This window comes from Meles meles, chromosome 13 (genome assembly GCF_922984935.1).
Source record: "Meles meles chromosome 13, mMelMel3.1 paternal haplotype, whole genome shotgun sequence".
In the NCBI taxonomy this organism is placed as follows: domain Eukaryota; kingdom Metazoa; phylum Chordata; class Mammalia; order Carnivora; family Mustelidae; genus Meles; species Meles meles.
In genome coordinates, this window is record NC_060078.1 from 70,557,825 (window position 1) to 70,844,609 (window position 286,785).

The 286,785-nt window shown below is 46.7% G+C and overlaps 1 protein-coding gene across 31 annotated transcripts; it reads left to right on the forward strand.

Annotated features, from left to right (window-relative positions):
• Positions 1-16,485: 16,485 nt before the first annotated feature.
• TCF7L2 (transcription factor 7 like 2) lies at positions 16,486-215,748 on the forward strand. 31 transcript variants are annotated; one of them, XM_046027550.1, is made up of 17 exons: positions 16,486-17,181; positions 17,448-17,514; positions 17,724-17,848; positions 29,926-29,994; positions 93,533-93,634; positions 142,230-142,373; positions 189,819-189,951; positions 192,125-192,227; positions 194,232-194,318; positions 199,923-200,063; positions 200,566-200,725; positions 201,032-201,139; positions 205,970-206,018; positions 206,595-206,645; positions 207,986-208,058; positions 209,699-209,723; positions 213,573-213,705. In XM_046027550.1, exons 1-16 carry the CDS (start codon positions 16,993-16,995, stop codon positions 209,703-209,705), a joined length of 1,608 nt encoding a protein of 535 aa, XP_045883506.1. In that variant the 5' UTR covers positions 16,486-16,992; the 3' UTR covers positions 209,706-209,723; positions 213,573-213,705. The 31 variants fall into 31 exon arrangements, with proteins under 31 accessions (XP_045883506.1, XP_045883483.1, XP_045883486.1 ...); XM_046027527.1 differs by lacking the exon at positions 209,699-209,723 and having other exon boundaries at positions 213,573-215,748; XM_046027530.1 differs by lacking the exon at positions 209,699-209,723 and having other exon boundaries at positions 199,938-200,063; positions 213,573-215,748.
• Positions 215,749-286,785: the final 71,037 nt, after the last annotated feature.

Consider the following 286,785-nt stretch of genomic DNA (forward strand, 5'->3'; position numbering starts at 1 on the left):
ATTTTTTTTTTTAAAGGGTCACAATTAACTGCACTCCTCTTACGGTTTGTTGCCCAGATTGGATAATAGAAGGAAATGCTAAATTTTAGTGAGAGTTCAGTAAAAATAGAGATGCAATGCTTTGCCTTGAAGTTCACAAGCCCCTGGATTATGAGCACATCAGGAACCCCTGAAAAGACTTTGGGATCAACCTGGGGTGAGAGGCTCAGTTCAGTGTGCAGAGCTATTTCTCAAAAATGGCAATCACCAGTTTTCTTTTCCTTCCCTCAGTAAGGTTGACGGCCTCAGGGTAATAATAGTCGTAGTAGTAGTGATAATAATAATAATAATAATAATAATAATAATAATAATAATAGTCTGAGCCCTGGGAATATGTAGCGTGCTTTTTCAGGAGGATACATGGGATACACCACTCCATTCCCTTGACTTAGTCTCCAGAATAGATCTCCAGCCTGTGGTTTCCTCCTAACAGCCATTCCTATGTCAAAGAGGAAACATTTCCTTAATAAAGGCCACCCCCAACTGCTTCCAGAGAAAGCAAGCTTGAGTCCACAGTGAGGGCACTTTATCTTGAGGAAATTAAGTAGAGCAGAGTTAAATAGAGCCTGGAGTTGCCAGGGGCCCCTTGGCTTAGGTATGGAGAGAACAGTCCTCTTTGGTTCCAGCACCTTCTATGAGCCGTGATCATAGGACTCAGCCCTCCTGAGTCCTTTGTCTCTGAAGAGGTCAGGTCTTTCCTGTTGAGTTCCCAGTGGGAGCTGCTCGCTTTGGAGTGTAGAGCACAGTTAACTCAGTCTCCCCCACCACCACCCCCGCCCCCCCGTGCTGCTCATAGGAGCCCTAATTCCCTTTAAATGCCTGTATTTGGCCTGCAACAGGGATTGGACTATTTCCCCGACTCGTTCATGGTCAGGCCACCCTGGAGGCCTGCCTCTCACTAGTCTGTGATCTTCCTCCAGGCTCCCTCTGCTGCGAGAATATCCTTTGGTCTTACACCCCTCCACTGCCCTCCTTACAAGGTCCAGTACAGGTTCCTCTCTGCCTCCAGCCTGGTCATCGCAGAGGCTAACCTTGCTGTCCCACCTTCAAATCAAAAAGACACACCAATGCTGTCTGACGCTCTTGGTACAGCTCGTGTTTATTTATTTATTTATTTTAAAATCTTTATTCACCTTTAACCATCACCGGTGGGCACTAACAAATTTTTTTTTAAGTAATTTCTAATATAATTTTTCAAGTAACCCCCCACCCCAACATGAGGCTTGAACTCAGGAACCCAAGATCAAGAGGCTCATGCTTTACTGAATGACCCGGCCAGGTGCCCCTGTTTTCAAGTTTAAAACGTTCTCAGGAAAATCCCTCTCAGTCTCTCCTTACTTTTTAAAAATACATCAAGAGTTAAGAACCTGCATTTCCATTTCAATTCTGTGGCTTTGACCCCCTACTCTTATAATCCTCCCTCTGTTTAGGAAAGGGCTATCTGCCACCCAGGTAGAGGTCCTCTGAGCAAGGGAGTCCTAGGTAGGAAAGCATCATCTGAATATCTCAGGGTCTTGGGAAGGGAATATCTCAGGGATTGGGAAGTGGCTTGATGCAGGAAAGTAGAGGGAAAATAAATCAGGAAAATGGAAGAGTCAGCCCCCTTCTCCCGCAATGTCTAGACCCCATGTCTTGCAGAAGTTGTGTTCAGCTTGTCCGGAACAAGAGCCTTCAATGCTGGAGGTAAATTTTGGAGGCTGGGACTCCCTGGGGAGAGGGAACTGTTCTAATTTGAGGTGGCCAGGGCCTAGAAAGAACCAGGTAAGGAGTCCTAATCCACAAAGAGAATCCTAAGATACCAGGAGCCCAAGATACAAGAGTAGTGGGTTGGGCTTGTTTATACTAAAGGTTTACATCCCCTAAAGTGTCCCAAGAACAGATGCTAGAATTGAGGTAGAGGTTGCTATTTCTTTACTGAGCACCTTCCCCAGCCTAAGAATTGGTAGCTGGGTATTCGTTATGTGATTGATGATTGATGGGAAGAATTAGTGAGGCCAAAAAGCAGAATAGTTAGGATACAATGAGATACCACAAGTCATTCATATTTACCATTTCTCCTGTTGCTGGCATTTTAGCTGCTCTAAGCACTTTTGAGCCATTCCAAGTGACTGGACAACAGATCTTTGCCACCACTGACTTGGCTGGAATGTAGGCTCTAACTTGGCACAGAGAACTGCAACTCACAAATGATCCAGGTTTCAGGCTCCCTCTTTGAACCTTCAGTTGGCAAAGGACTAACATTTGTCAGCGTGCTCTCCAATCTTCCTGCCCAGACTCTGGCCAACAGGCATCAAGCCCCAGCCTTAAAAGCAAATCTGAGTGGACTTTGCCCCTAAAGGGATCTGTGGAGACATGGTGGGTGGAGGCAGGAGACATTGGTGGGTCTGGACAGAACACATGCTAGACTAGGGGCTCTGAGAAAATTACCACTATGCTGAGATCAAGTTTTAAATTCTTGTTATAAAGCACAATGTCTTGGCACAGGGGAATATACTTAGTAATTCTTTATTGGATTGAAAGGAACTATGTAAGGATGATATTAGCAAATACAAACATGGATTCTGTAGGATTATGAAGCTGGGAAATAATTTTTAAATTAATTGGATTGTACATATGATAGACAAAGAAATAGGTCCACGAACTGTAAATGTGAATAATAAAATAAAAATGCTTCTAGAAGGTAACATAGGAGGATATCTTTATGACCTTGGGAGAGGTCAAGATTTCTTAAACAGCACGCACACAAAAGTAATACCCATATAAGTTAAAAGCTTCTGTTTATCCATGTACCATTATGAGAGTGAAAAACCAGCCACAGACAGGGAGACAATATTTACAAAACCTATGTCTGACAAAGGTCTATAGCTACAATATGTAAAGAGCTCTTACATATCAATAAGGAAACACATTTAAAAACACATTTAAAAATTGCCATTTTTTAAAAATGGGCAATAGTTGGGGTGTCTGGGTGGTTCGGATGGTTAAGCATCTGCCTTCCGCTTAGGTCCTGGGATCAAGCCCCCTGTCAGGCTCCCGACCCAGCAGAGAGTCTGCTTCTCCCTCTGCTCCTCCCCCTACTTGTGCTCTTTGTCTCTCTCACTCAAATGAATAAATAAAATCTTTAAAAAAATAAAATAAATAAATTTAAACAAGTATTTTTTCAAAGATTTTATTTATTCGTTTGACACAGAGAGAAAGAGAGAGACAGCAAGAGAGCAACTACAAGTAGGGACAGTGGGAGAGGGAGAAACAGGACTCCCGCTGAGTGGGGAACCTGATGTGGAGCTCGATCCCAGGACCTTGGGATCATGACCTGAGCCAAAGGCAGACGCTTAACAACTGAGCCACCCAGGTGTCCCTTAAACAACCATCTTACTAAAGAAGACACCTAAATCATCAGTAAGCATGTGAAAAGTTGTTCACAATCATGAGTTATTAGGAAAATGCAAATTAAAACCATAAAAGGGAGTAAACTGACAATACCAGGGGATACGAATGGCTCTCCCTGTGCGTTCTTGAATAAACTGGTCCAACAACTTTGGAGAAATTGGGTACTTGCCTGTTAAAGCTGAAAGCATGCATACCCTGATGTTATAGAAATGTTACCCCTAGATGTATACCCAACAGAGGGGTATTCATATATTAACCAAAAACCATGAATGAGAAGATTTATAGCAGCCATCTTTGCCTTGGCTGAAAGCAATCTGGAAGTTCGTGTTCATTATATATGTATATATTTACAACATACAATGAATAAACTTATACTGATCACATATTATACATTTGTCTTCTGCTGTAGATAGCGTGCCTGGTTGGCTCAGTTGGTGGAGTGTGTAACTCTTGATCTCAGAGTTGTGAGTTCGAGCCCACATTGGGTGTAAAGATTATTTAAAATCTTAAAAAAAGAATAATTTTTTTTGTTTTCCATTGTATACAGTAAAATACTTTTTTTTTTAAAGATTTTTATTTATTTATTTGACAGAGAGAGATCACAGGTAGATAGAGAGGCAGGCAGAGAGAGAGAGGGAAGCAGGCTCCCTGCGGAGCAGAGAGCCAGATGTGGGGCTTGATCCCAGGACCCTGGGATCATGACCTGAGCTGAAGGCAGCGGCTTAACCCACTGAGCCACCCAGGCGCCCCTACAGTAAAATACTTTACAGTAATGAAATTTAATTGCCACTACATTGTTGTTGTTTGTGTGTGAGTGTGAGAGGGAGAGAAAGGGTAAGCTTTATTTATACTCTCAAATTCTTAAAACTTTTCATAAAGTCCTCATCCCTACCTCAGAGATGGCAGAAACTTTAATTAAAGAGATCTAGCCCCTGAAACAATACAGTGAATTTAATGTCCCCCCCACCTTTTGGGGTAGCAGAGGTCACACTACATACTGTCTAGCACTTTGGTGCAGAAAGGATTTGTTGGAGTGCCTGGGTGGCTCAGTTGTTTAAGCATCTGCCTTTTCGGCTCAGGTCATGATCCCTACATCAGGCTCAGTGGTAAGTCTCCTTCTCCCTCTCCCTGCCCCTCCCCCTACTGTGCTCGCTCTCAGTCAAATAAATCAATGAAATCTTAAAAAATAAAAGTGGGGGGGGGAGAGTATTTGGTCCCATCTCTTGCTGGCTTAGGATACTAAGAGGCACTTAAAGTTGGTTGTTCAACCTGGTCTCAGGTGGGGCAGAAGATGGACAGGGAGGTGGTCTGGGACAGATGGACCGACCATGCGTTTGGGCTCAAGTTCTTGTCAACAGAGGTGGTTGATCCTGGGGGGCGGCTGGGGCGACTGAGGGCCGCCTGAGTGCTCGGGATGGGTGGATGTTGCTCTAGTAGCCTTCCTCTGCCCAGTCCATCAGCTCGTGGCTCTGTGATCCCAGCTGGATCACCCCCACCCCGGGGGTCCCCTCATGGAGTCACTGGCGTGGTTACCATTCCTGCTGACGTGGCTGGTGATGTCCCCCCTGCTGGTGCTGGGGGCAGTCTCAGTGGATGCAGTGCGTCCCATCATGGCCCTAGAGCAGACCAAGTTGGGGCCTCCCAGACCATGGCTGCCATGGGGCAGGGAGCTCGCAGAGCTGATGAGGGCTGCACAGAAGGGCTTCCTCTGCAGCTCAGGGCTGTGCTGGGTGACGCCTCTCTCCGGCGCAGCCCCAGCAGCCCGAATCTCCTCCACATCCCCATGAACCGCTGTTGCACCCCCTTCTGGCTTCACCACAACCAGGGGCCGCTCTGGAGTTGGGGCATGCGAGCAGGCTCCTGGCATGACCCAGGGACAGCTTGGCACACACCAACTGGTCGCCCGTGTCCCCGGCTCCCCGAGCTGAAGGCTGAGCTCAGATTGCTGGCACTCTGTTGTTGAATCTCATGCCTGTGTTAAACAAAAGAAGCCAGAACCAAAAGAGCACAGACGGTAGGATTGCACGTCTATGCTGTAGGAGAACAGGCAAAACTAACCTAGAATCATAAAAGACTCGAGATTGCTTTTCAGGTAGGACTGTCGGGTAAAATACAGCCCACCTGGTGAAATTTGAATTTCAGATTGAAAGCAAATAACTTTTTATTGTAAGTAGGTCCCGGGCACTATTTTTATTTGCTAAATCCGGCAACCCTACTTAGAGGGGACAGGAGGATGTCTTCTGTGGTTTTGATAACATTCTATTATCCTAATCCAGATGGTAGTTACATGGGTGTGTCTATTAGCAAGAATTCAGCAAGGTGCATGTTTATGATTTGTGTATTTTCCCGATGAATGTTATCCTTCAACAGAAAGTTTTAGAAGTTTTCCTGGAACGGTCTATGAAAGGAGTCCTGGGTTCAGAATGTAGCCCGAACGTTTTTCCAGTTTTTCCAAGTCTCAGTTTCTTCATCTGTAAAACAGAAATCATTTTAACAAGACCTGTCCTCCTCACTGCTCCTTGTGCAAGAGGAAGTACAAGTACAGAGCTGAGATACCTCGTGCCAGGAACCCCAGCTGGTGAGTGGCTCTGACATGTTCGCGCCCATCATTCTAAAACCCATGAGCTCACCCCCTCAATCCTCCTGCTTGCCTATTGGAAAGTGCTCCTAAAACTCTAAGACGCTTGACAAACGTCAGACTTGACTTATAATTCTTTAGGGCAGGAAATTTTAATAAATTCAGAGAGTACATTTGACCATTGAAAAATAAGGGTCCACTTATCTGTGGATTTTTTTTTACAGTACAGGTCTGTAAATGTATTTTCTTTTCCTTATAGCTTTTTTTTTCTTTTTTAAAGGTTTATTTATTTAGAGGTGCCTGGTTGGCTCAGTTAGTTAAGCATCTGCCTTTGGTTAAGGTCCTGATCTCCATGTCCTGGAATTGAGCCCCATGTGGGGCTCCCTGCTCAGTGGGAGCCTGCTTCTCCTTCTCCCTCTGCTCCCCACTGCTCGTGCTCTCTCTCAAATAAAACAATAAAATCTTTTTTTAAAGAATCTTTTTTTAAAAGGAGATTTTATTGATTTATTTGAGAGAGAACAAGAGCATGCACACGTGAGAGTGAGGGGTGGGATGCAAACCAGAAGGAGAAGGAGAGAAAATCTAAGTAGACTCCCACTTAGCACAGAGGAGGTCTTGGGGCTCAAACTCACAACCCTGAGATCACCATCTGAGCCAAAACCAAGAATCAGACACTTAACCCATTGTACCACCCAGGTGCCCCTCCTTAGAGCTTTCTTAATAACATTTTCTTTTTTCTACCTTATTGTAAGAATACAGTATGTAATACACATAAGATAAAAAATATTTGTTAATTGACTATGTTATCAGTAAGGCTTCTGTTCAACAGTAGGTCAATAGTAGTTAATTTGGAGGGAATCAACTGTGCATTTTCTATTGTGTTTGGGAGGTCAGTACGCCTTACCCGTTGCATTGTTCAAGGGTCAACTGTAGGGGAACCTGGGTGGCTGAGTGGGTTAAATCCTCTGCCTTTGGCTCAGGTCATGGTGCCAGGGTCCTGGGATCGAGCCCCACATTGGGAAATCTCTGCTCAGCGGGGAGCCTGCTTCCCTTCCTCTCTCTCTGCCTGCCTCTCTGCCTATTTGTGATCTCTGTCTGTCAAATAAATAAATAAATAATCTTTAAAAAAAAGAAAAAGGGTCAACTGTATTTGCAAAAAATATTTTTAAGATTTTTATTTGAGAGAGAGCGTGCGCACACGCTCATGAGTGGGGAGAGGGGCAGAGGGAGAGGGAGGAGAAACAGACTGCCTGCTGAGTGTGGAGCCCAGTTAGGGTCTCGATCCCAAGACCCTAAGATCATGACCTGAGCCCAGGTCAGCTGCTTAACCAAGTGAGCCACCCAAGCACCCCGTATTTGCACAATTTTCAGTACGAATGGGTGAAAAAACCTGAAGCTAGCTTCAGATTCTCGAAGGCATCCTGACACCCTCCCCTAAGAAACGGAAGAGCTAAAAGAGCTCCTGACCTGAAAGATGCTCCCGTCCAGAGTAGCCAGTAACGGCCTTGACCGGACTGAACCCCTGAAGTCCTATAACTTGGAATTCCACCTCTTCCCTTTTGACCTAGCTCCCTCCTTTCTTTCCTCTTTAGTCAGCCCTAGGCCAACCACTTCTCCCAGAGGCCACCTCTCAGTGGTCTCCCATCTGAGAACAGAGGCCTGGCGTGGGAGGGTGGCAGGCCTTGCTCACTAGGGAACAGTGCCCTTGCTTAATTGGAGTTTGCAAAGGGTTGTGTGTTATTAAATTACTAGACAATGGAGATCAGGCCTTGGGTTTTTTTTGAAATCTGGGTAGGAGGGATTTGCTCCCTGGGTGGGAGGGGTTTGCCTGGAGGCAGAGAGAGAGGATGGTGACTGGGGACACTCTTGCGGTAGGGCTGACCCAAGGGACAGCGCCACAAAGGGATTCTAAAGAGTCTTCTCTGCAACTGCCAAGCTTGTCTTTGGGTTGAAAGCCACCATTCCAGATGTGTTCATTTTGAGTGCAGGTACTTTTCCTCTGTGCAATCCAGCTACCTTGAGAGGTGTAACTAGGAGGGATAGAATGACGGTGTAGAGCTAAGGCCTCCTGAGCCCTCGCATGGTGCCAGGACACTGCTGAATCCGGGCATTTGATCTCCATCTGGACACATGTGTCAAGAAACAAAATCAGCCCTGATTGGAGGCTTCTGCAATCAAAGCAATTTGACATTTTATTTCATGGAATCCTAAGGATAATACTCAAACATAGGTCTCATGTTCGCATTTTATAGATGAGTAAAGAGTCAGAATGATTTTTAGGTGGGCCCCAGGGCACACACTGAGACAAGGCAGAGCCAAGGTTTGAACACTTCCGGTGAGATCAAGATGCCCTCTTGTGTGGGGCGTAGGTTTCCACCAGGGAGCGGAAGTGCCACAGATTAAAGTCCCCAGGCCATCCTGAGCCAGCCCTGGGTCAGCTGGAGGAAGGGGAAGATGGTCAGAGAACTGACTGACTTACTAAAATGATTGAGTTTAGCACATTCCCTCCACAGAGGGCGTTGGGTGGAGAGCTGTGGTTCACCATAGGGGGGGATTTTGCTCCATACCCCCCACCCCCAGGGGACGTACGGCAATTTCTGCTTTTTTCTCTTTTTTAAAAGATTTTATTTATTTGACAGAGAGATAGAGAGCACAAGTAAGCAGAGTGGCAGGCAGAGGAAGAGAGAGAAGCAGGCTCTCTGTGGAGCAGGGAGCCCCATGCAGGGCTCGATTCTAGGACCCTGGAATCATGACCTGAACCGAAGGCAGACACTTAACCAACCTGAGCCATCCAGGTGTCTCCGTATGGCAATTTCTGGAGACATTTTATACTGTTACAACTAGGGAGACAGTGCCAATGTCAACTAGTGGGTAGAGACCAGAGATGCTGCTCAGCATCCAACAACGTACAGGACAGCTCGGTACAACAAAGAATCATTCAGTCCGAAACATTGTTGGCACCCAGGTTGACAAACCCTGGCACAGTTTTGGGGTAGGAATAGTAAAGAATGGGATACGTTGAGGAGAGAGCTCTGGGCATCCCAGAAGCACAAGTATGTGGGTGGGGGGGTGGTTGGCCTTGAGGACAAATGTTCTCCACTTCACAGCATACCAGAGGGCTGGATGTGAGTTTTACTTTAAAGAAAACTATTTATATTTTTGCCAAGGTCCGCTTTATACCCCCAGTGTATCACAGAAAAGTCGTGAGGGTAATTCTGTTGTTGGGTTGACCCGGGAGCCAGTGGCAAAAAAAGACCTGGACTGAGGGATCAGGAAACTTGAATTCCAGTCTGGGCCTGGCTGTGACCAGCCACGGGATGCTCGGTCAGCCTGCATCTCTTGGACCCTCAGCTTTCTTACCTGTAAAATGGGAACAATTAGAATTGTCCTCTCTACTTCACAAAGTGTTGTGAGCAGCAAGTGAGACCATGTATGAGAAAGGGTTTGTAGAAAGATAGCCCCCTTTAACGAACAGAGGATGCCACCACCGTGAAGCCTAAAGGCAGTCTCTGAGCACCTTTTGGGGGAATGGCGTTTATTATTATTATTATTTTTAAATATTTATTTAATTTATTTGAGAGAGAGGGAGCATGTGCGTGCATGGGGAGAGGGGCAAAGGAGGAAGAGAGAGGGAATCTCAAGCAGACTCCCGGCTGAGCATGGAGCCTGATATAGGTCTCTTTCTCAGGATACCGAGCTGAAATCAAGAGTCTGACGCTCAACCGACTGAGCCACTCAGGCACAGCTGGATGGGGCTTATTATTAATTTTCAAATTAAAGGCATGAAATGAATCTCTTATCAGTAATGTGCTTTGAAATTCAAGTAGGAGAGTAAATCTGACGGAGGTTCAAAGTTATATATTAGATGCAACGTCAACAACAACTACCTTGAAACATCCCCAGTTTGAGCGAGTTGGAGTGTATACCAGAGAGAAGGAGGAGGAAAGTCAAGGCATTTATTGATGAAAAGAGCAAAAAGCATTATCTTCCTTCCCATGTCCAGTTGTTAAAACAAAGCCAGGTAGTATAAAAAAGTATTAACAATGAAAGTCAAAATTCCATTGTCTAGAAAAAAAAAGTGCTATTGACATTTTGGAGCACATCCTTTCAAGTATACACTTTTTAAAAAAGAACTCTACAGTACTTGCTGTTTTTTAGCCAGCAAAAATTAACACAGACAGGGGCACCTGGGTGGCTTAGTGGGTTAAGCCTTTACCTTCGGCTCAGGTCATGATCTCGGGGTCCTGGAATCAAGCCCCACATCAGGCTCTCTGCTCAGCGGGGAGCCTGCTTCCCCTTCTCTCTCTGCCTGCCTTTCGGTCTGCTTGTGATCTCTCTGTCAAATAAATTAAAAAAAAAAAAAATTAACACAGCCAGATGATCACATTGGAAAGATGCTCCTCATACAGAGAGATAGGCAAGTTTCCCTTGAAGAACCAAAGGCTGAAAGATGTTCATAGCAGATCCTTCCCTAAGAAATGCCCGTAGATAGTCATCACCTTGGCTGTTGGGGGTGCGGGTGGGCTGCAGGGCCTGGCAGTGCGAGGAGGGTCTCCAGGCACACAGAACCTTCCTGCCCTTGATGAACGCTGGCAGGAAGGAGAAGGGCAAGTGGAGGCATCTCTGCTGGTTCTCCCCTGCCCAGGACTTGGGTTGCTCCAGGAGCAGAGTCCATGGCTGGGTAGGAGCAAGAACTGTTTATGCCTGTGCTGTGCACAGACATGGAGAACCTGGACCCTCGCTAGAAAGCGTGGGAAAATCAGGGTCTGGGTACACAAGCACATAGAGAAAGACCTCATTTCTAAGCCAGGGTTTGCTAGGAGGGGCACCTGTGCTTCTTAGGGGGTTTTGAGGTCATTATAACCTCTCACTCTCAGCATCCTGGAACCTTTAAGAAATAACGATTAATGCCTTCCCTCCTGCTCTAGGTATTTACAGTGTGCCCTCGGGCTGCCTAGAGAGGAGTTTGCTCAGGATGACAGTCAGCCGGAAGCCTCGCTCTTGCTGAACCCTGTGCTGCAGGCTGTTGTCTACACTGCAATCCGAACCCTCTCTGGACCCGGAACTCATCATTTATCCTTCTTCCTTTTCCCTGTTCAAATGAAAGTTTCATTAGGAAACGGAAGCCACAAATATCACTGGAATTTAAAGAAACAACTGGGGTTTTTGCAAGGGGGGAACAAAGGGGAGCTGACTCCAGTCTGGTCCCAAGTGATTTGGTCAACATAGATTTTGGTCCTTCCTCAAGCACAGATGAGGGCTCAAAGCTGCTGTGGATTCCTGGAGGGACCAACCCTCTAATACTCACACTCCAGACTTAGAAGTCTCCTTGGATCCTTCACCTCCTCTATCCCATGATGCTTTTGGCCAGAAGCAGGTGCGTCAGCCCACACCTAGATAAGTTACATGGGGAACAATGGTGTTGTCCTTTCCTGAAATTTCACCTGCTCTGTCCCTTGATGTAAACACCTTGTGAGACCGCTCCATGCTGGTTGACATTGTCTTTGCCTCAGTGTAAAGTGCCCATGTTTTTCTGGAAGGCTCTTGGATATGCATGACATTTCTGAACATAACAGTGGGCTTGGGCCAGTGAGGAGGCTTTGTAAGAAAGGACGGGGTCACTGAAGCTATTTAAAAAAAAGAGAGAGAAAGACAAGAAAACCTCAGGCATTTTAATATGTTAAATACAGACCCAATTATTAATTCTAAAGACTTGTATAAACCAACCTAGTTGAAACTTTTTTCACCTTTTTCTACCTTTTCCCCCCTTCTCAGAAACATTTAGACCTACCCTATGGCAATGACTATCGGGAAGTCTCTATCCTGTATATCAGGGTAGCACAAATAATTCAGCATAAAGCAGCCCAGTTCCTGTAGCCTGGCATTAGGATAAGTATATCTTAAGAAAGTTCTTATGCAGACTTGGCTTCAGGCAATAAAACGTCATAGACGTATAACTGTAGCAAGCGAAATTTCTAGGGAGCAAATTAGGCTGAAAACATCTTCTAGAGATGGCTAGAAAGGAATCGTACACCACCCCAAAATAAGGCAAGTTATGCAGTAAATGTTTCATTTATTGGCCTTCTTCCATTACTATTAGGGTTAAAAGACATCGTGTCAATAAGAAAGGTATATTTACGGAGGACTGATGTCTTTCGAAAGGCGGCTCCTGTCACAGATGCCTGTGCGGTAGTGATCCGCTTATGAAGGCAGGTGATGAAACGCTGTACAAATGCATACATCTCCCCATTAACCCTTGGATCATCAGGCATTATTGTCACTTTATTACCCAGACCTGTCATTAGCTGAAGCAAGGTGATCAAGCCAGGCACTTCAGAAAAATGCCAGAACAGAACAGTGTTCCTCACGGTTTCAAGAAGTGGGGATGTGCCTTTCCATGTCCCTTGACAGAATCATTGGGGAAAAATAAAAGTATGCCTATGAAGTGGGCCTTTTTTGCCTACCCCTTCCTCCTGCTAAAGCTGAAAACTCTCAGAGGTGTCCAATTTTTAGTGTTCCTATGTTGGCTCAGGGAGTAGCTTTCCTCAAGGTCCAAATAAGGAACCATCACCCACGCAGAACAAAAAGCAAACAGAAAATCTCACAGTGGAAGCAGGACTTCGGCTTCAAAACATTTCCCCATTTTATAGCTTCCTTATGTTTCAGATTCTTTTTTTGGCTTCCCTCAGTCAGCACAGTCCCTGCATAGATAAGTCCAACACAGTGGGTACCGATCATCCATCTTGGAACCCGGGTCTTAAAGGAAACATCACACGGGATACACAACACACACACACACACACACACACATGTGTACACGTCACTGTCGAGGGTCATTGAGTGGAATCTGACTGAGCGGTTGGGGGAGCTGAGTCATGTATTCTCCACTTCCGGTGGGTTTTTCCTAAATCCCAAAGCCGAACTTCCTACATGCTTTGTCCTCTTTGCTGGTGCGCTGGCGAACCTCTTAGCATAACTAGGGTGTGGGCGTAACCTATGGAATCATGCACCCCCTGAATGTTAAAGAAGGACCCGGGGAAATGCCCAGTCCAACCGCCTCATCTGTCAGGTGAGGCCGTTCTCAGAGGACAAAGGTCACAGTTGGCCTATTTCCGCCATCCCCATCAAGCACATTCCCATTGGTTGGAGGACACCTACCACTCCGCCATGGCTCCCCCATAGGGAACCAATGCCCGAAGAATGATTTACATCCACCGAAACCTCCTTTCCCACTCCCCAATAGGGATGAACAAGGAAGTATCCCTGGGAAAGGTGACCTGTTCGCTTAATTTTCAAGGGAAATGCAGATGACTCATATCAACACATGTCCACAGGGATTGAACGGACAGCTGACGGGGAGGAGAAAACAGAGGAGTGAAGAAAGCAGAAGGGCATGGATGAGGAGGAGAAGCAGGAAGAAAGAGAGACTGAGGCACAGTCTCCTTAGAGTTTGGGATCTCGGCTGGCCCCAGGAATGGGCACCGAAGAAAGAGGTCATAGCTTCTCCACCACCCTGCCCCCCTCCCAATCTGCAAAACCCCTTGGCTCAGGCCAAAGTCAGAACTGGCCTGGTTTCCTCCCTGTGTTCTTCGAACCCCCTACTACTGGGGCGGAACTCATGGTCTTGTAAACCAGGAGTCATCTAGAGAGAGAAGTTGCCTCCACACCTGGACACGAGTCAACTGTTGTTTAAAACTCCACACCGAATCTATAAAATACATGTCCACATTGCGAGCCAACCTGACTTTTAAAGAAATGTATTATATTCCCCTGCTTTTTGCCAATTGCAATTCCACACCCTCTTCCTCCCCCACCTCCCACCCAGGCATCACCTGAAGCCCTTCCGGATACTTGGGGGTTACTGAGCCTCTGAGATCTCACGGGTCTCCCCAAGCCTTTTTATGGCACGAAGCAATGAAATTAAATGTGGTACATGTGCTATCACGGAATAACTTTTAATTGCTTAATTAAATCAGAGATTTAAAGGAGGAAAGATTCAAGAGTTTCCTTTGAATGAGAAATATGAGGGTATGCCAAAGTGGATAAGGTTACTAATCATTGGAAGAAAGCCGTTAGTATTTACATATGCTAAAAATGCAGGCCAGGACATTAAAAACAATAAGCACATGCTTTAAAATTTCCATTCAGTGTATTTATGAGCTTTTCTTATCCAGGTAGTCCTATAGAGGACATAGAAGACCTCATTATCCAACTTAATTCAGATCAGGGTTAGATTAAAAAAATAAAACCGCACAGGACAAAGAAATTGCCATAAAATTGAGTTACTATGAATGTGTTCCAGTTTAAGTAAATAAGCCCTTAAAACAGGCTTTAGGAAAGTCTATGCTGTACACAGACAGACTCGGGCACACTAGGTATGCAGGTGACAATTAGCAAGTGTGAAAAGCTATGGTCATTCGCTAAATGTGTAAATCTAAAGGCAACCAAGTGAAAAGACCTACGAAAAGGAAACTGTTAAATCCATTTGTACATGGATTTAACAGTGAAGCATTTCATTCTTCATGTTTTTACTTGGTGTCTTGAAATAATCCCCTTTCTGTCTCCACTCTCCCTCTTAGAAACTGTGCCCGCCTTATTTATTTATGAAGTCTGAAGGTTAGTCCTACCTGCTGAGACTAATTAGCCCTGTGCTTTGTATCCTATGCAATCCTGTCTGATTAAATGTACACATTTGTTTTACTTCTTTTCTGGCTCCTTCTCACTCTACTTCTGATTTTCTGATTAATATTAAAGTTGGGAGTTACAGTGATTCTCCTCCGTTGGCCCCCCCACCCCCATTTTATTTTGCCTGCATCTTTACTCTTTAGTGTGCTAATGTGGTTGTGAATTTTTCCCAGTGCAGAGGAATTCACTGGCCTTGTCAATCTTGGTATCATTATTTTTAGTAGACTTCTTTCTGAGACCTTAGCCTATAAAACAGTTTTGCTGAAACCCAAACTCTCTAAATATTACATGGCAAATTTGCTTTCTTTTAGAAACCTTAGGTGCTGATGGGCCAGTTGGAATGGATGTGAGTTTTTTTTAGGAATTGGTGGGATAATTTAGTATATCATGGACTGCAGACCAACACTGTTCCTAACAGATAATTTGCTAATTCCTATTGATTTTTTTTGCCCCCCCCCCTTTCATGTTGTAGTTTCCGGTCCACTTCTCATCGGGTATTTGCAAGAAAATGAGTGCTCCTGCTCCAACATCCAGGAAGACTATGTTTTGGGAGAGTCAGACCTTTTCCTCTTTAACATAATTCTGTTCCCCATTTTGTAGCAAATCTGCTCCCCAGGCGAGTGCCTAAAAACAACAATACCTGCCTCAAACCCCAAGTTTTCCACCTCCTCCCAGAGCTTTTTCAGCATCAGCAGTGGTTAGCAATTTCCTGCCAGAGCCATCTACATCTTGATTATTTGGCCGGTCTTTTGGGGATTTCATTTCACACCCCCTTGGAGAAAGACTCCAGCACCACTGATCCCAGGGGTTGGTGAACTTTCAGTTTTATTTTCCCTGGCGGTGTTAACGCCCAAACTTTTCACCTCCAAAGGCAGAAAGGACTTTGAATCCCAGCTCATTTCTTACCACCTCCAACGTCAGTTACCAAAGGAGGGGGGGAAGGAACAACACTTTACATTGAAAAGAACCACGTATTTTTCCTTAAGGATATTTTTAATGCCCCTGACTAACACTTCAGTATTTGATTGTTTTTTGGACAAAAAGTCATCTTGGTATATTTATTCTAGTGAGACGTAAGATTTAATGAAATGACTCACTATTAATAAACAAAAAGGGGGAGGGAAGACCTCGTGGGCTCATAGTTTCTTTCACTGCAGATGACCAGGAACTTTGCCCAGCTCCCCACTTCCCCAAGCTCTCTGAAAGTGGAGGGTTGATCTTTTTGACCACTTCTGTTAGATCCCCGCCCAAGGGTGGCTGATTTCCCTGCTGGATTAGCCACTAAGCGACACCCAACCCCCCAACCCCTTCTCCACAGTACTCTCCTCCTTTTCCCCTTCCTTAAGACTTATTTCTAATATTTCCAAAGTGCACTTTTTCTGGGCCTCTCCCCATCCCCGCCCCCCAAGTGGGCTTTCCTTCCGCCTTCCTCCGCTCGGATTCCTGACTCGGTCGCCACCCCCTTCCCCTCCTCTCCCACTCTGCATTGTCCTTCCGAAGCCGCCCCCCTCCCGGAGCGAGTCCTGTACCCTCGCCCAGACTCGCGGGCTCGCACCCACTCAGCGCAGGCCTTTCCCCCTGCACACTCCTCCCTCCGACTCTCTCCCCCCTCCTCCCCCGCCCCTCTCCTCCTCCTCCTCCTCTCCCTCCTCCCTCTCCCGGAGCCCGAAAGGATCATTGTTAGCCGCCCCCGCCCCGCCCACCCCGGCTGTTTATTTATGCACACGTCACCGGGCCGGCCCCGCCCCTCGGCATCTCATTAAGCGAGTGTGTTCCTCTCGCCCTGTCAATAATCTCCGCTCCCAGACTACTCCGTTCCTCCGGATTTCGATCCCCCTTTTTCTATCTGTCAATCAGCGCCGCCTTTGAACTGAAAAGCTCTCAGTCTAACTTCAACTCACTCAAATCCGAGCGGCACGAGCTCCTCCTGTATCTTCGGCTTCCCCCCCCTTTGCTCTTTATATCTGACTTCTTGTTGTTGTTGGTGTGTTTTTTTTTACCCCCCTTTTTTATTTATTATTTTTTTGCACATTGATCGGATCCTTGGGAACGAGAGAAAAAAGAAACCCAAACTCACGCGTGCAGAAGATCTCCCCCCCTTTCCCCTCCCCTTCTCCCTCTTTCCCCTCCCCAGGAGAAAAAGACCCCAAAGCAGAAAAAAAAGTTCACCTTGGACTCGTCTTTTTCTTGTAACATTTTTTGGGGGGGGCAAAACTTTTTGGGGTTTTTTTTTTTTTTTTTTTTTGGCTTTTCTTCCTCCTTCATTTTTCTTCCAAAATTGCTGCTGGTGGGTGAAAAAAATGCCGCAGCTGAACGGCGGTGGAGGAGATGACCTAGGCGCCAACGACGAACTGATTTCCTTCAAAGACGAGGGCGAGCAGGAGGAGAAGAGCTCCGAAAACTCCTCGGCAGAGAGGGATTTAGCTGATGTCAAATCGTCTCTAGTCAATGAATCAGAAACAAATCAAAACAGCTCCTCCGATTCCGAGGTAGGAAAAGCCCCTCGGGCTGGTGGGGTCTTGAGTCTATTTCCTCGGCTTGGCAGACGGTGCCGAGAGGGGAGGAATCTGGGCCGGGGGCGCCGCGGGGCCGGGCGGGCGGCGTGTGCGCGCGGTGCCACCATTGCAGAAACTTGTAACCCTGTTTTCTCTCCCCCCCCAAAACCCCTCCACCCCGCTGATCCCTTTTCTCCCCCTTCTACCCCCTCTGCGTGGCGTTTGCCCCTCGCCCTCCCCACCTCCACCCCTCCGGGAAGGCGGAAAGACGGCCTCCGCCTCGCTCCGAAAGTTTTCGAGATAAATCCCGGGAAAGTTTGGAAGAAGGTGAGTACGCCCCGCGCGCCCCGCAACCGCCCGGAGCCGCCCCCCGGGCCCGCCGCCCCGCGCGCCCCGGCCCCGCGCCCCGCTCGGCCCGGCCGCGCGCCGGCCCTGCCGGGGCGCCCGGCTACTTGGGGCACTTTCTAAAAAGTTTCTCCTCGCTCTCTCCCGCTCGGCGCGGTCGCCGCCGTCCCCTCGCCGCCCCGCCATGTTAGCGGCCAAGAGGCAAGATGGAGGGCTCTTTAAGGGGCCACCGTATCCCGGCTACCCCTTCATCATGATCCCCGACCTGACGAGCCCCTACCTCCCCAACGGATCGCTCTCGCCCACCGCCCGAACCGTAAGTGCCTCCTCGCCCGGCCCCCGCCCGCTGCCCGCCCGCCCGGCCCCGCATGCGGCCCCTGCCCTGCCCCCTCCCTCCCCTCCCCTCCTCTCCCCTCCCCTCCCTCGCTCCCTCCCTCCCTCCCCGCCTCCTCCCCTCCCCGCCTCCCCTCCCCCGCTTGCGGCCCAGGCAGCCCGAAACTCTCCAAACTTTTCTGCCTTTTGTGGACTGGATTTGTTTGCACTTCGCCATGTTCTTGCTTTCAGTTTGCTGCCTCGTGATGTTGGGAAGACCTTTCTTTCCAAGCAGGGCTTTGTTGGGTTGGGGGGAAAGAGAAGAACTTTTTTTTTTTTTTTTTTTTGCGCTGATTCCCCCCTCCCCCTGTGGTGGTGTTGTTTGTTTCACCCTGGGAAGAGGACTGTGTGGCTCTTTCTTTTCGCTCGCTCTCTCTCCCTCTCTCTTCCTTCCCTCTTCTGTGGCGTCTTGGGTTTTCCCCGGTTAACCCCTTGGCTGCCGCTGCCGGGGCCCGAGTGCCTGGGCTGCGTCCGACGCGCGGGGTAGAGAGTGGATTTTCCTGCAGGCGTTGGACTGGAGAAGTAGCGAGCGCGCGGAGACCGGGGCCCTGGAGAAGCGTCTCGGCTTTCTCTTTCGGCTGGTTATTTATTTAGCTTTCTAGTGGCGATCGCTGGCTCTCAGCCCCCCTCCCCCTTTCCTCTGGAAGGTCACGCTTCCCAGACTGGTCCCACCGTAAACCTGGGGGCTCTGGGCTGGCTTTTCTTTGGCAAACCCGCAGGGCCGCGAGCGCCCTGGGCGCGGAGGCGGGCTCGGCTGCGGGGCGCGCTGGCTGCGGGCTCTCCCGGGCCGCGCGGAGTCGGCAGGCCCCTGTGACCGGGTTCTTGGTTTGTGTACAGCCGGGATGGCCTCTTCTGAGCGGATTCGATGTATTTCTAGGGAATTTTGGTGCCTCGGGGCTCATAGCCCGGTCTGCGTTCGCCAACTTCCGAGAAGGCCCTCAGTGGGCCCTGGGTGGGGGGATCAGAGACCAGGGTTTGCCGGCCCAAGGGTGTGTAGAAGGTGAGGGAGGCCAAGGGCGCTTCAAGGGAGTGGGCTGCTTCTTGCCGGCCACCCAACTTCGGGGGCCCCAGGGCGGCACCGGGTGCCGGCTTCGTGGGTGCTTCCCGCAGCGTGCGTTCCGCGCCCACCCCTGACATTTGTATTAATAAGGCTCATCCCCTTCTCCGGCCGGCCTCTGCCCCCTGCCCTCGTCCTGAACCCCTCCCTCCACCCCCCTCCCCCAATCCCACCTTCTGGTAAAAAGCCTGGATCGCCAATCTGTAGAGACAGCCTTTGGACGTTTGTGCCGGGTTTCCCGGGATTGTCATTTTGCACCTTTTCTGGTTGGGTCCCCTTACTCCTTATTTACACACACTACTTTTGATTTTTCTTTTTCGGTAACTCGAGATAGCAATTTGAAATAATGTACCTAGTGTTCAGCAGCCGTGGATTCGGTTTTAATGGCCATGGGCTGGCCGGTCGGGAGGCGATCTGATCTACAAGTGTTTCTAAGCATTAAAATATTAACTATCAGGTTTTACTTGTTTTTTGGGCCCTGGCAAAAAGGGCAAGTGCATGCCAGACCGGTCATTTTTTATGGCTAGGAAAGAGAAATAATTATCCCCCCTCCCTCGCTCCCTGTACCCAGGCTTCTGCATGCTTGGGAAGCTGGTAGAGCGTTTCAGCCCGACCTCCTCCTTCGGGGCCAGCTCAGCCAGGCTGCGGGGGCCGGGCTGTGAGGTTGCAGCTGTAGGGAAGCACAGACCGGTTACGTTGTATTTTTCTTGGGAGCTCGTGGGCATCTGAAACCGGGAGCATTCGGCTCAGAATCAGAGAGCGTTTGTGTAGTGACCAACCCGACCAAGCCACATTCCAAAGTAACCCTGAGAATTTCTTACTCTCCTCCCCTCGCCCCTCGATGGATTTCTCTCTGGTATTATTTAAAAATCCACTTAGCCCTCCAAAAGGCCATCTGAATATTGAGTTTTGATGGCGGGCTTCTTGGCCTTCTTGACTCTTTTCAAACTCCCAGTCTGACCGCTGGCGATCTTGCCCCACGGCTGCCTAACAACTTGAACAGTTGTGTTGTGCTGTAATTAGGAAACAGGGAAATGGTTAAAGGCAAGTAAATGATTTCCCGGTGCGAAAAGGAAGGCTCCCAACCCTTCGGTCCCCTTTGTGGGCATTATAGGAATAGACCGCTCCAACTATTTTAATTGTGGACATAGCGGGTGGCCTTGTGCTCTGACATCAGATGGAGTATGAGAGGACATTTCTGAACTCCGTAGGCAGTTCTGAGATTTGCATGTCAAACACCAACAGACATCTTTGTGTGTGCTGCCCCTTCCTCCTTCCTCTCGGTTACCTGGGTTAGAGCCTCTGCTCCAAAATTAAAGTTATTTATTTAGGCCAGTAAGCAGAGCAGTAGAAATGGGGACGGGAGGCTGTTGCGTGTCACTTCTGACGTCTTCGATCGGAGGGCCAGCTTGCAATTTCAGATTTGATAACCACTGCGGAGGGCATCTGTAGGCAAGATAGGGGTCTTTTCATGCTCCCCTGAAATTCTTAGTGCTTCGTAGAGTGGGTTTTCGAGGGCAAGGTGTAAAGACCAGCTAGCTGGATGCTTCCTTTTCCCGACCCTCCTTGGTGGTGGTGTTTTTGCTGCTGTTTCTGTTCCTTGTTAGTGTACCTGTAAGCAGCTGCGTCCTTTAAAAAAAGCAAACTCTTTGGATCCCTGATTTCTGCTTTTCTGTTTAAGAATGTAAAGAATTAAGGAGTATCGGTAAATCAGCTATGATGAATAAAACATTATCTCAAGAATAATGCTTTAATTGCCGAAGACGCCATAAAGCTCGATAGTAATAATTTTATTTTAAAACGACAAAGCCTTCTGCATAACATTAATTTAGTCTTTGATACAGTAATAGGAAGGGCTTTTAAAAAGACAGACTCGAATACAAAACTGCATTAAGGAGAGAGGTCTGGTTAAGTAGATGGTAAGTGATAAAAGAGCAAATATTAGAACTGTGGTAACATTTGTATATTAAAGATAAGAGTGTTGTTACCATATTGAAGGTGATAGGAAAAAGTAAGTTTCACGTTTCTTTTTCCCCCTTGCCCAACGGGAAGTTGGAACAGGGTGGTCGGGATTCTATTTAGGTCTGAGATTTCTTTTTAAGACTTGATTATCAGAGCTCTCGCATCTTCTTATAGCCCAAAGTTAGTGGTTTTTTTTTAACTGAGCTGTTGGCTACTAGGTTGAACAAATAAATAAGCAGCATCTTGAATTCACTTTTGAACTTGGAATTCAGCATTTAAAAGGAACCAAGAGGGGCCTATTCATTGGGGTTTTTATTAAGCGGGCAAACATCTTCTCTTTCTGGCTTGTGAAAAATGGATGTTTTTTCCTCTCACTCAAACAACATAATCCTTTCTATTACAAAAGATTTAGACCTCGAGAGTGTGAAGGGTTAATGGTGGTCCTTCCCTGGTTGTCCTCTCACCCCCCAGCTTCACCCCTGATTGTTTTGACAACACTTTTCAAAGTGTGACATTCCAAGCCCCTACATAACAATGTAATATTACTGTAATTACACAGGTCATTACATTTTAAATAGAGAACAATAAAATGCTTATCGCCCTGAAAAAGAACAGGTGTTCTTGCCCTTCTTTGGTATTTATGCTAATTGTTTTTCATCTCCTTCAGAAATATTTATGGCCAACATGTTTAGATTCCAATCTCAACGCAACAGTATTAATTCTATGCTAATCTTTATAGGTTGGGGTTTAATGTCTGCAGTATGGATTATGGGCTCAACATGCACCCAATAAGTCATATTTTAATGATTATAAATTTAATATGCCAGCGCTTTGCAGTTTGTCGAAATTAAAGCTTTCTGAACCCCCCACACAAGCTATTAGGCAGCTGGGGGCCCGAAGTGCTTATTTGGAAGCAGTGTTTTTGGAAACTTTGGACTGCTTAAGGGAAGTAGCTCTTACTGATGCCCCCTATCTGATTGAGAAAAGATTTGGAGGCAAACAATCCCGGTTCTGGCTAGGAGTTTTCCACCTTGATTTTAATTTTACTGATACGGATTTCATTTAGAGTCACTGCTGGAAGCTGGTCAGCTTTCTGTTTCTTAGCAAGCTGTGAAAAAGTTACAGGGAAGGTTTCCGGGGGCTGGCAGATCCAGAATGCTTTTCTGTTAGCAGCCCAGGATAACTGCAGTCCTGCGCGCCATTAAAAAAATATTTGCTTTAGAAAACTAGCATTTTAATAGTTGCACCAGAGGCTGTGCCTTCAAAGATTACAGTAGAAGCCTTTGCAGGTTTTGAATGCCTCCTCACATCCCACGAGGTGCCTGTGTGCCTGCAGAAAGTGCCCAGATTTTTCTTGGTTGAGAAGCCCGGGTGCAACTTCTCTTACACACGCACAGTGGGCAAACGAGAAGGTACCTAAGAGGATTTTACATTTTGTCAGATGTTTCCCAACAGGGGCCCCCAAATCACATTAAAAAGGCACTGTAGAGAAAGGACAGCTGCAAATTTTTGTGTGGACGCGTGTTTCTGGACCATGACTAAAACTCCGAGGACCTTTTCCCCAGCTGTCTGGAAGTTAGTGGAAGTTGGTTTATTGGCAGTTAAGCACGAGACAACCTGGATTTAGCAGAGGCTCTCTTCTGCACAGGAAGATGACATTATATTGGGGGAAGGGAAGAGGCTGCAGGCAAGGGGTGATTTACTCCTTTTCTGTTTTGTTTTTTTGTTTCTTGTTTTTTTTTAAACCATGGCGTTGCCAAATAAGTAAGCACTTTCCAAGGAAGTAGGTGTAAGCTTTTTAGTCTTGGTAAGTGGACTTAGATAGTATCTTTAACCACATTTATAACTGTTCTGAGGTGACACATTTCAGAAGTTTTGAAAGGAGGGGTGAATCAGATTCTTGGAGGCTTTTCTTTTTGAAGGGGTGTGGAGCGTGGGCATCTGAGGTTCTTCTGGAGTGAATATTGGCAACTGTGTAAGTAAATCTTCAACTCTGACTTATAATTGAGCACATTTGTGAAGGAAATGGTTAATTTTACAACCAAAGGCAAACTTGCACCTCGACAGGTCTGCTGAAAGAAATGTGCCCTAGTCCTTTGCTGGCAAGCGCCACCGGGTCATAAATCCACAGGCTTTATTTACCGCCCATAACACTTATGAATGTTAAGATATTTGACGCCACGTTGGCCTTATAATATTCAAGGTCCGCAGACATTGGCAGTAGCTCAAATTTCTCTCACTAATTATAAGCACTGAGATGGGGGTTGGCGTGTGGTGGGGGAGCCCCTCTCAAAAGCCGCCCTCCCCCCTTCCGTGACCCCCACCTCTACAATCCGAGCTTACTGAGACAGACACCCTCTCCTTTGGCAGCTGACTTGTACTTCTCCTCTAGGCTATTGTTATACACATTTATAAAGAGCACTTTCAGGATGGAAATTCAGTGGGGGCTTTGCACAAATGCCTTTTTCAAAAGCAAAGTTGCTCTAGCTGTTTGCATCTTTCTCCTTGTCTTCTGGCTTCTCCTTTTTCTTCTTTTTTTTTTCCCCTTTCCTTTTCTTTCTTTCCCTTTCTTTCTTCTTCTTCTTCTTTTTTTTTTTTTTTTTCTTTTTGGACCGTGTTGCCTATATTGTGCATATTTCCCAGAATACTTAAAGAAACCCGATACGAGAAACTTCTCTTTAATTTATATGATGTTCCACTGAGCTGGAAGGGCAGAAACACACGTTGCATAGTGCAATAGTTAACGGGAGGGTTTACAAAAAAAAAAGTTAGGTGGGTGAGGAGAGTTGATTAAAGGAATTTAACGGATGAGAAAAAAAAAAAAAAGTTCCAGAATTCATTGGGGATGGCAAGGCCACTCATTTGGGAAAAGTACACTGTTATTTTGGTGGTGGTGGAGGGGCACAGAAAAGTAGCCAGGGAGGCAGCATAAATGCTTGATTAGGAAAGATTGAAAAAAATAGAAGAAGATGGGACAGAAATTTGGGCTTTGGGGAATGGCTTGATTGAACTTGGGGACTGGAAGTTTCTTAGGAGAGGTGGGAGTACTGTGGCGGTGGGAGGGGGGGCTGCTGTTCAAAACGATTGCTTTGCTCCATTCCTCCCCTAAAATGCTCTATCCAGCAACAGATATGTTTCCTATCAGTTATTTGTGTGAGGGCCTGGGGCTGGGGCATGTGTGGTGGAGACCCCGAAGAGAGAGAGAATGCCAATCATCCTGCCGATTCTAATTTATTTTTTAAAAAGTGGGCTGTTCCGGTGTGTGTGTTACAAAGGGACCACATGGAAAAGGGGGAGTGGGATGGCGAGGTGCGTGGCTAAGTGCCGAGGGGGGCTGACGGCTCTGTCATTTCTGGCCGGATCCTTTCCTCCATCCAACCCAAACTTAAAGACTGAGGCTGAAAGGTTTTATTTTCTAATCAATGGAATGCAGAAACTTACTAGCCCTCAGGGACAGCTATGAATCCCTTAACAGCTCATTACAAAGATGGGGCAGTGGGATCCATGAACGGGTTATCAGCCCTCGTGTTCTTCAGTTTTCCCAGGATAGGTTTTTCTTCCTTAGGCACATCTGATTTCGGGCTGGTCATTCAGCCTGTTATATTTTATCTTTTTTTTTTTTTTGTCGTGAAGTAGCCCCACAGTTCTGTTTATAGGGGTGGGCAGGGCTAAGGGCTGTTATTAGTGGGGATCAGCTCTGAAGGAGTTAAAATTGCTTGCTAAAGTTTGGCATCATGAAAATAAATTTGAGGCCTGGTAGGCATTAGCAGGGCACAGCACATTTACAGAGCTTAATTAGTACGAACTGTAATTGTTCATGGTCTGCCAGAAGAAGTAATGTTCAGGAAAAGTGGAGTCCCTTCTCTTGCAGCCTTCAGTTTGAAACCGATAAATCACTTGCATATTTGTGTAGTGATTCAAATGGAGCTAGGACCTCTCCCATCCCAACATGTGGTAAATTGTAAAGTCAATGAATTGCAGATGTAGGCTACGGTGAGATTCTCCCAGAAAATGCAGAATGAATGGGAAAGAATGATGCTATAAATATTTACTGAGAAGATAACTAGGGCCCTGCGTGCTGGGCCAATTACGATGTACTAAATATATTAGCAAAATGCTTAAAAAATTGGGAGGATTTGTGTAGGTCTTCGGGTGGGTTGGTTTGTTCTGGAAAGTGAAATAAAAGGCGTGATGTTACTGTCTTGTCAGTTTTATTAAGCCCGAGTCACAATGGCAAACCCAGAGAAGGACACATGAAACCCACATTAATGCAAATTAATTCGTTATGAGTTGCAGAGCTGTGACTGCTAAGTGGAGTAATGATAGGGCATCATTTTAAGAGTGTTAATGTAGCAACTTTTAATGAAAAATGCTGTGTTAGGAACATGTCTCAGCACCTTAGCCCACGTGTTTTCATATGCTAGAAATGCATTTCATACAAGAGCAGGAAACTTGATTCACTTCAAATCCCCCCCCCCCCGTTTAAGAACTTTAATTATGTTTTGATGTTTAAAGAAAATCTTCTGGTTTTTCTTCAAAAATCAGCCCAGAAATGCCTATCACCGCAACTAAGTTCAACTTTTCTTTTCTTTCTTTCTTTTTTTTTTGCGTCAGATTGTAACACCAAGCAGAAAAACAATGGATGTAGCCCTCCCCCACCTCCGCCCCCCCATAGACCTACATCTATAACTTTCTTGAAGTCATTTTTTTCCCCTCCTTTTCTTTCATGGAGGATTTTGGTCTCAGGCAATGTTGCAAGTCTTCTTTCCCCAAATGTGAGTAGGTGGATGTGTATGGAAGCTGTAAAAGTTAATGATCATTCTCTGACTCATAGCTGATGGTTTCAGGTTGAGGAAAAGAAAAGAAAAATTAATGAGGGTAAATAGACCTTGGATGGAACATCGAGACAGTAGGAGAGATTGTTCCTGTGTCTAAAGGCATGCGTTTTGTTGCAGCAGAATTTCTGAAGGAGAATGCCAGGAAGTGAAAAGGGGATGCCTTTGTTAAGTTGTTGTTTTAGGATGGTACAAACGTTCAGTGTCGAGATCTGGGGAGGAATGTTTAAGCCGGTATCCCTACCAGTCAGTGCTGGTTTTGCTTTCCTTGCGGAAGTTAGAGGCCCCCTTGGCACTTTTTGGAAGGGCAGTCAGTTAACCCAGAGTCCTGGTCTGAAGTTTATTTCCCATTAAATGGAAGAGGACAAGGGGTGCTGTTTGGGTCCTGAACAACGACCGATGATGACCTAAGAAAGACTCTTAGATGTATGAACAGCAGCAAACGTATGCTATCTTTTAGGGTAATGACGTGGGAATTAAACGTCAGGCGGCTCCTGGTGGGAGCTCCAGGGTAAAAGTGGACCCCAAATCCCCCAGGCCAAAACCTTTTAAAAGGGGAATGAATCTGGATTTTTTTTCTTGAAATAAGAAAGAAAGCCAGGTGAGTCATAAAACCAAAAATAAAGCATAGGCTCCACCTCTTCCCAATTTAGTGGAATGAATAGGTCTAAAAAATTAGTCTTTACCGCACTGCAAGTTCACTTAGTATTGGAAAAACCAGCACAGCATTTAACTTACTTTCTATTTAGTCCCCTTTGCGGGGGAGACCTCTGTGGTTGCAAAAGTAGTTTTCCTTTTTCTCTTGTCTCTGGCTATCTCTGATGTCTTGTATCTGAAACATCAAATTAAGAGCCAGTAGTAGTGATTAGAAATAAAACAAGAGACATCAAGATATGGTAATAATATGGGAAGGAGTTAATTGTCAATTGTTGGTTTTTTTAATTGCTGGGGAATCGTGCAAGCCTGCACCAAGCATCACCCCATCTTTGTGGTTCTTCCTCTGGGCAAGGGAGGGCCAGATCATCTGGGGGTGTTCGGGTGGGTGGGGGGGCTCGGCCATTGTAGACAAGCACACAGGAAGAGAAGGTTTATTTTGTTGGAAGTTTCACGGGAAGGAATTAACTAGAAAGGGCCCTGGAGTTCTCATTTGGTGACGCCCCAGGATGCCCCAGGGAGGCACTATGACGGGGACATGGTGCATGTCCATGGTGTAACAGCTACGCTTGCTGGCGGAGGAAGTGATGGAAGGAAGTGACGCGGGCTGCTGCAGGTGACCAAGGGCAGGGCGGCCCAGGGGTGGGGGCCTGTGGCAGCCTGGTTCTTGAACTCAGGTGAGCTTGTGCTGGATCTCTCCACCTCCCTCCCCTCATCTTCCAGAAAAAAAAAAAAAAAAAGGCCGCCATCTCTTGTCCTTGCCTTCCTTAGAGTTTTATACAGAGAGAGAAATAAATTCTTGTTCCAGTCCCGCGTACCAAGTTTTTCTGGGTCCTTGTATTTTGTCTTTGTCTTAAAAAGCTAGACTATAACGAACAAGGCATCTTTGTGTTTTACGGAGAAGCAAAAAGCCTTAGAAAGTCTGTGCTTAAGAAACTAGTTTTAGGGAAAAGAGGGGATGGAAACCCAAAGGGGAAACAAGAAAATTCTAAGTCTTTGTCGCTGTAGCTCGGGGAGGTTTAGCTCCAGGTGGGTCCCGAGACAGTGATTACTGGCTGGGAGCGAAGATCTGATTGGAGGTTGTGCTGTGTGTATTTCTGAGCTGGTCCAGGTGATTCTGTGTGGCTGGACACCTGAGCAGGGAAGTCACATTACTTGGGGGTGTTAGGATGGTATGTGTGTGTGTGTGTGTGTGTGTGTGTGTGTGTGTGTGTGTTAAATTAACTTTGTCCAGCTAGATTCCTAAGGACCTCGCAGCTGCATTTTTACTCTTTTAATTGCAGCATTCTCTCTGGGATTGTGTTGTCCGGGTGGTGATTGGACGTGAGGATTAAGAATGGAACCGGACAAGTGAAAATTGAATTTGGATTAGCCACAGTTTCATTAATTTATTCATAAGACTATGATTATATGAAATTTTGTTTCCACGACATATCCTGAGTTATCAGGTGTCCATTCAATTTTAATTGACAATCTGAGATTCCTGTGGTTACCCTGAGTACAGATTGCCTAGGGGCTCTGCAGGGTTTGTGGGAAGAAAAGCTTGGACAAGTTTCCATTAAGCTCTGAATCAGGCAGTTGGAAAAGAGGAGAATAAAACCCTGCTGAAAAGGGGGACACGTTGTTACTGTTGCCTCTTGACTTAGAAGGAGAACCCCACCCCTCCTCCCCAAGAGCTGCTCTCCAGCCAAGAATTCCAAACTCGCAGAGGAACCTGTCCCTTGCACAAAAGTTGTTTTAAGATGATGGGGAATTGTCACACAAATTAGCGCAATCACTGTTTCCTGACCTGCAGTTTTCACCGAAAGGGCGGGGGTGGGGGGTGGGGGGGGCAAAGTGTGCAATTTCTTCTTTCTTTTTCTGCGATTCACTTCGGTGAACTGTTTCTGACTGTGTTGGGGGGGGTTTGCAGGGGCATTATCTCCACTTGCTTGGGGTGCATCTTGTGTTGTTTTGGGGAGTGTGGTTCAGTCACTGCGCTTTGACAGGTAAGAGAAAAAAAATATTTTTTGGCCTCATCTGTATCGTGCCCCCTTTCAGCCTTGATTAATATGTTTTGGGGGCAGGCGGACTCATATGTAGACAGTGTTTTGACTATTTATCTGGAATAGATAAAATGATCTCAGAGCCCACTGTATGTCAAAGTGGGGACTTAGAGCCTTTCCCACGAGCAATAAAAATGTAGACTTTTTAAATTTGATCACTTCTGTGTTGTGTTTATTTTGAGTTGGTTCAAAAGTTCTGTGAATTTCTTTGTTTTTTATTTTTTTCTTTCTTTCTTTCTTTTTTTCAAAACCTGTGTGGACTGAATGATTTTTCATGCAAGGACCAAGATAGAAAATGATCGGATCTGAAGCCCCCTTGCAAGCTAGGTTACACTTTGTCGTGATAAGAGAGAAGTGTTCTGGCAGAGAAGTGTTCCGGATGGGAGCAGGAATAGCAGTAGGAGTAGCAGTGGTTTGGAATCTCACTGATGCCCATTGCCATGAGAGGAATGGGCAGCGATTTCCCAGGGCCATCTAATTCCTCCTCATTTGTTCCTATATTGCAGATTTTAATGCATTTTCAGGTACCGTTGAGATCCTTTAGTGATTGTTGTATTGTTTTTAAGATAAACCAGCAGATGGTGTTTGTTTTGCCTATCCTTAGGATCCCAGGGTCAATGAGTATTTTTGGGGGAGAGAAGCACTTGATGGGGAAGCACAGCATTCTGTCCTGTTTGGGGACGCCTCAGGTCTTTGAGGAAGAGTCTGTAGGGTTGCAGGGCGAAAGGCCACGGAGGGACATCACCTCGTTGTGCAGAGTCTGAGGGAGCCAGGGACCAGCATTCACCCAGGGGCCACCGACTGGGTGGTCCTTAGAACACTTGGTGGCTCTTTGGCCCTGGCTGGCTGCCTCTTTGGGGAAGTGTGGATTCCTAGAGTGCAGGCTATAGAGGTGTTCTGGGGCTGATAGCTTAGTCATTGCAAGAGAATGTATTAAGGCTCCTGGTGACCCCTGAATTCTGCCTGCCACATTTGTTTTCCCCAAAATAGAATTGTGTTTAGGAGCAAGAGTCCAGTGGTTAGAATGGTGGGGAGCTTGTACCTGTTGTAGTGTCGCGGCTGCTCACAATCCTTTCTCACAACCTTTCCTCTTGCCTACGTGTCGCAATTCTGATGACTGTTTGCAGCACACAGTTAATTTTTCTGCAGCATCCTGCTCAGCACACTGGCGTCCTTTTTGTTTTAATGGGCATCCGTCTTTCCTTTTCATGTCATTGATTCTCACTCCTGGCCCCCTCCCCCTCCCTTTTGCTTATTGAATAGGTGCTTTTTTTTTTTTTTTAAACTTTACCTTAGATTATTGTGATCATCTTATCCATAGCAACAAATAAAAATACACAGGTCTTGATTGAATGCCAAGGCTGCAGTTCAGTCTAGGAAGGTTTGTCTGCTATTCATAAACTGCTTAAGATGTTTTCTTGTAGTTTGTGACATAAGCAGAACGCTTTGATTTGGTTTCTTTCTACAGCTCCATTTTCAGTCCGGGAGCACACATTACTCTGCGTACAAAACGATTGAACACCAGATTGCAATTCAGGTAGGAAATGCAAGAGATCCTGAAGCTTGAATTGTCAATATGTAGGTCTCTTGTGTCTTTTATTCTCTGCCCCTTCCCCCAATCTAGATGATGATGATGATGATGGTGGTGATGGGGATGATGGGGATGATGGTGGTGGTGGAGATGATGGTGGTTGGTGATGGGGATGATGATGGTGGTGGTGATGGGGATGATGGTGATGATGTTAGTGATGATGATGATGGTCATGATGGTGGTGATGGTGATGATCGTGGTGATGGGGATGATGGTGGTGATGGGGATGATGGTGGTGATGTTAGTGATGATGATGATGATGGTGATGGTGATGATGGTGGTGATGATGGTGGTGATGGGGATTGATGGTGATGATGGTGGTTGATGGGGGTGATGGTGGTGGTGATATTGTTAGTGATGACAGTGGTGGTGATGATGATGGTGGTGATGATGATGGTAGTGATGATGGTGGTGCTGGGAAGGATGGTGATGATGATGGTGGTGATGATGATGGTGGTGATGATGATGGTAGTGATGATGGTGGTGATGGGGATGGTGGTGATGGGAAGGATGGTGATGATGATGGTAGTGAAGATGTTGGTGGTGATGGTGATGATGGTGCTGGTGGTGGTTGATTCAGTGGGGGAGGTGGGATGCAAAGAAACGCGCAGAAATGCTGCCAAAGTGATTTAAAGATTATGGAAAGAAAGAGGAGCCTGTGGTGGTTTTGTTAGGTTTCTTGGTCAGGAGTAATGGGCACACACACCCCAGCTTGGCTCTTGTTTTTGGCTTAGGGAAGAATCTTCAATTGGGTGTGAGATGAGGTGGCCAACTGTGAACTGGAAGAATGGGCAAGGGAGGGGGTGGAGAGGGAGAGGAGGTTGTGACAGCCAGAGAGTTGTTTCCGGTGGACCCAAATCGTGTTAAGTGGTGCTAAGAATATTGCTTTTGACCTGATCGTCCTGAAATGTTGATTTCTCTTGGACCTGTTGATATATGTCATTAAAAGTGCTGGAAGGGAGAGGTGACAGATCCCAGCTTCTGATGAGTGTCCTGTTTCCTGCTCACGTAGTACTTCCATTCTCTTAAATCCAAAGGCTAAACAAATCACGGACTAATATAGACTCGGAGCTGAACTGATGCCAACAGAATGCAGTAGTGGAGGGAGAGCAGACTAATATAATTTTTGTCCGTCTGCCTTGCCTGGCTTTGCCAGGATGGATGTTACACATGGTGTAACTCATGGTACTGAAACTCCTTGAGTGTTCTGGTTTAACCCTTTGAAGAGAGGCTTTTGAAACCTGTTGCTATGATGTTGGAGTCTGGCTCTAGTAGGTCTTCTCTTCTTGGAAGTTGATGTCAGTTGGTTGAATAATTTCTGTTGTTCCATTGCACTTTATCTTGTAGTCATCCCTGGTAGATAATGTGTGTGTGTGTGTGTGTGTGTGTGTGTGTGTGTGTGTGGTCTCACCAAACTAGAGCACATCGTGTCTTCGTAGTTCTGCTGTTTCAAATCTGCATCTTCCTGGATAAGGCATAGCCATGCGCCCCAGCTAAACTGTGAATTCTTCCCCAGTGAACAGTATGACCCTGCAGACATTTTTTTTTTGTTTGGAGGATCCCTAATATTTTTGTACTTACTTCAAGGCAACAGTCACTTATTTTTAAAATATTTTGTGTACATCTGCAGCATGCTGCCGATCTCTTTGTGTCTTTGAGGGGAAAATGCGATCTCGATTTTTACCCCTTCACCCCAGATGTTTTCAAGCCTGATGTCTCGAACTCGCTGCGCAGTTGTTCCTGCCGGCGCATTTCCTCGTGGACCCTTCTTCCTTTTGATTAGTGGCATAGTGAGCCTTGCTTCCAGAAACTGGTTGGATGGGGAGCAAGCCCAAACCCCAAGTCTTGATGAGTGGAGGGAAGCACAGACAAGTGTCCTGAGGCCTGCTACGTCTAGTGGAAAATCCTGTTGCCCGGGGTGTGGGAATTGTTGAGGTTGAATAGCATAGTGATCCCTATCTTGGTGTGGAAATGCTGGCTGGGGCCATGTCACTGGGAGACCAGCCGAGACCAGAGCAGCTGTTGTGTCTTTACACCCGCTGCTGAAGCGTCCCTTGTTAGACCGAGCAGGTCGTCTTTCTCCAAACCACCTGGCACAGTGCAGGCCATGTGAAGCTCTTTCTCAGGAGGAAGATGGAGTAAATTACAGACCTCATTGTTTGGAGGACTGAAACCATTACTATCCCTCCATGAACAGGTAGTATTGTTCTCTCCCGATTCTGTTTGCGAAGGCTTGATGCCCATGGGGGCAAACAGAGAGACATTTTATTAGAGACCCAGCACTGGCCTGCTCTCAGAGTTCATTCTCCCCCAATCTCTGCTGGACCGGGAGGAGGCCAAGCCAAATGGCATCTAGCTGTAAATGTAGTTTGATCATCAAAGGATAAGTGGCAGAAACCAGAAGAAGCAAAGGGAGAAAAGGGGAAATCTCGGACACAGAATTATTCCCCATGCGTGTGGCAGCCTGAGTGTGGCGTGGGGCGTAGAGATGAGGATGGTACTGCTTTGGGGTAGAACAGAGCTGATGTTTTCCCTTTACGTCCTTCTCCGGCATAAGGCTTACATGCGATGTGATTGTTGGGGCAGAATTTTCTTTCCCTGGAAACTTAAAACTGCTTCATCCTAATAAATACTGTATTTCAATATGAGCTGAGCTTGTTGCTCTCCTAAGCTACATCCTAAAATAAACTCGGATAGTATGACACCTTGCATCACATGAGACCCATACCCCTTTCCTTTCCCATCCCCTGCAGTCTCAGGCCTCGGCCAAGTTCACCGTTTATATGAATGACCTCCGAATGATTCTTTGGCCACGTCCTCTTCTTGGGAGAAGTTTGGGCACAGTATCCGTTGCCGTTTGGGGATCTCCCCCACTTTTGACAATCTCCGAACTCCTATCAGGTTTGAAAAGACAAGAGCAACACAAATGGCCTTCCTCTCCCTAAGCGGTTAGCACAAATCTAACTGGAATGACAATTAACAGACCTTAAAAGAAGAAAAAAAAGGGCAGAGTTATTTGGCTCTCCTGACTTTTAAAAAGTTTGATTGAAGTATAATGTAAGCATAGCCCAGTACACAGGTCTTTAATGGAGAGATGGATGGACTTTTACACCCGTGAGCGTGCATGAACCATCTCCCTGACCAATATATCGAGTGGAGTTGGAACAGTTTTTCTGTAAAGGGCCAGATAGTAAATATTTGAGGCTTTGCAGGCCGTATTGTCTCTATGGCAGTGACTCAACTCTGCCATTGTGGTGCAGAAGCAACTAAAAATAATACCTAAAGGAATAGATGTGGCCTTGTCCCAATAAAACTTTATTTATAAAATCAGACAGTGTTTGGATTTGGCCCACAGACTGTAGTTTGCTGGCCCCAAAGAGAATATTTCCAACTTCCCAGAAGTCTCGCTTGTTTCCCTCCTGTCCCAGTCGTCTGCCTACCCTCCCCCTTCCGTGCTGCCCTTTCAGCCCCACACCACTCCCAAATCTCACCACGGAACAGTTTTATCTATTGCCATGTGTTAGTTGTGCCTGTTTTTTAGTTTCACTGAAATGGGATTGTACAGAATGGATTGTCTCATGTCTGGCCCCACTCAGCATTGTGTCTGAGTTATATTCCTGTGATTGTATGTAGCAATAGTTTGCTTTTTTTTTTTTTTTTATTGCCATTAGTATTCAACAAGGAGTATGACACAATGCACACATCCTTTCTGCGTTATTGGATTTTTGGATTGCCTCCAATTTTCTGCTGTTATGAATAAGATCCTAGTAACATTCTCACCCCCATCCTTTGGAGGAATATGTGTGTCCATTTCTGTTCTTCATATCCAAGAGTGGCCTTGGGGAGACATGGGGCAGCGAGTGTTTAGCTTTGCATCTATCTTTTGAGAGAGGTTTGAATGCCGGATTTCAGGTGTCATCACCAAAGTGCCCTTGGCTGAGTGGTTGTGGATGTGTGGGTGATACAAAGGAGGGGAGCGGTAAAGTGAGCTAGGTGTGGTCAGAGGCCAGTTCGCCTTCACACAGCCCCTTGGCTTTTGGCCCCAGTTCCTAGGAACTCCTCCCACTGTCTCCATTAACCTGGGAAGATTTTGCAGACAGAATGCGGAGCTGGACTCGCACACTGTAGGTGCCTCCCAGAGAAGGTGGATGAGTGTTTGGGCCTTCCTCTTGCCTCCCTGAAGACAGCTCTTTGGAGACGTTTGTACTCATCATTATTCCAGCCTGAAGAGCAGTGTTGTAATCAAGGTCAAGACCCACAGAAGAGATTTCCCTTGGTTTTCAGAAGGGCTACTTCAGAACCAATTAAGCCTTTGTTTTAAGAGTATTTTGGCCAAAGGTTGATGTTTTAACACCAAGTCAGATGTGATTTAGGAAAAAATAACTCCACACACAGCAAAAACAAACTGTGTAGACCTTTCATGGTTGTTTTTCTTTTAAGATGTGAAGTGGTTTGTCCGTGTGTGTGCGTGCGCGTGTGCCTGTGCGTGCATGCACACACTTGTGTGTGTGCGCAAAGACAACCAGGGGAGGCTCCAGAAGAAATGGACCATTTCATTTGTTTACACAGCTGAGCCGCAGAGACTTTGCAGTGGGTGTTGCTCTGCCTCTTGTCCTCAGGCTTTTGCAAGTTCCCATCCGAGCTTTACCAAAGCATATCCCTTCTGCTTGGTCTTAGCGCTCACCTGCCGTGACTCAGTAAGGTCCCAAGGACCCTCCTCCAGGGCAGGGGATGCTTTCTGAAGTCAAGGAGGCAAAGGTAGAAACTGGAGTGCCCTGGCCCCCTCTTGGCCCCTTATTCCTTGATGTGAACTTGACATTTAGTCTCATCCATGTCTTAAAGTTGTTAAGATTCCAGACGTCCTGCGGGTTGCAGCCCACCTCCTTGTGTAGGTGGACCCTTGGCATTTGTGATGAAAATGGCCAGAGGTTAGTACCTGTGGACTTGGCCAGGGTGTTTGCAGTAACACAGTCCCCGTATCTGATGACGGTCTCTTGTGTTCTGGGCCTGTCCTCTTGCCGTGGGTTCCATGGACTTTCAGTTCTCAGGACGATTTGCTTTCTTGGTTCAGAGGCAGATCTGGGCTAAGTGGGGGGACCCCTGGAAACAACTGTGGTTCTTAATGTAGTCACTGCCTCAGTTTTCCGTCCCTCCCCCTGCCACACCTGGCTGTGAGATTTCCTGCCTGCTTCCTGCAGAGCGTGAAGTATGCGTGCGTGTGAACGTGCCTGGGAGAATGGGAGAGACACAGATGGCATTTCACCAGGGTAGTTTGACAAAGCCTCTGGATGCCAGGTCTCTTATTCAGATGGTTCATTCATTTGCTCCAATGGTGAGTTGTAGCCTAATGGTCTCATTGAAGCCCATACCTCAGAATATACATTCATTCGTTCAGAAATATTTATGGCACATCTAGTGTGTGCCAGGCCCCTGCAGAATTTGCAGTGAACAAAATGGACAAAACCCCCTTGTTCCAATGGAGCTTAAATTCTAATGATGTTCTCAGTGCTGATTTGTAAGCACCCCGTTTCCCTGGGTCTGACCAAGCAGGCTTTGGGTGCGGTCCGGGAGTTGCATGTTTAATCAGAGTTTGGATTTTCAGCCTACTTCAGTTTGAGAATTGCTGCCCTACAGTCTTTTAAAATCAATCAGTCGATCATTTATCGGCTGCTCAGCGCCAACTTAAAATCGAGGGCTGGCGAAGTGCTCAATTGGGATAACTTTTTCTCGTTTTGAGTGAGAAACTAGATCGCCTGGAGGTTCCGTTGCGCTCTAGGCCTTTGCTTCTCCATGGTTCTGTGAAGAGAGCCAGATACTTCGCAAGCCTCAAGAAGAGGCGTTTCTTTGTTTATGCAAGAGTAGCTCAGACGATAATGTGCTTGGTCTTCGGGGCCAAAGGCAGTAACAACAGTTGATAATAATAGCAGCTTACGCTTTATTGAATTCTCCCGATGCCTTGGGTCTGGTGTTAAGTGCCGTGTATGAATTATTTATTGATTCTTCATAACAACACAGAAGGAAACCCAAAAGATGTAGTTACTCTTATTAGCATCATTATCTACCGTTTTGTAAATTCGGATACCACAGATATTTTGCCTAAGATCAAGGAACTAGGATTCAGACCCTGGCAGTCAGACGGGAGAGAGATTATACACGACACAGCGTTATGCTAACTGCTGTCTGCGGAAGATAATGCTCGAGGGTCCTGGGGTTTCCTCAAGTCACTGGCCACTGACCAGCTCTCCGGGCTGTACACGAAGCAATCAGAGCTGGGAACTGCGGGAAAATACAGAATCCTAGGTTTCACTCCTTGAAGATTCCTGTTCATTAGGCCAGCTCAGTGTTTCACAGACTTAAGCAAGTATCACCTGGAGGGCACCTTGGTTAGATGTAGAATATAGACCCTCCCCACCCCCCGAATTTTAGTTCTGTGGGTCTGGGGTTGGTCCAGACATTTGCAGCTTTCACAGGGTTTCAGGTAATGTGGCTGCCCCCATCTGGCGATAGCGCCCTGAGAACATCTGTGTTAGGACAGTGGTGCCCTCTGACCAAGGCTGCACGTCGCGGTCCCTAGGGGAGCAGCAGAAACCGTGATCAGGCTCCGCCCCAGCCCGCCTGGATTGGGATCTTTAGGGATTGGGGCCTGGACATCCCTGTTAAAAAAACTTATTTATTTGTGGAGAGAACAAGCTGGGAAAGGAGCGGGGTTGTGGGGGAGAATCTTGAGCAGGCCACCCAGACCGTGGAGCCTAACTTGGGGCTTGATCTCATAAAGACCCTGAGATCATGACCTGAGCTGAAACCAAGAGTCTGACGCTTAACCACCCAGGCGCCCCTAAGGTCTCTTTTGAAAGGCAATGAAAATGAGGTGCAAAGAGGTGATTGGTTCGTCTGAGGGCCCACCGCTTGGGGGAGGCAGGGCCGAGGTGAGAATCCAAGGAGGCCAGCTTGGCTGTGTGTCTGTCATTCAAGAAGTTACCGTCTCCTTCAAGCTCATAGCAATTGTATTATGTTGACCGGATAAAAGAAAACAATCTTGCTTTAAGGCTTTTACTTATATCTTTTTTTAACTTCTAAGTGTTCTAATTGTATCACTGTATTTGTAGGAGTTGAGATATTTGTATCTGTTCATTCTCTGCCCCATTATGGCCCTTCCAGCCCTGCCTGCGTGGCTCGGCTTGTATGTGAGCTGGTAAGGATGCAGAGAGAGGGTCTGGTAGTCCTGGATTACAAACACCCAAAAGGATGAACATAGCTCTCCATCAGCCACGTGTGGGCCTCGTAGGGCCCATAGCAAGTAGTGGAGACGTCTGATCTGTGGCCCTCAGCTGGCTGTAGGTTCTCGTAACTGTTTTAGAGGTTGTGCTTTATCATACTTTTTAAAAAGTTCCTGAGAATCATGAGGCTGTTCATGTTTAGTGAAGCACAGACATTTCTTTAAAAAAAAAAAAAGATTAGGGGCACCTGGGTGGCTCAGTGGGTTAAGCCGCTGCCTTTGGCTCAGGTCATGATCTCAGGGTCCTGGGATCGAGTCCCGCATGGGGCTCTCTGCTCAGCAGGGAGCCTGCTTCCCTCTTTCTCTGTCTCTTTGCCTGCCTCTCTGCTACTTGTGATCGCTCCCTGTCAAATAAATAAATAAAATCTTAAAAAAAAGATTATTTATTTATTTGAAAGGAAGAGAGACAAGGTTAGAGAGAGGGAGCATGAGTCGGAGGCAGGGGGTGGACAGGGGGAGTGGCAGAGGGAGAAGCGGACTCCCTGCTGAATGAGGAGCCCAACGTGGGGCTCCGTCCCAGAACCGTGACCTGAGCCAACCTCAGACCCTTGACTGACTGAACTACCCAGGTGCCTTGAAGCACAGAAATATCTAAGTGGGTTGTGACTCGCATATGCAGCTTGCAAGCTTAGCACTTAATTTGTCTCTGGCATTTGGTTTGGTGGCATGATATCAGATCCTGATTTGGACAGATAAGTGGTTGTGATTTTTTTTTTTTTTAAACGATTTACCTTGTAATCTCAGCACACCCTTCCAGAAGACATGGCAGCAGCCCATTCATTACTCCTGAAGGTTTCACCAGAACCTTTGAGTGGCTCTCAGTGTGCTTAAAATTTAATGAATAATACTTTGAAATTAAAAAAAATATACATATATATAAAATTTAAAAACAGATACATGTACTATATAGCTTTATGTCTGTAACATGTTATAGAAGGAAACGTTAGAATCCAACATTTGTGGACACTTAGAAGTATCTTCATAAAACCCCTGGTTTTTAAGAGATGCATCTGGAGCCAGACTTGGTTATGCTGGCTTCTCCACCGACGGAGGCCTGCACTGCGAATGGGCGTCTCTTTGCCATAGGCTGGTGGTGCGGGTGGACGTCATGGGATGGCTCAGGCCATGTCTTCCACCTCAGCACTGTTGACTTCTCGGGCCGGAAAGTTCTCATCTCACAGGGGGCTGCCCTGTGCGTTGTAGGATGTGTTGTTCAGCACCAGCCCTGGCCTCTAATATTTTCCTGCCACTGGCACCTGTTAAAAATGTCTGTAGACCTTGCTAAATGTCCCCTGGGAGTCCAGTCCCCCCGCCACCCCCGTCGAGAACCAGAGGTTTAGTACAACAGTTGGAAGCGTGCGCCCTGCACTGGGACTCTGCTGGTAGGACCTCTGAGTTTGAAAGGGACCAGGTACAAGAGGAAGTGGGTGGGTTCAGCTCCTGCTGCTGGCATCCCATAACCCGGGTTTGGGTCCCAGTTCCACCAGGCATCGGTTTCCTAACCTGTAAAATGGGGATTGTGGTCATACCTGTTTGCAGAAGGCAGTTGGGAGATGGAATGAGAGCTAAAGCGTGTGGGCAGGCAACCGCGCACAGAAGAGCCCTGAAAAATATCAGCCGCTCCTTTCACTGCCGAGAACTGTGTGAGGTCCCTGTTTGCAGATTTAGAATACGGCTGCACCCGACACGCATTGTATATTTTTTACTTCCTGTCAGAAACCTCACACATGATAAATTTGATAACCTGGACTATCTTTGCTGCGTAACAAAGATTTATGACTCCCGTTGGTTGCCGTGTGCGTTTCTCTGGTGTCACTTCAAAATTCTGCTTGGTCCTCGTAACATTTGACTAGAAGCTAAGCCCTTCTGAGATTGTATCTTTCTCATCTTCACATCCCTAGAGCACCTTGCAGAAACGCCTAGGACGTTGCACGTGGACAACCGGGGGTCTGTGTGTTTAAATAGTGCAGGATGAGGGCAGAAAGGGAGCAGAGGACACAGGTGGGTTGGGTGACTGTGTATTAGAGGCAGCTGTTTGCATTTTCCTCTTAATAGCCCCTTTATAACATGATGGGCAAATATATACCCATATATGAAATGATATATATCCTCTATATTATATAGAGGATGTATATAATTATTATCTTTTGTACTCAGTGAAGTAATTTGAGATGGACCTTCAACCCCTTTGCGAACTTGACCTTCTTTCCTGGTATCTCACCACCTGATCTCAGCTCTCCTCACTGCATCCATTTGCACCCTGTGTTAATGACTATGGTATCACTCAAATAATGGTTAACCATGGTTGGACTCTTCTGTATTTTCTAACATATGTATGTGATATAATAATACATAACTTGATATGTTATATAACAAACTATATATATAAATGTAATATAAATATATAGTATATAATAAATATATATAAATACATAAAACATATTTATATGATTGTCTCCTAATTTTCAAATGCTTGGAGGTTAGTTGGTTTTTAAAAGCAATGTTAACTTTTATTTTAAAAGGACAAGTAGTGTCCCCCATTGGATCATATCGTATTCTCAGACTGTGTCAACTGTTACTAATTCCTGCAGGCAACTTCAAAAAATTTAAACAAGTGTTTTCCTACTTGTGGTTGAATGAACCTGCACGAGCAAATTCACTTCTTTTTATTCTCAAACCTTGTGCCTCCCGGAATTTTGAGGATGAGATGAGACACCCAAATAAATAGCTTTGGTTGGAAATCCGAAGTTGTCCACGACTGGGAAAGGGGTGTGTGTGTGTGTGTGTGTGTGTGTGTGTGTAATTTTGAGGATGAGATGAGACAACCAAATAAATAGCTTTGGTTGGAAATCCGAAGTTGTCCACGACTGGGAAAGGTGTGTGTGTGTGTGTGTGTGTGTGTGTGTGTGTAATTTTGAGGATGAGATGAGACAACCAAATAAATAGCTTTGGTTGGAAATCCGAAGTTGTCCACGACTGGGAAAGGTGTGTGTGTGTGTGTGTGTGTGTGTGTGTTGGTGACCCAGCCTGGGGGGACTGGGGAATTCTTTTCACCAGGGCTTTGGTGAGCCTGCCCCATAGGGAAGAGAGTCTTGTGTCGATAGTTTCTGAGTTGATTCGGGAAGCATTGTTGGTGATTGAAATTGAAGAATTGTGAAGACAATTCATCTTGAGGAACAGAGAACATCGGGTGTGAGCCGGGCTGCTGGGGAACAGACATTGACATACGGGCCGTCATCAAACTAATTGTTGTTTGAATTACCTGTTATGATCCGATGACAAATCTGCCTTGCTCCTGTCACTGGAGCAGAAAATGTAGCTTGAATTGGCGTGATGTTAGCAAGTGTAAACTGTACTTCAACAAGATGGATAAACCCAATTATGGGGCAGACCTGTAGAGAGAAAATCCATTTAAATCTCGTAATGTTAAGCAGAGCTGTGTTTAATTCATTTGGACCAATTTGGGAATGATGTATGAGTGTTGGTGAACATTAGTCAAAGGGGGGACCACCTGGGGGAAAGAGATGCGCCTGGGCTGCCGGTTGCCCCGGGGAGGCCGCTGGGGTGTGGGCTCAGGAGCCTGCGCTAATGGCCGGGGAGAGCAGAAATGACAAAACGATGTACTGAGTGCTGCTAGGAGAGCGGCACAGTGTAAATGAACCAATAAGGAGAACATACGAAGCAGAAATGAAGGAGGTGTTTTCCCTCAGTGTTGTCGACAGTCCAAAACGTGAAGGAAATTTGAGGTTCCTCTTCCGTGTTTCCATTCCAGATACCCTTCTGGCTTTTTCCAAGCCTGTGACAGGAGGCCTAGGAAATGCTCTTTATTTTTGCTTAATGAGGATTGAAAAGAGAGAGAGAAAAGGGGCAGCTACATTTAAACTGATAATCTTGGGGGCATTTGATTCTCTATCAGAAACTAGTTAAAAGGGGATGATTACTCTGAAATGTATAATCTATAATATTATGCATATTTGGAAGAGAGTTTGGAAGGTTTTGTCTATTTAATTTTTTTAGATAGCTAGGGAGTGGTGACCCAGCCTTGCATGTAGTGGGTGGTTAATATATACTCATTAAATAAATGAAAACATTGAACTTTGCAGAAGTAACTTCCGGGGCTAAATCCTGGTATTTCCCACACCTCAGACTCATTAGGGTATATAAAGACCTTACGATCCCAGTTTCATCGGATCAATTCCTGGGAGTTTACATTCTCAGGAATTTTACAATTTTATGTGAAAAGTTAAAATTTTACTTTTTATTAAGGCGCCTGTGTTGGTTTTGCTAAGGATGTTTTTAAAAGACTCTAGCTTCCTTTTCTTTTGGAAGGTGCTGATAAAGCCCCCTAATGAGTTGTCTGGTTTTTTTTTTTTTTTTCCTTTTGGCTTGGGCATTTTCTTTCTTTTCTTTTGTGGAATGGACTGGACTTGGAGACTTGGCTTGTTGCAAGGAGAATCTGAAGACTAGAGTGCATGAGGAACTTGGCAGGGGACGGCCAAGAAATTCATGGTTATGCACTTTTGCCCCCAGTGCCCATAAATCTAGCCACTGGGAATGCTGGGTGTTGAATGAAGGTTACAGCCCTGAGTTTTTCTCTGTAATTGGGGTACAGTTCATTGTATGGGCTTGTGTGTACATTTAGCGTCTATTCCAGGCCAATTCTTTTCTCCTAGAGACAGATTTGTTAGGATTTTCCTTTCTGGCTTTCTCCAGCTTTCAACTCCATTGAAAAACCAAAAAAGGGATGATAATTAAAAAAAAAAAATTAAGACTTTCCAGTAATGATTCAACACTGAATGATGAGAATCTGAATATTCCAACCTAGTTTACGGGTAGAATCTAGGTAAAAAACACTTTGGGATAATTTAATCTACCCTTGCCAGAAAAACCACCGGCACACTTAACCCTAAATTTGACCTGCCTGATGGTCGACTTCCAGTTGAGAACAAGGAAGTAATGCGATTAAACTGGAACCCAGAAGAAATATTGTTTGCACCTGAAGATCTTTGCTTTGGAAGAAGGAACATCTCTTGTGGCCCATAGGTTTTATGAGGGCTCTGTCTGTTTAGGCTCAAAAGCAGTTATCAGATTTATACTCCTGAGCTTGTGGTATAGACAATGTGAATTGAGCAGGCAGTGATTATGGGGGTTTCTGGAGAACAGACTCTAAAGGGAAAGAAAGCAGTCCACTTTGTGGGTAGAATGACCTGTATGTGTTAGGGATAAAGCTGTTCAGAGCCCTGGAGGGTTGCTTTCTTGATTAACTTATTACCTTCTGGTATTCTAGCAGAGCTGAAATCTTGCAAGGAATGTGTGCAAAGAGGAATTTTTGTCCTTTTGAATTAGATCCTAAGAGGTAGTAAACGTATAGCAAAAGACCTACCGAAATAGTGAGATAGGATCAACTCTTTAGCTTAAAATAAATTATTTTCTGTAGAATTAAAAAAAATTAGCTTCCCTATGGTATCAAGTTCTAGATAAGGGCTTATTGATGTATGGAATCTATAAGACTCAATTCAGAATTGTTTCAGGACTTGCAAAGCTCTGAACTTAATTCTTATCCTTAAAATCAAAACCAAACTTCCCCTCCTCCCTCCTTCTAGTCTTCAGTTGCTTAGTTTTTCTTCCATAATCCAGCAGCTTTTATTTCTTAATCATTGCCAAAGAAACCAAGAGTTTCCCCGTTAATTCTAAAAAAACTCATCGACCTAGGGTATGCAGACACTTTTCTTGAAAGAGAATCCAGAGGAGGGTTTGGAAACACCGCTCAGTAAGGGACGTGTTTACCAAACTCCCAGCGTGCTCTATGCACCCTGTTTTGTTTTGTGTTTTTTAAAAAACTTGTCACTGTTGTCACATTTTCATAATGGTGAGTGAAAGCAGATGACAAACGTCTCCCCACAGAAGGAAGACCTGCTTTGTGAAGCGATTTGTTTCCAAAGAGTTGACACTCAGGGCTTGAATTCTCTAGGGAGGAAAAGGCCAGTAATGGGGTGGCCCTCTTTCCTTGGGAGAGGATTGCCCCCTCACCACCCTGTCCCCCCCAAAACAAAACAAAACAAAAACAAAGCTCTCTTTTGCCTAGATCGCTTTTCAGTTGGTTTACGTTGGGCAGTTTATCTCCGTCAGAAAATAAATGTTAATAAACTTGTCATTCCTCCGCAAACCTGCTACTCCTGACCTGATTTTGTCATTTTAGGAGAGTTGAGGAAGAAGCAGCCAGAGAGTTGTTTTTGTAGCTTGGGGTGGGTGTCCCCTGCCATCCACGACTGTTATTTAGCAGGAATAAGTTGAGATTTGCTTGGGGTTTCCGTCTTCCACCCTTCCTGGGGTTTTTGGTCCGGCTGGTCGTCTGCAGGCCCCTGGTTTGCACCGTCAAGAAAGGAGCCCCACCGGGACTTACGTGTGGCCAGGAGCCGACGCGCCGACGTGGAGAAAGTGTGCACACAAACCGCACACCTCATGCAAAGCAGTTACAGTTTTGATTTCGGCCTCCGTGGTTCTGTTATCATTTCTTTTTCCGTGTGAGTGGATTTTTATCTTTGGGTCTGACTTCTGCTTTGGTTCATGGTTTGTGGTTTGCATTTGCTATCACAGCTCATGAGTTTGGCTGCTTGGGAGGCCAAGTGGCCCGGGCTCCAGGCCCGTGGCAAGTGCAAGGAGAGGGAGCCCCGGGCTGGCATTCCCAAGGAGCATGGAGGCTGTAGATCTCTTGTGGTCGGATCCCTGGCGAGTTGCCGCAGAGCCATGGTCATTGTTCTTGTCCTGGATGCTCAGCTGTCACACGCTCCCCCACCTGGGGTTTCTTCTCTCTCTTTCTGTGTTACTTACATAATGCCTCCAAGGACTATTTTGGAAACATCTAGCCCAACTTGTGATTGATCTTCCTGTTCTGTGTATTTCCCCTGATTCCCCTGCTCTCCTCTCATCTCCTTTGGCAGGAAAGATTTTTTTTGCTCATTAACGACTTTCCAGGTCAGAATTTCCCCATAAAGTATGAACTTTTCTTTATTCCAGTATTTGATTTCCATCACCTTTTTAATTAATTTAATTTTTTTTTTACATAAAGCTAAAAAGTTTAAATTAGGCAAATTACTTTATTGCCCCGTGCCTCCGTTTCCTCGTCTGTGAAAAATGGGCTTTAATAATAGGACTTGCCTGCTGGGCGGGTTATTGTGAGGTTACTGAGAGGGGGTTAGCCTAGCACCTGGTGTGGGAGGAAGGTGACCAACAGGATGTCCCAGGAACCCCAGCAGTCCCACGTAGTCACCCTGACAACACCGTTCCTCCACTCTTGCCCAGTTGACAAGTGGCCTCTCTTTTCTTGGTTTTCTTTCCCATCCCCCCTCACCCTTTTCCCTGTGCCCCCCCCCCCCCCCCCATAATCGTTTTCTCTTGGGAGGGAGTGGGCTGAGAATGAGGAGGCCAGGGTACCTTTTGAAGAGTGTTGGGGGAAAGAGTTTGTTGTGACATAATTTATCTCCCTGGGGAGGACAGACAAAAACCTATAGGGGAGACTGGACCTGGCTTCTGATGGGCATGAAATTAGTGACAGCAAGACAGGAATTTGTGGCCTTTTAGCTGTAGTGTCTGCTCTCTCCCTTGGTCCCATTTCTGTGGCTCAGAACTTCATTTAAAAAAAAAAATAGATTTAAAAGGCATCCTCTTTGGTGTGTGAAAGGCAGAGGGCTGGCTCCTGGCTTGCAGACCTAATAACACTTACTTCTTTCTTTACGAGGGAGTTTCCTCAGGCTGCTGTGGCTGGGCTATTGTTTGTCTGCATTGGTAATAAGCGTGCAACAGTCCCTCCTCCTGCAATTTGCCTCCAAGACAAGCGGCTAGTGGGTCCCTCGGCCGAGAGACGTTGGGAACCTGCGATTGGAAGCTCGCTGCCAGAGGAAAGCGGCACTCGTGGGAGAAGGGGCCATGCCTGTGTCTGTCCACCTCTCTGCTGGCTCGCTGCGTCTTCCCTGGGGATGGGGATGGGGGGCTCTCCAGGGCAAGAAATCAGTGAGTGGACGGCAGCTCAGGCCAGGTCGCACTGAAAATTGGAGAACAGCGATGCAGGAGGGAGCTGGAGCTCAGGCACGTGTTCTCAGTGGCGGTGAAGTAAATGACACTGATTTTCCCATTTGACTTGATGGCAGCCGTAGTGTCTTTAACACCTCTTGGTTCCAGGAGGTCCAGCCCGGACCTCTGTCATTTGCAGGGGGCTGAGTAAAAGCACAGTGCGTGGCGCGGGTCCCTGCTTCTTGCCTGCTTTCTGGAGCTTCTCTGAGGGCAACGTGCGTAGAGATGGAGGATGATGCATGGGGAGTCAGAACAGTATTTTTCTGCCCTCACTCCCCTTTGGCTTTGGGAGGGGGTAAAGCAATGGTCTGGCCCGATGACATCCCGCCACTCCTCCCCTCCTCTAAAAAAAAAAGACTTGTATTTTAGCCTTCTTTGCTAATCAGAAAGCTTTGGTATTTTTGTTGGCAGGGGCCAGACCTTTGTAGCCGTTCAATGGCATTAGGCTGTGGCAGACGTTTCCGTTTCCCTTTTCTCTCCCCTCTGGGGTGGTTTGTCGTGGGCATCCTGGCGGATGGCAGGACTTTTGGCAGGAGTGGTGCTCACCTTTTAAATCGGTGAGTTCCTCCAAATGATGATTTATTGCACACCTGTTAGAAATATCTTAATTTAGTTTATCTAACAGTTTCCTCCCCCTTTTAGTCCTCCCTCCCCCCACCAACAAAACTATTACCCCCCACCCCATAGCTTCAGCGAGAGGAGAACTTTTTCTCTGGGGAGGACTTTGTCTTGGATATGGCGGTGGGGAAGAATTAATTAAGGTTGAGGATGAAGCTTAATAATGACAGTTAGGGGCCCAGGAACTCGGAACACTGCTAGGTCGCAACTACATTACCTGCTTATAGATGACCTATGCTCTGGGTCTTAGTTTGCCCATCTGTGAAATGCCTCCACAGGCTATACACAGCGGTGAGACCCATTAGCAGCCACAAGAGTGCCGTTTTTTTTTTTTTTAAGATTTTATTTATTTATTTGACAGAGATCACAAGTAGGCAGAGAGGCAGGCAGAGAGAGAGGAGGAAGCAGGCTCCCTGCTGAGCAGAGAGCCGGATGCGGGGCTCGATCCCAGGACCCTGAGATCATGACCCGAGCCGAAGGCAGAGGCCTTAACCCACTGAGCCACCCAGGCGCCCCAAGAGTGCTGTTTTATTTGGAGTTAAACTTTTTTGCCAGGACAAGGAGGCCTTCTGGGGTGATGGATCGGAGCCCTGGCACTGATGTTAGACGTACCCCGGCTCTCCAGTCACACCCACTTATTGCACGTGGGACCTTGGCCACTTATTTAACCTCCTGAATCTCAGTTTTATCTGTAAAATGGGCATAAAACCAGTCTTGGAGGATCAATTGGGATAACCTACAGAAGAGCCCCAACACAGTGGCGAGTGGGGGGTACAGAACAGCAGTGGTTCCTTGTAGAGAAAGGGGAATGACATTCGTAATCCCAGCAAGTTGAAACTGCTATTGTGTACTTGGTCCATTTTGCTACTGGTGAAGGCCAAGTGGACAGACGTTGTGGTTGGTTTTGGTTTTAACGTCTCTGGTTAAATTTCTTCTTCTGAGAAGAAATTAAAGATGAACTGTATTCTACTTGTCTGATAGATACCAAAATAAGACTGAAATGAACTTCAGCACCCTTTCGTGGAAGGAAACGAATTCCTTGCTACTCGGATTTTAACTCCTATTTTTAGCTGTCTCCTCCCCCCAACACATATATAAACACATACATTGATTTCTTTTTTTTTTTTTTTCTGGTATTACTACAAGGATCAGTTTCTTCTGGCCTCCTTCCAGAAACAACATGCCTGTCTTTTTTCATCGTTGAGGAAAAACAGTCTGAAGGCACCATAATTCCTTAAATTGGATTTCAATTCTTGATCGCCTTATGTTCGGTAAACAGAGTGATCTATGAAACATTGTTTAGCAGCAAGAAGCTGGCAGCCTTGTATTTTTCCCCCCAGAAGGGAAAGCGGGTGTCCGAGCCTCCCGGGGTGCGGCAGTGGGTGGGGTTCCCTGGAGGTGAATGCCCACCTTCGTTTGGGATGAAGACATGAATCCCTTTCCAAAAAATGCTAGTGGAAGTTGGGAGGGCTGCCTGTGAGTGAGCAGAGCTCAGCTTGGGAAGGAGCCTGTAGTGTGTGTGTGTGCGTGTGCGTGTGTGTGTGCACACGCGTGGGTGTGCAGTGCTTTTTAACTCTATTAGTGCCACGGGCAGCTGCCACTTGAAAGCCTTGGGTTTCCTATATTCAAATCAAAGGCACCCAGAAGCAGAGAGAAAGGGGACAGTGTGATCTTCAAAGATGAGGGAATAAAAAAAAAAACTAGTGGGGAATATTTTCTGGGTGATTCTGCTCCCCACCTTTTTAAAAGAAATATTAAGAGTGCCAGTGCTTCCTCTCACTTGGTGGTTAGGCTCTGGTCAAGCCACGCAGCTTTGTAGCACAAGACTGATGACCTGCAGAAAGCAAAAGGACAACGTCTTGGGCTGCTTCTGAGCTTGCTGGGAGAGTGAGTCTGTCAGTTTCTCGGGTTCTCTCTTCCTCTCTCGCCTTTCTTCCTTTCTTTGAGCTAGTTTCGCTCTGAGAGTGCAGACTTGGCACCCACTTACCCAAGAACTGATTAGTTCCTAAAAGAAGCGGTAAGTTGATTGCTTACAGAGATGATGTAAGCTTTGCTCTGGGGTACATCAACTTGGATTTCTCATGCTTTATCTTATAAAGCCTAAATTAACAGCTGGTTTGGTTTGAGTTCTCCGGGATCTGACTAAGGGATTAGAGTCCATTCTCAAGTGAGTCAATCTAGTTTAATTTATTTCAGGTCTATCAAAAAAGATCAATCAAAGCTCTTTTGAAAGTAAAGCTATAATCGGCCTCCACACTTAGAAGTCACTGTTGTTGTACTTGCTGTTTCTCTCTGGTGGAGAAATGCTCGGACTGTGGTTAAGAGGATGCATTAGAGCATTTTCCTCGTACCTCCCTTTCTTGAGGCCTCCACTCCTCCCTGGGAAGATACCGAGAAGCTGTCATGGTTGAGAACTCCGCCCAGGTGGGTGCCGCATGGACCTGCTGCTCCCTTTTCTCTGGTGATGCTGGACCCCTGGTTTGGAAATTTCTAGTGCAGCCTAATTTAATACCTGAACCTCGACATTTCAGGTACAGCCCATTTCACATCACTGGTTTTGCTCCTGGGCTTTTTTCTTGCAGAGATGGGTGGGTGAAAACCTGCACCGGATTCTTTTTTTATAAAATGTCTACAAGCAAGGAATTACTCATAGTTGTCAGCTACGCTTGATCTAGAGTTTTGTGAGCACTGGAGGCTACAACCTGAGTTGTCCATTTCTTCTGGGTTTCTATTTTAAAAACACTTAATTGAGCATCTACTTGTAGCTCAGAACTCTGCTGAATGGACACAATCTATCAAGAGAAATATCAAGAGTAAGAAAGTGGTTTAGAGCTTGAATCTAGAGTCAGACAGACCCACCTTTGGGTCCTGGCTTTGCTACTTGGTGACTGTGTATGAGCTTGAGCAAGGGCGTCTCTAATCCTTCGTTTGCTTGTCTGTAAAATAGGCAGAAGAAAAACATCTCTGAAGAACTGTTGTAATAGTGACATGAAATGTTACTATATCTTTTGTTTTTTTAATGAAAAACCACTTTAGGGGAGATACCAGGGAACCGAAGCTATTTTCCCCCTAAATGCATCACACAGAATCAAATATTTATTTGGAGTCTGTGAGGTGTCTGTGGCTCTGGGGATGGTTAGATACGACATAGTCCCTGCCGTGTACGAACGCACAGTCTGTCAGGAAGAGAAAATTCTTCGCAGACAAAGGGTGTCCAGAGCTGTAAATCCCTCTGTCTTATGTGCCACTCAGCTTGGTCAAAGGGATGCTCTTTTTGGTCTTTCTTCCATTTGACTGAATGAAAACATGGTGGGTCATTCTTCATCTACCTTCCATTGATGGTTCCTGTCGGCTGCTCACCCTCTGCTTTGAACCTTAGCATTAGCCCTGGTGCAGATGTGAGTCTAGCCTCAGTTCTTCCAGCTACGAAATGAGGCTGGCGTTATTTTGTGGCGCGTGTGTGTGTTAAGGAACGGGAATACCTCATTTTTAAGGTATTCTTGTAGATCTGTTATGCGTGGGGACTTAATGCTTTGTTTATTTAGCCTCACTGCTCCAGAAAGAATCTTGGTAGCAAAAGATTAGAGGTTGTTTGTTGGGCTCTTGCTACGTGCCAATTTCTAGAACATTCTATAGATTTGTAAACCTGTTCCTCACAGCAACTTTCTACATCATCCCCATTATACAACTGAGGAAACTAAAGAATGTTAGGGAACTTGCCCAAGGACACATGGCTGGGGCCACCCCGGGGTTTGAATCTGGGTTTTGCCTGATGCTAGGGCCCTGCCCTACTCTATCCTTAACTGTATTGACATGGAACAAGGAGCTTGTTGTTGAGAATCTAGTTGGGTTTCTCTGTGAAAATTCTAACATGGCCTTGGAGGGCAAATCAGAATCCTTTTGTAGGCGAGTGATTTGATGTGGGTATCTGTGTTTCCCTCTAAAAGGAGAGCCTCTTTTTCCTTCCACAGTCCAGGTCCAGTGTATATCTGGATCTGGGCCGCTCTGGAATTTCTGCCTGGCATGAGTGGCTGAGGCCTTGCTCGTGAACCCGCAGGACACCGGGGAAGAGTCAGCAACCTCACGTGTGGCTCTCCTTCACAACCTCTCCTTCCTGTCTCTGCCTCTGGGGTTAACCATTAAAAAAAGAAAAAATAGCCACAGCACTTTGAGAAAGTCACATGCTGGGTTCTGTCTTAAAACTGTCTCGAAACTGTCTTAATTCATTTTCCTCTTTACTCTTACTGGAGTAGAAAGAGAGAAAACATTGATAGTCAATGCTAATAATCGTGGCATGTAATGTAATTGGAAGTGTTTCATTGCCAAGCTCACGAGAGTTTCCGGCTTCATCTTTGGGCTTGGATGTAGCACTAGACTTGCCTTGAGTGTCTTGTGCAAGCCTTTGATGCAGGTAGACCATATTATAAATAGGCGCGTTGCTATGGTGAGGACGGCAGTCCTTGCTTGCTGTGGGTAACCTTTTCTACCTTCTCGGACACTGTTGTAAAACACAGCAGCGTGATAGCATTTCATTTAATTTGAACCAAGGTGGGGTGGATGAATTGGGAGATGAAGGCCTCCAGTTTTTTTTTGGAGGGGATGTTTTGGGGTTTTCTGCTCACCTGGTACTATGGAATATTTTGCAGATTGGGTCTATCATTATTTATTTAGGAATATGTTTTCTAATGGATGGGGTGGGGGATGGTGGTGGGCCGAAGGCTGGGCTTTCTTCTCTTCCCCCTCCTTCCTTTGCTGAGCATTTCTGCGAATTTGTTGGCTTTGATGCCTAGCAGCTCATACAGTGAAATGAAGGTTGAGGTTGGCATGATGCAGAAATGATTATTCCTGGTAGCGTGTTCTATTACTGTTAATAATATAAAGACAATTGCCTGCCTCTCAAGACTCCTGCACATGGCTAACGGATAGTTATTTCTCCCCGGAATCAGACACATTGCGATGGGGGGACTGGAGGTTTTATTAGTGGTTGTCCTGCAGATCCCCAGGGTAACTCGGTTGAGACCTGGATTTATTTATTTTTTTTCCTCTTGCTTGAAGGGTAACTTTTAATTACATCCATCAAATGTCAGTGCAGTTCGGGCTTGTAAAATTCATTTCCTCCCACCTTTTCCCTACCGTACATCCCCATCCGTTACGTTTTTGGACAGATGCGCCATCTCAGGATCCGAAGGGATGTTAAAAATGAACTCCTCAGCTTACTATACTTCTTTACGTCTCACCTTAAAAATGGGAATAATATTCCATACTCATCTCAGTGGATAGTTTCGAGCACCGAAAGGAACCTAGTTTGATGGAAGCCCTCTGGGGAGAACAGTGTTACCAGGCAGGCTTTAAATTTGAGACAGTTCGCCATCTTTTGGTCCAACGTCTGAATCCTGTGTTTTTACAGCTCAGAACTGCCTTTCCCTTCTTAGAACTCTCCCATCAAGGTGACCTCAGGAACCCTCAGATTCTGGATTCCTTCTTACCGGGTAGAGATTGTACGTCCAGTTGGGGAACCCAGAGCTGTGGCCATGTGGCTAATCTCAGCATCCAAAAGAGAACTCGGTTTCCCTCTCTGGGAAATGGGGTGCTACAGGGACCTTGGTAGGGGTGTGCCCATCCCTGCGTACAGTGTGAGGCTGTAACTCAGGCTTGTAAGTAGTTCAGAAAGTGGGCACTCCTCCCGCAGGGTAAGAGGAACCACAAGGTGAGTCTCTCCCGTGGCTGGGGGCGCTCAGGTTGAGCCACCAGTGTGGGGACTGCGAGCTCTCTTTGGGGTGGTCCCCGTTGCCCAGCCCGGGCTGCATCGCATCTGGAGCAGAGATGGGGTGGGTCGCTTCGGTGCCGAGGCCTCTTGTCAGGCTAGTCAGCCGTAGCCGACTTCCCCTTTCTCTGTGCCTGTTGGAGGGAGAAGGGCTTGCTGTGATCAGCGGGCCTCCGGCTCCCTGCCTCCTGGCCCCACACTTGGGAGCTGTGTCTTCTGCGTCTGGTACCCGAGGACACCTCACGGTGAAGGTGGAGCGAGCCACACGGCGGAGGGGGTTGGCAGGGCCACCGAGGCTGGCACTGTGCCAAAAGCAGGGCTGCGTGTAGACCTCAGGACGGGCTGGCCTGTGTATTTATTTAGAAGTATTTCTAGAGGGTAACCTCACTGGCTAAAAAGCGTGTCTGAACAAGAGCCCCGTTGTTCGTTCGAGCCCCGTTGCCCTGGCAGGATGCAGACTCAGGCGGCCTGTTGGTCGGGCCTTGGGCTCGGCGGGGCCCGGTGGGCAGGGCCCAGCTCCCTCCTGGCCGCCCGGTGCCAAGGCCAGGAAAAGGCTGCCCATCCGTCCCTGCGGGTGGTGTGATTGGGCAACCCGGGGAGCAGAGGACGCACGTCGGTGGCATGGATTCCGTTCCACGCCCGCCCTCGCCTCCCCTTCCCAGCCTTGGGAGGGAAACTATGCCCTCCGGGAGACACCCAGATCCGACAAAGAGAACTCTGTTGGAGCTGGAGGTGAGAATCTGTGGGCGTTGGGATTCCTGGGTTCGGGTTCCAGCTCCCTGCCAATCGCCTGGGCGCTGGGCTAACATTTCTGGAATCAAAAGAAGAGCAGCCTGCCCAGCAAGGCCTATGGGAGCCCGATGCTGCTGGGCGCTGGGACTGCATTGTCTTTGCCAAAGCTCCTGGGAGCAGAGAGGGAGAGAGGCAGTCAGTCTCGGGCGCCGAGGGGAGGTGCCTGGAGCATCTGGAGCCAGACTCCAGGCTTCTGTTCTGGGCCCCGGAGGCCTCTCCTGAAGAGTCAGCTTCTGAGTCCATCCCTTTCTGAGATTCTGCAGTGAAGCTTGTGACTTTGTTACATTTTTAGTGTTTTCCAGACTTTCCTGGTCAGGGAACTCTCACCTTGCTAAAAACTGACATATACCGTGAGGCCCCTCCCACCCCATTTACTGAAGCAGGATCTTCTGGGGTGGGACCTGGGAAGGGGTCTTGATTAACAAGACAAAAATGGTTTTCGCTACATACTGTCTCCTGCTTAGTGCCCCATGTTGGGCCTTGAACCTAGATCGGGAGGCTCCCCTGTGTACAGCTGGACTTGAAGCTGCCTCCTTGTCATCCCGCTGAGCACGTGGTGCTGGCACACCGGGGCCCGGCAAAAAACACACCCACCACTTCTGAAGCTGTTGGGATGGTTTTTGAAATCAGGAGCTCTGCTGGGATATTTACAAACCATATGCCTCTCTCACTTAGAGTATACACGTTAGTGATTTTTAGTATAGTCACAGAGTTGGGTGATCGTCAACACTAATTCCAGGACATTTTCAGGACACCCCAAAATAAACCCTATGCCCATTAGCAGTCATTCCTCATTTTCCCCTCCCCTGAGTTCCTGGCAATCGCTATCGATTTGCCTCTTCTTGACATTTCGTGTATGTGGAATCGTAAGATAGATGACTTTTTGGGTCCGACCTTTCACTTAGCATGGTTTTCAAGGGTCATCCATGCTTTAGCATGTGTCCATTCTTCATTCCTTGTAATGACCAAATAATGTCCCATCGTACGGACATAGCACATTTTATTAATCATTCATAAGTTGTGTGGACTTTATTTTCATTGATCCTGGGTACATACCCATGAGTGGAATTGCTGAGTTATATAACTGTGTTTAACTTTTTGAGGGACTGCCAGACTGAAAACCTTGGATTCTGTGATGTGCCAGTTGTCTTGGGCCAGACAGCAAAATGTGACTGTTGTTTGCCAGGGACAGTAGAAAGATTACCTACTAAAAAACTGGTCATGTTAAGTCTCCTTCTGCTCTCCACTGTTGAAATTGGATGGACACCCGTCAGTTATGTTGCCGTAGCCCAGGAGTTCTTGACACGGGCCACATGGATGGTGGCCACCTGGGAGCTGTCGAAGCCTCATCTCTAGGCCAGTTAAATCAGAATCTCTAGCTACTGGAGTTTGGAGCTGATTTTTCATGAATTGGTGCTGCCTCTTTCTCTCTTTTTTGCCCATGGGTGAGGAGAAAAGGCAGAGAGGTAGGGTTGGTCATTGCTGATCAGAAAAAATCTAAAGATCCCAAAGCTTGAGGAAACGTTGATCGCTTGGTGGGTGTAACTGGGAACCTGGGAATGGGGCAGGTGAGTGGGAGGAGCTTATGAGAATGTAAGGCTTGTGACCGGGGTACCAGAGGGGGATCCCCCAATCTAGGCAAAGTTTGGCTGTAAGTTTTTTCAAGCCGAAGCATGCTGTTTACCCACAGAGGCAGTGTCTGAGAGATTTGTTGGTCCCTGATGCTGGCTGGAGTTTGATTGTTGCCCTTTGGTTGTCTTTCTGCCTCAGCCCTGGGGACGTGAATGAGCATCCCCTCTCCTGACAGGCTTCCCTCTTTGACCATAGGGAACACCACTGACAAGGGATGGGGAGACCTCTGTCTACACTGGTTTTTACCAAGTACCAGTGTGACCTTCTTGGGTATATCACCACATTCCAGGCAGCTCAGAAGGAGGGAGGGATCTAGAAGGACCTTTCCCCTGTGCATTCTGTGGTTCAGATGGCCTTCTCCTAAACCCGTGGCAGGGTGGTGTTTGGTTAAATTGGCTTAAATGCCAGTCCCTCAGAGACTCCCTCTCTGAAACCTCTTCCTCTTCAGAGATAACTTGTTTCACCCGTGTCTACTCATTGGTTTCCTTGAGTGTGGTGAGACACGTACGCACCCTGGCATCTTCCTTTTGCTCTCACTTCCCCCTCTTGGGCATTAGCTCCTTGAGGGTAGGGACCATCTGTTCATGGCTTCACCCTCACTGTCTAGTGGCTCCAGAAATTTTGTGAGTAAATGAGTTATTGAGTCTTTACCTCAAATGTCCACTGACTGTAGGGATGTATTTTGAGCCTCCAGGAGCTGAGATTTTTATTTTTTTAACATCTTAATTCAATTTTATTTTTTTTTAGTGTTCCAGAATTCCTTGTATATGCACCACACCCAGTGCTCCATGCAAACTTGCCCTCCTTAATACCCATCACCAGGTTCACTCAAAAACCCTCAGTTTGTTTTTCAGAGTCCACAGTCTCTCATCTCCCCCTCCAAATTCCCCCAACTCCCTTCTCCTTTCCTTCCCCCAATGTCCTCCGTGTTATTCCTTATGCTCCACAAGTAAGTGAAACCATATGGTAATTGACTCTCTCTGCTTGACTTATTTCACTCAGCATAATCTCCTCCACTCCCATCCATATTGATACAAAAGTTGGGTATTCATCCTTTTAGATGGAGGTGTAATATTCCATTGTATATATGGACCATATCTTCATCCATTCGTCTGGATGGGGCTGAGGACTTCATATTATTACCTCATTTACACTTCATAGCCGTCCTCCGAGGCAGGCATTCCTTTACAGAAATTCCCGTTCTGCAGATCAGGAAGCAGACCAGTGAGGGCTACAGTCTGGAGTAGGACCCTGGCTAGCCCTGTTCCAGAGTTCATAACACTGTGTTGTCCCCAGTGCATGAATCAACAAAATAAAAAGAATCCTGTACATTGGAAGAAATAACATTTAGGGAGGAGGAGGGTGACCCTTTTGGATCTGGCAGCTGAAATGAATCGGATCTCCTGGCAAAGGCGTCTGTTATTAACCAAGAGAGATTCTGCTCTCAGTGATTCCCAGGGTGATCTTGCTTTGATTTTCTGCCTGAAACCCAGAAAAGGGGCAGTATGGTGGTCTGAGTGCCCAAGACACTAACAGAGGCAGCTCTATGGTTAGAGCCAACGCGTCAGGCCATGAAGGGATGCCGAGGCTCTGAGAGGTTGTCTGCATTGTTGACCGCAGCCCCAGCCCAGGGCTTCCTGAGTGTTTCGAGGCAGCCACAGAAACCAGAGCACAAGCGACTGCAGTGCTCCCTAGTGATCTTCATGCTGCCAGAAAGGCCGCGATTGCCCACTCTCAGCTTTCTGGACTGGCTTCTGGGGAGCAGCACTGGGCTTTCGGGCCAGCACTTAGCAAGTGTAAAGCCAGCAGGCCGATGGGGGTGTGTGCAGGTGCCTTGTTAGACCCCTTTAGCTGCAAGGGGTCAGCAGACTGTTTCATTCAACCTCTTTGTTTGCAGATCAGGGAACTGAGGGGGTGAAGGTCAGAGCTTCTCCGAGAGTGAGCCGGGGCTGGGGTCCAGGGTTCTAGAGGTGGAAATGTCTGCAGATTTGGGGGACGTTACAAGGGTGTTCTCTCTTCTGAGACTCTGGGGAGACCCCGTGCACCTGGGAGATGTTAGGGTTTTAGCTTGGGGAAAGATAAAACAGAGAAGGTGAAGTTCTTGCTCGGCAAGATGATTGTGGGGAGTGATGGTGAGGAGCTGGCTGAGCTGAATTCCAGGTGGTTCCGGAGACTTTAGTGAGGCTTCTGCTCAGGTGTCCTTTTCCTCAAAATAACAAAGCAATGGGTTTTTGAAGAGATCTTGAAAAATGCTGGCTGTGGGTTTTGTGGTGACATGATATGGTTAATTGGGTCATTTCCTCCCCTCCCCCAACCCTGGGGGTGACTTAGCTTTAGCTCCTAGAAGTCTTGGAGAATCAGCTGTGGCTGGTGGACTAGTTCTCAACTTGGAGCACAGCTGAATCCCGCTGGGGTAGGCTGGTTTAGACAGACCACAAGTCCATTAGCATTTGAAAAAGCAAGTGGAAAATCTATGCTTGTTTTGATTTGCATCCTGCTAGTTTGTCTTGAAATTTCAGACAACAGGAGGGGAGGATTTGGAAAGTTTGTTCATCCAAAAGGCGGTGGGTTGTGGGCTGAGAGACACCAGGCTGCGGGGTTTGCTGTGACAGGACACCGGTGCCATCAATTGATAGTCACTTTGCTGTCACCCAGAGGCCAAAGAGAAGCAAGAGACCCGTGGGCCTCCTGGGCAGAGAGGTATAGGGATACCGTCTTTCGGGGAAAGGTTGACACTCCGGTCCCCAGGGAAGAGTGGGTCAGGAGTGGGGGAGAGCCCTGGCCAGTGAAGTGGTTGTGTTTGCAGAGAACCAGTGTCCTGGTCTCGTCCCTGTCCTGCCTCTGCAGATTTCCTTCTGAGGCCTGGGATCGAGGCCAACGAGATTCCATATTGGTTTTCTTTCCATTGACTCTCAGGCATCATACTGGGACCCAGTCCCATTCCTCAGGGATTCAAGTGCTGCTCTGGGAGGTCAGGGGTGTCCTCTGTGGCTGAGCAACTTCGTCCGTGACCTTGTATTGTAATCTAACAGTACCCTGCACGCTCCCCTGTGCTGGATTTCCTGTGGATCGCAACCCCCTGCAGAGGAGACGGCTCATCGGTTTCCTTGACAGTTAAAAGAAAGGGCGGGGGGAGGTATTTTGATGACAGTCTGGATTTACTCTAGAACATGTGGAGAGTGGGATGGGGGATGAGGTGAGGTATGGGAAGCACCGTGGCTGGAGACCCCCTACCCCCCACCACCCCAGAGTCCAGGTTCTGTCCTTACTCCATCACTTTCTGGTTGTACAAACCAGGACCTTCCTTCTGCTGTTTCCTATTGGTGAATTGCATTGGACTGTAGCAAACGTGTCCAGGGTTTTCCCATAAGAAGACCCTCCCCTTTTGTAAGGTATACATGGATTTTATTGGAGGGTAGCCTCTGTAACAGGGGAAGGGGGGAGAGCGGGATTGAGCAGGGGGTGGCCTCAGATGGTAGTACAAATACAAGAAAGTCCCTGCTAGCCCAGTGAATTCTCATTTAAAAAAAAAATTTTTTTTTTAAGATTTTTTCTATCTATTTGACAGAGAGCAAGAAATCACAAGTAGACAGAGGCAGGCAGAGAGAGAGGAGGAAGCAGGCTCCCTGCTGAGCAGAGAGCCCGATGTGGGGCTCAATCCCCAGACCTTGAGATCATGACCTGAGCTGAAAGCAGAGGCTTTAACCCACTGAGTCACCCAGGCGCCCCTGAATTCTCATTTTTAAATGGTGTAGATTGCACAGTCTCTCCCTGCATCAGGACTTAAAACAACTGTTATTTAAGCATGGTTACCAAGCTAAGCGCTTTATAGACATTGTGTAATTTCATTATGGTGTGCGGCACACTCCTTTTCTGGAGGAGGGAACGCTGACACAGGAAAGAAAGTAACTTGTTCATAGTCATGCAGCGCGGACGGGGTTAGAAGCCTGAGCGCTCAACCTGCCACCTCTCCTGTCATCAGTATACATTTTAAAAAGCATTTTTAAGAGATCTGTTTATTTATTTGACACACAGAGAGAGAGAGAGATCATGCACGTGTGCGAGCAGCGGGGAGGGCAGACAGAGCGAGAGACTCTCCAGCAGGCTTCCTGCTGAGCGCGGAGCCGGATGTGGGGCTCGATCTCAGGACCTGACATCATGACCTGAGCTGAAATCAAGAGCCAGACACTTAATTGAGGGAGCCGCCCGGGTGCCCTGTAGCATCAGTATACGTTTTCACTCTGTATTTGCCTACTAGGAACAGTATGTGGTGACCAGAAGTGCTAAGAATTTGGTCATGCTTTTGCATGGCTTCGTCTATGAGTCATCACAACATCTACGTCCAGTTAAGAGACCGGGTTCCGTGGGGCGAGAGGCATTTTTCCACGTCCACTCCATCAGTATGGCTCGTAGATGGATTTGGGACCTTCTGCAGGGAGGCTGTGCATTCACCAGGCTTTCTCTATTTGCATGGGACGTGCCACTCCAGTGTCCCTGAGTGTCCCTGAGTGTCCAGGCCTGTATAACAGACAGTTGAAACCGTCCTGTGTCGTCTGTATTTCATGCGGCTGAGCGGGCCCGATCCTGATGGTGGGAGAGGCAGGTGGGCGTCTCGTGGCCCACTCACTGTCGTCCCTGAAGGACTCTGCCCGCTGCTGAGGTCTTCCTGGTGGGGTTCTGAGCCCTGTTATTAGGTAATACTGTCTTAGCTTGGTGCCTGCCTTCTCAGGAGCCCTTGGCATTCTCCGTTTGCCCTGGCCATCTCTGTTTGCCCACCGGGAGGAAGAGGTAAGTTCCTATGAGGAATTTGCAGATGGGGTCCATGGGGTTGCTGATTAATTCTTCTCACGGTCTGGGTGGAAAATGGAATACAATGAAATTTCAGTTATTCATCACGGAAGTAAGGCATGTGTAGAAGATGATCTGGGCCTAAGGATTTCCTGCTAGTGTAGGACTTGCTGCTTCCTAGTGGATGCTGACGTAGACCCTCCAAACTGGGGATCCTTGGAAAGCCCAAACCATATGTAGTCTTGTTGATAAGTATCTGTCTTCCTTGTGTTAAACTGGCCAGATATGCAGACTGGTCTCAGCAGACCCCGGGGCCTCACCCTGGCCCTCTTGATGTACGGTCCCACCCCGGGAACCCCATTTCTATTCTGTGAGAGGAAATAAGGAGCAGCCTCTCAGCCTATGTGTTCTCCGGCATGCTAGCCCTTGGAGTGTCCTCCACAAGGAATGCGGCCAAGTAGTTTTGGGAGATCTCACGTAAGCAGATGCTCGCTGGAAGGTCTGAGAAGGCCTTCAGGTAAAGAGAGCCTGGGCAACCCTTTGTAGGACTGACCAGCACACTCTGGGGAGATGTGGGATTAAATGGTGCTTGAATAGCCCTTCCTGATCTCGGATCTCGTCTGTGACAGCTCACCAGCGTCTCCGTCCAGGGATGGCCACCATGTTTCAGTGCAGGGGGTGGTTGAGAGGGATCGTTGTGGAATTCACTGCCCAGGGCCCATGGCAACCAGGCTTTGGAGGGGGGAAAGGAAGTCCAGACTGACCTGGACAGGGGCGTGAGAGTGTTGGCAAGTACAAGTGACCAGGGATGCGTGGAAGGGATTTGATCCTTGTCTCGCCAGGGTCTTTGCGGAGGTGAGCAGTCTGTAGGTCCAGACAGATAGATTGACTCGCCTAAGATCACGCAGCTAGCCGATGGCCCAGATTTGATGAGTAACTCAGAATAGGACGCCCGAGCTGTTTAATCTGCCAAATGGTACTAGGATGATGTCTTTTCTGGACAGTGTAAGCAATGATGTTTGCTCAGGATGACCTTTGGCAGTGCTGTTGTTGTCCTACTACTGGCAAACCGTCTTTTGGGCCCTGAGGGGAGGGCAGCAAATCATAACTGTGGTAGAAGGCTCTGAATGCATGAGCACATCACATGGGGACCTTGGCCCATGCGATCGATGGCTGCGAATTTACCGCATTGCCTCTGGTTGGATGAGCACCTTTATTTTTCTGTTTCTGGGTATTTGATGTGGTTGGATCATATTTCTCTCTTCCAAATTCCCTCTCTGTTCTCTGCTTCCACCCCCGCAGCCCTCCACTGAGCCAGTAAGCCACAGCCTCGAAGGATTCTGCTTCATCTTTAACTATGTGCAAACTGGGTTTTTACAAACAATTTAACTGGGTATTTTTGGAAGGCTCTGAAGGAACGCAGAGCACTCCGAAGGGCGGCCTGGCATCAGGAATGTTTCCTGCAACCTGTGCATCCAGTGGACGGATCTTCCTCACCTGCCCTTAGCTGGGGAGTGGAACGCACAGGCTGGGAGGGCAGGGGAACCAGGGAAGGTTCGAGAACTCCAGGTTCTCCGGTCTTCGGAAGGTTGGTGTGAAACGGAGGCCTGAAACTTTTATCACTACTGCTACAGGTGAAAGGCTTTCATTTGGCTGTGCTGGTCCAACAAAGACTATTTTATTTATGTGTTTCCAAGCCCTTAAAAATTCTTTTAGGGCACATCAGTGGGGAGTTAATAGAAACTTTGAAATAAGAAAAATGCCTGCAGGGTAAGTAGAACCCCAGCCAGCCGGCTCTGAGCCGTGTGCTGTCTCAGAGAAGAAGCTAGCAGACAGGTTACAGAGCACGGTGGTTCTCTCCAATGCCATCGTTTTCAATGATTAAATGAGGGTTTTTTCTTTTCCTTCTTTTAGTGTAGAGGGAGGACTACTCTAAACTTTTCTCTGGGCATGTGAAGTCCTGGAAGGATATTCTGACCTTTCTGGTTTGTGCCACAAAGAAAGCTAGGTGGGGTGTGTGTGCATGCGTGCGTGCGTGTGTGTGTGTGTGTAAGAGATGGCTTGTATGAAGCTTCCCTTCTTCCCCCCTCAACCCTGAACCACATCACCCTTAGTGATGCTAGTTGTTAGTTTTTATTGTCTTCTGAGTGTGGGGTTTAAAGTTAAACAGAGGGCATGTGAATCCAAGCCAGGCATCACTAAGATTGTTTTCCCGCGAAGTAATTTCCTAAAGAATTAAAAATGCCTTTGTGACTCGACACAGCCTTGTTTCCGTTTATTGGCATAGGTGGGAGGTGCCTTGGGGTCTGAACCCACCTGGGTAGAGGTGAGGAGACTTGAGGCAAGTTCCAGCTGGTTCTCTCGGCCTCAGTTTCTTCATCTGTAAAATGGCCCAATAATACCTGCGGTCATGGGTGGTTAAAATTAGGTGGGGTGACATACCCCAGCTCCTGTTGGCTGGAAGAAAAAGCTGTGACTTAGGTAACCTGTCAGTTGTATTCAGCTTTGTATGGGGCCCGAGGCAATGCCGAGGTGACAGACTTTAGACCCAGGTGTTTTACTGGTCCTGGAGCGTCTGTTTTGTGCGGTGTGAGCTCAAGGCAGCTGGCTAGGCCCAAGTTGTTGGTCTCTGTTGTCTCTGTTGCTCCTTGGGGCCACTGGGTCCAAATGGCTTAGTTCAGCCGGTTTTCAGGTGGAGGTGACATCGTTCCCCAGGGCATCTTTGCCATTGTCTGGAGACTTTTAGGATTGTTACATCTTGGGGGCTGCTACTGGATTCTAGTGGGCAGAGACCAGGATGCCTGTCCTCCCAGTGCACAGGACAGGCCCCTACACCAAAGACTTCTCTTGCCCAAAGTGTCAGTGGTTCCAAGACTGAGAAACCCCAGCTCAGCGTCTGGTGCAAGTGCGTGTGTGTGTGTGTGTGTGTGTGTGTGTGTGTGTGTGTGGTGTGTTTCCTGTTCTGTGTTTGGTAAAGGGAACTTACCCATGCCGCCGCAGTGATCCCTGTGGGGGATGCCCCTCTGTGCCCCAGTCCTGGAGTCGGTCGATGGCAATGGCAAGATTTAAGTATGTCCGTGAGTAGCCTTCAGACGCAATAGGAAAAGGAATTTAATCTGATTTATTTAGAGGTTCTATTAAATTGTCTTCACTTCTGCTTTGAGACTTTCTCTTCAAAAAAAAAAATACAGTAAAACATGAAAGGTAATAAAAATCACATTATCCCTCTACTTTTTCTTGGAGGAGTCATATTGAAGAAGTCAGAATTCCTCACCTTCTCAGATGTAACTGCATCTAACAATTCGATATGTTTATAAATTTCGCTTATCTTTAAATTTTACTTCAGAGTGTGTGTTCTTTTTTTTTTTTTGACAGAGAGAGAGATCACAAGTAGGCAGAGAGGCAGGCAGAGACAGGGGAAGCAGGCTTCCTGCGGAGCAGAGAGCCTGACACAGGACTCGATCCCAGGAGTCTGGGATCATGACCTGAGCCGAAGGCAGAGGCTTAACCCGCTGAGCCACCCAGGAGCCCCTAGAGTGTGTGTTCTTATATGAGAATATGTATATAGTCTTATTTATATGAATATATTCTTATATATATTCATATATATTATGAATAAGTATAGAAAAAAATTAATTTTGGAATCCCCAGTGATCAGAGACTTATGTAATAACCAGAGGCAGCCCTGATTATGTATATGGGCAAGGCATTTGCAAACAGTGTCTCCTTTGTGTAGCATACAAAACAAGCTTTTCTTTAACATTGGATGTGCAAGTAGGCCTTCTCCAATAAGGGCCTCTCTCTGTCCCTCCCACCTTTGAGCAAACATTATTTATTGTGGCTGATATGTGATCAGGTCTTGATTTGGGGCTTCTTTTTGATGCTCTGTCTTTGTGGGATCTCACCCACGTGCCCCTGGAGACCCTTCGACTGCCAGCGGCTTTGTTTGCCAACCACCCGTGTGGTGCCGGTAGCATCTGCTTTGTGGCGAGCTGTCCCCAGAGCCCCAGCATGGCCTGGGGATGGTCTCCATGACTAGACTTGGATGTCTCCTGGAGCCACTTTTGGACTCAGAAATAATGGCTGGGCTGTGTTCCGCCCCTCCCTTCTGTGACCCCCTTTCCCAGCCTGAGCCATTTTGGGCTTTGTTTCTAGGAACTTACCGAGTGTTTCATGGACAAGCAAGGGAGGGGGGAAGGAACTCATCGGAGGTAACCTCCTTCTTGCCAGCCACTCAGCCCCCTCATTGTTCCTCTGAGGCCAGGAGATGGGATTCTCATTCAGCAGGTGAGGACTCTGACTGTGGCTTCTGTTGGGGAACTTGTCTGCCATCCCCCAGGCAGCAGGTGACGACCCCAGGATTTGAGTCAAGTCCGGAGACCCAGTATGGTGATAGACGAGCACCTTTCGATGGCTCAAAGCTTGACAGCAGAAACTGAAGCTGTTGGCTGCACCTGTCCGCAGGCAACAGGGACTGGGAACATGTGCTTTCTCTGTGGGGAACATGGGAACCGACACATTCAGAGGCATGTTAAGTGTCCTTGGGGCTGAAAGAATGAAGCAAAGCTTGGAATCAGTAAACCATTGGGACTTTGCAGATTGAGGAAACAGAGCTGGAAAGAGAGGAAATTGATTGCCCCAGACCGTCCGTTCGTTGGGACTTCATGAGTGAGATGTGGGTTTCCTCGAGAGCATGGGGGGTGCCAGGGAATGGGGAAGGCCCTGGGGTGGGGTGCCATTGGGGTGGGCAGTCCCGTGTGAGCCGCTGTGGGGACAAAGTGAGGGCATCACGGGAGGTGGGAAGGGGAGGATGAAACCTTGGACAGTGTCCTGGGCCTCCCAGCATCCAGATGAGCCATTGCGGTGTTTTAGGGAGCCATGAAGATGCTTCAGGGGAGGGCAGAAGTGAGAGTTTAAATGGATTCACTAGCTAGTCCTTCCCTTGGAGAATGTGCCTTTAGAGGACAGTGGTCCTTCAAGGCCCTGTGGTCTTTATTCAGACCGAGGGATGATCGGGTCTGGGTGTATCACAGATCCGAGATGGGGCAGGAAGAGACTTTGTAGGAGGACTTCCTTGTCTGGAGTTGGGATGGCATTTTTCTCCTCCCAGCTGTGATTCACCGTGTGTTTTCAGACAATTACTATGACTTTCCCTGCACACTGAAGTGTACTTCTCAGTGTTCTGAGTGTGTACTTCTCCGTCCAGCTCCACTTTCAACCCCTTTTATTTTTAATTATTTTTTTTTTTTTAAGGGAGTGTGTGTGCATGCATGGGTGTGGGGGTTGGGGCAGAGGGAGAGGGAATCTCAGGCAGGCTTCACGCTCAGCACAGGGCCTGATGTGGGGGCTTGATCTCACGGTCCTGAGATCATGGCTTGAGCCGAAACCAAGAGTCAGATGCTTCTTTTTGAAGCGCATTTTTTGGACGCATCTTTTTGATCGCTGGCAGTGTCTTCTGTGTAAAGCTACTGTGGTGGTCATGGCGGTGTAGGGGAATGGTGGCCTTTGTTTCATGATATTCAGACCCGAGACACATTACCTGGCACCTAGGGTATTGGAGCCAAGGATGGATGAATGAATGAATGAACGAACGAATGAGGTTCTTGGTGCTCAAGGCAGTCTTAGAGGTTGACATGCCATTTGATCATTTTGATGGTGCATTGTGCCCACGTGACTGGCAGGACTCTCTATCCAGGGAGATGTTGCCGGTTTTGCTGGGAGGAAGGTTGGTTCTGAGAGGGTGGGGGGTGGGGGTCTCAGGCCTGGCTCTGGCACCAGCTGGCAGGGGCACTGTGGAGAAGCTCTCCAGCTCGGAGGGGTTTAATGGAGCTGAAACGGCCTGAATTCTAAGTTCTTTGCTACTCTGAGGTTCATCGTCGGGGCCCCATTCTGTCTTGTGGAATGCTCCCTCCCCCTGCTGACCCTCTAGCAGGGAGCAGTTGCTCCTAATCTGCCCTGAACCGCTTGTGGTTCTCACACCCTCTCCCTTGCCACCCCTGCTGCCCTTTTTGCCCGGGTGTTTGGGATTGAATTGGCTACTTTCTTGCCCTGAGTGGTGAGGATTGCTCCCAAGAGGTGGTCTGCAAAGGGGACGGGGGCGGGGAGTGGGGGGGAGCCTGAGGAAGCAATCCCCACGCGGTTGTCCTTGTTGCCATCCTGGAGTACCTTCCTGGATTCAGGAGGAATGAAAGGAAGAACCGCTCTTGGTGGTTTGGGCAAGGATTTCAGTTGACAGATTGGGTAGTTCCCCTCTGCCAGACTTGTTTTGACTGGAGTCCGGCACGGTGCCGTTGTCTGAAGGTGACGCAGAGCTGTTACATGTTCTGTGGGGAGCCACAGAGGCAGGGAAAGAAGGGAGCCACTAGGGACCCTAGGTCGAGGGTGTGGGGCGGCCCTGCTGGTGTCCCGGAGGAAGAGCTTGTTAGATTCGGGGAGAGTAAAGATAAATTTGGCCCTAAGGGCCTCTGGTTGCTTTAGAGGCTTTTCCTGTAAAACATAAAATGGAACTCAGGAGATGTAGCAAATTGGAAAACAGCACATTCTGTCCATAATGAAAGCCGTCCCATAAGAATTTCTGTGTTTTATCCCTTTAGCCAAATTTCTGTTTCTGAAAGGGAAAAGGGACCAGAGATAGGCTTGTTTATGTTCTTGTTTGAAACCTTGGTTTTTATATTTCAAGCCCATTCTCCTGGGCGAGAACAAGCAAAGCCCGAGGTTGCTTCACCGTGGTGTGCTGGCTGCCCAGACCGTCTCACGGGGTGGGGGGGATCTAGGCCCCCCCACCCCCATCTTTACTTCTTGGCACAGAACTTAAAGTGCACAGACCTCAGGTGTATCCAGCTATCTAATTTTTATATGTTTACACCTGTGTACCCATGACCCAGGGCAAAGGAAGGACATTTTTCAGTGTCCTGAAGGCTCTGCTCTGTCCCTTCCCCGAGAGAACCATTTTTGATTTTAGTTTTTCTGTTTTTGAACGTCATATACATTCAGTTATCATTGGTATTTTTATAGCCCTTCCCCCCATCAAAAACCAGTCTGTTAGAATCTTTAAATGTTTCTTAAAAGGATGCTTTTTGATTCTTCGATGTATTGGAGAGTTGTAGCTGGAAAAGCCCAGGACACACTTTTGCCTGGGACACAGCAAGTCCCCTCTGCTGCTGGCAGCCCTGTGCAGCCAGCCCGAGCCCCTCCTTTGACCCCACAGCAAGTCCCCTCTGCTGCTGGGAGCCCTGTGCAGCCAGCCCGAGCCCCTCCTTTGACCCTTGTCAGTTTTTCTTGCTTCTTCCCACTGCCCAGCCAGACCCCTGTGCCTGTGGTCCCCACAGTCCGTTCCCACACCCTCAGGGGGACACCTACAGTGGCTGCCGCATTTTGCACCCTCTTAAGACGACATTGCTTCCCCTGTAGCATTGGCGTCTCTGTGATCGACATTGCCTCGTGTGGTTATTTGATTAACGCGTGCTTTCCCTCCCACTGGAGAACAGGGTAGTGTCTGATACGCAGTGCAAGCCCAGTTCAAGTTTGTTGGATGATTGGTTAAGGGGGTACGTTGTGAGGGAGAAGGCTTCATGAAGCAGCGGTTGGCTCTTTTGGGTGTGTGTGTGTGTGTGTGTGTGTGTGTGTGTGTGCGCGCGCGTGGGGTTTGGCTCTTCTGGGTGTGTGTTGCAGGGGTGTGATGCCTGCCAAGGCACTTTTATTCTTGGGAGTTCTATGTGCGTTTCCAGGTAGGAGATGTTTCACGCACACGAGTTGTCATTGTCCCTGGTGTCTGTGTCACAGGTGACCTCATTCTACGTTCGGCCTCATTCCTGCACCCCTGCCTGCCCCAGGCCTCTCTGGAGCAGGCTCCCTTTCCTGCGAGCTCTCTTGGCCAGGATTTTAACATATATCACAGGCTGGTAGGCTAAGAGCTTGGGACTTCCCCTCACCACACTCAAAGCCTTTGATCTTTTGCTTTGGAGGTAACATCAAAAGGAAGGCTGAGGAAGACAGCCAGGCTGTGAAGTTCAACGTTCAAGTTAATAGCTTGACTGAAGGTTGTGCTGTGTCCTGGCAGCATCACTGAGGCTGAAGTAAACACAGTGATTCCGCCACATTTTCCTGGAAATGGAAGCTCACAGTGTAAAAGGGATTCATTTGCATTTGGAACGAATAGCCGGCGCCTCTTTCCCCTTTACCCCTTTCTTCGCAAGTGTGAAAACAAGGGGAGAAGGGTTGTGCGGAAGGGGGTGGTTGGGAGAGGGCTGGTGACCCCATGTGACCCGCATCCCGGAAGTTATCCTTGCCTGCGGGGGCTCGCTGTCTGCCTGGCTTTTGGCATGGCCTCTCTGGACCACTTACTGGGCCCGATGCAGTGGAGATGGCAGCTTGGCTGGGGCTTGGGGAAGTCGCAGCCGCAGGCCAGAAGCTGGGGAGGGAGTCACGTGGGAAGCGAAAGTGAAAGTGACCCACGGGTCCCCTTGCTTGGTCTCTTCGCAGAGCTTTGTGGATACTTGTTTGCTTGTTTCATCTAAGATTCCATGGACCATTCCTTCTGTAGCCTTTCATCCAGAGCTTTGTTTGAATGGTTTTCCGACACATTCCAGCCCCAGCACCGTCTGGTGGGTGATTCATTTTGGGCAATGGTTTCCGCTTTCTGAGGCTGGTCATTCCCCCGCTTTGCCTAGGGTACTTCTTGCGGTGTGGCCAGAGCTCTGGTGACATCCGCCCGTCACCGTCCAGCATCAGGAGCTGCCACCCCTCACTCGGCTGTCTCCCCGCCGCCCCCACCTGTCACTCCCCACAGGGTACTGCAGCCTCCCCTTCCATCTGGGGTTGCAACCCTGATGACGTCAGCACCGTGCAGCCAGAATTCTCGTTGGGTTTCCTTAGTGTGGGTTCTCAGGCTTCTCATCCCCGTACGTCCTGTCATGATTTTTGGCCTAACTGGATGCCACCTGCACTGTTACTTATTTGATGCAAACCTTTGATTCACGTATTTGAACTGAGCCTCTCTGTCGTAAGCGTTAGCATCTGTGAAATGATAAGTTTGACGCACCGGTTTATTTTTTTCTAATATACATTGATATCCTGTAGCTACTCAGGTAACAGCGGGTACCACCTGCAGTCATGCCCGGTAGGCTCGCAGTTCAGGAAACACTGTTAAGAGAGCGGTTGCCCTTGCCTTTCCCTCTTGGTGGCTGGCAGGTTTGGGTGTCAGAGGACGCCAGCTCTGTCTTCTTCCTCTTCCCCCTGCTGAGGCCAGCTGAGCCCTGCTCAGGTCGCGAGCGGACTCGAAATCCTGTGCACAGAATGGTGTTGGGCTTCTGGCAATCAGTCTCGTGGTGGCTAGAACCCATTCATGTCGGATGGGTCTCTTCTCCATCGCTTTTCGCGCTGCCTCTTGAATCTGTAGATGCTGAAGCTGCGGGCGGCCTGCGATCTCTCGGGGTTGAGTTACCCTCTGAAAGGTCTCGGGAAATCCCTGCCACCTCTTGATCAGAATTGTTGGCACGAGTCCCCCTGGTTCTAGGTTTTCAGCCCTTGAGACTCTCCACTGCGTTCATTATATATGGCCACTTGGTGCCTTGTTGCAAAGGTATCTCCCGCCGCCACTGCCGGCACGGGCTTCTGGAAATTCCTCGGAGAATGCAAAGTGCCTGCCTCTGGGGAGGGGTGCCCAAAGCATCAGGGACACATCCTGGGGTGCTGAGGAAATGCTGCTTCAGGAGAATGTTGCTGCTTGCCCTCATCCCTTGAGCTGGGTGCCCGGAGTGGCTTCCCTGAGATGGGCATTTTTTGCCTGTGCTTAAAGCTGTAAAGGGCCACTGTCAAATTTGTTTAGCTTCTCAATTCGTGTTCCTTAGAGGATGGTGAATTGAAGCTAGCATTCCTCGACAGAGCCTTTCATACATTTAAGAAAACCTGTAGAGTCTCCTGGGGGACAGGCTGGGGGAGAGATGAAAGGTTTTCTCCAGACCTGCTCGGCATCATGGACTGTTCTTTTACGTAATTAAGGGAGACCATAAAAGATGAGCACACACATCCATTTACCTTTCACTTGGGGGTCTTAAATCTTTGCATGGTCTTCTTTAACTGTATACCTGTATGTCATGGACCCCTGTGGACTCCCATTTTCATTGTTCCCCTGTCCAGTCTGCTGGAACATACCACTGGGGATTGAAGAATGGGGGTTTGGCGGTGTTTGGGAACTTTTGAGTTTCCTTATGGAGTCCTAGAGAAGCTTGCCGGGTGGTGTTTGCAGGGTGGGGTACTAGGTGAGGCGACACAGGAACAGGTGCAAAGGGGTGCCCGTCTGAACTTTGTGACAATAGCTCCTACTCATGGATGGCTCCCACCTGTCATGTATTAGGACAGTGGTTCCCCAAATGTGCTGCACAGTTGAATCAGCTGGAGGGGTTTTATTAAAATCCCGATGCCCAGGTCCCACTGTGGGGGAGGAGCCAGGCATCAGTAAAGACTCCTAAGTGATCTCAGGGTGTGGGAGCTACTGTACTGGGACCGTGGGATTTGTGTCCTTTGTATTCTAAGTCACTCATGCTGATCATTCTCTCCAGGTACTGTTACAAGCAGTTTACAGACATCATCTCAGTGAATCCTCACACAGTTAAGGAGGGAGGCGGCATCACCCCCATTTTGTAGGCGAGACCACTGGAGCTCAGAGAGACTTAGTCAAGCACCCTGACAAAGATCATCGAGTTAGTTTGCGGTGGCAGGAGGCTTTGAATCCCAAGTGTGGCCACATCCCGGGTCGGGTCATCGCCCTGGCGTTAGTTCCTACGCTGCGGAGACACAGCTTTAGTTGGAGTTTGCTTACTGGTTAAGGGTGTGGGGGGTGGGGGCGCTAGTGGTCTGGGTTTGGGGAGGGGGGTTGTCCCTGATGGACTGGAAACAATTTGGTATCTTGATGTTTAAGCAGTGGCCTATGAATAGTAATTTTCTTACGGAGAGATTAGGGAAGGGAAGGACATCCCAGATGAAACAAAAGCACGGAGTCGGACTTCTCAGGAAGGCAGGGGACTGGCGGAGTGTGTGCAGAGGGAAGCGAGAGCTCTGCCCATGACGTTTGTGTCATGGGTGCTAAGTGCTGGGTGCTAAAGAGACCTCAGATTCTAATGAGCCATAAACCTTTGGGACTGTGAAAATTCAGATTCTGATATAGTAGTAAGCAGGGGGCGGGGCCTGAGAGTCTGCATCCTCCTCCCCCCGACCAGCTCCTATCAGTTGCTGCTGCTTTGGGGTGGTGGTTCCCAAGGTTCACCTGGAAAACTTCAAATCCTGATGTTCAGTTTGCAGTCCATTTCAGTGAGGTCAGAATGTCCGAGGGATGGGAGCCTGGTGTTGGTATCCTTAGAGGATACCCAGTGGGCTCCGTGTGCGAAGCCTGGGACTGGATAATCCGTGCTGAATCTCAGCCAGGAGACTGCGCGCTCCACTCATGGAATGTAGAAGGCAGATGGGAGTGGCGTTGAGAACCGTTGCACCTGCCTTCTTACTCGATGAATGAATGTGACCGTATTTGTTGAGTGCCTACAGCAGGCTAGACCCTGCTCTCGGGGCTCGGGGTCCAGCAGTGTGTCTCTGTGTTGGGGGGGGTTCTCAACCAGCCCAAAGGTGCGCCAAGGGCAGTCGGGGTCCCAAGAACAGGAGAAGCACGTTAGGCAGGAGAATACCCTGGATTTTTGAATCCTAGGTAATTTGGTTAAGACTCCAAACGAAAATTTCTTTTTCCCTTCATGGTGAAACGGATTTATTGGGCACCGGGTAACGAGCTGGCAAGGGGACAAGCACCTTACTGCATCTAGGTCGTTTAGAAGCCTTGTCGTTTCTCTACAAGCACCTGCCTGCTAATCTCTTCTTTAAGGATCTCGCCTAGGGAATATTTCTTTGCTTATTTTGGGGTTACCTGCAGTGTTTGGAGGTACTGAGGCATTTCTTAAAAATAACAGTCACCTGCAATTCCCATTTTTTCAGTAATTTGGATTGATTGGTGAGAACCAGTAAGTGCTGACTGAGGCTTTCTGTGCATCCAGCTCTCTCTCTGTAACCCACACGTGTGTTGCAGAAACTTGACTTGGTTGCCAACACTGGTAGAGTTTGCATGTTAGAATGGGGGGTGCGTGGACCTAGGGAGTTGCCTCTTGATGAGCCTGGCCTGCTAGGACTGGCGGTGCTTTGACGGTATATGTGATATATGTTACATATATATGTTACATACACACACACACATATATATGTATATGTTAGAGTCTGTGTTAGCAGTTAGCTGAAAGTTGGGTAGTTAAAATCCTGGAATATGCTTGTGCTCTGCCTACATTCCCAAATCTTCATGACCCAGTAACTGGAAAGGGCCTAGTAGGGGGCTTCCGGACCTTGGTGTGTCCCGTGGGTGGGTCAGTATCACTCTCCTGGAACCAGATGAAGACTGTCTGGTGGTAGTTTTGTAAGGCTGAATTTCAAGGCCCAACGATGCTTCTAGAACGGAAGTACATGCTTAGCACTTGGAGCTTTCTCTGCTGATTATGTCAGTGAATGAATTCAGGGAGCCCTGTGCTAACCCTTCATCCTGAGATGGGTAGATTTCACGTGCGGGTCAGAGTCTCTTTTGGCTTGGACCCTTCTGCTTTAAGCCAGTGATTAATAGCATTCTCTTTTATCTTTACAAGAGTCCTGGTTTGGGTGATGCATTTTATGGTCACCCCTAGTTATTATCAAAGACTGGCCGCGGCTACTAACTTCCGCATCACTTTGACGAAGCCCCAGAGTCGAGATTAGTGCCAGAGAAGGCTGCAGGCTGGCTTCTGGCCCTTAACCTCACTCCCTCCTGCCCTCTGCTGACTTGGCGGTGGGGCTGGGCCATCGGCCCTGGGAGAGTTTGGAATCCCTCAACCCTTGGACAGTAGAAATCCTGAAAGGCTGGGAAGTACAGGGCTGCGTCCGCTCCTTCCCTCTGCCATCTCTGCAGGGTTCTGGAGAATAATTAGTTAATGTTTGCAGAGCACTTTGAAACTCTCAGATGAAAGGCACCGGAGAAGTATGAGGTATTATTATTTATTATTAGTCTGAACCAGAACGGGCATCACAAGAGGTGCCTTGTGCCAGGGCCGTTCCTATGCTGGTCTTTTTCTGCCTGATTGGCTTTCTGTACATACAATAAAACAAAACAAAACAAAACTGAGGAGTGTGTGGGGATTGTGTGCCCCAGACGGTGGACAGATGACAAGACACACAGCACACTGTGATCCCAGGGCAGAGGTCTCCTACTCCTGGCCTGATGGGGGCTGCTGTTCCTGTAGGGTCTGGCATGAGCTGGCTGCAGAGGTGGGGGTGCTTTCCTTTTGGTCCTGCTTGCCGATGCTCTGTTATTGTATTTTTGATTGAAATTTCACTTGATTTAATGATAGTAGTGCTAAGAAATCTGTTTCCTGGGGACCCACATGTACTAGTGTCAAGAGGGTAGGGGTTGAGAATTATATTTTGCTATGGTGGAATATTCCAGTAGGATTCATGTAGGCCTCCAGTGTATGTGTGTCAATATTTCATTTCTTTATAAGATTTTGGCATGCCAAGGCAGATACCCCGGAGCTCTGAGCAATATAAGGGGGAGCTCTCTGGCGCTTTCTGCTTTCTTCACCCTGGTTTTCTTAGACTGGAATTGAATTCATCAGCTGCCAGGGGCTTACTTTATCTGCTGTGGGGGAAAGAGGTCTGGAGAGAGGGAGGAAAGAAAAAAAAAATCACTGGGCCAGTCCTTTTGGAAATGGAAGGTTTGGTTTATCTTCTACTTATCAGCGGACTGATTTGTCTTTCCCCTTACCCCCAAACCCTCAGTTAATCAGAAATGGTTGTACCCTCGATACATACCCCTGCCGCCCCTGGGTTCTGGTATCCTCGGACACAGGAGCCCTGGTGTGAGCCCCCGGCAGCCTCTGTTGCCTGGCGTTCTGTTGATTCAGTGGTGTCTCTTTGCCCTGAGGCTCAGAAACCCGGAGGACTGACCACTTCTGGAGGCTTTTCCTCCAGTTTGCAAAGAGCCCCTGGCTAGCAGAGCTGGGGATTTTTGTACAAGCAACAACTTCTCCCTTCCCCTCTCCACGTATTACCTTCCACTCCTGGTCTTCTATTAACATGGAACAGCCAGTAATACTCAAATCCTAGTTTGTGATGAAGCCCAAAATGGGTGTATATCTCCTCTACCTGAACAATTTCTTATAGGAACCCTGGATTTAGTTTATAAGCCTTTCCTAAACCATGAGGGATTTGAGTCCCACAGAGTAGTGCTATCTGGGGCAGGGCCCGAGACTTCTCTGAATGATTTCCTCCATGAGCCAGGCGTGACTGCTCCAATGAAGGGATCCTGTGTGGTGGGTGGAAGCAGGCATTATCCCATTTTACCCATGAGGAAGCAGAGAAATTATCCAGCAATGGGGTGGGGGCAAAGCCTCCTATGTTCCTCAACTCTCCTTGGGGGTACTTTTTAGCCATGTACTCAGTCTCCTTTGCAGGCCAAGCTGTTTTGACTGAGACACATTTAAATGGAAATTTCTCTGGGGAACTCTGCTCCCCTTGGCTGGAGCCTGGCTGGGAAGGAGGAGTGGGCAGGGGGCTCTTTTGGATGTGGGCATTCTGGCCACCTGGGGACATCCTCTCTGGTCACTGCAGACTTTCTCCCTCCTACCCAATGCCCTACTGCTTGGAGGGCATATGCACCTTGCAGAATCAACTAAAAAACAGTCATTCGGGAATCCAAGCATTTTTGTCCCAGTTACCTTATTATTATTATTATTATTGTTATTTCTCCAAGAAGACCAAAGAAACTTCTTTTTATTGAGTCCCTTGCTGGGCCTTATATCAACTGTTACTATTTTTTTTTTAAATTTTTTATGATGGCTTTGCAAATGGAGTTATGTTTATATCCATTTTACAGAGGAGAAGCCCGAGTTACAGAGAGGGTCCCTGTAGATCTTTTTTTTTTTTTTTTTTTTTTTTAAGATTTTATTCATTTATTTGAGAGAGAGATCACAAGTAGGCAGAGAGGCAGTCAGAGAGAGGGGGGGAAGCAGGTTCCCTGCTGAGCAGAGAGCCCGATGTGGGGCTCGATCCCAGGACCCTGGGATCATGACCCGAGCCGAAGGCAGAGGCTTTAACCCACTGAGCCACCCAGGTGCTCCCCTGTAGATCTTTTTTTTTTAAATGCATCTTCTTTGCATACCAAGAAATTGAGCGTACTTAAGAGGGTTGGAGAGAGCTGAGAAAGATGATATTTGGGTCATCCATGCACGGTTATGGATGGGGCCCAGGGCTGGTGACGGATGAACTTATTCATCGCTAAGAGACATTGAAAAATTTAGTTCCTTCCACTAGAGTCCATCTTCTCTCACTGCTGAGGAAACAGATGCATTGGTATCATCAGTGGTGGTGGAGATTCCATGAGCTGTGGAAAGTACTGGATCAGAGCCTGGCACGTAGCAGGTGCTCAGTAAAGACGCGAGAAGACATGAAAAGGCCCTATCTGGGCTGTGTTGCCCTGTTGTTCTTTTTGTCCTTTAGGCTTGGAGAATGCTGGAATGGGCAGTGAAGTGTCCTCTCAGACGCCTGATACTTTAGCTCAAGTGGGCATCGGGGGAAGGCTGCTGGCCAGAGGCTTGGCCACCCCTGCACACTTCATCCTGAGTCCTTCCTTAGTACTTTGCTGGGGTGCAAGGCCAGGCATCTGTTTTCTTTTAGTGTACCTTCCTGTGCACCTAGTACTTGGGAGCTGCAGCGCCACGAGCTAGAGCTGGAGGTGAGCAGGACGTGACCTTGGGAGGCAGCTGTGAGAACCAGGAAGTGGAGTACGGTTATTATGGGTGTGATGGTGGAAATCTGAACAGCGTCCAGATGGGACTCCATCCAGAATAGGTTTCTGGGGCCAGTGGGACAGAACGCCTGAAATCCTAGCAAACCTGGAATGGGCTCCTCCCTGCGACCCAATCACCTTTGAGGAAGTCCTCACAAGGGACAGGAGGAAACCGTGTCTCTGGTTTGCTAGAAAAACTCACTAAGGATGTTAGAGGCCTGTGTGTCCCTTTGGGGAAGTGAATGCAGTTCTCTACTGAAGCAAACCTAATTGAGGGTCTGCAACCAGATTTCCATGTCGCCAAGCATGGTAATCCTTCTCATATCATACATAGTTAGGCATAGTTTTAGACGTAGATTTACAGACACTTTGCTGGAAAATGCATTTTCTTTAGAAACTTTAAGGGGCACAGTTGATTAAGCATCTGACTCCCGATTTCAGCTTAGACCATGATCTCAGGGTCATGAGATCGAGCCCTGTGTCGGGCTCCGCGCTGGATGTGGGGTCTGCTTGAGATTCTCTCTCTCCCTCTCCCTCTGCCCCTCCCACCCTGCTTTCTCTCTCACTCTCTCAAAAAAAATTTTTTTTTCTTAAAGATTTTATTTATTTATTTGACAGAGATCACAAGTAGGCAGAGAGGCAGGCAGAGAGAGAGAAGGAGAAGCAGGCTCCCCGCCGAGCAGAGAGCTCGATGTGGGGCTTGATCTCAGGACCCTGGGATCATGACCTGAGCCGAGGGCAGAGGCTTAAACCTGCTGAGCCACCCAGGCGCCCCATCTCAAAAAAAATTTTTTTATAATTTAAGATTAAGATAATATATTAGAAAGTAGAAAGCAACAACAACAAAAAAATTGTAATTCCACTACCTAGAGGAAAGCATTGCTAAAAAGGTGGCTGATTTTTCTTCTCCTTTTTAAAATGGTGAACAGACGAGTGGTTTGGAATATTCACTTTTCAGGTGTGCGTTGGGGTCGTCACATGGGCAGCCAACATTTTTTTTTTTCTTGTGGATTCCAGCCAGGCTTGACACCTGCCCCTGCACGAAAAGCAAACTTGGGCCTTATTCGTCTGAAAGGTTAACAGTGGACGGCCGGGAGGGAGGCAGATTCTCCTTACATGTTGAAGACTTGACAACCCTGAGCCACTTGGGTGGTTCCTTTGTTGTGACTTTTTGAGCTAGTGGTGGGCCAGAGCGTTACCTTTGCCCTTCTTTAAAAACAAGAACAATAGGTGATGAGGGCATGGAGGCCTCTTAAAATATTGGGAAGTGCTGGGGCCCGAGGGTAAGCTTTTCTAGAAGCAAGTCTGTGTGTTGTGTTGTTTTACCTAATGAATCTTCTGGGCCTGAAGATAATGAGGTCAGTGAGGGCAGTCATGTTGCCTTACCCCTCATCCAAGGGTCATTGTCACCCAGAATGTGCCTGGCCTATCCCAGGGGCCTGGGAACACTTCTTTGATGGATGTGGGGCTTGGAAGCCAGATGCCCATGGCCGCCATGCTGATGGGGAGCCCACTGAGAAGTTGGTGGGTTGCCAACCCTGCCTCCCCGATCCCTGATCCTTGCCGCTTTCCAGGGCTTCAGGACTGAGTTGGCCTCTGCCTGAGGGAGGGGACTTTGCTGAGACTGTCGCAGACACCTCGTTCCTAGTGGCAATGAGGCCACTGGCTCTGGAGGCGGGGTGCATTCCTATAATAATAATAATAATAATAATGACATGCGGTTTTATATTTCCTATTATATTTTATGGTCGAAGTGCTTTTCAGATACCTTACTATTATCTTTAGTTTATAGATGTATTAACTAGGGCTAGTTTTGGGAGATGGGAGGGGAATGTGAGGGACAGAGGGAAGGAAAGCAGCTTTGAATGAAACCCGAGGCTCCCCTGGAAGCTGCCAAGTAGTTAGATACTGTTTAATGGAATTTTTGTGTCCACCCTGTGAGGTGGGGTGGAGGGAAATTATTTCACAATAGCTGGAGGTCAGGGGGCAGAAGTCTCTGCCCACTGTCACCCAGCAAGGGGGGCGAGAGCTGGGAATTTTCGCCCAGGTCACCTGACTCCGGGGCTCTGTGATCTTTCTCTTCTGTCTAGTACCCAGCATAATGCCGGGCAAAGAGCCGGCATCAATAAATATTTGTCGAATGTTAAATGAGGCTTAAAGAGACCATTCACGCTTGGCACAGGGGCACAGGGGAGACGAGTGTGCTTCCTGCCCTCATAACCTTCACTTCCAAATCCCGCGACCTTGGGCCGCTTGCCTCAGCTCTCCCAGCTCAGTTTCCTGAGATGTCATCCGAAAAATGGGTAAAGGACGTAGCAGAGGGCATTTCCTGTAGTAAGATCTCACATGTGACGTGGTTTCTACTACTTACTGTTTTCTTTTTAACTTTCCAACCACACAGTTTCCCCCTTTCCCCCTCCCACCTCCTGGAATATCCATTCCTGATGACAGGCTGTCGTTGGAGGACCGACGGGACAAGCATTCCCGACATGATGGCCCATATCACCTGTGGGACAGATAGGAACTTCATAACGACCCCAACAGTGGTCCTAGGGGTTGGCATCTCTTGAGCGACTTACCATATGCTCGGGGCTGCTCCACGGTGCTCTCCATGATCATGATTTGGCAGCTCTCATTCAGAGCTGCTGTTGGCTTCTGTTTCATAGAAGAAGAAACTGAAGCTCAGGGTGGTAGAGGAACCTGGCCGGAGCCTCTGAGGAAGTAGGTGGAGGTCTGGGATTCAAACCCCAGAATTGGTCTGACTTCCCACTCTTGAAACCGTAGTGAAAACTTAACTTTGCGTGTGTGTGTGTGTGTGTGTGTGTGTGTGTGTGTGTGTGTGTGTGTTCTGGGCGTTTCCATATCTCGTTTACAGCCTTCCCCTTTGCTTTCTCCGTGTACTTCATTCTCCAAGTACATGGTCAGTGCAGGAGGAAACCCACACGGATTTGGGATAGAACCAGCGAGTGGAGATGGTCCCCAAACAGGGTGCCAAGCAGCTGACCGTTGTTTTGCTGCCTGATGGTGGTAAACCAGGGGCACCAGGGAGTTCTTTGCATTTCCTTTTCCCAACTGTCTTACCCCTTCTTTAGGTGAGGTTTTTAACAGGCGAGGTTTTTAATCTTAAAGAAAAAGGAAATCGTGACATAGCTGGGGAAAAAGTGGCAGGGCTTTTTTGAGATTTTTTTTTTCTTTTTCGTTTTTCTCTGCTACACATGTAAAACCCCTTTGGGGTGAGAATTCCGTGTAGTTTTTGGTAGGCTTTAAGCAGCTGCTGCTGTGTTCACCCTAATGCCTCACCACCCCCTGATTTGTGTGTCAACTTGTGTCTTGCATGTCTGCTTTTGGCAGAGCATGTGGGTTAAGTATCAGAATTCTGCCGGGGTTGCAGACCTTTAAGAAGTATTTTTTTTAAGTTTGCGGGCCAGTCGGAGGGGAGAGGTGCGGTGGCTTAGAACTGCAGACTCACATCTGAGCCTTGGTACACCTGAGGGGAGACCAGACATATGGGGGGGGGGGCAACTGTAGGTCTAAGAAAGTCCCACTTCCCCAGGAGGCCAGGAGTGAATGAATTGAAAGGAGGGCTGGGGAGAGGCGACCCTGGTCAACTAGGAATGTTTTTGGTCAGTTTGCTTTACTGCAGGGCAGCTGTTTATTTCTTTTTAAGTGATGGATAATACACATACCTGGGATTTACTTTTCTGGATGATTTAGAATCATGCAGTATCTCAAGGAGTTTTACTCTGAGGATACTGATTATATTAATAGCAATGTAATAGCCAGCTAATAACATAATAGCTAACGTTTCCTCAGCACGTGCAATAGGCCAGGCGCCGTGCCAAGCATTTCATCCTTAGAAGAACCCTGAAACATGGATGTTTATGTATATTCCCATTTTACAGTGGAGGAAGCCAGTGCTCAGAGAGGTGATGCCATTTGCCCGAGCTGACCCTGCTTTTAATGGTCAGCTCTGGGGCACCTGGGTGGCTCAGACATTAAGCACCTGCCTTCGACTCAGGTCATGATCCCGGGATCCTGGGATCGAGCCCCACGTCGGGCTCTCTACTTGGCGGGAATACTCCCACTCCCCCTGCCTGTGTTCCCTCTTTTGCTGTGATTCTGTCTGTCAAATAAATAAATAAAATCTTTAAAAAAAAATTAAATGGTCAGCTCTGATAGTCTCTCTTAATGAGCCCAATTCTTTTGGCACATAGGAGGCGCTCAATAAATATTTGGGTGAATGAATGGAGTTCTGGAGCTGGGATCTGCACCGGGGTCCGAGCTGCCTCCAGATGTGGTCTGGAAACTTGTTCTGAGTGCACGCAGCCCCCACAGCTCCTCCTTTGCTGCTTTGGGTCCTCCCAGTAGCAGATAGACTTAACTTAGCGGGGACTCGGTGGTCCTGAGGGCAAGGAGCATGGCTCCTGGGTATTTCCTGGGCATGGGGTCATGAAAGGCATAGCATGAGCTGTCATTCAAGATGGTTTGCTGAATTAGCACTTTTCCTCTCCGATCGTGGCAATGTGTGATTTGCTTTGTGGCCCTGTATCGGCAGCGTGAGAGGGGGCCAAACTCAAGAAGACCCTTTGGCTGGGATGGCTGTGTATTCACCTGTACCTATACCTGGGCAGAGCCCGAGTGGGACTTCAGGCAGTTGGCTTCCTTCATTCAGGTGTTTGGGAAACTTCAGACAACTGGACTCGAATTCTCTTTGCCAGGGTACATAGAGAGGAAGGAGGGATATATTTAAAAGAGCTGAATGAATAATTTCTTTCCCATTTATGTGTGGCTAGTAACGGTGGGTTGTATCAGCGGGTCTGTTCCTCGGGCACCAACCTTGGGCAGTCTGTAACTTAGTGCATTTCCTTACAGGAATCCCACACTTCTCTTTTCTCCCTTTCTGCATCCAGCAGGGAGATGGCTCCCTCCATGACCATGAACCCCATTAGCCTTCTATCTCATAGGTCAAACTAGGCCTCGTTTGTAGTGCACAGACTACCAATCACTTCTGTGCATAATCAAGAAGGAGATACAACTGTCATCCCTACATTATTATCCTCACTTTGCAGGCCAGGGCTGGATGCATAGAGAGGGGAAGCCATTTGTCCATGGCCCCAAAAGCATGAAGCCCCAGATCCTGGGTTTGAGCCTCGGCATTCCATCTCCTGCTCCTGTGCCTCTTAACCATTCTGCTTGTACCACCTTGGTCTGAATTAGTGAGGTAACCTTCTAGAATCTTCTGTCAGCCAGCTTCACAATGGGGAGATAACATTGTGACCTTTGTCTGTAGCTCAGCCTGGAAGAGCACAAACAGGAGCCGGTTAGATGGGTAGAGAGACCCTAACTTAGTTTTTCCCCTTGACTACTCTAGCCCTTTCCTGGGATTGAGTCCTCTTTGAGCTGACTCTTTCTGCCTGCTTGAAATTCGGCCTACCTTCTGCATCTTTCTGCTGCCGTCAAAAGACTTGAGACCTGGAATTCCATCTCCTGGGTCCCGGGGAGCTCTAGGAGTGCAGATGTCCAGGTTCTGTGGTCAGGACTGGGTTGGCATTATAGATAAACCAAAGCCTGGGAAACTTTTCTTGCTATCAATAGTACAGACCTTCGGGGGAGGAGATCACCAAACTTGATGCTGTTGGAATTGATTTTCCCACCCAGAAGACATAGTAATGAGCTAAGTGGTTAGCTTCAGATCGCTACTGCTCCTTCCCGAGCCAGGTTCTTTAAAGACTAAAACCACGAAAGCAGAGAACGTAGAGAACAAGTTTGTTCGGAGAGTCACGGTGGCCGTGTCGAGAGAAGGAAGGTGGGCGTGCACGGGGGAAGTGAGTAGTGTTGTCTAATTCCATTTCTTCCAACTGGCGCCCCCTGTCCCCGCCCCCCATTTTTTGAAATAGGAATTTGATTTGTTGTTTGGATTGTTGATGATATTTCTGTCTTTCCGTGCCTTTGGGTTATTTCAGAAAGTTTCTCTCCCAGCCCCGGGTTTGTCAGCCACTCTCTGCGGGGAGAAAGTCTCGCATAAAACAACCCTAAGATCCCTATCGCCTCAGATCACCCACGTCCCATTGTTCTGCCCTTTGCTTCTTGGCATATGCTGGTCACTGTATGCATACAATTAAAAACACAAAGCAGCCCTCTCTTGTCCGAAGGGTCTGGAATATCCCAGTGTTTTCGGAGGAGACTTTGGAAGTGGACAGAACTGTTTCCTTCCCCAAGTGAGGTTATTGTGCTCAAAATATCTCCTGGTAGTTTATTAAAGGAAACCACAGGATGGGGTCAGAGGCAGTCTCTCCTGTCGGCAGTCTCCTGTCTTGCCTCTTCTTTCTAGATCTTTCTCCCCTGTCAGCTCGTCCCGGATGGCTTGCTGTCCCTGGGGTGGGGGGCGGCGGTGGTTGGGTGGGGAGGCAGGCCTGCTTCTCTGCCCTGGCCTGGAGTTGGAGCAGCGCGGCCTCACGATGGCCCATCGGCACTTGTCCCTGCGGAGCGTTAGGAAGGAATTTGGGGTGTGGAGTTCCGTGAGTGACTAGGATTAGGCCAGTCGGGTCTGCAGTCAGATGAGAAGTGTGTGGGCAAAGAGAACTATTGTGTGAGGCTCCTCTGGACAGAAAGCCCGCCTTCATCTTTTACTGTGCCTAATGGACAATTGAGACATTCAGCTTATGTCTGAAAGGAAAGTGGGCCGGAATGGTCTAGCAGACCTCCCAGACGAAGGCTTGTAGGAGAAGCAAATACAGACAAGGATTACCAACAGGGGAAACAACCAGGGCAGAGTCCTGGGAGAGAATGTTTATTTCCTTGCTCTCTAGGAGGGATTTGGAAAGAGCCGTAATCCTGGGTTAGGAGTAATTTGTTACAGCAAGATGATACTTGAGTGGCAGGCGGCTTCTGGCTGAGGCAGCAAGACTTGTGTGCAGGGGGGTCGGGGGCCTCCAGAAGGTCAGCCTCACTAAATCTTCACCCTGGCTCGGGGGTTTTTTTCCTCCCCAAGCAAAATGAACCAGAGGCGCCGCTGACCTCTTGGCTTCCTGAGGGGAGCGTTGCGAAGCATCTCCACATGCTTGTCACAGCCAGCCTCGGACAATAAAAATTTGGACAGGGAGACCTTTGCTGGAGCCACCGACCTCTTTCAAATGTGACAAGGGGAAGCAAAAACAAAAGGGAAATGCAGCGCGCGCTTCCCAGTTTCAGCTGGACTTTGAGGACAGGAGCCGAGGTCTGTCTCGCAGTTTTGTTCCCCCGTCGACTGACTAAAAGCACGTTAATTGGGTGCTCGTTGACTGCCAAGACTCGCGTTGTCTTTTGTTGCTGTGGAACAGGGGGGGAAAGAAACAGAACAGAATACGGAAGAGAACCGAGTCATAGAAATCCCAAGTCTTGAGAGCTGCTGGCTGTGGAGAAGGAAATTCCTCTTTTAAGAGTTCCTGATTTTCAGATCTGCTGCAATCCTGCCGAGTCATGGATTGAAAATAACCCTTCCAGGTCACCAGACCCTGTTATTCTCTGGCTTTGTGCTCTCAGAGGTCATCTCTGACACCCGGTAGACTTGGGACTTCAGGTTTTTAACTCCCCTGCGCAGTGGGAGGAAGAAGTCAACAAATCTTAACTGTTCTGTCCATTTACACAGTGGATCCTCTGGTTGACAATACGGTGAGGAAGTCCTCTGAGAGACTCTGGGCAGGTGATTCCATGCCCATGTGGTAGCTAGAGAAACTGAGGCACACGCAAAACTGGCATGGTCTGCCTGAACCCGCAGGGTGATGGGGAATGGGCTCTGAGAGGGGTCAGGTTTCTGTTGACTCAAGTGCTCCCCTCTGTTTGGTTTGCCTTGAAACAAGCAGTCATCACGCACTTGGGTAGCCGTTGGCGGTGTCTCTCCCTCCGCGCGTTTCGTCGGGGGTATGCTGTGTTCTTCCCAGCTTCTGGGAGCCTTGGCCTTCCCCTGCCGTGAGAATGGTCCTTTCCCAAGATCCCGCCCCAGCCAGTCATGTCTGAAAGTTGCTTGTTTCCCAAGAAGCTTTGGAGGGTCAGATGTTTCTTAAAAGAATAGGTTCGTTCACCTGTGTTTTCGGTTCATTCTTTAGGCGGTATGGCATTGTGGGTGGAGTCTATGCAGACGGGACCGTGGGCTCTCCCCCACCCGTTTGTTTTTGAAATGAGCGTTGGCGCACTTTTTTGTAATCCACTTTAAAAATCAAGATATACTTTACATACGATTAAACAGACGCATTTAAAGTATACAATTCGCCCGTTTTAGTATATTCACCGAGGTGCGTAAATGTCACCACTATTTCCAGAACAGTTTGTCACCCCCAAAGGAAACTCTGTACCCATTAGTAATCATTCCCCATCTCTCTTTCCCCCCAAGTCCCTGGTCATCACTAATTTAATCTCTGTCTCTATGGAATTGTCTAGAATCCTATGATATGTGACCTTTTTGTTCTGCCTTCTTTAAGTTAGCATGTTTCCTGAAGTCATCCTTGTTGTAGCATGGGTCAGTATGGCCTTGTTTTTTTTATTGCCAAATAATATTCCAGTGCACAGGTAGACCACCATTTCCCTGCCCGTTTATCAGCTGCGTCTTGGGTGTGCCCTTATCCAGTGGACTCCATATTTGCTGAGCTCCCAGTCCACTTGCCACTCCGTCTCTTCCAGCTGATTTTCCTGGCCTGCAGGTGCCTCTATCCACCTGAGCACGTGTGTAGACAAGCAGGTGTTAACTAACGCATTCCAATCGACTGGACTGTACTTGGGCTTTTTTAATAGAAAGCAGTAACAAAAGAATGTGGTGAACAGAGTAGGTCGTCTTTGGTCTGGTTCTTAACGTGAGCTTCCTCCAGTAGCATGCGAGCATTCGTTATTTGCTAGCTACCGTGGGGGGCCGTGGGGAAGGAGTTTGCGCTACCCTGTCTGGGGGTGATGATGGGTGACCTGTTGGAGCGGGACAGGAGGGCGAGGGCTTCTGCTCTCAAGTTCTTCCAGTGGCTTCTTTTCCTCTGACCCGTGGCTCAGGGACTTGGCTGCTTTTGGTAGGGCTGTCCTTGGCTTGGGATGGATCCACAGCCCTCTGTGCGGGAGCTGGGTCTTGAGGCCGCCTGAAGACTCTGCCATGGCCAGTCCTGGGCGGCTCTGGGTCACGCCAGCACGAGACTGTCTCTGAGGCTGATGTCCCACCCGTGCCCTGTGTAGGGGTGCGAGCTGCGCTGTCTGTTTTGTCCCCGTGGATCCACTTTGCCCTCCCTCCCATTAGACTCATTCTACTCAGTCTCCTTTAAGAGATTTGAAGAGTCCTGGCCTGAAAATACTAGAACTCTACATTCTGGTTCAGAATCCCTTCATAACTGCGGGACAAATCCACTTCATTTCTGCTTTTCTTCACTTTTATTGAATTTTTAAAGACTTATTTATTTATTTTAGAGAGAAAGCAAGAGTGAGGGGGAGACAGAGGCTGAGGGAGAGGGAGAAAGAGGATCCCAAGCACTGATCATGGAGCCCGACATGGGGCTCGATCCCTTGACCCTGAGATCACAGCCTGAGCCGAAATCAAGAGCTGGATGCCTAACCCACTGAGGCGCCCAGGCGCCCCTGCTTTTCTTCACCTTTAAAATGGGTCTTCACCTTTAAAAGCCTCTGTCTTCGGCTCAGGTCATGATCTCAGGGTCCTGGGATCAAGCCCCGCATCACGCTCTCTGCTCAGCAGGGAGCCTGCTTCCCTTCCTCTCTCTCTGCCTGCCTCTGCCTACTTGTGATCTCTGTCTGTCAAAAAAGTAAATAAAATCTTTAAAAAAAAAACCAAAAAACGGGTCTGGAGCTTTTCTGCTTTGGCTATGTAAAAAAAATGGAGTGACAATCACTGTAGAAGTTTAAAACAACTTTTGGGAAAGATAGAGCCTGCAAGTAGACAATGTGCTCAGTATTCATACTGCTCTGGTTTCGATACTTTATGCTAATTAACTGGTCATCTGCATCACGTGACAATTTCGGATGCTTGGACCCACTCCCAGATAGTTGGATTGAGCAGGTCCAGAGTGGGTGGGGGGAAAGTCTCACTCAAGGACCCAGCAAGGTGTGGGAACTGTAGGGACCATGTCACCATCATGAATTAAATCTTCCTTTATAATATTTCTACTTCCTTGTGTTCGTCCCTATACTTTGGCTAGTTTATGGTCCTATTGACTAGTTCTTAGATGACTACTCTAGGCCTCAGTAATTAGTCCACACTGGACCCAGAGCATGAGCTTTCTGAGTGCTGTGGGAATTTGTGTGTTAGAAGAGAATGGAAATTTTGAGTGAATTTCCTCAGTTTCCTTCTTTCCTTCCTTACTTTGGTAATGAATTTCAGAATTCCTGTTTGTTCTTTTTTTTTTCTGTTAGCCTAGAAAGTAGAACATGAATTACTTCTGTTGTACGTCTCTTCCAAGCAGGAAAGCAAGTGGGTATATAGGCGAGGAGAGGCTAAGTTATGCTGTAGTAACAAACATCTCCTAAATCTCAGTGGGTTGCATCAAACTGTTACTTACTGCTCAGACTACGTATCAGTCCCTGGTGCTATTAAGGCTCTGCTCCATTCTTTGATCTGGGTCATAGACTGGTGGAAAAGTCACCTTCTCACGTGCACTGCATCATTGTGTCAAAGGAAAACCACTCTGGGGGATAAGTGTTGCAGGCCAGACACAACACATGCCCCGGCTCACCAGCTGCAACGAGGCACATGACCCAACCACACCATTACATGGGCCTAGAAGGACACAGGCCTGTCATAGGCAGGGTGTGCTTACTTTTGCTCCCTTACTCACTCCCCAAAGTCCTATCCAGTCCTGGCATGAAGCTGAAATTCTGGGATTCCTAGTGGCATGTGGTAGTCTTTCTAAAATTTTTTCCCCCAATTTTTATTTAAATTCTAGTTAGTGAACATGTAGTGTAATACTGTTTTCAGAAGTAGAATTTAGTGACTCATTGCTTATAGATTTAGGCCCAGAGTTAGGGAGAGGTTGCCAAAAGTGAAGAAAGAAGGTGATCGTCCAGATAGTGGTAGAAGTGGGCCTGGAAAGTGGGCTACTGGACACTTTCTCCCTCTTCTGCTACCCCAGGCATGCACAGCCATGATTTTCAGAGTGACTTCTTTGGGAGGATGGAAGGAAGGCCTAGGTCCCAGCCCACAAAGGGGCTAGCTGGATTTGAGAGGAAGGGCCTGTGAAATTCTATCCAACTGTGCTTCCCTGAGCTGCCAAACTATAGCCTCCCTGCAAAATCACTGACCTAGGAAATGCAAAAATATCTCAAGGACAGGGGTCCTTGTGAGGGTTGGTGAGATGAAAAGTTTTGGTTGTTGAATTTTTTGGTTTGTTATTTGCTTGTTTGGCTCAGTTACCCCCTTAGTACCAGTGGCCTCAGTAGCTCTGGTAGAAATAATTTTCTAGTAGCACTGGAAGAAAATAATGTAATGTTTGCCTAGCGACCTCATTGGGGGAAGAAGAGAGCTGATAGGAGCTGGAGAGGACGGTTCATTCCTTTGGGGCCACTGGGCCATGTTCCCTGTGAGATACTGGTGTGCAAACACACCAGTGGTCTGGAGACCTACCCACGAGAAGGCCAGCTGACCCAGGGCCCTCAGGTAAGCTGGGTCTCGATTCTACTGGCTTCAGTTGCAATTTCCTGCTGGTTTATCTTATAGGATTATAGTGAATGTGGTTTTGAACTCTAAAGGGCTCCCTAAATGTGAAGCCGTACCGTTATGATCCTTTGGATTGTTAGGATGAGGAAGAAAAGGGGAGCTGCAAAGATTTCATTTAAAAATCTCGTAGTAACTGACTCCTAGAGATAGAAGGCAGAGCTATTAAATTGTTGCTTTACACGAGAACTGATACCCCTCCTTTCCCCCATATTCCTTTTATGTCGAGAAATGGATAGTGACTTTAAGGAAAACATTCTGAAGTTCCTACTATGTTTAGTGTTATTTAAAAAAAAAAAAAAAAAAGGGAAAAATAAAGTCAGTCCTAGCTTCTTATTTCATTTTCTTCTGTGGCTTTTTTCCTTCTCCTAGTTTAGAATGTACCCAGCCCTCGAAGTCTTTGGTTTTCTTTCCTTCGGTAACTATAGTATATACTTGCATATGTTATAGCCCATCTAGCCACAATCACACGTTCCTGAATTTTCTTTTTCTGTAACAAAATTTTATGGGCAAATAATGCCTCTTGGGCTCTTATGTGGATATTTCAAAAGAAGCAATTCCTGGGGGCACCTGGGTGGCTCAGTCGGTTAGGCGTCTGCCTTTGGCTCAGGTCTTGATCCCAGGGTCCTGGGATCGAGTACCTCATTGGGCTCCCTGCTCAGTGGGGAGTCTGCTTGTCCCTCTGCCTCTGTTGCTCTCTCTCTCTCTCTCTCTGTTGAATAAATAAGTAAAATCTTAATAAAAAAAAAAGAAGAAGCAATTCCTGGGCTAAGTTTTAACTGAGAACAAAGCAACCTAATCTGTGCCTCCTGCCTCTGTGGGAAAATTGCTCAAACCGATGTTGTAATGGTGGCCGTGCGGGTCCTTCAGGATTCTGATGACTTCTGGTGACATTGCATCGTGAGGTATATGCGATCTATGCTAGCTTTGGGAAACCTGTTGGTACCTGTATGATTCACAGGGTAGGATAGAATATTAATCACTGCTTCTTATAATTTAACTTTACTAGATATATTGGGTTTCCCTGACCCCCAGCACAGAATTACTTATTTATAGAAGATGGGCTGAATTTTCCATCTTCCAGTTCTGAGAAATGAGGTAGGTTCTACAGAGAGAGCCAAACGTGTTCTTTAACAGACCTGGGGGGTGGGGGGCTGCCCCTTGAGGCTGTGCCTCCTGATGTGAGCCCCTGAAGAAAGGTGTGTGTGCTGTTGGCAATATACTTGGGCTTCCTGTTTTCTCACTCTTGAAGTTTTTCCATTTTCCTTTTAGCACGAGTGGCTTTTGGTGGCCTTTTCTTTTATAAAGTAGAGGGGTGTCACCTTACCATCATGCTTTACCCCTTCTGGCTGGCGTGTTTGGGGCAGATCAGCACGGCCTCGGATGCGGCTGTGAAACGTGGGTCAACGGTCATCTCGCAGAGGAGGAAGGACTTGTGGGTTTGGATGTGAGAGGCCATGGTTTGTGGTCTCTCGGGTTTGGGTGTTTGGGCAAAGTCGTGACTTTCTGTTTTATAAGAAACACAACACAGGTGACTTTCTGGGACTTGTTAGTTAGGACGACTCAGGTGTCGTGATTTTTCATGAGCATGGTTTCGAATGACTTTAAATTCTTGAAAAATGGATTTTCTGAGGAAGAAGCACACCTGCTGAGAAAGCTGGGATTGAATAGGCTGTTTTGTTGTTGCACTTAGGTCAAGGATGCCCATCTACCAGGCAGGGGAGGGGAGCAAGGCCTTCCTGGTGTTTAAAATCAGTCCTTTTCTGGGTGATAGGTTTTCCATGGGACCTAGTTTTCCAGAAGAGGCCAGTTTTATCTCCGTTTAGCAGGCTGGTCAGGCCCCATGGTGGCCCCCGCCTCCCCATCTTGCTGGGGTCCGTAGCCGATGCCATCTGTCGGGGGTGGGCAGCATTGGCACCGGTTTCATTCCAGGCTTGCGATGCGGGAGAGCGGTACACACCGAAAGGCTCTGGAGAGGGGAGCTTCCCAACCTAGAAAGGTGATTCCCAAAGCCCACGGGGCACATTGCCCATGACCTGCGGCATTTCTGCCTGGTCCTCTTTCCAGATGATTCGATGACATGTGACACATTGCCAGTATTTCCTGGGAAATGGGTGAGAACTTTCGAACATGTGAACCTTTTCCAGTCAGAATTGCTCAGGGTTTTTCAAACTTCCATTTCGGAAAGGAGGGATAGTTATTTCGGAGAGATTGTGGTCTAGTGGTTAGACCTTGTGACTGGGAGTCATGGCTGGAGAGCTGAGATTCTTTTCCAAGGTCTTCTCCCCAAACTGGAGTCTGCCAGTGACGATTCAATCCAAAATGTCGCCCTTGGGCCACTGAAAAATCGCGTTTGGCTGTCTGGATTTTAGGCCCAGCGAAGGAATGTATCCTGTCTGACACGAAATCAGGTCTTTATACATTCATTCCATAAGCCACGGGTGGCAAACTGTGGCCCAGGGCCAAAGCTGTCCTGCCACCTCTTTTTGTATGGCCTTTGAACTAAAAATGGTTTTTATTATTTTTAAACGGTTGGAAAAAAAAACAAGAGAAGCGTACTATTTCGTGACAGGAAAGTCCTATGGAATCTACATATCAGTATGTATAAATAAAGTTTTATTGGAACATGGCCATGACATAGTAGGAACAGGTATTGCCCACGACTGCTTCTGTGTTACCGCGGCTGAGCTGACCAAGACCAGATGGGCTGCAGAGCCAAAGATATGCATGTCCTCTGGCCCTTGACAGAAAAAGTTTGCCAGACCCGTCCTGAACAAGTAAGGGGATGGACTCCCCTTGCCTGTCTGTCTGTGAGATGGACTGACTGACAGGAAGTGCTGCCAAGCTGCTTTGGTATTTTATCAGCCATGTGGGGTTTCCTGGGAACCTTCTTATCAGCATCATCTTTGGCCTTTAAGTTGCCCTATTTGTTTAGGAGACTAACTTTTGTACGGAGGCCTCAGCTGCCCTCAGATAGATGTAGGATCTTGGAGCTGCCCCTCCTAGTACTGAATGAAGCTGGACCCACGATAATGGGGTGCCTTTGTTGGCGGCAGGTTTCCTCAGGCCCACTTGTACCTAGATCCTGGGGGGGATCCTCTGATTTAGAAGATCCCTCCCCCTTTGCCTTTCCTTGTCCTTTTAAATTTTTTATTGGAGGAGGAGGGGAAGGAGAAGTTCGAGTTGCATATCTTTTTTCTTTTCTCACTGACAATTTAACAGGCTTTTTAAAGAGCCTTGATTCCGCTCAGACTGTGGGTTTTGTATATATTTCGAGACTTCGTCCACAGGTCTGAAGCTTAAGTTAAGCTCCCTGAGACATATCATAAAATATGATTTGGGGAAAAACCCTAATGGGCCATGAGCAGAACATTAGTATTAAACAAAGGATGAAACACTTAAGCCAAGATGGCCTTATATATTTATTATTATTTTTTTTTTGCAAAATGCATGTTGAGCAGGACTCCATTTCAACAGTTTTCAATGCAGGAATTCCCACGGCCCCATTTGATTGCAGTTTGCTGAAAAGTTTAATGTTTTTGTAGGCAATTCATAATTTCCACGTTGAGCAGCCTGAAAGGAAGGGAGCTGGAGCGCAGTGTTGTTTTTATAGTGGGATGGTGGGAACTTTTTTTTTCTTCCCCAAAAGGATATAAAACCGAAGTTGGACCAGGGGGAAAATGTGGTGTCGCGTTCCAGCCCTTTTCGTAAATCTGAGATGCCTCCTCCTTCGGGTCTTCCTTTAGGACCCAACAGAATAGAATTTCCCGCTGCTTAGTGTCTCCAGGAAGGAAAAGATTTTCCTCTAGGCTCTAATCGTACCTAATTTCCTTTTTCTTCCCTTTATTTATTTATTTTCCTTATTAATAAGGACCAATTGTAGAAGATGAAGGAAGCTGGGAAACCCATCACTTTTGGAGGAGGTTAATAACTTCCTTTAAAGAAATCCTGACATAATACTTATTTCCCCAGAAGGAACCTCGTCAGCCTGAATGCCAGTTATTTCCAAGGGACGGGCACAGATTTGCGGGGGCCCAGCCTTTCTGTGGGATCAAGTTGCACTGGGAGAGAGAGGTTGAGGCTGTCACCGTGGAGTCCTTGCAAGCCAGCAGGACTGGGGCTGTCTTCCTCCACCATCTGGATTTGGTTAGCTCTCTCTGGGCAGTGGGGCCGAGTCTCATTTCCTCCAACCAGTAATGTTATATAGGCAGTGATCCTGGGCTGCCCTAACATAATTGAAAATTATGTGTATTGTAGGCTTGGAGCGCTGAAATGTAGGCTCATAAAAATAGTGCTGCAGGTAGCCTGCGGAGATTGGATATGGCACACAATGAAGCTTTTATGTAAAATAAGAATTATAAGACTCCGCGTTAATATTGCATTATGGGTATGACAGTTCTCTGGTGGGGTCCTCAGGGCAGGTCTGTCACCTTAAACAAAGCCTAAATTTCCGAATTCTATGGAGCAGGGATTTGGATGCGATCAAATCTGTTTTGCAGATGGCCAAAGATGGAAACCTGTCTGTTCACCTAACCCTGCCCACTGAGGGTAGCATGAAGCGTTGGTGTGTGGCACTCAGCTGGGTGTTTTTCCTCACAGGATTTTATGAGAGGAGAGATGAGTATTGGCAGGTGTCCATTTTGGTTGGCCTCAAGGAAATGATGCTATTGATGGTTCTGACCAATGAGGCTCATATATTTATGTGGGAGGTGAGAATGGGAAGCAGTCAGGGTGAGGTGGGCTGGAATAGGTTCCCATGGCCCCCTGGCTTGGGTTACAGGCTGAGGAGACCACGGAAACATTTATTACGTTTATTGAGTGGCTCTCAACTTGGGATGTTACTGTCCCCAAAGAAGATACTTGGAAATGACTTGTTTATAAGGGTGACTGAGGTGGGGAGTGGGGTGCCTGCTCGTAGTTACTGTCCGAGAGTCCAGAATCCGTAAGTGTTGGGGCAGCCCTGCCCTCATCCCCATCCGAGATAGGACATCCCCTTCAGCTGACTGATGAAAAACTAGAGGTCCATAGAAGCAGAGGGATTTGATGCAAGGTCGTGTGGTGAGTCACCAGAACCCGTAATCAGGTTCCTTCACACAGGAGCCTTCTGGGTAATAGCTCTGAGGTTGTAGAAGTGCTCTTACCCTGTACAGATCTAGGTTGGGAAAATGGCTGTGCAATTTGGTAGTGGCTCAGGTAGCTCGTGGGCCAGGGTCTTCTAGTTTTAGGTGTAACTGTGCTTGGTTTTAATTCGCTGGGCAGTCGTATCTTTAAGGAAGCTGTGAGAAAGCTTGTGTGTGGCTTTTGCCCTTCTATTTCATGTGGGATTTGAGCCAACCCTTCCTTCTTTCTGGACTGCCCTTGGCTGTCCTTTGTCTTTCTGTTGAAATCTTTCTGACTTAACAAGACCTACTCGGTGCAGCCTTCCCAGTGTCTTTTCTCAGAAATCCCGTCTTCTTTCTTGGCATTCCTGAGGCACGATTCCGAGTCTCTGCCATTTCTACTACATTCTATCTAGACTGAATCTGAGTGTGAGTTGGTTCCCTCACATGGGCATAAGCTCCCTGAGGGCAGACATCTTCCTTAATCCTTCACAAGAAGGCTATGTACAAAGAGTTTAATTAATATTCATTGAGTAAAATTCCCTGTACAATTTATATGAAAACTAGCCATTTAATTTGCTTTGGGATCTCTGAAAAGATAAGATGGCCTCCAAGCATTAACCGGTGCCTTACACAGTGGGCCTTCAGAGATACAAAGGCTGGTGATGTCCTTGTTAAAATGTTAGCATTGTGTCATCAGTTTTGTTCAGTTGTCTGAAGTTTTTCTGAGTAAAACTGGTATGATGTCAGCCACAAAGTGAAATGCCTTGGTGTTGCTTATACGTGTGCTAAGTATCTCTGTGACTGGGCAAACCACCTCACCTCACTTTTCCTTGTTTGTACAGTAGGGAGTTGGGTCAGTTGATTGTTCAAGTCTTTCTGAAAGCTGACGTATCACTTGTGACAGAAGTAACTTCCTTTCCCTTGTGCCATGTAGTTTCCACCTTAGAGAAGAGAGGAGGTAGACATCGTTGGCTTATACCTCTACCTTAATTTCTGTGGTAAATTTGTGCATATTTAAGAATTTTCTTGGGCCTTTTTGAGATGAATGTATAAATTACACTGTGTCCTGACTGTACATCTTTTCCTGAGAAGTATTTTTTTTTCAAGGATTTATTTATTTATTTGAGAGAAAGCATGAGCAAGCAGGGGAGGGGCAGGGGAAGAGAGAGGATCTCAAGTAGGCTCCCTGCTGAGTGTGTAGCCCAGCTTGGGGCTTGATCTCAAGACCCTGAGATCACGACCTGAGCCAAAATCAAGCATTGGACACTTAATGGACTAAGCCACCTGGGTGCCCTGAGAAGTAGTTTTGTTTTATAAGCTTTTGGGTTGGATGAGGAATTCCATCCTCATCTACTGGAGAAGTTTCTACTAAAGGACAGTCGCACGCGTATGTATGTACACTCAACTTCGAAGTATAAGATGATGGCATTTTACAAGTGAAGGTCACTCAAAGAGCAGATCTGGAATTGGTGGGCTCCTAGACACCTCCGGCTTGAGACTCCGGTTTGCTTTCTTCCTTTGAAAGGCCTCTATTCCCTCCCTTCTTGTCTCTCCCGCATCTCTACTGTTTCCCTCTAAACAAGGCAGGATTAATGAAATCATGTAACTTGGAGCCAGCCTGACCGTTTGATTGCAAAGACCAAAGTCTGGTTGCTGATAGTATTCATGTTCTAGAAACACACCTGTTGAACATGAGCTCTAATCTAAGGAAGAACCTGTTGGTGTGGCATGATTTTTCTGTTGATGTTGTTGTTATTTGCATGCTTCTTTTTTTTTTTTTCTTTTAAAGTTTATTCAGTGTTGTTATTTGCATGTCCTTATAAGTTACTCGTCTGTGTATCAGGCATCCCAGGAGTTATGTCTTGGGATAGCGGTTTTGCGTTTCTTTTCTAAATTCGTTTGCCATGTTCATTTTGTTTCCTTCCTCCAGTATCTCCAGATGAAATGGCCACTGCTTGATGTCCAGGCGGGGACCCTCCAGAGCAGACAAGCCCTCAAGGATGCCCGCTCTCCGTCGCCGGCGCACATTGTCGTAAGTGACCTTATAAAGGCATTTGCTTCCTTTACTGGGGGGAGACGAAGAAAATATTCTTTTGTTGGTAATAGGCGTTGTTTATCCATTTTTCTCTCTTTAAAAAAAAATATATTTTTGGAATAGTCTTGGATATGGCTTATATCTAGAAGATATTTTTTCTGGTATTGGATCTTAGTGATTGTTACACACCCGGAAATTTTCCAGGTCTTCCCACCACTCCTTCCTCCTGGTGTTGGGTTAGTCTAGCCTTGTGGTCTCCAGTTAATGGGGCACTATCACCATGGTTTGGGGGAGACTGGAGATGGTGCCAAAGCAATTAAAAAAAACAAAAACCCCCAAAAAACCCAGATCCTTTTCTGAAAAACTCATTTAGCGGAGGTGAATTGCGGAAGAGGGAATTAGAAAATTCAAAAGGGAAGCACTGGATTTGAGACTTTCCAATCCCCCCCCCCCCCCAAATTTATGTTAATTGTTGGAAAGTAACATTCTACGTTAACATCAGCAAAATTTTATCTGGACTGATTGATTGTAAACGGAGAGTAGAAATGAATTTGGAAAGGCTTAAGTTAAACTTAATTTGTACATCCATGGCTTTGAGAGCCTGTGGGTTTAACAAAAGAAACATTTGTTTTTACTAGTGAGAGACTACAACATAGAGTGTGTGTCTACGTATATTTTTAATGTACTTTTGGATTTTGTAGGCTCTGAAAGTGGAATTTATAAATTAACCTCTTGAGAAGATGGCTCAGGATTATTAGAATATTTTCTTCCGTATGTTTATATCATGAGCTGGACTTCATACTTTTGAAATAATTAATGGGAGATACATTTTTATAATGAATGTATGACAGGTAGAATTATTCAAAGGATGAAATAATTCATGTATTTTTTATTTAAGTACTACAAAATGTTACCCATTAATATATTTTGCCTCGATGTTACTTGTAATTTCTAAAAATGGCAAAATGGTTTTCTTAAGTAGAAAAATCTTAAGACGCATTGTGTCAGATTTCAGGCTCACTGCCTCCTTACTTTGTAGCTTGGTGTAATTGAGTATATATTACTTAATGAATTATGCCTCTGTTATATGAATATTGAATATACGTGTGTGTGTGTGTATATATTACAAAGTGATTTATTTCCGTTAAACCACATCTTGAGTCATCATGTGTGAAAATGTTCTACAAATTCTTACGTTATAAATGAGGCACAGAGCAAGGTCGACATTTTTCCAGAAGCTTCCTCCTTCCCCCAAACCCGTAGTAACACGGATGCTCATGATGACACACACTCCTCCAATGTCAAGATTTCAGGGCTGGAAGCGACCTTAGATTATCTCGCTCCCACCTGCTCTCAGAAAAGGAAACAGGCCCAGAGATGCCCTGAGTGAATTGCCCAAAGTCACACGCTGAGTTAGTGGCCAGAGCGAGGATGGAACCCAGTTCTCGGCTCCTTTCCCGGGGCCTCGTGGCTTGTTCTTTCCTAAGGGAGTAGAAAGTCACTTCTCTGTGACTGGTTCTGTTCTGCGAACTATAAATTGGGTCATCATCAGGGGCAGCGTCCCAGATGACAGGATCTTGTCGGTTTGGGTTTGTGATGCAGGTTTCTCTGAGAAACGTGAATGCCATAGAAAAACCATTTTAGTCATATACAAAGATTTTTAAAAAGTGCGAGAGTTACCGTGTCCTGGAGGGTAAAACGAGGAAGCATGTCTTTTTCACTTCTCCTGCCTCCCTGCATTTCCCATTGTGTGTCCAGGCTTTGAAGTTTATTTCTCTGCTTTTGGAAATGCTTAGCAGCGCTGCCACTTTTCTTTTTTTTTTTTTTTTAAGCTACAGAGAAAGGATGTTATCTTTAAAATCTCTTGGAGGCTTTTTTTTTTCTCTTTGAGTGGAGAGAAGGTGCCAATCTTAGAAGTGGTTCAGGGTGGACACAGCCCCCCGTGGGGGTGGATGGAGGTTGCGGACGGTTCTGGTGACCATCACCCAAGGGTGAGGCTTATCCGCCCCGAGAGCCCCCCAGATAGCCCACAGGACCTGTTGTCCCAGTGTGGACCCTAAGTACTTATTTTCATGTTTAGAAATGAACAGTCTGAGGAGATGGAAAGACGTTTTGTCCAGAGCCAGTGTGGATTTTGGCCAGGGCAGCGCAAGGGGACTTGGGTTCCTTCATCCTCTGCTGTCTTAGAAGGCGTGTTTTCCACAGCCGTCGCTCCGAGCCACACATCAGATGGAGACCCTTGTCCCAAGGAGCCACAACTGGCAATTGCAACTTCTTTCTGCTGTGCTCCTGGGGGCCTGGGGAACAGCCATTGCATAGAGTTTCTAGGCTGTGGAGGAGGACGGGCTCTGGGAGTGGGGCAGAGCCATCAACTGGGTTAAAAGGAAACCAAATTTGTGAAGTACTTACTGCTGTGGCAGCTGAATGGTGTCTTCCGTGACACGGAGGAGCCCCGTAATTGTGCAGTTCTGCAGTCTTCACCTGACACTAAGGGGTGAGGGGGCGGGGTTGGTGGAGGGAGATGGGCAGGTCAGGCTGGAGAAAGAAAGGCTGTGTTTGTTGACCTCTGCACCTATCTAGTGGTCCCATACACTTTCGGGAATAGAGGAGTCCTACACCTTGGGACGACGAATGGATAATCCCCTTTTCACTGGGCATAAGGCAAGGCATCAGCTAAAATCAATTTGGCAGGCACAGCATGTCTGTATTTATAAAGGGCCCATTCTGGATGATGGCTGATGGATCATTTGGGTCTGTGGATAGCTCAGCCTTGGCCCATAGAGTCTGGGTTGTGTCCAGCTCTACTGGTGGATGGCTAACTCTTCTCCAGACCCTGGGCTCTTCCTCTCATTTTGTTTTTCATTCTCTTCAAGAAAATGTTGTCCCATCACGTTGTTTCATCAGACGTGTTTCAAAATAATTGTCTAAGGATTGCTTCCTAGTTTCTCTGAAATTTGGGCTTATTGTAATTTCTGGGCCAAGTTATTTCATAATTATTTCTAATGTTTTCTTTTGAAACTAGAGAAGTGTTCAGTGTTTGTTAATAATCATTAGAGACTATGACTACCATCAGTTCCTAAGAAAATAACTTTCTCTAGTACCCATTTGGGGCAGAATTTTCACATGGGGATTTAAACTAAAGCTCTTTGTCAGAATATTTTAACCTAGATTTTTTTTTTTCCATGTGGTACATGGGTTACCACATTATAAAAAAGTAGATGTGTAGAATAAATATTTTTAACGAAGAGTTTAATTAATCAAATAATATTTAAATTAAGAAACAAGCCCCACAAATTTTAGTCACTGTAACGGATATGGCATCTTGTTTATTATAAGGCAGCGGTTCCTAGTCTGTGTTCAGAAGAGAGAGAAAATTATCCCCTAGGATCATGTCTTGAATTTTTTTTTTTTTTTTTAACCAGGCACAAAAGTAAGAATTTACACAACAGCTCCATTTCTCCCTCCATTTCCTTTACTTTCCCTCTCCTCCTACTTCCTTCCCCACACCCCTGAGAAACTCAGGTTCTAGGATCCTCTGCCCCGGCCCAGGCCCATTTTCTGAGTCACATAACTAGCTCCTATTTCATTCTCTGTGGTGTTTTAAATTTATATTTCTTTGTGTCCCGTCCTGTCCCTCCCCACCCCCCTGCCGTGAGGGCCAAGCAGTCTGGTTGTGCTAAGCGGTGGTGCTTGAGTCTTGGCGCACTTGCCTCCAGCAGTCCGTAAGCTGTGGGGTTAGGAGCCCCCCCCCACCTCCAGTATCTTTGCTATACAAAGACTTTCATTTAATTTCCTTTGTACCCAGCAAAAAAAGATTCTGTACCAAAAATGGTGGTATTTTTGTGTAGTCTGTATCTTACAAGATGGCAAAAAGCTTCAAAAGTTCCTGCCATTTTATCTTGGGGGCTTCTTTTTGAAGTTGATGTGGAATTTTACCTTGGGGTGAATTTCTAGTTGTTCCTGGTCTTATGTGTTTTGTTGTGTAACGAGCTTTGAGGTATGGGATAAGAAAGCAATCTGTATCCCGAGGAGCAAGGCCTGCCAGACTGCGGTGGTGCACTTTTTCGTTGTTGTTGTTATTGCTTAAATGCTGGAAGAGGGCAGAAAACTTATGAAATACAGCGTGATGGGAGAGCTGCGGACAGGGTCTCTGCCGGCCTGCGTTGCGCATTTTGAAGTAAGTTCAGAGGGCATGGTGAGATTTTTGCTTTTTGTGTCTGAGGAGTTTGGGGGAAGGAGCACCTCTTCACAGTCAGTAAGAAAAACTACTTTGAGAGCATCCTGTTGGTTATTCAGTACTTGTGGATGTCTCCATGGATTCTGTGGCCTGGGCTGTACTCTCATCTGTTCTGCGAAGTGCTTGTTGGCGGTTGTGCTGTGTGCTGGGAGGTTCTGTGCTGGATGCGGAGGCCCAGCAAAACCATCATAGCCCCCACCTGTGCCAGGTTCTGGGGGGGGAGTAGAGGTCCTGTGACAGTGTGACAGGGACATGGGATTCCCACTGAGACATTGGTGGGGATTACAGGCTGGGACAATCACCTGAGGAATTGATATTTAAAATGAGATGTTCAAGGATCAATTAGAGTTAGCCAGATAAAGCCACGGAAGAAGGAACGGGTCGGAGATGGGAGAACATTCCAGGCAGAAGGAAAACCATGTACGAAGTTCCTAAAAGGAAAAAGACCTTGGCTGTGGGAGAAGAGGAAAGCCAGCTACAATGTCTACAGGTCTTGAGGGATGAGGGAGAATGGCCTGGGGTAGGATATGGTAAGAATTTGGTGTTTGTGATTCTAACCACCCAGGGAAGTCCATGAATGGTTTGGCTTGTGTTAAACTGCTGGCTGTGGGGATAATGGTGAGGTGCACAAATTTGGAGGGAACAGCAGCAGAATTTGCCTATGGGGTCCCATGGTGGCATTGAGGGAGAAGGAAGAGTCAAAGGTAGGTGGGAGGGGATGCCATTCGGTGACTGGGGCAAGTTTGGGGCAAGTTTGGGGTGGGAGAGCTGTATTTTATACTTTCATTTTAATTTTTTTTATCCCAGCTTTTTAAAGGATGTAACTGACATGTAACATTGTATTAGGAGGTAAGTGACATATAACGTTGTATGAGTTTAAGGTATACAGCGTTGATTTGAGACAGTTCCATGTTGGAACATGATTACCGTCTGAGGGTTAGCTGGTACCACATCGCATCATCACCATTTCTTTTTTGCTGTGAGAACACGTGAGAGCGATTCTCTAGGCGACTCAAGTGTATAATGGTCATTCTTATGCTGTGCATTAGATTCCCAGAACTTACTCATGTTGTAACTGGAAGTTCGTACTCTCTGACCAACATCTCCACATGTCCGCCACCTCCCAGCCCCTGGCAACCACCACTTCACTCTGTTTCTGTAAGTTCAGCTTTTTTTTTTTTTTTTTTTTTTTTTTTAAGATGCCACGTATAAGTGATAGCATCGATATTTGTCTTTGTCTGACTTATTTCACTTAGTGTCATATCTTCAGGGCTCATCCATGTTGTCACAAAAGGCAGGATTTCTTTCTTATGGCCCAATAATATTGCATTGTATGAATATACGCCACTTTAAAAAAAATCCATTTATCTGTTGATGGACAGATAGGTTGTTTCAGTGTCTTGGCTCTTGTGAATAATGCTGCAGCAAACGTGGGAGTGCGAAACTCTCTTTGAGGTCCTGCTTTCATTTTCTTTGGGTATCTACCCAGAAGTAGAATTGCTAGATCAAAGGATAGCTCCATTTTTAATTTTTTGAGGAATCTCAGTACTGTTTTCCGTAGTAGCTGGACCCAATTCCGTCCCCACCAACAGTTCACAGGGTCACCTTTTTCCACATTACACCAGCACTTGTCATCTCTTGTCTTTTGACAACAGCCTTTCTGACAGGTGTGAGGTGGTCTCTCCTTGTGCATTTCTCTGATGATGAGTGATGTTGAACAGCTTTTCATGTACCTGTTGGTATATTTCAGGTACTGTCTTTGGAAGAAGGTCTTCAGTTCGAGAGTTGCCTTTTTAGAGAGATTCAGATACTAGGTTTCATGACCCCCATAGCAATATGAAACGAGAACCATCCGAACTTTTAATTAGTCCCTTAAAAGTAACGTCAATGATACATTAAATTTAAATTTATTTAGAATACATTTAGGGTAGGGTAGAGAATTCTCCTTCTCCCAAATTTGGGTAAGTAGCTTTTACCGGTCTTTCGCTGGGCCTTGCATTTACCATCCATCAATCATGGAGTTATGGAGTCATTCCCTGATTCCCCGAAATATTTAGTGCTTGCTTACTGTGCGGGAAAAAGCATTTTAGACCCTGGGAGAGAGCAGAGTCGATGACGACAGATTCTAACAATAAGAGCAGATCAGCCAGTCACGTGTCCTACGTGCTGGGCATTGTTCTAGGTGCCTCACAGATGTTCCGTGACCCCTATTTCACAGAGGAGGAAGTAGGCACAGGGTGGTGAAGTGGGAGTCAGGATGTGAGACAGGGCAGCCAGAGCCTGCCCTCCTCTCAGCCCCTGATCACAATGATGGTGAGGAAAGATGAGCAAACAGGCAGAGTGTGGTGTGCCCAGCGCTGCTGCTGGTGGAGGGCGAGTGGTGGGCGGGTGGTGGCACCAGGAGCCAGACAGGGCGGGCGTGGCTCAGGGAGAATCCACTGATGCCACTGGACAGTGGGACAAGAGGTGGGCTAGGTTTCGGTGTCTGGGTGTCCTTGGAGTGGATACTGCAAAGGTGGGTGCTGACACGTTGTGGGCGGGGAGGGCACACTGCCCCGGGGCAGGTGAACCTGGGGTCACTTTAGGGTATGAGCTGGTGCTGGTTTCCTGCAAGCTTTTCCCTGTGTAGCATGTCTGCTCTCTCCATTGCATAGATACCTTTCCCTTGGTTTGTCTTTTTCCCCATTTATCTGTGACTCAGCCAGACTTTCTAGAATATTTGGCATGTGTTTCCTAGCAGCGGCTGAGTCACAGCTTTCCCATTTCACAGACGGAACTGTGGTAAGGGTGTGTATTTTGTCTGAGGATCTGAAGCGAGCGCGTGAGCACTACAAAAACACGACTGTTTTTGTAAGGAGAGCTGAGAGTGTTCAATCCTGAGGGGCAGGCCACCGGGGTATCTTTTTTCCGGGAGGAAGTGGTGGAGAGGATCATTTGTGCTCTGAGGAGAGAGTGGAGTAATTCAGCCAAAACAGTCTCTAGTTAAAAGTCCAAGCTTCCTTCTCTCTTTCCAGAAAATTCTCTATTATGAGGAATTCTGAAGTTCCTGAGGTTTGAGTTGATGGTGCGGCAACTGAGCGCCGTGGCTATGGAAAATATTCTTCCCCGGGAGGATTGTGTAAGCTTGGTTGTATCCCCTTCAGATTAGAATCACAGAGAGTTTCACAACCTGCCATCACATGTCCTGTCACCCACTGCTGTCCCTTCTGTTGCTGGATCACTGTCCAGTAGTGGTCTGTTGGCCACAGTGTTCCTGAGCACAGAGATGGGGCATCCGTCTCCTGATGTAGACCATTTCCTCTGGGGTCACCATGGGCCCTTAGAATTCTGACTTTCTGTTGTGCTGGAGGGTCTCTCCTTGAAACACCCACTCCTGAAGGTGTGTTTTGACATCCCATTGTTCCGATCTCGGAAATTTGAAAGTGATTATTGTACATTCTTCCTTCGTGACGGAGTCTTCTGTTCAAGATTGCCGTCCATTGTAATGGAGGATCAGTGACTGATCCTCAGCTATTTAAGGATGGGGATTTCAACCTTTCCATTAAAACACACAAAAAAACCAAATCTTACCCGTAAAGCCAGTGAAATTAATGCTACAATGCCACTTTCCTCATTCATAAAACTTGTGTTCATTATAGACAGCTTGGAAACTGGCCCATAATCTTGCTGCTCAGAGATTACATTATGAATAATTTGGCGTATTGGGTATATTTGCTCCTAAGACTTTTTCCCGAGTGCATTAATATTTCTATTTGTTGTTAACATTCTTGAGCTTATAGTCGTGCTCAATATTTTCAGCCTTGTACTATTTATTTAAAAGGAAAATTGCTGTAATGAATAAGCACTTCCGCATGTCATTAAAATTCTCAAGTATTTTAAATGATCGCAGAGCAGCCCCTAATATGCTTGTATACCCGTTTGCTTAATCAGTGCCACATTGTTGGGCCTTTCGGGTATCCTGTGCCTTTTGTTTCTGCTATTCTATGTAATCCTGTGGTGAACATCTTTGCCCATAAATCTTTGTGCCATCCTCCGCCCACCCTGTTCCTTTATTATTTCATAGGACTGATTCTTAGGAAGACAGGTCAAAGAGAACAAAATTAAAACTCTCTTGATAGAGAGCCACGAATATTTTCCAGAAAGGTCTCAATTTTTACAATTATCAGCATGCAGGAGAGTTAGATTTACTGTGATCAGAGTGCTTTTAATGTGGGGAATTTAACAAAAGAAAAAGTTCAGGCTTTCCTGGAAGAATGTTACCTGAACTCCTCTGAGCTCCGGAAAAGAGACTCACCCGAGCCATTCACCTTGGCTTTCCCAAGACCTTTCACCTTCAACATGGGGAAAAAAAAGATTGCTTCTTAAACAGTTGGAGGCTTTAAAGTCAGCTGACATTATCAGGGGTTTATAGAATTATGTATATTCATTTTTTGAGAACTCACACTGTAGCCTTTACTTTTTTATTTTATTTTTTTCAATGAACAATGCAGATAACAAATGGAGGCCATCCGTACCTGTGTAATTCTGCCTCCTTCTTGAACTGCCGCACGATATTCTGTATTATATGCATATCACTGGTTTATCAGTTTTCCAATTGATGAGCAATTACATTCTCAGTTAAGTATTCTTTTTTTTTAAAGTGTTCTTTTGTTTTTAAAAAGATTTTGGTTTTGGGGCACCTGGGTGGCTCGGTGGGTTCAAGCCTCTGCCTTCGGCTCAGGTCATGATCCCAGGGTCCCGGGATCGAGCCCCGCATCGGGCTCTCTGCTCAGCAGGAAGCCTGCTCCCCCCCTCTCTCTGCCTGCCTCTCTGCCTACTTGTGATCTCTATCTGTCAAATAAATAAAATCTTTAAAAAAAATAAATAAAATCTTAAAAAAAATAAAAGATTTTGTTTTTGCATTTGTGAGAGATCGAACACAATGGGGAGAGGTAGATTCCCAGTAGAGCTGGGAGCCCCACGTGGGGCTCGATCTCAGGACCTGGGGATCATGACCTGCGCTAAAGGCAGATGCTCAACCAACTGAGCCACCCAGTGCCCCTTTTAGATGCAGCTTATTAGTCCCCTGAATCTGTGCTGCACATTTAGGACAGTTTTAGAGGTCTTGGAGTATACTTTTATAACCTCAGTTAACTGTATAGCTCTTTAATTAGTTTGTTTTTCTTTTGTTGTTTTTTTTAAGTTTTAGTATCTTTTTTATTTTTAATGGCATATTATTGGGCAGATAGTTATGAAATATTTGATGCTGTGTCTGAGCTCGGTCGGGAATCCGACTCTGGGGCCACCTGGCTGGTAGAGCATGGGCCTCTTGATCTCGATCTCGGGGTTGTGAGTTTAAGCCCCATGTTGGGTGTAGAGATTACTTCAAAATAAAATCTTTAAAAACAAGAAACGGGGAATACGCTTCTGGATTATGTCTCCAGGAAAGCATACCTCCTTGTTGAAGATGTTATTTATTGCTGTGTTTAAGATCACAGTGAATGCCAGGCTGACCGCCTCTGATCATCCTTGACCATTTCTCAATGCTGTGTCTTGTGTTTGGGGGAAAAGCCTTTGGCAGCTCTGGGCTCGCGTTTCCTGACATAGGTCTCACCAATTGTTAATAAGGTTACTGGAGAAAGGGTTCCCTCCTAAAATAGGTTTAGGGAAGCACTGGTTATGCACAGTCAGCGAGCTTCTTTACGGCAGGATCTTGAGTCCTCTGGATGCTTGGACACTCGAGGGGCAGTTCCGGACGTTTGCCCAACCCCAGAATGTCCCTCGGCATCTTTAGAGACAGGACTGGAGCAGACCCCGGAAAGCTGTTTTCGTTTCAGCACCTGCTCTGTTTACTGAGCGTGGGAGCCTGTTTTAAATCAACATGGATCTACTTAGAGTTCAACTCATGGTCTTAGCCTGTGTTTATCTTTCCAGTAAACAAAAGTATTCACTTGGCACCCATCCTGTCCTGCTTCTCACTCCTTGCCTTGCTGATTAACGCTACGTACGGGCCTCGGGTGTCCAGATTATAAGTTTCTTGAAGACAAGGAGCCCCACGGTTTCTTTCTTTCCATGTGTTTTTTCCCCCCTCCTACTGTGGGGCTTTGTTAATTATGCAGAAAACCAGTTTTGGTGGGGGACATGAGTTGATTTCGTCTGGAATAAGCGTGACTTTTTTGTTACCTGACTGTGTTCAGAGTCATCCCGGTTTGCACAAGAGCTTGTCCCCGCGTGTACTTTCTACCTGATGAGGTAGCCTGTTTGGAAGAAGCAGAATTTGGGGTTGTGACGTTGTACATGGTTTGCAAGTAACTTGATAATCCACCCGTATGCGTTCCAGCTTGCAGGGGGGCGCATCGGATCTCCACTGGTAGTAGAGTTTCTGTCTCTTTCCAGTCGTGACTTAAACTGACTGTTCCTTAGGAATCTTGACATGGCCTGCCGGAACTTTCCACGAGAGTGTCCAGTTGGGAAATCCGGAACTTGATGATTTATTACGGGAAATGGGTATGTTCAGCAGTGATGTTGTAGGGTATGTGGAGTGATTTTATGATTGGCTTGTTAGTGACTTGCAGATCCGATTTTCATCTCTTTTAATAAATTAATATCGAGGGAGAAAACACTTGGGTTTCAGAATTGGCCGTCGGAGGATTCTGGGAATACGGAGGGGGAGGGGATCCTCTAGGGACTGGGCTGGGAAAGTTTATTGTTAGGTTCATTTTGCATAGAAGGAGGTGAAAGTCCAGTGCGTTGAACTGAGTTGCCTAGGACTCCAGGGGCGGGAATGGCCACATCCACACAGTTAATCCAGGTCCTCACTGCCCCCCCGAGTGCCAGATGCAGCCTCCATTTGGATGCCAAATAGGCATGGGAAAATCAGCACGTCCGGAGTCCACCTGTTTATTTCCACTCCCTCCCCACCATCAAACCTGTTGCTCTCTGTGTTCAACGTTGCGGTAAAGATGAACAACATCCACCAGTTGCGTCAGCCCCAAACCTTGAAGTTTGTCGTTGATGCCTCTTTTGCTTTCACACCCCACATTCGACCTGTCCGTCTCTCCTGTGGGCTCATAACCATCTGCATATTGTATCAGTTTCGCCCTCAAACTCGTGTGGAGCCGGACCCTTTTCAGCACGCCACCATTACCACGATGACTGTAGTGGCTTGCTTGGATGCTGCTGGAGCGTCTGCCCTGGCCTCCCACACTTCCTACCTTTGTGACCTGACTTCTTCTGTCCTTGGTCCCTGTGCTGCATTCCACTCGAGGTGGCCTTTTAAATCCTTGGACCGATCCTATCACGTACCCTTACCGAGAATCTGGAGGATACATTTTGTGTTTAATTATCTATCTATCAGAGAGAGAGAGAGATCACAAGCAGGCAGGCAGAGAGAGAGGGGAAAGTAGGCTCCCTGCTAAGCAGAGAGCTTGATGCGGGGCTCGTTCCCAGGACCCTGGGATCATGACCTGAGCCGAAGGCAGAGACTTAACCCTCTGAGCCACCCAGGTGCACCTACATTTTGTCTTTTGAAAGAGACCCAGAGCAGCTAACAGTAGGCACTTGCCCTGTCACCCGACTGAAAGGTGGAACTTTGAGATTCAAGGGCCTGGAATGGAGGGTGTGTAAAGCAGTTGGGCCCGGGCACTGGGCATGCTAGGAGTATTGTGTTGGCTGGAGGAGAGAGGCCTGGGGACAAGAGGAAGGCACATAGTCTGAGTGAGCCCCCTTCATCAGTCCTGTGCTCGTGCCACAGGACGTGGCAGGTGTCTGGGTCTCTGACCCTGTCCTCCCCCACCCCAGCCCCAAGCAGGGCCCAGATGCTTCCCGCTCTACTGCATCTGAGCCCCGCCCTTCTCCAAAATCCCGCAGTCCTTCCAGCTGTATCTTGTCTGCCTTTAGAAGCTTGTGAGGAACTCTGGTGTGACGCAATCTGTTCCAGCCAGAGCCTGCTTATGGGTGGATCCCAGCAGTGATTAAGTGCATCACTGAGGCTCGTCTAATAGGCTTGGATGAGGTGGGGTCGCCATGTGTCCAAGGGCGCTGGGGCACAGCATCTTGTTTTCCTTGCTCCCAGGGTTCCAGGTGCCTATTGCCTGTTTGTCTCTCAAGGGCATGATCTGTGTCGCTCAGGGTGCCGGGGTGAAGAAAGTAGCAAAAGTTTACGAAGGCCAGAAGAAGAAGGAAGACACGCCACATCGAAGGCCTTGGGACTAGACAATTTCATGGCCCCCAGAGACCACGTAGGGTCAGGGTGGGGGTTGCCGACTATTGAGACCTGTCTTTGGACTGTTCCTCCTGAGTTAGGCCTCAGGGACCCACGTAAGATTCTAAGAGATGTGTTTTCCCAGCCCTTTCAGGTGCAGAGAAGCCAACCTTGATAGGTGGAGATCTAACATATAAAATCTAAAAAAAGTATCACAGTAACAGAATGGGGACCGTAGCTTGGCAGAAGGGCTCCCGGGAGAACCCTCAGGATGATTCAGTTGAAACTCAGGGAAAAATATTTTTTTGGAAAGAGGTAGCAGCCCCCTTCAGCCAAAGCGTATAAATGAAGGAACATCTGAAACCCAAAATTGCAATGAGCAAGGCATTGTCAAAGATCAAACTGGTAAGTTCGATGGGTAGAAACCATTCCCATGTTTAGAATCCAGCCAAGCATCTCTCTTCCGTTTTTCCTCAAGACCCTACCCATTCCCACTCTTACGAAGCACTTGACTGATACACTCTTTATTATCCATTCTTCTTAAACAATCCAGTCATTTGCAGGTATTGAGAATAATGTCTATGCACCGACTTTTTCCCGTATAAGAAAGTGAATGTTGAAAAATGGAGTAGGGGGCACCTGGGTAGCTCAGTGGTTTAAGCTGCTACCTTTGGCTCGGGTCATGATCTCAGGGTCCTGGGATTGAGTCCCGCATAGGGCTCTTCCTGGCAGGGAGCCTGCTTCCCTCTCACTCTTTCTGCCTGCCTCGCTGCCTACTTGTGATCTCTCTCTGTCAAAAAAAAAAAAAAATGGAGTAGGGTTCTGAACATGGCGGCCATCTCTGCACCGTTGTTTGCTGTTAACAGCATCCTCCTCATCCCCTCGACTATAGGGAAGTGACGTTGCCTGCTCTCTTGACCCACGTGGACACGTGATGGGGCAGAGGGGAAGGTAGGTTATTTAAGCTAAGATACTTAGGCATCTTCAGTAGGCAGAGAGGGTGTAAATCTGTGGTTCTTTGCAACGGCCTGGACGCGCGCGCGCGCACACACACACGCAGGCTCATATGCACACATGCACGTGTGCCCACTCACGTGGGCCGGATAGCGGGTGCTCCCTTGCAGAAGATGAAGATGGCTTGGATGATACCACTTAATCCTATGCAACCAGCTCCAGTCCTGGATTATCCAGTTAGGAAGCCGGTTAGTCGGAGATGTTTTCTGTTGCTTACAACCCAAGGAATTCCAACTAATAGAGTTTTCAAAGCCTTAGGCTTATAACAAAAACATTATTTCTTCTTTTGAGTTTTTAATTCTTTTGAGTTAGAAGTGCCAGAGCATGAACGGATTCTTCCGCTGCTGTGTGTGAATAGGGACCTGTGGGTGGGGGGGACCCACTTGCCTTCTTCAGGAATGGGTTGATTTGTACCAATCTTGAGAGTTGCTTTAAGGAGGGGACATAGTCTCTACAATTTCCTCCCACAAATTCTAGAGAGAGAGGCTTGTGTGGGGGTGGTGGGGAGCCGTTCCATGGTTTGGTCCTGTGGTCACGGGGGAATTTTGAAAATGAACGTAAGGTATTTTCATAAAATTCCTGTTTTCATGCTTTTAGTTTTTCAGAGTTTTCTGACTCCTTCTTAATATATTTTGCCGAAAGCTTTCTTATTTTCTCCATTCCTGGGGACAATTAAGGAATAACCAGTTAATTAATAGTAGTAAGCACTGCTCTTTTTGTTGAAAGATGTGATAATAGCCCACATAAATAAGGAGATGCCGCCGTACCCTCAGTGATCTCCTCTACTTATTAACACTTACTTCTGTTATTTTGGAAGCACTACTATCTTGTCATGGATAATTGGTGGCAAGCTGAGCATATAGGTGTTTGTTTCTGTGTGATTTATTGATTTTTGCAAGTTTACTATTTGGGGAAGGGTCTACCCATTTTCCTTAAAATACCTGTAAGCTATGAAAAGTCTAAAAAGACTCCAAAAGTCTAAAACTATTGCTCCAAAGACTCTGAGCAGAGCGCGGCATTTGCACCTAGACTGCAGGCTGCGTGGGGTCTGCTTGGAGCATTGTGTTGAGAGGTTCCGAGGCCCCCCATGTCAGGGCTCCAGGAAGGGTAACGCATTAATAGATTAATATCTGTCAAGGTTGAGGAAGGATCGAGCAAGGGACAATAGTGGTGTCATAGCTGTCATTTCTGCTTTAGCCAGTCAGTTTTATGGGGGAGGAAGTGTCAGAAATCAAGCCTCCTATTGGATCTGTTGGAGCCCAGGGAAATGTTCATTAAGATGTCACGGTGAACAAGGTTCCTGTGACTCACCACTTAAAAACAGTTCTAAAAGAAGTGATGGGAAAGAGGAACATTTTTCTTCAGAACGAGGAATGAGAATGTGTCCAAGCCAGTGAAGCTAGGCTTATTAGGAGGTAGTGTGGTGTACCATGTTGACTGATTCCACCAAGTCCCTCTCGTGGCTGGGATGCCTCCTCGCTGGCCCTGATTGATAGGTCTTGCAGGACGTGACAGGGACCAAGTGTGACACAGAGATTCAGCCCATGTTTTGCATATCACATCTGTGAATGTTTGCAGGGTCCTCAGTCCTATTTTGACAGTTACTAAAAGAAGGGCTCTGCGTTGCTCCCTTCCTCTGACCTTAAAATTGGAACCTGCGCAGTAAGAAGTCAAAGAAGGTGATCACTTTAATGCTATCTCAGCTTTTTAATTGGGAAGGGGAGGCTTTGTGTTTGTTTGTTGTTTGGGGCATACCTGTGATGACTCTCGTCCTGAGTTACTATCTGCACTCGGAGTCCGGGGCTGATGCGAGATACAAGCAAAAATTCCTGGGCCGATAATCTCGTGGTTAAGTTTCAGAACATGATGTGAAAAGTATACCCGTTGAGGCAGTAAGGACCCATGGTGAGTTAGTGCGCGTTTGGACATCTGTGTGGAATAAATGAGTGGGCAGAGGGTGGGCCGCTGGCTTGGGAAAACGGGTTGGGGTTCCAGAGGTGGCCAGGACCGCATATGGAGGCCAGCAGGGTTGGGTTTGGCCTAGTATTCTGGTGTCTGCATGCCTATGTGAATTTCCTCCAAAGGTTTTGAGCTGGCAGCATGGAACCTGCTGGTTCTGGAGCCAAGGGTGGGGATTGTCGGGATCATGCTAGGCACGGAGGTGTGATACCAGAGGCCAGAACCAAAGCCAATGCAAAGGGTTGGGGGACCTTTTTGTCGTGCACTGTCCTGGAGCCTCAGTTCCAACAGACTGCAAATTAGAGACCCGAGCCTTGTTCTCTGTCATGCTAGCTCTTCTGTTGCTGGGGTTTTTTTTTTTGTTTTTTTTTTTTTTAAACTCTCAGACTTGTCCTGGACTCCACATGTAAAAAGGAACTTAGTAGTTTTCTTGGTGCAAAGCCCTCATTGTGACATTTAAGAAATGGATTCACTGAGGAATGATGAGAAGTACTCAAGATCATGATAATACTGGAGGTTTGCTGGGCCCTTGTGAGTTTACTCTTGTCCCGATTTGCTCTTCTAAGTAATTTACATGATTGTCCCAGAGTTAGCTCTGGTTACTCTCCCATTTTACAGATGAAGAAGTGGAAGTGTAGCGGTGAAGGGGTGGGTGGCATGCCAAAGGTGACTCGGAGTGAAGCTGGAATTTGAATGCGGGGAGCCTGGCCCTGGCGCTGGGGCTCTCACCGGTAGGTGTTCTGTTGCTCCCCTGGAGAGCAAGCACGCAGCCAGGGCGGGGCAGGGTTCTGGACACAAACCAGGCCGGAGGCTGGTGCCCATCAGGCTGTCGCACCAGGAAACTCCAGGCCTGTAACGCCTTTGTGATGCTGTTAGTTCCTGTTGAGGAAATGAGGCTTTGTGGATTCCTAGGAGGAGAATGTATGAACTCTTGGCAGAAGAAAGGAACCAGCAAAAGGAGATTTGTATCAAGAGGAGCCTTCCATTCGGCTCAAATTATACCTCCCTTCACACAATGTGGGTGTGCGCCTGCCAACTTGAGGGCAAATTACAAATCTTTCTGGTAAGTTACATTGGATGGAAGCCTTTTGTGGGTATTTTTCTCAGATCACCAACCATCTGGTGCCAGGCATCTATACTCTCTCATTTATCTTTTGTATAAATTTGGATTTTTACGTAGTGGAGTTTTCTAAGATGGTTGACAGTTCTAAAAAAAAAATAGTGAAAGAGACAGAGGCTAATATAACAAACACTCATTACCTGCCACCTAAAATAACAATTATTAATGTAATCCTTTGTGAACAAACAAAACAAAAAGAACAAAACCAAACCTGGGTTTCCCTCCCTGGGGAGGGGATCCGTGATCTCCCCTCCAGAGATAAGACTACTGTTATCATTTGGTGTCTCCCCAGTCCCAGGTTGCATACTTTTCCAACACACACACACACACACACACACACACACACACACACAAATGTATTGTAATAAATGTTAGTGACTTTTAAGTTTTAGGTAAGCGGTTTTATGTTTCATAATATTCTACAGCTTGTCTCTCTTATGCAACATTACATTTGAATTTCATCCATTGTAACTGCTATGTACTATTTTCTTGTATGGATATACCAGTTTCCCCATTTCTGTGCTGAGTTATTTGGGTTCCTCTCAATTTTTTAAGATTACAAAGTCTTAGGGGTGCCTAGGTGGCTCAGTCAGTTAAGCGTCTCCCTTCAGCTCAGGTCAGGATCCCAGGGCCCTACGATGAAGCCCGGCATCAGGCTCCCTGCTCAGTGGGAAGCTTGCTTCTCCCTCTCCCACTCCCTCTGCTTGTGTTCCCTCTCTTTGTTTCTCTCTCTCTCTGTCAAATAAATAAATAAAATCTTTTAACACATGATTACAACATCTTAAAGAAGTTATTGTTGCTGTCCCGATCCTTGGGCTAGCCACATGAAAAGTATTTCTCTGGGTTTGTACCATGTAGAAGAATGGGTGGGACATAGGTTGCTGGATTTCAAACGGAGTTCACAAGGTATGTCGAGCTTTCCAGAACGATTGGCTCAGTTAGCACACACATCACCAGTGTATAAACACTTTCTCTCTCCACATTTTCAACAACACTTTATCTTGTCAGACTTTAAATTTCTGCCAATCTGATGGGTGCGTGGTGACATCTTATCATGTTTCAATTTGCATTTCCTTGACTCCTGAGGTTGACATTCTTGTTGTCATTTATTATCCCCTCTGTGGCTTGCCTGGTTTAATCCTCTGCACATTTTAAAGAATCAGATAGTTTTTCCTTATTGATTTATAGGAGCTCTTTATATAAGTTGGAGAATTGGTTATGTGTTGGAGCTACTTTTTCCCAGCCTATGATGTTTTAAAACTCTGCTTAGATGGGTTCTTAAATATAAATAATGAGGTTTTAATTTTTTTAAACGCACTCAAATTTATTAATTTTATCCTCCATGCATTCCTTTTGTACTTACTTTAAGCAATTGTGCGGAACTGTGATTTTGATTAGGTGTCTGCTATCTGATAACCCCATCTAAGAACCTTCTTTTTCCGTGGTAGAAATCTAAATCAGAGGATTGATTTTTGTTGTTGTTGTTGTTTTGTTTTGTTTTCTAACTAGAATTTAAATATGATTAAAACAACTCACTTAGAGTGGGATGCAGAAACTGTGGACCAGGTTAAGCCACTGCCTTCGGCTCAGGTCATGATCTCAGGGTCCTGGGATCGAGCCCCGCATCGGGCTCTCTGCTCAGCAGGAAGCCTGCTTCCTCCTCTCTCTCTCTGCCTGCCTCTCTGCCTGCTTGTGATCTCTCTCTGTGTGTCAAATAAATAAATAAAATCTTTAAAAAAAAAATAAAACATGGAAGCAGAAGGCAATAAATCACTGCTGGTCACGTAGCGATAAGGTACCGGGTGCCGGCTCCGGACAGAAGCTGTGTCTATAGTTGAGCTCCTCAGTCTTCCAACAGCCTCTCTTCAAGTAGGCAGTTTTCATCCCCATTTTAAAGATAAGAAAACCAGAGCTTAAAGAAGTTAAATTTATAAAGCAAGTGGCAGCGCCAAGATTCAAATCCAGATCTTTCTGACCGCAAAGCTCGTGTGCTTCATGCTACACCCCATTGCCGTCTTGGAAGTTACTAGAAATTTGAGTTCCAGCATCTTTCTATGGTATTTTCAGTTTGATTATAATTGGGAAGAAAGAGGGGGTGAGGGTAGAGGGCAGGAAGGAAAAGGGGAAGGACTTGAGATCGAAAAATAGAAACGAAGAAGCCTATCACCAGGAGGGTGGTTCAGAAGGAATCGTCCCATGTTTCATAGAGCTAAACATTAAAAACCCAAATAATTGCATCATGCAGGTATGACGCTGAGTAATCAGCCTCCTCTGTATTACAGGAGTTGCGGGGTGGAGGGGGGGGGAAGCAAGACGTCTGGGAAGCTGTTTTTGCCTAAGGAATTACATTCCAGGGGACTCCGAGGATTTAGGTAACCACAAAAGCCATTTATTTCGAGTACACTGAGATTTCTACCACTTTGATCCCTAATCCATAGCATAATTAATAAATGAAATGTGCTGTAGTACGAGGTTTTTACAAAGTGTACTTTTAAAATGGCTTTTGGTCTGACATGATTCATTCACCCCTTGGAAAAGCAGCAGTCCCTTCAGATGGGCAGGCAGGGGGAGGACGCCTGGTGGGCAGGTACGGGCTTTTCTTGGGACACAGGCTCTGCGCTGGGCCTCTGCCGAGCAGGCCCTTCCGAACATCTCCCCGACTTGACCTCCTGGAAGCGAGAGGAAATCGGGGGGAGGGGGTCAGGACTAACCAATATCTGATCTAAGTCTGTCTGAAGACCACAGACCTCACAACCAAGGAAGGTCTTTTTGTCTTTGCCCCTTTGTGTCCACTGAGGAAAGTCACCGTGAGTCGGTGATTACTGATCACTCCGACTGGAATGCCAGATGTCTGCCTCCAGCCACCCACCTTCCCCCTTTATTTCTCTCCCTCCCACCCCCCCAACAAATATTTAGTTGGTTACCCATGGGGACACAGGCTGGGGATATATCAGTGGGCAAGAGAACATTCTTGATCTCATGGAGCTTCTGTTCTACCGTGGCGGGGAGGGGGCAGGAAAGAGAGGTATAGAGACCCAAACCAGTAAACAAATAATATGGGGAAAAAAAAGAATAAAAAAATAAAAATAATTTAAAAATTATATTTTGGCCACTTTTATTTGTCAGATTCTATAAGTATTATTTCAATCTTTAGAGCCATTTGGAGAGTAGATATTATTATTATTATCATTATTATTATTATTCCATTTTACAGATGAAGAAACTGAAGCCCAGAAAGCAAGGAAATGGCTTCTTTCTTCTTAGCTGGAAGGTCAGACCTTTGCAATGTTTGTTTGGCTGGGGGCCAGGCTCTTACTCTGTGTGCTCCCCTTCTAGCTGAAAACAAGCAAGGTCATTTCAGATAGCAGTAGGAGCTATGGTGAGTGTAAAGCAGGACAGAGAAGGACCATGGGCTGGAGGCTGTGGAGATAGGGTGGTTGGGGGAGGGCTCCTCCAGCAGACCTGGGTCCAAGCTGAAAGATCTGAACGATGGGAGGGGCCAGGGTTGCGAGGCTCACCTAGCTGGGCAAATGGAAGCTTCTGGCAGGAAGGAGTTAATGCTTTGCCTATGCCCTAAGCTGGTTCATTAGGACCTTAAAAGGGGGAAGAACGTGGTGGCTGTAAATGTTACAATCTTACCTTTGGCCCTTAGGGATTCTGTCTTTCAACCTTGGTTCAGTAATAACTTGTGACTGCCCAACAGGGCTTCCTTTTAGGAAACGAAAGAGAATGGCTTGTTACATTCAAATATGCCATAAAAGTATCACCATTTATTTCACTGTCTGATGACCTGAGCTTGGGGAGGCTTCGAGGCTTTGAAAGGGTCTAAAGAGGCCCTTTAGAGCAGAGATGAAAAGGGGGTGGGGGGATCCTCAATTCTAAACAATGATTCGCAATGGGAAGATAGCCAAATGCTGTTTTTGGAGAGGGTGAGAGGGAAAGAAAGGTAGAGGTGAGTCGTTGGAAAATGTGGTTTTTAATGCACCGAGTTTGAGTAGGGGTCCCCGAGAGTCAAGGCCAGGGTGGACTCCACGACTGTGCTCTGGGACAGCCCCAGCTCCCGCCTTCCGCTGGCTGGTGGGCTTGTGGGAAGAGGGTCCATGTCTCTGACTGAAGCAGTCAAGGGGGAACGAAGGGAGGCATGGATCCATGGGTCCTTCAAGTTCTCGTTTCTTGTTTCTTCAGTATCCCGTTTCTTGTTAAAGTTCCAGGTTTTGGGTCTGGGAGCGCGCGCGCACGCGTGTATGTGTGTCTTGCACCTTAACGGGGGAGAGATGGGCTTGAGACGGTGGGAAGGAGAGAGACCCTCAAGCACCCAGTGACGGGATTTGATATGAAGCAGCAGGAGAGCTTTGCTGCCTTTATTCCCCAGGAAATCTTGCACGATGCCATATGCGGTTGAATTCCGAAGCTGCAGGAAACGGGGCTCGCCGCTCTATGAGCATTTCATGGAAATAAAGTGCCAGACGCAAGGGCTCTAAGTGTTCCCGACGTGGTCCCCACACCCAGAAAGGGCAGTGTTGGGGTGGCAGAGGGGGTGAGGAAAGGCTGTGAGGAGGGCACTTGGGGGCTGTCATTCGTGTAGTTAGCTGGGCAGCGGCATCAGTCAGGAGGAAAATATTGATGTACCCTTTTTGTTTGCGAGTGTGAAGTTGGAGCTTTTCGGATGTATCTGGATTTTTTTATTTTTTTGAAGTGCTGGAGTTTGGATGTTAGATCACCGTGTAGGTATCCACTCCTATAGACATTTCAGAGGAATATTTTCAAGACTCCATAAAGACATGAGGATTTCAAGGCTGGGTGACTTGTTCAGGTACCCCCCCCCCCCCTTTTTATTTTGGCAAAACCATGCAAACATTGGTATTCAAAAATATTTTGTTACTTTTCTTGGCAATGTGTCCCAAGAAGAAATTGCAACACAGCCTCTTAGTTAGGAGGCAACTTTCTGGGGAAAAGGCGGGGGTGGGGAGGTTTGGAGTTTGAATCAAAAACAGACACCGATGCTTTAATAAAATAAATGAAGCGGAGCCCTTTCAGCTCACGGCGGAGGCGGACCGTATTGGTGCGGGTCAGGCAGCCTAGTGGAAATTGACAGGCCGAGAACTGGGACATAAACAAAAATGTCAGTCCCTGGGAGTCTTGTTCGCTGGACAATGTCTCAATTGTTTCCTTGATTTTCAAGGCAGCAGGGGAGAGTGGAATATTAACTGTTTACTGCCCAAAGCTGGCTGGGAAATTGCTGTGAGATAGGGGCAAGAAGAAAATCACATTTTTATTTAGAAACTATTAAACATGTTGGTAAGTGATGGGAATCGTGCAGATAGTGTTCTCTTTATCTGCCATTCAGCTCCATGTTTTTGGAGAGAGAGAGAGAGTGTGTGTGTGTGTGTGTATGTGTGTGTAGGAGGAACGAGGGTATTTCTTTTAAAATGTTAGCCTTGTATATGGTCAGTTTTTAAAGATAGCTACGTGTAAGCTTTCGGCCTCTAGCGGCAGTGGCCGTGAGGTCAGGGAGGGAAGCTGAATTTCTGCGAATTTAAATTTTAGCTATCAAATTATGTCCTGTTAGTGTTTGTTTCTCTGAAAATGGCTGGATGGAGTAAGAATCCAATGGTAGGGATTCCCCAAAACAACATACATTCTACTACCCATAAAAATGGACTTAGTGATAACGAAAGGGGGAGAAATAAGTGTATCTTGGAGAGAGGACTGGGGACAAAGAAGGTCCAGAAGTCTGTTCACATTTGAATTTACTTGATTAGAGAAACAAACAGCAAAGCCTAGCGTATCAGCCTTTATCTGGGCAAAGTTCAAAACTCAACTGGTAATGATGTCCTTACAAGCTTTAAAAGGACTGTGTTGTTACAAGAGCAGAGACCAGGCTTACTTTTTCAGGACAGAATGCACTGGGGTTGTTTGTTAGATAAACTTGTTTTAATAAAAAGGGGTCAGGGGAGAGGTCCACGATCTTGGAAGCCTCGGATTCGGACTCCCTGATAAGTGGAAGTGGTTGCCTTTCTCTCCCTTTTAACTTTTAAGCCCGAGGTTTGCAGCAGCTAAAAAGTCAGCTTTGGCTCCTGCTTCCTGTCAGACAGGAAATTACTTCCTTAGCCAAAATTACAAGCTGTGGCAAAACTCCCCGGCCACACCGAAAAGAGCATGTTTTTCCCAGAAGACTGTGTTTCTAGATGCAGAAGAATAAATTGGTACGCCGCGTGATCGCGGTGTGCCCAAAATACCTAGGGAAGAGTGTCGCTGGAGGGGAAGGGGAGGGAGTGTCCCCAAGGCCAGGGCGCTGCCGGGAAGGGCTCAGTGTTGCTGCTCCAAGGGCCCAGGGCCCGAGTGGGGTGGCTGTGGTGTGGGGATGAGTTTGAGGCTGCCCACGGGGAGCCCTGGCCTCTCTGAGCCACAGTGAACTTCCTGTCTAGGAGTGAGATCTCACATTGTCTCTTTGGGAGCCCTGAGGTCTGAGGGGTGGCCGTCAACAAAGCTCTCCTTGATTACCTCAAATATTCCAAAGGTCTTGGGAATCCATTGGCAAGTTTTTTGTGTCTTACATTTACCCTCTCCCCTGCTATCATCGGTTCATCAAGGATCAACCGCCCCCGCTTTCAGGCAAATCCGATTCTCAATCTCATGGCTTCTTTCGAGAGACAGCCTCGTGACTTTGGGGATTGCTGATGGACATGGCCCCCTGTTGCTGGAGTGGGGTGCTTGGTCATTCACCTGCATTGCCATGATCCCGTCCGCCCCTCATCCACCCCTCATCCACCCCTTCCGGGGAGGCACGTGTGCCCAGCCAGACCCCCCCGGTCTTTCCCTGGGATAGAGAAACCGCTGCTTTTCAGACCCATTTCCTTAGTTTAAGGGAGAGGCATAAACTCTGCCAATAAGAAGGATTAACCTCTGTGATGACTTGTAAAACTTCACTCTCTAATTTCCCCCTTCTGTCTAGGTATTAATGAGTATATTTGTAATAATCGCACCCAAGTCCTAAGGGTTTCCCGTGGCCTTATTTAGACAAGACTTTGGAGGAACAAGAAGGCTGTGTCACCTAACGAAATTTGCTCTTCTATTGAGATGAAAGGACAGTGAATTAAGTGCCTGCTTTTTCTCCCCTTTTCCCCCTCTGACGGTTATTGATTCTCTCCTGCAACCGTACCGTCCGTGTTCTGATCTTTTTCTCGACAAAGGGAATTCCCAGTTTGTTAGCTGGCATATACACGAACAGGTCAAGAGTTAAAAGTAGGCAGTACCTGCCCTCTTGAGAGTCTCAGTATTTTCAGTCTCGTCCTGCTCAAGAGCAGAAGATGTTTCTCAAAGAATCTCTTTGGTGACTGAGAAGTGAAGAGAGCCTTAGAAGCATGGCAGGAGGAAATAAGAGGAAAGGAGCAAATGTTGTCATTCTACATCTGTTTATTTTGTTGTTAACAAAGGGCAGGAGATGCCTCTGAATCTTTCACTGGTGTTGGGGGAGGGCGTGGGGAGCAAAACGGACACCATGGCTGGAAGAGTTTGGACATGCCGCTCAGTAGAAATGTGATTTCGGAGGAAGAAGTGATTTCTGTCGAGATGACCTTCGCTCAGCCATTCAATGAGTCGCTTACTGCTTCTTCTGCAGCCACGCTTCCTGGGCCGGCAGAAGGGCCTCCTCCCACCCCCGCGTCCTTGGCCCCAACTCTGCCCTCACTCTCCTCACTTCATCTTGAAACTGGCCGCCTCACCCCTCGATGGGCAAGGACTCTCCGTGGTGCATGGGTAGTTCTTAATCTCTCTCTTCCACGTGCTTCCAGATACATTGGTGTGAAACCACGAGAAACAGGACCACGTCACACCTTCCCTAAGAGCCTTAGCCTGGGTGTATAACCCCATAGGAAGAGAAGTTAACATTTTCCTGCTGGGTAGGGGTCCCTTTTACTGCTTTTGGTCCTCTTTCTTTCTTGTGTGGTTCTTTCATAGTCCTACTGCAATCCCCCCCCCTCCTTTTTGGTTTCCTCCCCCTTTTGGGGAGAGGTGGTGTGTGACAACGGGAAGAATAAGCAGATAATCGTTAAGGTAAAGTTTAGTCTTTCTGGGCCAGATTATTTAGTTTGAGTCATCTAGGTAAAAAATCAACCCAATTAAGGGACCATTAGGTGTTTTAATAGCAACTAAGTTGTAGAAGCTGAGGAAGGAGTTGAACCTAGACCTGGAGGTCAAGGCTTTGTGGTCTGTTACAATTTCCCTGGAGCTCTGGGCCTGCGGGACACTCTGGGGTCTTAATAAATGAGTGAGGGTTTCATTTTGAGCTCTTTATTACCAAAGACTGAATAATAAATTGGGTGTGATGCTTTTGCCCTAAACATTAACAGCCAGAGAGAGCGAGAAAGAGAGAGAGAGAGAGAGAGAGTGTGTGTGTGTGTGTGTGTGTGTGTGTGTGTGTGTGTGTGTATGTGTGTGTGTTTATAGATACACACATATCATGTGAAATTGTTGGGGACTTTGTGTAACATTTCTCATTTTACATTGGAAGAACATTGCACGGACTGAACTCAGGACCTGGGAACTTTAAAGTTCAATCCTACCTCCCCTACGCCACCAAAGCGCTCACAGATAGGACAGTGTTTTTGTTATGACATTATACACTTTCTGTCCTCTCTCTGGGGGTGGCACTCCTAAGTCTGATTTTAAGAAATAGCTTGACTTCAAGAAAGAACTCTAAGCTTATGAACCAACCCCCTTCCCCCCAATTATCTAGGTGCCTTCTGTCCTTGGGGTAGTAGTATTGGGGGATGTAAATTTTTTTTTTTTTCAAGATTTTTATTTATTTATTTGACAGAGAGAGATCACAAGTAGACAGAGAGGCAGGCAGAGAGAGAGAGAGAGAAGCAGGCTCCCTGCTGAGCAGAGAGCCCGATGCGGAACTCGATCCCAGGACCCTGAGATCATGACCTGAGCCGAAGGCAGCGGCTTAACCCACTGAGCCACCCAGGCGCCCCAAGGGGGGATGTAAATTTGACCTTAGAGAGACTCACTTTCTGATGATAGGCTAATGCTTGTATTTACTAATAAACTTCCCCCTTTGACAGACAAGGGCTTCAGGGCCCCAGACTAAACTATTTGACACCAAGAAACAGACTCCTGATTCCCCCTAGTTTCTTTACAGTGAAGCAACTGAGAATTTTCAGTGCCCTCCTAAATGGTGAATGGATGAATTGGAGAATGGATGGAGAGGGCTCTGGGGGCTCTGGAGGGGAGGTGGGGAGGGAGGAGGAGACGGGAACCCGAGAGGACCCAGGAGGACCCAGGAGGAGGCGTGAGCTCTGGGCTAGAGGAAACTACACTGTGTGACGTGATTTTGATTCCATTATCTGAAGCTGTCCAATCCAGTCTGCTGCCTCCCGGTCCTCCCTCTCCTCCTGGCGGGCTTCTCAGGAGACCCCCTCCCCATTGGTTGATTCTGGGCCTCTCCCAAGGAGCCAGAGGCTGGAGAAAGAAAAAGGGGCCAAAAAAAGAGCAGTGAAAGAGTTTTTATTTAGCGGAAAGGGCACCGTGCCAAGAAACTTGGTAAATATTAAACTGAAGGGCCAAGCACGGGAAGATTAGGCAGAAGGAGACGGGAGACAGAGCGCGTGTGCACGCGTGTGTGCACGCTCGTGGATGTGTGCACACGCGTGTGCAGGAAGGCACAAAGCGTGTTATGTATGTGTTGTTGGGTGGGTGGTTATGTGTCGCCCCATAGGCTCAAGGGTGGGCCTGAAAGGCTGTGGGGTTCCTGGGATGGACACGTCCAGAGAACTCCGAGCGGGAGGAAGGGGAGCAGGGAGTACATGGCTACCGGGCGAGGTGTCGGGGACAGGCCGGGGCCGGGGCTGGCTTCTTGTCTCCTGAACTGGGACCCTTTCCTTTGGGATGTCTACCAGGCTTCCAGTCAGGCCTCAAGCTTCTCTTTGTTGAGATGTTTGTTCTTTGACTCAAGCCTGCCGCAGAGACCCTCGAGCCCGTTAAGGACAGGCCTCCCTGGGGTGGAAGGGAGGGACACGGCCAGGGCAGGCTCCGAATGGCAGCCTCGGAGGTGTTTCTCAGTGGCTCCAGGCTTGGCAGGAGGTGGGTGAGCGTTTAAATAGGACGTTCACATCTGCTTTTATTTTTCCCATTTCTGCAGGCCAGACTGAAAACTTAATAAATTGTATGAAACCCAAGTACGCATGGATGTTAAAGAACATTAAATAAATTACATAAGTATGCCTACCTGTAACACTTTTATAAGGTAAATGCACGTGGGTTATTTTGCCATAAATATGCGCACAGACCAAGATTTATTCTAAAGCCCCCTTGTTACAGCCTGCCCCGGTGAAGGTACTACTGTTCCCCGGCCCCTTCCCTCTCTCCCTGGCAGGGCGGCAGCCGGGCTTGGAAAACGCGATAATGATGCCGTAAGTACCCCTAGTGCAAAAGTTGTTTTTTGTTCCAAAACATTGCCAGTTCACGGCATATAAAACTACCACGGATGCCTCAGCCAGTTTTTCTTTCTCCCCAAATAAGGCAAGCATTAATGAAGCAGCCGAGGGCCTGGGAAAATATTTTGTCATTCCTTAAAGTGAAATTCCGTCCCCTCTTGAGGCAGGCCCATAGATTTTTCAGCTGAAGGGTAACCAGTGTCTCGCCAGAATCGGGAGACGAGCAGGCTGTGCAGTTAAACTTGTTTATGACTGTTGTCCCTTCTAATGACCGTTGACCTAAATAGCGCCCTGCCTTCACGTTTCCCCCCCATGTCTGTGCAGTGAACGGGAAGGCTTTGAGTCAGTGAATGTTGGGAGGATCTTCCCATTGTACAGAGAGAAAAGTGAAGTCCTGCCAGTTCCTTGACCTGCCTGTCGTGGACCTGCTCGGACTCCCAAGAAGCTGCCTCAGCTCTGGTTACCGCTGCTCCTTCTGGAGTCCAGCGTCAGGCTGGAGGGTAGTGGGGCCTGCGTGAAAGCTGTTTATCAGGCAGCAACCTCATGGGTTGGCAGAAGGCCTGTTTTTGGAACGCGGGGAAAACAGCCTCCTGTTTAGAAGTATGAAATGTCATGTCCAAACAGTTGGGAAATATTTTGGGTGGGGTCAAGGGCAGAGAAGAGAAGACATTCACAGATCCATTCTTGTAGGTGGAGCCTTCATCCCAAATACTCATGGTGTGCAAAGGACACACATCTTTACTCTTTTCTTTTTTTCCCTCAAGCTTAAGGGAGCTATTTGGGACTGTGCCGTATTTTTGTCTAGTGCTTTGGAAAAAGTACTTCTTGTCTGCAGACTCACACAGGGTTTGGCTTCCACTCACCGTTGTGTGATTTTTGTGCTGATTGCTTAATACGGAGCCTCAATTTACTCATCTGTAAAGAGTGGGGACAGCCGTGGCTTGGGAAGGGCAGGGCTGTGTGTACAACGTGGGAGCCGAGAGCGCCGGCTTCTCACGGGCAGGCCCTGGCTTTCCCTCAGACCAGCCAGCTGCCTCTCTGCTGTGTCATCTTGGGAAGTTACTGATCTCCCAATTTTCTTATCAGTAAATTGAGGAAAATAAAACTTAGCTCTCTCGTGGGTTGTGGTCGGGAGTGAGAGATGTTGGAAGGGCCAGGTGGTCTGATACAGCATCGCTTTTCAAACAGGATATGTTGCTTTGCCCTATGTTTGGGGAGAGGGCGTTAATCCTTCGAGAGCTTTGCAAATGATAAGTCTTTTGCATCAATAGAAGGCTATGATAATTCTTATTATTTGGTTTGTTTCAGTGCACGAAGGCAAGAAGCTGCCAGAAAAACGCAGGCGTCAAGGGCATGAGAATTACTGTTTGCAGTACCGTGTTTTCTAAATTCAAATATATCATCAGGCCAAAGACAAGCCTTTAATCTAATAACAGATTTTCAGGGAGGAAAGAAACACTGCTGAGTTAAATTTATCTACCTTTTATATGAATCTAAGTTTCAGAAATAATACGCAGGACTAAGGGGAGTCTCCGAAGGGAGGAGCTAGATCTGGGTGCGGATATAATTTGAGTAAAGGCTGTGCCGTCTGGAGCTCTGCATTTCAAAAGGATGCTATGTAGAAAGCTTCCAAGCCCCCACTTTTGATCACATAAGGGCATAGGGTTCGTGCAGACCAGATGATTTTTAAGCTGCGCGGAAAGAGTGAAAGCAAACCAGAGTCATTAGATGTGACCGTGCCAGATACCAGCGCTTAGAAGATCACGCAGACCAATTTCGCAGGATTCTATTAATGAAGATTCTGCAGCGCCCAAGTTCTCAGTTCTCACGTCCCTTTGACCGTTAAAGGGAGGCGCTGGTATTGATAGATGATGAGGCCGGGCTGCTCTGCAAAGCTGGCTTCTCCATAAACACACCATCGAAAGTCTGTCCGCCTTCCAACCCCTCTGTAGCCCATCTCCCCCGTTGGAAGGAGTCTGGCTGCAGCATGAATGGGAAATGGTGAATACAGAGGCTCATCAGAAGGCGATATTTGAGCATTTAATGTACTGCCGTTCTTTTGTATTCTGTTGGGAAGAATGGGCACAGCACATTAACCTTACTGTAAGTGTGATGCATTTGAACACGCAGTGGAAGAAGGCCCAATGAATATGCGTTTCTGCTGTGAGCGGTTTTGAATAAATCAACATAATAGCCCGTGGTTATTAACATATTATGTGGATTGGACAATGATATATACTTTGAGGACCTTGAACTAAATCCACCAGTGAAAAGCCTGTAGGATGGGCTCCAGAAGGACTGGAGTTCTGGGCATTGAGGTTGTCATACAAAGAAATGAACTGCAGACCACTGGCAGAAGAATTTTCTGGTAACACTCAGCCCAAAGTAAATTTTCAAATACTCGGGCTGCAGCACAGAATTGACTCATGTCAGATTAATTGGATCTGGACTTCCAAATGTGGGTCAGTTTGGGTTGGAAGTGATTTTATTATCCGCAAACTTCTTTGTACCTCTTCCCCCCCCCCCCAGAAATACTCCGCTACAATTTCTCTCTGTTGCCAAGGCTCTCTTGTGAAGCTTCTGAGAAGCACCATATTTTTCTGTTCGATTTCATAAGAAGTGGTGCTTGGTTTTTGATGTAATTCTGTTTAGATTTCACAGAAATTTTCAGTGTGTTGAAAGTTTAATGCCAGGGCCACAAGGAGTGGTTCCCGGGGCTCAGACCCAGGGAGCCTGGGCTTTGTGTTACCTGTGCCAGACCCTTGCCGTGTGAGCGTGGGCAAGGCTCGGCATGTTTGACCTCAGGTTAAAAAAAAAAAGTAGTAGTTATTTATGATTTTTCTTGGTCTGCGATAGCTGGGCAACTTGGACAGTCAATGATCTGCGTCCTCTGCTGTGACCAGAAAGTGGAAAATAAAATGGGCAGATCCTCATAATCTTGGAAAACCAGGATTTTCCTCCTTGTTCTTCTCTTCTTTAATCTCTGGTACCGTAAAAACCTCTTCAGCTGTGTACAAGTCTTCCTCCATGACATTTAATATGACTTCATGGATTTGAGTTAAACTCTTTCAGAAAGTCATCATTTTTTAAAAATCTTAAGTGCCTTATCAAACCTGCTGAGGGGGTATAGTCCTGGGAGACCATTTATTTTAACTCTCTTGAAAAAACAAAAACAAAAAACTGATGAAACTTAGACCAACTTCCCAGTTTGGGCGTAATGCTCTGAGTAAAATGCAATGTTGTGTCTTTTGTTTTTGTTTTTTTTTTTTTGGTACAAAAGGTTAATGTACGCTCTTGCTTGCTGTTGACAGCTGACAGAGACTTAACTTAGTTAGCGAAAGATTGGCCCACCTGAACGGTTCCTACCCGGAAACCCTTGTGAGTGATCCAGGACTCCGGGAAAGCGGTGGGAGGTGGGCCTTGGGGAATATGGGGATGCAGTTCGATGACTCTGAGTCATGTGGCGTTTTTACGAGGCTCCACAGGGACTCAGGAAAGAGACTCTGCTTCGGCAGAGACATGGGCCTTGCAGAGACATGGACAGAATTCACAGCCAACAGGTGTTGCTCGAGGTTGGCTCTGGAAGGCTCAGAAAGGGGGTCTCTTTGGGATCCCTGGCTATTGGAGGGATCCCAGCAGCAGAGCTGCCTGGCCCCCAACTCAGGCCTTTGCTGCATCTCTTATCCTTGCGGGTCTGCTTCGGTCTGCTCTGCTGCACCCGCACGCTTTCCCACAGCCTCTCCATCTCCTCACAGATTCCTTCTTTGTATCCCTTTACTTTACCTTTGGCTTCCAGTTCTTCCTGAGTTCCCATTAAAACAAAACAAAAATGAACAAAAACAGAAAACAAAAACCCAAGAACAAGAATTTGGCCCCGCTCACCCTTGTTTGGATGGTGTGGTTTTGCCTGTTGACATCACTGACCACTGTTCAGCCTTGGCTGGCTGGGCTTGGGTAAGATGCTGCCTTCGGCCCAGTTAGCAGGGAGGGACTGTCTCATGGTGCAGAAAGTGCAACCCGGGGTGGGGTGGACCCCCTTAGAAGTGGACAGTGGGTGTGGAAGGCAGTATGAGCTGTGTGTCTAGCTCAGAAGGGGGTGTGTGTCTATAACAGAAAGCCGTTTCTTTCTGCTTGTCCGAGTCAAAGGAGCCTTCCAGGAGGGTGTGGTGGGGCGGTCCAAGCTGCCCTGAATACTTGGGCATCATTCAGAAGTGGAGTCGGGACATGCCTCATTAAGTGGATCAATCCGATCTTCTGCTTCTTGAGAGACTGTGCATACAGTTGGAGCTTAGCATGTTCACCAAGGGCATCTCCTCCACCTGTCCTCACATCTGCTTGTTGCCGTGGAGCTCCACAAGGGCTGATGAGTCAGCCTGGTTGAGATTCCTGACGAGACCAGCTGTGTCCAGTCCTGGTTGAGGCCACACGGGTAATGCTTTTTGTGTTGGAGAGATCCATCTGCCAATTCCCACGCAGGGTTCTGAGCATGAGTTCTGCTGCGATCGCGTGGTGTGGTGTCTCCCTTGTCTTTTAGCACCTGCAGTGTAGAAGCCCTGTGTTCTGTCACATTTAGGGACAGAACTGTTGTGGTGGGGGCATAGTGGGGAGCCATACCCATACGCCTGTTGTCACACACACACTCACACAGGCCTCAGAGGGTCCACATTTAGTTATTTTGGTGCTGACTTGGGAGAAGGCACCTTCTGTTGGCAGCTGATGTGTTTGAATGTGGACATGCAGATTGTGGGCACAACCTTGGGAAACCTCTTAAGGGCCAGCCAAGGGCCTCAGTGAGTGCTCCGGGGTCTTGTTCAGGGCAGAGGGTTTTATTTTATTATTACTGTTTTTTAAAGATTTATTTATTTATTTTACAGAGAAGGAAAACACACAGGGAGGGGAGTAAGGGGCAGCGGGAGAGAAGGTCTTAAGCAGACTCCCTGCTGCACAACACTGACGTCCTGACCTAAGCTGAAACCGAGAGTCAGATGCTTAACTGACCGGGCTGCCCAGGTGCGCTGTGGCAGACAGTTTGAGTAGCAGCAGGGGCGTGGTGTGGTGTACTGTCATGGAATGGCCTAACCAGAATTTTGGAGCCAGACAGGTCAGAGTTTTTGGCCCCATTCCTTACCATCTATGTGTTGTAGAAAACTTACTTAATCTAGAGGGGCACCTGGGTGGCTCAGTTGGCAAAGCGTCTGCCTTCAGCTGAGGTCATGATCCCAGAGTCCTGGGATCGAGCCCCGCTTTAGGCTCCTTGCTCCGAGGGGAGCCTGCTTCTTCCTCTCTCTCTGCCTGCCGCTCCTCCTGCTTGTGCTCTCTCTCTTTCTGACAAATAAATAAATAAAATCTTTAAAAAAAAATAAAAAAAGAAAACTTACTTCATCTGCAATTCCCTCCCTTTCTCTAAAACCGAAAATAAAACCCTCCTCTGATGGAGTAATTAGACACCTGTGAGGGCATCCCCCTGTGTCCTTGTCTTCATTTTCTCTGATAGTGACTTTTAGGTGGGCAAGTTTGGAGGGAGTGTGGTATTGTGAGCTTTTACCCTGAGCAGAAGGTTGGTGGGACTCTTTCTTGCCCCAGATTTACTGAGAAAAAGTTCTGGGCAGGATTCTAATTGGCTGGCTTGGGTCTGGGCTATTTCTGGATCAATCAGTGAGGCCAGGAGAGGCGGGCCGTTGTGGAAGAAGACGCCGGCTCCCATGGATCATATGACTGGCTGGTGTAGGGAGGTCTGGGGGAATTTGCGCGAATCTGTCTTTTTAAAAAAGTTATCAGTTAGTAATTGAATTTTGTATCCAGTGAGTGGTGTGAAATTCTCAGCCCTTTGGTATCCACTGGATGTTCTTCATGAATGTTTTCTCTTCCGCTATAAAGGAGACCATAAGGGCTAACCCGCCCTGAGCTGGTCATGGCCATGGCCACGGCCACCCTGTTCGGTAGAATCCATTGTCATTCTGGGCGTCTTTCTCCGCCGGGGTGCTGTGGCCTCCGCGGACCAGGGGCAAGGCCTTCCGGCAGGACAGCCCAGCAGGAGAGGTTGTGTGGCGTATTTTTAGGACACGCCAGTGCAGACAGAGCTTCCCTAGAGTGCCCAAACCTTCGGCTTTTATTATTTTTAAGTTGGACAAAGTCATATATTGCAGGTGAGGGAAGAATACTGGAAAAAGCAACAAGATTCAGGCAAAGGTAGCTGCCGGTCCTTCTCTCTGGGGCTTCCTCTGACAGAGACATGGGGTCTGTTGAGGCCTACCATGTCCCAGGCCCTGTGCGAAGCTCCTCATAGGCCCCTTTTAATGGAATCTTTGTGACATTTTAGAGTTAATACCATTATGACCCCCATATGAAGCGCCTGAGTCTCAAGCAGTTTAATAACTTACCCAGACATGTTCTAAGGACCTTCCAGATGGTCTTTACTTGTGGTCCCCGAGATGGTACTAAAAGGTGACTCTCAACCAGGGGATCACGAAAGCCCATGTTTGCTATAACTCAGGCGAAGAAACTTTTTTTTTTACAATACTTTATTGAGATATAGTTCACATACCATAAAATTCACCTGTTTCGAGCATACAGCTCCACGGTTGTGATTATACCTAGAGCTGTGCAGCCCTTATTCCCTCCCCAGAACCTCCATGTCCGTTAGCATTCACTCGCCATGTCCCCCAGTTCCTTCCATTCCTAGTTGGCTCCTAATGTATATTCTGTCTCTGTGGCTTTGCCGGTGCTGGGCGTTCCATGTAAGCAGAATCCTACAGTGTGAGATCTTTTGGACTGTGATTCCCTTAGTAAAATGGGGAAACTGGTGATGGAAGCATGTCTAAGAGATCCTCTTGGCATCTTGGTCTCCTGGAATTCCAGGACCCTGCTTTGCCCCCAGCAGCCAGACAATAGAAACACCCAGTGAACTTTTGTGTACAGACGCGATGCCGGGATGAGTGGCGGCATGCCTGGTGGGTTAGAGCTGGACCCGGATGGAACAGACTCCTTCCTTTTAATACCTGGGGGTCCCAGTGTGTGTAAGGAGAGGGTTATGTGCTGCCCGAGGAGGGCTGGGGCTGAGTTTCCCTGGCATTCTGGGGGTGGAGGGTGGTCACAGCCTGCTTTGAGGGTTTGCCGGGCAGGAGGAGCTGGAGGACCTGTTATTTTGGTGTTAGAGCAGACATGCCGCTGTGGAACCGAGGCCTTGGGTGCCAAGGGGGACCCCAGGAAAGTTTCGGGAAACCTCATTTTCTCTGTGTAGTCTCACTGCCGTCCTCCCGATTTTCTCTCGTGGTTTACACTTTGGCGGGGGGACTCGTTCACCCTTTCTGTTCTGGGTGAAGACTGGGCCCAATACCAAACCTTGCTGGTGCCTGAACTAACCCGAGCCGAGCCCGAAACAGCTGTGCAGGTTGTGAGCCGGTCGTCCGTCCTCGGAGGTTTGTCCCTGCCAGCCTAGCACGGGGTTGGTGCAAACCCTGTTGGGCAGATCACGTTGGCACAGATCCATGGAGGACTGTCACCTCTCCCGAAATGAGTGGGCTCATGTGGCTCAGGGGGGCTGGCCTGGGGCTGTGTGGTTGCTGGGGGAAGTGGAGTCAGTGTGCCCCTTCTTCAGGGACGGTTCCTAAGGAGAATGAGTGTTCCTAGGTGGGCCAGGAGCTTTTCAGATCACTCACTTGCTTATAAACTAGTCAAGTAAAAGGACTGTTGTTCGTGCTTCGCAAGCTGGCAGTGAACTCTGAGAAATTTTTATCTGATTGGTTGTGACTCGGTGGGTGCTTGTAGCTTGGTTCTTACCTGATCTCTTCCCCTGTGTTGTTTCCTGGCTGCCTTTTGGGTGGAAAAAACCCACAAGAAACAGTGTGGGTTTCCCTGCGGATGTCATGGTAATGATGTGGGCATTGGCACTGGGTTCAAGACCTTTCTGGTCTCTTAGGGAATAGTGAAGAGACCACGGTTCTTAATAAATTCAGGTGTTACGTGCTGAGTGATAAACCTGGCCTCTGAGCGGGAGTGACCACACTCTTCATGTCCCCAGCGGTGGGTGTGGACCCTCGGTTGTGGGTGACTGGCAGTGTTTCCATAGGGCCGAGCCCAGTGCAGGGCGGAATAGGGTCCTGCACTCTCCACTTGGTGGGGGTGTGTGTGTCTGTCTTCTAAGCAGGTGCCTTTCCAGGCTAGAACTCTGACAGTGAGCAGAAGCTCGCTTTCCCCTTGGAATCTGTAGAGAAAGAACTGTCGAGTTATCCCTGTGCCAACCCTGAAAGCCAGGTTTTGATGTGATCACAGAAGTGTCTGGATTTAAAGGGTCACAAGATGTTCCCGACTCTACCCTTCCGAGCTGCTTCCGGCCCCGTTTCCATTCTCTGGAGCCTCCCGACCTGTAGGCTTTGCCATGAGTCACTGAGCCAGACTGCTGCCCTTCCCTGTGGCCTGGGTGACTGCGGGCGGGAGCTGCTGGCACCATGCCCAGAAGACAGAGCACGCCCCAGCCGTGATGATGCGCCGTCGCCTTCCTCTATTCTGGACCGGCGGCAGCGGGGGCTCGCAATGGGTCTGGGGTTCATACCCCCCGCATCTGGTGTTGCTGTGCCCTCTTGGGGCCATTGCTGGTGGGCTGCTGTGGCTGGTCAGCAGGGGATGGTGAGGCTAGCACTTCCCTTCCTTGAGCACAGATGTGACCTCGGATCTCGTGGAGACTCTGACTCGCTTTATGCAGAACATTCCAGATTTATAAATTGGGCTTCATTGTTTATACTACTTCCACTATTTGAAAGTCGTATAAAATAAGATTGTTTATTTTATAGGTCGGATTCTTTCATTAAGCAGATCAGAAGTAAAAATGTCATTGTTTTGCCAGCTGGCTACCCCGACTCTGCAAAGGTATTAGTTTGAATTTTTTTGAGGGACTAGGTTATTTATTATAGATCAGCCGATTACCAAAGTTCTGCGATTTTTTTTTTTTTTAAAGATTTTATCCATTTATCTGACAGAGAGAGACCACAAGTAGGCAGAGAGGCAGGCAGAGAGAGTGAGAGGGAAGCAGGCTCCCCGCCAAGCAGAGAGCCCGAAGTTCTGCGATTTTAAAGAGATCTGAACGTAACTGGAACCCTTTCCCCCTTGCCTTGAGCTGCGCGCTAACCTCTCGCCTAGTCACTTCCTGCATTCGTAAATGACAACATTAGGGACCATATTAAAAGAGTTGTAGGGCTCCCAGGACCTTGGATGTCGCCGAAGGCTACACGCTAGTCACTGAGGCGCTCGTGGGGACGTTTGCGTCACCATAGTTGTCTGGGGATTTGGATGAGGGTTGGGTGATTTTGCTGTTCCTGCCACAGTGATCTGGCTATTTTTCGGGCGAGAGCCTCTGGATCAGTCCATGCCAGGGGAATGTTTTCCTGCTGGTTACCTGTAACTCATTGGTTCTCAGCTGGGGCGATTCTGCTTCCCGCAAGACATCTGACGATGTCTGGCTGCAGTTTTGGTTGTCACAGCGGGGCAGGGGACGCTGCTGTCATCTAGCAGGTCGTAGGGATGCTGCTAGGGCAGCGCCCACTGCCAGAGTGGTCAGCTGTCGGTCGTGCTGAGGTATGGAGGAGGTAAAGCATTAGCTTTACCCTGAGTGATTATCGAGCGGTCGTCCCTCCTGAAACGAAAGAACAGTCACAGGCATAGGAAAGAAGATGTTAAAGTGAGTGGCAAACCAACTTGCAGAGGCATATTTTAAGATATTCCCTCCCCCCATTACTTTATGTACTTAAAAAACATCTTGGTGGTTTACTAGCGTATTCTTCAAAAGAATAAAAAAATAAAGATAAACACGACTCGAGCATGAGTGGCTTCTCAGCCTTCGTACAGGCCTGCGACACAGAGCAGCCCTGTGGGCCATGTTCTGTGTGCTGTGGTCCAGCGGTGGGTTTGGATCCTGTGTGGGGAGGAGGAAGAGATCTTGTGAAGTCCATACGTTCGCCGATCGTAAAACCCCAGTCTTCTACTCTTCTAATCATCTTTTGTTTTTCTTTTTGAAGTGAGAGATCCAAAGCAGATCATCTTGCTTCTCCTGGAATACTACCAGTTGTGTGTGTGTGTTTGCTTGCTTGCTTATTTTTAAAGGTATAGGTCCAGATTACCTTCTAGAATTCGCGTTTTGCTTTCTAAATCGTGTTCGTAAAAGGAGTCCTCTCTTGACAGTACATCATGGATTTCATGACTCCTCCATGACATTTCTGGGGAAGTAAATGAGAGGTGTAAATTAAGAAAAGCAAGTGTTTGTGGCTCCCACTTTAACCTTCTGTTATGTTAAATGGCTTTGTTGAAGAGGGCTGTCACTGCTCCTGAGAACTTGGGAAAATCCGCAGCAAGCTGTGCCATTAGTTGCCTTTGGGAGCACAGGATGTTTGATGTGAAAATTATGTGGCCACATCTAATTGGGTGTGTTTTCACCCCACCGGATATCAGCTCAAGAGATGACTCTTCCCCCTCCCCTGCTTTTTGAGCTAAATTGTTTAACCTGAATTTCATGCTGTTGAGAATTGCATTCCAGTAATCCAAGTGCCGTTTTCAAATGTCTTTTGTTTAGGAGCATGTATGTATGACCGAGCCATGTACATTTCTAGACGTCTGGCAAGAGCTGTTGTCAATCCTTCCCTGATTTGGGGGATGACAAGGCCCATGACCCCCTGCCCCCACTTTACTCTCCTCCCTGTGCCCTAGCTAGCCAGTGGAAAATAGAAAATAGAAGCTCTCTGGACCTCTGCCTCCTGTAAAATGGGAATAATAATTCATATCCTGCCTGTTTCTCAGAGTTGTGTATTCTTTTCAAATGAAGTATGCTCAGAATTCAAAGAAAAAGCAGTTATTAGAGATAAGATAATGGCAATTGTGCCAATTGAAACATCAAAAAAATAAGTTTACTCACATACCATGTAGTTCACCCATTTGAAGTGAACGATTTAATTTTTGTTTTGTTTTTTTGTGTATTTACAGTTTTGCAACCTTAACCACAATTAATTTTAGGACATTTTTATCATCCCTCAAAGAAACTCCACACCACGGGGTGCCTGGGTGGCTCAGTGGGTTAAAGCCTCTGCCTTTGACTCAGGTCATGATCCCAGGGTCCTGGGATGGAGCCCCGCATGGGGCTCCCTGCTCGGCGGGGAGTCTGCTTCCTTCCCTCTCTTTCTGTCTGCCTCTCTGCCTACTTGTGATCTCTGTCTGTCAAATAAATAAAATAAAATCTTAAAAAAAAAAAAAAAAAAGAAAGAAAAGAAACTCCACACCTGTTAACACTCCCCGTTTCCCCCAGTGCATCTGCTATCCCTTCATCTGTTCTCTGTCTTCGTGGATTCGCCTCTTCCGGGCATTTCATATGTTGGGAATTGAGCCCGACGTGGCCCTTGGTGACTGGCTGCTTTCACTAAGCGTCATATTCTCAAGGTTCATCCGGGTTGGGGCACCCATCAGTATTCTCTTACTGTCTTAGAGTCCAGTCCTATTGCATCATACGGATGGACCCCGTTTTGTTGATCTGTCAGCTGATGGTAAGCTCCAGAATCTTCAAAACACAAGCTAGACCTTGTGCTTTAATTTTCAAAATGATCCCTTCGCTCTCATTGGACGTTAAGTGCTGTTATGGTAAACAGTCTTCTGGGGCAAAGATTTCCAAGTCTATGAGTGGTCTTCATTTTAGAACAAACACTAACCTCAGCAGATTCTTCCTGGAACCAAATATTGGTTAAAGATGACTGTAGGGTTCCTCTTCTCCCTGAAACACAAGGCTTTTCACGTGTAAAGGTAATAACTGTGTTGCTGGTGACTTTTTCTGTGACGGTATCTCCAGTGACTCAGGCCTGTCCCTGATAGCGGGACTATCTCCTCTGTCCTCATTTTCTCCTCTGGTGCTCATCCCTCATCCCTCAAATGGCATCCAGAAGATTGTGATCAGATGAGGTTATTTCCAGCCTGGGGAACCTTTGGGGGGGGGGGGGCGTATGTGTGTGTGGTTTGCTTGTTACTGTCTTGGTTGTTGGTTTTACCTGTGGTAAATATTTAGAGCCCCAGGTATGTTTATACTCTGGAAGTAGGGAAATACACTTGCTGCGGATTCGCAACACTGGCTGCAGTTGGCCCTGGGGTTGGTGTGGCCGAGGGTGGAGTTTCTCTGGTCAGGGTAGACCCGGCCTGGGTCTGCTGCCTCCTAATCGCTCCCCCTCGCTAGTCTCCACTACCCGAGGGATTACTATCCCTAAGTACTCGGAGGAGAAACTTTTCAAGGAAAACCTGAATTTTTTTTAATCTTCTTTATTGGCTGCATGTGTGAGTCATAGGAAGATGAATTTCACTTTAAGCAGGGAAACTTTAATGGTGTTTGAGAGAACCGTGAGAAGTAATTGTTCTCTCGGAGACGCCTAGGTGGGAACATGTATGTGCTCGTTATTCTGGGCTCCGGTGTTAGCAGGTGGGCCCGTCCGTTTAGTGGTGGGAAGAAATGGGAATAAGATGGGTTGACTCCTCCAGTTCATGTGTGTGCTTTCTCTGTTGCTATATACACACGCAGGTACACACAAATTTAGGATTTACTTTTCCTCTCTCAAGACTCTTTTTAAAAACATTTTTTTTAAAGATTTTATTTATTTTTTTGAAAGACAAGAGATCACAAGTAGGCAAAGAGGCAGGCAGAGAGAGAGGAAGGAGAGCAGACTCCCTGCTGAGCAGAGAGCCCGATGCGGGACTCGATCCCAGGACCCTGGGATCATGACCTGAGCCGAAGGCAGAGGCTTTAACCCACTGAGCCACTCAGGCGCCCCTCTCAAGACTCTTTTACCCTGACTTTTACTCACAAAGCATCTGACTGAGGCAGGGCCCACCTCGAGGAAAGCAAGGCTACCTCCTGCCACATCACCACAGCCCAGGCGTGGGCCCACTGGCAGTATACCGCTCAAGTAATCTGATTGGCAACAGCTTGATTCTTTCTGGGGATGACCGAAAGGGGGCGATGTTATTTTGGAACCAGGGGTGTTGGTGAATGGAACTGGTGAACCATCCCCCAAATTCTTGCTTACCTTCCCGTTCTGGATGACATGGTGTCATGGGTTGGTCCTGCCTGTGGGAATCCATTGCTTTGGAATATTTGTATCCTTATATCCTGCCAGTGGGATGCCTTCTTTCATAATGTTGGGAGAGAACTTTTCTCTATTTCAATTCCCTATTAGTTTTTGTGTAATTAGGGTAGCGCTTTCATAAACACCGAGGAGGTTTAAATACCATTTTCTCCGAAATCTGCCCTTGTCTGCACAGTGACTCTGTTACCACACCAAGAGGACCCTCCGGAGTTTGATGTTGTCAGGAAACATATTAGCAGAAAATAGTATGGGATCTAATGCTAATAATTGGCTAGTGGGGATGAGAGAAGAAGAAGTGTAATTGGGGCTCCTGTGGCTAACAAGATGTGAATTATGAAAATGTTTCCAGGAGAGAGTCCAGGGTTGTTCCAGAAACCTGTTATTTGCATTTTAAAACATTTGGTCTCCACAGATAGGGAAGGAAGGTGCTGTTTATCAACACTGCTTTCTCTTTCAGAGCGAAGCACTCCCAGTTTCCCAAGTAGGAACTGGGTCCCCAGGCACACCCAGCCCGGTGTTGTCATTAACGGCCACACTCAGTCCCATTTTGGCTGCTTGTCTCTGTAGAAGATACATTGGCTTTGAAGGAGACGATCAACTAGCAGACAGTACAAGTCCCATTCAGCTCCTCTCTTCCTCCTGCCTCCTCGATTCTGCACGGGGCTGCTCCTGGTCCCTGGTGACATAATGGGGACCTGCAATTCCTTCCCAAGGGCAGTCTGGGACAAGGAACTTCACTTTAGCAGGAATCTCATTAAAGGCCCTGTATCCCCCACCCTCCATTAGCTGGATTCACACTGCTTTCTGCAGCCCGTGCTCCTGGGACCAGGCTTCTGCCTCCAGTTCTTCCATACCATTGACTTCTGGGTATGGTAGATAGTCTTGTAGTGTAGGTCAGCACTTGGGAATCAGCTCTCAAGGAATTGCTGAGCATGGTTTTTCTTGAGCTCACTGGCATTTTGCCTGTCTGGAGAGGTTGCACTGTGAAGGCAGGGACTCTTAGATCCTAGGCAAGTAACAGAGATGGAGGGTGGCTACAGGGAGAAGCTTCACTTTCCACGTGCTGAGGTCATCATGGAACCTCCTCACTGACGGAGGAGGCAAATGGGAGAGCTACACCGGGGCTCTGCTAGTGGCTGGGTATCCAGGGAATGAGGATGGCCTCAGAAAGGACTTCGTTGGGCATTCCAGCGATGTCTGTTGGAAATTCATTCAGTTTTTTGCGCGTCTTGGCTGATTTCCCAATATTAAGGGTAGCCATTTGACATTTTACCTTTTGTCCCAGTAAAGCCTAGACCTTCACTTAAAAAGCTGATTTAGTGTTAATACCAGCTGAAAAGTAAAATTATGTCTCTTACTCAAAATTACCCAAGTAAGTTCTTATTACTTTATCCCAAACTCTTTTTTTTTTTTTTTTTTAAAGATTTTATTTATTTGTTAGAGAAAGAGAGAGAGAGCATGAGCAGGGGGACAGGGCAGAGGCAGAGGAGAGGGAGAAGCAGGCTCCCCACTGAGCAGGGAGCCTGACACAGGGCTCCATCGCAGGACCCAGGGGATCACGACCTGAGCTGAAGTCAGATGCTTAACCTACTGAGCCACCCAGTCACCCGCTTTATTCCAAATTCTTTAAGGAACTATTTTATACCTACTTTTCCTTTGTTGTTTATGATACTGTATTGAAGGAAATACGTTTTATCTCCAGACTCTCAATATCTCATATCTAGTAATTTTTTTTTCCCCCAGAAAACAAAACAGATTGACAAAATTTCTTTTTTGCCAGAAAGCATCTTTTGAACTGATGGTTCAAATCCCCATTGGTGATACCTTATCCCTAAAATATTTTTCTTGGCCGTACTTTTGGTAAAAGAAAGCTTTACCATGCATGTGTTGTCTTTTCTCCTTGGGTGTCACTTTCCTCAGTAAATAGGAGATAAGGGCCATGTCCAGAAGTCGAGGCACACTGGATTTGTACTTAGAGCCATTTGAGGACCCCGTGAGTTCCCCTCCTCTGCGTTCTGCTCGCCCAGCAGAATTAGAGCATGTTGGAGGCAGGCAGGGCCCTTAGAAGGCACCCTCAAGTGGCCCGACGAACTGAGCCTCGGCAACACGGGATGCACAGCTAGTTAGTGGGAGATGGCAGAGACTCTGACGTCCTACATCTGTCTCTGTGCCAGACTGGAGAGGAGGTGACCTTTGCTTTGTAAAAAAGGCACATGAAAGGATAGACTTACCATTGGCTTCCTCTTCCCGTTTTGCCTTCCATTTGGATCCTGGTCTTTCTCACCAAGATGAGGTCCTTGAGGGCCAAGGCAGACTTCATTTCTGCATCCCTTGCATGTAGGAATGGGATCATGTTTTACCTCCCACCAGCTCTGAGCAGGGTGGCTTGGGGACACGGGTGCTGGCAAGGAAGAAGAAGTTGCTGTCCGTGAGCTGGCTGCTTGCCAGTCCCGACTGTAGGCCACGGTCTGCCATATTTGATGACACCCGCCTACCTCTACATGCGTGTGCATACCTGCACACGCGCAGAGACGCATAGACTCCCACACTCTGTCCCTTGCACGTGCTCCCAGTTTTGAAACATAGTCATGAAGAAAAGCTGTTGCTTTCCACTGGTGGTGTCTGCAATCGTGTCCTGATTTGGCTTTACCTTTAATGACAAAAATGGTTGCTTGTCGGTAGCTCTGATTACATTTCTTGGCATCTGTGTTAAGTTGTTTGACTACACATTTTAAATGTAATTATTTCCCACCAAAGTTACCTCACTTTCAGAGGTGAGAATTCTTGACGGCACTTAAAGCTAGAACAGCACGACCTGTGCAGACCTGAGCTCTCTTTCCAAGGCGTCATATGTGTTTGTGGGCTTCGCTTGTTCGGTTGGATGGTCGGATGGGTGGCCGCTATTGCTTGATTTCCAGTGTCCTTATTTGTATGCACGTGATATGTGAGTAAATGATAAAGAGACTGAAGATTTTACCCTCTTAGCAACTAAAAATTCATCATTTTACTCATTGGCTTCTTTAGTGGAATGGCTCTTACCAGTGCCTTTTTCTCAAATGGATTTCTCTTTTTTTTTAAATTAAAGATTTTATTTACTTATTTGAGAGAGAGAGGGATGAAGGGAGAGAGAGAGAGAGAGAGAGAGAACACTAGCAGAGGGAGGGGCAGAGGGAGAGGGAAAAGCAGACTTCCCACTGAGCAGAGAGCCCGATGTGGGACTCGATCCCTGGACCCTGAGATCATAACCTGAGCCAAAGGCATATGCTTAACCAACTGAGCCACCCAGGTGCCCCTCAAATGGATTTTTTTTTTTTAAAGATTTTATTTATTTGACAGAGAGAGAAATCACAAGTAGGCAGAGAGGCAGGCAGAGAGAGAGGGGGAAGCAGGCTCCCTGCCAAGCAGAGAGCCCGATATGTGGGGCTCGATCCCAGGACCCTGAGATCATGACCTGAGCCGAAGGCAGCGGCTTAATCCACTGAGCCACCCAGGCGCCCCCTCAAATGGATTTCTAATTCCTCCAAAGATGTTGTAGTTTCAAAATAAAATTCTTCCGTGTTATACATAAAACCCTGAACTCCTCATTTTTAAAGTCTGGGTTTTTCTTTCTTCTTTTCTGTGTAATCCTGGCTAGGTCCTTTTATGTCTAGACCTAGAGATTTAAAATAAAAATGATAAAGAATTTGATTACGTGATTTATAAGACCCATTTTCACAATTCTCATTTCTTTTGGAGATCCCCCAAATAATCCTTTCCTTCTTGCTTGGGGGAGAGAACACATAAAAAACATAACCCAAATGTATTAGGGTTTCCTAGAGAAACAGAACCAATGGTGTGTTTGTGTGTGTGTGAGTTTGTAATGAGATTTATTGTGAGAAATTGGCTCACACCATGTTGAAGACAGGCAAGTCCCAAGATCTGCAGGAGGCAAGCTAGAGATATGAGAGAGCTTGTGATGTAGTTCAGTCTGCATTTGAAGGCCTGGGAGCCAAGAGAGCTGATGGTGGAGTTCATGTCCAAAGACTGCCAGGCTTGAAGACCCTGGAAGAGCCAACATTGCAGTTTGAGTCTGAAGGCATAGGAAAACCAGTGCTCCACTCGAAGGCAGCTGGCCGGCAGGAGTTGTCTCTCCTTTTGGGGGGAGGATCAGCCTTCAACGGGTTGGGGGAGGCCCACCCACATGAGAAGGCATCAGTTTTATCAAGTCTGCCCAGGGTTTGTTTGTTTTTTTTGTTTGTTTGTTTTTGTTTTGTTATAGAGAAGAAGTGGGAGGGGCTGAGAGAGAAGGGGAGAGAGAGAGAATCTCAAGCAGGCTCCATCCACACTCAGAATGGAGCCTGATATGGGGCTCAATCCCACCACCCTGAGATCATGACCTGAGCCGAGATCAAGAGTCAGATGCCTGAGCCACCCAGGCACCGCTTGTCTGTCAGTTTCAATGTTGAACTTGTCCAAAAATACAGAAATACTCGGAATACCGTTTGACCAAATATCTGGGCACCCTGTGGCACAGTCAGGTCAACGCATAAAATTAACCATCACACCAACCTTTTTTTTTTTTCTCTTCACATCAAACTTTTTTCTGAGACAAAATTGGAAACTTCTTTTTCTTTCCGTCTAGAGGTAGGCTCAGAATTCTCCCGACAGCCAATAGCTCTTGGCCAAATTGGGTTTGAATAACATTATTTCATACACTGTCTTTGTCTCTGGAGCCTTTAGTGTTTTTTAGGGTTTTTGTTTCTTCAATGCTTTCAGCTCCTCCTTCTATACTCCTTTCTTTTATTTTTCCTGCATGAAGCAAATTGTACTTTCTGGCCCATGGGGTTCCATTCTACCGCATTTAATATTTGAATACTGCCCAGCCACTTGCTGAAGGGGGCTCTAAGCTCAGAAAGAAACAAAATAGTAGAGTACACAAATATTGCCACAACGTTTTTGGGGACACATCTTGCTTCTTGATCCGTGTGGCTGTGCCCAGAACCGGTCAGCACACTGTGTCATCAGGTGCTGAGTCACCGGGGAGGATGACACCCACCACGCGCTCAGTCCGCTTTCTCTCCAGACCTGCCTCGGCTTCAGACCTTCGCCTTCCCCAGGCGAAATGCCTCTCTCCAAGTCCTCTGTCACAAACAGGCGGTGTATCCGGAGAAGGCTACGAGGCAGATTTGGTGCTGCTAAGTGTTTGTGTCTCCTGCCTTCTGGAGACCACATCTTAAAGTTGGTCAGTGTGGCCAGTGGTGTCGGCGGCGCTAGAGGAGCAGGAGGACCGAATGACAGTTCCTGCAGATGTTGCTCAGGGTCCCTCTCCCTGTCTGAGACAGTGGCCACAAGCCACAGTCATTCTTCTTTCAAAAAGTACCAGGTGCCTACTCCAAAATACTGTCTTATAACAACCCCCTCATTGTGCCAGGAGCATGAAACTATGAGGCCTTCATTTACTTTTCCTGGAGTGTCTCTAGTTCTTTCCACATTACCTCTTGATTCGTGGATGGACAGTTATTGAGGTCAGCCTGGCTTAGGTGACTAGCCTACTCCAGTCAGGACGCCTCTCTCTCTTTCTCCTCAAACCCAACCCAAATTGGCCCAAGCAAAATGAGTGTATTGGCTAAAATTGCACAGGTGACCTGCATCAGGCATGGCTGGATCCAGGGGCCCATTTACCAGGACACTGTTTTCTCTCCTTGGCCCTGGGTTGATGTCTCCTCATGAAAGCAGGTTGAAGTCCAGAGAGATCTTCTCTTCCCCCATAATTCTGAACCAGTGGTTGTGGTCAGGGGATGTAATACGCTGAGTACAGTTGGACTGAGGGGTCCATTCCACATAAACTACATGGCTTGAGGGTTCAGTGGTACCCCCTAAATGATTCAACGTACTACTACCAGAAAAAGCATGAATGGATGTTGAGCAGGAAACTCAGTGGATGTCTGCTTTCCAATCTTTAAGATCCGTTGGAGAGTTTTGTATTTATTAGGCGAGACTCTGCTACAATTCTTTCCCATTGCAAAATTATTTCATATTTGCAGATACATTTGAATTTGTTTAGAAGACATTTTTTACCCTCCACACTTTGAGGTGGCTTAGAGGACTTCACATTATGCACAAAGATTGGAAATGGATGTTTAAAGAAATGAGAAGAAAGAAAAAAAGAAAAGGAGGGTAGGCCCAAAAGAGGAGATGAGGATAAGGGTAATCTCACACATCTCAAAACTGGGAGCTCCTACACAATTGGTTGAAGTGACGTGCAGATTTGGCTCTGAGATTCCTCTATCTGGATCTTAGATTGGGGCGGGGCGGGGGGTGCGCGCGCTTCTTGTCCTCACAAGCCACAGGCCCCTCTGGGAGTATAGACCCCGAGGAGAGGCCATGGGAAGATAATAAAGATGCTGTGGTCTCTGGTAACCTTAGATACATTTCTTCTCCTCTGGGGCTCTTGCCCTTGGGAGCCTTGCCTATTTGCTCTCAGCACTGTGTTAAAAAACAAAGCAAATAGACGGACTTAAACCCCCGTATTGCTGGGTTCCTTCCAGGAACAACTGGAAGTTTAAACTATGTCACCTCTGGTGGGAGAGAGTAAGGTGAGTCACCACTGTGACAAGGCAGAATAGGATTACCTTAGTTGTAAAGCTGGGCTGATCTTGAAAATGGACTTCTGCTTGCTTAATGACTCACATTCCTGTTTACAAGTGAGCGCTGTGGAGAAATGCAGAGTGGGAGGTTCTGTTTGCCAGACGGAGAACAGAGACCTCTAGCCATGGGCAACCAGGGATTCCTCTGAGGGCTTGGGCTGCCCTTTCTGGGGGCAGACCTCCAGCTTCCAGCAATGGTGGCTTTCCAAGTCCAGACAGGGACAGCTGCAGCCAACTAGGGCCCTGGGGTAGCCTCAGTTTGCTGGCCACATGGCCCCTTCCCACTTTGGGAGTTCAGGTGGCGTTTGAACACCACCCTGATACCCCCATCACCCCTCACCATGGGAGGACCAGGTAATATGGTAACCATATGAACCGTTACCATATTAACCGTGTAGATTGTTCTGGAAATGTGGTTGCTGTTTTGTAGGATTTGTCCTTTATTCCCATCGATTTCCTCTCTCCCAGAGTCTTTAGCACCCACTATGCTCATTTTGCTGCTCTTGGGTGAATAGCAGAACACGAGATAATTGGGTTTTGTGCTCCATCTCATATTCTTAATCCCGAGTTCTGTTATTTGGGATTTAAAAAGGGTGAAGAATTTATTCATGGCATTTTTTTCCTCATATAAACCCTTTAAAAACTAGAGTAAAGAAGTCATACATCCATACAAAGGACACAGACATTTTCCTTTCTAAAAGACAATTAGAATGATATTTCTTTGTTGTGAAATAGCCCCTCTTGGATCCCAGGTCTCTTTTTTTTTTTTTTTTTTTTTTTAAAGATTTTTTTTTTTATTTATTTATTTGACAGAGAGAGATCACAAGTAGGCAGAGAGGCAGGCAGAGAGAGAGGAGGAAGCAGGCTCCCTGCAGAGCAGAGAGCCCGATGCGGGGCTCGATCCCAGGACCCTGAGATCATGACCTGAGCCGAAGGCAGCGGCTTAATCCACTGAGCCACCCAGGCGCCCCCCAGGTCTCTCTTTATGCCCCTAAATTCTCTATCCTAATGGTAGTGCAGTAGTCAACATCTGGACGGGCAACCGAGTCTACACAGCAGCACCGTGAGTTGACTGAGACCTGGTCCATCTTCCCCGTCTGCCATTTACTCGCTGTGTGACCTTGGGCATGCTCCTTAACGTCTCTGAGTCAGTTTCCTCCTCTGTAAAATGGGCACATACCTACCTCACAGGGTGGTTGTGAGGAGCCGCGAAACAACACGCACGTTCCCGTCGAAAGCCCCGAGCAGGGGAGGCAGGCAGTGAACCGAAGCCGTGGGCGTGCTCAAGCCCCAGCTGTGCTGGAATCCAGTACGGCTCCTGCTGCTCGCATGCTCGAGGTGTTTGCAGCCAGATGTTTCCCAGGGGTCCCAGGATGGAAGTGTAGTCACCTCTCTGAAAAATGGTGGTCCTGTGGAGGGGAAGGTGACTAGACAGGTCCCCAAATAGCTCTAGAATTGGGTTGAACCATATGTGAATGCATTTTTGTAGGGTAGAAATACCAGCAGTATCACAGGGCTTAAATTCATAGAAGATTTGGTAAGGTAAGTTGAGAGAGAGAGAGAGGGAATGCCGGCCAGCTGACTCGCTGGAGGCTCAGAGCCATCAACGGCTGAGTCTGCCGGGGGGGGGGTGGGGCGGATGGGCAGAGGTGGGGACAGCGGGCAGGGATGCAGCAGAAACACTGCATAGAGGAGACTGTGTTTAAGATGTTGCTAGAGGGGGCCCCCCGAGCTGGAAGGCAGGGAGGTGGAAGTGTCCTGGGGTCACATTGGAATTCATCGTCCTCCTTGCTTGGAGTTTGTAGAGAAGCGGGGAGTCAGGGAGGAAAGTCAGGCTGGGGGCCATGAATGCCTTGGTGACTGCGTCCCCCTCCCTCCCAAGCCTCACTCTGTTCCCCTTTCTTCCTGGCAGCAGCGCCCCCTCCCTTGCTGCACTCAGGGACATGACTGTCAGCACGTCTACCCCCCCCCAGACTTCACTGTCAGCACTCAAGTCTTCAGGGACATGAAAAGGAGCCACTCCTTACACAAGGTTGGGGAGCCCTGGTGTTTGGAGGTAGGTCTCGGAGCAGAATGACGGTATGAGATGAGCTAGCTCTGAAACGAAACCACCCATCCAAAGTTTCCCTCGCGCTAGGGCAGGGCCCATGCGCCCTGGCCCCTGAATTCCTGTCAGGTAGCTGTCGTGTCGGGTGCCATGATGTCTGGGTGTTGTGATCACTAATAGGTTTATCATCGCCATAAGAATGCTGGTTTATGAGGAGAGGGTGGAGGGTGGTGCCCCTGTGATCCCCAGGTGCCCGGCTCCCTGGAAAGCCCACACGTGGTCCAGTGTCTTGGGTAGCTTCTGTGAGAAGGATGAACAGTATGTCATCCTATTAAACTTGACCCCCAGGAACTGATTTCCTGGGACCTTTCACACAGCTCCCAGGGGGAAATAGAAGTTATTACCTCAATTTTGCCTTTGTTCTTAGTTACTTAGAACTTACAGTTTCTCTTGGAGACTTCGGGGTGCTGAGAAATGCTCAGTCCTCTGCAGTGGCACCTTCCTGAGGCAGCTGTGAATGGCTTTTCTCACAGACGTGGCTGTCCAAGGACAGGAGGCATTGTTAATTTCCTTTAAATAATTCAGTACGATGTCAATACCCCACATTGCTCCATGCTTGGGAGTGACAGTTCTCTTCAAATTAGCAGTCCCGGAGAATAAAGACTGTGTAGAACATGCTTTCGTTCTCAGAAAAGCAAAAGTCAACACAGATAAAAAAAATTTTGAAGGAACTCTTTAGACTTAAATGGCAGATGATTTAGTATTAATGCTAGCTTTTTTTTTTTAAAGAAAAAAATGAATATTTAAGAGCCAAATTAGTGAGACTTCCGCCTTTCGAAAACATTTGTAGTGTACCCACTATGTGCTCTGTTGGGCTTTAGGGCTTAATATCGGGATGCGTTTCTTTCTCATCATTCCTGTGTCTAAACTCCAGAAATATTTCACAGAATTGGAATTGGACCTGCCAGTCGTTTTGTATTTTCTTCTTACTTGATGTGACCCCAAGGATGCTTCTGCACACTACACCGTGTCTGAATTCTGGTCAATGACTTCGTGTGTTGGTGTCTTGAGAAAATCTTCCTATGTTGTGGCCCCTTCTTCAGCCAGATGCAAATAAAACTGAAGATGTTTCTGGTCTCTTTGGAAACCCCCCTTCTTCCTCCCGTGATGGTGCCTGCACTCAGATTTCCTGGAGCCCGTGAATGCAGAAAGCCCGTGTCCTTTGATGGGTCTGGGTGTGACGGGCCAGGGAAGCCTTCTTCTGTGCAGCAGCCATGGCCCGAGAGAAGCCTTTTCTCAGGAGCTGCCTGCCCCCTGGTCCAGCTTGCAACAAGTGTAGCTAGCTGTTCTTCGGACCATGGGTGATAAGGCCGTGCCACACACAGCTCTCCCTCTGCCGGGGCCCAGCAAATGGTAACTCATTAATCTTTGGTCAGAGTTATGAGGTAGATAAAGGAGAACCAGGCACCCATTCTGAGTATGAGGAAAATAAAACAGGAAGACCGGGTTTCTTCCTTATAACCCAAGATCCGCAGGCGCCACTTAGATCCTTGACGCCGGTGACTCTGTTCACTTCTCAGCTTTGCCTTCAGGACATGGAAAAATCTTCGGGGGAAGCACAGCATGCCCTGCTTCCAGGATTGGGTCTAAGTTTCTAGACCTGTGATTAGGCCAGACACACAGACACTGCTCATGGGCTGTAGGAACTTGGGCAAGGTACCCAGCTGCTCTGTGCCTCGGTTTCCCTGCTGGCGAAGGGGAATCACATGTGGGCTGCTGTGAGCATACAGTGAGGCAAATGGTACAGAGCGGGGCTTGGCCAGACGAGCGGGTGTCCGGCACGAGCACACAGCAGGATTCCTGGGGAATCCCACACGGAGAGTGTGTCTGTGTGATGGGCCAGCCACTGCTTGGGTAGCGCGGTTATACAGCTTGCTTTAGCTGTAGACGTTTCCACGGAATAGTTAGTGATGTACCACGTGTAGTACTTTCTGCTTCAGGAATTATGGTGGGACAGGGAAAACCCTGATCCGCAGCATGGATATGTGAGACGTGGCTCTGGGTAGCATCGTGGAAACCACACGAGATTGGAGTCAGAAGTAGGATTGAGTTCACGTTTGTCGCGTCTGTTGGAAAGGGGCTTCACTCCTCCCTGATTCGCTCCCAGTGTCTGTAAAAGGGGACGAGAATGGAAGAGCTGCCCAGCCTGCTTCTGAGGGTGGGGAGGCACCTCCCAGGATGCCTGGAAATGCCCATCAGAGTGAGATTTCACACAGAGTGAGATTTTCACACAGTGAGCCAGGCGCTTCTGGAAGGATTTGGCTCATAGTAACTCTTCACAACCCGACCCCAAACCGAGGAGGGGGATGCTGTGATCCCATTTTGCAAGGGAGCCACAGGGAGGTGTAGCAAGTGCTTGGGCTCACACAGCACAGGGGTGTAGCCATAAATCTGTTCCTGAGGACCATGGCAGCAGCCCATGGGTCAGAGCCTTCCATACTAACCACTTGCCTTCCGTACTAACCATCCTCCACTTGCTAAAGAAGGTGTGTGGGGTCCTGCTCAACACCCTGCCTTCTCAAAGACTGGGAGGAAGCTTTTGATTCAGGACATAGAGGGCACCTGGGTGGCTCAGTAGGCTAAGCCTCTGCCTTCGGCTCAGGTCATGATCTCAGGGTCCTGGGATCGAGTCCCGCATCGGGCTCTCTGCTTGGCAAGGAGCCTGCTTTCTCCTCTCTCTCTCTCTGCCTGCCTCTCTGCCTGCTTGTGGTCTCTCTCTGTCAAATAAATAAATAAAATCTTAAAAAAAAAAATATTGATTCAGGACATAGAAGGTCAAGTTTCTGCTTTACCAGTATGGCATTCAGGACACCTTCTACCCCAGCTGGATTCAACTTTCATTGTCCCACCCTGTCTATCCTTGCAAGCCGGCTGGATTCTGTCACTTCGGCCCTTTCCTCCAGGGAGTTAAGGTCAGTAGACCAATTGAGTAAATATGACTAAGAAAGTCAATATCCACCTGGGCAGGCATGAGTCACTTTTTTCTAGTTAGCTATTCATGTGCATTTTAAAGCTAGCCACACAAAGTCATTACATTGGGGCTATTAACATGTTTAATAGTGACAATAATAGGGTGTGACCCGTGGCACAAGTGCATTCAGATAAGAGAGAGTGTTTTTCCCTGTAATTGCTGAGTTAATACCATTTTCACAGAAATGCTTGCAAGCAGTCTTTTGAAAAGTTCTTTGACTCCTTCCCTCATTCCTTGCTTCCCCCTTTCTAGGGGTTCTAACCACCGCCCCCCCATCAGTGGCTGGGGATTAGCAAGATGGCAGGCTCTGTCCCTTTGGGTGTTGTGGGTGACCTACCGTTTTGCCAGCATTGAGCCCATTTCATTTCATATTTAGGGATATAGGAGTGAGTGAGCGTGTGTGTGTGTGTATTCAGCAGGCACATTATTCTTGTTGGTGCTTATTAATCTCTCAACTTACATGTTTAAGGAAAAAAGAGACATCTGCTAACTTTGCAAAAAGCTGGTTGCACAGACAGGGAGTGAACCACTTTGGTGAGGAGGAAATGAAACTTTACTTAGGTTTATTAGACCACATCCTATAAATCTGTGGCTTATTACATGTCTGATTTCTAAAAAGCATGGCATCACAGCTGAAGTTTTATTTTTGCTTGTTAGTCATTGAAACAAGTATAGATATTGCTTCATTTCCTTGGCACTCTAGTTTTCAATACATGTTATGTATGGAAAATCTGGATTTACACAACAAAGTGCATTAAAAGAGAAGTATTTGCTTTATAACGCTCTGCATTGCAACTTTGCGTTCTGTTAAGCTAGAATGTTTGTCCTCCTACTCCCGATTACATAGAGAAGCAATGAGAAAACAGTAAAAGTACCTCTCAAAGGCAAAGTTAGCTTTTTTTTTTTTTTTAAAGGTTTTTTTGTTTATTCATTCGAGAGAGACAGAGTGTGTAAGAGCACGAGTAGGGGGAAGAGCAGAGGGAGAGGGAGAAGCAAACTCCCTGCTGAGCACGGAGCCCAGCACGGGACTCGATCCTAGGACCCCGGGATCATAACCTGAGCCGATGGCCGACACCCAACCGACACCCTGAGCCTCCCAGGCACCCCGCAGGGTTAATATTGTGACAGACTTCCTTCCCGTCTTTTAAGAGATGTGTTTTAAAAATCATAGGCAGACTTCTCTCATATCGTATGCAGTAGTTTTCTGTTTATTTTCCATCTCTCGTGATGGAAATGCCTTCCTATGTTTGCCATGAAGAGTCTCTGTGAAACATCTGAAGGTTGCCCATTCTGGATGTGGGGATCCCTCAGTAGGCTTAGTCATCGCCCCAGTGCCGACAGACTGTGAAATTCCCCTGTTGCAGTGCAGTTGTGGGGAGCAGATGTGAGTTAAAACCGACGAAGGCAAAATGTCGCCAGTCCGTACTGCCCTCATGGTGTGTATTTTGTACAGGACCCAAGCTTTGTGCTACAGCCCTGGACCATCCTGTTCGAGCCGACCAGCAAGTTCACGCCCCTGGCCAAATTCACTCTCAGTCCCGCTAGCGACCCATCCATATTGTTATTCCTCCTTTCTCGTCTTCTTTCCTTGCAAAGCTTCCTTGTAGAATCCTTCCCGGTCCAGTGACTGCGTGGAGTTCCTCTGCCGGTGAACCGCCCCGGTGGTAGAAATGGACCCTGTCTGGCCCCACTTGGAATTTCTAAGGCCTCAGGGAGATCACATTCCCGGTGTATCATGATGTAGCCTGTCTCCTACGTGATTGACGCAGCTTGGACCCACCTTGCCCAGGGAGATAGGCCCAGAGAGGGACAGGATCATTCTAGGCCCTTCTTCCCATGTTCTTTGCCGTTCCTCAGACCGAATGCTGTGAATACTGTTCCTTTCACTTCTTATACTTTTCCTCTCACCCTGTGAGGCTGGTATATGGAGTTGGAAGTCCAGGGCAGCCGAGTGCTTGGAGGCGGGCAAGGAGCTCACCGCTGTGGGAGGTGCAGGTGTTCCCTGCCCTGTGGCCATGCCTCTCGGGCCACCTGACGTCCACCAGGCGCCACAGGCTCTATCACGGCTCTTATCTTTGTGACGACCTCCCTTTTCCCCATTCTTTGTGAGTCACATGTTTTCTTGGCGTCCTGTGTGACAAAGGTCATTAATAGAGAAGACTTGACTTTTGATGCGTGACATGTTATCACCCACACAGTTTATTGTTGTGGACCCTCCCCTTTTGTAATTCTGTGAAGTGACAGATCACCTTTTCATAGGCTAACCTGTGTCCAGGAAGGGTTTTAATTAGCCCGAAGTTTTTTTTTTTCATTCCTTATAGGTTCCCCTGATCAAATGACTTGGTCAGTACTTGAGAAGAGGGAGTGGGTACTTTCCACTAATGGTTGTGACATTACCTGTCACATCAGTCTGTGTGTCTGTCTGTGTGTCGTGATATCTCTGTTTCCTCGAGTTCTTTCCTGTTGTTGGTGTCTTTAATGATGCCGTGGAGGTAGATGTTTGGAATCTGAGAACAGGAACCAATGTTCAGCCCAGACTCTGGAGCTACGTTTTCTCATTTTTATTAGGGCAGTTACTGTCAGGTGAGCAAAGTAGGAGATCCAAGTTTTAATCCTTCCTTCTCAGGCCAGTCCTTATTCAGAACGTACTTCTTGTGTCCGAAGCTGCTGGTTTAGCAAGAGGCAATACTAAGAACTAAATCATCTTCTGTCCTTTATTTCTCACATTTCCAACTTTGTCCATCATATCTCTAGAAGTCCCCTTTCAAGGCTGTTTGTGTTTAAAAATGCAGTAGTGGACAGCTTGTCATTTTTTGTTTGATTTAGGGGAAAAGGTGACGGACGTGGCGTAGCATCCTTCACGGGGACACGCGCGAGTGCTGGCTGTCGTTTCCACAGCGGACTTCCAGTCAGTCGCTGGCCCCTCTACTTGAGCTGCAAACGAGGAAGGAGGTGGCCTTTGTACAGCCACAGAGTGTTTGACTCTTAGTTAGAAACCTCCTGGGGCATGTGTGCTTATCTGTGTGCACACGCACATGTCTGGGGCCAAACGCCCCCACGCCCCGCACGAGCATACGTGCAGCAGGAGAGAACCATTTTTTTCTGGGCAGGTCCAAGTAAGAGGACTGTGTGTGCTCAGAGTGAAAGTTTTTGGTTTGGAAAGTCAGTTCCTTCCAATGGAGGAAGGAGCTAAAGTCACCAGAGAAAGAAGGTGAGAGGCAAGGGAGGTCGGAGGGAACTGGGGTGACAGAAGGGGGCACGCTGCCTCTACTGGATTTATGTCCCGGTCCCAGCACTCACTGTGTCTGCCAAGCTTTGCCGGAACCCCTGCGATGCAGCCCCGTGCCCCGGGGGTGGCCTCTCGCTGCTTAGGAAAACAGAGTTGGCAGGAGAGGATGTGGGGTTGCACATGAGCTATGGGGCTGGGGACACAGAGATCAGGAGAGCTCTCCATCACTGCTGCTGAGCCTGGCTCCCCACGCCGGGTTTCTGGCGGGCCCGGTGGTTACCCGGTAGTCAGGGTGACCAGTGAGCAGTCCCCTCTGCCTGGGAAACGAGGCGCCCCTCTACCAGAAAGTGGAGGAAACTCATAACCATCCAGAGAGACATCCAGCTTGTTGGTTGTTCACAACTGTCTCCTGGATGTTTCTTTCCTGTTCCCGCTTTCTCACGAACACATGAGAAAGATTGGTGGAGCTGGGCAGAGAGGTGACAGCTTGTGGCATCAGCTTCGGGAACGCACGCAGTTCCTAAGGGAAGTGGGGCAGTTCTGGGCCTGTGGCTCTCAGCATGCACAGATAGGTTCACTTCTCAAGGGAATGGGACCCTCCTTTCTCCTGGGCCCCGTCCTGCTTTGGACAGCAGAATGGACTCAGATCAGATCCCCAAAGGGATGGGGCAGATAGCTTTCCTCATTGCCGTTTTGCTTGGCTGGGTCACCTGCAACCATGTTTTTCAGTTTTGCACTTACTGTGTGTGCTTTTGTGCCCCTGGTTTTAGATGTGGGGACCAGGTTTCTTTTGAGATGTAGGATTAAAAAAAATACACACAACACACACACACACACACACACACACACACACACACACACACAGAGTTGACCCTTGAACAACATGGGTCCACTTCTCTGTGGATTTTTTGGATAAACCCAGTACAAGTACTGTAAATATATTTTCTCTTTCTAACAGTTTTTTTTTTTTTTAAAGAATTTTTATTTATTTGACAGAGAGAGAGAGAACACAAGCAGGCAGAGTAGCAGATAGCCAGAGAGGGAGGAGCAGGTTCCTGTTGAGCAGGGAGCCAGAGGTGGGGCTCCATCCCAGGACCCTGGGATCATGACCTGAGCCCAAGGCAGTCGCTTAACTGACTGAGCCACCCAGGCGCCCCTCTCTTCCCCAAAATTTTCTTAATAACATGTCTTTTCCAGCTTCCTTTATTGTAAGAATATAATGTGTAAGACATGTGACATATAAAATGTGTTGATCGACTGTTTATGTTAGCGATAAGGATTTTGGTCAACAGTGGGCTATTAGTAGTTAAGTTTTGGGAGAGGCAGAAGTTATATGTAGATTTTTGACTGCATGGGGGGGTCAGTGTCTCTATCACCCTCCCCCAAGTTGTTCAAGGGTTAACTGTATTTTAAAATCTATCATCCAACAAAACTGACTTCTCTTTCCGTCTATAGTTCTCTGAATTTTAGCATGAATTGGCATGACCCCACTGTGATCAGGATACAGAACTGCTCCAGCATCTTCTGCACACTCTCATGCTGTCCCTCTCTTAGTCACAGGAAATGTTTCATTTTTATCATTTTTACCATTTGAAAGGTAATGTGGGCTTGATTCATCTCTCTCTCTGAGGGTTAATTTTTCACTGTTGATTATTAGACTCTGCTCTTCCTCTGTGCCTTCTTCAGCCCAAGAGATGTAGCCGTGGTGCCTTGGTTGTCAGCTTGTTAGTTACTGATAGTCTTGGTTGGATTTTCTCTGTTGTATACTGGCTCCTCTAGCCCATGTACCCAGTAGGCTTTGGGCCCTTCTGTGAATTTAGGAGAATTCATTCCTAATTCTGACAGTGGCCACAGACAAATACAGTTAAAAAAGGACAAAGTGTATATGTTATTGCTAACTGTAGAGGCAGTAATGTGATATGTAACAACCTTGGGAATATTCTGCTTTGAATTATGTGTATTATTCTTTCCCGGATGTCAGGACAGATTATCCAGGTTTAGGGATAACGCATAAAATGAAGACGGTGCATTTTCTGTAGCTTTTGTTGACCCAACATGGTTCTCCCTGGCTGTCCTCACTTGTCCCATTACTTCAGGAAAGGCAGGAATTGAGGGCTTAGAGCACCTGAGGCGCTTCCCGGACCAGCGGTGCCTCTAGCTAGGTGCTGGGACAAGCTGGGACGAGCACGGGAAGGACAGAGCTACCGTTTCACCTGTGATGTTTCAGAGCTAATGCTCTCTTAGGGAAAAGTGAAATGCAGGAATGTGTGTGTGTGCCTGTCCTCCTCTTGAGAAGTGAGCAGAGGTGACCTCCAAGGTCCCCTGCTCAGAGAGTCACACTTGACTGGACAGCAGAGGACGCCTTTAGCGTGGATTCTGCTGGGGAAGGTAAAAGCAGTTGGTACACATGTAAATTCTTGTGTCACCTAATTCCTGTCTCTGTAATTACTTGGAGCCTTGCCATAAGTGGGAACAGTGACCCAGTCCAGAAAGCAGATATTATGGGGGAAGTGACATCCAGAAACACAGTCATAGCTCTCCTGGCTTTCTGGCATCCAAAAACTCTTTAGAATCAAGAAGAGGGAACTTCTACAAAAGTGACCTGACTTTCCTGGCTCTACCCCTTCTCCCTGCCACGCTGAAGGAGTCTCTCAGAGTTCGCAGATTCAGGGCATTGATGATTCAGCTAAGAGGAGTGAGTTTTGCTGATAAGAAACTACCACTGTCTGGCACCAGGTTTCTGTAGAGGAATGTCCTCCAGGCGGATGGCGGATGGAGGATGGCTTTTATTTAAGGAAAGCACCACCGCCACCACTAAGCAATGCAACGCAAACCTGGGTACCTAGGCCGAACAAGAGGACCAAAGCAGGTTAGAAACGAGTTGCTTTTCTGCACCTGGATTGAAATGATAGGGGACTTGAGACAGCCAGCCAGCGGCATGATTTTCACCAGTGGTGCAAGCGTAACCATGGGGCCTGGGTGCCATAACTCTCCAACATGCCTCCCGAAGAGCACAGAGATCGCCCAGCTCCCCTCTGAAAGGCCTCGCCATTTGTCTGATTGACGTTGGAAGCATCGTATCATTTCTACAAACACTCACATGAGAAGGTTTATTTTTTTTACTTGGGTGACAGATCGCGTGTTAGGGCACTAAAAGATGAAAGCACTAAATATTTGCTTTAGAGAAACACAGCAAAAGATGCTCTCATCCTCCCAACTGAAAACGGATGGGCTTAGAATTCCATTAACAAAATTGACTATCTGCAGTTAAACTTAGTGCCCCCCTCTAGGCATGATTAACAAGCAGGGTAGAAAGCAAGGTTGGACAGTAAAGGATTGTGCTGGATTCTTTTTCGTGTTGAGTGGAACAGGGCCGTTTTGTGGAGATTGAGGTCCAAGTTAGCCCAAAGAAATTTCTGCCTCCTTCTTTGGCATTGATCTCCTTCTGGGTCTTTATAGGCATGGTCTTCCCATTGGATTTCCTATGAAAAGCATCTACGTGTTATTCCAGCTTTCAAGTTTAATGACAAAATTGTAGTTCTTGCCGAAGTCTTTTTGGTAGGAGGTAGTTTACCTCACAAGAAGAGAGGGTGTCGTTTTGGTACTTGGTTATGGTTACTGCAGAGCCTGCTTCGTGGAAGGATTAGGAGCCTGGGGTCCAGATTCCACGACTTCAAATTCTGGCTTTGCTACTGGCTAGCTGAATGACCATGTATGTATATCTTCCAGAGGCCTGTCTAGGTCTAAGTTTTTCCATTTATAAAACAGGGAAATTTTTGTACCTACCTTCCATTTCTTGGGAGATTTCAGTGAATTTGTGTAAGGCAGATGGCGTACATACAACCTGGTAAGCATCTGTCAATTAGCTCTGACTTATTCTCAGTGGGTATTTCTTAATTCATCTCTTTGGTGGGAAGAAAGAAACGTGAACTCGCTCCCTAGTGGGAGGTGTGGTTTAGTATTAATACTTACCCACCATTTGTTAAAAATCTGCTGTCCTTTGGGCATTGGCTCCAGTGTTTCATAATATTCTTGTTCACCCTCACAGCTAGTCCGTGAGAGAAAAACCAATATTGTTCCCATTTTATATATAAATAAGGTAGTAGTGGCATTTAAAAAAAAAAGATCTTATTTATTTGAAAGAGATAGAGATAGCGAGAGAGCGGGGAGCAGGAGAGGGGAGGAAGGAGAAGCAGGCTCCCCGCTGAGCAGGGAGCCCCAATGTAGGGCTTGATCCCAGGACCCTAGGATCATGACCTGAGCCTAAGGCAGATGCTTAACCAACTGAGCCACCCAGGCGCCCCTATTGAGTGCTTTCTATGTATCAGCTCTGGTTGAAGTGATTTTCATCTATTAACCCATTAAGTCTCCCAGTAGGTAGGGACTGTTGTCCTCATTTTTAAAGAGAGGGAAATTGTGGCAAAAATTTAAAAAAAAAAAAAAGTCCTTAGTTTCACTAAGAGTAACTGGTTAAAGGGTAGGATTTTTTTTTTAGATTATTTATATATTTATTTGACAGATAGAGATCACAAGTAGGCAGAGAGACAGGCAGAGAGAGAGGGGGAAGCAGGCTCCCCGCTGAGCAGAGAGCCCAATGTGGGGCTCGATCCCAGGACCCTGAGATCATGACCTGAGCCGAAGGCAGAGGCTTAACCCACTGAGCCACCCAGGTGCCCCTAAGGGGTAGGATTTAAAGACCGGGTCTTCATATGTTTGCAAAGGCGAGGTGCTTGCTTCCCCATCACACGGTCTCCCCCTCTTCTGTAATGTGGACGGGCCTAGCTCACCGCTGTCATGGACGGGAAGCATTGAGCAGACACACAGATGCTCTCCAGATACGCTGGTTTATGATAGTTGGAAAGAAAAATCTTTATTACCGGAAGTTGTGGCTTCTGAGTCTCTTGGCAATTGGCAGCATTGATTTTTGTTTTGTTTTGTTTTGTGTGTGTGGTTTTGTTTTTTAAATAATTAGAAACAGACTCTTGTTACCACCCACAGTAAAAATTGCTTGGATCCCGCAAATTGAGGGGAAAAAAATTAGGCCACTTGGTAGAGTGATTAAAACGGGGCTTTAAAGAGGAAAGTTTATTTTGCAGAGTGAGCGTCAGATGTGTAAATGCTGAGGCTCCCTGGTTTTTCACCTCCTCCTTTGTCTGAATTCAGAATCAAATAACGATAAAGGTGGTTGCTAATGAGGGGAGGGATTCTGCACAAGATGGCTCTGGGAAGAAACCCACATTTTTTTGTACTTATTAATGGTATGTCTTTTCTGTGAGTGGGTGTGAGGACCAGAGCATAAAGCATATATTTGCACAGCGTGTGGTCCTTTCTGCTGCATTCCACTCCCCATGATGGTGGGCTAAGTTAGGAGGAGGAGGAAAAGCAGGAAGCTCTGACACAGCGTCAACAGTTTCCACTGTATGGGACCTCACCCTTGAGGCTGGAGTAAGACAGACCCCTTCCCAGGTCGGGAGGAATGAATCAGTGGAGCGGGACTCTGGGTTCCCTAGGACTGGGCTCTAATTATGCAAGTTGTGCCCCGACTTGTGTGGGAATGACATCCCTTGCACGTATGTTGTTCCCCTCACTCACCCCCTTCCTGAGACTGAGGATGGGCTACGGTCTGGGTTGATGCCTTCAGTCAAGTCAGATGCGCTGTCCATTGGAGATCCTTTACCCCCTCCCATCTCCACCAAAACCTTCCTTGGAGTTTCAAGACTGTAAGCGGTCACATGGGTGAAGAGATGATTTCCTAATCCTCGTGGAAGCCCTAAGGATTTGCCTTTGTGAAAGAAGGAACATCCTGCTGGAGGGGTATCTGTCTGTGTGTCCCATTTTAAACCACATTGCTTTTGACTTCTTTCTATGATGATTCCCAGGCAATCTCCTCTTGCCATCCTGACTTGTTTAAATTTATGTGTTGTTGGCAAGCAATTTTTTTGATGCTATTCTTCTCCTAGCCAGAGGCCAAGATCCCTTGTGGAGCAGTGCCTGAATTTAATAGATGTCATCTGGATACCAGGGAGGGGCATAGAGAAGTACTGGGGGAAAAGTCTTAGAAGTGAGATTCTATCCCTAATGCTACCAGCTCCCAGCCTCTTTTTATCCCTTTCAGGGCAACACATTCAGAGTAATTTTTTTGGTGGCACCACACCGTATTGTATATAGTACCCTGCAGTTGTAGGACAAAGAGTACAGTGTCTTAACCGACTTGCAAACAGCCTAAAAAATACACAGTGAGCTTCCCTTTCGACTTCATCGTGAATGTCTCTGCATTATTGAGTCCTGCTCCTGGTTGTTTACGATGCCTGATGACCTGCCCGGAGCTTTTGCAATACTGAATGACCCTCCAGGAATGCTGATTCTACTCTTCTATCTGGGAGAGGACCTGGTTCCCAGGCCAGGTTCTCAGGTAGACAAGACCATACCATCTCTTTAGCTTGGCAGATGAGGATTAGAGGGGGACTAGAAGATGTGGAGTGATGCAGGGTTGCCAGAGACCCCTACATTCAGACCCCACTTATTCCACATCAGACTTCTGACCGAGCTGTCCCAAAGGCCATTCACTTGACTCCGTACGACAGGCATCTCCTGCTTCTGCACACCAACGATGAAAAAGCCTTAGAAAAGGTCTTGCAGGCTCTTAGAATAATATAACAAGGGTACCAGATCTTAGGACATGTCAGGCCCATATGACTGGCCCATATGATGTGATTTAATGCTTCTGAAGCACGTGCTGTTTTGGTGCTGAGGATAAGGGTAGGCAGAAGATGGACTGAGTCCACCCTGAGGTCTGCTTCTTGTTGAGGCATCATCAGAAGTTGCCCCCAGAGCCCCTGGAGAAATAAAAACTCCCTCAGTTGTTGCATTCTTCCACCTTGGTGTGAACGATTTGGGTAGTGAGACTGCCAAAGAAAGCCGTGTTCAAGTGGGTGTTTTGTGGACAAGCCCGCCTTCGGAGCTTGGGAAATTACCAGGCCTGTGGTTCTGACCAGAGTCTAGATGCTGCCAGACCCATTTCTCTGCTTCTTATTCCTCACTCTACCTGGTGACCAGGATCCTTCTGGTTCCACCTTCTCTCTCCCCTCTCCTCCTCCACTCTGCCCACCTAGTGGGATTGCTCACATTTTTATTCTTGCTCATTCAACCTCTAGTCTTGTTCTGCCTCCCTTCTGACCACAAAGATCTACTCTACATCCCTGTCTGTGGGGGTCTGCTCCAGACATCCCTGTCTGCTCCAGACAGACCAGAGTCTGAGCATTTTAGCCTCTTACAGTTTAGAAGGAGGGGAAAGCAAAGGAATTTTAAAAGCACTGTAAGCTGGAGCTATTTAGAATAGGGCAGACAGCCCTCAGTGCTCTGGGGATCAATGTTTTAATTTGGATCCTGATTTATTAAGAAAATATGTGGTCTCTAAGACTAAAAAAAAATAAAATAAGGGTTACCTAGGAAGATAGACTGGGACTGTCTTGTGGGTCAAGAGTTAGTAATTATTACCTTATGGGTAGTAGCAGCTCTTGGTAACATTATTGTGCACAAGGGTCTGGGCTCCTGGTGCAAGAAATAAGTTAGGTCAGAGAAATGGACCTGAGTGCCCTAACATATTGGCACAAGTAATTCCTGGAGCATTTACCCACAACCAAAGAGTAATCTGTTCACTGTGGTAAGGGTGGGCAGGTTGGGAGAATCTGTTTTAAAATCTTGGGGTTATGAGGTAATCAAACCTACCCGTCCTGTACAGTCCTTTCTGTAAACCTGGGGAGACTGAGGCCTGGAGCGAAGGGACGGTTGCCAGAAGGTCACGTGTAGTCAGATTGTGATAGAATCCAGGCTTTTTCCGGACCTCTTCCCCCCGTAACCCCCTCCGCCCTGTTCTGCCACCTCTTATTCAAGGTGGAGTTTGACTTTGTGAACCATTCCTGTTGAGTGCCATTAATTTTAAGCTCTTTCTAGATTATTGTGTGAAGTTATGTGTGTTCAGTATGAATTCACTTATTTTCCACTTGAGAGAGCCTCATTTTCTGGGATGCCCTGGGTGTTGACATAATGATGATCAGGAGGCTCATGATGGTGATGACCGTGGACTGATGTAATCACCTGTTGGCAATTAACTAGGAAGAGGTGAGCTGGAATTCACACACAGCAAGTATTGGAAACATTTCCAGCAATGGATATTGTCCTGCAGCAATACCCAGAAAATCAGATCTTACCACTCATTTGTGTTTGGAACGCTGGAGAAACAACTAGCCTTTGGCAGGGAATTTTATCCTCCTATATAATCCCACCACCTTCTTTACCAGAGGACTGATGTTTTGGAATCCTTTTACACTGTTGCTTTCTGGGTTTTTGTTAAAAACTCAAACACAGAAATATGTGAAAATGATTCCTTGAAAACAAGTCTGACACCAACACTATGTGATAAAACTTGCTAAGTGTATCTAGGTTGGGGATCTCTAGTACTTGAACTCAAAGCAAGTATGACTGAGTTGACCACAGTAAGAACAGATTCAAGAGTTCCCTGGTGATTTTTAAATTTTTGCTTAGAGCTGTGTTCTGCCCCTTGTAAGGCTCCTGTCCTGTTACTGGGAAACAAGCTGGTGCCCTGCCTCCAAGTTCAGCAAGTTTGTTTTGACTTGCAGCCCATGATGGGAGTGAAGCTCTCATTATGTAATGTTAAACTGGGCCGGGAATGTCAGCTGGACTAGGCCTGCCAAAGCTTGAGGAGTTGGTTGGGAATGGGCTATGTTTAGTATGACTAATCCAACTTGGCTGGGTAAAGGGGTGGGTGGGTGTCTCTCTGAGAGGGAGGTATGACTAGTGCTATTTAGAGTCTTAGTACTTAGTGTAAACTCTACAGACCCGACACCACCCCCCCACCCCCCGCCAAAAAAAAGCTGAGCCTTATGACCAACTAGTAAAATCAGGTCTGTTGACTGATACCCAAGATTGCTATAGAAATCTGTGGTCAAGATCAAGATATATCACTTGCAATTAGGGAAATAACACTTTTGGTTTATGTGAAAGGGTGTTTCTTAAAGTAGCCTATCCTGGTTAAATGCTGCTAGCAGGAGTACTTAGTAATTAAAACAATTTTACAAAGTAAACATTAGGTTCCTTAATAAAAATAGCAATAAATCCTAATAAAAATTTAAAGCAAAGGAAGAGGGGGGCTATTTTCCTAATAATGATTCCAAAGTGTAATTTAAGGTCCATCTACTGACCTTGTTGGTCTTTGGGAACTTCTTTCTCCCTTTGCCTTCATGGGGCCCCCTTTGAGGCTCTTGGCTCAGCTTCCTCGGGGTTCTTCTTAGGGGACAAAAGAATCCCATTTTTATGCAAATGTATTGGCGTTGAAGGTAGAAATAATCTGGAACCTTCTTTGCACTATGATCCTGAAACACAGTGTGGTCCCCACCCCCCACCCCCGAAAAAGGTTTGCTTTTTGGTGGAGATGACAGAGCCCAGCCTCCGTCCTCCCTGAGGTAAAGGGGGGATTCGCTTTTGTTCCTTCTCTGATGAATGGAAGTAAAGTGTTCACTGAACCTGGAAACACCTCCTTTGTGTCCGGAGCTCTCCTAACACAGGCCGTTAAACTTGGGGCAATCACTCTTGGTGGGGGATTGAATGGGGCCATTGTTGGGGGGAGGGGTTCGCACTGAAGCCACTGAGGCCACAGAGATGCCATTGTTCCTGAGTAATAAGAAAAGGAGGAAGACTCTGGGGACCTCCAGGCATCCGTGTGGTCTCCACACTGACTGCTTTTCTAGGTCTGTGTTATCCCCAAGAAGCCCCCAACCATAGGGCTGGGCGAGGTCGGCCTACGCAGGAAGCGCGGCAGAGCCCCCTGCAGTATGGACGGGGTGCCCCCTGAGTACGTCTAAATACCGGCCTTCGCTTCCTCCACTCTTGCAGAACGCTGGCTGCCCTAGGCCTAGCCATCACTTCTGCAGGGAGGTGGCTGTTTTCCTCCAGGCATCCAGTTAAACACATTTGTTAAAAATCACTTCTTTCACCTTAGGAATAACAAACTCTCCCAGTTCCCTGCCAGTGACTTTTTTTGTGTAACTTCCCTTTTGCCATCTGGTCTTTCAGAAGCACTTCTGATCCTAATTATAGCGTTCACCCTTTGTTTATTTAAAAATCAGAAAGCAGATAGGCTGTTTGAGGATTTATCTGTACTAATTGTGCCAACATACCTGCCAACCGTCCTCTCGCTTAGTAAAGGGAACCACCGCCATCCCTACTGACGCCATCAGTTTTACGCGCACTGGCACGCATGCGCGCGCCACGCCACGCACGCCACGTACGCCACCTTACCTGCTGTGTTGACCAGTCAGGAGTGTACTTCTTGTTTTAGAATTGCCGTGCTGGCTTTTTCCCTTCCAGCCTCTGCCATGTGGTGTTGATTTGAGGGGGATCGATTCTAGTCTTGGTGACAGGGAAGAGTGAGCAGACCTGAGTGCAGGTTCAGACTCTGCCACTTACTGACACATCAAGGGGGGATGATTTTATTCCCCCGGGAGCCTGAGTTTTGCCATCTATAAAAATAGAGACTGGAATCAACATCAGGGAGAGAGTGTTGCCCGATTTAAAGGAGATGCATAGGAAAGGCTGGAGAACAAGTTAGGCATCTTGGGGGTGGTGGTAGGGGGCATGCAGCGGTCTGGGGATATAAAATGAAGCCCCCAGGCAGCTCCAGTAAACTAGAGGCTTAGATGTCATGTACCCATTGTCTGTCTTTTGAAACATAATAGATGTGTAGTTGGTTTTGCTGTTTTTTACCTCTCTCTTTGATAATTTTGATATTCTAATTAAATAGCGGCTTACATCAGAATATATACTATTTTATAGATCTTTCAAAAAGCGACTCTTGGTTGACGATTATAACAAATTAAATACAAATTAGCTTTGCTGTGCTTACACTTTGAAAATAACACTCGTCGAAGCCACTGAAGAGACAGGTTTAGAAAATGTTGAAAACATGAGTCTTCTCGTTTTAAAACAAACGTTGTAACTGTGGGCTTCTTCCCCTGAATTTAAGAAATGCTTTTAGAGGAATCAGTTTTTATGATTTCTGAGTAAAGTATGAATTTTTAGAAAAATGTATCTTTTAAGGTAAAAATGAACTTTTAGTTGTTTCATGGGCTTCAGATACCTTTTTCATCTGACCATCACAGTCTGACAGTTGTAAAAAAATCAGTTTTAGAAACTGTATTTAAAGAATTTATGATCCCAACATGTTCTTTGAAATCTGTGGGAGGTGTTTTTTTGTTTTTGTTTTTTGTTTTGTTTTTTAAGAAAAAAATTTCCTCTGAAGTATTCAGTAGTAATGTTTTTATGTATCTATTCCTGTAACAAGCATTTCTTGAGTGTCTACCTGGTGCTTAATTTGTTCTGTAAATTTGTATTTAAGACATGGCAGTAACCGCGGCCTACACACATTTTTGGTAAAGGAAGCTCTTCTCTTTTCAGAGCTTGGCTGCCCCAAAATTACAGTGAAGGATGAAGTAGATTCTAATTGCTGACTCTTGAGCTCAACGTCCATATATTTTATCTAATTTATAGTTGGAAAAGCAGCTAAAAATGTTAAGAGCCCATGCAGGTCTTTGGAGCAGTTGTAGTTTAAATAGCCCTGGAATTAGGTTCGATAGTACCAGCAAGACCCATGCATGCTATTTGGGTCAAAGAGAAGAAATCCAAATTAGTATTAATTGGTATTCGTGATCACTCCCTGAGTGCCAGTGATGTTTCTGTCCCAAGCATAGACTAATTTGGCCAACGGTATGGGTCAAACAAAATAGCCAACAGCTCGAGTTATGGATGGTGTGAAAAACACAGCGTCCGATTGTTAACACCATATTACCCAAGTCTGTGATGTTCTCTGACCTCTGGTGCAAATAGCTGTTCATCTTGAGATGATTTGACAGCATAATTTAGTATTTGGGATTCTTTTAAAACTACAAAAAAAGGGTGATTAAAAACTTGTGCTTCTTCTCTGGCATATAAAGCAAGCTTTTCAATTATATTTTTCAGGAGACAGAGTTATTGGAGTTGAACATTGGCCTGGGTAGTTATACAGAACTGATTTCTGTTTGAGGTTAGTTGACTGGATTATCCACATACTGCAAAGGTGACCCAGGAGTGTATCCGTTAGCTGTTGGATGGTTGTAAATAATCATTGCCCTCTCGATTACAAGCTCCCTGAAGGCAAGGACTTTTGTGAGTGTAGTTCACTGATCTATCCCTAGTGCTTAGAACATGAAATAGACACCAAAGCAGTATTTATAGAATCAGTGAATAGGAAGAAGGTCAGGAAGATTTCTACTATGTTCATGACAATTGCTGCAATAATTTCTCCTCCTCTTTTCCGTTTGCTAAAGTTACTAACCCTCCAATCTTGAGTAAGTTCTAAATCCTCTGAGTGTGTTTTTCTGTCTGTAAAATGAAGCTGTTGTCATGTAAGACTTTATTTGATTATGAGAAATAGTCCCGCCTAAACTTCCTTGAAGAAAGGTGCTAGACAAAAACAAGATGATTTGGGGGGGAAAAAAACCACCGCTGTCCAGACTGTACTAAGATGCTTGGTTGCATTTGAAACCCGTTTCACAGTCCGCTTTAGGCGGGGATTGCAACATGCTTTCCATCTGTGCGAATGCGGAGGAGCAAGCTCCCACTTCCAGCTCTGCGGCGCTGGTCTCTGCACTGCGGCAGGAACGTTGGCTCCACGCTCCCGGAGACAGCCCATGGGCGGAACTGTGGTGGAGGCATGACATAATTTAATTTTACTTTATTATTTGCTGGCTCTGCCCATTGTATGTTAGCCTCTGGGTGTGTTTATAAGTTGCTTAGGAAAGAGGTAGAGGCTGTGTTGTCTGTAAAATCTATCTTGTCCCTGTAAGGGCCCAGGTATGTACACACACACACACACACACACATCTCTCTCTCACACACACACACACATCTCTCTCTCTCACACACACACACACACACACCCGTTTCTTCTTGGCATCCAGCACCGTATGGAGCCAGGGGTGAAATGATCAGCATCCAATAAGTGACTTGAAGGGCTCTGAAGGACTTGCTTTCCTTTTAAAATCCCCTCCCCTTAGCCCTGTAATTACCTGTGGCACCTGCATGAAGCTTGAGTGTGTCGTGCACCTAACTTCTCAAAAACGTACCTGTACTGTAAAGGGCACAAGAAGTCTCTATGCTTACTTAGTAGAGTTTTAACCCACTTACTGGGTTTAGGTGACTTTCTCTGGCACTGTTGCTAAACTTGCTGTGAAAGCAAAGGTTCAGAGTCCACAAAAACATCATTTATTTGTTAAAGAAAACCCAGGGATTTCAGAGGATCATGCTGTCCTGTCCTTTCCCCTTCCTCTTCCCTCTAATGTTTTGGTAGAAGGTTGTCTTTATGCAGAGGTGAGCAATACGTATTTTAAGCATATGAGGTGATAAAGGGAGGTGTCCATAAATTTTGATCCTTCTCTTTTTTTTTAAAGTCTCTTTATTATGCTTTTCTGGTAAGTTTCTATGTGTCATTGCTATTGAGAAAATGACTTCTTCCCCTTCCCATCCATTTGTTAATTTCAACTCCGGGTTCTAGCAGAGAGTCACAGTTCTCCTTATTTTTGTCATATTGCTGCAATAGTACTCAATTAGGGGCTGTATGGGTGACAGGAGTCTTTTGGTTCTATAATCCGAAACCAGCCCCGAGTGCTGGCCATCCAGGTCTGCCTTGTCAGGCCAGTGAAACCCTGACAGCGTCTGTATCTGTCTCTGTAGTTCAGGGGAGGAGACATACCAGCCTGTCCTTTTCTAGCAAAGAAGTGCAAAAATCCCCATTAAGTGTGTTATTTTGAAATATTTTAATTTTGACCAGATCCACAATTTGTAATTCATGAAAGCCTGATGTGCTTGTTTAGTTTTGCCCCCCACCTCCCAGTACTTGATTAACTGGTCATGGCTCTGAAGAGCTGAATCAGAGGGAATAGGGCATCCCCCCTTCTAAGGAGGGCTGACCTGGGCTGGAAGCAATGGCTGGGTGGATGCTTTCTCTTCAGGGGGGCTCTGTCTGGCTGGCAACTTTGCCTGGAGAAAGGAGGTATGCCCCCTTTAGAACTTGTGACCCTTCCTTCTTGCTAGTCCTTGCACACACTTCTAGTCCCAGAGAGTTTTGTGGTTTCTCTTCTTTCCTACCAGCATTTAAGGAAACTAAAACTAATTTCCTTTGTTTTCTACTGTCCAAATTAGAGAAGCTAGAGATGAATGATGCCATTATGGGCGTCTTAAACCCAAGGATATCTACTTCACTTGGACCGAGGATCTCTTTTTAAGAGGAAGAGAGAACTAAATAATTGAGTCAGAAATTTTAAGATGTTAAATCTAAAACTCAGCCTTTTAAAAATCACATGTAAAGCTAGCCACATAGCCTCGAATTTCCCACCATGATTCCACTTTTCAAACCCTGGGATGGCCATCAGGGTGGATTGAGCTTGATCATCAGCTGTTACAGGTCAAATATGGTCTCAATAGTTTTTATAATTTGAATCATGACCTCTCTAATCCTATGAGTTTTCAGAAGGAAATCCTGATGAACAGTCCCGGAATTGCTTTGGCTGGTAACATCTTCTTTATTGATAGTATCCCCAGCTGAGTTCTCTTAGTTAATATGGTTGCTTTGGCATCTTTGATTCATTCATTCATTCTTTTTTTAATCAGAAGTGTTATCAATAGGTTGCATGGTTGGGGGAAATGGTATTTGTTGTGTAGCATTTTCCCAAAGAGTATTTTAGAGAGTTTTTCTCTAATACCAAAAATAGAGTATGATTCATATTCTTAGGACATGGTATCATTGAGATTTGTGTATGGGAGGTGTTTGTTGCTGCTGTTGTTGTTTTAATTGACTGGTTTGCATGTCCTAGAGATTGCAGTTGGTACTCTTTTACATCCTGATCAGAAGCCCTGACTTTCTGGTCCTTAGCAGAGAATCCATCCCTTGGTAACTTGTGGGCACCCTTAGCAGAGGCAATGATGTGTGGTCTTGCGAGAAGTCATAGCGTTAGCAGGTCTGTGTTTTCTTCCAGTGTGGAGCTTTGTCATTTCTAATGATGACAATCCATCAGTCCACACAGTGTTAAATGAAGATAAATTGAATTAATATATGTGAGTTAAATGACTCATTGATATAATTATACTGCGAGGATTTCTTTAGTATAACCTAACACGTTTAGTGGTGTTAATTGTAACGGCTTTGCATGGGAGCATTTAATTTCATAAGCAAACAGAATAATTTATTAATTCTCAAAAAGCTATTTCAAGGCCTGGCCGGAAAGGGAGAGAGAGTGCATTTAACTTGATATTGACTGCAGTGGTAGTATGCTTTGCCGCATCAAACTGGAAATTGCTAAGGAATTTTTTTTTCCCCAATCCAACTTTTACTGGTCCATAGCCAAGATGTGCTCAATTCAATAGTGCATCAAAATGAAAGTGGGAAATGGGTCCTATCTAGTAAATCTTAATAAGTTATTGAAAATTGAAGAGCACTGAATAATAAAACAGTTCTAATTGCAGTTAAAACTGTATTGGCGGCGGATATGGCTGAAGAAGGACGATAACATCCAAGGAAGAGCATCGGATGGTAGCGGGAGGAAGGGTAATAAATGAAATGCAAGACTCCATTCAAGTATTTTGTGAAATGTAGGCATGCTGTGTAAACCCATTTTTTGCTGAAAAGCATGTTTTCTCTCATGTCAGAGATGATCACAGGAATCCTTTTAATATTCATCTAAATAGTTTTTAATTGGCTTCAGAGAGTTTAAAGTTCAGCATGGAGGTGAGATCTAAGCGTACTAATTAGATCGAATGCAGTTTGACTCAAAGAGCAGACTGGATAATTAAGGAATTCCATACCAAATATACGTTTTGAAAACACTCTTTTCACATCCTTGAGGTAAAAATGGTTTTCCTGAACAATTCTCCCATTCCTTTCCGGTGGAAATTCCTCTTAGACACTGATCATAAACCTCGCATAGCCCGTTGGAAAATGACAATCCGTTTTTTCAGAGCAAACCTCTCGTTTGTTTGTCACTTAGCCAACACCCCGTGTTCAGGTTATTCTAAATTTTTTCCCCCATCCAAGTGGAATTTTGACTTGCATGGGCGTTGTGATGAACACAAGTTGTATCTTGTGTGTGTGCCCCCCCCCCCCCATAAGTTGTTTGATGCTGTTGAAATGGAAGGCTGAAGTAGAAGGGGGCACTTAAGCAGTGAAGGGTTTTTCTTTGTAAATAATAGATCAAGAGCACTGGGTCTGTATCTAATGGAGCTGTTGCGGCCTCCGTTTCAAGGACAGCGCGTGGTTTTAAAAACCACAACTACCGACCATCCCGTCCGCAACCTGTGGTCAGTTTGTGTGTGTGTGTGCGCGCACGCGCGCGCTTGCCTCTTGTGATCTCCCCCTCCCCCCGCCTATCCCCTTAAATGATTTGCTTTATGTCAAACTCTATTTCATAAATCTAAATAAAACCTTAACAACATCATACACACACACACACACACACACACACACATGCATAGAGAAAGAGATCCTTAGCGATACCCGTCTTTTAAAATTATGGAATGATTTAGGGAAGTTTGGTCCTGTTTTACTAAAATATTTGAACAAATCTCTTTTACTACGGTATGCTCTACTAAGAAAATCTTGGTGTATGTAGCTGACATCAGAGCAGAAATTAGTTTATCATGAGAGCAGAGATTGGATTGATTATGTTTACAAACATGTTATCTTGATAGTTTGATGAAAAATTTAATTTACCATGTTCCCCCCCTTCCCCTTTTTGAGTTTATAAGTCTGCTCTTGTATTTGCTGGTTTGAATCTGTATCTGAAAACCATAAACTGAACACTTGAAGTGTTATTGGGAGATTTCATACAGTTCTTAAAAGTATAATAGGGCTTTGTTCCTCCTGAATTTGAATTAGTTATTTTTTTTTATCACTTGGAATCTAAACATTATACCCAATTACTATTTTCCCTTGAATTGTAAAAGTACAGGCATACACTAGTATCTTAAAATATTTTGTCTCTGTCAAAGGCTGAAAATAGAAAAATAAACACTGCATGTTAAATGTCAAGTAGGAGTCCATAGAAACAAAATAGAAATAAAAGTACAGATTAAATCGGGAGATTCCTTTGCTTATTTCTGAAATAATTGTTTATAAAATCACGAGATAGCTACTCTAAACTGAAAGTTCTTTTTTTAAAAGTGCATCCTATGAATTTGGGCCCCTTTTGAAAAGGGTTAAATTCATTTCCTTGTGATAAAAATAGGTTTCTAGCAAGTTGATTTTTGACACAAACATTTTAATATTTTTATTACGTGCAAAAATATATGTCGGAAACTATAATCCTAATGCACGCTCTTCCTTGAAAGAAAATCATTAGTCTTCTCAAATGTAAGTGCAAAGTTGATCCATTTTTGCCTTGTCCATAAATCGTTGATTATTCGTTTTGAAGGAAAGCACGGCACGAGTGTGTTTTGAATTTTAACTTTGAAATCATAGAACATGTACAACATGTTCATTGCAGTCAAATCACAGGCAGGGAGAACCCATTTGAAATAATTTTTAAAGCATTCCTGTCAGGGCATTATTTATAGGAATGATAAGTTTCAGATTTTAGGTTTGAGAAAAGTTGAGGTTGGCCATACTTCAAATCTACAATTTAACTGCTTTGAAAGAATAGCTTTGCTTGTCTTCAGGGGGAAACAAATAACTTAGGGGACATCAGTTCATTCTTTCGCAGTCTTTCATCCTTAAGTATAACAAATTGTTTCTTTTATTAATATGGTACTTGCTCTATGGAACCAGTTCTTAGGGGAAAATAATCAGGAAGATCTGCTTTGCTTCTCAGATGCTACAACCTGAAATATGTTACTACGTTCCCTTGAAGGGATTTTCTTCTCTCTCTCTTTTCCCTTTCTCAACAAATATAGTAGCTCACATAATAGAAATTGCAGAACAGGATACAATGAGATTTCTTTCCCCTTTCTCCCAGCATGTTTTGGTTGGCTAGGAGAAGCCAAGGTACCGGAATATGATTATCCTTATTTAAGGGAAAAAAATGATATAATTTGTCATCTTACCAGCTCTCGGCATTCTGTGTGGTGCGCGCTTAGTCAATGCCGGGAAAACAGCAGACTGACAGCTAATAGATATCCCTGCCTTCAATTGTTTAGACATTTTTGTCTTTTGTGACATTGAAGAAAAGACAAGGAAAGGAATGGAAGCAACTAAAAAATGTCAAAAGATCAAAAAATCAATGGGCCGCAGGAATGCGATCTGTTTACCGGGGGGTGGCTGCTCTTTCTGTTTCGCCTGAAGTCCGAGGTGGTGTCTGGGGCAGGCACGGGAGCCGCGTCCCCTCCCTCCCCGGGAGATGAGATACCGGTGCCTCGCCCAGCGGCCACGCGTGCCTGCTCGCACCGCACCCCTATGCCCCCATGAATAAGTAATAAAATAAATAACCGCTCTCCTTTTGAGACTGTAAAAACCAAGTTTTTGGTGCTGTGTCTTCTCCGTCCATCTCCGACTGTTTCCAGATTCTCTGGGCTTAGCCCAGCAGATGGGTTATAGGATTTATTCGTGGGCGTTTCAATTTTTCTGTGCGAGGGAGAACACTTGACATTTTTATTATTTATTTATTTGATTTTGGAGGGAAAAAAAGTCAATAAGAGTGAAACGGGTGATAATTAGGTGGGGTGCATCGGGCAGATGAGTAATTGTTTTGTTCCAGGCTTGGACTGTTTGGACAAGACTTACGGATGTCTTGGGGTGGTCAGTGTTGGGGCCATGGAGGTTTTATTTGAAAACTCATTTCTTAGAGAGGAGGAGGGTATGTGGGTAGTAAGAAGATTGTCATTTACTAGGGACGTAGAGTGTTGGTTGCTTTAAAACTTTTGTTTTGAACAGTAGACCTCAGTTACCTTTTCTCTTTCTTTTTAAAAAACTTTCCAACCAGTTGGTTGTCTGGTGTGTGCATGTTCGTGTGTGTTCATCTACACATTTGCCTGGCAAACAGTGACAGCCCAGGAAAATGGATGGACCCTACAAGGCAAGGCTGCAATCTGTTGGGGGAATTTTTTTTCCCAAGCCTTGTAGTTGCTATTTGATAATAAGTGTGGTCCAGGCTGCATATTTTATAAACTTTCTATTAAAGTTGGGACATGTTATCATAAAACTCAATTGCGATACTTTGTATTACGCTCTGGGATTGAGAGATAGACATAGGATTAAAAAAACAATTTCTAGGCATTTCTAGATGATAAATTTAATTCTCTTTGCTATTTGGAGGTCTTCTTTGAAAATGCAATTGTAATGAACGCATTCAGAACTGGAGAATAGATTTACCCTTGGCTTCAAATAGTCGACGTTATCAGGCGCTGTCATTCGTTCCTTCCTATTTTCGGGCTGCTAATTGATGTTTTTGATGTCAGCAAGAAAATTGAAGAAAATGTCATGTGTGAACCAGTGCGGAAGTTAATAAGATTGACTTCGTTGACAGAATTTACAATGAGAGCAGAGACTGCATAATGGGACCGCTGCGAATTCTTTGGAGTCAAAATTGACACCTCACGCTAGGCCAGTGGTCGATAGGAGAGATGGAACATTTGGGAAAGTTCCTAATCTCATTTTTCCCTCCTTACCTTTTGGTCTCCGATGGTTACTTAGTTTCACCAGCAGCTGTTTATTCAGGGGGCTCTTGCTTCGGACCAAGCCGGGGCCTTAGTTCAGGCTCCCAGTGCCACCAACAATGCTTATTTTTTATGCTGTTTTGAGTTTGAAAGCAAAAGAGTCTTAAAAAGGTTAGATTAAGATGTGTCTTAAGGAAAGATATACTAATATCGGTCAGGGTCATTGCAAATGCTTGGGTTATGTGCAATAAAGCCGAAACGCAAATCCCTCTTTGAATAAAGAAACCAAGTTGGCACTAAGATCAGTCCTCGGGCATAACAGAAGGCTATAACTTGGAAGCAAAAATAATAATAATAATAATGACGTTCTTGGCCCCACATCCCCGACCCCCAAAAGAGACATTTTAGCCATGGTGCCCCTTCAAGTTTTTTTGGTAAGTTATTGAAAGTTTGATATAATAGTTTAATTTTCCAGTAACGTGGCAAAGTTTATTGGATTTGTGTGTATAATTATGGATTGGATTAGTTGAGTTTGGTTCAGTGCATCTGATTATCTTCTGGCCTTTAGGGAAATGCGCTAAAACCCTAATATGTCCAGTACCCCCAAGCGGCCTCTTTTTGAAGGCGCCGCACAAAATGTGATCTCGACCAGCGCTCAGCCTCCAAGGATCTTCAGTGAGAGACATTATTCTTGGAATATCCAATTAATTCCACGGGCAGTGATCAGTTAGCGCTTCTTCTTCCTTTCTCGCCATTTGAAATGCTAACACAATGAATATTTTCTCATTGGTCTGTGTCCCTCGGCTAAGCTGTTGCCGCGGGCTGAGAATTTCATCGACTGATGAGACCAGAGGCCCCGCCAATAAAAGGTTACAGTACGTGATTTGCATGCCAAGTGGGGTTTGGTTTCATGAACTTAAAAGTTCTTTAACTTTTATTTGACTTTTTTCTTTTGTTCAAAGTAGATTGAGGGGTGAGTATATTTGTGAGTGTTTAAAGTATGAAAATTGCCAGGGACAGTAGGTCACAGTGATATTTTGGACTATCCTCACAGAGACCGTGAAGATGGCCTTTGTGTTACCAGCTTTTATGGAGAGGAACCAAATCAACTCTCTAAGATCGGGTCTACGGGAAAGCATTTTTTCAAATCTTGTGATTTTGTGTTGAGTCCCTCTAGGATCTTGAAGAGCTTGACATTAGGGGGAGTAATAATGTTAGAGAGTATCTTGTGGCACTAATAATCAGCTTTGGCATTATTTGACATGACTAGAGAGCCATAGAGTAGGGCATTTGGAAGAGGAAGGAACGTCCTTTTCTTTGGAGTGGTTGGTAATCAGAGTCTTGGGTACCAAGAAAACAGTACATTCTAGAGGAGTATTCAAAGGCAGACCTCTTCTGTTTTCAAGGGGGGTAGGTTGGAAATTGTTACAGAATATTGAGTTGCATTGAGCACAAGAAAATGTACAGCAAAAACAAACAAACAAAAAGCTTTCTGCATGACTTTCGCCAGAATAGATTATAATGGATTAGGTCACTGCTTATAAAACCTAGTTTCAGAACTCGTTCTCAATGAGGCAGAGCCCCATGACATCCAAGGCCAACATCACTGGCACATATGTTCAATTGGCTAAACATCTGGCTTAGGAAAATAACACTGGATGGTGTCACCATCTCTCTCTCGTCTTCCGGAATCTTCCAAACTTGGATTTTATTAAGTGAAGGTGCGCCTTGTTGATTTAAAGCCATAACAGATGTCCCCTGATCTAAAGAATACTGGTTGACACAAAAGGGGCAGGAGTGTAGTATCATAAAGGTACTCAATCCCTTCTCTAAATGGGGGGAAAAGGGATTGAGGTAAAAAGAAAGAGTCAGCCTTCACACCACAGTTATCTTAGAGGAAGGGTAATATGATTGGAGACCTGACATATTTCAACCGAATGAAAAATCATGATACCTTTACCAAAATTGTTAGCAAAAGGGAACTGGCAGGGGTAGGAGTGGAGAGCATTTCCCCTCTTCTCCCCCTCCCGCCCTCTTCCTTCCTTCCTTTCCTAGCTGTCTGTGAGGAGCAAGGCAGGTGGCTCCCTGTGGCTGACTTTTCATGACAACATGCCATTAGAAATTGCCGTCCTGTTGATCAATCCTCTCGACATGACAGATTTGCCGCAAGGCCTGGCTCTTTGAGCACCAGCACTGTGGCTTTTCCCTCCTTTTTTCCTGCACTAATTGGTGAAAGTTTTTTTTACTGTGCTAGTGGCAGAGGAAATTCTTTTGAACGTTGTCACAATCAAGTGTTGACTTCTTTAGAATTGCAAGTAGGTTAAGTGAGTATCAACATTGGCGGGGGTGGGAGGAGGGAAAACACTAACACAAAGTTACTACTACTTAAATTTTATGATTACAATCAAATTGGAAAACAGACTAATTGGAACACACACACATACACATACTAAAATGAAGGCAAGTGTTCAAATTATGGTCCTTTTTAACGTACGTTATGTTTTGCTATTTTGGGGTTGGGGCAGCCCTGACATCTGGAGTGGGGAAAACACATTGTAATGTTGATTAAGTAAAACATACCCAGTGTAACTCCTTAGTTTTTTCCTATATGAATGGATTCAGAACAGCAGTACCACAAACATTACATAACATACTGCAAATCAAAAGGGACACATAAAGCTTCTATTAGTAGAGTGTATTTTCCTCTGAACTATTGACATTTCTTCTGTCCAAAATCAACATACAGAGAATAACCTCTTGGCAAAGAATTTGTTCTCAGATACTGATTCTTCACTGCGGTATCAAGATGCAGTTCTGCTTAAATTTTGCTGTTCTGGTCATATATGTGGGTTGTTTTTGTTTGTTTTGTTTTGTTTTTGTTTTTTTTAAAACCTAAAATGTAATAACCTTTCATATTCTTTAAGACCAAACTTCTCAGTGAACCTGAGAATCATCGCAGTTTACCTTTCTTTTTAGAGAGAATTCAAATCTGAAATGTCTTTTTTAATATGAATGACTTGAAATATTTACTGAAGGAATTTGTAAAATTACGGTGTGCTTAAAGACATATTCTTTGGTGATTTAAAAAAATTGGTAGGTTAGAAGTTTTGCTTCGCTAGATTGAGAGAGAATGTATTTAAATTTCTCATGTCGGAGAAGCTGTGTGGTACATTCTGATTCTTGACTCTGTACCATTTGAGATAATTCCTAATTGAAAACAAAGTAACAGAGGGCATGAAAGCCTATAACTTTACCCTGGGTTTTTGGTAACCTATCAGGAAGAAATCCTACACAAAGATAAGGATTTTGTACTGACTTATGATAAAAACGTAGAAACCCTGTATATAGAAAGGAGGCTACTTCTGTTCCCTAGTAGATATTTACTAGGAGAAGAGAAATGTAGAATAAAAGTTACTAAGATTATTAACTGAATTTCTACTTAATTATTTTAGTTTTAAGTACAAAATGGAAAGGAGAAAGAAGACAGAAAATGTTGTCCAGAATTACCTGGCCCCGTAGCCCTTCTTCGCCACCACAATTGTTCCCGATTGTTAGGTTTTAGGGAGAGAAATGCAGAAACCCCTATTGAAAGAAGCATCAATTCGTGTAATTAATTTTGCCATTGTAAAAATCATTTGTAAAATTTGCATTATTAACATTATCAAGTCACTAGTTGGTAAGACATCAGACATGACGAGAGTGAAGGGCAGCTTAGGGAGAGCTGGGCTTTAAACCCTCAGTAGATCCGAGTTAGGATCAAAGGCGCTTGCTTTATGTGGCTGTGCTAGACTTTGAAGTCCTGACTGCACCTACAGCACTCATTTCGTCAAGTTCACTGGTGTCTTAATAGCAGATCAATAAGTTTCAAAGTCGGAGAGTTAATTTGATACTAGTGCTGATGCGGTCGTGCTGGGGAAGCCGAGAGAGAGAGAGGCAGAGAAAGCTGCCTATTACCGACCGGTACAGAGCGCACAAAGATGCAGATTATGGGTATATCCGTGACCCTGAAAACACAGGCTCTGGTCAGGAGTGGGCAAGCTGTGGATTAATAAAGCAAGGAATCCTGAATTTAGATATCGTGGGTTATTTGGAAGCTAGTTCATGTTGAAAACCCTTCAGTTGGATACACACGTCTGTGTTTGCCCATATGTCTGTTTGGTGTAGATAATAAACATATGACAAGAGAAACGCATGCACACACCTTTCTGAAATAAAAGGGGTTCTGCATAAGGACCAGAGTAGATTTTCTGGGGTGATGTGGGGTGAAAAAAAGGTACCAAATATGTTTGTGGTTTTTGAAGGGAGCTTTTGAACATGTGTTTGCATCATGGGGGGTGGGCGGTTATGCTGATTTTTTTTTTTTCTTTTAAAGTAGCATTGGAAATATCTCAAGTGAATAATATCTAGGTAGTAATTATTTGATACAAGTCCATTTTGATCCACTTAAAAAAATTTAAAAATGACTTCTTCAGGAGAAGTCTTAGCCTCAGATTTCTTCCCTTCCTAACAGCATAACTTGATGTGCGTGCAAACCCATGGAGTCTTTCTTCCTGTGCTGTTTCTCCAATCCCTTATAAGATTTTTGTCTCACGTCTCCCCATTTGTATATGATACATTTTTATTATATATTCCAAAGGTCTGTTGGGCATAAAGAAACCAATAGATAAAGGTGCCGGTAAATTGAAAGAAGAAAAGTTGGGCCAAGGCGGAATGTTTGTGTGTATGTTGGGGATTTTTTGTTTGTTTGTTTTCAGTGGTTTTGCTTAGGTCCCTGTTACGGGATAAGCATAAACATCGTGGGGTGTGTGGTAGAGATGACATCAGTGGCTATTACAGGAGGGGATTTGGGGAGGGTGTGTGTGTGTATGTGTGTGTGTGTGCAAGGGGGAGGGTGTAAAGATCCAGAGTTCAAAGATGCAAATCGCGAGAAAGAAGAAACCTTAAAAAAAATTTTTTTTTTATAAGAACTTTACCATCTGTATGTACAGCACCGGCTTCCCAGCATCGAAGGTCAGATTCACACCCTTTTCGAACAAAACTCTAATTTAGAATGTTCATCTAAGGGTTGATAATGGTATTAGAAGGCCAGTGGGGTGGTCAGTGGGTGTTGTAGATTAGCTCAGTGGCCATTACGGCTTTACCTAGACCCCCACGATTCATTGGGTAAGATTAACCATCACATCTGTCATTTTATCCCTTTTAGTTCTCCCCTTTTTACCACATTTAAAATATGAAAAGGGGGTGGAAATATCATCTCGAAGACAATTTATATGGAGCAAACCAATGAAGCACGCTCTTCCTAAAACGTCTAGGAAATCGCCATATAGATCCATTGTGTGTATTTGTGTCTAATATAGTTATACATGATATAACTTGGCGTGACATATAGATGTTGAAATGATTTTGGTGAATTCAAGTAATTTGGTTATGCCAGGTAAGCTGCAAGTTTTTAAACTTAATTCCTTTTCATTAGTCTTTTGCCTATGTTGTAGAGAAAGTTCTGTTTTCATACTCTTGGAAGACATTTTTCTGCTACCGGGTTGATGGTTCAGTTCACGAGGCTTCTGTTAGTTTAATTGCTGGCGGAACTTCCGTGTCAACTTTGCGGCATCACAAATTAGATAATCTTGGCTTCTTAGGAGTGTCATGGGTCCTCTCTCTGTAATGGTGATTCCAGATATGCGGTGTGTATGAGCAGGCTTTCGTGGAGTTGTGTTGTTTCCTGTGTGTTTATTACAGAAAGATGTCACTGCGAAAGGGAACGTAAGAGTTTCTGTAAATGTAATGGTTCATCCTGAATAAAGTGAGAGAGACAGTGCTTGGAATCTGGGGAATAGAGGTGGAAGGAGCCGAGCTGATGAAGGTGTTTCTTGTCAAATTTGTGTAGGAATTATTTACCGTGCTGTCTTTCTTGGGCTGCTACAGTAAAAGTGAAGACATGGAAAATTATCCCAGATGGGACGAATCGCTTGTTCTCTGTTCTCACTCTCTCTTTTTTTTTTTAAAAGGAAAAGATTTCAGAAAAAAAAAAAAAAGTCGTCTTTTTCTTTAGAACAGTTTGAATAAAATCTGGACAGCTGTCGAAAAAGATATGCCGTCTGCATTTTTTTTTTAAAATTTCTAGCCGCCACCATAACTAAATAGCTTGAATAGTACATCTTTTTTTTTTTCCCCTTCATACATAATGATCTCTACTTCATTAAAAGCGTATTAATCTGGTTCCCAGTCTCTTGGGAGACACCTTAAGATGATGATATTGTGGGTTTTTTTCCCCCCGAATTGTTTAAAAAAAAAAATTCTAGCAGATTTGGTCCCTGTCAGTCAGAAATAATTGTGTTCTTAATCTTGTCCCTGATGGATGACTCGGAGTTCAGCAACGGGCCGGCTCCAATGACAAATACAATATTAATATTCATTAACTGCTTTGACAATGCTAATTTTGATGCAGTAGTAAAGGGCCTTCCAAAGTTAGCGGCCAAAGCATCAGAGCTGCGCAAGGTGGCAAGATAATTTGTGCTGGTTTGCTGAGCTGAAGGCTTTTAAAGTCTATAGCAAAAAGCTAGGTACCACAAACAAAAAAGAGAAAGGGAAAAAAGTTCTGAAGCATTGGAAGGCAGGGCTGCGGAAATAATACGATCACAGTCCGCTAAAAAATTTGACACCTCTGATGCAGTTTCTTTGAGTGAAATTTCTACAAAGTTGCAACAAAAAAGCATAGCATGGTAAGTCAGCACATTCTTGATTTTGTTTAATCTTTTTGATCTTTTCAATTATCGCTATTTGAAGATCAATAGTCATTTTTTCCTACTATGCTTAGAAGACGCGCAGCGGTGGTTTAATATGTGTTAGGAGCGTTTGCTTTAAAGGAACACATCCACAAGTTTCGGTAGTTTTTTTTTTTTTTTTAAGTTAGTCATGAAAAATGTTATACAGTAAATTGTTCTGAGTTCCTTTACATATTGGTGTTTTTAATGGTCTATTTTGGCTTTTGTATTTACCCCCACCAAAAAAAAAAAAAAAAAGTCAGCAAGATAATTAAGCTCTGGATGTTGTCAAGAATTCTGAGGATACTTTCAGCAGGCAGAAAACTTCCGAGTGAAGTGGTCCTCTAACTTTATCTAAATTCAGCCAGTTTCCCCCCCTTTCCTTTTCTGAATGGCATCAGATAGCTATTAAAGCTTAATTTCACTGGAGAACTGCAGAGCATTACTTTCGCCAACTTAGGTGAACTTCTTTGGACTATTGAAATTGCCTTTATGTTTGCCAAGTTGGCAAACAAAATATCAGGCTTTGTTCTTTTGATTGAATGCCGGGTTGGGGGGAGAAAAAAAAAAGGAGTAAGAAAGCCCTGCCTTTTTTTTTTTTTTTTTTTTTGAACACCCCCTCCCTTTTTGGGGGGGATGGATTGTTGTGGAATCGGGGGAGATCCCAGTTATTGTGCCCTTCCCTACCAAGCGAGATAATTCTGTGAATGGAACTGTGCGTGAGCATCCTGTCTGCCGGCGCCGCTGGTGTGTGCTGCTCCCCTGTGCTGCGGGCGCGCCGCGCGGCTGCAGGGCGGGTGCTGCCCTCCAGTGGAGCCTGCGGCCGGCGCGGGCCCTCGGCGGCCATCGGGGCGCGCGGCAGCATGCCCGCGAGCCGGCGGCGGGAAGGAGAGCCCCGCAACCCGCTCTAGATGGTAAGCGGCCGGCGCGGGCGGACGGGCGGGCGGCGGGGCGCAGGGCGGGCGGCGCGCGGTGGCCGGCCCGCTGCATCCCCACGCGCGCCGCCCTGCCGCGCCCCATGCCTGTCCAATGCCTTGCATGCTCCTGGTCTCAGCCTTCCCCTGGTTCGCTGTCACTTTGCAATAACTTTTAAGATTGATGTCCCTTGACTGGTAAGGTGCCCGATGGAGTAGGGCTTCTTTTCCCCCCTTTCCCCTTAACGCTCTTAAAAAAAAAAACAAAAACGAAAAAGAGAAAATGACAATACTTTTTGACTCCGAACTTTTAGCTCGCGACAGTGCAGACCTGCTTTAGCATTATTGTTGAACTCGGAAGTGACTTTTTAGGGCGGGGGGTTCGTTTCTTTTCGCCCACCAAGTTTAACCAAGTTAAAGTCACAGACGCTCCACCCTCCTGGCTCCCCTCCTTCCTCCTTATTCCCAAGTATTTTCATAGAGGGTCGGCATTTTTCTACTTTTAGTTATACATTCATGCAAGACCCATTTCCCCTTCCGCCCGTCTCAAACTTCTTTATTTAAAACAGAGGACCAGAACTTTTGCTGCTGCTGCCGTGGTTGAGGACCGTGGGGCATAAATGAGCAGTCTGTCCTGCTCCTGACTTTATTTCTCCTCCACTTGATTGTGATTTTATGCTGAAGGGAAAGGAAGCTCTGGCTCGTTTTTGTTTGTTTGCTTTTCGTTTGGGGAAGTTTCTTTAAAAAAAAAAAAAATCCCGTAGAACTTTTTGGTATTCTACACCTTGTGATTTTTTTCTTTTTTTCTGAAAATATTCTTCTGACACCTTGGGTCACGCTAGGGACCGACTCGGGATAGGGCGATGGAGCAGCAGATATCCGGAAGCAGTTTCTTAGGAGGAGTGAGTTTGAAGAAATTCACCAGATTTCCCTGTTCTTTTTAAGGAGGAGGAGGAGGAGGAGGAGGTCTGTCTGGAATGTGTTGGCTCATCTTGCTGTTTCCATTTTCCTTGTCTTTTGAGAAAGCCAGAAAATACCGACTCAAAGTTGCCCATCCTGTTTGCTGCACTTTATAAGTTGTTGTTGCTGAATGATTGGGAGCTGTCCATCAGCGGGGAGGGAAACTCGCAGTTTACTTAAGAAATTGCAAGTATGACAAAGGCAGCTGCCCAGTGTGGCGGTCCCCTGAATAGAGGGAGGGGAGGCAATTAGGAACTGTGTGGTTGGGGCTTTTTACTTGTCAAACTGGAAGCTCATTGCTTTTGTTACCACCATGTAAAGGGAAATGGCAGGGTTTTGTTTTGGTACTAAGGACCTTAAAGATTGCTGCCCGACACTTACACGGGAAGGCCGGATAAGTCTAGAAAGAGGGGCCACAGAGCAGTATTTTAAAAAAGAAGAAAAGAAGAAAATTAAGAATTCTCACTTTTTTGTTATGTTTAAGCCCTTCTAGGCTTTGTTTTTGTTTTTTGTTTTTTGTTTTTTTTTTTTGCGGGGGGTGGGGGAGGGAAGTAGGGGAGAGAGGAATGAGGGTTATTAACTCCTCTGGTGTATTAAAGACCAGCCTCATGAAAAGAGTCCTGTAAACAGCTGGGCAGTCGGGTCAGTAAATTAAAAACATCTCCTCAATGTTAGGTGTCCTGCCGCCAGAAGAAACCAAATCTTTGCCACTGGTCTTGCTTCAAGCAAGACAGATCCAGGATCCCATGTGGCAACAGGGGCGTTTTCTTACCTGCATGCAAATCGGAGTTGTGTGTTTGCTTTTGAACAGGGTGAAATTATTTAACACTTGGGGTGGGAGAGGACCGGAAAGGCTCTTTTGGTCCTCTGCAAGTTTCTTCTATCTGTAACCCCTCCTGGAGCAGCCACCCTCCCTCACTCCCCTCCTTCACGTAAAAGAGGACGATTTCAGGCCTGTGATGTCTGAGTCTCTCAACTCCAATTAAATTAAACCCACACCAATGTACCCGGCCCTGGATCCTATGAGAGCCCCAGGAAAAGTAAGTCGGGCTTGTGGGATTTAGGGCTAGCCTTTTGCATTCCTTTGCCTTCTCTTTTCTCTCTGTCCATCTCTGTCTGTCTCTCTGTCTCTCTCATTCTGGGGAAAGCTCACAAAACTCAACAGTCAAAAAGCAAGTTAGCGGTATGGCTGCTAGAATGCCAGGAAACACAGGAAGCTTACGTTCTTCTGCTCCCAGAGAGGTCAGTTGAAAATTTTTCCAGCACAGTCTTACTCTAGAAGGAAAAGAGGGCGTGTGTGCGTGTTTGGCAGACAAGGCCCTACCAAGTGTCACTCCCGTGTCACCGTGACAAGAAAATATACTTTCCCCCTCCCTTCTCCTCTCGCAATGCAGCCCTCTCTCGAAGAAATTTGTTTTGAGGGATTTGACAATCTTGCAGATAAAGTGCCTGCCTACTGCACTCGGTTGATCATTTTCCCTCATGGCTGACCGTAATTTCTTAGCTACTCTTAGCGGTAGCGCTGTCCCTGCTGCCCAAGGTAACGGGTGAGGGAGGGGGACTTTGCTTAGGTGCCCTCAGCTGGCTGGGGAACATGGGCCTTCCCCCTTCCTTCACGGATTTTGTAGTGCTGAAGATTAGAAACTAGAAGGAGGTGGTTTGGTTTGGTTTTGTTTTCTAATTAAGAATTAAAAAAAAAAAATCAGTCTGCAACCAGTTGAACTAGATTATTAGGTTTATTTTTGCTTTGCTTATTAATTTTTTTCTGTTTTGGTTTTTGAGGGATGATGCGTGTGGAAGGGGACAAATTAACAAAACAATGATGGGTAACTGTGAGTGAGAACTCTGGGCGTTTTGAGTAAACCAGGGCAGAAATTTGGATCCTTCTCTATCTTTTAAGATGCTTTTTTCCAGCTCTTTAAGTGAAAAGCATAAAGGGAGGGGAAACTGGGAGGAAGAAGAAAAGTGAGAAAAGCAGTCCAGGGAGGAGAAAAAAAGCTGGCCCAGTCCCATCTTGAAGGTACAGAGAAAGTTTTTTGTGAGGTGGAGAGAAAGAAGAGAAAAGCTATTATGTACCCTAGGGATGCAATTTTAGTGGGGATGGAAGATTTGAGTGGGAAGGGAGGCACAGTGGCCTCCGGGCTCTCTCTTTTCCAGCAGTTGGGCGGTTGGCACCTCAATTTGAATTGCTGGGTGAGTAGTGGGGTGTGTGTGTGTGTGTGTGTGTGTGTGTGTGTGTGTGTTCGTGTCCTTGCTTATGGTCTTGACCATTAAACCTCTGTGCCTTTTTTTTTTTTTTTTTAAATTCAGACCCTGGGAAGGGGAAAATCAAAACCAAGAATAAATGGTCAACTCAAGCTGTGCCCTTCCCCGATGTACTTTCCATAGCAGTGTTTTGGGGAGTTGGGGAGAAAGGGTTAAAAAAAAAATAAAGATGAAGAGGAGAGAAAGCTTGACTTTCATCATAGTCCTTAAGCTGTCTAGCAAGGCAGAGCCTGCATAGCCGGCTCCCCAAGTTGCAAGAAGCTGGGGATCCGGAAAAGGGTGGTGGGGTCGAGGATTTCTTTAACCAAATAAATTTTTCCTCTTCACCCGCCAGGGCGGGCTCCGCTGGAAGGAAGGGAAGGGAGAATGACGTTGCCTCAGAGAGGAGCTTGCTCTCAGAGTTCGAGACGGCTGAGCATTTAGGCTCTGCTAGGAACAGGGCTTGTGGAAACTGTCTGTCTTTGTTTCGTATTTAATGATAACTTTCTGTTGCTGTGTCTTTAGTTGTATTTATTTTCCATTTCCAAATTTAGATGCTGGCCTTTTAGGGCTACCGTCTTGCCTAAGGCATCTGCATTTTCAAAAACTTAAACAAAACAAGAGACCGCGTTTCTCGGAAACCTGAGCAAGAGACCCATGACAGCCCATTGTGGTGTTAATGATCGGGAAGAGGGTCCTTTTGCAACTCCAGTTTGGGGCTTAGGTTACACTCTAACACTGTTCAGCCAGAGGGTCAGATCCCTTGCCACAGCTGTCAGGGCAGTGGCGAATTTGGAGGCGATTCCTATGATTACTTCCATTACTATCTTTTGTTGTGGTGTGGCCAAACACAGAAGCCTTTGCCGTGGTCCATCAGCATTTAGATCTGACTTTGGGGAGGGGGATGAAAAAATGAAATCTACAACAGACTGTAAGAGTCCTTATGTTTTCAAAATCGGGAATTAAATCCTATACATCCTATTAAAACACAAAGTGGTCAGTACTTCTCTAGTCGAGCATGAAGCAATGACCGACGTATGGCTCGGTTTTCCTTTCTGGTTGTGTGCAACTTTTCTAGTTCAGACTACGATTGTGTGAACTGTCCAGAATCGTGGGGAAAGACAGTGCAAGCTGGCACAGCAAGTGTCTAAGATGTGTTGCCGTAAATTTCCCAGCCCAGCCTGTCCTCCCTTTCCCAGATTCCTGAAAGGTTCCAGAGCTTTGTTTACTCAAATTACTTGGGTTACTTAATAGCAGTCCCACTCCTTTGGTGGCCGCTAACCCTCCATTCTTGATGTCTCATGAGAAGGGAGTTGTTTGAAAGGGTGAATTCCCGACTCCAATGATACAGATATTTTGATCTTTGTATTGTCACAACAGGCTGCTGCGTCGGCATTTTCTGGAAGCAACAGAGCCCGCAGCCTTATATTCTTAGGGAAACCTCCCTTTCGTGGTTTGGGGTTGGTGGGGGGCCCGGCTGAGCTATGTAATGGAATTCTTTCCTTCTGCAACATTTTGGAATGTGATGAAATCTCATGCCATGCCCTCCAGATTACATACTTCTGCACACATTTTAAGATTTTTTTTTTTTTAATTGGACTTTGCCTGGGTCATTCCCTAGTTACATTAAACTTCCAACTTGTGAACTTGCTTTGATAGGGGGTTGTGTCCTTTTCACGTGTTTCATTTATGGAGACTGTGGATGTCCTTTAAAGGATGCCCATGTTTGGGACACTAGCAGGGCAACAAAGAGCAGAGCAATGCCACACTACCTTTGCATCTGTCATTGCTGAATTCCTGCTGAATCCAAGGTTTGGGGGCATTTGTGTCTATTGGGCCACAGGAAGACGTTCATCCCTCCTCTCCGTGTACCTGTTCTTTTCTAGGGAGAAATTCACCTGCTCTCTGAAGGAAACAGCTGTTTCAAAGAGCACTTACCAGACTCCATGCAGCAGGCATGAATTTCAAATACAATACTGTCTAGATTCGAAAGTTAGGCACAGGGTATATTAGAAAAACAAAAGACATTTTTGTACAGCTGGTCATTGTAAATAAATTAGAAGGGTGGTATCAGGTTTTGTTCACTACTTTCTTGAAATCCCCAGGATGTAATAACCATTATGTACTTAAAATTTACTCTAAATCAAAATTGGTGATTTCCTTTCCATTATATTCCAGAATCCCTAGATTTGGGGTTTTGGGGGAGGGGTAGCCTGGAAGTCATTATTATTATTTTTTTAAGTTGTTTTGAATTTGCGCTTGTGGATTTCTTCATTTGGAATAGGTTAGTTTTATTCCTGGCTCTGTTTTGAAAATCTGCTCTCCTAGAAACAGCTGTATCCTCTTACCCAGTTCCCAAACATTCCCTGCAAACGTGGGACACTCAACAAGATTGATTATGCTGGCACTAATCATTTAATATACCCAAGTCGTAAGGAAACACCTTGCGGGAGGGTGGAGGTTGCGAACTACCGAGAAATTACTTAGGGGTGAAGTGGTTCGTTCTTCATCTCTGAGGCCTGGTGGAGGATTAGGACAGTCAGAGGACCCTGTTGTGCCTGTTTCACCCCCTCCCTGACCTCCGCCATGCTGTGGCATGTTCCTGGAGGGACACAGGCAGGAAGAAAACCCTGGGAATTCACTGATCAGGGGCCAGCTTGGACCGGGTGGGCCAAGCCTTAAGCTTGCAAGTGCTTTAAAGGTTAGTTGGGGGAAGCACAATGGGATGCTTTCTTTTTATTGGGAAATAAATGAGAATGAGTGGAAATAAATTATGTTTAATGAACTTAACTGGAAGTAATTGTTCAAGAGCCTGTGAAAGCACAGCTTTGCTGGGTCGGCCCTGGGCTGCGGCTCTCACAGAGCCAAACAGCTGGATCACGTCTTTCTTTTCCAGGTTAAAATGTTCCCCTCCGTGTGCCCACACCCCCACCCTGACACCTCAAGCCCCACTCCCAGACTCCCCCCCCCACTCCTTTTTGGGGATTAAGAAAAGGTCATTAAGAGCAGAATTTGGCCCCCTAGACCCTGAGTGCTTGGCGATCTGTTTGGTGTGTTACCAGCTGGGTTGTTATATTATGGGAGGGACGGGGAGGGTGTTTGGGGGGAGACCAAGGGCTTAGGATGGTTTGAGTTAGTTCTATGTATATGCATATGTGTGAGAGAATTTGGATGAAAATTGAGTGCACATTTATTCTCTCCCTGCCTGCCCTGTTCAATCATTTCCCTGCACGAAGAATTTCAGTGCTTGTGTGAGTATATGAGAAACTATGAGTCGGCAGAATTTTGGAGAAAGCAAGGAGAGTCTGTCTTCTTCTTGCTGTCTAAATGGATTTGTTTCTAGGGTTGGGGGAGGGGTGCGGCCATCGAGAGTTTACCAAACAAGCAAGCAGCACCCTGAGTGTCAAGCTCCCTCGGGTTCCAGAAGCTGTCACTTGGCAGCCTTGTGGGTGGGCCGGGCATCCCCAGCAGCAGGGCCGGTGAGGCAGGCTGTGTGCTGGTGTTGGAAGGTGGGGCTTTCTTTTCTGTGACTCCCAGGCCCACCTCCTTTTCCTTAACCATCTCATTTCTCCCAGCAAAACTCGAACCCTGTGAAGCCTTCTCTCTTCCTTGTTAATTTCAGTGGCGGTGCTCTTGCCATTAATGTAAGTCTTGTCCAGGGAAACTGTGTGCCCTTGGCTGGGAGCCGGCCCGTTGGGAGCAGCGGCCTTCCGCCACCAGTGGGCTCTGGGCACCGCACTGCCTGGGCTTCCAGAGCCAGGGGCAGAGGGGCAGAGGGAAGTGTTTGCAGGAGCCCGTCTGGCCACCCTTCCACTGTGTGTGTGCAGGAGCTTGGCTGTGACCGCAGGATGTTCGTAGGGTGAGTCGGCGTGGGCCCACCCATGTGGGCCAGACCCAGGCTGCCACGTGCGTCTCCTGACGTCATTCCGGCAGCTGCAGCAGGTGCTCGTCCGGGGAATGGGCTGTCGAGGCAGGAAAGCTACCTTTGCCGACCATTCCACCACTCCCTGGCCCATTGCCTAAAAAAATCGGACTAGTTGAGTCACAGAGGGTTGTTGATGAGTAAGGAGCGGCCCCTCCTCCATCGCCACCCCCTCCTCTCCAGCGGCGCTCCGTGCCTCCAGTGACGTGCGGCATCATTCACGTTTCGCTGGTCGCCATTGGCCTTGGCGTAGCCATAGTCAGTGGCATCCAGCAGAATGCATGGAGCTCTAAACCCATTTTTAAATGTAAACTCTGAATGAACAGTGTCCCTTCCTGAGGCTGATCTCAGCCTCCAGGAGGGCTGGGGAGCCCAAGACCACGGAAGACCTCCTGTGTCCTCCCTGGGGAGGGGAGAAGGCTGACAAATGCTTCTCTGTGCTGCTTTTGTTTTATTGTGCTGGGCTCCTCAAGGCACTTTCTGGCCCCATTTTTCTTCTGCAGAAAAGGAGAGCAATAGGGGAGTATTGAAGAGGAGGGCGGGCGGAGAGGCCAGCCCCGCAATGGCTCTATTTGTTTTCAGCATCTGCTGATTAATAGGTTGCGAGGTGAATGGCAAGCTTTCATTCCCTTTGGGTTCCCCACAGTTACGGAAGGTTGAGGGTCGGGGTGAGAGGAGGGGTAGCAGGGAGATCTAGAAGTGCCTGAATCAATCTTTCATTTGCCAGGTTCCAAATCACAAGCCACGCTTGGATGGGGCTGTGGACACTTGGCGTTGAGGGTGGCACCGCCAAGCTGCAGAACACTGTTGCTTAAGGGTTCTCCAGGGGTCAGAGGTCAGCCACCAGGGCACCCCCTCCCAACTCCCCCACTGTAGTTGGATGAATACTTTAGGTGGTAAGGCTTTGTGCGTTTTGAGAGCTGGTAAAGGACCCCCTCCCTTTTTTTTTTTAATCATTTAACTCTTCAGTGCTCAAAACCCATAGAGCATAATGACCAGAACTGGGGAAGACTTCGCTCTGCGTAGAAGATGTTTCTCCAGGTAGAAAATAGAAAGCTCTGATTTACGGTCCGATGAGGATTTTTCTTCCCTTTAAATAGACACTGTTTACTTCATTTAATTGGTTCAAGGTTTTGGAGCTGACTTTTTCTTTAGTTTCTTGTCAGCTGAATTGACGGCATGCATTGTGTTTCTATCACCAGAGCCCTGCTGGACCCTGATACTGCTCATTTCTCTGTTTGAGGCGCAGAAACATCCCAGTAAAATGACTTTATCCCCCACCTCTCCAAATCACATAAAATCCCTGCTAAAAATACCTGGTGTCCTGTGGCATGGGGTGTTCTCAATGAGGCAGGAGCCCTGAGCTACTCCTAACTTGGGGTCTAGAGGGGCAGCAGGGGGGTGCTGTTTGCCAAAACTGGTCTAGGTTCCAGGGACTGGTGGGTGGGAGTGTGACAAACAGATTCCTTTGTGAGTCCTGAAGCCTCTCTGTCCAGTGGGGAAGGTTGGCCCAGGCTAAAATCAGAGGGTGCAGCTCACTACATCAGCATGGCAGAGAGCCCCATCCCAGCATCAGGCTCTGCAGACACCATGGGCAGGTGAGCATGAAAACCTGGAAACACCACCTTCCCAAGTCCTGTGATCTGTAGCACCTGCTGTGTGGAACTAATAAGAAATGCCAGCAACTTCATAGGTGTGTTGTGAGGATTTTTTTTTTTTTTTTAGATTTTATTTATTTATTTGACAGAGAGAGATCACAAGTAGGCAGAGAGGCAGGCAGAGAAAGAGAGAGGAGGAAGCAGGCTCCCTGCCAAGCAGAGAGCCCGATGCGGGACTCGATCCCAGGACCCTGAGATCATGACCTGAGCCGAAGGCAGAGGCTTAAACCACTGAGCCACCCAGGTGCCCTGTTGTGAGGATTTAATACAGTATGTCGTGCGCCGCGCTAAGCCAGTGCAGGAAGGCTGCACTCAGAGGTAGCGGTGGTGAGCTGTGCTGGGGTTGACAGGAGAGCTTCAGGAACAGCATTGGACAGTGCTCTGTTCTGTTCTCCCTCAGCTCATCAGACGAAGAGTTCTAGGGGGTCCCCGGGGGGAGTGCCTGGTGCTGATGGCGTGGGTGTGTGTGGGCAACTGTAGGGTGACTCCTGGACCTTACACGGAATGTTTTAGTCACTCTCACTGTTTTTGTGGCTCGGAGATTCCTGCTTTTCAACTTGTTCCTAAAGGGTTAGATACGAGTAACTAGGCTCTCCATGCAACTCTCGGCGACCACCACCACCCCGACCTTGAATGTTGGTCAGCTGTCACTGGAGGTAATGATGTTGCACGCTCTAGGCAGTTTTGAGGACCTACTTAATATTTAGATAAGGTGGTTGCCTCAAAGGTTCTTGGTTCCATGTTGCAGTAGTTTGCCTTAAATAGTGGACTTTTGTCTATAAAAAGATAAAACGGGGAGAGAGGCATATTTCCAGCTGTTTATCCCACCAGCATGAATTACCACTTTTATTTAGATTCCCTAGATCATTTCTGGAAGGTTGTCTGAGTCTTTCCCCCAGGAATGATACTTTTCACTGTTGAATTTCTTAGGGTGGTAACAATTTTGGACACAATCCTTAAGGACCCCCTTAAAGAAGTGGGCACTGATTGTAGGGAAGGGGAAAGTCTAAGGGACATTTCCTATTTGGGTTGGTTGGTGTTTCACTTATATGAACTCTTGCTTCAAGGCCCTCACCCTGATTCTGGAAGGCCCTTGGTCATCTCTAGCTGTTCAACTCTTCTGTGGGCTTTCGTATTTGTTAGCATGATAAAGTGATGGGGTTTTTTTTTTTTTTTTTTTTTTTTTTTTCAAAAGAGATGAAAAAATTTGTCAATTAAATATCACACTTTTAAGGAGAAGCATGTGCTTGTGGAAGGGTGGCCAAAAAAGTGCCCCACACTCTTCCCCATAATAAACGTCTTGCCTTTGAATTAAGGAGGGCCGTCTGTGGATGCATTTCCCTTCTGGGACTTTGATTAGAGCATACCGGGGGGTGGCCAACCATACCTCCACTGTGCACTCCTCATTAGTACTCTTTGGACAGTATTTTTCCGAGCTTCTTTGCATGTGTGGCTCTGTGCCAGGCCCACTATTGAGCATTTTATAGGCTTGAGCCTTAATTGTCACAGCGATGCTCTGAGGTTGACCCCCGTCGCATCTAGAGTTTGCAGAGACAGGACGAAGCTCCTGAGACGGGTTGCACAGCTAGACGAGTAAAGTAAAATTTCAGTCTGGGTCTTCCTTGCATCACAGCCCTCAGTCTTGGTCGCTGTGTCTATGCCGAGGGCTCGTAAACCATTTTTAAGGTACTGTACTGATAAAGATATGACTCACTGGTTTCCGAAAGTCTGTCCAGCTTTGTTCTATGATTCTGAGCAACTCCATGTTGGTGAATGAATCTGTGAGACTGTGTCATCTCTTCCTCTCGTGACTACAGTTGCAATTCAGTGGCTCTTCAGCAGCTTGAGTCTCACTACTGACACAAGCTGGGCATGACAGGGGATGGAAGGTTCCAGAAGACACAGTCTTTGTCCTTAAGGAACCTAGCTACAGTGGAATCAAGAAAGGTACATACGTGACTCTAGCATGGACATGATGTGACATAGAAAGAAAGGACTGTGGGGTCCTTGGGCTGGAGAGATGGGGCATTTTCACGAAGAACACCCTTCCATGTGCCCAGTAGTAGCACAGGGACAGGCAGGCCATATGGGAATCGTGACTGCACCCCGGACTCTGCAGGGGTGACTGCATTCCTTCCCCTTGCTCGCTTGGGAACTGGTCACCCTGGTGAGACCTGTAGTTTCCTAGGGACCTGCCTGGCACACAGTCATGATCAAAACATACAAGATCATGGGCAGCTTGAATCCACCCCCTCCCGTGTTAGAGAGTCTGACTGGACTGGAAGAAAAACCATATTGTGCAAAACAACATGAAGGTGATGGTGTCCAACTTTGGTCAGAGCTAGCTTCATCCATGTTTCTAAGAGGAAGAGGGAAAATTAACTTTTAAATCCTACCCCCGGTGAGCACCACTCTTGTGCAGATTCTATCTTCATCCTTTGCTAGACAAGTAGAGAAAGGTTTTCCCCGCATTTCCTGTTAGTCCTGCTTGGAAGGCAGCCGTGGAATTTGTGTGTCTGGGCTATAGACAGAACTACGCCATCAGGCAGCTTCTCCCTAACGATAAAATAATAAATACCAAGAATAATAAACCACCAGTCCTGTGTTTACCATGTGGTAGGTTCAATGCTAAGCTCTTCCCATGGATTTTCTTGAGAACTCTGGGATTTGTGATTCTTGTTAGGACGCGGGGCCCTTACCCTTTGTACTTGTCTGTGCCCATGTGGTCCTCCGGTCTGGGGTCATGCATCATGGCTGAACAGAGAGCTACCGTCTCTGGAACTCAACAGGCTGACTCAGGATGCCTGGGTCCTGATCCCAGACCCACTGAAGCAGGTTCCTGCTGAGAGAGTTCCTAGAGACAAGCATCCTGAGAGGCCTGACTGAACTGGAGCGGAGAATTATAGGCTCCACTACCCACTGCCAGCCCTTCCATCCCCATCCTTTTGCTTCCTTCCATTGTTTCTGGGGGTCCCGTCTCCCAGAAGCCCTTCAGCCTCTAAGTGACAGTCTTCCCTGCTTGGGGTTATCTCTGGTTCTTCCTACTCCTCGCATAGTCTTTCCACCCTTACTCTGGAACTGGTCTGCCCTCTTCCATTTCAGCAGGTGTGTATCTTTCCAACCAAACAAAAGAAACGTCTGGAAGTTGGCAGTAGTCATTTTCCTTTCCTCCTGGTGGTCTTCGCTTCTCTGACTGGGCTTTGTCCCTTCCTCTCCCTCCCTTTCCTTCTCTTTCCCCTCTCCATCCCAGCGTGCATTAAGAGTTCAGTTGTTGGCTACTTTTCAGTTGGCCATGGCCTTGAGGCAGTAGCCCTTCACTCTGCTGGCTTTGGCCTTGTCCAGACCTTCAGGGCTGCTAGGGACGTGTGACCAAAGCTCCCTCTGCATCTTTGGGCCTTTGCATTCAGTGCTTTGATTGCGAACTGGTAATTCACAGCATAAGGCTCTTTGGGCCACTAGCTTGCCCCTCTGGAAGCGTCCAGTTGTTTCTGAGAATCGTTAAACCAGGCTGTTGCAAGTGTTGACTTCTTTCTCGGTACTCATTTCTGGAGCATATGGAGGAGGAAGTCCATATTTTACGTTCCGAACATGCTCATGAAAGTTCGAAGCCCCTTTTAGAGATGCCTTCCCCACAATTGACTGGCGTGAGAAATACTCTTTGCGTATTATACCCCTTCCTTATTCATTAAAAAAAAAAAAAAAAAAAAAAAGGACAAAATGAAAAACGCAAAGCAAGCTAAGTGCTCGGTGGTCCCTGAACTCGAGAGGCACTAGTGGGCAGCACTGAAACCTCACTTCTTTCCTTGTAATGCAATTCCTTTTCCTTGATGTTAATGCAAGTTGTGCCTTCCTAAAAGTAATAAAAGGAAATGAAGACACGTTCTGAAATGAAACTTGACTCTAATCCATTCATCATCTAATACTGGCCTCTTTATCTTCGCTGGTACCTAATCTGGTTAAATGTCCCTGTTGTAGGATTTTAGTGAAAATCCTCTATGGGGAATAGGGTTTTTTTTTGCAATTGGATTACTCTCAGTAAATGGCCCAGTAGTTCGCTTGTTTCAGCTTCATTTTTCCTTTGTGGTCTTGCTGGGCTAAGTTAGAGCACAGCATAGTGGAGGGGGTGGGGCAGGCTGAGAGCGGGAACAGGGGTGAAGAGGATAAGAATTTGGGAAGGTCTGGTCATGGCAACTAAAAAAATCTTTAAAATGCTTTTTTCTTTTTTTTCCCCCTGCTCTTTCTACCTATCCACCCTTCCTGAACATAAAAATGCTTGTACTTTGTTTGCTAGAACTGCCCGTTTCTAAACGGCACCCCTTTTATTAGCCCAATTTATCATCATCCAGTTAATTTATTAGCATTCCCCCATGACTTGCTAATGAAATTCCTAATGAATCAGGGCTGCTGTAATCTGCATAAAATATGCAGGTGCTTGCCTGTCCGTCTAGGGCTTTCTGGTAAAGTTCACACTCCCAACCAGACCAGGAGTGGAGCTTTTCATCCGCGCTCTCTGTAAAGGACTGTAGCAGGCTGGCTGGTTCCCAGGGCAGGGAGCCCTTAGGAGCGGGAGGTGGTGGGTAGGGAGGCTGCGTGGGTGGGACTTGGGCCCTGCCTGGTTTCTTGTAAGGGAAGGTGTTCCTAGCCTGTTCCCTGGGAAGCCTGCTTGCCTCCTGAACGTCCCTCCGCTGGGGCTCTGGGGTCAGAGACCACCCCACACCCCCCAGTAAATGAAGTCCCCACGTCCGATTTATCTGCCGGCTGGGAAAGTGCAGAGTCAGGGTCTGTGATGGGGTGGTGATGGAGGAGGCATTGTTTACAGCCAGGCTCCGTAGGGAGGTTAAAACGGAAGCGTGCCCACCCAGAGAGCAGGCTTTACAAATATCTGTTATTTTTAATACATGGATCAGGGCCAGGGCTGCGCGCGGATTGAGCGCATCGTCCAGAATCTGGGCGGGAGGGCGTGGCCCCAGGAGCACCTGGGGCCTGTGTTGGGAAGTCTCAGGCTGATGGTGTCCTTCTCCGTTTCTTTCCCTCCCACAGTCGAACAAAGTGCCAGTCGTGCAGCACCCTCACCATGTTCACCCCCTCACGCCGCTCATCACGTACAGCAATGAGCACTTCACCCCGGGAAACCCACCTCCACACTTACCCGCTGACGTTGACCCCAAAACAGGTAGGCCGAGCGTTCGGTGCTAAGCGCGTGTGCTGGGTCTGTGGCCGCCTGACCTGCTGGGATGTGGGACGGGCTGTGGGCACTGTGGAGGGGCTCCCGTTCCTCTCTTGGGTGTTGAGAAGAAAGTTCTTTGGGGGAGGCCAGAGCCCGGTGAGGGAGTCGCTTCCCCCGTCCTTAGAAGAAGCCCGTGTGTAGCACCAACGATCTTTCTAGAGCTCCGCATACCCACTGGAAGGGCTGGCTGTGAATCCCGCAGGAGTAGCTTCTCGTAGGCGTCCACGAGGAGTAGGCATCTCGTGGTCTCCTTCTCAGCAGCTTGGGAATAGAGGAACCCCACCAGCATGGCCCCCCAATGCCCTGGTTCGTTTAGCAGCTGAGGGATTCCAGTCACTTGCTGATGGCGGTATGGTGCAACGTCACTGGGTCCCGCATCGTTGTTGCTGATTTATTTGGGTTCCTCTTCTCCTGCTGTATCACCAAGCCCATTATACAGATGTGAAAACCAAGTTCATCAAGGAACAACCAGTAGGGTCTCAGGCGGAAGGTGCCACGTCACCCTTCAGCCTTTACACTTTACCCTCCCTTCCATCCCATGTGCTCATCAACTGCTTTTTCCTCAAAGAGGGAAAGAGAAGGCAGGGTTCCTTGAGACCCTCCTGTAACAACCAGCAACGGGCCACAGCTCCTAGAGGGATGGTCATGGGAGAAGAGCCGAGGCCAGGCCAGGCCGGGTGGTACACTGCCCGGGGTTTCTCCAACCAGCTAGTTCATTAGAAGGATGAATGTTAAATGGCTATCCCATGTCACTTTGTCAGACGGGATTGTTTGGTGTCGAGCTGAGGTAGATTGCCTGTTCATGCAGACTTCGCTGCCTCTGAATGAAACTACACATTAGCTGGTTTTCACCAGCCTCTGAGCCCCCTTTGTGCTCGTGGGGGACCCAGCCTGGTGCTTGGATGCTGGAGGAGGCCGCCAGCCGGCCTCAGGCTCTGCGAGTGAATGGCAGCATCAACGTCTCATTTAAATAATGGTAGTACAGGGAATAGCTTTTAAATGGTTATCGTAAAACATATGATTAACGTCTGCAGACTGTTTACTTTTCCTCTGCGAACATTCTTTCAAGTGTGCAAATGGCTTGGTGTAGGGTCCAAGACCAGCTAATCTGTTTGGTTTTTGTAATAGAGAGAAAGCCATGTCTGCATGAAAATGTCACCCAGGGAGACTTAACTTACAGATTAAAAGCTTCCTGAATGAATTAAAAAAAAAAAAAATGGAATAGTTTTCATCCGCAGACACGCAGCTCATTACCTCCAATACCGCGTTGATTCTGTAGTGTTCATTTTCTTCTCAGTTCAGCTGCTTCAGATCGGTCCCTCTGTGTCAGAATTGCTCCCAGCATTCTTGTTTTGCTCAGGATTGAGGGCAGGAGCCTGTGGAGTAAGTGTGCAGTCACTCAGGCCTTTAGGATGTGCTCGGCTGTGTCATGTGTCATGGGTACCTGGTCAGCGGCTAGGGCTCGTTCTCCCATCTGGCTGCCTCCAGAGAAGTAGTGCTAGACCTGAGTCCGCTGGTCTGCTCAGTTCAGATCCTGCCCTGGAGAAGAGGCCATGACTCCTGGTGAGTTTCTGCCACAGTTCCTCCTCTCAGCTGAGGTGGAGACAATCTAGAAGAGTTACCTTTTTTGAAAGAAGGCCAGAGTCACCCTTCCAAAAGCTATAACTGGAAAGGCGTTGTTAGAAACTTAGAAGAGCGGACTCTGGTGCAGGCAGGTCATGAGAATTACAAGGAGTAGAGGCCCAAGTTGGGAGGGCAAAGAGCATTTACATGACTCGATCACCTACTGTGTGCCAAGCCCTTTAGATTTTTCTTTAATCTCAGTAATCACACTGATCCCATAAGGCAGAAATACCCAAGACAGTATTTTCGGGGTCTGCGTCTACCCCGTGTACCCATCCATCTAGAAAGAGATAAACCACTTTGTCAAGGTACAGCAGGGAGAAATGATGAGCAAAACCTACCCACAACTCTTAACGATCACAGTCATGGAAAGAATCTCATGCTAGCTCTGCTCATAGAAGAGAAGTCTCTATCCTCCTTTCCCTGTTCCCATCCCTTGGCAGTTTCTCTGTCCTTCTCTCCTCCTTTGTTACTGAAATGCTGCTTCTTCTCCCAGGAATCCCACGGCCTCCGCACCCTCCAGATATATCTCCGTATTACCCGCTATCGCCTGGCACCGTAGGACAAATCCCCCATCCGCTAGGATGGTTAGTACCACAGTAAGGAGTTCCATTTTTTAATTCCCTTTTTGTTTCTTACATGGGCATGCTTATTATTTATCCTGTGTGTGTGTGTGTGTGTGTGTGTGTGTGTGCGTGTGTGTGTGTGCGTGTGTGTGAGTTTCGGAAGACAAGGTTGGTGGGGGAGGGTGGCAGGGGGTACTTGGGGAAGATGCTCCATGAGCGCCCCTTGGGGAAGCTGGCAAGTCAGTAGCCCTTCGGATGGGCCACGTAGGAAAAACGTTGTTGATACTCAGCACTCTGAACCCACAGTCCCCAAAGACTCTGGGTTTCTCTCTGTGAACGAGGGTGTCCTTCAGATACTTCGGGAATGGCAGAGGCTCTCAGGGCTCTGTCAGAGAAAGCCGCTCATGGCTCTTCTGCTGGTGGCAGCCCAGCCTGGAGGCCCGTTGTTGGTTTGAGGCAGCACAGGAGTGGCAACAGGCATCATGTCATTTTGAAACACAGGGTGAGCGTGGGGAGTGGTTTCCCCCTCGCCCCATCCTGACCATTGCTCCCAAGGCTGGCAACAAGAGTGGAAAGGGCTGCCTGTTGGGACAGACGGGTGTGCAGCCAGCATCTCTCTGAGATTCTTGGTTCACCTGATTGTGAGGGGCGGGGGTGGGGCTTTGGAAATCCCTCCTGCAGCACATGGAGCCTTCCTGAGTGTCAGCCAAGGTTCCTGGCCGTGCGCAGGGCATCGAATCGCCTTTTACGATTTGTCTTCCTGCCACCCAGTCTTGCTTTTATAGTACCATCCATTAACCTTCCTTAAGACGACTTGAAAAATGTGTATTTCCGAGCCAGAGTAGAAAGGCCTTTACTGCATAAGCATACCACGTGTGAGAGAGAGAGTGAGTGTGTGTGTGTGTGTGTGTGTGTGTGCATGTAATATCTGTTTTGTGAGTGCATTCTTGTATATGTATTTCTCCATGTGTATCCATGATCGCTACTCTTAAAAAACAAGGACAATTTGTTGTCTTAACAGAAATATGTCCTAGGTTAAACTCTGAAGTTTGGGTTTTGGGGAAGACCCCCTGTTGTAGCCTTACAGAAGACAGAGTCTGGAATAGTTTGCCCAGTGTTTCTCTAGTTGAGCACACTCTGTCCTGTTCTGTGAAAAAAAGCTTGGAGTCTGAAGTAGCTGTACAAAACACTGACCGTGGGTGTACTTTCTGTTGATTTTTTTTCTCCTTCATTTTGTTGGGGAGGGTAGACACGGACGTGAGCTTGTGTCCCAGTCCTTCCTCAGAAAATGGGGCCATATTCCTCGACTAGTTCTCTGTCATCCCTTGCCCCGTTCCGCTGACGGGCAGGTATTTGAAGGCTAGATAAAAAGGAATAGCCAACTCAGACAACCCTCTGTCAGAAAAAGTTGTGTGTCTTTCATGAGGATGCTATTTTGCATGTTGCTGTATTTTTTAATTATTGTAATGAGGTGTGATTGTCTATTGGTTACCCACAATTCTTCTTGGGGACTCTCCCCCCGGTAACTCTTGTCAACACTTGTTAATTTGACAAAAGGCTACAAATTAAGCTCTGTTAATTTAATGTTTTCTCACCGAGATCTAAATACCGAAAGAGGCCCAAAGCGTAACTGAAGTCCTTTGATTCACTGCACTTTATTTTGGTATAAATTTACATTCATTATTGTTTTCCTTTGGATGTGTAGCCCTCAATTAGTGTGATGGCTCCATTAAAGCAAGCGAGACTTCGCCTTTAATTATTACAACAAAACACCTAGTTTCAGCTTGGGGAGAGGGTCTCTATTGACATAAGCAGAGGTTATAAAATTTAATTAGCCATTCCTATCAGATTTATGGCATTCAAATTGTTCTGTGTTTCTTCCCTTTGATCCTTCCTGTACAATCCCCAAGATTTTTGTTCTGATCAAATGAGAATAAAGCTTACTGTGCAGAGAGAACTTTCCCTTTTTCTTCTTTTTCTTTTCCCCACCCCCACCCTTGTTTGCACTCTCTTACTTTGTACCCCCCCTCTTTTTAGGCAAGGTCAGCCAGTGTACCCAATCACGACAGGAGGATTCCGTCACCCCTACCCCACAGCTCTGACTGTCAACGCTTCCATGTCCAGGTGAGTTCCAAGAACCGGGCCCTCCAACCAAGTCAGCCGTGGGGGACTTCTCAGGAAGTGCTCTAGATGGCTCCCAGGCCAACCAGCGGCCGCTTCTTCAAGTTATCCTAATGATCTAAGACCAATAGGGCATTGGGCTTTACTCCTAGAAAACACTAAAAAATTAACCTGAACTTCTAAGATAGGTGATGTCCAAGTTTCGAGGTTGAATCTGGGAATCGATGTATTGAGCAGTTTTGTTTGTTTTTTTGTTTTTTAAAGAATTAAGAAGGTGTGAAAAAGTAGTTAGGACAGAACTTTTCAAAAATGTTTCTCTGTTGCCCTATACTGGGTAAGAACGGAAAGGGTGGAGGTCATTTTAATATTATGTAAAGGAGAGTTTGAGGAAGGGTGTGGTCTTGTCAAAATTAGATTCTTCACTGTCAACAAGAAGAGACCCCCGTGTCCCAACACACACTTCTGCAAAGTAGTACTAACCCAAAGAATTAGAAGGGGAGCCCCCACTCCCTGCTCAGCGGGAATGCTTCTCCCTCTCTCACTCCTCCTGCTTGTGTTCCCTCTCTCGCTGTGTCTCTGTCTGTCAAATAAATAAATAAAATCTTTTTTAAAAAAGGGGGGGAGCCCCATATGGAATTTTAAGTTGTTCATTAGCCACGATTTTAAAGAGGTTCAATATCAGGGAGGGAAACCCAGGTGAAATTCTTTTTAAGGATCTATTCAACCTGTTGTCAAAATATTCTCATTTTGACATTTAGCACTGTAAAGCAACTGTTAATGAGATTTTACATTCTGTTTTGTACTTTTTTTTATAAAGATATATATTTTTTTATATTTTATTTATTTATTTGACAGAGAGAAAGGTCACAAGTAGGCAGAGAGGCAGGCAGAGAGAGAGGGGGAAGCAGGCTCCCCGCCGAGCAGACAGCCCGATGCGGGGCTTGATCCCAGGACCCTGAGATCATGACCTGAGCCGAAGGCAGAGTCTTATAAACCACCCAGGCGCCCCTGTACTTTTTTTTTAATCTGGTATGTATTTTACACTTATCAGTACATCTCAATTTGGACCTGCCACATTTCAAGTCCTCAAAAGCCAGGTGTGGCTGGTGATTACCACACTGGCCTGTGTAGCTCTAAGTCTTGGAAAGCTTTTTTTAAAAAAAAAAAAAATCATGTGTGTGCAGAACAAGAATTTGAAAAGAGCCCATCACATAACCAGCAAAGAATTCCCACACCCAGACAAAGGACAGGATGATGTTTACTTTCCTTAATAGGGGAGCATCTTTAACTTCTAGTTTAAATATTTGGGTCACGAGCTCCGCCCTGACTTCTACTTCGTATGAAATATTTTGCTGTGTTTATTTGGATAAAAATGGTGGCTTCTTCCTTTAAAGAAAGTGGTGTGTGGTGTGTGCGTTCATATCCCTAAGCACGTAAATATGTGTGTAAGGTGTACACGCTGATACACCCACTTGTGTGTACCTGGATCTTTCTAATCCCTTGTTCTCCCTTTCCTCCCTCTAATTAATTCTGGCTAATTTTTCAATGAGTGCTAGTTTATTTACAAACTGGTTGGCAGCAGTAGGCTTAAGTAGTCACTAATCGCTCCTAATGATAGTTTTATTTTCTGTTCATCTGATTTTCAGTCAAGTTAATTAAATCGGTGGAGGTTTAGACTTTCCTGATGGGCTACAACAAGTAATCCATTTTGATGATGACCCATAATTAAATCAGCATGCATTACATGGCAAGGATGCTGTCCCTAGCATCTTCCCCCAATCTCCATGGTCTATGTGGGAACCCAAGACCAGAGGAAGGGTTGGAGAGACAGGACAAGCCAGCCCCTTTTCCTGCTTACAAAACAGTAATTCTGGTGGGGGAAAGAGTAAGAATCACATTCATGAAGAAAAGCAGACTGTGGTCTATCTCCCATTTGTAATTATACCATAGAGATCCCGTAATTTTAAAGATCCAGTCCCTACATGGGGTAAAGGATCTCGGTTTCAAAATCCACACCAATGTGGGTTAGGCGGGAAAATGCCTTTGCACCCTCTTCTCCAGTGAAAGGAGGAAGGTTACGTTCATTAAATAATGTCATCACCACCTTGCAAAGCATGGGAACGAATTGGGAGTCTCCCAGGAGGAGAGCTGCGTCCGAGAGCCACTCCTAATCCACAGCTCTGTCTTCCCTGCAAACCAGCGTTTATCATACCCCTGATTGTTGTTCGTGTTTGTTTATTTGGTGCCTTTGAGAGGTTAAAAGCAGTGAAGGAATTGTCGGATAGGGATTGGGGTTAAGCTTATCGATTGAATTATCATTAGGAGGTTAGCCGATGATTTAGAGGTGGGCAAAGGGGTGGTGGAAAGGAAGGAAACAGTGGGAGGAAAGGTTAGGGGCTCAGGGTGCAGGGGGGAGGCCGCCGATTCCCCAGGTAGGCCTTATGAAAGGTAGCTAGTTAAAAAGCGTATACAGCAAATTAAATACATTATTGTGGTAATGGGGCGACAGAAGTATGGGGCTATTATACTTATGGCAGTTATAGGAAATGTAGGCAGCTTGCCCTGTTCCAGAACACCCTTTGATATTCATTCTATTCAGCAGCCGGGGCCAGGACTTCTCAGAATTAAGTGATGGGTCATTATACTTTAAACACCACGGAGAAGCCTAGATTGGCAATTAAACAGCTCTTGCTGACACTCACTTGTGCCACCCTGTGACCCCCTTTAGATTGAGATGTTGGAGCTCCGGGCCCTCAGCCTGCTAAATTGGTGCAAGGCTCTTCTCCTGACGAGAGCGGGCTCTGAAATCTGCCGGCTTCAAAGGGAGCGAGATCATGTATAAACCATAATGTGGGTGCACCGTGGCTCACAAAAAATAAGGCAGGAAGAGATGAAATGTTACCAGTGCAAGGGGGAAAACGAGAGAATAATGACAAACCTAATGCAACTCAAAGCAGGATTGTTGCACGAGGAAAATGCATCCCACTGCTCGTGCATGAAATCAAGGCCGCCGGATGACATCCAGTTAACAGAAACGTGTCAACAGTGAAGTAAAGTGAGAGTGAGCAAGAGAAGGAGCCCCTGAGACAGCCAGAAACAAAAATTAGTTGTCCTTAACAAGTTAAGGTTCATCATTATATTCTGGCTCGGAGCCATAAAAGCAGACGGGGGTATATAATGAGCTGCTTAGAATTTTTAGGGTGTTTATCGCATTTCAGGAAATAGTTGTCCGCAGAAAGGAATTTCTTGAGCAAAGGTGTGCCTGTGCGCGCCCCCCCCCCACGCCCAACACCCCGATTCTTTCTCTGCTATACGTTTGTCAGACAGACGAGTATGTGTGTAGGCGTGTGAACTTGGAGGTGTTCGTTCCTCGTGGCCTGCACCAGAAATTTGGCCCCACCCCAAAATGTGCTGGAACTGTAGTATCTGCCTGTGGTGTTTGGGGGGTGTGTGTGTGTGTGTGTCCACGCCCCACCCCCACACACCTACTACCTACACCATACACACAGTGTTTCTCTGTCTCTCCCTCCTCCCCCCTTCTCTCCCTCTCTGTCGTCCCCACCTTCCCCCCTGCGCGCTCTCTCTCTCTCTCTCTCATGTCTGTACACATATTCTCATTCAGCAAGAAGAGAACATATGTATTTGAGGAATGTCAAGCCTTTAAAATTCGCAGTAAAAGCTGCCACTCCACCCACCGCTTCACCCAAGGGCTTCCAAGAACACATGTTCTTAACTTATGTTTCCTCAGAGGCCCTCATGCAGTGGGAAGGAGCAGGGAGTAACATGGGAGCCCAAGTGCCTTCCGAGAGTTTGCTTCTCATTTCTCAGGGAAAGGGAATGGAGGTTGTTTGTTTTTTCTTTCTCTTTTTCTCTTCGACTCTTTCCCTCCCTCCCTCTCTTCTGTCCATCCTTCCTCTCATATACCCTAAAGGATTTACATGGTTCTTACTAAAAAATCATGTCATTGTTACCAAACTTTGATACTGGCTTTAATTTGTAAAAGGCAGTGGCAGGAGAGGGCCACATCAAGATGGAATTTCTGAGTCAAAGGTCCACTCTGAGTCTGGGCCCCTTTAGAAATCTGTCTTGTGCATTGGTATTTTCTCCGTTGATCTACATAGATTCAGGTAGTTAATTTTTTTTAAACCATTTTCAAGTTCACATTTACTACATTATTTGGGTGAAATGGAAAATCGTTTCATCTCCAGTCCACATAGGAAAAGAACCTTATAAATGCAGAGTCCTCTTGAAGTCACCGTCTCAGTAAGTTCTTATTAGCACTCCCAGTGCCCACCAGAACTGGCTGCTAGAGAGCAGGTCTTCATTCTCTGGATGCTCTATGGGACTGTTCTGGTTTGGATTTATTAAGAAGGCATCAACTGCTTGATCTGGTTCTTCTTCCTCCAAACAGCGCCCACCTGCTCACTTGCCTAACCTGGACAGGTTGGAGCCTAGAGGCCGCCATTTTGTTTTCTCTCGGGGTTCTACCCTTTTTGCCCCTCACCCTACTATTCTCTACAGTGGTATGTGTTCTCTTAAGAAGGGTGATTCTTCTAACCCAATCCAACTCATGGCGACTCCAAGCATATCAGAAAACATGAAAGCTGTTTGTCTGATCCCGTTGTCACTCCACATGTGCCAAGATGAGCATTTTAAAACTAGCTCTTTATGTTCTGGTGAGTTTTCCTGGTAGAGAAATGCTAATTCAGGGCCTAAGGGGGGTTTCAAAGAACTTCCTTAAAAATGGATTGTATTAGAGGAGAAAACAACCTTTATTCATAGAGTTCCCACTTGGATAATCATTTAGAAGGCCTTTGAAGGCACAGGCAGCCTATTAAGTAAACGTAATTTAGGAATACTAGAATTACAGAGCAGGAGAGGGTATACGCATCCGAATTCAAAGCTCCATTTATGTGTGTGTGTATAAAATACAGCTTTTTTTTTTCATCTTTCCATAAGTGGACATAAGCTTATTTAAAATATCCGTGACTTATGAAGAGAACCAGATAGGAAGTATTTGGATTTTCCCCATCTTCCTGCCTCACTTTCTCTCATTCCTGTCAAAACGATGGGGCACACCAGCAAAAAAAAAAAGAAAAATTTTATTGTACTCTATCAACAGAATTTGGCTTAATGAGGCATGCATGGCATTGTCAAAAATGTGTACTTCGGCCACGTTAATATTTTATTCAGCTGTCAATATGCAACAATAGATTTCACCTTTCATTCTAGAGCTGATTAGAACTTAGGAAATTGTCTTCTTAGATGCCACTAATAATGCCTCAAAAAACAAGTGGACGTGTGATTTCCAGCAGGTAGTCCGAGCCTACTTTTCCGCCCAAGTACATCCGTTGTATTTGTCTTTTGCTAAAGATGTTAAAAATCATAATGTCTCTTGTCAGTAGCAATAATGAAGGGGAAGATTGGCTTTAATGACATTATGAGAATCATTATGTTTAATTTATCACTAATTAATGCTGACAGGTTTCATATGCCTTGGGTTGCTTTCATGTGAGTGTTACGTGCTGGGTTTTTGTTGTTTTTTTTTTTAATTGTGTGTACACATCCCTCCCCATTCATTCATTTTGATTCTGACGATTTACACAGCTTCCTGTCTTCCAGGTTCCCTCCCCATATGGTCCCACCACATCACACTCTACATACGACCGGCATCCCCCACCCGGCCATAGTCACGCCAACAGTCAAACAGGAATCCTCCCAGAGTGACGTCGGCTCACTCCACAGCTCGTGAGTGTCGCTCTTTTGGTCGCTTTCTCCTTCCCCGTCTTGTCTAGCCTGTTGTTGATGCCGTGGCTGCTGGGTGGTTGGCCCTGCCCGTGGCTGGCCATGGTGCGTGTGCCTCGGGTGTCCTTTGTCCTCAGACAGGCTCGGATTTGCACCCGTGTCCCCGCCCCTCACCCACTACTGAACGTTTGGAGGCCTGTCCTGCAAGTACGAGAGGCACCAGCCCAGGGGATACTGGCCACGCTGTGCTCCCCCACCCCCTGGCTTAGGAAATGTGCCTGGGACACTCGAGGAAGTGATTGTGAAATCTTTCTCTTCCCCCACACACCTGCTGGGATGCTTTTGTTCCGCTTTCCAGGCTGGAGAAGACCCACAGTGGAAGCGTGCTTCCCGTTCAGAACGGCTGGGTTTGGGTGTTGAGCCGCCGGGGGAGCTGGGTTCTCTGGGGAGGTGGGACCTTGCCATTGTTTATGGGGTTGTGTTTGTCTGTTGTGCCCATATCCAGAAAGCATCAGGACTCCAAAAAGGAAGAAGAAAAGAAGAAGCCCCACATAAAGAAACCTCTTAATGCGTTCATGTTGTATATGAAGGAAATGAGGGCCAAGGTCGTGGCGGAGTGCACGTTGAAAGAGAGCGCGGCCATCAACCAGATCCTGGGCCGGAGGGTAGGTCGCTCCTTCACTGGGAAGAGGGGGATGGATGGACCAGGGCACAGTGGGTGGCATGGCACGGTAGCCCTGTCCCTTCAGTCACATGCTGACTTCTTCACTGGCCTTCATGGCAGCGTGACCAGAACGACCTTCTCCACACGCCCCGCCGTCTTCCCCAGAACGGGGTTGTGACAGATGAGGTTTTGTCTGAGCACTCCTGCGCGAGCCAGCGCCCTGCAGAGCCGACCCGCCTTTTAGCCCCGGCCGCAGGGTAGTTTGTGATGTTTTGTCTGCCTCTCCCCGCCTCTGTGTCCCCTCCAGTGGCACGCACTGTCCAGAGAAGAGCAAGCAAAGTACTACGAGCTGGCCCGCAAGGAGCGACAGCTTCACATGCAGCTGTACCCCGGCTGGTCTGCGCGGGACAACTATGTAGGTGTTCCTTTTCCTCAGAACCGGCGTCCGCAGAGACGTGTTGGGGGGTTCCTCTTGCTACCTGCCACCTTAAGTCAGGCCTCAGGACCATACATTCTGCACACTCCGGGGACCAGGAGCCTCCTGTCCGAGCCCCAGTCTGGGAGGGTGGGGGAAGGGCGGGGGGTCTTTGTCCTGGCTTCCAGTATGGCTCCATCAGCAGGCCAGAGTTCTTCAGGGAGGAGGGAGGAGGCCCGTGTTCTGTTGTTCCAGCTCAGGACCGTGGGGTTGACTTGGGGCTGTGCACACCTTCTTGCCCAGGTCTTCGTAAAGACCTGGCTCTGGGATTGCCTCAGGGGACTTCTGTGCTTCTCAGCAAGGGTTCATGGGGCCTGACAGGGAAGGCCTTGGGTAGCGGTGGAGCGAGTTTAATTCCTCCCAGGCCTTCCAGCAGGGCCTTGGCCCTTAAGAGGGAGAAAAGGACCAGTTGTCCTACACTGTGGTGCAGGACAAGTTGGAAATCTAGTTCCTCCTGAGAGGGGCACGGGGGGAGGACCCTGCGAGCAGCCGGAGGTAGTCTTCCTCTGGTGGGGCGCGGGAAATGCCTCGGGGCCCCCGGAGGGTCAGGAAAGGGTCTACGCTACGTGAGGTGTGTTCTAGGGCTCTGTGTTGACTGCAGGATTTGCCTAATTTCCTCCTTAGGGTTTTCGGAAACATGATGGGATTGTTGCTTTCACTAATCACAGCAGTCGTGACACCTAGGATTGCTGTCCTCTCCTGACCTTGCTCTCCTCTCCCCGTTATTTCTTGTTCCGCATTTTGCCCAGCGTCCTTCTGGCTGGCTCTCCTCTCAGTGGATGACATGTCTCTTATTTCACCTGATATTTTTATTCCAAGGCATTTGGCGTTATAAAGTGGTTCTTAACCATTCACTCTCTAGGGTGGTGAAGGCAAAGCTTGCCTTGACATCAGCAGTGGGCTTCTCCTCCCATCTCTGGTCAGTGGCGTGGAGCCGTGGTGGGGCCTTTCTCCTGTGCACGCACCTGACCTAGCTCTCCTGTGGACGTCCGTGGTGAAGACGCTCTCTCTGTCTGTGGGTTGAGATCAGTTCAGTTAGTGCTGGTTGCGAGTGTGCCCACGCGGTATTAGGGGGACTCAGAGTTAAATCAAACATGTTGACTCTCAAAACTAATCTGCCATCAAGAAGCCACAGACATGGGTGGGAACCTGTGGGTCCCGAGCAGATGCTTGTTCTCACTGTTCCCCATACCTGTCAACCTGGGCTTGCTGGTCTGCTCTTCCCTGTGCAGAGAAGGGGGGGTGCGGAGAACACAGACCATTGGGCTTCACCCCCACGTCTTCATCACTACCCCCAGCCGCCGCCCTTTGGGTCTCAGTGGCCTTGGCTGGCAGCACGAGGCTCTGTTCCTCCTGGGAGTTGAAACGGGAATTAGTGCCGGTATCTCTCACTGGAATGTTTGCTGTGGTCAGGGCCCTTGTCACTCGCAGATGGTCGTGCACCGGGTCGTAGCTGCTTGGGACCTTTCCATTTGCCCTCAGCATGTGTACACGGGGAAGCCTTTCTTCTGGAATGGAAAGGAAGAGGATGAGAAAGTGAATGCTCTCCCACAGGCTTGCCGCTCACCCCCACCTGACCTCAAGGTGGAGATTTCCAGCAGCAGGCCAGCTCTGTGGCCTCCACATGCACAGGCATCTCGTTTCAGGACACTCTTCTCCTGGTTTCGGGTCAGAAGCTCTTAGAGTTTTCCTCCACCTTCTGCCTGCTACAGACCTAAGTCTGAGTGATCTAGAATGGTACCGCAGAGAAGAATTCTGCTCCCTATAGATATCGTATCCCCAACAGACATTTGGGGTCATGGTAGGGCCTTCATGTACAGTTTTGCAGGATGTGCACTGCACAACTCTAGGGAGTGCCGTTTACATTATGGCCTATGTGCATGGTGCCCTCTGGAGTTGTGCAGGGGGAGATCTTCACAAAGATACAAGGCCAACTTCATGATAGCTTCAAAAGAATGCTGCCACTGACTTGCCCGGGAGTCAGTTAGACAGGCATTGCCCTGGGCTTTCTGTGAAGTGCTTTCTAGGTTTTAGAAGGTCTACAAGACACTTAAAGTGACTTCAGCTCAGCTTCACATTCAGAAGAAGCTCAGTATGATAGGGAAACCTCTGACAAGACTTAAGACAAAGTTTAGGGGTAGATCTAGATGTAGGACTGAAGGAGCTTTATCCCTCATACAGGGTACTGTCTGGCTCCTATCACCATGGCTCCTTACACATTTGAGTGTGAACACACGCACGCACTCTGCTGCTGCGCGCGCCCCCCCCCCCCCCCCCCCCCGTCTTCCCTCCCTTTTGTGCCCCAGGAAACGGTCTGTGGAGCAAGGGTCAGAGTTCAAGGTCTTATGGGTTTGATTGTGGTGCAACCTGTCAGGTTTGGGTTTTTTTCTTAGCTGACTCGACATAGGAGTTCCTATACATTACGGTGGTTGTTGTAAAGTCCAGAAGATTCTTCTGGGAAAAGTTTTCTGAGCGAACTTCATGCCTCTTTTCATGTTCCTGCTTTTCTAGTCAAGGGGCAATGGAAGCCTTAGCAAAATAGAACAGTCACATTTGGGTTGTTGGATCTGACATCTTCTGGGGGCACAAGAGAAAACAGATTGGTCCCATAGTACTGTCTGGCCCCTGGCATTGTATTAGAACATTGTTGCTTTTCTAGCTCTTCCAGATTACGGAAAGGACACAAATCCTAAGCCATTGCGCATCTCGAATTCCCCACCCCCCACCTCCATATTTGGGCGGTGGTGGCCGCTCCCCTTGAGACATGTGTCCCTCATCACTAAGTCATGTTTATTAAGCTCTTCTTGTCCTCTTCTGATTAAAACACAGTCCCTGTCCTCCAGAAGCCTTTAGTTTAAACGAGCCTTTCCTCAGTCACCTCAACTATGTATCCTAAACCGACAGCTTCCCATGGGGCCTGGAACTTTCAGCTGCCTTTCAGGACATACGGAGGGAGATGGCAAACGGGCGAGCACTGTGTTAACGCAGAGGTGACTGAGAGCCCGCCAGTTGTGTGGACGCCAACACTGCCCAGAGTCACCACGGTTTTGGGGGCCCCGTTGAGTGTTCACTCAGGCTCCTAAATAAACCGAAACTAGCCCTTCCTGCCTTTTCCTAGATGGCCAGGCAGCACTTCGCTGCTCCCCAGGAGAGGTACGAACATGAAGACAGGCTGCCGAGGCTCACGAGAGGGCCCCATGAACTCCTTTTATTTTTTTTATTTTTACATTGTCTATCAATGGCGCACTCGGGTGGGGTGGGGGGCTCAGTCAGTTAAGCTTCTGACTCTCGGTTTCGGCTCAGAGCATGATCTCAGGGCTGTGAGATCAAGCCCCGTGTTGGGCGAGCCAGCTGGAGACTCTGTGTCCCTCTTCCCCTCCCCCCGCTCACACACGTGTGGGCACACACACTCTCAAACAAATAATCTTTAAATTGTTTATCAAAGAGTAGAATATGTTCTCTCAAAGTTTCAAACTCAAGGCCAGGACAAGCTTCCCAAAAGGTATGGGCCCAGGTTCTGAGAGAAAAGAGGGGCTTTCTTAGAGCCCTTGGATGGAGCTAAAACCTTGGCATCCCCACTGTGAGGTTCTCATTTTACAGGGCCTTAGGGGTTGTCAAGTTGACCACCTGTCACTCTTGTTTTTCCCTCCTGAGTTGATGTCCACATACCATGGGAACTTCAGGCAGAGACAATATTTAGATGTTCAGAAACAGACGTGTAGGCTAGTCCTTTCATTTGTGATATTGCATATGTACCCACCATCTGACCCAGAAGGATGGGACCAGCCCTGAGGAGCTGAGAACTGGTTTCAGATCTGTGGGGACGGAGTCAGTTCTACGGAGCTCAGCCCCGTTTCCATGCCACATCCCCAGCCACAAGCAGACAGTACAGATACAGGTTGGAGAATGCCAGTGACCTCATGTGATCCATCCCCTGTAATCAATTAAAAACCTTCCACAGAGAGCAAGGGGTTAAATATACAGGCAACACAGCCTAGTAGGTAAGGGCTGTGGAACCAAGACCTCCTGGGTTCCCATCCTGGCCCCAGCTTTTGCTAACTGTGTGATCTCAGCTAACAAACCCTCTGTGCCTGAGTTTCCTTCTCTGTAGAATTAGAATGGTGATCGTCCCTGTTGTATAGGATCGTGTGAGGGAAAAGCGAGTCAATGTGGATAGCGTACTTAGAATCAGGCCTGGCGCGTAGTATGTGCTTAATAAACGTTAGCTGTTGTTACTAGTATAGCCCCAGATGAAGGTTTTGGGTTTTGGTTGAGTGGAAGGACCTTTTGTCCTTAATAAGGAGGAGATTTGTGTGGAACAAGGGTTGGGGGGTGGGGGGTGATTTTCTTAGTCCACATGGCCATCTCCACAGTCATTTGATGCTTGTCTGTGGGCTCTTGGTCCACCCCGAACCCTGTCTCTCCACACCTCCCTGAATCTTCCTTCATCAGCTCTCTTCTTCCCTTTATGGAATCAGATGCTCTGGATCAGGTTTAAGGATGGACAGAGGTGTGTGGGAAAAGAGGTCTTTCCTTCACCCCCGCTGACCCCTTCTCTTCGCCTTGCTGAGTGTATGTCCCTCCAGCTGGAGCACGACTGAAGGGCATTTGGATTGGGGTGGGGGGGCTCAAAAACACTCTGGGAGCCATGGGTGTGGACAGAGACAGCGGTGTGCTCCCCCTCCTGCCTTCTCCTTCCCAGGGGACCCAGAATGCCCTCCTCCCATCTGTTTTCTGAAATAATTCCTTGTGTTTCCTCTATTCATCTAGGGGAAGAAGAAGAAGAGGAAAAGGGACAAGCAGCCTGGAGAGACCAATGGTAAGTTGGAGGAAGGAGGAAGGAGCGGAACTCTGAGGACCACTCTTAAACCTTAGATTCCTCTCCGGGGGAGGCAGGAGGAATTCAAGGCCAGGACATTGTGGGGGAACCCATCCTAGCCAGCCTTTTTGTGTATGCATTTTAATTAATTGCTTCATGACTGTCCTTTTAAAGCTAGTAACATTCATTGTTGCATGAAAAGCACATTGTAATTCTAGTGGAATGTGTTTTTAAATAACCGCAGAGCCTGGAACAGGAGGGGTGGTAGGCATGCCTATGCGGGATTTATGCAGTCTGCTTATTTTGTCTGTGTCTGTAGGGACGAGGAAGGGGCTGGGGAGTAGGCGGGGTGTGTGCGAGTGTTTGATATTAACTGGGCTGTTCCCTGAATGTTCTGATGCATGCCTTTACAGTGGTAAATTGCACCCAATTTAAATTAAGGAGGTTTGTCATTCTCTAGGAGAAATTAGAAATACTGCATAGGCAATACCAGAAGGTCCCCTTGGAGAAGGCCAGGCTTTTACAAACGACAACAAAAATTTTGAAGGCTTTGTATAATTTGTTCTTTTTTTTCAGAACACAGCGAATGTTTCCTAAATCCTTGCCTTTCACTTCCTCCGATTACAGGTGCTAATGTCATTTTGAGTCATTACAATAGTCGATAAACTGTTTTTTTAATTTTTCTTGCCATTATAGTTTTATTAACATTAAACACGTATGACATTTGAACATCCTTTAAAATGACCATCTACACGGTTTCGTATGTTTCGGTAGATTTTTTTTTTCAGTTGCTTTTGGTTTTTTTTGTTTTTTTGTTTTTTAATTTACTTTAACTTTTGCTTTGTTTATTTATTTATTTTTCCCGTAACAGTTGTTTAAGCAGTGATGACAGTGACTTAGTGTTGAACTAACTGTGCAAATTGAATATGCAGTATTTCTTTAAAAGAGACTGGTTAAAAACAAAACAAAACAAAACAAAACAAAACAAAAACTGAGCAAAACCAACCAAAATGGAAGGAATTCAGTAATAAACCTCCTTAATCTAATGGCATTTTCCGTTGCTCCCACTAAGTTTTCTCACGCAAGCATGCATCCGCACGCAGTATCATTATTTTCTCCTTTGCTTTTTTTTTATTTTAGTTTTTTTCTTCCTTTTGCTTTTCTGCTCCTAATTTGCAAATCCACTAGCATTTTACTGACTGCACCTGCTTAAAAGCTGCTATGAGCTTCTGACTAACCCTGACCAGCTAGCTCATTCACACTGCCTGTTCACCTTCATTCGCTCTTCTGTTAGTAGTCATGAAAATCGGTTAAAAAAAAAAAAAAGAAAAGAAAAGAAAAACATTTCAAAAGCTGCAATATCCCAGTACCACAATCCCCTTTTCTTTCTTTATTTCTTTCTGTTTTGTTTCATTTTGTTCTGTTTTTATTTGTAGTTTTTTTTTTCCTTTGTTTAAACTGTTGTACTCTGAGAAGGAAAAAGCATGTTACAAACCTAATTCCCTCCTTCGCTTTATTTTCTTCTTTAAGAAAAACCAATTGAGAGAGAGCTAGGGGAAAAAAAAAAAAAAGAAAGGAAAGAAAGAAACAGCAAAGCAGAACCAAAAGAGGAAAAATACTATTTAAAATTCAGTTTTTTCAGTATCTGACTTCCCTTTATCTGCTCAAAACGAATCGGAGAGACAGTCCTTAAAGAAGGGATACTGCAGCTTTATTTGCATCAGCTAATTTCACCAGTTGAATAAGATTGTGATTTTTTTTTTACCTTTTTTTTTTTTAATTAAAGAAAGTTAAAAATCGAAAGTCGATATTTTGTAATTAGTAACCAGGTCATTGATTTATTCCCTTTTTTATTTTTATTTTTTTCTTATTTGTATCTTTCTCTCCCCCCTCTTCCCCTCTCTCTCTCTCCCTCTCTCTCTCCCACGTCCTCCTCCTCTGCTCGCTTCTCTCTTGAACTCATTCAGACCTGAGCGCTCCTAAGAAATGCCGAGCGCGCTTTGGCCTTGATCAACAGAATAACTGGTGCGGCCCTTGCAGGTGTGTATAGATTTCCCAGATTCGCTGTGCTGGTCTGCAGCTGGTCTATTCGGTCCTTTCCCCCCTTCTCTGGCCTGTTGCTTTGTAGCTCTGTGTGTGGATCTTAGGAGACATGAGGGCATGGGACACTGCTCTGTGAGGGATGTGCTTGTTCTCCCCGCTGCTGCTAGCCAAAATGCCACTGTAAAACAGCATCATTTGTGCCTCCTCGGGTCAGCGACAGCCAGCCCCAGCGCGCCCCCTCCCAGGGAACGTTGCCTGCTAACCCCCTTCCTCATGACCACCCAGGATGGGGCTCAGTGACATCCATCGTAATCCTGGCCTAGGTAGAAGCAAACAACGTCACCTTCTCCCCTCCTTCTCTCTTCTATTTTTTAATTTATTTTTCCTTGTTGTTTTTTGGTTTCTGGTTGTTGTTTTTTTGGTTTTTGGTTTTTTTGGTTTGTTTGTTTTTGTTTTGTTTTTTTTGGTGCGTGTTTTATCGTTTTGTTTTGTTTTTTTTTCCTTTTGCCTCATAGAAGTCTTTTCCTTTCATGTCCTTGGTGAGGGAAGACAAAGAGAGCCGAGGTCCTAGAGAAGACGAGTCAGCAGTAGCTGAGATTTCACAGCAAACTGAGCATGACCCACCATTGTGTTGTATTTTTTGTGTTTACCTTATGCTAACAGATGCAAATACTCCAAAGAAGTGTCGGGCACTGTTCGGGCTTGACCGACAGACTTTATGGTGCAAACCGTGCAGGTATATGACCACTGTGAGGCCTTTGGGAAAATCAAAGCACTCTGTCCTTCTGCTACCTCAGTGTGTCGATATATTTTGACCTCGTTCCCATCTACTTCCCTACCGGCATCAATGACTAATGATCCTCATCCTTCAAAATTTCCTTGCTAATTTTATGCTATATCCTTTCCCCACTTTCTCTTTCTCTCTTTCCCCCTCGCTCTTACGAGTTACATACCCAGATCCCCGGTGGTAGGACTGAGACCACACCCTCTCCCGGCCAGGAACGGGCACTTACCCTTTTGCTTTGCAAGCCAGCATCCTGGACGGGCCCGGTCCGTGGCGTGTATTGAGCTTAGATAGAGCCACCGGTGCCAAAGGTTTGAATGAGCTAAAAACTTGGCAGCAAGAGCCGTCCCCGTGCACTTGAGAGTCAAGACACTTGGAGAAGGGCTCTGGGGCAGGCGTTTTTTGGTTCTGTTCTGTTTCATTTTTCTTTTATGTTTAAAAACCACGTGTCTCTGGACAGAGGAGCCTGGTTAGCTGACATTGTTTTACAGTGCTGCAACGAAGCGTGGCATTGAACGGCACGCACCAGCTGAAGGGGTGCGGGCAGTGCGTTGTGCAGTCCCGTACTGCAGCGTGGCTAGCCTGCAGAATTGCAAACATATATCATATGTGTTTAGAGAGAGAGCGAGAGAGAGAGAGATTGAGAGAGAGCATTGCTTCCAGAATGAACTAGAAGAGTCCAAATTGAACACCCACGTTCCACCTGCAGGTTTCCATCCAGCCTGTAATTTCAGGGAAGGTGTAGGGTACTTCCTTCTTGGTGGAGGGATGCCGACTCGTTCCTGTCTCATTTCCTTTCCTTTAATGACCACCTTTGGTTAAATTTGTTGTTTCTTTGTTCTGATACAAGCAGTCTTTGAATTTGGAATATTATGATGGTAGGTATCTCAACACCCCCCAAACACGCCTCCCTGTTTGTAGTGCCTCCTTGTCACGTGTCCCTCTCCTTCATGCCTTTGCCATGTGTTCCGTGTTTAGACGTTAGATCAGATGTCCATCCCATCACGTGCATGCCCACGAGTCTCCTGTGTCTCTTCCCCTCCCCCGGTGCCTTACGAGGGATGGGCCGAGTTGGCCTCAAGTTCCAGGCGTTTAGGGGAGAGAGGCCCGAATATCTTATTGAGAGAGAACCCCACAGACAACCCTCTGGGCCCTCTGAGTGAGGGTTCCAGGCCTGGAGAGAGATCCTCCAGCCGTTCGTTCTGTGAGACGGCAGCGTTCACGGAGGTGACAAATACCCTTCCTGCACAATCCCGGGGTCTTCTCTGTGCCCCAGAGTAGAGTTTCGTGCAGAGGTGGACGAAGAATGTTAGGGATTGAAGTAGGCGGACCCAGGGAGGACAGGTCTAGGCAGTGAGTTTGCGGCAGAATCTTCTCGGCGCTGAAGAGGAAGATGATTGGCTGCAGAGTCCTGGTCTGAGGCGCCCTGCCATGCTCAAGGGTTTCTCTAATCGCAGGGCTCCCTCCTGAGCCGGTTTCTCACCACCTCTAGAAACGGACGGCTGAGACCATTGTGCCCACCCGCATATGGTGTGTTGCCAGACTGGTGTCTATTTTATTGGAGGGTGGTGAGCGGTGGTGGTTTAGGACCCCCCTCCTTTTCTTTCTTTGTTTCGGAAGCAGTTGCTTCAAGTTAGACTTGACACTTTTTTTTCCCTTAAAGTGACTGTTCCTAACATTGACCGGGACGGACATCCCCCTCTCAGACACAGCCTGAACCTCGTTTCAAGCCAGGGTGTGGGGTCTGCCTTAGGGGCCAGAGGTTTCAGGACATTTTTACAAAAAACAAAAGCAAAAAGCAAAATCCTTGTAGCTGCCTCATAAACACGATTTTCAAAAGCGCAGCTCTAAAGAGCCGGCTGTCAGCAAGGCGGGCTGCGGTCCCTCGTCACTCCTCAGCATCCTTCCCCCCTTGACACTGTTAGAACTTTCTCGGTGGCCACTTTGCTTCTGCATGGGGTGTTTCTCAGACCCTGAAAGCATTAGCAGATGCATTTTAGCTCACTCCCAAACAGGATCAGGAAGAACCCTTGGTTTTCCTTCCAGAATAAATCCATGGGGAGCTAAAAGTGGAATTTTCAGAGGCCGCCCCTTGGTTGGAGATGACGCCTGGGTGGGGGAGAGTAAGCGGATAGGTTTTGCCCCTTTTTGCCTCAACTTTTCCTCTTTGCCAAGATCTGGCTTGATGCTAAATCAATAGGACAAAATGTTCCATTAAAAAAAAGGAAAGCAGTTACAAAATGAGGCATTTTCTGGCCCGTCAGAAGTGTGTGTGTGTGTTCCAGCTGCCTTTCGCTTGGCCACCTGTTAGAAGGAGTGTCTCGCTGTCCTTCATGGTCTTCATGTCCCGTGTTCAAAATGCTTCCACTCATCCCCTCGACGTGGAAACCTCTGTGTCATCAGGAGGGTGGGTGGGTGAGGGGACAGGCAGACGCGTTCCTAGCCAATCAGGACTCCTTGCTCGCTACACAGGGTTTCTAATTTTATTTGACATTTGAGGACATTTTAACAAGATTCTGTTTTGAGCCCACCAAGTTGCTTTCCCATCTTTTTACTCTGCCCTAATATAGCATGGAATGCTGCTTGACGTCACTCCCCTGTTTCCCTGTTTCTCCTTTTCTCTCCCCCCACCCTCCCCTTTGTCCTTGTCACTCTCTCACTTTTGCTTACGCCCCGCCCCCATCCCCACCCCTCCCTTCTCCCATTTTTTAAAATGCATGGACATCTTAGTTTTTTAAGCATGTTTTGATCTGCAGGCTAAAGGTGGTTTAAAACTCTGAGAGGCTTAATTAGGTGTGTTGGTTTCTGGGATGGGAGCAGAACCCACAGTCTGTTTCAATCTATCCCAGAGGAGAAAAGGAACCTTTCCAAAATGAAAGTGAGGGGGGCTGCCCTTGCACCCCTAGAGTTCCTTTCCAGCCAGAAGGGATCAGGTAGACCCTGAGGCTTCCAGCTGGTGGGTCTCAGCCTCTGGGAAGCAGGGAAGACCAAGCATGTTCCCTCCCCTCCCTCCTGCCATCTTGCTGAGTCCACACCCCACGCACTGAGGAGCATGTGCAGAGACCTCTAGGGCACAGACCCAAGGAGGAACTCATCACACCGCCTTCCTTTCAAAGCCCAGTGACATCGGACACCAGGCAGCATCTTCCTGCTTTCTAGGGATGGGAAGCCGGCCGGCACTTACACACTTGTTTTTAGACAGAGTGTTATCAGTCATGGTTTTAACTGGATTCAAGGGTTCCTTAGGGCAGCACATTCCCTAGATCTGCATTATTTTTATTGCATGAGTGGGGTTGAGTCCCAGGATCACCTCTCCTACCAAATATCCCCCTCGGACTGGGATTCATAGTAGGAGAAGCTTTGAGGTCATATGCTCAATTTCTCGAATCGATTTCCCCAACCTCTAATGATAAGCAAGAAAGTCTCTGAAAGTCTCATTCCTATTTCTTATGTAACCGGGAAGTATGGAGGGGAGATTTGGGTTTTGGTGCAGGGCAAACTTAGTCTTTCCGGCTTAAACACGAATCCACGATGGTGTCCCCCCACCCCCCCGCACTTCTTCGTCATCACTTCCTTGTGACACCCTGCACCCTCCATTCACTGGCCTTGGCACAGTGACCAGGACAAGGCACCCCTCCATCCCATCCTCACTGTCTCTCCTTCCAGCCTTCTCACTCTGGGGTGGGGGAAGGGAAGACCCCAAATCTTCAAAAAAACAAAAAACCCCCCCCAAAAAAAAATCAAGTTTGAATCATAATTTAATCCACAACCTGCAGGCCATACAACCAGTTATTCTTGTTCCTTTGGATCATTTTCTGTTTTTCTTATTCTTCCCCCTCCCCACCTTCGTTTATCCTCTTCTACCTGTTTTTGGTGGTTTGTTGTTTTTTTTTCTTTTCGTTTTTGTTTTCGTTTTATTTTTTATTTTTGTTTCGGTTTTTAATTTCTTTTGTTTTACTTTTGTTCCCCCCTCCCCGTCCCCCACCCCTGACTCTCTCCTGATTCTCACCCCTCTTGATTTGGTGTGGTTCTTAACAGACAAAGCCCGTAAGCTTTCTGGGCACCAGCAGCCTGGTGGTGGCCGTGGTGGTGGCGTTGGTGGCGGTGGTGGTGGCGGTCGGTGGTGGTGGTGGCGGTGGTCTGAAGACCTCTAAGCCTCTTGCTGGCACTGCCTTCAGCTCTGTGGGCTCACCAGTCAGCGTTCTGAGAGTTTCATGTGGATGGATAGGAGGCGCCTGGGGAAGGAGCTGTCTTTCTCTTTCCACACACACACACACACGCAGGCCACCGGGAGTAGGGTGGTGGCGGCGGGGACGGAGGGGACATGTGATGGGCTAGCCAGGGAGCATCGAAGCCCAAAGAGCGAGAACACACTTCTCAGTCCACGTCGGCATGGATGCAGCCACGTCCTGGCAAACAGGTGCTGCGTCCTCCAGTCGGCTCACTGGTATCTGGGCTGGGGTGGGGGCGCGGGGCTGTAGCGGGGCAGGGGGAGCAGGTAGGTAGGGGGCCTGGTCCTCGACTCCTGCAGCTCCTGCAGCGTCGGTCACCAGAGCAGGCTTAGACCGGGGAGGGGGGCGACAGCCGAGTGAGCGCGGCACCCTGGCCGCGGGCCATGCCGGCTCTGGGGGCAGAGGTGACTTCGACTTGGCTCCGAGCATTAGATAACTCTCTCCCTTGGCATCTTTGCCCTTTATTCACAGATAACTCTCTCCCCCTGTTTCTAGGAGAAAAAAAAAGTGCGTTCGCTACATACAAGGTGAAGGCAGCTGCCTCAGTCCACCCTCTTCAGATGGAAGCTTACTAGACTCGCCTCCTCCCTCCCCCAACCTGCTAGGCTCCCCTCCCCAAGACGCCAAGTCACAGACTGAGCAGACCCAGCCTCTCTCGCTGTCCCTGAAGCCCGACCCCCTGGCCCACCTGTCCATGATGCCTCCGCCGCCCGCCCTCCTGCTTGCCGAGGCCGCCCACGGCAAGGCCCCCGCCCTCTGTCCCAACGGGGCCCTGGACCTGCCTCCCGCAGCCCTGCAGCCGCCCATCCTGTCCTCCTCTCTTGCACAGCCGTCAACATCTTCCTTACATTCCCACAACTCTCTGGCCGGGACCCAGCCCCAGCCGCTGTCCCTCGTGACCAAGTCGTTAGAATAGCTTTAGCTTCGTTAGCCCCGCCCTGGTCGGTTTGCGTAGTGTTGCGGTTTTCGCTTTTCTTTGTCCCCGCCAACCTCCTGCACCCCCCTCCCCACGCCCTCACCCCCTCGGAAAGGTTTTGTTTTGTACTCTTAATTTTGTGCCACGTGGCTACATTAGTTGATGTTTATGGAGTTCATTGGTCAATATTTGACCCATTCTTATTTCAATTTCTCCTTTTAAATATGTAGATGAGAGAAGGACCTCATGATTCTACCAAAATTTTTATCAACAGCTGTTTAAAGTCTTTGTAGCGTTTAAAAAATATATATATATACATAACTGTTATGTAGTTCGGATAGCTTAGTTTTAAAAGACTGATTAAAAAACAAAAAGGAAAAAAAAAGAAGCAATTTTGAAGCAGCCCTCCAGAAGGAGTTGGTTCTGTATTATTTGTATTAAATACGAGCTTGCGAACCAATCATTTTACATCTGGTTTTTAAACCATAAGGGCACGACGAATGCAGTGCCATATTCCTTTTTTTTTTCTCTGTGTGAAACAACTTTAATTGTGATGTTACTTGTTATTGTTTAAATGTACAGAAACAAAGGGTTAAATGTGTTAATATACCTTGTTCCATGGTGTTGTTCTTTTGGGGGGAGGGGGATGCTACTCAGCAATTAATGGAATCACAACGCTGTTGGACCAGTAGTATTTATTGCTTTAGAGATTGCTTGTCGAACCTGTACGTTGTCCCTTTTAAGATATGTTTTACTTTTTCTTGAAACTGTATAAAGTTTTTTTTTCCCCTAGCATAAGCATCTTATATATAACAACTCATTTGTACAAGGTTTTTAAGTTTATATATAAAATGTGTATATATATTTTTTTGTTTCTCTTTTTGACTTTTTTTTTTTTTTTTTTTTTTTTTTTGGCTGTATGAAACCCAGATGCCGCCAAATGGACATTACTAGTTGCATTAAAGGATCAGTAGCATTAACGAAAGTTGCTTTAAAAGCCATTATGTAAAACAAGACTTGAAAATTAGCGAGGGAATTTTAGCGGGATGCTGTGTGAGCAGCAGCGGGAACCAACCCTGTTTCTCCTTTGAACCATAGTCGGCAGCTCTGTACCCTTAGGACACGGCCTGACTGTGTGCAGAACTTTATGTGCCAAAATTCTCAGTGACTTTAGCTTTCTCCCTCTTTTTGATGCTGTAATTTTTGTTCATCATGTTTTGCTGTGATGTTACATAGGTAGATTTGTATGTAGTTTTAATGTCACTTATAACAAGATGTGTTTGGTAGCAGATTGTCCAGAAAGCATTTTAAATGAAGAGGTATAAACCCTTAGGGGCCAAAATTCTGTATATTAGATTACTCTTAAAGGAAAAACCAGCTGCCGCTTTTATGGACACGAATGACGTACAAGTAGGTGGCAAACTTTACAAATAAAAAAAAAACCTAGGCATGTCGATGTTGCAAAATGCTGTATAAAGCTGAAACCCGTTCATTCAGTGCCATTGTAGTTGACATGAAGCGATTGTAAAACTGTCTCCAATTTTTCTCTGGTTTATTAAAATGCTAACTATAACATTTTTTTGTGAATACTTTGAATGTTTCCTAACAGTTGTGATGTTACTGTTCCGTTTTATGCTCTTATTCCAATTTCATTTTTAATGGTTTGGAAGCCATTTTTGTAATGAATGAATGTTCATGCTGTACAGTATCTGTAGCATGCCGTTCTGGATTAATAAAAGCAACTTAGTATGTGCAGATCAAGGCTGGTCACTTGTTTCTGTGATTTGGGTTTTCCGCCCTGGGGGAAGCTGCCCCTGCCTTCTCGCCAGAGGACCGTCTTCCCTGAGCCGAAACTTGAGGCCAGACCGCGGGGCTGGAATGGGTGGTGGGTTGGGATTTGGATATCAAAAAGTGTTCCTGCACTCTTTTCAGGGGTCGGTCTGCTTCTTCCTTTCTCTCATTTTCCACGCCAAAATTTACACCTGTGTACCGACTTAGTTCATTTCTATTTTATTTGTTTATTTTTTTATATTTATTTCTTATTTTTTTATAAACATATAGTATGTTTTTATCCCCAGGGGTACAGGTCTGTGAATCACCAGGTTTACACACTTCACCATAGCACATACCCTCCCCAATGTCCATAACCCCCCTCCCTCTCTCCTAACCCCCCCTCCCCCCAGCAACCCCCAGTTTGTTTTGTGAGATTAAGAGTCACTTATGGTTTGTCTTTATTTGTTTATTTTTAAAGATTTTATTTTCCGGCTTAGTTCATTTCTGAAAGCAGAGCACAGTGATAGTCCGTGTCCCGCTTTTGGCTATAAGTCGGTCATCTGGGGGACCTGAGCTGTCCTCCTCACGGGATCCAGCTTCAGAAGGGATTGAGTTCTGGTTAATGGCACTTAGTTCCCCAGAAATGGATTTAAGACCCCTCGTTGTCCCCACTGAAGAACCACTGATGTGGAAGGAGTCTGACTTCTTCCTAAAAGGAGTTGCACGCAGGGAGAGGTGCCAGGGTGTCGAACTGAAACCTTTCTCTGACAGTGAACAGATGTTGAGAAAGAAAGTTTGTAGAAAAGCGGATCAAGGCAAATCACGTAGCGGCTTGTATTGAGAAATCTTGCTGGGGCGGGGACTCAAGCTCTGTGGCCGTTCGCTGGTGAGGGGGAAAGTTCCTCATCATCACCACCCACCAGGGGCCACAGTGAAGATCTTCCTGAGGTTTCCACGGCGATCATTTCTCAGGCTGATTAGGAAGGCTGGGCTCAGAGGAATGCCCCCGCTACTCAAAGGTTCGTGTTATGTCCCTTTGCTTTGACGAAAGACCGTTAGGCCCCCATTTTCCGAGAACTGAAATCCAAAGAGGATTTTTGCTTTTACCAGAAAAAAAAGGTGAAAAGTGAAGATAGCATTGAGTGTGTGTCTTACAGAGAGCTGGTACAGAGGCCACGTGCCCTGAGCTGGTGGCTCTGGCCCCAGGAGCCTCACTCAGCATCTCGGTGTCCAGCTGCCAGAGCTCTGAACTGTGTCCCTGCACGTCTGTGCTTACCTCACTGTGTTTTGTACATCCAGAAGCAAGATGTCTGATATCCTAAGGTATCAGACAAGGCTAAGGGAGTCTTATTTTGGGGTCTGGAAATTCTCAAAAATGTCCCATATAAATTCAGGGCAATTGCTTTCTCTCGCCTGGATTTCTGCCTACAACAGTTTCCCTAAGCACGCTCTACGTTCGGATAGCGGAGGAACCTGTGTATATTCTGCTTCTCTAGGACAACTGTACCTTCAAAGAACCTGATTTCCACGCTCCTGGAAGCGTTCGTGTTGCTGCTGTTACTTACGGCTACACAGGGTTGTCATCAAGGACTTTAAAGTCCCTTGGAAGCTCCGCTTTGCTCAAGCTAGTTTTTGTTCTGTGAAATCTCAGTATTTTGTTTTTGTTTGCTTTTGTATTCCCAGAGAGGAGTGATTCTGGTTGTCCTTCCCCATTTTATTTTGCACACTGGGCACAGAGTGACCTTTGAAAAGACAAATCAGAACGGTATCCGTTCTTGGTGGAGGCTACCAAGGAATTTTGTGCCTTTCCTTCTTGAATGCTGACAGTCCTACCTGAGGTTGATATTTCTCCCACCCCCACCTTCCCCAGCCCGCTTTATTTTCTAAAACTGGGTTTAGAAACTCTAAGTCTGTTTCTTGCCAAGGCTGCACAGCTAGTAGGGTGGGGTTGAATTCAGAGTATGCCTCTTTGTATCAGTAAGATGGTCCTTCTCCCAAAGTGATGGGACAGTCCTGAAGGACTTGTTTGCCCTGTACACTCACCCACACACCTGTCCCTCTTCTAGAAGGTTCTGTTCTCCTGCAACCCCACTTCCTGCCTGGTTAACTCTCCGTCATCTTTCAGGTCTGAGCACAGATGCTAGTGGGTGATGTCTCTCTCTCTCTCTCCTATGGTGCTCTGCTACCTTCCTGGTTTTCCCTCCCTTGCTTCCCTCATCCACCGTCATGTCAGTGGGTGTGGCCTAGTTAGGCCACTAAGAGTGCCACTTAGCACCATGGACATCTTTCGTTGTGGGGAGACTGTCCTACACACTGTCAGACGTTAGCATCCCTGGCCTCCTCCCACTAGATGCTGTGGCGCCCACAGCACTATATGACATCCGGGAATGTCTTCAGACACGGCCATATTCCCCCTGTTGGGGGGCGGGGGGAGCAAATCATGCCCCGTGGAGAACCGCTGCCGTAGAGAACACTCCAAGAGGTCAGAACTGTGGATTTTATGCTCTCTACTAAGGATCGGGTTCAGTGCTGGCACATCGAGGGTACTTGAAGCATATTTGTTGAAGGAAGGAATATGTGACATTAGCCAACTCGCTCTGTGTATTTTGAGAACCAAAGGAATGGCGACTTTCCAGAGTGCTTCCAAATTTTGTGTTCTGGAACTAGCAAGGTGTCCGTCTTTCCTAATGCTTCCAGCCACGCTGGAAGGTAGCTCAGTGGGCTTGTTAACAAAGGCCCGAAAAACCCCCAAAAAACTGGGTGGGAGTGGGGACGGTCCCTCTGTCATCAGCCAACCTAAGCGAAGATCACTTTTTAAAAATTCAAAATATGGGTCACCTAGCCACGTGTGTACTGCCTCACCACATTTGGAACAATACTCTGGGGCTCTTCCCACCCTGACATGGGACTTCCCTTCCCCCAAGCCTATCTTTCTGGGCATTTTAGCTTCCGGTCTCCCAGATACCAGTCCAAGTCCCCATCCTTCAACATTCTCTCTCTAGCTGTTTGGTTTCTTCTGACCTCAAGAGTTTCTTTTCAGTCTGAGCATCTTCTAATGTCATCCATCTGTGCATTTGTTGTTACTAGGAGACCCCGAGACCACATCTAGGCGCTCAGAACTCAGTCTCGGAGCCACATCACCCCGACTTCTGACGGGACCTGGCCGAACCAGGCCGCCTGTTAGGAGCATGCGTGGCTTCCTGCGGCTGCTGTAACAAATTGGGGGCTTCAAACAGTGGCTTTCACAGCGCTGGAGGCTGGAGGTCTGGAATCCAGGTGTCAGCGGGGCATGCTCCCGTCAGAGATTCTGCAGGCTCTTAGCTTCCGGTGGCTGCTCCCATCCTGCATCTTCCTGGGCTTGTAGCCACGTCACTCAGCTCTCTGCCTCCGTCTTCACATCACCACCTTCTGTGTGTCTGGAAACTTCCTGTCTCTTCCCGTAGAAGGATACCTGTGATGTATTTCGGGCTCACATGGATAATCCCGGATGAGCCACTTCTTGCTAGATTCTTAGCTTAATCACATCTTTTGCTGTAGAAAACAACACAGGTTCTAGGATTCAGGCATGGACATATATTTGGGGGGTGGGGGTCCCATTCAGGCCACTACAGAGGCATTGCTAACTCCGGGAGACTGCGGAGTCTCAGCATAGAACCCGTGAGAATGAGCAGTTATACTGCCGGTGCTGGTGGTTTTGGACAGAACCGTGTAGAAAGTGGTTTTCCATTTCAGATAACAGAAGGCTGATGATGTGGGCCCATGGAGGGTCTGGATGCCTTTCATCCGGATCTAGGATTTAAAAAGAGGACAGACCAAGGAGCAGTGGAGAGAATCTGATCTTGGAGACTCCACCGTCTGACTCCCACACTGTGCATCCTTGAGCAATTAATCTCTCCAGCTCTCCGGGCCTCTGTTTCTTCAGTGAAAGAAGGGCGACAACACTCATTTCCCCGGATTCTTACGAGGCTGAGATGCAGAGTGCCTGGAGTGGTGAGTCAGAGTGGGTAGTGTTACGGTCAAAGTAGAAGGGGCCAGTCATAGCTATTTCTTTTCTTTATTTCTCTTCAGGATTCTGCTAGTCCGGCTCTTCAAACCCAGGCTAGTGAATGAGACACCTTGATGGGGAAGACATGTCTTTGTCACAGAGTTGAGGGACCCCAGGGCGCTGTGACTCACCCACGCTCATCCAACTCACCTGAGACTTGATGACTCCATGAAAAAGGCTTCTGCCTTTCGGGGAGCCACAGCTCTAGCTGGAGTGCTCTTTGTGGTATGAAAATGTGTTTTTAATCAAAGCCCTTTGGAAAGAAACAAAGGAATCCCCGAAAAGTCTCCTGTGAATGCTAGCTCAAGGCAAGTGGCAGAAGCCAGGGTTGGGAATCACTAAGACACAGGGCCATAGATTTGACTTTCTAAAGGATTCCATTGGTTGGTTTCTTCATCTCCCGTTTCAGATCTGGTCCAGCAGTCCCAGGCCGTGGCAAGGGCAAAGGCCTGCCTGAATCCTGGCCTGCGTCTGATGGGCAGCATTGGCAAATCTTGACTCTGGACTTTGGGAATTTTTTAAGCTGGCATTTTGTGAGTACACTTGATTGAACTGGGAGTAAGCCCGTTGATTCATTGGTTCGTTCAACAACTAACCCTTGAGCACTGATTTGCACCAGGTACTATTCTAGGCTCTGGCACACAAGTCTGGATAAAGTAAGCTTGGTGTCCATTTTCCCTCTGAGCTGAGTCCTGTACTGTCTTATAAGACAGAATCCATAAGGAAAGGGGCCTCCAACATTCCCAAGGCCAGGACAAGGTGCTTGTCTGGAAAATGGTCTTATACAAGGATTATGACAAGGGGATGTGCTAGAAACTCCATCTGGGTTTCTCATTTAAATTTGCTTTATGTTCATTTTACAAATGTAGAGAGTGAGGGAGTTTAAGTGGCTTCCTCAAAGGCATGAATTTGGGGGCACCTGGGTGACTCAATGGGTTAAGCCTCTGCCTTCGGCTCAGGTCATGATCTCAGGGTCCAGGGATCAAGCCCCGCATCGGGCTCTCTGCTCAGTAGGGAGCCTACTTCCCCCCACCCTGTCTGCCTCTCTGCCTGTGATCTCTATCTGTCAAATAAATAAATAAAATCTTAAAAAAAAATAAAATAAAAAGAAGGCACAAATCTGGGAACAGTGAGCCTAGGATTGGAACCCCAGCAGCCTGGCTCAGGGGCCTGCCTCGCAGATTACCATGCTTTCCTGCTCCTTGTGAAGACGTAAACCATTTGGGTGGCTGGAGAGAGACAGAGGATAGAGCTCATTTGATTCATGGACCTTGTGAAAGGCTTTTGCTATGAGACCACCCGGTGCTTTCTTTCCTTGTCTGTGTGCAAGAGTTTTTTTGTTTTTGTTTTTGTTTTTGTTTTCTCAAATTCTGGTTTCTATAGCATATAACATACAACTAGCATATAACTAGCATATAACTAACAATATAACTAACATATAACTAACAATATAGCTAACAATAAAGACAGTTGATAATTACATGGATTGAGCTATTTTGGACTCCATGCTAAAATACGTAGAGTCCTAGAATTGGAAGAAAATTAGAAGTGTACGTATTATCACATATATACATATGATACATGTTTCTGGGATTGTGGGTTGCAAGCCACTGATAAGTTAAGAAATCAAGTTAGTGGGATCAAGGCCAACATTTTAAAAACATAGAATGAAATTCAATAAGAAAACAGGAGCTATCCCTTTGCCCCTTCTTCTATTTTAGCTTCCATGGAGGTTCCTGTATTGGTCAGATTAGGTTTGACTATGCTGTAATAATAAACAAACCCTAAAATATCAACAGCCTAACACAGTAAAAGTGTACTTGTCAGCCATCTCAGAGACATCTCCCAGCCCTGTGGAACAGGGAGAGAAAGGACGATCACCAGGACATTTAATAAACATGTAAGTGATGAATGTCCCTTCTGCCTATAGTCTGTTGAGTAGAACTTAGTTGTGAGATCAACTGCAGAGGAGGCGAGAAATGTTGAGAGGTACCCCGCTATGGAGGAGCACTAATGGTCTAACTCATGTCTTCCTTACTGTCCCTTTTTTTCTTTATCAGAACACCCTTTTGTTGCCCTTGGAACACTTCCTTACTAGGTCACACACACATATATGATTATTTGCCTATCTGTTTTTCTGCCTGTTGTCATTCATCCTTTCTCTCTGGACCAGGAATTGTCAAATTATCACCTGCAGGTCAAACCAGGCCTGTGACCTGTTTTTGTAGAGCTGTGAGGAACAATTTTACATGTTTTCATGAGTTGCAAAAGAAGGGGGAGAAGGACAAAAAGGAGAGGAAGAATTACTCGCCAAAGAGATGGTCTGTGAACCGTAAGCCCTAAAGTATTTACTATTTGCCTTTTCATAGAGAAATTCTGCTAACTCCTGCTCTAGACGGTGAGCTTCTGGAGGGTAGACATGGAGTCTCTTTGCTTCCCACTCTATCCGCAGAGTGAGTCTGATACCTGGTAAGTGCTCAATAAGTATTCCTAATGACTAAATGAAACTTTTTGTCAGGATGTCTTTTGATGAGCAAAAGTTTTTCATTTTAATCAAGCCTACTTTATCAATCTTTCTGGTTCGTACATTTAAATACCACCTAAGGAATATTTTATCATTCCAGGTGCCCCTGGATGGCTCAGTCAGTGAAGCATCTGCCTTCGGCTCAGATCATGATCTTGGGGTCCTGGGATCAAGCCCTGTGTCAGGCTCCCTGCTCAGCGGGAAGCCTGCTTCTCCCTCTGCTCCTCCTCTACCCTCCTGCTCATGTACACATACCCTTTCTCTCAAATAAATAAAATCTTTATAAAAAGTTATTTTATCACTCCAAATTTATGAACACACTCTCTTCTCTTTTCTTTGAGAGGCTTTATTGTTTTACCTTTCACATTGAAATCTGTCATCCTCCTGCAATTGATTTTAGTATAGGATATGAGGCTGGAGTCAAAGTTCATTTTTTTTCTATATGTACATCTGGTTGACCTAGTGTAATCCAAATGATAGTATGATGGTGGATCTGTTTCTTGACACCAGTCATTTTCTACCTTGGTACCAATACCACGCTGTTTGAATTACTCTGTCTTTGTAATAAGTCTTGCTATGTAGCATTTAAGTCCTTCAGTTTTGTTCTCCACCAAGATTATTTTGATTTCCTGGCCCTTTGCATTGCCATATAAATTTTAGTATTAGCTTGTGAATTTCCATATACACATACACCAATACACAAACTAATAGACTTTTTATTATGATTGTGATGACTCTGTTGTAATAATTTGGAGAGAACTGACATCTTAACAATATTGGGTCTTCTAATCCATGAACATGGTCTATCCTTTCATTTATTTGTGTATTTCTTAATTTCGCTCAACAATATTACATTAGTTTTCTAGGTCTACCATAACAAAATACCATAGATGGGATGGCTTAAACAGTAGAAGTTAATTTTCTCACAGTTATGGAGGCTAGAGGTCTAAGATTATGTTGTTGGCAGGTTTGGTTTCTTCCAAAACTTCTCTCCTTGGCTTGCCAATGGCTGCCTTCTCCTTATGTCCTCACATGGACTTTCCTATGTGTGTATTTGTGTCCAATTCTTTTCTGATGAAGACACCATGCTTATAGGATTAAGGCCCACCCACCTCCTTTTACTTTAATTACCTATTTAGGAGTGGGGGGGGGGATGCAATTCATCCCATAACAAATGTTTCATAGTTCTATGCATAGAGGTTTTACACATCTTTCATTAAATTTTCTCCTAGATATTTGATGTTTTTGAAATTACTATAAGTATTTTTCAATTTCTGTGTTCTAATTGATTGTTGCTAGTATGTAGAATTATATTTGACTTTTGTATATTGACCTTTTTATTCAACAGCCTTGCTAAATTCACATATAAATTCTAGCAGATTAGGTATAGCCTCTTTTGGATTTTTCTATTCATGCAATTATATTATCTGCAAATACTGTCAACTTTATTTTTTCCTTTCCAATCTGTATACTCTCTCCCTTGCTTTTTTTTTCTTTATTGTGCTGGCAAGAGCTTCCAATAGAATGTTGAACAAGAGTGGTGCTATCAGGATTCTTTGTCTTTCTTCTGAACTCAAGGAAACACATTCCCGATTTCACCATTAAGTATAGTATCAAGTTGTAAGTTTTTGTAGATCTATGTTATCAAATTAAGAAAATCCTTTTCTAGTCTTCTGTTGTTGACAGTGTTTCTCACGAATTCAAGAGTGAAAAGGCAAGCCACAGTCTAGATTATATTTGCAACACATTTATCTGACAAAGGACTAATATTCGAAGTATAAAAAATTTCTAACAAATCACAAGAAAAGAAAACTTGTTCGCTTGAAAGTAAGCGAAAACAAAGCCAAAAAAATCGGGAGTAAATAATTGACGAAAAAGATATCCAAATAGCATACGTTTAGCTTTGGTAGATGACCATAGCAGCTTCATTCATAATGGCCGAAACCAGGATACAACGTAATTGTTAGTAGTAGAATGGATAGATTGTGACTTTCATCCTGTAGAAGGGTAGTTTTCATGCAATGCCCTCAAGATGCCTCTGGATTTTTCTCATAGATGATATATTCTCCATTGCACTGAAATGCTGCAAATGATATTGGATGGGCGAGGGGGACAAAAGGCCTCTTGGTTGTGTGTCTTGCATGGAGCAGGTAATAAAAGACTGTAGCTATGGTTACCGTGTGGTCTCTAGCATCGAGCCTGAGGTGTGGAGTCACCATGGCTAAAAGTCATGAAACAAGCCTTTTGAAAAGAAATGTTAATGCCCCCTATTCATTTGATTTATGGAACTATGAAGAGCTGAGGTTAGCCATGCTAACTTCCTCTGGATTCTAAAGGTAATGGTGGTTACTACTTAGGACAAGCTGGGCACCGCTTACCTCCTCACTGAGATTCTGGCCAGCCTTATGAGATCAAGTATGAAGGAAATTCACAGTGAGGAGGGTGGATAGACTAAGGCTTCTGGAATGATGTCTAAGGATGAATTATAATAAGACAGATTAAGTTCCTCTTAATAACTTTTCAGAGAATGCCCTTCTAGAAACGACTCTATACTTACTTTTCAAGGTGCAAGGATTGATGGGGGCCAAGGGACTGGCATGTAAATGGGAAGTCACGGTCATGTTAGTGGAATTAGAGCCTACCTTTGGTGTCAGGGTGTTCAGCTCCCATCCTCCCTTAGGGCATCACAATTCCCAAGAGGTAGGTGTGTAGGCATATAAGTTCTATCCTTCTAGATAGGAATTCCAGGAGGGCTTTGGAGGCAAGAACAGCTATTCTAAAGAGATTCAGACTGCTTTGTCTCTACGAGCTAGAAGAAGGACCGGACCCCAGGAAAGTGAAGCCCAGGGAAGGGGACCCAAGAGGATCTCTATACCTGAAGCCACACAGCTGGGTGCTGGCCAGGTCTAGGCTAGATGCCATGATTCCTCCCAATCTAGACCAGGATCTTTCTAGGAACTCCCTGTTGACTTGAATTCTCAACTGGCTGACTTCAATGTGGGGAAGTGTCGCCTTGCTGCCTGCCCGGAGGTTTAGTCCCAGTCTCGGGCCAGTGTCCAGGTTTGTGACCTCACTGTGACGGAGGACCAGAGTAGGGGGCGGCCAGCTGTATGTGGCCATCCCCGATGCGCCAGGCACAATACTAGGCTCCCGGGCACCTAGCCCAGCATGCACTGTTTTGAATGTCCTGCACCCAAGTACTCTGATGGAAGTTTCCGTATTTCCATCATCATGGGAAGGAACCAAGTAATGTGTCAGCGTGGGTCAGCTGAAAAGTGGCTCAAATTCGGCCTGCGACGACAGAGCCCACTCTCTTCATTTAACCCATGAATGAGGATCTTCAGGAGAAACTGAGCCCCGACATTTCCGTGACGTTTGGGAAAACTGTTAGGACTCAGCTGGACTGAGACGTCCGCCTGCTTGGGAGAAACAGGGCTGTCCCATCAGGACCCCTGTGTCCTGTGGCTGCCAGACCCTGGGGATAGGGAGGTGTGTTTCAGGAGGGCAGCCAAGGGATCCTGCCAGCAGGGCAGGGGGGCTTGGATGCTTCTCCTCCCCTGGTTCCAGAAGCCGTGACCTCACCTGGTACCACAGCTGTGGCGAGCAGCGGTGTGAGATCACAGCCCCAACCGGGCCTGGGTGCAACCCCCAGATGTTGGACCCTGAAGGCCAGGTGGGCGGAGGAGAGATGTCTTTAACTGCCAGGGCCCAGCACTGGGCGGGGGGGCGGCTCCTGAATGCAGCTTGCTGAGGTGATGCTGGTTAGTCTCTCTCTCTCTCTCGCCTCAGGGCCCACGTCGGGGCTCTGAGGAGAATGGTTCGGCCTTGGGAGCAGGTAGCCTCACCTCTACAGACCGCCTCTGTTCTCAGAAATGGGCTGGGCCCACCCTGCCGCATCCTCCCCCCTGCCCTGCTCTCCCCTCCGCCCCCCTCACCTTATATAATGGCACATTATACAACATCGCAAAGCAGGTGGTATTTTTAAAGACAGCAAGTGAGCATTTTTTTGGCCTAAATTTGGGAATGAAACAGATGGATTTTTAAGACTCTGGGCTTTTCCTATGAATAGTAACCGTTGTTCTCTGCTTTCAAACACCAGTTTCAAGACCACCTCCAGCAACCAATCAGCACTCTATTTAATTATAACAAAATTCTTAGCTCTGTCTGCTGCTGCTCGGACAAGTGGGGGGCACTGGATCAATTTCTGGAGCCAGGCAGACTTGCCAACAACAATTTTCCTTCTCCCAGAGGGCCTCCAAGGCCCGGAGCAGGTTCCAAGTCCTTCCTCTCGGGCCTGCTCAGCGTGCGCTCCCTGACAGCGAGTTTGAAAAGGGTTATAGAGAGGCAGATAAATGCCGGCTTGTTGCAGCCTTCCCTGACAGCGCCGACCCCCGCGCCAGTGAGCTCATGCCCGCCTCGTTACGCTCAGTGCCAGATTTTTTCCATTAACAGGTAATTGAGTAGAAACTAAAATAAGCGAAGTTTGTTTCATCCCTTGGATTTTCTTGCTGGGGTTTGAAAGAAAAACACTTTAGCTTCGTTAGTGGAGGAGTGTCCTTGAAAACATATTTATGTTTTCCAAGTGATTTGTCACTTGGTAGGTGTAATTAGCTCGTTCCCCGGGCCTCTCCCTCCTTGTTTTCACTCTGGAAGGGCCACAGTATTTGGAGACTAGGAGCTGGTTTCCTGGGCCCCTGGCCGGCGGACACCCTGTTTTCGGAGCAGATGCGTAAGTACCTTCTGGTTCCTAGTAGAGAGCTGATCTTTCTATTCTCTCTCTTGGGCACACACACACACGTGCACACATGCTCTGAAAAACCACCCCTAGAAGCCCTTGGCTCACACGGCCTCCGCGTGCAACCCCCAAAGCCCTGCTCTCGGGCTCCCTGGCCCCCCACCCTGGGCTGCGCGCTCACCTTCACCTGAGCTCCAGGTACATGGCGCCCCTGGTGGGGGGCGGGGGTGAAGGGGGGCGGGCAGGGAGCCAAGTTGTTTGTTTGTTTGCTTTTCTATGCCGCTTGCTTCTGCGTGTCCCGCCCAGCTTCTACTTTCGCAACTTCCCGGCTCCTGTCTCAAGCTGGTCGGTTTGCAGTTTCTGGAAGATTCCCCAGCACCTCCTAGCCTGAAGTTCTCCATTAAAGGCTGATGCTTTCCCAGGGTGTTAGTTTGGGGGCTGCGGGCGGGAGATGAGAAGGCGCAGGGGCTCCGCCCTTTCCGAGGATTCATTTCACGTGGACCCACAGAATAGGACCGTCACGGCCCAATTCCGGTCGTGGTCCCCACTGAGACTCTGGCAAGCTCCAACGGCCGCAGTCACCCCAAAGCCAAGGTTGATGAGCTTGACTATGGACAAGCCCCTGTACGTGTTGTCAGTCGTTTCAGGAGCCCCGAGATGCCCAGGAGAGGACTCACTCTGGCGGGCGCACAGGGCCAGTGAATTGAGATAATTAAGGCAAAACTTTCCCAGAATCCTTCACCCCAGTAGAGAAGTCGCTCCGAAGGAAAGAAATCTCCAGACACATGTTATTTGGGGATGAACAAACATAGCTCCGTGCCTGTGTTCATGGGGCATTCAAACCCCCGTGACAATAAGCATGGCTTACCGGGTAACATCTGTGTCTGTGCCCAGGCAGGGCACCCGCCGGGGAGCGAACATTCCAGGGGAGGGTGTGGAGACAGACAACAAGCCAGGAAACAAAAGGGCCATTTGAGATTCTGTAAGTGCTGGGGGAACCAAACCCAGGCCCAGGCCCCTGTAACTCCCGGAAGGCCTCTCGGGGTGGGCTCTTTCACCCCAGCTGGGAGAGGGAAGCAGGAATTCTGTGTCTGTCTCAAATGTAGTGCTGGAAACTGGCACCCCCAAGAGCCTCCCATCACTGTGCAGTGCAGGAGGCCTCCCCAAGCTCTGGCCAGTGACTCCATTTCGCAGCCCAGCACACTGAGGCCGGGAATGAGCCGAGCATGGGGGCCCGCAGAGCGGGGTGGTGGGGGAGGAAGCGGGACCCGAGCCAGGCCTCTCCTATCCCCAAGCCTGTGCTCTTCCTTTTTATAAAAATAGCTCCACTGAAACATCCTTTAAGTACCCGGGGAACTCACTTGTGTTAAGTGTACAATTCAGTGACTTTGAGGAAATTTACAGAGTTGTGCAACCATGACCACAATTCAATTTTAGAACATTTTCATCACCCCACAAAGGTCCCTCTTCTTTTCCCTGTGCAGTCACTCCCTGTTCCCACGCCCAGCCCCAGGCAACCAGGCATCGATGTTCTCTCTCTCTCCACCTTTCTTTACGTGTCACAGCCGTGGAACCCTACATTGGCCAGTCTTTTTTGTCTGACATCTCCCCCTTGGCACAGGGGAGCCCTTGTTCGTCCAGTGTTATCCACACGTTCCCCAAGGGGAAGAATTTAAGTTCGTGACAAGTCTCTCTAAAGAAGGTATGCCATACTAAGGAAGATGATTTTGTTGGGGAGAGTTGAACCTCGAAGGGCCATAAACCCTTGCTACGACCTAAGAATTTTTTTTGCCCCCAAGAACCCGTTTTCTTGCCCTGGGCTTAGGCCATCCCGGTGGAGAAGGTGAGGCTTAGCATACTGTTTGTGAGGCCCCTCCCTGTCGCAGTGTGTATCAAAAATTCTGTCCTCTTGAGGGTTGTGTGATGTTCCTTCCCACGCACACTCCAAGGCATTTTCCCCTCCATTCACCAGTTAACGGGCTTTGGGGTTGTTCCCCTTTCTGGCTTTCTGAGTTTTCACCCTCGAATGTCCCCCTGCTCCCCACTGGAAGAAAAGCCTGTGCATCCCAGCACTGCTTCAGGAGGGTGAAATCATGCCCAGTGCCTCAGTTCCCCTGTCTGCAGACCGTGGTCATGACCCCCAGGCCATGGGGCTGTGGTGCAAAGATCTGCCATAATACGACCCCGGGGCCCTGGGGGCCCCAATGGCTGGGTGGGTGCCTGTCCGTGGCCCTCCCCACCCCACCTTACTCCCACGGGAGAAGGTCTCCCCTTTGAAATCCAGGGCCTTCCTCCAGCTCCAGCTTCAATCTATGTCTTCCCGGATTATGTAATGTCTGTGATTATTTTCTTCTTTTTCTCTGGTGTTATTCAGGTCAAACCCAGCATTGTTCCTTAACAGGAATCTCAAGTATTTCTCTCTTCTTGGCCCTCGTCTTCTGGTCTCAGTGGCTGACACATTTCCAGGGACCAACTGATATCCTCTGCAGCCTAGAAACTAGGCCTCCTGGGGACTGGGGCGGGGCGGGAAGATTGCATATCCCTCTTGCAGCAAAATGAGTACTGGACGGTGAGTCTAGAGACCAGGCTTTGTACCCAGCTAGGCTGAGTGGCCGGGGCCAAACCCCAGAGGCATTTGAATTAACTTCTCCTTGCTGCAAAAGGCATCTTCCTGACTTACACAGGCTGGCCTCACGCAGTCACAAAGAGCGAATGAGAAATTGACCTTGGAGGTGTCTTGTAGATGGTGCGGCCCTTCGGGAAAGATAGGTCTGCTGTATCCCCACTGTTGTGTGGCAGCTTGTCTAGTGCTGCTCTCCTGTTGAGGGGGTACCTGGGGGGTACGTGTGATCTCAGAGCGCTGGATGGCTCCTGGTGCCCAGGGTTTCTGGCTCATGCCTCTTCCCCTTAAGATCTGAAAGAATCTGGGACGCCTGGGTGGTGCAGTTGGTTAAGCATCCAACTCCTGATTTCGGCTTGGGTCGTGATCTCGGGGTCCTGAGATTGTGCCCGGTGTTGGGCTACTAGCTCAGCGAGGAGTCTGCTTGGGATTCCCTTTCCTTCTGCCCCTCCCACTTGTGCTCATTCTGGCTCTCTCTCAAATAAATAAATCAATCTTTAAGCAAAGAAAAGATCTGAAAGAGTTCAATGCGGGGACCTGGTGCAGTGTATCAGGGGAAGAGGGACACTCTGGAACCGGACTGAGGGAGCGTCACCGGAGACAGTGTATGCCCTAGGCACTGAGGGCTGAGGGAATGCCCAGTGAAGGCAGATGGGTAACAGCCATGTTCCCTGCACGCTTCAACTTTCACCCACTTCTGACCTTCTCGGTCTCGGCCGTCACCTCGCTTCCCTGCCATTTCCCTGTTTGCACTGACCAGACCTGGATATAGGGGCAGGTGGGTGCGACCGTTGGGTCAGAAAGGCCCTTTCCTGGGAGCTACCAAGCATCGTGATTAGGAAGAACTCGGATGCCAGTCAGCCTGGGTCTGGGCCCTCACTGCTGGCTTCCTGGCAGGGCAGGATGGCCAAGGGGAGGAACCTCCTTAAGCCTTGGTTTTCTTGGCTGCAAAATGGGACTAAACCACTGTCTACTTCTGGGAAGTTCCGATGAGATTCAAGTGCTTTGGGCCAGTGTTTGACACTTGGGGGTCTAGTCTATGAATGTTAGCTATTACTATTATTGTCTAGGGCAGGAGCGAGAATGACCTGGCCAAGTGTAGCCTTCTAGGAGGGAGAAGCAGGTGCCTGCCTGATGTATTTTTGGAAGGCCGTCAGACTCAAATTTGTAGCACACTCCCAACACCTGAAAATCTTTTATTATGGCCCCGAATGCAAAATCTGTCAGCCCCTCAGACTTGTATTCAAATGCAGACACCCCATAGGAGGGCTCACAGCTTCAGAGAGATAGACTGTGTGATTCCCAAAGAGAGATGATGTCGCAGAGCCGGGAACTTGTCCTTCCTGGTCCCCATTCCTGAGCAAGCAGGAAGGGCAAATTTTTGGTCTTGAATTATCCTCATTAAAGGCAGAAAGTAGATCAGATTGTTTATATTAGAGATGGAAGAGTTCACATTGTCTTAGAGTTGGAAATGATTTTTTTCCCTAACACAATATTTTCTTTTAGAAAGAAATAGGGGAAACGGATGAGTGAATGTGTCCATGAATATGGGATCAGGAAACTCAGAAGCTCTCAGACTTTTATACTGTTTATCTTCAAAGCAAGTTGCCATCCCACCTCTTCTCCCTTGAGAGGGAAAGTGGCTCAGTCCAGTGACCAAGGGGTTAGGCCAGACCATGCCCCAGCCAGTGCACTTTGTGGGGGAAAGCCCTGACTGACAGCATTTTCCCATTGCTATCGTGTAAATGTTCTAGTAAAGCCAGTTTATTTATCGATGTGGCCCCATTGTATATAGAGTTGGGGAGAGACGCTCTAAGCATGCCATTAGTATAGCATTTCAACCATATAGATGTAATAGACATATATGACCTCCAAAGTGTAGATAATAGTAAGATAAGTGATGAGGTTTGGATGTTTATCGCCTTTGCTGTTAATATAATTTATTTGGCTATAAGTTCACATAGTTTTTAAAAACTGGTTCAAGGCACACAGAAGGATGACCATGTGAGAAGCACAGGCTGAGAAGCCTCAAGGGTAATTAACCTGCTGGTGTCTTGTCTTGACCTTGGATTTCCAGCCTCTAGAACTGTGAGAAAATAAATTCATATTGTTCAAATGGAAAAACAAACAAACAAAAAACCCCACTGGATTACAAAATTACTGGAACTTTAACAGTCAGCTCTCACAGGCCAGTAGGAGCTGGAGTCGTGTACTACTACCTTCCAACCATGGGCCAGTAGGAGTCCTTGGAAATACCTCAAAACCAGCTCGAAGACTTCCCCTTGCTCATCTCTGAAGTATCCCAGTTGGAGAACCTCCACGCTGCATGCCAGGCCAAGATGGCTGCTCTTACTGCCTGCCCTTTGAGTCCCAAGCAGGAATGGGATGTAGACAGCCTACAAATACATCTTTGCTGGGCATTACCTCATCCAAGGAAGTTGGGCTTGTCCCGCCTGAGTCTGGACCGCTTCAGAAAGAAGACTCAAAGATACTCGATTTTTAGCCTGTTCACTACTTGCAAGATTCTAGCAACTCTCACAAAGGGAGGTCCATGTGAAAGGAAAAGTAGTTAGCCGTCCAAAGAAATCAGAGTGGGGAATTCCACTTCCCTTCAGGGATGCTGAAGAGACGTTCCAGAGGCCAAGTCTATTCTCTTGACTTCCTGTCAGGGGAGCTGGGCATTGTGGGTAACCTCCTCCCAGAATAAGAAGCGAGGTCATCGCCGAGGCCCCATGCAGACTTGCCGCCTTCTTGCTCCTGTGCTCTGTGCTAGGCCTGGCCGTAGAGACAGCCAGCAGGGAGCCGTTCCTTTCAGCTGCCTCTCTCCCGCCTCACCCATGACTCCCTTGGGCTTCTTGCTGGCTCCAGGGGAGCCCGTGGAGCATTATCCTGGAAGAAAGCCATTAGGGCTGAATGAGCAGCGTCTGCTTTCTGAAGGAGCCGCTCTGCTGCCCCAATGACTGCCTGGCTCCTGGCCCTGGGCCATTGTGGAAGGACAAAGCTGACACACACAACAATCCCACGACAATCTCCCCTCAGCCCTTTCTTCTTTATTATTGTTATTATTACCTTTCAAACACTCCAGCTCCTTGGGCTCGTTATCTCTGGCGAGGCCTTTGGCCAAAGTGTACGGGGGCCACGTCTCCCTCCTTCGCACCCCCTCGCCCTCCTAGGCCCGGCTTCACTGCCGTCTCTTTGACAAAATACATAAAACCGATACTGATCGGTTAACATACATGACATCTTTAAACTTTAATCCATTTTCCCTCTCTCAACGCGGCGGGCCGGCCTCTGTAGAGGTGCCTATCCATTGTTCCCTGTCAAAGCCTTCTTGAGTGGGTTTCCCACTGAGTCACTTTTGTGTGAGTCAAATCAAGATTATAGGTAGCGGAGAAGAAAAAGCGGAGAAGAGAAGGTTAGCCCCTCATTTTAGACTTTAAGAAAAATCTGCCAGCAGGGGCCAGTCGGAGTGGGTAATGCACATGAAAGACCAAGTCCAAGCTGGGTCGCCCGTGTCACAAGAGGAGTTTTTCAGGGAGAAGCACACAAAACACGCATTGTCGTGGTCGCACACAGAGACATAAATTTAGGAACATGTTCGCCCTTCGCCGGAACATAGTTAGCTCTGATAATGAGGAACAATGAGCCGGAATGAAACCGCCCGGATGGAGTAGAGCGAGCGTTGACGCTTGTTCATTCTCCCACAAAAGTGGCTTCTCTCTCTCCTCTCATCTCCTTCCCGATGCCGGATGACCCTCAGCCTCTCACTGCTGTCCTCCCGCACCCTCGCCCGGTGGAGTGGTAGAAAGGTCAGCTGTCCGACAGGAGTTCAGCTGACCTCCGTGGCTTGGCCGGCCCTTCCGGAGTGGACAAAAATCCATTCTGGCGTCTGAAGTCCCTTTGGGGAAAGCTGCACCGAGGGTGCCCCACTTCTGTAAGGGACAAGGCGTGCAGCTCCCAATTCTTACTCTCCGGATGGCAGTGACAAGTTCAGATGGGGGTGCCAGGGTTCGGTCCCGGCTGGACTCCTCTCGGCTGTGGGGTCCTGGTTGATGACTTCCTTTCCGAGTGCCTCAATTTCCTCTTCTATTTCGAGATGCTATCGGGTCAGGGCCTGATGGCAGGATGACACGTCTAAATGGCACAGTACACTGTGAGCACTCGAGAAGCCTTGACGGGAGTAGCCCTGGCAGAATGGACCAACGCCCCGAGATGACATAAAGCAGTCGACTAAGATCGTGAGGCTCTACAGCTGTGGGTTTGATGATTCTCATTTCATCTTCGCATTTCATCTAGAGGCGGGAGACGTGATCCTCACCTCACAGAGAAGGAAACTGCGGTCTAGAAGGAGTGAATGACCTGTCCAAGGTGACACAGGAAGTAGTGACAGGTAAAGAAGGTGACCAGGTCCCCCAGCTCTGGGGGCATGCTCCTGTACACTGCTCATGCGCGAACGGAGTTAGGGGCCGGGGTAGTAAGGCGTGACAGGATTTTCAGATGACAAAAACACTTTGCGGCAGGAGAGGTTGAAAGACAAAGGATTTGGAGATTATCCTTCAATTAATTAAAAAAATAAAAAACAAAAACAAAGCCTAGTGCCCAGAGGCTACCATTCCCTAAATGTTCTGAGGCACCTGGGGCTCTTGGTGAAGAAGGTTTGGATCAGGTGGTCTCTGGAATAGTGGCTAAAAGCTGGGTTTGACTCTTGACTCTGCCACTGGTTGCCTTTGGGAAAGCTGCTTGATCTCCTACAACCTCTGCTTGGTTGTATTTTTCTATTAAAACAAAATTAAGGTTTAATTTACATGGAATAATCTTCACCTCTCTAAGTGCACCGTTCTGCAGTTTTCACCAACCTCTGTAATGGTAGAACTACCACCACGATCGAGAAACCATGGAAAGAACATTTCTAAAACCCTCCCAAATTCACCCATGCCCCTTTGTACTCAATCTCTCTACCCCTCAGCCCCCACCCCTGCAGCTGCTAATCTGTTTTCTGGCCCCGTGGTTTCTCCTTCATGAGAATGTCACGTAAATGGAGTACACACCATGTGACCACTCGGTTCCAGTTTTCTTTCACTTGGCAAAATGCCCTGGAGACTCATCCATGTTTTCCCTGGAAGATTAGTGTGTTCCTTTTTATTGCTGAATAATATTCTGTGGTCTTGAAGAACAAATGTGTTTATCCATTCCTCGGCCGAAGGACATTTGAGTTGTTTCCAGTTTGGGGTCATCGTGAATGAAACTGCTGTCAACATTTACCTGCAGGTGTCATTTCCCTTGGGCAAACTCCTAGGCGCAGGCCCGCTGGGCCGTAGGGCTCGTGCACGTGTAACTTCATAGGAAACCACCCAGTTGCTTCCCAAAGGGGCTGTGCCACCTCGCATTCCCCCAGCAATGGACCCAAGTCCCAGTTGCTCCGCGTGCTCGCCCGCGCTTAATATTAACCTGTGTTTAACATGTTAGCGATTCTGGTCGGTGTGTGAACCTTGGTTTCTCGTCTGCAAAATGGAGACCGTCGCTGTGCCTCTGTGGTAGCCTTGTGCATGTGAGTCATTGTGCCCTTAGCACAGCCCAGTGCCTGGCAGGTAAGGGGGTTGCTGAATGCAAGCTGCATATTAATTACTCTGTCCGGGCCCAACATTCATGCGTGGGAGCGACGCCCTATGGGATACTCCTCGAGGCCCCTTCCCTGCCTGAGACCATCCATCGCTACTGTTCCAGATGGCTGCAGGGCTCTTCGAAGAGACCACTTTGTGTCTCTTTTAAAACCAGGCTCTGAGAGAGAGGAGGAAGCAGGCTCCCCGCTGAGCGGAGAGCCCGATGCGGGGCTCGATCCCAGGACCCTGAGATCATGACCTGAGCCGAAGGCAGCGGCTTAATCCACTGAGCCACCCAGGCGCCCCTCTCTCTCTGCCTGCCTCTCTGCCTACCTGTGATCTCTGTCTGTCAAATAAATAAATAATTAATTAAAAAAATAAAAATAAAAATAAAACCAGGCTCTGTTTTGTCTGCCTAGGTCTCTGCGAAGGGACCGAGCCACAGAGGCCGGCAGCAGGCCAGGCTGGTCCCCAGGCGCTCCGGGACCAGGCCTCGGTGAGCAAGCTGTCTGGGCAGCCGTCCTGCCACCGCCTGAGGCCTGGGGGTTTTTCTTGGCCTGCTCCCACCCCTGCTGCCGGCCATTCCTTGCCTGCTTGCCCTGCCGGCGCGGAGCTCCCGGCCCGAGGCCCAGGGTGCTACATGCATGGCTCCCTACGAAATATGGATTAACCAACAAAATAAAAATAAAAATGAAGAGCAAAACGGGTCCGTGAATCTGTCTCTGGGGGATTTGGCCTTGGAGGTATCGTGGAGGGAAACAGACCATACAAACAGTCCTTTCAAAGTGTGGCTGAGCCCTTGGCCTAATCCCTGTGGTCATCACGGAGGCCGGAGGTGGGAGCATGTGGTCCCCTGCCGGACAGCGGCCCCGCAGAGTCATGTTCGTGGGCCGGGCAGCCCTCATATTCAGCAGTAGCCCGAGTTCCCCGGGCTTTGGGCAATCTGGTCTCAGGCCTAGAGATGTAACACAACAGGCTTAAGTAATCCAGACAGCGAACCGAAAGAAATATGGGGCAGACCCAGAGACATCAGGAGTTCAGCCCAGGCATTGGGCAATGTGCCTAAATAATGCAAATGGCTTATAGCTAATGGGTGACAGGCCCAGAGATGTCGGGCTATTAAAAAAAACCAGGGCACCAAGCTCAGAGAATTTGAGTGTCAGGAACAAGGGATTCAGGGGACAAGTTCAAAGTGGGGTCACGTGACATTGCTTAGGTGGCACTTTTGTGTGAGTGAGAAAAAGCCCCTCTGGGCAAACACAGAGGTAGTCCTGTGGGTGCCCTACTCGGGGGAGCAGAGCACCCCTGTGGCTGGACATTCTTGGGCAGGACATGTGGACAACCTACATGGCGGCCCTGGGTCCAAGGCCGCTATGTTCCCCTAACACTCCTCTGGCTTCTTTCCAAGTGGCTTTTCTTGCATGGCCTTCTGGTGGGCCCCACCTATGAGCTAAGCTCTGAGCAGGCCCTCCTGGATCGCTGGGGTTGTCTTCAGAGACCATGGCCCCACTGTCTCTGGGGAAGAAAGAAAGGCCGACCAAGCAGACAGCTTGAGCTCTGAGCCAGAGCGAAGCTTGGAGAACCCTGGGTGCGGGGAGGGAGAGGCAGAGCCTGAAGTCACATTGGCAAGGGGAGGGCTGTCAGCAAGAGATTGCCGCCTCCAACCTCCTCATCTGTTCAAGGTGGAACTGGGAAACCAGAGGACCGAGGACCTGGTAAGGGTCATGGAGTCATCTAGTGCCAGCTGCTCGAGGAGCCAGGGAGGAGCTGCGCTAAGGCACTGGTCAGTGGTGGGGATGTGGCACCGTGGAAAACAGCTGATCTGAGGGGCAGGGAGTGAGCTTCGTAGGGTTCAGGAGCACCTGGAGGTGGATCTAGCCAGGTGCGGAGAGGTAGCCACCAAGCAGGATTACAAAAGGAAGACAACATGCACCTCCCTTCTTTTGGCTTCTGGGCCCCACACGGCCTTGGTTTTCCTCCTCCCTCTCCGGCCATTCCTTCTTGGTCTCTTTGCTGGCTGGCTCCTCCTCTTTTGCAGACCTCCCGATGTTGGAGGACCCAGTGCTCTGTCCTCTGCTCTGTCCTCTCCCTATGTGTTCTCTCTCTCCAGGTAACCTCATCCAGACCCACCATGTGAAATGTCACCTGTAGCAGGTGATCCCCGCATCTGCATGCCCAAGCCTGCTCTCTCCCCCAAACTTCAGTCTTGTAGCCACCTGCTAAGTGACACTTCCCTTTAGGTGTCCCATAGACACCTAAAAATGAGTAGGGCTTAACAAATCCTGATCATCTGTTCTAAGCCTTCTCCAGCCTCCTGTCCCCCTCATAGCGCAGGACACATCCAGCCACCCAGCTCCCTAGAGTTCCCTTTTCTTCATCCCATTTCCATCTCCAATCCAGAAGCACTTTCTGTCAGTTCTACTTTCTAAACATGAGCAAATCCAAACAATTCTACCTTCCAGTATGGGTCCATCTACTTGTCTTCACCATCCCTGTGACCATCTTGGCTCAAGCCAACATTATCTCTACACAACACCCTTCTAACTGGTCATTCCACTTCTACTCTCATCCCCACCTGCTCCAAACATCTCTATATGGTGGACAGGCTCTATTTAACTCTCCAATGGACCCCAGTCCCTTTGGCAGAAAGAGAACCCCTGATCATGGTGTGTGAGTCTCTACTCACACGAGCTCTTCCTACTCTCCCAGCCTTATCTCAAACATGCTCCCTTTCACCCGTTATGTTCCATCATATTGACTTTTCTTCTGCTCTAACCTCCCTTAAAAGGCCCTTGCGTGAGCCGTCCTGCTCTTGGAGTACTCTTCCCACTAACACTCACAAGGTTGGCTTTTTTGTATGTGTGGTCATTTGTTCTCAGTTCCATCTCTACAGAGGCCTTCCTCATCTATCTAATTGAAAAGATCTACCTAGTCAAACTCTATCACATTATTGAAAATAAATTAAAATTATTTTAATTTTCCACGGAACCCTCACTCGTTGCTCTCAGATTATTTTTCTTACTGTCTTATTTTCTGTCCCTTCCTTCTACAATACAAACTCCCTGGGAATGGAGGGCTTGTCTTTTTCCCCACCAGACGCCCAGCAATTGGCAGGGTACCTGGTTTGTTAATGGTACTCAAGTTAAATCAGTGAAGGAAGGAACGAATGAAGGAATGAACACTGGATTTGGAGACTAAGGACTTGGGCCTCATCCATCTGTTCTGTGTCCTTGAGAAACATTTGCTTACTCATTCACTGTGCACACTTTACCAGCTCCTGCTTTAAGAGAGGCTGGTGGATAAGAAGTCCCTGCTATGAGAACTTAGCTGAGGGACCCCACAACCAGCCCAGAGGAAGTGATATCTAAATGGAGACCCCGAAGACAAGGAAGTATGGTAAGAGTGCTCTGGAGAGAGGGCGTGGTAGGTACAAAGTTCCTGAGATGAGAGAGAGAAAGCACATTCTCTTTCAGGAATGGAGAGAAATTGTTAATGGCTGGAGTCACATAGTAGAAAGAAGGAAAAAGGATAGAAGGAAGGAAGGAAGAAAGAAGAAGGTGGTAAAGTAGACAGAGAAAATGTGAACCTTGTATTCTGGAGGCTTCTGTTTGGAAATAAGGAGTGAAGTCCTGATTCTGCCCTTGACCTTTACTTGTCCCAGTCCTCAGGCCCTGGCCACTTGGACAGTCCCCTTTTGGTTCTCCCCTATGCCTGATGATGGCAACAGAGGACTCTGGGGGCATTCTCAGACTTCAATAATCCCCTAGTCACCCAGACAGCTCCAGTAGGCTCCTTGAACCTTACTACAACCTTTGTTTACAGAAAACTGAGACCCAGAGCCAGAGGGAATTGCTTGGAGCTATGGAACTGGAATGAGAACCAGCTTCTCAGCCCTTGGCTGGAGTTCTCCATGCTGTACCACAGCCTCTTTTCTCCTGAATGTGTCTTCTCGGGCAGAATCTTCACCCCCACCCAGGGAGTGTGCTGTGGAGGAACGGAAAGCCTGACCTGGCACTTTCTAAGGGCCTCCTGCTGTGTTCCCTGTGCTCCAAGAGCTTTGTACAGGCCATTGGTGCCACTGATGGCTCTGGGCCAAGCTGACGGCATCTGTTCTTACTTAAAGTATTTATTTGGAGAGTCAAGTGTAGTTGAGCTGCAAGTTTCTTGGCAGAACCAGCCTGGCAATGGACTTGCCCTGTGGTGATGCCTGGCTTTGGGAGATGATGCCCAGGCTGTTGAGGAGACCCAGAGCAGGTCCTGTTTACATTAAGAAGGGCTTATCAGCCCTGGAATAGGCAGCTGCTCCATTCTTTCCTGAGTCCCCAGATGAGTGGTATTATATACACGACATACTCCCAAGAGATGAACAGAGCCAGCGAGGGGTGTCCTTCCACATTTGGCTCTTTCCAGATCATCACATACCCTTGGGAAATTTTCTGTTTTGCTGAGTCTTCTGTATCACATGGCACATTGCTGTCTGCTTCACAGAACACCTAGGAGTCGCTGAGAGAGATCTGTGATGTGGGAGAAGTGTGAGGTGCTTGGTCAATCGGAGGGAGCTATGATGAGCAGTCAAATGGCAAGTGGGGTGGCCTGGATATTTCTTGGCGCATGCCTTAGAGTCCACTGGCCGGCAGTCACTGTCCTCAGCAATAAGAAATTTCATGTGAGCCTTTAATAACTATTTTGAGAGCTAATGCTGTTAGGGCTGTGGTATGAGGCACTGTGCTTCGCAGGTGTTGTTTTTGTAATCCATATGGCCAGGCCCAGAAGTCAGGATGATCCCTCCTCAGTGTCTCTGGAATAATCAGGACCATGCTGTTTGCTTGTGGGGCAATTCCCATAATGCATCGGCATCAACCCACCAACATGGTGGCGCTATTGGCCTCTCCATATGGGTTAAGAAATTTGATTATGTATTTACTAACTGGAAGCAGCGATTTATTATCTAGGGTGAGAATGGTTAACAGGGACACTAGGTTGAAGAGGGACTTTGGGAAAGACCCATAAAGCCTACTTGGAGTGCACAAGCAGTCTCAAAGAAGCAACATTGAGATTAAGGGTTGGAAACATGCAACATGAAGGAGGAGGTATAGGAGAGTTTGTGTCGGGGGAGACTCAAGACCAGGCTGCTGACTTCAAGGGAGGGCTCAAGCTGTTCTGAGGTTCTTGGGGGCAGAAGGGTCAGAACAGAGAAAGTTTTCCTCTGTTAGAGTCTTATGATGGTGAAGAGAGCGGCTTCCACGGGGGCTGGGCTGATGGCGCTCTCTCTGTAGTTTTCTTCAAAAGAGCATCCAGTTTTTGGAATCTTGACGGCTGCCATTAATATGAAAGGAAAACAGAGGACGGTGCCTATTTGTGCCACTGTCTGGAGGGCTCCTGATTCTGGACAAAGACTGCACCAAATTATCTTTTTAAATTGAAGTATAGTTGACATGCAGTATAGGATTTGTTTCAGGTATACAGTAGTGATTCAACATGTATACAATTATGAAGTGACCAACACCATAAATCTAGCAGCCATCTGTCATCATACAAAGTTGTTACAATATTAAGTCTCTTCCCTATGCTGTACCTTACATCCCGTGACTTATTTATTTTATAGCTGGAAGTTTACCCCTCTGAATCCCCTTCCCCTATTTCCCCCTCCCCTTACTCCCCCCTCTCTGGCAACCACTGGATTGTTCTCAGTATCTATGTATCTGTGAGTCTGTTTCTGTTTTGTTTTGCTTGTTCCTTTTTTTTTTTTTTTAGATTCTACTTATAAGTGAAATCATACAGTGTTTGTTTTTCTCTGTCTGACTTATTACACTTAGCATAATACTCTCTGGATCTATCCATGTTGTCACAAAGCAAGAATTCATTCGTTTTTTATGGCTGAGTAATATTCTATTGTGTGTGTGTGTGTGTGTGTGTGTGTGTACACACACACACACATACCATATCTTTTTTTTTTTTAAAGATTTTATTTATTTATTTGACAGAGAGAGAGAGATCACAAGTAGTCAGAGAGGCAGGCAGAGAGAGAGGCGGAAGCAGGCTCCCTGCTGAGCAGAGAGCCTGATGCAGGGCTCAGTCCCAGGCCCCTGAGATCATGACCTGAGCTGAAGGCAGAGGCTTAACCCACTGAGCCACCCAGTGGCTCACCCACCATATCTTCTTAATCCATTCATCCATCACTGGACACTTAGGCTGCTTCCATACCTTGGCTATTCTACACAATGCTGCAACAAACATAGGGGTGGATATATGCATTTGAATTAGTATTTATATATCTGTTGAATTTGTATTTTCAATTCTTCAGATAAATACCCAAAAGTGGAATGGTTGGATTGTATGGTATTTCTATTTTTAATTTTTTGAGGAAACTTCATACAGATATCCGTAGTGGTTGCACCATTTTGTATTCCCCAACAGTGCATGAGGGCGCCCTCTCTCTGCATCCTCACCAACACATGTTATTTCCTACCTCCTTGATACCAGCATTCTGACAAGTGTGAGGTGATAGCTCGTTGTGGTTTTGATTTGCATTTCCCTAATGGCTAGTGATGTTGGTCAGTTTTTCATGTGTATGTTACCCATCTGTATGTCTTCTTTGGACAAATGTCTATTCAGGTCCTCTGTTCATTTTTTAATTGGATTGTTTGTTTTTCTGATATTCAGTACAGAAGTTCTTTATATATTTTGGATATTAACCCATCATCCATTATATCATTTGCAAATATCTTCTGCTGTGCAGTAGGTTGCCTTTTCGTTTTGTTGATGGTTTCCTTCACTGTGCAAAAGCTTTTTAGTTTAATGTAGTCTCATTTGTTTATTTTTGCCTTTGTCTTCCTTGCCTGAGGAGATAAATGCAAAAAAGTATGCCAAGACCAATGTCAAAGAGCTTACTTTCACATTACTTTGACAAAGAGGTTTCTTCTAAGAGTTTTATGGTTTTAGGTCTAATATTTAGCTCTTTAATCCATTAGACTTTTTTTTTGTTTTTTTTTGTTTTGTTTTTTCATTTTCTGTATATAGTATGAGAAAGTGGTCCACTCTAGTTCTTTGGCATGTAGTTGTCCAGTTTTCCCAACACCTTTTATTGAAAAGACTGTCTTTTCCCATCATATATTCTTGCTTCCTTTGTTAAAGATTAATCAACCATATGCATGTGGGATTATTTTTGGATTCTTAGTCTATTTTGCTGAACTATTTGTCTGTTTTTGTACCAGTACCACACTGTTTGGATTATTTTAGATTATTTTAGATTTGTAGTATAGTTTGAAATCAGGGAGTGTGATACCTCCGGATTTGTTCTTCTTTCTCAGTATTGTTTTGTCTCCTGGGGGTCTTTCACGGTTCCATACAAATTTAAGATTATTTGTTCTAATTCTGTGAAAAATGCCATTACTCTGAAAGTGATTGCATTGAATCTCTAGATTGCTTTGGGTAGTATGAACATTTTTCATAAAGTTTATTTTTCTTTAGCAAAATCTACACCCAACGTAGGGCTCAGACCCACAATCCCAAGATCAAGAGTTGCATGCTCTTGCAACTGAACCAGCTAGGTGCCCTGGATTGTATGAATATTTTAACAAGATTAATTGTTTCAATTCACGTGCATGGAAATCTTTCTGTTTATTTGTGTCATCTTCTTTCATCATTGTCTTATAGCTTTCAGAGCATATGTCTTTACTGCTTGGTTAAATTTATTCCTGGGTATTTTGTTGTTTCTGATGCAAATGTAAATGGGATTGTTTTCTTAATTTCTCCTTTCAATAGTTCATTATTAGTATATAGAAGGGCAACAGATTTATGTATATTAATTTTGTGTCTTGAAAATTTACTACATTCATTTATTAGTCCCGAATGATGTTTTTAAATAAGAATACATTCGAATTACCTTTCTGCTCCCTAGAAGATGCTAAACATATTTGCTAAAACAAAGATATCTGTGTAAGGGGAATAATTGAAGGATCGGCATTGGCATATATTTCAAAATCAATTTTATTGCAGCCCAAACAGTAGAATTAACTGTACATAATAAACTATTATAAATATAAATAGGTATTTTATATATAAATGTAAATATATGTATTTTAAGTTATGGAAAACAAACTTTGTTTTGGCAGATAGTGATAAAATTAAAATTGCATACTTTGGTAACATAACACCAAAGGCTTAGAGGGGCAGGGGATTGACTTGAACAAGAAAAGCAGTGTTTGACTTCTAAACATCTTAAGGGCAGGGCTATCCTGTTCAGTACCTAGCACACAGTATTTCAGTGCATAATACAGTAGCACATAGTAGATGCCCAGTACTTAATTGCAGAATGAATAAAGTTATATTATTGTGTGCACATTCTATGGATATGTATATACTTTAAAAAGCATTATTGGAAACAGCCTTTCTGAAGGACGATTAGCCATAAATGAGAGTGGTTGTTTCCAGGCACTCTTGTCAATTAGATATTCTCTGAATTTTAAAACCTGCACTGATTTTCCAGATAATAGAATGTATCTTGTTTTCAAATCTTTAAATTTTTGTAAATAAATTTACTTTTTTCTAGAGAACTTAAGTTTTTCTTTTTCTAACTTCTATCCATTGGTCTAATTCCACACAAAGTAAATTCCATATTTCAAAAGAACTATCCTTTTTTTTTTTTTTTAAATTTTGTTCTTTAAAACTATGTTCTCTTTTCCTGGCTTAATATTCTCCTTACTTAAGTGTCGGTCTTCAGCTATTATGCTATTCCAGATCTTTCAGCCTCCTGATTATCATCTTCTGCATTTGATTCAGTTTGTGCTTGGCCTTCTTCAGTTGTGGTTGGGGCTCAGCATTCAGTGTCAGACTATGTTAACATAGGCAGCCTAGAACATAGAATGGGACAATTGCCTTTGTCTTAGATCTCTGTTTCTTGGCCTGAAAGTGTCTTGATTTTATTTTGGGGGACTTATTCATTTAAAAATTAAACATGAATGTTTTATAAAGGGCTCAATCAATCAAAGGATATATAATAATGTATTAAACTTCTCATTACCTTCCTCTCATTCTCAATCCTCTTCCCCTCCCTAGAGGCCATTTTTCTTCATATATATATATATATATATATATATATATACACACACACACACATATATATATACACACATACACACACACACATATATATATCTTCATATATCTTCATATATATGTTATACATATATATATGTGTGTGTGTATATATATATATATATATATATATATATCTCCATATATTTATGCTTTTGTTTCATATAACATTTTTATACATTCATGTCATTTTGTTGTTTTTCATTTAACAGTATTCCTTGGACTTTTTCATGTGTGTATATATATTTTTAAATGGCTGCATGGTATTCCCCAATGTGGACGTGCCATAATTTATTCATTGACTTCTACTATATAGATATTTGGGTTCTTACCATTTTGTAATATTTACTATTGCAAACCATGCTATGATGAACACTCCTGACAAAATGCAAATGTTTCCTTATCCTAGATTTCTAGGATAAGAAAGTGGCCATTTGAGCCAAAAAAAAAGTGTGCATTTAGGGGTACCTGAGTGGCTCAGTTAGTTAGGTGTCTGCCTTCTGCTCAGGTTATGATCTCAGGGTCCTGGGATCAAGCCTGGCATTGGGCTCCCTGCTCAATGGGAAGCCTGCTTCTCCCTCTGCTCCTTACCCCCCTTGTGCTCTCTCTCTCTCAAATAAATAAAATCTTTGAAAAAAAGTGCATTTAAATTTTTTTTATTTACAACTATGGCCAAATTGCCTTCCAAAAATACATCAATTACTTATGAAAACATCAATTTAATTGCATTTTCATTGACACAGATATAATCAATATATAATTTTTATCAAACTTGTCAAAATTCATATATTAATAATTTAGCTATAGTAAAATTGAATATCTTCTTAAAAATATGTTTTGTTTCGGGGTGCCTGTGTGGCTCAGTAGGTTAAATCCTCTGCCTTCGGCTCAGGTCATGATCTCAGGGTCCTGGGATTGAGCCCCGCGTTGGGCTTTCTGCTCAGCAGGGAGCCTGGTCTTCCCTCTCTCTCTGCCTGCCTCTCTGCCTACTTGTGATATCTCTCTCTATCAAATAAATAAAATATTTTTAAAAATACATTTTGTTTCACCCTTTTTATATCTGTTGTGAATTTTGTGTTAGTATTAAGGCATTTCTAATGACATTTCTCTTTTGTTATTTTAAAAATCATATTTTTAAACTCTTTCAAATTATCCCCCCATCCCACTACCCCCACCTTTCTCTACTCAGATATATCCTTCCTGAATCCTCTGTGAGCCTACCAACTATAAACTTACAACTCTATAGGACTGAAATATAACTATTACCCTGGGACTTCCATTTATTGCCATTTTTGGTTGGTTTCACTCTTTCCTGAATTCTATATTTTCCTCTTTCTTAGCCTATTTTCTTATTTTATTAGTGTACAACCTCAAGTAACTTCAAAGAACTAATGTAAGAGGTGAAAATTCCAAGTCCTCATATGTTTGAAAATGTCTTTATTCTCTCACTTACCATTTAATGACAGTTTGGCTGGGTATAAAATTATATGACTAAAAGAATTTCAAAGGCATCACATCCTGGTGCCTAGTATGCTGATAAGAAATAGGATGCCAATCAGGGTACTGGGACTTTAAATCCTTGAAAATCACTTCATCCAAAGGGGAGCTTGCAACAATGAGGGGAGGTTCAACAATTCCTGTCCAATTTTTGCACCTCAGAGATCAAAAGCAGCAATCAACAATCAGAGCACAGATCTTACACTCTGAAAACAGGATCCTTTTTACCCATCCTGCCTTCTGCAAACTGTATGCAGACTGCTCTAGGAACATGTGCACAGCTACCTGCCACCTGGCTGGGGATAGGGGATGGCTAGCTGCTACTGTGCTAAGAGCTGAAATTGGCTGAAATTAACCAAGTTTACTGTGGAAGTAAACTTTACTAGACTCTAGAGTTCCAAAATAGTTACATCAGATAGATTCTGCCATTGTGATTGTTGTCTACTGGGGAGATAGATTCTTGGTGCTTCCCACTCTGCCATCTTCCCAGAATCCTCTGTGTAGCCATTCCTTCTTAGATTTCAATTACATGGTATTTGAAATTCTCCCACAGATCGTTGTAGTTTGTTCATTTAAAACAGTTATTCTGTTGTTTTGACTTTTTGATTAGATCATTTCTTTGCTCTATCTTCAAGTTCACTTAGTAAAATAATCTAAATATCCAATCTGTTGTTAAATCTATTTAAGAAATGTTAGGTTTTTTTTAGTTATAGAATTTTTATTCTTTTTTTATAGTTTAAATTTCTCTGCTGAAATTTCTTCCTTTCGTTTATTCATATTCTTGTGAGTGTAGTTGCAATAGCTCCTCTAATATCCTTGCCTGCTAATTTCTACATCCTGTCCATCTTGCAAGAAGTCTCCAATGATTGCCTTTTCTTTTGGGGATGAGCCGTATTTTCCTATTTCTTCATATGTCTAGTAATTTTGGATTGTGTCCTGGACATTTCAAATGATATATTTTAGAGAATTTAAAGGATTCTGTTATAATCTTCTGAAGAGGATAAATATTTTTGCTTTAGCAGTCATCTAACTCAATCAGATTCAAACTTCAAACTCCTAGTCTTTTATAGCTGTTGGCTCAGCAGGACTGCTTGAAGTGTGCCTCACATGAGCATAAATCAGGAGTTAACACAATTTCTTTTCTCCTTCTTTCTTTTTTTAAGATTTTATTTATTTATTGGAGATAGAGAAAGGAGAGAGTTTGAGCAAGGTGCAGAGAGAGGTTAGCAGGGAGGCTGAAGCAGGGCTTGATCCTAGGACCCTGAGATCATGACCTGAGCCAAAGGCAGATTTCTACCTGACTGAGCTACCCAGGCATCCCAGCACAATTTATTTCTAAAACTGAGGCTCCCCTCCTCTGATCTTCTCCTTTCTGAGACTTTTTCTCTCACTGTTTAGCTCCTGTGTTCATCACAAATTATGTCTTGTGGATCCTCAGGCCAGTGAGACTGTGGGTTTCTATCCAAATTTTAGTTGCCCTACCAGGCACTATCCTTAGATGAAGAGTTATAAAACTGAGAAATTCACTCATTGCTGTTCCCTGCTTCCAATATTGACTCTCTCACAGTTTCTGCCTGGTTTTGGTTACTCTTACTGTCCTTTAATATATAAATTTTATATATTTTATCCAGAGTTTACAGTTGGTACCTGAAGGATATTTGTATCAATAGGGGTTACTCTACCATTACTAGAGGTTTTTCCCATACACTTTCAACACATATTTTATCTTTTACTTATCTGTTAATGTCTAGAGCAAACACACACATATAAAATTGTAGCTTGCTTTAACTTTCCCTCCTCCCCATCTTCTCATATTCTCATGTTCACATCATTTGAGATTTTACAAATATTAATATTTCTACATATCTTTGTGCATTAAAATTATTTGCATTTAACTATACATTATAAATAAACTGTCTTGAATCCCTCATCTACACCTTTCCTGTCTTGCTTTTTCTAAGTGATTCTTACAGAGAATATAAGCATGGTAAAATCTGTGATTTTCTGAATGTCAGCAAAATATTTATTTTGCCCTCCCATTTGAGTGAAATTTGAATGGATATGAGATTATAGGTGAAAAATCATTTTCTCACACTTTTGAACATTATTTCTTTGCTATTTTCCTAACAGCATGCTATTGAAAAGTCTGATTCCAATTTTATTGTTCTTTTGTACATGAATGATTCTTTTCTGTCTGGAAGTCTCATGGTATTTTTTTTTCCCACTCTTTCCTCAGTTTTATAAACTTTTTCATAATGTGTTTAACTTAAAGTCATCTTATTTTTCTAGGAACTTAGTGGATCCCATCAGTATGAATGATCAGCTCAATAAAAATTTTATTTTCAATTAAAATAAAACAATTTGTTTTCTCTACTCCATTTCCCTCATTCTTTCCAACTAGGAATCCTTTCAGATGACCTTGGGAAAAATAGAATCTAGACTCCACATCTCAACAGTTTTTGTTATATTTTAATCTTACTGTTGTTTTAAATTGTATTTGGCACAAATGCCTCCTCTCAGTTTTCTACATGATTAAATTGCTCTACACCTAACTCATGCTGTTTTCCAGCCCATCTATTAATCTTTTGAGGCCCCAATTTTAATTTCCAAGATTTTTATTTGATTGTTTTTTTGAGACCTTAATTATGCAAATTCTAAAATCTTTTTTCTGTTGCCAGAGTAAATTGGTTGCCTTAGTTTTTGTTCTCATGTTTGAGATGAGCACCTCTTAAATATTTGTTTGTTCTCAATGTTCTCTTCCCTTTTATGTTCAAGACTCTATGTGTGTGTCTGCCTATTCCTTTTAAATGTGACTTGGGAGTAAGATTTGGGAGGCCACTATGCTAATACTTTAACTTTATGATGAAATAAAGAAGTTACATTGTACATTTAAATTATGTTTTGACACAGAACTTGAGACCTTAACAGACATGTGAGACACTACTGTCCAAATGGAGTCTAGAAATTATGTCTTGAAAAATATCTGAAAATACTGACTTTTCTGCATGTTGGGAAAATGGTGTAGAAATAAGATTCCCTGAGAGTAGGAAAGGCAAAGATCAAGATGGACTTCCAAGAAGAAAAGCTCTTTGCCTTGGCCAAGGGCCTTTCTTAGTTGGATCATCATGCATTTTAATGTGCCATTCATATATGACACTGAATTCACCAACCCAGGAAGGTAACAGGCTTCGTATGGCATAATTGGGCACAGCTGAGTATAACTAGTGGGGACCTGAGGATCTGACTCTCTCCCACTCTCTCCCTTAGCATCATCTGTGTTTCCCAAGACCTAAGAAACAATGGAAATGAAATGAAATGAATGCTACAGCCAAACGTTGCAAATTGTGGTCCTGCCTGAACAGCATTATTTCTCTTGGCCCAGTTTCCCAGGGCATACTGCTGGGCCTAATTTCTGTGCTCACATATTCTGCTGGGACTGCAGACCCTTAAGAGTACGAAAAGAACATAGGCAGTGTTAGGAGCGTGAAAAGCCATTCAGCACATTGATGCTTCTCTCTTGTAATACGGTCTTTCCCCCAGGATAGCATCTAATTGCTACTTGAACAAACCCACTGTCTTTACCTCAACAGCCTTGCCCAGTAGGCCATTGCAAACATTTATTATTCTTTGAGTGACAAAGCTCTTCCTATCTATCTCTTCTGAATTTGTTTTTTTTGAACTTCCACTTCTACCCCCACTCCTGTCATCGAGGCGGTATCAAAAGTAGCAACATGCATTGATATTATCCACTCTGTTAAAGATCTTGTGTACTTCAGTGATACCCCCTTCCATGTCTTTTTTGAAGTTGGAGAGATGGAGGATTTTTTTAACCTTTCAGTAACTTGTACAATTTTCTCAGGAAATCAGCATGAGGGAAAATATTTGCTAACATCTGACTTCCCTTCAACCAAATCCACCTGCTCTGGAAAAACTGCCAGAGAAACACATTTCCAGAAGGTTCTTTTTGGAGACAAAATGGTTGTCTTATTTCCTTGACTATCTCTTGATGTGCTTAGAGGAAAGGAAGGAAAATGTCAAGCATTTATTTTGATGATTCAAAGAAGGCGCTGAGGCAAGAGCAAAGGAGGCTTGGAAAGAATGTTTCTACCTAATAGGGATAGTTATGATTTATATGGAGTAGCCACGATGGGCCAGTATCTCATAATCTCATACAGTATCTCATAACCTCATAGCAACCCTACGAAGTGGGTCTTATTATCATTATTTTCCTTTTATTCATGAGGAATCTGAGGCCACATAAATACATGTAATAATAATAACAATAATAAAGACTTCCATTTACTGAGCATTTGCAACATGTCTGGCAGCTGCCTCCCCCTGTTGGCATAGATCACACCTCATCCTCACAACAGCTCATGGCGCAGTAGTGAAAGCTACACAGGACCCTCTGGCTCTGATACCCTATGCTTACCATTTTTCTGTCTGATCACTTTGACAATTATTAAGTCCTTTTATGTGAGCTTTCCTCACTGCCTGGTCTCCATTGACTTCCCAAAGCCTTCCCACTATCCAGTGCACTGATAGTGTATGCAAAACCTTTCATTTCAGAAGGCCTTGTTGTCTGCTGTCTCACCTCAGTTTTTAAAAATAAAAACCAAAATGTCAACAGTGGTGGCTGCCTTCCCATCTCAAGGCAGATCACATGATCCTTACTGGCCAGCTAGAGTCCTCCTTCTCCCTCATCTCAGTGATTGGTTGGGGGATGGACACGTGACCCAAAGCTAATCAGAATCTTCTCAGGACTTCTCTGTAGAGCTAGCCGGAGGATAATCTCTTTCCTTTGCATTTTTCTAATTTGGGTGAATTTGAATAAGGGGCAATTACCTGCCATATTCCTTTCCACAGAGAGGAAGTCTGTCTGCACGTTAAAACGGACACAGAGAAAAGTATCTTTTAAGCTTTTAGATCCAGCTAACCCTAAAAGCTGTTCTACCCCTAGACTTCCTAGTAATAACAACAAACAAATATCCCTTCTTAATTAAACTGGTTTGAGTAGCCTTTCTGTCACTTGCAACTAGTGATGTGCTGGTAAACCGGCTGTCTAGGGAAAAGAAAAAAAGAAAAAGCCTTGATTGTTAGTGTTTGCCCATTACCATGGTATAAATGCACCCACCGTGGCAGGTTTTAAGCTGCTAAAGGTTAACAAGCAGCTTGCCAATTTCTGAATAGCTGACAATTGGCTTTCATGAACAGGTCCAGCATAGCACTGTCTGCAACTAAAAAAGTTCCAACCAATTTGCTTTTGGCCAGGGCTGCTGAGATGAGAGGCTGCTGAGATCAGGGCGCTTCACTGGGCTGCTTCTGCCCTTTTGCACCCCAGAAAGTTTTCAGAATCTACAGGTGCTCCTAGATGGGGAGGGAGAAATGCTCCCTAGCACCAGCCGGCAGACATTTCATTCAAAAAATTCAACTTCTGCAATTGTATTTTTTAAATACATAGTTTATGGCCATCTCCGTCATCAGAATCACCTACAGATCCAGAGTCCAGCCAAGAGTCTGTATCTGGAATGTGCTCCCTGATAGATATGCGCTGCACACTGAGCACCGCCCTTCTCCCTCCCTGGTTCGGTACATGCGCTATGCGTTCAAGGAGGGCCGACATGTTGCTTAGTCTTGTGTGTGACTCGCACGTGGCTCTTCAAAGAGCCCTGTGGTATTTTTATAACATGGTCGTCTCTGCTTTGTGTGAGGTCCAGTATTCCAAGAGGAAAAGGGCCAAGGGGGAAGGAGATGAGAGGAGAAAGTAGGGCATTGTTCATTGATTGATAAGTGTTCTTTCCCCTCTTGCCCCCCCCCGCCCCCACCCTCAACCATAACTTCCACTTTCTTGTGTTTTTCTTTAATCTCTTTGACTCAGTTTCCAGATCTATGAAATGGAGAACAGAGAGATGATCTCATAGGGTAATGAGGAGGAAACCATCAGACCCAGTAGCCAGTACCCTGTGGCGGCTCAGGGTCAGTCGGTTTTACCTTATCTTCCTTTTTCCTTCTCTCTTGGTAACCATGCCCTTGAGTTCCTGTCAGAAACCAGAGGGCCTACAGACTGGGATGGACATCTTTTAAAATCTATTTGCAGGTTTCTAGGGGAGGCACTTTCTGTGTTGATATTTGTGGATTCTGCAGTTGATTTTTTAAATGGCGACGTCATCTTATTGACCTATTTCCTGAGGATGTTTCCTCGGGTTCCACAGATGGTGAGGAAGGGGGACGGCTCGTCCGAGGGCCCTCTGCTCTTCGCTGCAGCAGGATCCCACTTCCACCAAGGGCAGTGACTCACCCTGTATTAATTGCGCTGCAATTATCCTGGGGAGCCTGAGTTTCCTCTTGATGTCTCCTGTCTGGTTTCCTTTTGACCCGCACAGCTGTCTAATAGAGATGGCTTTTGCGACTTCTTAGTTAATGTGGTTCATTATTTCCAGCGCTGCCTTCTGTCTTCAGTGGCTGGAGGTTTTTCCGACTCTGACTTGGAGACTTTTATGAGTTGTGTCTTCAATCAGGGCCCGGTGCTGCCTGCATTGTCTGTGGGAAAAATTTCATTTGCAAATCAGAAGAAGTTCACAGAGCGCGTGGCGGTGCTGCTTCACGAGACAGGGTTTTCATCTTCCGCACGGCTCTCCCCAGTCACCTCCACGTGCTTCGGCTGAGGAGGGAAAATTCCCTCTCTCCCAGACCTCTCCGAGAGCCGTGGAGACAGAGCAGTAGGCATGAATTTGTTTGCTCCTTAGCCGTGCTAATTATCTGCAGAGGGCTGCAGAACGAGGCGGTGTCTGTTCTCCCGGCATCTTGCCTCACGCTGGGTCATGCCACAGAGACCGAGATGTCTGGAGCCCTAGAAGCTTCTGATGTCAAATGTCTTTAGGAAATTACAAAAATCAAACTAACTCACCTAAAACTTTCTATTCCTCTCAAAACTTGGCAGAGCCTTGGATGGCTTTGGGAAGTTTCTGTGGATCCTTTATAGGCTGAGGCTGAATGCAGGCCTGAGCCGATGGTTTTTTTGTTCAGTGACTACTTACTTCACTCAATCAAGCAGTTTTTATTGAAAATCAAACATCGTTAACTCTCTGCGAGGAGGAGGAAATTTTCATCATCCAGAGTGATGGCTGGCTTGGATGTAATGAGAAAGGGAGACTCCTTAGGGAGTAAAAGTGGCAGTGGTGAGCTCTCGAGCTGGGGCCTGAGAGAAACATCGGGCAATGCCCAGGGAGGCCCGTCATTTCTCTACAAAACCAAGATGCTGATGGAGAGGAGACTAAGGGAGAAGAGAGAGAGAGCAGAGGGCAGAGAGAAGTAGAAAGAGAGCGTCAGTATTGGAGCAATCACACAGGCTGTAGGGCTATTAGATGTGATGATGAACAAAGAACAAAGAACAGATTCCCAAACAGCTGAGGCAGAAGTCAGGGAGGAAGGGAGAGATGCGGGTTTGTTCTGTGGTTAGGAACGCGGAAAGACTCGCACGCCTTGGCAGTCCTCGAAGATGCTGACTTCAGTCACCTGGACTCTGCTCTGTGTGAGGGTTCAAGTTGGGGGAGTGGTTGTAGGACAGTGGTCTGAATGGTAGCCTCTAAGAAGATCTGTGTGGCGTAGTCAGAGAGCTGAACTCTCGGCTATCCGGGAAGTTGCTGAAGTCTACAACAATCCATTTCCCCACAAGGATGAACAGTTAGAGCTTTACTTCCAAAGACATGATCCCTATCTTCAAGGAGCTGACATGAAATTAAACAGATAAGCACTAATAAAAACTGTCTGGTGGCTTATTAATGATAATGATCCAACACCTACTACATATTCGTCTCTTTGTCGGATGCTCTATTTACGCTGTGAATGATTTTCATAAAACTTCATGAGGCAGGTATTGGGTAGACTGTAGGGGTCCAGGGGAGTATACGATTGTGGATGGATAGTCTCAAATAGTCTCCTTTAGGGCTGGCATTCAGCAGGATTTGAAGAAGACTCAGAAAGGGGCGCGTTTGGTTGTTGGTTTGTGGTAACTCTTCAATCGTTCCTTCACATACTGATTCTCCTCAAATGTAGGGAATGTATCCCAGTCTCCCTGAGGGGTTGAGCCACTGACTAACTGGGTAATTTCCATTGGTCCCTTCTACCTAGATCAGAGATTCCCTTTCCTTGGTTTGAGGAAGAATGAAATGATGGGAGCTTCAGAAGAACTCCTGTTACCAAGACCTCTAGAGGCCAGAAGAGGAAGTCCTTGAAGTTGAGGCTCTGGGACTCTTTAAGTTCTTGGACTGATGTCCAAGTTGATGACAAGTCTTGGGATAGGCTCTTGCTAGAGACCAGTGTGAAATTACTGGCCACGTGGGTCTCAGTCTATAGTATCTGACACTGTCTATCTCAGGAACCAAGAGGTCAAAAATCTGAGTAATGGCTATACATCTATTACTTAGGTTTTCAAGAATGAGGCTGCTCCTTGTTTTTAGGGACACTCTCTAGGAAACCCTGAACACAGTCTTTGTATCCCAGCATCAGCGCTGCCAAGTGTCTCTTGAGCGAGTTAACAAGAAGAGACCAGAGGTGAGTTGGAGTTGACGTCCTTTTCTTTTCTGAAGAAATGAATAAATAAGGGTTTTTTGATCTACTTTTCTTCAAACTAGTTCCCTGCAGAGCTACAAAAAAAGATGTGCTGAAATGTCTAGGATGGCTGATGTGGAAGTGTAGACTATCCTGTCAGTGACCCTTTTGGGTCTAGAGCCTGAGTGTGGCCGATTCAAGTAGAAAGCTCTCACGAAGGCTCTGCTGTGTGTCTGGACTGAGAGAGGAGGCAGGTGTGACTCAGAGTCCTTACTCCCAGGCAGTTTATAGCTGAAGGGGAGGGATAAAGGAGGCTCATGGTAACTTGGGCGTGAAACAGAATAGGCCACGTGCCGTGGCTGGGGCTCAAGGGCAGAAGAAGTCACATTCGGTCAGTGGAGCTCGGTGGTTGCGGGGATGAGGCATGTCATCAAGAAGACCTTTGAGGGGGCGCCTGGGTGGCTCAGTTGGTTGAGCGACTGCCTTCGGCTCAGGTCATGATCCCGGACTTCCGGGATCAAGTCCCGCATTGGGCTCCCAGCTCCTTGGGGAGCCTGCTTCTCCCTTTGACCTTCTCCTCTCTCGTGCTCTCTCTCACTCATTCTCTCTCAAATAAATAAATAAATAAAATCTTTAAAGAAAAAAAAAAGAAGACCTTTGAGGACAGAATAAGTTTGAGATGACCCTTGAGCAACAGTAAGATTTCTTTCATTTTCTGTTTTATGGCTAATGTTTATTTACTATACTTTAAAATTTAAACAATACATATTTATGAGAAAATATTAAAAAGTGTAAGGAAGAAAATGGATGTGCTCAGAATCTCAGCAGTCAGAGGAAAACAGAAAACGAAACACCATTTTAGTGTATTCCTTCTAGACTTTTCTCTATGTATATAGATCTATATATTCAGACACACACATACACACACACACACAGAGTTCACAAATTAGGCTTGCACCGAATACATCCTTTTGGGGTCTACTCCCTTAACAGAATGATGAGTTTTCACATATCATTAAATGTTCTTTAAAGCCATGGTTTATAAAATCATTGTATACTTGTCCCATGATTGATTTAGCCATTTCAGTCCCATTAGACATCTAACTTCTTTCCATTTTCTCACATAGTTTTTTTTTTTTAAAAGATTTTATTTACTTATTTGATAGAGATCACAAGTAGGCAGAGAGACAGGCAGAGAGAGAGAGGAGGAAGCAGGCTCCCTGCTGAGCAGAGGACTCGATCTCAGGACCCTGAGATCACAACCTGAGCCGAAGGCAAAGGCTTTAACCCACTGAGCTACCCAGGTGCCCCTCTCACATAGTTTTGCTGCACCTTCTTATACATAAATCCAGTAGAAAAAGTGTTGGTATGCAGAGATTAGGTGTGAGCTGGGGGGTAGGGGTAGCAGGTAGAGGGCATTCCCGAAAGAAGATGGAGATGCAAAGCTTAGAAGTGTGTGGAAAAGCAAGATCTGGCCTTTGGCTGGAGGGCAGGTGCACCAAGGAAGGCGGTGGGCCATGAGGTAGGTCTGGCAAGTTGTGGAGGGCTGTAACCGGCAGACACTAACCAAGGGGCCATGGGGAACAGCTGACAGCTTTTGAACAGGTTAAGATAGATTCTGAAGTGTTGAAAGCTAGGGTGGAGTGCAGGGACGGAGAGGGGAGATGGGTTAGGAATGAGGGCAGGGCAGCTCAGATGAGAAGGACAGTGGTCGGAGGCCGTGACTCTGTGACTCAGAAGCTCCTTAGGAATATGGCCAGTGAAGACTGAGGTCTCAATAGGCCTGTGATTTTGCGGTTTAATAACTGGGAGGAGGGAGAAAGCATAAAGAAACTGAAGCCTGGCAGGGGTAGTGACTTGTCTAAATTTGTGACCTCGGGAGAGGTGAAAGAATGCCAGAACCCAGATGCTCTGCCTTCCCGGGGTGAATGTGAGCCATCCATGCCTGAAAGCAGGTCAGCCTGAGGTGAAAACCTGTCGGCTGTGGCGTTGGCCCCCATTTGCCTGGTGGGACACGGGTTGGCCACTGTCCGTTGATTAGGTCACAAGTGCAACAAAATGAGACTTCTTATTTCATTTCTCAGACTTAGTTCTTCGCAAGCACAGTAGGGAAGGAGGCAAAAGAGGCATGTTTGGCGTTTCAAAGGGTGGGCCACAGAGTTGTGGTCTCCTCACATGGAAAGCCCTCTTGGGATCTCCAGTCAGAGCTGGTCGTTGATTCTTGGTAGCACCACGTCTCAAGCCACACGGGGTTGCCGGAGCACACAGGGCCATCCTGAAGGTATCAGTCACTTGTTCCACAGGGGCGGCCATCTTGTTAATGCCATCTTTTATCTCACGTTTAAATTGCGGTTTCTTCCCATGATTAGTTTTGCCACTTCAAACAGCTTTCAACAGCTTCAAGACCGGTGTATAATAACAAAAATAAAAATAAGTAAAGAAAAAGAAAAAAACAAAACCAAAAATACCTCACCCGATCTCCCCAGCATTTCACGGCTGCTTTGGAAATTGAGAGCCGTGCGTGGGATATTGGCGGCTAACGACCATGGAAATAAAAAATGATTTTTGATCTCAAGGCCTAATATTATTCATATTTTTTCATAGCCTCAAACAATGTCTTCAGATAATTCAGGTAAAGGCAAGCCAGAAACAAAACAACATCATAAAGGCATTATTATATACAGACACTTTCAGCTACGCTACACGCCTCGCAGTGTCTTTGAACCCTGTATGATGAGAGAACCGTTTCACACTCCAGGGAATACTCTTGGAACTGTTTTTCCTTCAACAGAGGGTAGTGAAACAAAATTCTTTGGCTTTAGATACGTGTTCGGCCCTGGCTCCGCAGAGTTCTCTCCCTTCTTGTGTGTTTACCATCCATCACGACTCCTTTTGGGAGGCCACGGGAAGGGCTGTGGCATCCCCAGGTGCGCTCCCCACCTGCGGAGCCGGGTCCGTCACCTTGGGGCCTGGGGGGCTGGGGCCAGCCCTCTGAGTGGGTGGGGGTTATGGAGCCGAGGATGAAAAAGCCTTTCATCAAGAGGAATTTGGCAGTGGAGTCTTTCCCAGCCCTTGTTCCTCCCAAAATAACACTGGCCAGCCTCATCGAATTAGATAAGGGCTGGGGAACTGGGATGTGCTTAGAAAGGACAGAGGAAGCAGAGAGAGGGAGAAGGAAGAGTCTCTTGGGGGAACCTCTCCCTCCTGCTCTCAGAAACTATCTGCTCTCTGGTTTGAAAGTGCCAGTAGCGTCCCAGCCAAGGAACGCATTTGCCTTTCCACCCTGCCTGCTGGGTTTCGCGGTTCCTGTTCTTCAATTTGGTATATTCGCTCTAAGTTCAAGTCTTCTGTTCTTAAGCTAGACTTCCCAGCTTCCAGGACTTGCGGGGGGTCTCGGCTATCCCTTCCTTCCACGTCATCAATAACGCTGGCACTCATTGAGCACCTACTGCATGCTCCTTACGTGGGTCGGTCTGGCTGGCAGAGCAGAGCTGATGCACCCTGATCCTTAACTAGATTGCCGGATGGAGGTGGAAATTTTGCTACCTCTTTTTGTCTCAGCAGCATCTAACAGTGCCTTGCCAGGGTTGATGTCTAGTTAGTGTTTGCCATTCCCTTGACCCTTGTTCTCCATCTCACACAGAAAGCAAGGACTGAACCCACAGATAAGAGTTCATGTCCGAAAGTCATGGGTATGAAAATAATTCTAGGAGTTTCCACACACTCTAGTGTTGGCAGGCCTTTCTAGAAAGGCAAGCTTAACAAGGACATGACTTCTCCAGCCGACATGTTTTGCAAGGTCCAGCCATTGCTGCCTCTGCTGAGAAGCCCTCCGTCTTATTCTGAACCCAAGCAGCAATTCCTCACTAAGCTTCTAATGTCTGTGTTGTTCAGAAGGCAGTTAGGGCACACGGTTTTGTATTCTAGATTTGCTCATGAGTCTCACTGTCATTAATAAGCCCCAGGGAGTGAGGGCAGTTTCTTCCATCTTCATTCCAACATTCTTCTTTGTGTATCAGGCAGGGCTCTAGCATGTCACATGGCTGTCCGTAATGGTGTGTCCGATGAGTTGACCTGATCTGCGTTAGTCTCTGAGAATGCTGCCGGGGTTTTGTGAAGAGGGAAGGCTCCTATTTATCTAGAAAGTGGCTACAAGTCCCTGGAAAAGCAAGAGAAACGAATGCTCTCCGTTTCCATTTCTGCTGTATCCTTTCTTCCCTGAGCTGACTGGCCTGCCCTCCCGCACCCTCCAATGGGCGTTCAGCATTTCGCCGGTTTTCTTCCCGGGCAACATCTTCGCCAGCCTTGGGCTCAGTGTGTGTTGAGCTAGAACAATCATTCCCTGGAATCTAATTTCAGTTCTACGGAGGTTAATTTATCCTTTTTCAGGCTATGTACTCATTTAATCCAAAATTACCCAGCTACTAGCCTTGATAGCAATTATATCGTGCGAAAGCCCACTAGTGAGCTTCATGTAATGGTAATGGCCTTTCTTTCGAGAGTTTTCCTTAGGGATAAAGTTGAATGGGGAAATTAGTCACATTAAGCTGGAAAAATAGTGAACAAAATACATATTTTATATTTAAAAAAATCCTCCTGCTACCAATTATGGTCTTTATTAGAAACAGGTATTTTCACATTACGGGGCTTGTCTTTTCATTAAACAGAGCAAACCCAAATGAATAGTTACTTAAGAAGATCTTTTAAATAAATACTCAAGTCCATTTTAATATCTAATAATAGTTGCCACCTCAAGTATTCAAATCTTAGCATAACCGGCAGGAAAACTGTTTGATGTTTTAATTAAGTGCCTAAGAATGCTGAATGGGTTATAAAAAGCAATTTGAAGAAACTTTTTAAAAAGGAATATTATTATTATTATTATTAGTGTTTTGGGAGAAAGGACCTTTTCCATGTCCCATTGAGAAATCTTTTCACATTGTAAAAATGCTGTCTGCAGCTACACGAGGCCGAATAAGCACAGGATTTGCATCTGTTATAAGTGTTCTCATTTGGGGAGAAAAATCTGGAAAATAAAAAAAAAGAAGACCTCAGAGGAACAGTATTCTAAGAAGGGGGAGCTATGGAAATTGATCATGCCTTGAAAGAAAGAAAGGAAGAAAATCTTTTAATTACATTTAAAATTAGCCAGAACCTTGTGCTTGTCCCAGGGAGGCTCCTGGGAGGACTGGAGCGTTTCTGATGAACGTGCTGCCCCGGCCAGGGCTGAGGTAATCCCTTCAAACCCCCACCTGGAGGTCTGGACTGGGGAGCAGGCAGCGGGGACATTCCCAGGCTAGCTCCCCTGGCCTCAGGTCATTCTTCTGGGCAGGACCGGGGAAAGCTGTCCCCGAGGGGAGGGAAGCAATGAGAAGGGGAGACATTTCCAAGGAACGGAACCAGATGTACGATGCCGAGCGGTGGGCGGACACGTGCAAGCAGGAGAGGGAAGGCTGCATTTGGGGTTAACTCTTTCTTCTCTCCATAGAGGGAGGCCTGGTCTGGTGCTGGCCTGGCTCTCCAACGACATGAAAGCCTTCTTCCCCACAGCCAGATAGGAGGCGCCACAAAGGACTCAGGGCAGTATTTCTCCATGAGGCAGATTGCGCCCTTTTGCTGTGTTAGCTGCTGCATGGAGATCTATACAGGGCTCTCCACCTGGGCTGTGTTCCGCAGGGGATGGTGACGATGATGAAGCCGATTCTGCTTCCTGTTGTTGTCGTCGTCATTATTATTATTTATAATCACTTCGCCCAAGCTGTATTCCAGACCAAATAATCAACATTGGGGGGTGGAAACCAGGTATCAATATATTTTTTAAATAACTTTATTTTTTTTAAGATTTTATTTATTTATTTGACAGAAAGAGACACAGGGAAAGAGGGAACACAAGCAGGGGGAGTGGGAGAGGGAGAAGCAGGCTTCCTACGGAGCAGGGAGCCTGATGTGGGTGGGGCTCCATCCCAGGACCCTGGGATCATGACCTGAGGGGAAGGCAGACGCTTAAGGACTGAGCCACCCAGGCGCCTCAAGGCATCAGTATTGTTTAAAACACCCCAGATGGTATGTAGCCAAGCTAGAGAAGCAACGGCAACATGGTTCATGCCCCAGAGTCACGTGGGCAACTCATCCAATGCAGATTCTGATCCTGCAGGTCCCGGGCGGGGCCTCCGATCGATCGTGCCTTTCACGCCGCTGGGTGGACCACCCTTGGTCGACTGCAGTTTTCCATTTGCAGCTGCTCACGTGTCTGCCTTTTAGACTAAAGTCTATGTATTTGAAGCAAGGAAGATCCTAAGTTGGTTTCCTCGGAGCAGGGACCCAGAGCACAGTGCTCTGTCTTTGCAGTGCAGGTGGATCCTGGTTCTTTGAGACATTTTATTCTACTTGGGTAGAATGTTATTCAGCCAAGTACAAAGCTGGTTTGTCCCTGGGTACCAAGAAATGTCACCCTCCTTGTCCTCAAGGATCTCAGTTTCGTCTATGGTGTCTTCTTTGAAGTGTTTTTGTTGTGCTGTTGTTGGGAGAAGCAGGCTGGATTTGTTTCATTTGTTTATCAGCAAGTATCAACAGAGTCGCTACTATTTGCCGGCACTGAGCTGGGTGTGGGGGAATGACCCGCTGAATGAGACTCTGTCTCGGGAGTCACAGTGGAGCAGGGCTTGTCCTTTTATGTGACACAGAAGCGTGGCTGATGAGCTCAGCTTACTTGCGGTCTGCTGTATCGCTCTCACCTTTAGGTAGGGGTCTGAAATGGGCTTCTCCTCTCCATACCCTGTGACATTTTAGCTATTAAATCATGCAGAGCCCAGCGATGAGAGGATGAGTAGGAAGCAACCGTGTCAGTTTCCTATTATGTTCCTGGGCCTGTAGGAGATTTGTGGAATGCCATCCCTTTTAAGTTTTGCGGCAGCCCTGCAAGGGTGCGGGTTCCTATGCCCATTTCACAGATGGAGAAGTACAGAGAGTTGTTCAAACTGGAGTAAGTTTGAATAGTCCTGTAGCTAGTCAGTGTCAACATCCAAACACCATTATATCATTGTAACATTCTTGTTTCATTAAACGGAGCTGTCTTCCTGCAGAAAACAGTTGTAGATTGAGAAAGATGGTTATGTTAGAAGGCATTTGAGAACTAGCCGTTGTAGCAATTACCACCCGCCCTCCTCTTTGCCGAGGAGGTCACTGAAACACGTTCTCAAAAATATTTGTTGAATGAACAAACAGATGAGTGAACTGAAGAAAACTGAGAGTTACGCTTAAGAAGATATCACCCTTCCTGGATCTTCTGTCTGGTGAGCCCCCTAGATCATGAAACTTCCAAAAGCAAATGATTTATTTCATTGAAATAGTAATTATTATGATGATGTTAATTGTCACCGATAATGTGCTCAGCATCACACCCATCACTTAATCTACAGCACTTCATCTAATCTTTACTATATCTTTACAGATTAAAAAAAGAGTGAGGCGCAGAGAGGTTTCCTGGCCAATGGCCCAGCTGGTAAGCAGCAGAGAAGAGATTCAAACCCAAGACTTGGATTCCAAAGCCACAGCTCTTCCTGCTCAAAGGGCAGCTTCCTTAGTGGCTTCTCTACAGCGGTTTTCCCCTGAAAAGCATTCGAAAACCATAGCAGATGCTGTTGGGGTCTCAGCACACACACCCTTGACCCCCAGTGAGGTCACCAGCAGACAGCTCCCAGACACTCTCATGGCTTTGTGGTCCCTTGCCCGGGACATATTCTGGCCTCCTGACTATTCGACCCGATTGCAGGGCAAGGGGAAGTGTGAGAGAATGAATGCCCCAGAGAGATCCTCTACCAATAAGAGATGGGAATTGGGGCATCCACCCCACCCCTCAGCTTCCTCACCTCTCACAAGCATGCTACGCCGTCTGTCATGGTCTATTGTGAGACTGAGCCCCAGTCCCCCATGGAACAAGCCTGCTTATCTGCACACCCTTTACTAGTCTCATATACTTCTCCCTTATAGTGCTTTCTTGCCTTAGCCCTGAAATAAAGAGCTTATGCCCAAATATTTTGCTTAGGGTCCACTCTGGGGGAAAACCCGAACTACGAAAGGTCCCACCTTTTCAGCATCCAGAAGTTTAAAAGCCTACCATGGCGACAGTGGCCTGAGAATCAGGAAATGATTGCAATTGAATGTATTCTTGGATGGAAGAAAGGTCTTCCTTCTTTTCTTGCTTCGCTAGATGGAAGCCCAGCTGGGAAAGAGTTGACATCCAGGCGGTCTCCCGTTTCGGAAGGGTGAATGGATTTTCTGGAGTCCCGTGGCTTCTGCCGAAGTGGGGATTTCGTAGAGAGTTATGGCAGAAGGTGAGGAGAGTTCGTCTGCCTGCCTTCGCTCCCGGCGGCAACCAAAATGCCATGGATTTCAGCGCTGATGTCGGCAGGTGCCTGCTGCATGCCCTTGAGAGGCCTTCAAGTGGGCAGCGAGGATGCTCAGAAGGACCCAAACATGAACATGAACATGCTTCGCCATAAAGAGCAAACACTTTACGCCAACACGGGGTTGGGGAGGGCAGCAAAACAAAGTGGAAAGAATAATTACTAGGGAGTTGGTAGATTGGGATGGAAACACTAGCTCTACTGTTATTCTTTTAGTCAATCCATAATTACTAAGTGCCTACTAATTGCAGACAGTCAAAATATTTAGCCACAATTATCCAAGGGCCATGCCAGGCCTTATTTCATTAATTGCTGGATATAGGGTGGTCTGCCCAAAAGGTCCAGGGGAGGGGCTATGGCTAGAATACTGTATTGGTACTAAGGATGAGCCCTGTGACCTTGGGAAATCTCAGGCCCTCTCCGGACTTCAGGTCCCCCATTCATGTGAAGACAGATGGACTGACATGGTGTCCATTATCCAATTCCCTCTTGCTGACATTCACAGGCAAGGACAGCCAACAGGTATTAAAGGCTATTGTCATTATCAAAAGGAACTCCTGAGCTGTGGTTTCTAGGTCACCGTTACCTAAAATATTAGAATATAAAAATTTGAGGTCTTCTTGTCCTGTCTCATTCCCAGAGCCAGTCATATTAGAGATAAAATTCTCAAGGGATCATCTTTCATTTTTCTACTCTAGCGACTCTACCTTCTGTGCAGGGAGACGAGTGGAATTACGTGGCCTGACCTGAGCTGATCATGTAACCTTGGAGTGTTGCTGACCTTCTCTGGTTCTCAGCTTGTGAAAAAAGGGAGTTGTACCCGGTGGACCCCGAGGTCCTTTCCTGTGCCCGTGACCTCTATTTCTTTCACCTCGTTAGCCTGTGACAGTGCTCATTTGAGCATTCTAGGGCACTGATTAACTTCTAGGAAGGGCTAGACTGTTTCCGCTGGGTGGGCTGGAAATCTCCCAGGAGGTTTTGCTGTCAGGGAGGCCTGAGAGGGGTAGGCTGCCCCGGGCCTGGGTCTGAGATGTTTTTGTGGGAGGCTGGGCAGGGAGCTACATGCCCCAGATTTGTGAGGGAGCACCTGCTAATTCTTTGAGGATTTAAGGAAGAGAGCTCAGCTTGCGGCCAAATCTGAGGGGAAGGCAGAGTTAGCTGTGGACTCCCTGAAACCCCGGCATCCTTTGTCCTCGCTGGAAGGGGGTACCAGAGCCTTGGTTCCCTACCAGTGCCTCAGAAGAAGGCTCTGAGATACGCTGTTGCATTGCCTTGCTGGGGCATTTCTCCCTCTCCCTTTTTATGTTGTTTAGTGTACAAATCCATTAGCATCGCTTTTCTTCAGCATCCAAGATGCTACAGCCTGTCACTCAAGTCATTCACATGGCATTTCAGCCTTTCTTCGGAAGACAATTGTGTCTTCAGTCAAAAACCTCTTGACAAGAGAAAATGGGATCTGGGATGGAATAATGCACCCAAGTGCTTGTCGTACACCTGCAGGATGGGACTCTGGGCGCCATTACGTCCCAAATTGTTGTGCTAGAAGATGTCTCTTGTTTACATCTCTTTATGCCCCAGCATTTAACCTTGGGGCTCTGTAGGCGCAGTCCCCTCCCCTCATCTTACCACCGCAATTCTTTCCTTTGTGGCCTACATTTTCTGTAATTATGTCGGGGGCAGGCACCATGCTTGTGTTTACTTAGCTGTGCTGCTGGGAGGGACTTCTGCCCTCGACTCCCTCCACTCTGGGAACTCACTTTAGGTCCTTGATTGATGCTAATCTTTTTGGTTTCTTCAGAGACTGCATCCCCAAAGTGAAAAGGAGAAGGCACGTGCCTAAAAACCAAACAAACAAGAAGGTATTAAAAAGGATGAGGGGTCCTGAGCTTACCCCAGAGCGACCATGTGAGTAAGAGGAACACAGACATGTTTGGTGAAGCCGCAGTGGCCGACCCAGCGGGGAAGCATTGGTGGGTTTCAGTGAAGGTTGGTTTAAAACAAGTGTTTTTTTATGGAAAATTTCAAACATGGTCAAAAAAGAGAGAGAACACTGCAGGTGGAAATACAAAATGATGCAGGTGCTTTGGAAAACAGTTTGATAATTTCTGAAGGGGTTAAACAGACAGCTGCCCTATGGCCTGGCAAGTCCACTCCTAGGTATGTGCCCGAGAGAAAAGAAAATATATTCCACACAAAGCCTTGTATACAAGTGTTCGTAGCAGCATTATTCATAATAACCCCAAAGTGGAAATGACCTAAATGCCCATCAATGGATGAATGGGTGAATAAAACACCATCCATCCACATGAGGAAATATTACTGGGCTATAAAAAGAAAGGAAGGTCTGATACGTGCTACACCACGGATAAGCCAGTCACAGAGGACCTCATACTTGGGATTCATTTTATAGGAAATGTCCAGAGCAAGGGAATCTGTAGAGAGAGAAAGTAGATCGGTGGTTGTCTAGGGCCAAGGGTGGGGTGGCTTTGGCGGATTATGGCTGAGGTGTGTGAGGTTTCCTTTTGGGGTAATGAAGATAAGATTTTGCTGTTGGATGTACCACTCTGAATATACTAAAAGTCCTTGAATTGTACACATGCCAAGGGTGACTTGTATGGTATGCAAATTATACTGCAATAAAATGGAAAAAGAAAAAAGGTAGAATAAGATGGCAAAACACAGGCACCATGCTTCCACTGCGATCCCAACTGAGAGCCCATGGGATCCTATTCTGCATTTGCCCCCTTCTCCTCCCACATATTCAGTCATTTTATTGGTATTTCAGTCTGTACTTCTAAAAGATAAGGGCACTTAAAGAAAGATCAGATGCCAAAGCCATTATCACATTTAAAATTTTAACAATAATTTCTTGATACCATCAAATACTTACTTTTCAGATTTTCCCTTGTCTTACTTTTTTTTTTTTTTCAATTGTGGAATCATGATTCGAACTATCTATACATTGCAAATGGTTGAAATGTTTGTAAGTGTCTTTTTAACCCATAAATTCTCCTTCTGTTTCTCTTTGTTTCCCCCTTGGAATTCATCGTTTCAGAAACCAAGTCGTCTGTCCCACAGATTTCCTGTGTTCTGGGCTTCACTGTTTGCATCCGCACGGTGAAGTTTACCATGCTCTGCTGTCCTCTCTGCTGCTTGCAAGTTGCCAGCTCCATCTAGGGATGCGCTCAAATTCATAGGCCTATTGTGTCCTTCAGTCAGGTGTCGTCCAACTATCTCTCTTTTTTTTAGTGGCTCTTGACACCAATTATGGCCCAGATCCATCACTTCACCAGGGATGGTGGGAATTAAAAAACAAAAACAACAAAAAATCAAACCCATACTTCCTTACATACTAAATGAAGATTCCTTCCTCATATACTAAACGAAGTCACACGTCTTCATCTTCCTTCCATGTACTCATTGGAAAATTGCCTTGTCCTGAGACAGGGAATCCTGCTCTTTAGAAAAGGAACCCAGCAGGCTGAGAGGTGTCTTGGATCTTGCCTTTTCCCAGACCACAGCAAAAGGGATTCAGACTGCTCTGTACAGGAATCAGAATGTCAGAGACCTGGGGCGCCTGGGTGGCCTAGATGGTTAAGCATCTGCCTTCGGCTCAGGTCATGATCTCCAGGTCCTGGGATCGAGCCCCACGTCATCTCCCAGCTCAGCTGGCAGTCTTCTACTTCTCCCTTTGCCCCTTCCCCAGCTTGTGTGCCCGCTCTCTCTCTCTCTCTCCCCCTCTCTCTCACAAATGAATTAAAAAAAAAAAAAAAAAAAAGAATGTCAGAGATCTGCTTATCTCCTGCCCCTTCTCTCCCAGTGCCCATGCCTCTGGCCCCTTTACTCTTCTTCTGACACACAGCACCCTCACCCACCTCCACACTTTTGCTCATGCTGTTCTCTCTCCCGAGGATGTCACTATTGTTCACCCGCTTCGCTGGTTCACGTACTCGCCCAACATGTATTGGTCACCTGTGGTGCACCTTAAGAGGCTCATCGTCTACTGAGGGTAGGGGATAGACAAGTAAATGGATAATTGTAAGATATTTATCCTTGAAGGTCTAGCTCAATTATCGTTTACTGTGTAAAGTCTTCTCCATCCCTCTCACTCCTCAAACAGAACTGACCATTCTCTTTGAGTGTCCCCTCTGCCCAGGTTGCTGATCTAGTGCTTTCCATATCGCAGCGGAATCAGGAGCATGGATGTCTGTATTGACTGCATGATCGTGAACTCTACTGAGCTCTGTATCCTATTGATCTTTGCATCTTGTTTCTATAACTTATTCTGGGTTTTGGAGCAAGTTACCTGATTTCTCTTCTTATGTATAATACGGCGCTAACCCCAGGATCCACTTCCAAGGACCGCGTTGAGGACTGAAGACCTGTTGCGCGGATTGCTTTAACTTTCAGGTGTCTTTGTTATTACATGTAGGCTTAGCACTTTGCTTGTCATGCACCAAATATTTGCTGAATCGCCGACCAGTTAATGAACAGGATGTAATCTTTACTTTTAATTATCTTACAAATGTAGGAAAGAAGACGAGTGTGAAAAGAGAGTTAACAGGGGCTTTGGATCAAGAGATAGAGGCTCAAGGTGCTAGCTTCAACAGTGGTTCTCAGCTGAGGTGACTGTGCTCCCCCCAACCAAGGGAACATTTGGCATTGTCTGGAGACATTTTGGTATTCACAGCTGGAGATGGAGCTCCTGGCATCTGGTGGGTGGAGGGGGGCTGCTAAACACCCTTCCATGTTCAGGATAATCCCTTCTGCACCTGTCCTACCCCAAACTAAGAATTATACAGCCCCAAATGTCAACTGGTTCTGAGGTTGGGAAACCCTGTTCTAGAACCTTCCTACTCCAAGTATGGTTCACAGACCCAGTATCTTCATATCACCTGGGAGCTTGGTAGATGCAGAAACTTGCGCCACAGCAGAGACCTACTGAATTGAAATTTCCATTTTAGCCAGATCACCACTCTGAGATGTGCGTGCTCACTAAATTTCAAGAAACAGTGTTCTAGAATGGTACTTTCCAATCTTTGAGACTTATTAGAATCACCGGGGGTCGTGGTAGTGGGGTTAAAAATCCCAGTGCCCGGGCCATGCCCTATGGTCTTAATTAGATGAGAATCTCCAGGGTAATACCCGGTTTTAAAAGAAGATTTTATTTATTTATTTGATAGATAGAGAGAGAGAGATCACAAGTAGGCAGAGCAGCAGGCAGAGAAAGAGAGGGAAGCAGGCTCCCTGCGGAGCAGAGAGCCCAATGCGGGACTCGATCCCAGGACCCTGAGATCATGACCTGAGCTGAAGGCAGAGGCTTAACCCACTGAGCCCCCCAGACGCCCCCCAGGCATCAATATTTTTAAAACCTCTCCTTATTGATTCCAATTTGCAGCCAATGTTGAGAACCACTGATCTAAGAACTAATAGTCCGATTACATGGAGAGACCTATCAGTAGACTGAAGTGCGCGGTGATAGCTGATTTTGAAAGAACACGGTCCAGGTGGAGGACATTAAACCATCAGTGGGGACCAGTTCGTTGGAAGCCGTGGGAGCCCAGAGCCCCCACTAAGACAGGTGTAACCTTGGGCAAGTCATTTCCCATGTTCACCATGAACCCCATGTCCGTTGTTGTCTCGGTTTCTTTGTCTATTAAGGGAAGATTTTCAAACTGCCTTCTCTGTCAAACCTTCCGTGTGGCCCCTAGCATGGCTTAATGAGGGTTTTGTGCACGAATGAACAAATGAATGAATGATCTTATACTATGGGAAGCCAGTGGTATAGACAACAGATGCTCTAGGAATTCAGGAGCAAGGAGTCACTCATCAGTGACAGTTTCATGAAAGAAATAGGATTTTCGTGGGGGCTTTGGGGCAAGCCCTCCAACAGAGGAAGAAAATACATCTATTTCCTTTTGTCCCTGTTGTGGAAGGGACCCTCCTTGGGCTCAGGGCCTCCAAGGCGATGGATCAATCCTGAAAATCTCCCACCTTGATTTATAAGGAACACAGGTCCCTATTTCAACATAGCTGTATGTCATTAGCAGCCATTTTTAGAGATCAGCAGGTAGGGGCTTCTCTCCCTTATGGGGTTGGAGGAAAAAAGCCTCCACAACTTTCCACAGCCCCTGCCTCCTGGTGCTCTATGCGGAGCAGGAGCCCTGTTCCTCTGTAACCCCCCGCACATTAAAGCTCTTCACTTCTTAAAACAGATGATGGCTTTAAACGCCAGAAAGAAGGGTTGGAAATGGACTTAACCCCATCAAACACTTCCATATCTGATCTTACCTTCCGAGCTGTGGATCCCAGCCAACATGAAAGACTTCCCTTTGCAGGCTGACTTTCAATGTGGGTTTTATTCCTCTCTCAGAGTTTTGCCTGTCATGCCAGGTTGGGGAGCAGGATAGGGATGCGGTTGGTGCTTGGTGGTAGATGGCCCTGTTCCTGGTATTTGGGGAGCTAGAGAGATGGAAAATGCCCCCTATATCCCCCACCATGGGGCCTAGTTAGAGGATTTTTGCCAGTTTCCCTGGGAAAGCTATACTCTGACACTGAGCTGAGTGGAGAGAAGACAATTTCTTCCATCTACGGCCAGCCTCTGCAACTCCTTGTGTTTGGGGAATTCTCTGCCCTGTGGGTCTTGGAGGGGAGTAGAGGTGGGAAGGGACTGTGCCCACTCCTCATCCTCTCGGCAGCTAGGTCAGAGACACGTGACCTGGTTTCAGTCAACCAGGCTTACCAGTTGTGAAGCCCTGTTGAAAACTGTAGGGTGCTGTGGCCAAGCGACAGCTGCCTTACCCCTCTTCCCCTCCTTCCTCTCCATCTCTGGGAAAGCCATGTGTGGCTCTTCTCCTCCAGCTACACCTGGTGCTGACCTGGTCTTGCACTCCTTGTCTCAGGTGACGCAGGTCTGCACAAAAGCCCAGAGACTCTTAGATCATAGGAGGAGGCAGGTGGGACTGGGATTAAGGGGAGGCTAACAAGGCATGGAACAGACCTGGTAGGGCTTTTGCTTGCTTTCTTGTGACGTTTTCCTTTTTCCCTATGAGCAATGGGAAGCCACTGGAAGGTTCTAAGTGACAGAGGTTTGTGAGTGCAGTTGGGAGGTTTTGTGGTCAAATCTGAATTTTAAGATCATCACTGGTTTTGGTTGGAGAATGGAGGCATGGAGGCAAGAAAGTCAGGGTAGTGATTCAAGTGAGCAGTGACACGCTTGTCTGGAAAGGGGTGACAGCCTCCATCTCCTGGGTGCCTTTTCTCCATCGCCTGCTTCCAGACTCTTCCTTCAGACTCCCAGCTCTCCCTGCTGCCCGAGGACATGCGTACCTACCAGTGATGGATGCCCTGACCCACAGGTGGGGGTGGGAGTAAGATTTGGGCCCTCAGCCAGGTAGGAAGGGGAGTTTTGAGGATAGAGGCCCACTCTGTCTTGGTAATACAGAAACAAAAGTAATCCCTGACAAAATATCTTAGTCTTGGAATTTTAAGCCCTTCACCTGCAACGGGCTTTAAATGTCTTTGAGCCCAGATGCCCGAGTGAGGCTTGGCTCTCCCATGCCATGCTTGCTCGGACACGTGGTTGTTGAGTGTAAGCAGGTTTGACAACAGGAGCCTTACTCTCTCCCTGACTGCTGATCTCCTCTTGGGCAACGCACATGGATTTTCTCCTTTCTTTTGGACTCTGCCATGCTGTTCTGGCTCTATAGCTCCAGCCTTTCCGTGGCTGCCTGTCTGGGTCTGAGGGCTCCATTCTTTTGTCAGACTGGATCTCCCTCTGGGTCCCTGGGCCCTGGGCTAGAAGGAAGCAAGGCTGGGTATTGGGTGAGAATTAGCTGCGGTCCTGCTGCCAGTCCGAGGAAGATGCCCAGTTGCTGGGCACTGCTCTTGCTCTCCAAGTGATGCCTCCCAAGGTGCTCGACCTCCTCTTCTCCAAGGAGAAAGGACCAACCAGCGTGAATCTGAAGCAGAGGGGAGCAGGGCTGGAAATGACCTTGGGCTGGAGGTCCCCATAGGAAGCCATCAGCCTGTCAAATCACCTTCCTCTTTGGCTCAGGCTTTGATCTCTCCTGAAATCCAGGTCAAAGCCAGGCCTCGGGCATCTTTCCCGAAAAGCTGTGGCCGAGGCACCTTTGTCCGCATTCCCTAGGCCTCTGGACAGCCTCGGATCCTCCCGGGTCTCTGCGCTCCTGCCGTGTGGCAGGGAGCTGCCCGCTGGCACAGAGGCCGAGCAATTAAGAAACTGCATTTTTCTCCTCCTCGCTTCCCTAATTGTTATTTTTGTCCCTGCTTTCAAACCATCCCTGGTTTTCATTTCATCTTGCCCCAGCCTGGTGCACCCGGCAGAAAAAGCCAGCTTGCTCAGTGGGAGGCAATTTTCCCAGCGTGTCCAGCGATAATTCCAACATGACTGCTTTGTACATATAATTATAAAACCAGGGGCCACCAAAGTGCACCTATAGAGCAGAGTCTTCACTGTTCTTGGTTCTGTTTTAATTATTAAGCCTTAAAGCAAAAACTGGGTTTCAAAGAAAACTTTCTGTACAGTCCTCAATAGAGTTAAAGGAGGAACATTTTAAGCTGATGAGCTGACACTTGTAGAAGCAAATATATTAAATAAATCATGATTCGTTTTGGGGGCAAAGTCTGACTTACATCAACTCTGGAAAAAATGGATCTTAATGAGTGACAGTTGGGTGTTTTCTGTCACTTCCCGAGGTAATGGCCGCAAGCTGACATTGCTCAGTGGGTGTCTCATACTTCTGAACAAAAGTTTTTTGGAGTGAGATAGACAAGGTAGAAATCCCAAGGTGACTGGGAGGAATGTCTAATGAGTGGAAAGACATATTTACTGGCAGTCTGTATGGAAGCTGTGACAGTTGACAGAGCTTGATTGTAACAAATATAGTTGATGAAGAAAAGGCTGACAGACCGAGAGAGGGGGCCGTGGGGGGGTGGGGAGGGACGGTCAAAAGCCCTGTCTTGCCTGAATCCTGTTCGTGGTAAGTTGGATACAAAGCTCAGAGTCATGAAAGGCAGCCGGGATCTCGTACTGATGTCTGAACGCAGAAATGTGCGGAGCTGGCAGAAGGTGCTGATAGGTTTAGACCTTGTGGACCTTTTTGCCCATACATTGAGAAGCTGGTGTTTCCAGTGGCGCCTGAGACCAGAAGATGACCCCAGCTCTAGGGACATATGTCAGTTCTGGGACTTTGGGACCCATTCTACCCGTGCTCATGGCAGGGGCGCATCTGGCGTCCTTCATTGACAGATGCCTCACCTGGGCAGCTACCGTGACCAAGAGCCACTGGGCTCTGGCCCCAGTGAGCACTGGAGAGGCTCGCCTGGGCGTGGGCTGGAGACTGAACAACGGGACCCCCCGTCACCTTCCATTCTTGCGTTCTTCCCTTCCCTCCTCCGTTCTGCGGCTCCCGCCCCCCTCTACTCAGTTTCTCCCCAGCGTTCCACCCCTACCATCTCCCCAGCACAAAAGGAGTGATTGGCCTCGAAAAGGCAGAGCTGACTGGCATAGTAAATGGTGACACTTTGTAACTGACTGGTCAGGGCTTCAACAATCGGCTTGCCAATGAGCTCTGCACTTCTTCCCCCAGGCAAATGTCACACTGAAGCTAAACAGGATCTTGTTTCATCCTACATGCTGTTTTCTATGCCACATATTATTTTCTAGTTGAAAATAGGCTAACTCTTTAAAATGCACGGAGCCTGCTGTACTTTCCTCGTGGGCTCATTTTGGAGGAGAGGCTGCCTGGGAGGGCGTGGGGTGCGGGGGCAGAGAGACTGTGTCGAGTGGTGGTGAAGGTTTGGTCAACATCTTGACCTTGACTTTTTTTTTTAAGGGATGAGTAAATGAAGCTAAAAATTAGAAAATGTTAAGAATTGGAAAATACATGGACGGAGGCGAAGAGAGCAAAGGATACTAATGAGCCAGGAACGTCACCCATCAAGACAGGAAGCTGAAGTGTCCTTGTCCCCAGTTTCTTACTTTGATTGACCGGGGCAAGTACCTGCAGGATGGTTTTCTGTCTGCTCTGCGATTTGGGAAATGGGATCCATTCCTGGTTAATTCTTCAGATCTGAGTGAAGTGGCAGTTCCCTGACTTCAGTGTTGCCCCAATTCAATGGAAAATGCTTTCCAATGGTCTTGGTTAACACGACACACTTTCTCCAGGTTGGTTCTTGTTAATCTGATCCACTGCCTTGGAAAGAGAGCTTGGGTAAGACAAAGCTGAGTGGAGTCCTTCCCAGACCATGAGATATGGGCTGCCTCAGTGTCAAGAATCCTGACCTCATCGACTTTAGCTCAGTGGGTTAGTCCTTCCATTATGGACCAACGATTCCTGAAAATGTCCCCAAATGGCTCAGTCAGTTGGGGTTATAGATAGAAGGGCATTATAACTCATCCCGGAGCTAGGCCTCCTTACCAATGAGACAGGACTTTTTAGAATAAGATTCTGAGCATGGGAGGAAGTGGAGGACCAAGTAGAGAGGGCCTTATAGCTCAAGACAGAGGACGCATTTGGTTTGAGTTGAGGCAGTTACATTGTGGGGAGAGATGAGATGCAACGGTTCTTGTCTTCTACCCCAGAGGCATAGATCTATTATTATATATCTGTACTTGTTCTGAACTTGAGCAAATTCCATTTCTTTCTGAGATCCAGCATCCGCAGAATGAAGTCTGTCTAGATACCTCTGGATGTCTCTTCCCGATCCAAGTCTTTCGTATTTCATGACCCACCAGAGCCAGTTCCAGGACCTTCTGCCGGAACGTTTTCCTTCAACTGGTAACATCTTCAGAACTAGCTCCAGCTTGGGGCTCCGAAGCCATGAGACCAGACTCAAAAGGATTTAGGCATGAGCACCCAGCAACATCCACCCCAAGCCAAGCCTGCCTGGCCTGGGCTCTCTAGAGCTAATGACTCCCCACAGATGTGCTTTGGTGCTGCCAGCTGGTGCCTGCCAGGCCCGGGAGGCTCCTGGTGAGAAGGACCCCTTGGGGAGGTCTCCAGGAATGGGCGTGGCCTCCCTTTTCTGCTGCAGAGAGCAACTCTCACTGCCTCCCTGTGGGAGCTGGAGGGGCCTGGGAGACGCCGCACGGTTGTGGTTGCTCCTCTCTTCCCTGCAACAGGACAGGAAGACCTTTTCTCAAGGTTCCTCTGGCTCAGTGAGGTTTCTCTTCTCTACAGATTGTTTTCACGTGCAGACCCCACATTCCCGACCCAGCACTCAGTAGCCCCAGTGCTGGGAAAGAGCATGCGGGCCGACACAGGGAGACGTGCCTTCTGGCCTCCCCTTGGCTGAGAACCAGCTGTGCTGGGAAGTCTCAGGCCTTCCCTAGGTTTTGGCTTTCTCTTCTGCACCATTTGTCAGACAAAAGTGACACTTTCTGATGGAAGTGGTGGAGGGAGCCTATGGTTCACCTTCTTGACCTCTCTTCCCCCCCATCTGCCTCTCCAAGGCATCCCTCCAGGGCCCCCCCAGCTTATGGGGGGACATGCCATGTGAATGGCAGCCAAGGCCCCGGGGGCCCACCTCTTTAGCCACACTGATGTCCTCCGCACGATCTGCCTGAACTCATTCGGAGCACAGGACAGAACGCATAATCTCTGAGTTCACGCCCTCAGCAGGTGGACGGAGGTTTTCCTGTGCCCTGAGGTGCCCTCCGTGGACTGGATCGAGTGTGGATCTCTCCTTTCCTTGAAGCTTCAGGTTCTTGGTCACCAGCAAGGCACCAGATTCCTCCTTTCATCTTAGATAAGCACATTCCAGTCCTTCTGGCCGTGTGAGGTTGTCCTCTCTTCGGATGCGTGGTGATAAGACAGCACCTGCCAGGATGAGCCTTTTGCTGTCCAGGCCTTTGTCTTCCCCTGGGCACAGTGGGTGGAGAGCAGGAGTGAGAGGAGGTCTGTGCCCAGGCCCCTGGTCTTGGGAAGACCCTCCACGCTGGGGAATAGTGTCCCTTGGAAAACAGAGGCTTTGTGTTGCTACTACGGTGCGCCTAGGGGATGCTGGAGGTTGAGGGACTTCTATACAAAGTTGCCCTCCTTTGTACAAGCAATCTGAATGCTCTTTAGAAATGTTGTTGGCTGCAAATACAGAAGCAAGGCAGCACAGAAATGTGAGGGGGACTCTGCTCCTTCCAGCAAACGAGAGCCACTCCGGCAGGTGTGTTTAGTGGTAGCTGAGGGCTAAGCCATCCAGAAGACTTGCAACAAACCATGCCCTGTGCCAAGAGCTTCACGCGGTTTATCTCACTCAATAAAGCGACCCTCTGGGATGTATGTCTTGTTATCCCTAGGTTACCGATGAGGACATTGAGAGGAAGGCTAAGAAAAGTGTTCAGGATCACATAAATAGTGAGGAATGAAACCAGCGCTGGAATCCGAGGTTTTGCAAATCCCTGGGAACCAGCGCTGGAATCTGAGGTTTTGCAAATCCCTGGGAACCAGTCTGTTATCCCTTCTGAACTACTACATCTTTGGCACAGCCACAGGCCAAGGCCAAGGCCAAGGGGATGGACCGTACTGGGTTCCTGTCCTGCCCGGACACTTGCTTGATGTGCCACCCCAGACACAACAATTCCTGCCGCATGAACTTGTTCTGAGGGCATGTGAAATGCCAAGCGTCCTCGTGCAGGGCATGCCTGCCACCCCATAATAACAGTGCCGGACACTTGGGGCGCTGATGTGCGACAGGTGCGTCTCAACTCCTCCGTGCACATCATCGCATCTCAAGGTCACAATCATTCTGTAGATTACTCATTTTATCTCCTTTCCCTGGGGAGAGAAAGGAAGTGCAAGTCAGGGAATTCACCTGAGATGGCACAGCACACAGAGGGTTAGACGGGAGATCAGGCCATCGACGGCAGAGCCCACTTCCCCACCACTCTGCTCAACCCCCCCCCCCTTTTTTTTACTTTATGTCATTAGTTCAACACATATTTATGGACTATTTCTTAGATATCTATTATTGTGTGGGGCACTAAGGCTACAGTGTTGAGCAAAAAATAAAAAATAATAAAAATAAATCAGGTGGGGTTTCTGCTCTCTTAGAACTCGTATTCGAGATGGGAATATTGACTAATCCAGTGTGTGTAGATATGCGACAAACATAGAATCGCAACTGTAGAAAGAGTCTATGGAGGAAAGGAGCATGGTGCTCTACGAACCTGTGATAGGGGACCTGACCCACTTGGATGGTTAGATGGTCGGGAGGAGGACTTCCTGGAGGAAGTGACAATTCAGCTGAGATACAAGGGATGAGTAGGAGGGCAGTAAGTGGTTGGTGGTGTCAACGGTGGGAATGGGGTGTGTGTGGGGGAGCATTCTGGGCAGAGGGCAGGGCCAGCGTGGAGCCTCCTGGCAGGAGAAAGCATGGAAAGGTGTGCAGAGCATGGTGGAAAGCAGAACTGGCTCCGTAATTTGCAGGGCCTCGTGAGAAATGAAAACGTGGGTCTCTTGTTAAAACATGATTAAGCTTTGCAAGGCAGTGAGATAAGGTACCTGCTATTGTGTGGGGGGCCCTATGTGGCTACAGATGTCCCGTGCCCATGAAGCCAGCCCCAGCCAGAGAGAAGGAGGCTGCAGAGGGAGCTGGGATGGGTCAGAGAGCTGTCAAAGCCATGTTTAGGATTCTGTCTTTATCAGCCTGTTTCCAGAGAGTCATTGCTGGGGAGAGAAGCATGTGAGGGGAGACAGCTGGGTGAGCTCCTGTGAGGGGGCTTGGCAATCTAGGGAACCTTGGGTCCTCTACCTCCCCAGGCCTGGCCTGGTTTTCTCCTGTGTGGGAAAGGGAGAGAGACGTCCACACACAGGACGACCAGAATATGTGGGCAGAGCCCCCAGGGCCTTGGAGACTTTCCGTGGCCAATTTGCATGGGCCTCACACAAAGGCTCCATGACGGAGGCTGGTAGGTCAGCGTGACTCCCTCCACTGTCCAAAGCTAAGGAGGTGGAGGCAGGCTGTGTGTGGGAGTTTCTGAAGAGCTTTTTAAAAAGGGAGACCCCAGAGCTTAGGACGTTGACAACAGAATCTGCTTTTGCTTTCGTGTTCCATTTCAATGCGAAACGACCATCATGTAAAGTATCTATCCAAATAAAGTCAAACCAGCCAGAACTGTCTCTGCTGAGCCACAGAGAACTTTTCTGAACACCAAAATCAATGACTCTCCCCCCTCCCCCGCTCCCCCAACCTGGTGTGTTGTATGCAGACAGACATTTTACTGTAACAATTATAATAGCTCGGTTGGAAATTACCGTCTGGCCAGGCAGCTGAATCTATGCCTGGATCCAGCTTCAAACGCAGGTATCGGGGGCAAATTAGCAGCGACATCAAGTTTTGGGTTTTGTAAAAAGTGCCAGGTTGGGAGAAGAGAAGCATAATTGTTCCCACAGCTGAGGGTGAAGGTTAATACTCCGGGCCTTGGCTGCCCACGTCCGGGGCTCCCCTACCCCACACGGCAACTCCAAAGACCGCCGGGCTCAGGGAAGCTCATTATATTTTCTCTCCTCATTGAACTCCCCCACAGCACCCATGCGGTCTTTGACAGCCCTGGAGAAGGACCGGCTTTGGGTCCCCGGATGTCGAAGAGCTGTCCTTCCCTTCTCCGTGTGGACCCTCCCTCCGAGGAAGGCCTCTGCTTCCTCCCAGGGGTCTCTGGGTCTGCGTGGCTAGAGCTCCCCACCATCCCCCCAACACCCCCCCCCACTGCCTCCCTATCCCACGTCTTTGGGGCCCCAAAGTTTACGTTAATTACACAGAGGACAAGACATTGACGCCTCCTCTCCGGGATGGTTGGCAAACTCGACTAGACTCAAAATGAACCTCTTTGATTCCATCTGCAAAATTAGATCAGATTTGATAAAGTAAAGATGGAGCCTTTGAAGTATTCCCTATCAACATAAGTGCTAAGAACACTTGAGTGAAGGAACAGTTTTGAAAGCCGCAGCCCGGGAAGTTCAATGAGGATTGCAGCTAAGGGCATGCCCAGAAGGCACGGGCCTAACCACGTCTATCCTGCAGGCAATAAGCAATTGCTAAAGATTCCAGACTTCTCAAAGTTCAGAGTTCAGCCGGGAAAAAGTTTGTTGAACTTGTGATAGGCTCGGCTCTGTGGTTTGCATTCTGTTTTCCGGGGCTCGGAGCGTCCCGGCAGCTTGCCGGTTTCTGTGCCGTCTCCGCACCGCAGGAGCGAGGCTCTTTCTTTCTCTTTAGCTTCCACGCCGGGTATGAATTAACCCTTAGCTGCTTTCCTAGGGGAATGCTCCCTCCAGAGCTATGGGCAGGTGGGTGAAAGGTGTCTGTTTATCCAAATGAAAGCCAAGAGATCTGCGGTAAAGCCCAGCTCTGTCACCATCTGGCTGTGTCATCTTGATGGAGACCTTCGGTGCGTCGGAAGCCTTAGCTCCTTCATCTTTCTGCCGTCCCCACTCCAGCCACCAGCTCCAGTCCCTTCCATGTGCCAATAACACCTCCTGCTTTCACTGAGCTCCACCCATGCTGCATCTTTGAGCTCATGGTGGGTGCTGGAGGGGAAGATGCTCGGTTAATCCCTGTGTGGTCCCTTCTGGTCTGACAGGGGACAGAGAGACCTGAACCAGGGCTGTGATAGAAAGTGTCAGAGGTGGGATAGGTGCGTGTGCAAAGCGCTGGGGGAGCTCAGAGGAGGGAGAAATTCATTCTGCCAGTGGGGAGCCAAGGCAAGGTGCAGAGGCGTCAAAGGAGCCTCAGAGGGGCTGAGCTAATGACCAAGAAAGCGTTTTGCAATGCGTGGAGTGCTGTAAAAGGTAAGCTCGTATTCTGATTTCAGGTATTACGAAACGGTATGCCGTCTGGATACTTCCCTTTTAGCTTGGACTGGATTGAGGGTAACTTGGTGCAGTGAGGGTTGGAATCGCATAACCAACGTTGAGAGGAAATTTTTTCTTTAAAAAAAAATATGAAAGTGTGTGAGAGAGGTCAGTGGGAGGGACCTCAGATTGACATGGTGCCATTTAGACAGGAAGGGAAGAGGTTCACCTGCCTTGGGGTGAGCTGGAGGTCCAGATCTTGGCTCCTGTTGTTGGGAACCCAGGAAAGCCCAGTAGGGTCACCATATCCCCCTGGATTGCACGGAATAAAAGGAGTGAGGATAGGCATCCTTGCCTGGGTCCTGATCTCAAGGGGAAAGCATTCAGTCTTCTACCATTAGATATGATGGTGGGTGTGGGTGTTTTGTAGATGCTTTTATCAAGCTAGCATCTTCCTTCTATTCTTAGTTTGTGGAGAAATTTTTATCATGATTGGGTGTCGGATTTTATCAAAGGTATTTTCTGAATCAATTGATATGATCACACGATTTTTTTTTCTTTAGCCTCTAGATATAGTGGATTACACGGATTGATTTTTTTTTTTTTAAAGACTTTATTTGACAAAGAGAGAGAGAGAACAGGAGAGCACAACCAGGGGAAGCTGCAGAGGGAGAAGGAGAAGCAGGCTCCCCGTTGAGCAGAGAGCCCAGCGTGGGACTCAGTCGGAGGAGCCTAGGATCATGACCCGAGCCGAGGGCAGTCGTCTAACCGACTGAGACACCCAGGCGCCCCCCACGGATTGATTGAATGTTGAACCAGCCTTGCATACCTGGAATGAATCCCGCTTGGTCATAGTATTTAGATCTTTTCATATACTGCTGGATTCAGTGTGCTAATACTTGGTCAGGGATGGTTGTGTCTAAGCATAGGAGAGATATTTGTAGTGTATCTGTCCTGTCTTTAACTGGTTTCAACATTAGGATAATATTAGCTTCATAAAATGAGTTAGGAAATACTCCATCTTCTATTGTCTGGAAGAAATTCTGCAAGATTTGTATTGATACCATAGTTTAATACACCATAAAGGCAATTCTGACTTTTTTAGTCTTCTATACCCAACTCAGACGTAGTTTTTAAAAAAGATTTATTTATTTATTTTAGAGAGAGAGAGTAAGGGAAGGGGAAGGAGGAGAGGGAGAAAGAGAGAAGCAGATCCCCCACTGAGTGTAGAGCCCTTTGCAGGGCTTGATCTCAGGACCCTGAGATCATGACCTGAGCCGAAATCAAGAGTCAGATGCTCAACCAACTGAGTCACCCAGGCGCCCTCAGAAGTAGTTTTTGGTAAGTATGGTTGGGAAGATAGCTTAGTACTACACCATGAACCCAGGGAAAACCATGACCAGGTTCCAGCTCACTCTAGAAGCTGTTTTCATCTGACCCACCAGAATATGATTGCTCCTTGACGGGGCACCCCCTAGGGGGGTTGTCAGTCCTCACCCATGCCGTGGTTCAGTTGGCGCGCCTGGGGCCCTGTGCGGCACGGGAGCACGTGGGACCCGTGCCATGGACCCAAGCAGCTCTTCCCAGTTTCCAGCCTTCCTCTTGCCCTCCTGCTCATTTCCCCTTCCCTCCTTCTCTCCCTCTTGCCCTTCCTCTCAGGCAGAATTTGCAGTATTCCTCAGCACCGGGCGTAACATCACGGGCAACCCCTTCCTTTCTGGTCTTCACACCATTCCTCCTCCGCCATTGGCTCTCAGGCTAATATGTCCGACATCCTATTACTTTCCCATTGCTGCTGTAAACAACTAGCATGTAGAGGGTGACTTAAAACAATGCAGATTTATTATCTCACCATTCTGCAAGTCAGAAGCCCAAACTGGGTCTCGCTGGACTAAGCTCGTTTGTTGGCAGGGCTGTGCTCTTTCTGGAGGCTGGAGGGAAGAATCTGCTTTCTTGCCTTTTCCAGCTTCTAGAAGCTGCCTGCATTCTTTGGCTCCCAGCCTGCTTCTACCCTTAAAGTCAGGAATGGCTGGTCTAGTCTTCCTCACCTGTGTCTCACCCACTTTCCTGCTGCACCTTTCACTTGCAGGGACCTTGGCGATGACATTGGGACCCCCTGGTCATTCACGACGACAACTCATCTCCAGGTCAGCTGATCGGCAACCTTCATTCCCTTTGGACTAGGACATGACAGATCCATGGGTTCTAGAGATTTGGATGTGGACATCTTCAAGGTCACGGATCACACAGATATGTACATTATGTACATGGGCATCAGTACAAAGTACACAATGTTATTTTGAGTGTGCAAGTATTCTTTATTTATATGAGTGGAGTTGGGCTATAGAGCTTTTCCTGGCTCTTATGTTTACTCCCAAACTATGTTTTTAGGTTCTAATCATGTTTTGTACATGGATAGTACATTACCCCTACCTCCTATGATGTATTCCATAACCGACATTCCCCCTAATCTTCTGATTCATTTCCAAGTGATGGACATGTAGATTGCTTCCCACTCCCCACTGTTAAAGACAATGTTGTGATGGATAACCCACATCTGTCCCCTTAAGGACCTCGCTGCATTTTCACTAGGTGATGTAGGAGCACTCCCCGCAGAGGCTGTCCCTGTCCATATCACCCCCAGCGGTGTACTCTGTGCCTGGTTCCGCTTTCGGCTGCTAGCCCCCACCATTTTCCAGCTTGAAAAGCAGCCAGGAAAGGGAAGAAAGCAACATTAACCCAGAATGTACTATGTAACCTTCTCGATGGTGCTGTGTTGGATGCTTTATGTAATTATCCCCTTTCATTCTAAGATAATCCCATGTGCTTGACATAATCGAATCCATTTTAGAGATGGAAAAACTAAAGCTGAAAGAGAGTAACTTCTTTGCCCATGGTCTCACATTTAGTAATGGCTGGAGACAGAATTTGAATCGAAGTCAGGCTAGGCACCCTTTCTCGGTGCTCCCATCATGTCCTGTACACATCTTGCTCTCCACTTCTACAGCAATCTCAAGTTCAATTCTTTGTTGAGGCGAGTGGTTGAGAGCATGGTCTTTGGAGCCAGCCTTCACGGCAGATGCTGGTTCCGTCACTTACTAGTTGTATGATTTGGGATAAGGAACCTCACTACTTTCTGTCTCAGTTTTGGTCATGTGGAGATGGGAACAATGTCCTTCGGTTATGTTTGCAAACCACTCAGCGGCATCAGAGAGCTAAATAAATGATAGGTACTATTGCAGTATCACACCCGTATTTCCCAATCTATCCCTCCCCGCTCCCGACTCTATCCTTCCCACAGGTAAAGGGCGTGTTGCATTCACGTGTACCTCATTCCGTAGCAGCTGGTGCAATTCTTGGCTCCCTGTAACTTTTCAAGTACTCAGCTCCAGAGCTCATTCTAACTGGGGCCGACGATCCCCACAGCCCTTGGTGTGAAGGGTCTTGGATCTCCAGGATGCTTACAAGGTAAAGGGACATGAGGGTCTCTGATCCCTACTCCTTTAGTAATCTTTCTAGACCTTGCTCCTGTCCTCGTTATAATAATACTATTTGCTGCTGGTCCCCGTCTCGTTTATCCTGTCTCTTAAATCCCTCTTTTGCTCCCCTTTGGGGGCACCAAAGTACTATTCGATCTGTGTTGTGCAGGTTCCCACAGTGGGGGCGGGGGTCACATTGCCCCCGGCAACTGCTTTTCCTCTGCACACGTCACCGCTTGCCTGTCCATTAGGAAATCCTGCACCTGTGTGATTTCCTTGAGCGCTTAATAAAAGTGGGGTGATTAGAGTACCTCAGGCAGCACTTTCTTAAAGAGTCATCAAATAGTCTTTACAGATGGAAATAGCTACAACCAGCCTTTGCGAGAGGGAGCGTGGGCCTCCTCTCAACATAAGCCTTTTTCAGGTCAGAACGATGCACCATCAAAGCACAAAAGGGAACGGTTTCAAAGTTTTGCGCCTTCTTAGGCAAAACAAAAATACGCCAATCAGCCCAAATTGGGGTCCAAGATGTCCAGTGAGGTTTGACATGCAGTGCAGTGTTCTAAGTTATTCATCACTTAAAGCAGCTTTGTTTTGTTTTTCTCTCCCTCTCCTTTTAGGGATGTTCTCACAGCCCTTCAAGTTTGGGCGTCGCTGTCCGTCTTAGCGATGTTGGAGAAACTCTGGCTGAGAGAAGTTATAACTTGATATTGTAAGTAGGTCCTCAGGAGGCTTTCTGCAGGCTGCTGGGGTTTGATGGCTAGATCTGACATCCAAGAGCCGTGTGACCTCAGCAAAACCATGCCTAATCATTCTGATCCTCATTCTGGGCATTGTTCGTGAAGTGCAGATGATAACAGTACCTGTTGCGTAAAGACACATATAGTTCTTGGAATAACTAACCTCTGTTTTTTGATGTGGCTGCTCCTGGAGCGGAAATCGGGTCATTTCACGGCGAAGGCTTCTCTAGTCAAGGATATCAACTCCGCCTCCATGTTTCCCCAGGTACCATGCCCTAGGGTGCATAAGAATCAAGGGGGCTTGTTGAAAATGCAGATCCTTGGAGTCTACCAGGAGTGGCGTTCATTCTGAAAGGAGTGGTACCCAGAAACCCATCATCTTAACAAGCTCCTGGGTGATCTCATGCAGGTGATCCAAAGGCTACCATTCCAAAATAACTGACTTAGATACCCACAGGGAGAGGGAGGGCTATAGTCCATTTATAGCTTGTTGTGACTAATTCAATCAGATTGCTTTCCTATCAATGCCTCTAACCAGTCATTCTTGAAGGAAGAGCAGTGTTGAGAGCTTGCTGGAAGAAAGGATCGCTCTTGATCATTAGACGTACTTGGAGAATGTTAAGTTCTAGATGCTGTCTGTACCCCGGACAGCCAGAAGCCTCAGCAGGCAGGGAGAGAGGCATGCCCTGGGGGAGGCAGAAGCTGTGAAAGATAAAGCAAAGCTGACTGGTAGTGATTCCCAGGACTTGCTTTGTGGCAAAGACCAGCCTTGACACCACCAAAAGTCTTTGTGAGTCTTTTTGGTTATGGATGGCTGTTTCCTATCAGGGAAAGAAAGTACTAAGTTTGTTTTATGGTTTTCCGGACTTACACAAGGGGACTTCTTAAGCAAAGTTACCATTCTGGCTTATCTTTGGTGGTCTGTCTTCCTGGAGGTGTCGCTTTCTTAGTTATTGGGGCTACAATCCCCGGGATCTCTCTGGCTTTGGAAGATCAAGTAACTTACAAGTATAATATGAGGCCATTCACAGGAAAGCTCGGCTTCGGTGGACGTGTCGGTATGATGCTCTGCAGAAGGGAAGCGAGGGCAAGTGATGCAGTCAGGGAGAGTCACAGACCTTTACATTTAGGAAAATATCTGTCACAAACATCAGACAGGCAAATGCACATATTTTCTCACACACAAATGAAGGGGGTGAAGAATATTTAGTTTTTCCTATAAAATTACACGGCACAAGGTATATGTTATGAAACCAAACTTATGACTTGGATGAGTTTAGCTGATTCAGGGTATTGATTGGGCAAGGTCTGATATCTGAGAAAAGTTCTGTTTGAGAGCTGAGAGTAGGGCTGCGATGGTTTGATCAGTAACAAGAAAAGGTACAATTTACTCTTCTGTCCTACTTTGTAGCTGCAGGAATTAGTTTCATTTCCTTAACGTTTACATTTCTGATCATAAAAGCAATATACACTCCTTGTGGAAAACGCTGGGTGTAGCCTCCAAATATTTCTTCTAATCAACACACACACACACGCACGCACGCACTCATGTGCGCTCACATCCACAGATTTTTATAAAACTGAAGTAATACTGGAGAAACTGTTCTGTTGCCTGACTTTGTTTTATTTGCAATTACATTATGAAGAAGTTCCCTATTTTAATGCAAATGTTTAATCCCCTATTTTCAATGGCTCTCTTGCAATGTGTCATTATTTAAATATTTTCCCCCAAATGAATCCCTGTTTTTAGGCATTTAAGCTATTTTTACTTTTCCCTACTACGCAGAATTGCTGTGATGAAAATTTACATATGTAGGTCTTTGTACGCATTTCTGATTCTTTCCTTGGGGGTAAAATCCTTAGAGTTGCCGAGTCAAACGGTATGCCTTTTGAAGGTCTTTAGTATGAGTTTGTCACACCGCCATTCAGTAAAGTTGTCTCACTTTTCATTTCTACCAGAAGTCTAGGAGATCACCCATTTCCAAGCTTCCTGGCCACTTTACATATTGCTACCGATTTTCTTTTAATATATATTGAACTTCCTTAGACAACTCACATACCTACCTTATCACATTCTATTTGATCTCCAAATGGTTATGAGCTGTCATTTGGATGCAATGATGTGTTGTGCCAGTTTTTGGAGGCGTGGACAGGACATCTTATGTGGGAACTGTTGATTTTCTTGACCTCGAGGATAAGCATTAGAGTAAGAATCATCCTGCCCCTTCCTCCAATGAAGAATTAGAAAAAATCCATCATCTCTTGGTTCCCTCCACCCCCGAGACTGATTAGCTTAAGGCACCCCTAACTGGGGTGGGAAGCCCTTTACTTGCAGAAGAAAGAATATTCATTCAGACAGTGCCCAAAATAACCCTGACATCTCTAAACAGATGGGGACAGATGCTCAGATGGGGTTTTAAGTGGGGTCAAGTAGGGTCCGACGAGGGCTGTAGAGTTTGCTCATCTTCACGAAGTCCCCTGTTTTCTAGACTTCAGAATTGCTTAGAAAAAGAATATTTGTGCCCCCTCCCCCGACCCCCCAGGCTCCTGCATTGACGCCCACTCTGACTTGATGACTCCTGGTTGTCACGGTGACCCCACCGCCAATGCGCTTGAAAGGGGCAAACACTCAGGCCAGGCTTTCCCCCAGTGGACGTGAACCAGAGCCTGCTGGGGTAGCTAGTGCTGCATCCTTGGGAGACACAGAAGGCTGTCCTGTGGCAGTCTTCCTGGGAACCCCTTGCTGTCTTCTGACCGAAGCCAGGAACAGCAGCTTAGAGCTGAGGTCACCCCAACTTCCTCTCTGAGTCAGGAATCATGAAAGCTGTGGTTCTTACTGCATACATTCCTGGTGCTGGGGCTGTGCAGATCGGTAGCCAGGAAGTTCAAATCAGCACTGCTGGACAGACAAGGAGAGGCTGGGAGAAGTTTCCAGAGTACAGGAAGCAAGGAAAACATCTGCTTCAAGCCCGAGGGTGGTTAGAGCAGACCTCAGTTGGGGGCCAGGAGGCCTGGGTTCTAGTCCTAGCTCTGGCACCTCATTGCTGTGTGACCTCAGGTGAGGCATGGAGCCCTTCGGTCCTCATCGTCCCAGGAGGCCAACAGAAGACATTGTTGGCCAACCTAAGGGTCCTTATACCTTTGGCTGTTCGAGGAGAAGGGCGGGTGGAGGAATATGCAGAGCAGGAGGAACTGAGATCTTTAGAGTGATGCTTCCCAATCTTTTCGTGTGTTGAGGCTTACAGGAAAATTCTGCTCCCAACTGCCCCTCTGGGGTAAATGGAGGAGGCGTCACTGAGCTGAGGGCACTACCCTGGGGGCCCTGGCTGCCCTGAAGGCTGAGACATTGCCAGCTCAGCACCCCCAAGGGGATGCTCTGCCACAGAGGAACCGAGGCCTGAAAAAATGGGGCACACGGTGTACTACATCCCATGTAAACAGAAAGTGGAGTGAACCGTGAGATGAGTGTGAGATAATCCAGCCATGTTCTGTCTTCACTCATGGCGGCTTCTTTGATGACCTCTTGGGAAATCTCGAATTCTTGCAGAGATTTTTTTAATAAAGTGCCTGCTTGCTATTGCTGCCTGTCAGGCCAGGTGAAGTGGGGTGGCCAGCAAGGAAGGTCCTTTGGGAAGGGGAAAAACAGGGTTGCTAGCAGGGAGGGAAGGCCAGGGTCCACAGACCTTAACGGCATGCTCCGTGCTTCCATCCCGAAAGCATCCCTATCTCCTCTTCTCAGCTCTGGTCTTGGGGGACCAGATCTTGGAACCCAAAGGCTTGAGCGAAGGAATCAAGCATTCCATTTGGGGGTCCTGCCTGTCTCTGGCTTTTCCTATTTTGCAATAACAGCCTTTTTAGGGTGCCTTATTTATTTTTCCCTTCCACCCTAAGCAACGATGAAGTAACTGGGCCAAGATGATTG

Bases quoted from the DNA above. Each gene is read 5' to 3' on its own strand.
- TCF7L2 (XM_046027527.1), top strand. From the start codon at position 16,993: ATGCCGCAGCTGAACGGCGGTGGAGGAGATGACCTAGGCGCCAACGAC. The intron at 17,515-17,723 runs GTGAGTACGCCC...CCGCCATGTTAG, and splicing joins CCGGGAAAGTTTGGAAGAAG to CGGCCAAGAGGCAAGATGGA. The intron at 201,140-205,969 runs GTAGGTGTTCCT...CTATTCATCTAG, and splicing joins GGTCTGCGCGGGACAACTAT to GGGAAGAAGAAGAAGAGGAA.